The sequence below is a fragment of the Ctenopharyngodon idella genome, chromosome 8 (genome assembly GCF_019924925.1).
Source record: "Ctenopharyngodon idella isolate HZGC_01 chromosome 8, HZGC01, whole genome shotgun sequence".
Classification (NCBI taxonomy): Eukaryota; Metazoa; Chordata; class Actinopteri; order Cypriniformes; family Xenocyprididae; genus Ctenopharyngodon; species Ctenopharyngodon idella.
The window spans coordinates 19,905,900-20,130,253 of record NC_067227.1 but is presented as its reverse complement, the minus strand read 5'-3'; the positions used below and the strand labels follow the sequence as shown (position 1 = coordinate 20,130,253).

Here is a 224,354-nt window from a genome sequence, read left to right as displayed (position 1 = left end):
ATTGTTGCAGCGCAATTCACGGTAGACAGGGGTCGCAGCTGTCCTATTTTACATCTTTCTGACTACAGTAACTTGACTGACCAGTGTCAAGGGTCTGGCTGTAGGCTTGCACTTATTCGTCATATATCACAATACAATAACAATGAAATCATTTTAACAATAATATTTTATTAAACATATTTTTATGAATTGAACATATATTTACTATGTTGAACTGAAGATAAAACATATATCTAGTCATCATGGGTTATTCATAAATTCACGTAAACCGGCACTTGTGTTTATAATGTCCTGGTATCTGTCGTCACCCGTTTAAACCCACTTGTTTATCAAGCAAACCCAGTCTTAATCTTATCTTCATAACATCGTTTAGTAGTCTCTCTCTCTCTCTCTCTCTCTCTCTCGTAAATCCTCTCTGTTTGGGTTGAAGTTAAAATGCGGAAGTTTCCGCCCAGCAAAGCCACTGATACCGCGAAGATGAGGATTGCGATGCCATCAGCGATCATCCCCGCTCCGTCCTGCTATACGCGGCTCTGCGTGGACTGATATCAGACTCGCATGGCTTCACTGCCAGCGTCAGAGCGAAGAGCATTCGCTCTCAAAATCAACAGGTAATGTTCATTTCCTTTGGCTGGACCTCATAGCTCGTGCACTGACTGATCCCAGGGAAGCTGAGCTGACTTTTGGAGCTGTCTGTTTGTCTGCAGTCAGTGTTAAATCTACAGGGAGTTTGGGTGAATTCCGGAACAGGCAGCTACACGTTTGGGATAAGCTACAAGTCTGGCACCAATAGACTTGATAGTCTTGTGAGTCTTATCAATTATTGCTATGTGATGTTAAAGAGAAGTTCATGAGTTACAGCGTTGATACAGCATATTTAATGTTATGTTTAGTATGGAAATCTCATACACTCTTAGACATCTCTACAAAATCTCATACACTCATCTCCTTTTAAAAATAATCCTTTTCAACGCACAAAATGTTCTTTAGATTATAAAATGTTCTTCACACTAAGAAAAAAAAACCTATTCTTTTAAGAACTTTTCACTGAAAGGTTCTCTGGGGAACCCAAAATGGTTCTTCTGTGGCATCGCTGTGAAGATTGTATCAAGTAAGTTTTAAACTGCAGTATTAATAGCAACCTGTCACTTTCAGTATGCAGATGGTCTACATTCAGATACATCTGAGCTGTAAAAGTTATTGAAGTTCATATGCTTACAACATACCCCCTTCAGGCTAAAAGAAAGTACGAATGAAAGAAAGACTACGGCAATGCATTTCAGAGCAATTTTCATTCATTTCCGTGTAATTCTAAAATTGGAGCTCCTGTCTATTTGATCATTTCCCCCTTCTCTCATCTGCTTATTACAGCTCAGCACTGACCCGTTAGCTGTCAAGTTAAAGTGGAAGTTTGCATTGTTCCTGTTTTATCGCACAACAGGTGGGGAGGAAATGAATTTAAAGACATAGTGGAAGAAGGGAGTCCGGTATTAAAACAAAGGGAACAAAGGGCTCGTATACAGGGTAATGATCCGTATTCTGTCTTGTGAGTTTATGTCACACAGGCACACAAAGGTTCATTCATAGCACAACTGTCATATGCCACACTCAATTTGTTTCTGCAGATTATGGGAATCACGCAGTGGAGTCAGTCCTTATGCATTTGTGATATTAATAAGCTGATTCATTTTGCTTTTAGTCACATTGTGTGACTAAAAGCAAAGCCACTAGTTTTTCTGAGTAACTCACAGATTATGTGTTTTCTCAGTTGTAAGTAGGCTAGCGTTACATGGTGGTTGAAGCGTATTGGTTGAGGCTTTGGAGTGGTATCACAGATACTGCAGGTGTGATCTGTTCTACACCAAAATGTCATCGCGATTGTGCACTGAATCCAGTGCACTGTCTGTGCAATATGTGTATGTTTTGAATGAAAAACGTTTTTTAAATCACAAATAATAAATATTCGGTGTACATCGCCCCCCATGAGCACTTAATGGCTTTGTCAAAGCTGAAAAACAGTGTTTCATGTCCAGTAGCGTCCTGTATCAGCACAATTGTTATTGTGCTGGATTGGCATCAGAATTTAATATCCTCGCTTGTATTTGGAATCAGATGGAAAGCAAAGAAACTACATGAAAAGATTGTAGGGTATGCACAATATATCAGTCCCATATTGATAATATTGGATATTTAATTGTGCAGCTCATTATTTTTGCATTTATTACCTTTGCATTATCTAAAAGTAACTTAATATTAATCTTTACACTAATAATTTAATAAGTGTTAAATGAAATCTTTAGCAAATATCAAATGAATATCCATTTTTCAAACATATTTTTAATATACATTATAATACTGTATGCATGAATTCAACACACTTCATTACTGTTTTTTTTTATTTTTTTTATTTTGACAAAATATAATAGAATTTTAATATCAACCATTTTTTGATTATTTGCCATGATTTAAAGGGTTAGTTCACCCAAAAATGAAAATTACCCCAAGCTTTACTCACCCTCAATCATGGGGATCTTAGTAGATTTCTACTAAGTAGAAATTAGTAGATATAACCTAGAGCACACTATTCTGTTGTCAGGGCAGTATTGGGTAACTATGATTAAGTAATTAAAAGTCACCATTTTACTTCCTCTTTGTAAGAACACAAAAGGAAATTCCAAATGACTCATTGATGGTAAAGAGAGATTATAAGCAGTTATAGAGAATATAGATCTTAGTGTCTCTAAAACAAAACCAAGCAAGCACTAAAAATCCCTGAGCTGGTCAGCCAACAGAATGATTCCCAGATTTTCATTCAAGTGCAACCTAACCAGTGCAATCCACAGGGGGCTTGATACTTGCTGTGGAGGCAGCTGCTGTATTGCACAAGCTGAACTCGTGCTGTCTCGTGCGGACAGGGGGGAAAACGTCAGCGCATACGCTGCAGATTTCTCTTGGCCCATGCAACACCCTCCATGTCCCTTCTCATTTTCAGTGACCACACATTTATTTGCATGAATTATGCATGAAAAGTCCTCTGAGCACAGCTGTGTTTTGTTATGAAGAAGGGTGGCCTGGGGTTTTTGTTTGCTCTTTATTCCGTCGTCTTTTCATAATCCTTTGATTTTTCCAGGCGCATTTCACTGTGAGAAGTGACATTAAATGTTTAAGGACAGACAATGTGATGAAAACAGAATGTAATGAGACGTGGCAGACAATAAACGAAAGCCCTCAGTCAGCAGAAAGGCTGTAGTTGAAGGAAATGCTTGCCATATCACGAGAATAGTTCTTAAATTTCAGCCATCTTCAGCTGATGTTGACCTTCAAGGGAAGTTCCACACTAAAGCAGTGCTCTTGCACAATACTGTTATGAGGCTCCCTGACCCACAATCATACTTGGCTGAGACAACTAAGACAAACAATCATAGTCCGCTCTCTTTGGAATGTGGCTGACGCTGTCATGGCTGTAATTGTGTTTTACAGAGGGTTTGTCATTGTGCTCCATCTGTAATGGGGAAAAATAAGAACAAATGTTGATTTCTGTTTTGTTTTTGTTCGGGAAGATTTCACTGTTGGTTATTGACAACTGCATGTCCAATGGAATTCTTTCTGAATGTGTATTTTATCTACATTACATTGAATTGAAAGTTTAATTAGAATTAAGTCAATATAGTGCACTACAGTTTGGAGTCAGGAAGATTTTTTTTTTATGTTTTGACAAAAAATTAATACTCTTCAGTCTTCATAATTTTCAGCAAGTATGCATTAAATTGACCAAAAGACAGTAAAGACATGTATAATGTTAAAGGGTTAGTTCACCCAAAAATGAAAATTCTGTCATTAATTACTCACCCTCGTGTCGTTCCACACCCCTAAGACCTTCGTTCATCTTCGGAACATAAATTGAGATATTTTTGATAAAATCCGATGGCTCAGTGAGGCCTCCATTGACAGCAAGGCAATTAACACTTTCAATGCCCAGAAAGCTACTAAAGACGTATTTAAAACAGTTCATGTAACTACAGTGGTTCAACCTTAATGTTATGGAGTGACGAGGATACTTTTTGTGCGCCAAAAAAACAAAATAAGGACTTTATGACAATATCTAGTGATGGGCGATTTCAAAACACTGCTTCCTGAAGCTTTACGAATCTTTTGTTTCGAATCAGTGGTTCGGAGCGCCAAAGTCACGTGATTTCAGTAAACGAGGCTTCGTTACGTGATAAGTGTTTTGATATTTCAGTGGTTCACCACTTAGGGGAGTGACTTTGGCAGTTTGATACGCGCTCCGATTCACTGATTCAAAACAAAAGATTTGTAAAGCTTCGAAGCTTCATGAAGCAGTGTTTTGAAATTTAATTTTTAGTTTTTTTGGCGCACAAAAAGTATTCTCGTCGCTTCATAACATTAAGATTGAACCACTGTAGTCACATGAACTGTTTTAAATACATCTTTAGTAGCTTTCTGGGCATTGAAAGTGAGCACTGAGCCTGATCAGATTTTATGAAAAATGTTCCGAAGATAAACAACAGGTCTTACGGGTGTGGAATGACATGAGGGTGAGTAGCCTAAGTAATGACAGAATTTTCATTTTTGGGTAAACTAACCCTTTAAACAAGATTTCTATTTTAAATAAATTATATTCTCCTGAACTTTCTATTAATCAAAGAATCTTGAAAAACAGTTTCCACAAAAATTTGAAGCATCACAACTGTTACATACTACATTAATAATAAGAAGAAATGTTTCTTGTCAAATCAGCATTAGAATGATTTCTGAAGGATCATGCGACACTGATTGGAGTAATGATGATGCTGAAAATTCAGCTTTGATATCACAGGAACAAATTACATTTTAAAATATATTCAAATAGAAAACAAGTTATTTAAAAAATAATATTTCACAATATTACTGTTTTTATTGCATTTCTGATCAAATAAATGCAGCCTGCATAAAAATATTTAAAAAAATTGTACTGACCCCAAACTTTTGAACGATAGTATTTACACTAGAAAAGGACATGGGCTGATATTAGATATTTAATTGATTTCGTCTGTTTTAAGATTTAGATGATCATTTAGCACTAAGTTAAAGTGATATCGATACATTATGGCAAAGATTAAACCCTTGTATAGCTAACCACAGCTCTATTATGTTGGTAATCTAACAGTTTTGGTTACCATTGACATTTTTCCTGTTTGAAAGAAGTGTCCCTTTAAGGGCGCAATTTCAATATTGGTGCATCCTTGATTAAAAAAACATACAGATGTATTTTAAATTGATGTGGCGAGATGCTGGAAAAACAAGACATGACTAAATGACCAAAGGCGTCTGTTTGACGTGTGACCAGCAATTTAAAAAGTAGCACAGACAGAACTTGCTCCAACACTTCCCCTTCACCCTTCAGAAGTACTTCAGTACCTGTTTAAGTAATCAGTCGAGTAGTCAAAATGACCCAAATGTCTGTAGAATACAAACAATTACCATAAGATTGCATTACAAAAGATTTATGATCATTGTAATCATCATCAAAAAGTCATAACAATCCCAGGAGAGAGACGGATGTTCATAAAGTGTGAGCTCTTTGCATGTTGTGTGTGTTTGTTTGCATGAAATGTTCCCTATAATCACAGCTCCTGTCAAAGTTGATGGAGAAGGAGGGTCAAATTGAGACTCCTCTCTCTGCACCCTATGTCATTATCTCCAGTGCTGAGAGCAGTCCATGATAACACAGAATTTTATTGTGATGAATATTCCAGTCATACTAAGACTGTAACATTTTTGTGGATAAGAACGGTAGCTCCCACCCATCGTAGCCTTTCATGTTTAATTGTTTTTTCTTCAACACTTACAACTGCAACAGAATGCCTGGTTATTCCATAAAAGATCTGCTGTTATGCAATAAACAGCATTCCGTCTTTGATTTTATAGACAAATGTGATTTTTGCTTTTAATCTTGCATAAGGTTTTACACAATGATACAGCGTTTCGGTGAGATATTACACCAGTTTGACCTTTGTTCCGTAAGGACATGCACTATTATGTTGTGTGTGTTAAATACTCTGCAGTATTCTGTGATCTAGGCTGCATGCTATAATTCACACCTGTTTGTCTTTGCTCTGCGGTTTAGACCATTTGCATGCTGTCCTGCCCTAGACTTGACTTAGTAGTTTGACTAGAAGTCTGTGGCTGATGTTGTGGATCTAGAAAAGCAGTGACAAATGAAAACCTATTTAATAATTCAACAAAATCTCCTTTAGTTTTTAAAAACTAGTCTCTCAAGTTGATTTTTTGTATTGGCACAATTTACTGAACAGAGTCCTGAAAAACAAGAACAACAGCTACAGCATTTTTAACTTAACGGATGAATTTTGTAATGTTGTGTTTGAGGTAAAGCATTTTTACCTCAAACATGTTGAATATAAAGTGCAAATGATTACAGAAAGCCCTTTATCCTACAACAGACAATCCGTGGAAATGTGTTTGGGGGGAAACATAACAGCGTTATGAATGGTGACCCATTTTTGGGGGGCTTTTTAAAAGCGGGTGCACAATAGCACTCTGTTGTATTGCGGCCCGGAAGGCTGGCTGCCAAATTCAATACCTCTCCGCTTCTGAGGCGAATCCTTCTGCTAATATCAATGGAAGTTCGGAGGAAAAACAGGCTGCATTGTATGAATTGTTGGCTGAGACACTGTGGGAATGTGACTGAAGTGATTTGTGAAAATGAGTATTGTCTCAGCTTTAGTGGTAACTTGGTTGTAGTGTTAGTGTAAGGTAAAATAACAACACTGAGTCGGAGTTTAATTCATTTCTAGGCTAGCCTGGAGTATGTGTTCTAAATTCAAAGTAAATGTCAGTCATGCTGTGTCATTTTTACACTGTGAATTTTCATTTAATCAGTGATGCTGCAGCACGACGGGGAAATCTGGGACACTGTCTGCCTGATTTATTTATTTTTTTTCTACTTTGCCTGAAGTGGTTAGGAGGCACAGGTGCACAGCTGCGCTCACATGCACTAACTCATCATTAGCGCACCCTATCCAGTGATCATGGGGGAACATGTCATTAAGAGTGTCTAAATCAGTTTACGCTTCATTTGGGAATGTCACAGCGTGCTTCTCAAAAGCTGATTACTGTTTGTTACAGAAGGGTTTGTTGTTGTGCTCACCTCTCAGCCAAAAGTTTACTGTGGAGTTTCTGATATCACACTCTATTTCGTCAATATTTGAGGAGACAATAAAATGTCAACAGCATTGATAATAATGTAAGTATGACCTTAAGTATACTGTAACAAAAAGAATCATGGGAAGCTTTGGGATGATGGTTAAGAAGACAGGCTGATATGGCAAATGTTGTGGATTCAAATCTAGCGGTTGATTGATAGGGATATTTTAAGTTACTGATAACTTGAAAGCGAGGTAGAATATTGTTGTAATATTTCTTAAAAATAAAGGTTTTAACACAGTGATGCCATAAAAGCACTGTTTGGGAGTAAAGCATTACAAGTAACGTAATCGGATTACTTTGAAGTAACTAGTAAAGCAACTTCAAATAAGTAACGCAAGTAATGCTGTGCAAACATGATGTATTTCTATGTAGTATTGTAGTTCTAGATTAAATATTAGCAGGCACTCATCTCACTTGTACAAAAACAGATTCGGTATTCCTCAAAATGAATAACAGTGAATGAGTAAAAACAGTGCAAACTCAGAATATTATGATATTAAAAAGTTTGTGGAATACTTTAAAAACAATGTTCCTCAACGTCAAATTGCAAAGGCTTTGCAAATCTCATCATCTACAGTACATAACATCATCAAAAGATTCAGAGAAACTGGAGAAATCTCTGTGTGTAAGGGATTGGATGCCCGTGGTCTTCGGGCCCTCAGACGACACTGCATCACTCATCAGCATGATTGTGTCAATGACATTACTAAATGGCCCCAGGAGTATTTCCAGAAACCACTGTCGGTAAACACAATCCGCCGTGCCATCTGCAGATGCCAACTAAAGCTCTATCATGCAAAAGAAAGCCATATGTGGACATGGTCCAGAAGCGCCGTCGTGTCCTGTGGGCCAAGGCTCATATAAAATGGACTGTTTCAAAGTGGAAAAGTGTTCTATGGTCAGACGAGTCTAAATTTGACATTCTTTTTGGAAATCACGGACGCCGTGTCCTCCGGGCTAAAGGGATTTCGGGAGACCTTCCAGTGTGTTATCAGCGTTCAGTTCAAAAGCATCTCTGATGGTATGGGGGTGCATAAGTGCATACAGTATGGGCAGCTTTCATGTTTTGGAAGGCACTATGAATGCTGAAAGGTATATAAAGAGCAACATATGCTCCCCTCCAGACAACGTCTATTTCAGGGAAGGCCTTGTGTATTTCAGCAGGACAATACAAAACCACATACTGCAGCTATTACAACAGCATGGCTTCATCGTAGAAGAATCTGGGTGCTGAACTGGCCTGCCTGCAGTCCAGATCTTTCACCTATAGAGAGAAATACGTCATAGACGACCACAAACTCTTCAGCAGCTGGAAACCTATATCAGGCAAGAATGGGACCAAGTTTCAACACCAAAACTCCAGAAACTCATTACCTGGATGCCCAGACATCTTCACACTGTTTTGAAAAGAAGAGGAAATGCTACACCATGGTAAACATGCCCCCGTCCCAACGTTTAAAAAACGTCCCAACATTTCCGGAATTCGGGTTGTACTTTATGTAATTAATCTTACTTTATTAACCAATTAATTATTAACCAATGTTTTGCTGCTGACCTTTGATGATCCGATTCAACCATACGAATAAGCAAAAATGACTTTAGTTAAACACCACATTTGTGTTTCTTTTTTGTTGTTGTTTTTATTGCTGAAGTAAGAGTATCAAACTTTCTTCTCCTGCATCTTATTTTTCTGCAATCCAGAATGGCAGCACAGCTGAAAGGTTTGTTTGAGATGCGCCCTGTACTGTTACAGGTGTGAATTTGAATTTCCTTCAGCCTGAGGCTTATTTATTTCACTTTTAGTGTGAAAGGGCCTTTTGAACTTTTTGTTGTTGTTAAAAAATAAACAAGCAAGCCCAGCCCAGGTGAAAAAAGTAATGCAATAGTAACTAAGTAACACAACTGCTTTTTTAGGGAGTAAAGCAATATTGTAATGCATTACTTTTAAGTAACTTTCCCCAACACTGCATAGAAGAGCCATTTTGGGTTCCACAAAAAACCTTTCAGTGATCAGTTCTTAAAACAATTCTTAGTGTGAAGAGCATTTTAATTATCTAAAGAACCTTTTTCCCCTATAAAGAACTTTTTGTGCAATGAAAAGATTTCATTGATGTTAAAGGTTCATCAAGGAGCCACTGATGCCAATAAAGAACCTTTATTTTTAGAAGTGTGTAAAATAAGCTAATACTGTTTATTTTTTATTTAAAGCAGTTGATATGTACACCTATACAGTGAAATGTAACTTTTTTTATTTTACATAATATTTAATTAGTTCACTAAAAATATCTGAAAACTATGAAAGTCTGTTTCCACCAGTTTTTTTTACTCTACTGTATCTCACTTTACGCTATATATCTCACAATTGTGACTGTTTTCAGAAATGTGACTTTATATTTCTATTGTAACTTTATTTCTCACAAATTTTATTTTTTGTAATTGAATTGTGACTATATCTCACAATTATAACCTTTTTCTACTTGAAATTTTGATTTTATATTTCACAATTGCAACTTTATATTTAACAGTTACGACTGTTTATCCCACAATTCAGACATTTTAATAATTGCGACTTTCATAATTGTGACATGCATTTATTAATGTAATTAATGTAAAAATGCAAAGAAAAAAATATACCTTTTAAAACAATGCAAGTCTTTACAGTTTTCAGTAGGGAGTAGAAATTGTAGATTATCCATTGACAGGTCTGTTGGCAAACTTTGAAACGAGGGACACTTAAATCGTTCAAGTGGACAGAGTCATCGGTATTTCAAAATGGCCAAATATTGGGCAATTCTTCAACCTGGGTTACGTTTTCCAAAAGCATTGTGAGCCAAGTTGATTGTAGAAACCATTGGTGTCAATGGTTCTACGATCTACTTAAGCTTACGATTCTTTTAGGAAACACAGCCCAGGGTGATTGTATTGGTTTATTATTCATATCTAGGTGAGGGTGACCATGAACTACACAGTTACAGAGCTCTTGATATATTACTGTAACCTAAGCAAGTCACTTAACTTCAGGTTGATGAGGGAACTGTGTCTAATGAGGAGTAATGTATGAGGTAATGGATGGGGAGATTCATTCAGTGTTTGTAACTTTGCGTCACACACACATTCACACAGAAAGGAGTGTCTAAACAAGCACTTGGTGTCTGTACAATACCTCCCCCTGGAGAATAATCCAGTGTTGCACCTATCTTTTCTGTTTCCTCTCTACCCTTTTCATACTTGTCTCTCTCTCTCATCTCAGGCACTCTTCGGCAGAGATTCGGAGACACTTCAGTGGGATCAGCCATGGTTCCCTGCCGCACCACCGGCACAGTTACAGCGCCTCTGCTTCTTTCTGCGTCAACATAGTGAGTGATGCACTTTCACTGATCGATACTTTAATAGAATCGACAATAGAGTTACTTCACAGAAACAAACCTGTACATACCAAGAGGTCATTCGTAGATTATACATGGATGTATTATGAACAGTTTATTCTGTATGTGATAATGATTGTATGTAAATGTCTGTGACATCACGGTCTAATGCAGTTTGATTGTTGATGATTATTTGTTACACTTCTCTCTGGAATACTGCACTCTGATTGGTCAGTCATGGCATTGAGCAGTCAAAAGATTTTGTATAATGATTAAAAAATAATTTATTTGATTTATAATTAAAAAAAAACAATAAATGCATAAAATATTTTATAAAACACACACACACACACACACACACACACACACACACACAAATATATAAACCTTGAAAGAATTTTATATATGTGTGTGTTTGTGTATGTATATACATTTTATATAAATATATATAATATATATATATATATATATATATATATATATATATATATGACACACACACACACACACACACACACACAACATACACACACACAAACATACAATTTGGCATGTTTCATTGCGTTATCACAAATAAAACAATTGACTCCAAGCACAACTATGCAATATGCTTACAAAAATCACATTTTTAATAATATTCGAATAAAGGGTGAAGATGATTTTCCTAGGCCGGACATCACTTTTGGCCAGTACTGTGTATAAACGTAAAATTTTTCTTTCTTATATTTAAGATATAAGTCCCACAAATGTGTGTATGCGAATATGTTTGTGGTTGAGCTGGTTAACCTGTGTGTACTTCCTGTCTGCTGAAAATGGGTCAGAGCCTAGCCTACCAGACCACTGCAGCTGGTGCCTTCCAGCTTATACACACACGCACACACATATATACACACACGCACACACATATATATACACACACACACACACACACACACACACACACACACACACACACACACACACACACACACACACACACTCTCTCTCTCATCTTTAATATCCATGGATTTTAGAAGCTGTTGTCTTCATATTCACATAATCTTCCCTGTGATGTTTTCCCATTTTTCACATTATAGACAGACTGCAATGAAAGGCAAATTGAAACTGTTTTTAATCCCAAGAATTTTTCATTAATATAACAGATTATATTTCAGTAATAATGCTTTAAAATGATTGATAAGTAGTTATAATTTTGATATTTGAGAAATTCAGTGGGTTACGCATTATAGCGCCCTGATGTGTACACGTTTCTTACAGCATGATAAACCAATAAATTTAGCTTTCATTATTAGTTGTTTATTGTAAAACAGTTATAATTTTAACCAATAGCATGGCACAATTTAACAAATTAAGTATTTTATTATGGTTTACCATCTGCATTCTTACTAGTTATCTCACCGCCAGCAAATTTTAAAGCTCTTAACCACTGTAAACATACAAAAATGGTCCACAATACCTTTCACTTTTTGACAGTGATCACGTAATTCCTTCAAAGTTTCTTAAAGTGGAGAGCAAAACTTTGGCATTGACCCATAATTTGATTTTAAGTTAACCGGCGTTTGCTTTTGACTCGATTATGAGTGCTTATGTGCCCCTGCTATTTCACCATAGCTAGTAAGGGAAGTGGTTGTGATGTCACATCCTGCTTTTGGAAGCCCTAAAAAATAGAGTGCTTCATGTGGCTCAAACCTATTAAGGAAGAGTTGCAGAAACAAGTCATTTTTATTTCCGGGCAACGCCATCTTGTCAGTTGCCCCGTAGTTTGTTCGCAAGAAGCATTTGGTGAGTATTTTCTTTCATCCATTTCAGATGCACTTGTTCTATCTGATGTAGTTTGGTTGCATTCAATTGGTAGATGCAGAATTGAAACTCTAAGCTAAATTTACACAATGCACGCAGACTGGGTGGGTTATATTAAGCTTGATGGTGCTGAATAAAGAGCAGGAACTGTTTTGTGGTTGCCTCCATGTTTTAAAGAAACACAAGTAGGCCTCCAGATGAAAAACTTACTTTTAAACCTGTGTATTATATGATGCAGATATATGAAACAGTCAGTTTTTGTAAATATTTGTTTCCCATCACTGGTTTAGAGTGAATGGGGTTAGATGATCTACAGAAATAACACTTCCACCCATAGACCATAGAGTATATCATTGTTTATCGGCAGTTACACTGCTCCTCCCGTCAACTGCTGATGTACACAAACCACACAGCAAAAAAAGTTTGAACAGTTTTTATATTTAAATTCAGAGCTTTTTCACAGTCATTAATATGTCCAAGCTTTGTTCCCTGTACTACCTCAGGTGTGACACTAGAGATATAAGCAAGCTCTTATACAGCCTGTTTCCACCTTTGAATAAAAAAATAAAAGCTAATAGGCTTTACTCATTATTTACTATTGTGACTTTATTTCTCACAACTGCAGCTTTATTTTTACATACTGTATTTTTATATCTGTTATTTCAATTTATTTCAAACTATTGCTGCCTATAATTCTCAGTATTGTGGTTTTAATTTTCACTGTTGAGACTTTATTTCTCACTAATGTGACTTTATACTTCAAATTTGTGTTTGTTTTTGATAATTGTAAATTTATATCTTGCTGTTGCATCCTTGTACTGTACCTCAGGATCTTCAGTATTTTGCAATATATCATATTTTTCAATGTTTCTCTTGTGTCTTGCAAAAAGTATAAAGTTCTCTCTGTTACCTTTTTTATCTTTTACTCTGCTTAGGCTTCCATAGAGATCAGATCAATGTTTTTCCTAAGATAAATGCTAAATGCTTCAGACATAATGTTCATTGTGTCACAAACTTATCTAAACTAGTTGATTATCGATTTCTCCTGTGATGGTATTCAATGTCTACACCTTTAAATGCTTTTCAAGGTGTGTCAGTGTGATACTTGGTTTTGAAAGTGTTTTATCAGAATTGTTCTAGTAAGACCTTGTGTTATATAGGGGCATGTTTCAGATAACTGATAGTGTTGTTGTACAACACTTTTGCAAAAGATAAGAGAGAGGCCCTCACTAGACCTCAAGTGTGTTTGAGACATTACATAACCAGTTGCTAGGGTTATAATAAAGTTGTGCTTTATTAAATCCTTTATTTGACATGCTTTTGTCTCTTTCTGCAGGCTAGCATTGGTTTGATGATATTTATGTCCAATATGGTTCTGATTAATCCATCTCTATGAAACATCTCATAAAATCACAACCTTGCAGGGCTCCAGACTGCGCCTAAAACGGTCGCATTTGCGACTAAAAATATTAATTTGCCAGTGATATTTTTGCTGAGGTCACATTATGACTGTAAAATTTGCATGTTGTTTGCGTGTTCTGTGACCAGTAGCCTATCACATCATTTGTTGTGTTGAGGTAATTAAATGAGATGCTGCCTGTGAAAGTTTTAAAATATGAATGGGTAGAGAAAATATCACATACCAAACAGACGCCAAAGAACTAGCATTGATAAAAGCAGACTGTGTTGTCGCCTCGCGTCGGTGCAAAAAAGCTGCATTTGAACACACAGTTCTGCTCCTGCGTAAAGGAGACAACTGCCTATTTCTTCATATAAATTCGTCTATATTTGTCATTCAAAAGGGGAAACCGGCTCTGCAGACTGCAGATACACACAATGCAGATGCAGCGCGTGCTTACCGTTTGAATATCAGTCATGCTGATCACCACTCCGCTCATGCTCATCAGATAAATTTAAAGTCATAAAAAGTCTTCAGTACCTTAAATGGTATAACAAGAGTATTAATGATCATTTTAAGGCGTCTTATATTTTGTGGATGGAAAAACAAATCGCGATATTACCTAATGTGATTATTAACATTGATTTCATTAAATGTGAGTGCTGCATATTTTAAAGTCAAAAGATGGCGCTGTTGTGCGTTCTTCAGGCTCTCGCAGCAGCGCTTCAGAGCAGCTCGCAATCAATGATTAGCGCACATTAGTCAAACGATTGCTTAAGAACTAATGCTGATCAATTATGACAAAGTTTACTTTATATTATTCATATTGTAATGTGTTGTAACGCTTGTAACAACGTAGCTTTTTTTTTTATCTTCCTCATCTGAACTTGAATAAGCAGCAAAAGGAAAGCACATGCATTTCAAAATAAGAGTCCCGCTGTATTTTGGCCTGTTCATTAATCAAAGTCGCATGTATATCAGTTTCCCTTGTTTGTTATTTGGTTACACAAACCAAATTTAATATATTTATATATTTATTTCCATATATTTATATTTATTCTCATTTGATTCAAAGTAAACTGTTGTTTATTGCTTGAAATAAATGTTAATACTGAAATAAAAATTTAAACAGCCATGTTTAAAAACAATCAAAAATAAAACTAAAAACAAAACACACACACAAAAAAATAAATATTAAAACTTAACGAAAAATGAAAGCAGAAAATATAAAAATCTAATCAGATTCAAAATATTAATTGAAACTATAATGGTATTAAGTGAAAATATTCATTTCCCAGAAAAATCACAAGATGAAAATGCTGAAACTGTAAAAGGGATATATATATATATATATATATATATATATACACAACAGGATGACTAGTGATTTAAAAATTTAAGTTCATTATGTGGCTCTTAACTTTTTTTGCGGCCTGTTTTTTCCCCCCTATAGGAGCCAATGGCTCCTTTAATGAATTTTTTTTTTTCTGGAGCCCTGCCTTGTTTTGTTGATGATCTTCAGCAGGTCTAGATCTGTCTGCCTCAAGTCATGACAGAATGCTCTCTGTTCCAGTCTAGCTTTTTACTAACAGAGTAATACAACTGTAGGCAGTGCATTTTTTTTACTGCCATGGTCTGAACATGTCATCAGCTTTAAAATGATTTATTGCTTCTAACCTCCTTCTTTGTTTCATTTTTTTTTTTATAGAGGTCATAGAGCGTTCTAGTTCTCTCTCTCTGTGTGTGTGTTTTATATTTAGCTCTTTCATTAGTTGTTAAAGAAGGAGTTTAAATGCATGTCTTATTTGATGGACAACTAGTATTGTATTAGATTGAATGCTTTAGTGCCAAGAGAAGTACAGCAGTTATGCATTCATCTTTGATGATGGTCTCTGGCCTCTGTTTGCTGCCACTATTTTCGATTAGTATATTTTATTAACTTTTTTTTATTTCATTAATAAAGTAAAAAAAAAAACTTAAATAGTTTTTAATAAAGTATCCATTCCTACACTTTTCACTATCTACTTTTGCTTCATATTACTGACATTTTGGATTATGTCTCAAATGCAACAGGTGATGTCTTAAAAATATCAGAGGGGTTTTCATAGTCCCTGATGCGTCCAAACCATCAAAGAGCTCATTTTATCATTATTATTATTATTATTATATATTTTTGATTGTATGTCCTGGTTTTCTTTATAGCCTCAGTCATATGAAGCAGTTGAGCCGGTGGACCTGGATGAGTTCCTGATGTCACAGCTGCGCAGTGGAGATGCTGAGCTCATGCAGGAGCTGGGGGAGTTTCCTGATGACGACCTGGAGGTGGAGCTGGTGGAGAGGGAATGCAGGACCATCCGCCCCTCTGTCGCTGAGGAAGGGTAGGTGCTGCTTGATGCTCCCTGTTGGGGTTAAGATGGTCAACTAGATACATTTCAGTGTTTGTACTCTACAACTCCTTTGAAACTTGTGCAGTCGATGTGCCTATAATGCAGTCTAGGTAGGCAATTCACTAGGTTTCAGCTTTTACAATTTTCAGCTTTAAAGTGCCCCTATTATGTCTTTTTAAAGGTTCCTAATATTGTTTTGGGAGTCTCCTACAACAGGTTTACATGCATGCAAGGTCAAAAAAACACTTTTATCAATGAATTTCACCTCGTAAATGATTCGTTCGAAGCAGTTCAAAGAATCAGTCTCTCTAAACCCCTCCTTTCCATGAGCCTACACTGCTCTGATTGGTCAGATTGGTCAATACTTTGTGATTGGTCTACTGCGCGCTACTGAGCTATCAATTCGCAAAACATTGTATACAATGTATGAACAGAAAAGATAGCATCGATTTTACCGTATCAATTCGAGCCCGACGATGAAACGTCTGAAGTAGTCGATCAACCAGAAACTGATTCGCAATCACGACTGGAGTACGACGTTTCTATATGGTAAGTGTCACCTTAGTTTGCATTATTTATAAGACGTGATAGCAGCTTTATGTAGGTGCACCTGTGGGAACTGTATCAGAATGCCAAGCGAAGCTGAAAACCTCTAACATAAGATAAACAGGACTCAGAGTTGCCAATTCATGTGTGAAAATGATGATTCTTGCTCTCTGAACCATTCTTTCACCATTTTAACCCTGATAAATATTGGCATTGTCATCCTGGATGGTTGTTCCTACATGGTTGTTTAAGAATCGAAAAGCTACACTCCATCTTTAAGGGTTAAAAGAACTATTGCCAAACGTAAAACATGCTAGAAGCATAATAATCACTGTAATAATGATCCATTCATAGGTTATTAAGTATTTGCATATTAAAATCCAAACAGCAACCTTTTTTTTTTTTTTTTTTTTTGGCTGGGCAGTGTAGTTAACTAATGTTATCAAATTAAACCTTATAGTAAAGTGTTACATTTATTTTTAAAATTTGTATTTTATTATTGTTGTTGTTGTTATAATAATTGTTATACTACTCTAAAAATATTATAATCTTTGTAATCGCTTTAAGCATTGTTATCTGCTTGTTAAGTATAATGTTACCCGCTCATCCTTTCCGGGTCAAAATGCTGCCAAACGCAAACCACAAATGGTGCTAATATACACTCCCGGTGTCCTGTAATACTACAGAAAAAATCATGATCCTAACCTTTATCTCTGTACCGAAATCCCAAATGGTCAGGGAACACCGTGAGCCCTAAGACTGTAGTGTACACTGTAAGTTTTTAAAAGCTTAGCTTAAATGTGATATATGAATAAATAGTGCTCATAAACAGCTGTTGAAGAAAAGTATTCTCAATCGAAACAAGTAGAGGCTTGAACCCGGAAACAGTATTCCTTACTTCATGACTTCATGGATAATGTGTATGTTTGCGTGTCTCCAGAGTGGAACTGGATCCCCATGTGAGGGATTGCGTTCAGAGTTACACGCAGCCCTGGCTGGTGGTTAGCAGAAGGTAAATCCCCAGACTTTATTTCCTGAATTTTAAATATTCAATTTAAATACTCAAAAACCATAACTCAAAGAAATTACATCAGACACACAGGTACTATAATGATTTTGTTTTTTTTTGTTTTTGTGTTTCTTATTCACAGAACTCAGGGTTATGGATGGATTGCGTACTCCGAGAGGAGTAATTACAAAGTATTACAGAGACAGACATTTGAGTCTGACGTTCAGCCTGACAAACAAGAGCAACAAGTAAGCACAGTTTATAAAACCTTTCATCTTATATACACATGCTATTTTACAGCAACAAAGCAGCTAATTGGGATTTTTGTACACATCGTTATTAGAGTCACTCAAGTATGCCACCCAATCCTATGGGCACTTATCTTCCCAATTTTTATTTGTAATTATTATTATATCAAAGGGATAGTTCACCCAAAAATGAAAATTCTGTCATTATTTACTCACCCTCAGGTTGTTCCAAAACTGTACAAATTTCTTTGTTCTGTTGAACACAAAAGAAGATATTTTGAAGAATGTGGGAAACTGAACCGTTCTGGGGCACCATTGACTTCCATAGTATTTTTTTTTTCCTGCTATGGAAGTCAATGGTACCCTAAAGCGGCCTGGTTACAAACTTTGTGTTCAGCAGAACAAATACATTTATACAGGTTTGGAACAACTTACTTGAGGGGGAGTAAATGATGACAGAATTTTCATTTTTGGGTGAACTAACCCTTTAAAGCCTCTAAAGTTTGTCACCACCCATCCCATTATGTGTGTTCAATTCCATACAAAATGAATAAATTTCCTCTTAATTCAACGTAAAGAAATAAACAGATGAAAAGAAGGAGGATAAAATAAACAGAATCTTTCTCTCAGGTATTTTTTTTTTTTCTGTTTGTCCCCATGACCACCATCTTGGCTCCATCCCACCCCTGTTTGTCAGGGTCCAGGGACATAATGAGGCATGAATATTCATTCTGTCCCCACTTCTTCCGTCCCATGCAACTTTGCCAAGATTTAATTATCCAGACCACAAAGATTTGTTTCACTCCATGTATTTTTCATGAGTTTACATTGAGTCTGCGGGAACACCAAGATCCTCTCTTAGTTTTGGATCCTTTAAAAGGCCTCCGCATTCACTGCAGGGGTTATTAGCAATCCAGAGGAGTACCAAAGGCCCTGCTAGCCAGCTCTCTTCTGTGATGTGTCTTTAAGCAAGTAGATTAAGAATACAAATGGTAGGGGAAGGTCTATTCCACAGACTAGACGCAATGCATCATGGGAACCCTGCATGATGCCCACTATCAGAGCTAGTGCATATGGTTCTTATATTTGGCGATTAACTGAAATCTCTCCTAGGGTTTTGAGAATTCATCCATCTCAAAGGCTTATGATCTTCCTGGAAAAAAGGCATTAGTCTCAGAACTTTACAGAGCTCCTCTGCTCTAATTCGCATGCAGCTATGTGGCATTGCTAGTTCAGTCAGTAATCAAAAGACATAAGATCGGAAAATAGTTCATTCTATGTGCTGCTTTGTTTTTCATTGTACTTTTGACACTGAAGAGAGTCCAATAATGGAAGTGAATGAATGAACTGGATCTAAACCTTTTAGCTTGTATATGCTCTTAAAGGGGCCATGACATGAGAAACCAAATTTGCCTTGATGTTTTGACATATAAGAGGTCTTTGTACCATTAAAACATCCTGCAAGTTTCATAGCTTAAAACATTCTCCTCATTATAAACAAAGCATTTAATCAATTGTTTTGATGTTGTGGGATCTGTGGCGTCACATGGGCAAACACATTTGCATATGACTGCCTCCAGAGTAAGACATTGACAAATAGTTATACATCATCACACCATAGGCCCCGCCCACTTGCATTTAGTCACTTAAAGGGATAGTTCACCCAAAAATGAAAATTCTGTCATTATTTACTCACCCTCAAGTAGTTCCAAACCTGTATGAATTTCTTTCTTCTGCTGAACACAAAGGAAGATATTAGATCTCGCCCCCATTTACTACCATAGTAGGAAAAATAAATACTATAGTTGAGGGTGAGTAAATGATGACAGAATTTTCATTTTTGGGTGAACTATCCCTTTAAGGGCATTTGCCTACACTGGATGTGAGTGTCGCTTCAAAAGCAAATAAAACAGTAAACAAGTATTATAAAGACAATTTTTATATTGAATCATTAAAATTTGATAAACATTACTTATTTTACAATTTTAATTTATATATAAACTTTTTAAATTGTGATAAATGTGAACTTTCCTTATTTTTATTATTAATTTTAATTTTTTATATATATAAACTTTTTTTAAATTGACAAATGTGTAAACTACTTTGTTATTATTCATTATTTTATTTTAAACTGCTAAATTATTTATGTTATATATAAACTTTTCCTTAAACCTCCTAGCACCCTCTTTTGGCCCCCTGTGCCAGTTTGAAAACCATGATATCTAAATGTCGCTCCATATATCCTCTCCTGTCCCCTCAGGAAAAGTCGCCGTCCCTGTCAGCACTGTGTGGTGATTCAACTCGGACCACCCTCACATCCTCAGACTTCAACTTACGGGCACTACAGCCGGACCGTCGTGTGGACAGCCTCTTGCGCTTCAGCAGCCCGGAGGAACTGGATCGCTTCAACCAGGAGGCCAGACAGAGCAACCGCTATGGCGAGCTCTTTGGCCTCTACCCTCCTATGGATGAGGTGCAGCACTTGCTTTAAATACAGCCTTAAATGTTAAACTATGTTCTTTACAGGATATTCTAGAGTGTTTTATTTTTGTGAACATTTTGTGAATTAGAAACTAAATATCTTATAATAATCTTTAATCTACTCATGAATGTTTACAGGAGGATGCAGTAGCAATTCGGCCCATTCCTGACTGTCCCAAAGAGCACTTTGGGCAGAGGATACTAGTGCGATGCCAGAGCATCAAGTAATACTTCTTCACTGTCCACTATTATTGATTATTTTCTCTGAATGGTTGTTCTCACTGTATGACTGAAGTTTAAACTTGAGAACTTCATTTCTTCTATTTGCAACTTTGTATCTCTTTCTTATTTTAAAACATATCTCACAATTACCCATTTTATTTTTTACTTTGAGGTTGAAATGATCTCCATAGTTTGTATGTGGTTTTGAGAAAATGTTTTTCCTTCTACAGATTTGAGATTGAAATTGAGCCTCTCTTTGCAACCATGGCCCTCTATGACCTAAAGGAGAAGAAAAAGGTCAGTTTATGATGGTTATCTTAAAAGCTATGAATAAAAAACTAAAATATGTGGTGTATTTTTGTATTTTGACCCTTTTGCTTAAACTCCTTTGCTTAAGCTAGGGAGACATAATTAATAAATATTCTTCTTGTCCATGTTCTTCCTGTTAGTCCTCCCACATTCCTCGACTTCTGTCTGAACAAAGCTGGATTTTAATGAGACATTTTCATTATTCACTGCCATAAACATTGTTTTGTCAAAAGTTAAATTAAGATCCTTGGTATTTAATTTTCTTTCTTAGTGTGTGTAAACGTCTAAAACAACTTGATTATAAAGTAAAAAATGGGTCATAAAATATAGTCTATAAAACCAGTGAACATGAAACTTAACAACAAATTTAAGAATGTCTTGGACTGACAGTCATGGATCTTAGGGAATTAGTGAGTTATGATGTAAACTGTAAATGCAGTGGCATGTGTATTTCCATATTAAATGGACAGACAGCAGATATATTTGGGAAAAATATCCTGAAGTATTATATTAATCCTCTTTAGCTTTAGCTTTGACTGAAGAAGGTTAATACACGAGACCGACCAGATGATTCATGCTAAATAGGGACTTTATGCAGGATGGGTTTTTTCCATGGTTTGGTGTAGAGAGTGTTTTGGATGGGAGGAATTACCCATTTCATAATGTTAAGAGAGAAAAAACATCATTTAAAATTCCTGATATGCCCGAGTAAGGCTTTCTTTGATTTATCACAATGTTGAAGATGACTTGTCAGATTGAGTGAGATTCAGAGTTCATTTAAGGGGAAACTATGCTAATGTGACTCTTAGTGAAGTGTCTTTCAATTCTGATTGGTTCACTCTGCCTGAAATATAAAGAAGTGTTTTCGTTCATTATGCACCCCAATTTCACTTCTGCTTTTCTTTAGCGATTTTGTAAAAGCATTAGCAGGCTGGTTGTTTCATGCTATCCATTGCAAATCATGGTATATATATATTTTTTTTCCTTCAGATTTCAGAGAACTTCCACTTTGACCTGAACTCAGATCAGATGAAGAGTTTCCTGCGACCCCATACTCCCCACATTGACACCTCCACTTTGGCCAGATCTGCAATTTTCTCCATCTCCTACCCCTCTCCAGACATCTATCTGGTCATTAAGGTAGTCTTGAGTAAATGTCTAGGTCATTTTAAATATTATTATAATGCGTAACCTGATTATTTTGATATTTATCATCTTGGTTTTGAATATATATTTTAGCAACAAGTGAAAAATCAATATATTGGCCAGTCTGATTAATCCACAGATGTTTGGCCATTTTGAGACGTTGTCAATTAATAATAAACATTTTATTTGTTTTGTTTTTTTTCAGTAAAGTCTGAGTAAAATGTCATAAATTTTATGTACATTACCATTCAAAAGTTTGGGGTCGATTTATAAAAAAAAAAATAAAAAAAAATAAAAATAAAAATAAAAATATTGAAAGGCTAAAATTATTTTAGTTATTCATTCACTATAGTTTAAAAAATGGTAATAAAATATGACAAGATCTCAGAGTTAAACTGTGTCAGAAAAATATAATCCTAATTAAAGCGATGAGGAATTGAAATGAGCGATGAAAGGGCCCTCGCACCCTGGGCCACCGCCAGGAAAACAGTGGGTGGCATGCATATAAGCAAGTAAATACAGGAGAAATATGGCAAAGTCATTTTGATGCACCACACTTCCTGCTGCCAACAGGTGGCGCTTTGACTATAACTGAATATTGGCATATAGATGTCTTCAGGCCAGGACTCTTATCACACATGTGAAGTTTGGGGCAGATCCGACACCATATGCCTGAATTACAACAGCTTCCTCTTTCATGGCGAAACATCAGACTTTGTCAGGCCGCCACAGACACACCCTTCAGCGAAAAGTCTAGATCTTCGCAATTTAACGTCGCAAATGCCTTTAGATTAGACTGACTAAATATGATGTTGATCTGATTAAAGCTCTAGGAGGAGTTTGGTAAAGTACAACGTCTGGAAATGGCAAAAACTGCAAAAATTTTGCAGAGAAAATTTTAAATATCTCAGTTCCTGTTGGGTTTTCAGATTTTGCACCCAGGGATTTTTTTGTAGGTATTGGGCTGTTACACATGTCTACCCAATTTTATACCTGTACGTGAAACGTAGCACGAAGGGCGCTTAATTGAAATTTTGTAGGTTGTGCTATCGAGCCATTTTGCCACACCTAATTCTGACACCCATATCAGATGTAAATTTTCACCACTTCTGACGCGTGTGCAAAGTTTCATGAGTTTTTGAGCATGTTTAGGCCCTCAAAAATGCGATTCATTCCAGAGAAGAAGAAGAATTGACTGAGCAATTCCAATAGGGTCCTCACACCATCGGTGCTCGGGCCCTAATTATGTCAGATAACGCTTAAGCAAAACATGGTCAGGTCAAAGTGTCTGAATCATTTGATTCCTAATTTTTATCAATTTTACTGGTAGTCCACTGTATGAAGAATTTTTGGGTATAATATGTCACAGTTGACTTTATTTTGCTATTCTCACTTACATAAATGAACTATAGTGTCCTGCACTCACTAGTAAAAATATATCAAAAATGTCTGAATAATTTTTTGGTTTGACTGTGTGTGTATAATGCATAATATATCTAAAATGTTTTCTAAAAATTTTTTGTCTTCAGTGTCACATGATCCTTCAGAAATACTGACTTGGTGCTGAAGAAGCATTTCTTCTTATTACTATTTATGATGAAACACATAGTAGTGTATATGTGTCTTTGTATCTTTGTCAGTGACCTGCTCTGTAGATATCAGTCCATATCAGGACCACTAGTATCGATAGCAATGATTCCTCATAATATTAGAAATTATTATGGAGATGATGATGGATGGCAGAGTTGTGTAACAATAGCGTTATTAATAGTGTGTTTGGTGTTGTGTATGTGTAGGTTGAGAAGGTTCTTCAGCAGGGAGAGATCGCAGATTGTGCTGAACCATATATGTTACTGAAGGAGAGTGATGCTAAGGTAACCACTGAAAAGGTCTCTTTCTCTCATTGTTAATGTACACAACATGGCCAAAAGTATGTTGACACCCATACTAATTATCGGGTTTGGCTAGGGTCGTGACAATGCCCCTGTCTGGTGGGGAAGAACAACTTCAAAACCCTACATCCATGTGCCAACATCTAATGAAAAGCTTTCCCAGAAGAGTAGAAGCATGGATTTGAAATTAAATGTTCAACAAACACACAAGAGTTGGTTGTTAAGGTGTCCATTTACTTATGGCCATAAAGTGTGTATAATTTAATCAATTCTTTTTCAAATTATAATAATCTACATGCCAAATGTTATGATAAATAAAACCACTCTGTTTTTATGAAGCTCCATCCTTTTTCTGTGTCCTTTAGAACAGAGAGAAGCTGGAGAAGTTGAAGAATCAGGCGGAGGGGTTTTGTCACAGACTGGGCCGCTACAGGATGCCATTTGCCTTCGCCACGGTCAACATCATGAGTGCCATCAACTCCACACTGGAACGAGACACAAGTGACACAGACAGTATAAATGGTAAGATATTGAATAGATGAATACCAGTGGTCTATTAATATATTGTATCACCCTTCTAAAAGTTTAATCCGTAATTATGTACAATTCTGAATTTCGGCACAGGCAGGGGTGGTTTGGAAAAGAAAGGATTGCCCAGACGTAACTCTGACAGATTCAGCATGATGGAGGACAACTATATCCTGTCTGGCTTCAAACCAGCTGTCACCACGTGCAACTTCATCAAGCAGGTATTGCTTGCACAATTCAGAGTGAACAGAATAGTCAACAAAAAATTTTAGTGGGTTTTGGTTTTATCCATCTGAAATACTTTGTGAAAAGGGTGTTTCATAGTGCAGCTATGCTACCAATCAAAAGTTTGGAAGAAGTCTGATTTAGTGCTCAAGAAACTTTTCATGTTATTATCAATGCTGAAAACAATTAATATTTTTGTGGCAACAATTATTATTATTATTATTTTTTTTTTTCAGAATTCTTTGAATAGAAAGTTCAAATGAACAGCATTTATTTGAAATAGAAATCTCTTGTAACATTGTTGTAACATTTTTGATCAACTTGATGCATCATTGCTGAATAAAATTATTAATTTCTGAAAAAAAATCTTACTGTCCCCAAACCTTTGAATGTTAGTGTAGGTGGGTGTGGTCTCTAGGTGGCTGAAGAGGTCAGGGTTGCCAGGTTTTCACAACAAAACCCATCCAATTGCTATTTGCCCAATCGCATTTCAGGGGGGTCCCCCAGTAAAAATAATGTTCCGGGGGGTAAAATCCACGTTTTTGGCATAGCTTCTCTGGTAAAATTCGCATTCCAGGTGTTAAATATCATGTTATTTGGGGTTGCTTCAACCCGCCAACATGAAAAACAACACACGGCAGTGTTAAAGTAGCCCAATTCCACGGGGAAAACCACAGACTTGGCAACACTGGAAGAGGTGGGACTAAAAAACAAGAGGCCTTGATGATGTTAGCTGACAAGGAAAGTTGTTTCAAAGCCAGAGGAAGTTATTGCATTTTAATGAAGATAAATATTTGTTGTTGTTTATTTATTTATTTTTTAATAATATGCGCCAATGATTTGTTCACAATAATACCAAGAACAGGTATTAAAGGAGATATGATCAATTTAAAATTTTCAAGAGTTGCGTATTTCAGAACAGTGCTTTACTGTTGAACAAAATCCAACCTTGTTGAATTGAGTTGATTTGAATTTGAGTTGCTCACCTTGAGTGCATTTTTCCATTCTTCTCATTCTTCAGATTAATTGGTGCCTGCATTCTTCAGCTATCTCTAGCTAATGTTACACTGCATTTTTGCGACATTTATCATCTGAAGAATTATTCTGCTGTTCTCCATAAAATAATCCAGACCCATTTGAAAAGATGTTTAATATGTGAAATATGTGCCGGCAGGAAGGAGAGCGTCTGAGCGATGAGGACCTGTTCAAGTTCCTGACAGAAATCAAGAGGTCGTCCAATCAGCGACGTGTTAAATTCATACCTGGTGAGCAGACGTCTCAAGTGTGCCTTTTTGCTGCCCACTTTTTTCCACAGAAAATCGTTCTATATCATTCATCATACATGTATGTTGTTTGATAGGCTATCTGAAACTGGAAGTGTCTCCAGTGCCGGAGACAGTGCATGGGTGTCTGTCCCCTGAACTGATTCCAGTGAAGCCTGTGTCTGAGAAAAATCAACGGCTGGTTAAAGAGGTGCTGGAGTTCCCTTCCAGTGAAGTCTATGTGCCTCACAGTATATACCGGTAATCCCTCTCTCTCTTATACACACACACACACACACACACACACACACACACACACACACGAACTGTCAAGCTGAGATCCGTAATCAGTAACCTTGAATGAATCTTAGTTCTAAGTAACAATGTTTGTCAGAATTTTGGAGGGCAGAACTGCGGTTGATATGATTAGTCACTCATTGACTATGAAAACAAATAGGTTGAGTGCTTGAAAAACTGTGTGCATATCAGTGTTGCCAGGTCTCATACCAGAAAAAGCACTCTGGTCTTACAAAACAAGCCCAAAATAAGAAACTTGCCTCACCTACAAAAGCAGCCCTGTTTTTTGTTTTTGAGGGACAGGAGGATTGTTTAGATTATGAATTTTTGATTGATTATGGAAAAAGTACAATTTATTTGATTAATTGTAGGATAAACTTGCATTAAAAACAACTGCTATATGGAAATAAACCAGACAAAAGCACAACAGGAAATCTCATATTTATAATCAATTTTAGGAAGCATGCTGGTTTCAGCTAGTTTCGTACTTGATATCAGTGCTGAACTCTGGGTGGTCTGCGCCATCTAGTGGTCAGTTCTTGTTTTTACATTCAATTATGGAGTTCAAATGTTAATTTTATGTTTATGTTACAGGAACCTGCTGTACGTGTATCCTCTGAGGTTGAATCTTACTAATCGTTTGACTTCAGCCAGAAACATTACGGTTAAAATCCAGTTCATGAGTGGTGAAGACCCCAGCTGTGCCATGCCTGTGAGTGCAAAACCACATTTATGTGTCTATATGTGTGTCAGAAATATATTGCATTTTCATTGTAATATAAAAAATATTATATTAGAGTTATAATGTTTTTTTATTTATTATGATTACAATAAATTAATAATAATAATAATAATAATAATATATTGTTTTATTATAACATAATATCATAGAAATATAACAAAAATATATAACCATTGCATTTACATTGTAATATAAATAATATTATATTAGAATTATAATGTATTTTATTTATTATAATTACAATAAATTAATAATAATAATTGTATTATAACATAATAATATAATAGAAATAAAATAAAAATCAGGTTAGCTGGGTTCCAAAAAATATCAGTAAGATTTGAAAGTAGAAAGTGGTTTGAAAAGAACATAAAGAATTTAAACATTTGTAAATATATTTATTATTTTATATTTAATTACTGTTTATCTAACAGTGTAGATATTTGTTAACAAAGCCATAAAGAAAATAATATATAATATAAACTTTATTATAAATAAATACCAAGTTCATTGTGAATAAATGAGGTACAAAATATATAAACTCTTACGCTCTAAGTGGCAAACAATTAAGTCACAAATCATAATTGTTTGTATAAAAATTATGAGCCATGATTGTGAATGTGTAACCTAGTGTGTGTAGAGCATATTTAAAAATGTTCTCATATTGCATACATTTCTGCTTTAATGCAAATGGTGACCTCACTCACCTGTATTTTCCTCTGTACTTTCCTTCAAAAGGTAATCTATGGAAAATCAAGTGGGCCTGAGTTTCTTCAAGAGGTCTACACTCCAGTCACATACCACAACAGGTAATCATGGTCTCTTACATAAATTCCTGTGATCAATGTATCAAGCAAATGTAAGGGTGGTGTCACAGGCTGTTTCCATCTCCTCCGCAGGTCTCCTGATTTCTATGACGAGCTAAAGATTCGTCTTCCAGCCCGTTTAACAGAGAAACACCACTTGCTGTTCACTTTTTACCATATCAGCTGCCAGCAGAAACAGAACCAGACTGGAAGTATGGAGACTCTCATCGGATATTCAGTGAGTGACTGAACAGATTGTGTGTATAAACACTACAGTTCAAAAGGTTGGGGTCAGCAAGATTGAAAAAAGAAGAAAATGAATATACTTTTATTCAGCAAGGATGCAGTAGATTAATCAAAAGTGATAATAAAGACTTTTATAATGTTACAATAGATTTCTACTTCAAATAAATGCCGTTCTTTTGAACTTTCTCAATTCACCAAAGACAAAAAGTGTACATACATGTATACACACAAACACACACTAGAGAGAGTTTCAGTGACATCTACACAAACAAGCAGAGACATAAATGTAAGTGTCATGACTTGAGTTCCTTCCCTGCAGTGGTTACCCATGCTGAACAATGACAGGCTGCAGACTGGACAGCAGTGCCTGCCAATCGTTTTGGACAAGCTTCCTGTGAACTATTCTCTGCATTTCCCAGAGGTACAGTCAACCATTTCACATCTGCCTTTTTTGGATGCCAGTCATTTAATTTTGTAATCTTATATCAATGTCTTATTTAAGCACAGAATATATGACTCTTTTGTGGCTGTGTGTGTTCATTTGTTTGTAGATTGTGCAAATTTGGGTTTTTTATGTTTTCAGAAACTGCCAGCTCAGGTACCTCCAGTTAAGTGGCTGGAGAATCATAAGGGACTGTTCAACCTTGAGCTACAAGTTGTGTCCTCAGTCCAAGCACAGGTGTGTAACACTCTCAGAACTCACTTCCCAGCTGGAAAGACCAACTTATGTTGTGCTTTGAAATGCTAGTGTGCTGATGTTAACTATCAAGATCAATCAGTGTCACATGAAAGACCATGCTGGTCGGCCACCGACAAACCTTTTTCAGCAGAATTTCAAGTATTAAAAATATACTAGTGTTGTGCAAAGGAAATGGACTGACAGGAAGAAGAATGAATTGAATTACAATTTAAGAAAAAATTATTATTAGTTATATCAGTGTTGTTATTGTTAACTAAAATTATTAAGTCATTTTAATTCATTGTAATAAATCTGAAATATAATTAAATATATATAATAACTGAAAAACAAAAATTAGAAATGTTTAAAAAAAATACAAAAAATAACAAGCATGTTGCAAAATTACTAAAGCTAAAATGAAAACTGAAAATATAAAAGTAAAAGCTAATTCAAAATATTAACTTTAATAGTTTATAAATAATACTAAAATAACACTTAAATAACAATTATATTATATTATATTATGTTACATTATATTATATTATATTACATTATATTATTTTTATTATATTATATTATATGAAACCTATTATAAATTAAATACTTGCTTATATAGGTGACATTTCAAACATTTTTAATAATATTATGCAAAGAAAAACTGAAAATATAAAAGTAAAAACTTTAATAGTTTATAAGTAACACTTAACATATATTATATTATATTATATTATATTATAATATATTATATTATATTATATTATATTATATTATATGAAACCTACTATAAATTAACTACCAGCTGCTATAGGTTACATTTCAAACATTTTTAATAATATTATGCAATGGTTTAGAATGGAAAATTTATTTAAGAAGCTGTTGGTTGTTACCAAAAGTAAACGCTAATTCAAAATAATAAATAATACTAAAATAACACTTAAATAACACATTATATTATATAAAACCTACTACTTTAATAGTTTATAAATAACACTTAACATATATTATATTATATTATATTATATTATATTATATTATATAAAACCTACTATAAATTAAATACCAGCTTCTATAGGTGACATTTCAAACATTTTTAATATTATTATGCAATGTTTTGTAATGGAACATTTGTTCCTGTTACCAAATCTTTTTATTTAATCACAGGACAGTCATTTGGAACGTTTCTTTACTCTGTGCCACGCCCTGGAGGGCAAGACCACGTTCCCCATCCGAGTGGGAGATGAGAAGATTTCTGAAAACATGTTTGAGCACGAGCTGAAGCTCAGCATCATCTCGCTGTCCTCCTCCGGCCTGGAGCCGCTTGTGCTTTTTCTCCATCAGGTCCTCGACAAGCTCTTCCGGCTCATCATGCAGCCAATGGTCATCGCTGGACAGACTGGTGCGTTTCCGATAGAAACGTTTGGCTTTTGAATTACACTTACTGGAAAGACAAAAAGTCATGTTTTCAGATTACAAGTACATTCTCTTCGGACATCATACTCATTTGACGTATTGATTTTTGCATACTGTGTAAGCAAGTATGCTTGTTCGAGGGTGTCAGCTGACTTTACAGGGGTTTTAATCTTGTTTTGTGCAGCAAATCTGGCCCAGATTGCCTTTGAGTCAGTGGTGTCAGTTGTCAACAGCCTTCACAACAGTCAAGAGCTGGCGAAGGACCATCAGGGCAGGAACTGTCTCCTAGCAACATACCTGTACTTTGTGTTCCGCTTGCCCGACACACAACATGAAATCCACACCACAGGTACAGTAGGGCTGTGATATCATCTAGACCACCAATGATCTCATTCTTCGCCAATCCAAAGCAATCCGTTTTTATGTGTGGAACAGACTGAGTTTTTAGTGGCTTTAGGACTTACTCTGTTGTTGTCTATCACTGAGCCGAGGCTTATGTTCAACAGGCACAGGAGGTCTGATGGCTCACCCGGAGAGCCGATACAGCACTCTGACTCGCACCACGGCTAACACGGTCGGCTTCATGCTGCTTCAGTCACGGATTCGTTCCAGCAGCAACCCTGATATACCAGCACCACAGAGCCCAGAGGACACAGAGGTCAATAACATTCTAGGAAAGGTACATATATACAAATGCAACATCAACATATCAATTTAAAATTTGAATTGGCCACAGGAAATTTGAAAGAGAATGATAGGAAGAGGAATATGCTAAATCACAGTTCAATGAACTGTATTTAATTTATTAATAAAAAAAAATTAGCAAACCAATTTTGTTATTTTAGTATTATTTAAATATTATAGTATTTATTAGAGCTGCATGATTAATCGTTAAAAGATCACAATCTGGATTCTAACACCCACGTAAACTTATTCTTAAATGACAGCGATTCTCCTGTGTATATTTAACCTTTGACAAAATCACACTGGAACATTCAAATCTGCGTTGGCGCTGCCGCTGAGCCAGTTGTCATGTATAAGTATGAAACAGCTTCTTTTCAACCACAGTATCATTATTTCTGTGTTACAAATATTCAAATTATCACAGAAGTACTGGGATAAAAGTTTATAGCTTGGATATAAACACTGATGTCTACGGTATCGATCAAAATAGAGTGAATCACCTTTTGAAAGTAACCTGACGCTTCAAATTACGTTTGTATTGATTACATCGTTACACCACTAGGTGGCGACAAGTGACTGTTAAAAATGTATTTGTCATTGAATCATTCATTCAAGAGATTCGTTCAAAAACGCTGATTCGTCCAGTAATTAATGAGCTATGAGTTACTGAATCATTCATTCAAACAGATTTTTTTAAATAATTCATTCAAATTGATTAAACATTTTTAAATAGACTGAAGCAATTAACATTTTGTCAGATCATCTAGTAAATTGTTATTTTGTTTAGTTGTCTGTTCAGAATCGTGGGAGAATCGCGATCTCTATTTGAAAGAAAAAAATCGTGATTCTCAATTTATGCAGAATCATGCAGCTCTAGTATTTATAAATCTGAATTAGTGTTTGTTAATATTTTCATTTTTGTTTAATTTTAGTTTAAGCTTTTGCGTTTTTTATTTTTATGTGCATTTTATTAGTCTTCTTTAAATATATCTATTTATTTTCATTTCATTTCATTAGTTTTAGTAATTTTTGCACTTACACTTTATTTCAGTTTTGCTGCCAAGGCATCATTTTTATTTTTATTTTTTTTATTTTTTTGTTTTATTTTTAATAATTTTAGGTTTAGTTAACAACAACAACAACAACAACAAAACAATTCCTTAAATTAAAATTAAAATAAATTTTTTAAAAGGTATTTTTAGTTTTATATGGAATGGTACCCAACACTTCTACATTGCACATATACAGACACTTGGCGTATTTTCTTACTGCTCCCACATTTTGGTTCCTACCAGGGTTTACAAGGCTGTCGCGCGTCAGCAGCTGCAAATATCTCCAATACTTCACAGAGCTCCACAGCAAGCACACGGCCCACAAACAAAAAGGTGACTATTTGCCTTGCCACTTCATTACCTAAGCTGTCTGTCATTTCAGCAGAGGTTGTGTTAAGCAGATTCATCTTTCTTTGTAGTTGTTCCATGAGGAGCTGGCTCTTCAGATGGTGGTCAGCACTGGAGTCTGCAGAGAGAATGTCTACAAATACGCCTGGTTCTTTTTTGAACTTCTTGTAAGATGGTGTTGATTTAAATATGCATATAATGTTGCTGAGCAAACCAACTTTGACTGTCTTTGAAATTTCAAATGCAAGATGTTCTGTAGATATTGTTTGAGGTTTTTTTTCTAGTTCTCATTGTCCATATGTACTCACTCCAGGTGAAGAGCATGAGTCAGCACGTGTCTCAGTTGGATAAGAAGGCAGTCCTTCGTAGGAATCGATTTTCGGACCGCTTCAAAGATGACATCACAACTATTGTCAACGTTGTGACTGCTGAGATTGGGAACATTTTAGTAAAACAGCAAAAGGTGATTGAATCCATCTGAAAATATCAAGATCTGACTCAAGAACTGTTTAGTGACTCAGTAAACATGGAGCAGTTGAGAAAAACAAGAGGTCCGATCTTTTGGAGGAATGTTATTTGTCAGTGATAATGAGAAGAGATGTGTGTGTTTATTTGTCCTCAGGAGTTGGAGCAGGCAGAGAAGGTTAATGTCAGCCTGGCTTTCTTCCTGTATGACCTGATGTCTCTGATGGACCGAGGCTTTGTGTTTCAGCTTGTGAAGAATTACTGCAACCAGGTACTGCAGCTCATCTCATTTTCTAATCGTTATCTTAATAGCAAGAAATCATTCACAACTGCTCGGTTCAGTGAACATCACAAGCATGTCCGGCATGAACCTTTCAGGCATGACTTTTGAAGTAAAGCAGTGCAGAACAATATTTTAATGTGAATACAGAATTAGTTGAAAATTAGTTCAAAAACTTTTGATTACCGGTCAAAAGTTTTTGAACGATAAGATTTTTTTAATGTTTTTAAAAGAAGACTCTTCTGCTCACCAAGGCTTCATTTATTCGATCCGAAATACAGCAAAAACAGTAATATTGTGAAATATTTTTACAATTAAAATAAGAATAAATGTTTTCTATTTGAATATATTTTAAAATACAATTTATTTCTGTGTTGGCAAAGCTGAATTTTCAGCATCATTACTCCAGTCTTCAGTGTCACATGATCCTTCAGGAATCATTCTAATATGCTGATTTGCTGCTCAAGAAACATTTATTATTATTATTATTATTATTATTAATGTTGAAAACAGTTGTACAATATTTTTTTTTTCAGGATTATTTGATGAATAGAAAGTTCAAAAGAACAGCATTTATCTGAAATATAAAGCTTTTGCAACATTATAAATGTCTATACTGTCACTTTTGATCAATTTAATGCATCCTTGCAGAATAAAAGTATTAATTTCTTTAATTTCTTTCCAAGAATAAATAAATGAAATAACTCTTAATGACCCCAAACTTTTGAACGGTAGTGATAATGTTACAAAAGCTTTCTATTTCAGATAAATGCTGTTATTTTGAAATTTCTATTCATCAAATAATCCTGAAACTGTTTTCAACATTGATAATAATAATAATAAATGTTTCTTGAGCAGCAAATCGGCATTTTAGAATGATTCCTGAAGGATCATGTGACACTGAAGACTGGAGTAATGATGCTGAAAATTCAGCTTTGCCAACACAGAAATAAATTGCATTTTAAATTATATTCAAATAGAAAATTTGTTATTTTAAATTGTAAAAATATTTCACAGTATTACTGTTTTTGCTGTATTTTGGATCAAATAAATGAAGCCTTGGTGAGCAGAAGAGACTTCTTTTAAAAACATTTAAAAATCTTACCGTTCAAAAACTTTTGAGCGAGAGAGAGAGAGAGAGAGATGAAACAGCTTCACAAACAGTCTTTTCAACCACACAGTATCATTTCTGTGTTACAAATATTCATATTACACAGAAGAACTGGGATACAAGTTTATAGTTTGGATATAAACACTGATGTCAATGGAAGTGATCAAAATAGAGTGACCTTTTGAAAGTGACCTGACACTTCAAATTACATCATTACGCCACCAGATGGCGACAAGTGACTGTTAAAAATGTATTTGTCATTGAAACATTTAAGAGATTTGTTTAAAAAATGCTGATTCATCCAGTAATGAAACAAGTGAAGTGAGTGAGTCATTGAATCATTCATTTTTTAAATAGTTCATTCAGATTCATTAAAGATTTTAAATAGACTGCAGCAATTAACATTTGTCAGAACCTCTCATAAATTACGTTGTTTAGTTGTCTGTTCAGAATCGTGGAAGAATCGCGATCTCTGTTTGAAACCAAAAAATTGTGGTTCTCAATTTATCCAGAATCGTCCAGCTCTAGATAGATGGATAGATGGGTGGATGGATGGATAGATAGACAGATAAAATATTAACTAAATTTTTACAATTAAATTTAGTTTTGAATTTGAAATATACATATAAATTTATATTTGTTTTTGCTTTGCTAGACAAATTTTAGGAGAAAGAGGGGGAATGTGATCAGGACATGTTGCAGACTGGACTCAATCCTGCATCACCTGCTTGAGCCCCACTAATTAATATCTTTAGCATTAATATGTAAATAATTTTCTCTTTTTTTTCTCAGATGGCAGCAAAGAGTGTGAACATGGCGACTTTGATCAGTATGAGGTTAGAGTTTTTGAGGATCCTGTGCAGTCATGAGCACTACCTCAACCTCAGCCTGTTCTTCAGCAGCCCCGCCTCCGCCCCCGCCTCCCCGTCACCGTCCGTCTCCTCACAGGTCAGTAAAAAAACAACATTATTCTGCAGTGTTGTGTCTCTGTTATGACTGATCTAATACTCAGTGTTTGGAAACAATGAGTATGCAAATAAAATCATCTGTCTCTGTCACCAGACCTCCAGCTCATGCAGTTTTCAGGACAATAAGATCTCAGCCATGTTTGACCTGTCGCAGGACTTTAAGCAACGGCATTACTTGACCGGACTGCTGCTGACCGAACTCAGTACTGCAGTGGACATGGAGTCAGAGGGGTCGGTCATATTTAATATGTGGCACAAAAGTGACAACAACTGTTTAGTGATTTTTTTTTTTTTTTTCAAGAGTGCATTTAACAAGCTAATAATTATGTTTTATGTACGTGTGTAGAGGGAGAGTTCAACAAAAGGCCATTAATGCCACATACAGCTTACTGTGCGCTCACGATCTGGACCAGCGCTGCTCAAGGCCAGAGGTCAAGGCCAAGATTGCTGCTCTCTACCTCCCTCTAGTGGGCATCATCATTGACTCCATCAATTATCTTGATTTCACAGGTACTGCCTTACACAAGTCTAGTTGTTAATCTCAGTTAGACTTAATAGTTGCTTTTAGGCAGTGGGCCAGAGAGCTCCAGTATGGTGGTGCATGATGGAAGTTTAAAATGGATTATGCTTTTCAGACCTGTGGTTTATATGTGAGCGTATGTGTTTTCTTCACAGTATCTGACTCTCGTGGCAGTAAAGGAAAGTCCGGTGGACCTGAGGAGGACCCTGACAATGTCACTCCCATCAATCAGTCTGTTGCCATGGCAATCGCTGGAAATCCTTTCAACACCTTGGCAAGAAATGCACTGGCTTCTGTGACCTCTGTGGTATGAACAAGGTTTTTAAATAGCATGAATATTATATTAATATATATTTAATAACATAATTGACATGATAAATAAATGGAAATAATTGTATTATATGAGAAGTATGTGGAGTGATTAGTGTTTTATGTATTATTTATATACTATTATAGTATTTATTAAAATTTTGAAATAACTTTTATTTTTTCAGATTTCACTTTAATTTTAGTTTACATTTTAGTAAGTTTATGTGCCTTTGTCATTTTTATTATGTTTGTTTTATATTTGTATTTTCTATTTATTTTTAATAATTTTAGATCTTCAACTTTTCTAATTTTCTTTCAAGTTTGTTTATATTATTTATATTTTATCTCAGCTTTAGTTCAATTAAGGAAAATCATTTTTAATAGTTTTAGTTGTTAGTTTACAAGAATAGTTTACAACACTAGGAGTGATATGAGAGTTAACTTTTAGCATACAAAATATTTTACTGTGATTGACCAATCAGAATTAAGTATTCCAGAGAGCCATATAATATGTATGGATATTTGTCTATTTATCCAAGATATTCCAAAGAAACAGTAATTCCCATTTGAATATTCTTTGACAATCTCTCTTTGTCCAGACGGGAAAAACTAGCAACATGTTGACAGCAGAGACCAGCCGCAATCTGCTCATGTGCTTCCTGTGGATTATCAAGAATGCAGACCAGAATCTGATCCAGCGCTGGACCGTGGACATGCCTTCCTCTCAGCTGAGCCGTCTGCTGGAACTCCTCGCCATCTGCATCTCCTGCTTTGAGTACAGGGTAAAAACACATTAGTCACTGCAGAATCATTCGGTGACCTTCTAGAACCATTTACCCGGATGTATTTTGATTTGAACAGGAAGGTATCTTCTGGATGGCCTTTCTGATGTCATTTTCACGTGATGTATTGTTTGTGTGTAGGGGAAGCAAAGTTCTGATAAGGTGAGCACACAGGCCCTGCAGAAGTCTCAGCAGGCTAAGGCGCGTCTGGAGGAGGTTCTGCTGGGAGGGTATGGAGCCAGAGGAGAAATGATGAAAAGGGTGGGAGGTGAGCTGCATCTCATGTTTTACTTTCTATCTTAGCCTTTAAAGGGATAGTTCACCCAAAAATGGAAATTCTGTCATCATTTACTTTCTCTCATTTCGCCCCAAACCTGTGTGACTTTCTCCCATGGAGCACAAAATAATGGGGCTGTCATGCATCATACAAGATTTTAGTACAATAAACATTGTGCTTGTTTGTTTTATTTCTCATATCTTTTTAGATAACTGGTATCAGTCTTAGGCAGGTTTTGCTTGCCAGTAGTTTGCCGGGTCTTCTTGGGTAAATGGAAAACCTACTTAAAGAGTTTGTTCCACATTATTAAGCAAGTCACATTTCTCATGCAATATGGGGAGGAAGAAAGATCTTTCTGAAGATGGAAAGCATGAAGTGGTGCAATGTCTTGCAAAAGGCATGAAAACAACTAATATTTTGCGAAATCTGAACAGAGATTGTCAAACTGTCATAAGATTTGTGAGTAATTTAAAACACAGAAGAACCTGGTCAGATAAAGTCTGATTGTGAAATGCATTGTAACCTCTGTGGTATGAACAAAGTTTTTAAATAGCATGAATATTATATTATATTATATTATATTATATTATACAATTAATTAATAACAGTTGACATGATAAATAAATGGACATAAATAATTTTATTATATGAGAAGTATGTGGAGTGATCAGTGTTTTTAGTATTATTTATATACTATTATAGTATTTATTAATTTTTAAATAGCTTTTATTTTTTCAGGTTTCACTTTGATTTTAGTTTACATTTTAATATGTTTATGTGCCTTTGTCATTTTTATTAGGTTTGTTTATAATAATTGTAATTTTATAATAATTTTAGATCTTCAACTTTATTTAATTTCTTTGGTTCGGAGTGGCTGAAATGCAACTGAATGGAGAGGTTCTTGAGACTCCAGAGACATTTAAATAAATGTATTTATTTAATTTAAATGTATTTATTAATTTAAATAAATGTATTTATTTGTAAGTAAATTGTACATATAAATACATATGTACAAAGTAGTTCATATAACTTTACATGCACTGTTTTTGAAACCATACGGTAACTTTGTATTTGCATACTTTCTAAGTTTGTATTTATTTAGTTACTGTAGTACTGTAAATCTGGCCCCATTCTCCATTCGCTTTCATTATATGTTGCAGGATATTTATAAAAAAAAGTTCCCTTTTGTTCTCTACAGCATAAAGAAAGTCATCCGGGTTTTTGAAACCACAAGCAGATGAATAAATAATGACAGAAATATTCCTTTAACTGCAGTGGGGACAGTTACTGTTGGCCCATTGAATAATATATTATTTGTTTTCCACAATGCACTAAAATAATTTTTCATTTCACGTAAAATGCTGTCTAATTTTACATGTTTACAGTCCGCAGACTTCCTTGTTTAGATATTTTCTAAATATGTCCCGTCTTGGTGTGTTGGCTGTGTGTTGTGCAAGGTAACGACCGGACGCTGGGTCAGAGAGAGAACCTACGCTGGAGGAAAGACCTTACACAGTGGCGCCAGACAAACGACAGGCAGGACAAGTGAGCGTAAAATAGTACCATCATTTCATGGTTCACATCTGTTTAACCTGCAGCACTTCTCTTTCATTGTTGGTTCTAGTTCTCCATGGCCCTAATCTACTACAAAAATTGAGCTTTTTTTGTTTTGGTTACTGTCTTGTTATTGTTGTTTCCTCAGATCCAAAGCAGAGCTAGATCAGGAGGCCATAATCAGTGGTAACCTGGCAACTGAGACCACCCTCATAGTCCTTGACCTACTGGAGATGATTGTACAGGTAACGGAGAACTCTCACAATGGACCCAAAACATATTTGGAGATTTTAGGATGAATAAATATTTTATATTCTACTTTCAGGCAGTTCCTCTGGCGGACTGTAAGGATAATGTGGTTGGTGGAGTGCTGAGAGTTCTGCTGCACTCTCTCACCTGTAATCAGAGCACCACCTTCCTGTCGCACTGTTTCAGCACCCTACGGGCTCTCATTGTAAAGGTACTGTCATGTGCAGTTGTTCAGCTGACAGTACACACCAATTCTTTTTCAAATGTGCTAAAATTGAATTTGTTTTTATAACTAATATAAGAGCATTTCCTTGTGGTTTATTTTAGTGTAACTCATTCATTCTAAATCATATAGCTGTAGGCTAGATCAGGGTTGGTTGTCTACAGGGTTAATTTCATAATTGAGATGAATGAGAATTGAATGCCAAGTTGAAGAAAACCTTTTTTTTTTCTGTGTCAAAACAAAAATTAGACTCCACCCCCAACAAAAATGCTAAAATAAGATATTTAAAATATGAGGTCAAACCAGGGAACCAGTTATTTTTTGATATAGTTTTAAAAGTCTGTGATAAATTATGCCACTTGGCTGACATAATTTATGAAAAGAGTGTGGGTGTTTATGAACATTTACCTCTACATATACAGACGCACATTTAAGAAGTATATTAAAAGGCTGTAAGCACTATAGATGGTGAGGGGAGAAATGCACCTTCCTACCTTAATATTCAGTTTGGCAGTCAATCAATCCTTATTGGTCCAATCCAGTCCATATTTTTCAGTAGCTGGTTCTTAAAATATTACATTTGGGACCACCCAGTCTTGTGGATGATACAAAATAAAATATAATAATAATAATAATAATTTTGATGTACAATAATAACTATATGATTATATATATATATTTATTAAATAAAAAGACAAATTAAAACAAATTAAGATTAAGCAAAAACTAAAAAAGTCAGACTGTGTAAGTGATTAAAGTATAAAAAACTATTTTAAATTAATCACTACTGTTCAAAAGTTTAGGGTCAGTAAGAATTTTAGAAAAAACATTTTAAAATATATTAAAATAGAAAACAAAATGTATTATTTCACAATAGTACTGTTTTTGGTTACACTTTATTTTAATTTGTCCTTGTTACAGTGTAATTACACATTTAAATACTGAGTAATATTAATTAACTACATGTACTTACTGTAGGGCTAGAGTTTGGATTAGGTTTGGTTTAGGGTTAGTTGCATGTAATTATGCATAATTTATATTTATTACTATAGTTACTACATGTAACGTAATAAAGACACTGTAAAATAAAGTGTTTCCCTGTTTTTACTGTTTTTGATCAAATAAATGCAGCCTTAATTGGTGAGCATAAGAGACAAACTTTTGAACGGTAGTGTAAACAGTATCACAATCATATTAATTGTAAAAATAATTATAACAGACAATTTTTCAGTTTGTTAATTCTCTCCTGTATCAGAGTTGGCTGGCAAAATTGCATAAATTTAGTCATGAATTAACAAAATGTGATTATCGAATGTCTTTTATCCAAGAACCTAAGCTTTCAGTTGCACCTAAAATAATGTTTGTTCCACTAGAGATATTCACCACCGTACCAACCAACCCATCTCTCCTTCCTGTAATCATGTAATATATGTTATATTGAATATATCCCTGATACAGTAATGTTTTTTCAGTTTGGCGACCTGTTGTTTGAGGAGGAGGCCGAGCAGTGTGCAGACCTGTGTCAGAAGGTTCTTCATTACTGCAGCAGCTGTGTGGACGGCAACAGGAGTCAAGCTTGTGCTACGCTCTACCTGATCATGAGATACAGCTACAGCTCTGCTAGTGTAAGTCGCCATATAACAGACCACTCATTACCTCCCCTGATGAAAAATCTAGTATTGCTGGTATGTTTTGTATACTGGGACCAGTATGCGATGGTCTCTAGCATGGAAAGCGGGAGACAAGCTCAGTTTTGCTTGAGAACAGCATGACTATGCTGGTCCACCAGCTAGACCAGCACTATAACCAACACAAACCACTCTGGATCAACATTCATGCTGGATTTTTCAGCAGGGTCTATTGCCAAATAAATAAAACCACTTCCACCTTGTCTTTTCTTCGTTAAAATGATGCAGACGTAACATTGACAACACTCTCTGAAATGTTATTCTTCTCTATGTCTGTCTGTCGGCTGATAACACGAGCCTGTCGCTGCTGGTTGGCCATCTCTCTGTATGCACCAGGCTGATGGCTGGAGTATTTCCTCTGTTTACTCAATTTCTCACCCCCCCTCAGCCCTCCCCTACCAGATGGCCATGTTGTTTGCCATCTCATTCATCTTTAATGGGGAAAGGATGGATTTCTCTCCCTGTCTGTCTGTTTGTTTGCTTGTTTGGTTTGTAAAAGGCTCCAGCAGTCGTTCCTGTCGTTAGTGTAACCTTGAATAAGTCATGTTGATTCCTTTTAGTGACAGGCTGTCTTTTCCCCCTCTCTGCTTTGTGTTTTTATGTTTCCTAAGGCCTTTTCTCACATTAGATTAAATGGTGAAAACAGTGAAGTCAAGTTTCAGGACAAATTCAGAATTAATCTTCTTAGCAGTGCCGATGTTGAGTCGTTCTTCACGGCAAAACTGACCTAGATGCGATATTGGCGACATCCAGAGATGCCTCACGCATACGCTCAATTTAACATAATGGTGCCATTGAAATGATCCATTGGCAATTATACAGGGGTTAATGGGGGATCATTTTGCAGTTTCCTGATGCTAAGCAAGATGGATGGAGCATTTTCAGCCCCTGGCTCAAGCCTCCCTTGGAATCAATGATCTGAGACTATGACAGCAATGGCCGACCGCGCCTGGCAGTGTGGCGTTTCCTTTCACAGCCTAACACCTGTATCTGACAATGTAACCTTCAATAACCTCAGCAGGGCCAACCCAGATAAATGACATGGCTCTGGTTGACAGGAACTGCTGGGGGAAGGGCTGTTTTCTAAATGGGAAACCTCAGGCAGTAATCAGACCTCTGTTGTCATGATGCTTTGGACATTCATACATTGAAACAAGACTTGAAATGAAAGTGGTCCATACACTGTATTCCACATTTTCTGCAGTAATATGATAGTTTTGCATGAAGAAAAGACCTTAATTTAAGTTGAGAACCATATGAAAACCTGGCATTATTGAATATGCATAAATGCAAATGAGATTTGAAAGTTATGGCAGAGATTGCCAGTGAATAACAACTTAAATTTTAAAGAATTTAAATTTATTTGGTAAACTAATCTTTTAAAGGCCAATTCACACCGCGCCGACAGACGGCAACAGACACTTTGTCGGGTTTTGTTGGATCAGTGTGTTACCTCTGTCGGAGTTTGTTGGCATCTGTCGGAGCTTGTTTTTTTCCGAACGTACTGAATCGGATTTAGAATGTCTGAGAAGTGACGTGCTGTAATCTGGTGACTGTCGGTGTTGGTCTGTGTCTGTCGGTGCAGTGTGAATTGGCCTTAAGAAATCAATATTTTTGCCACAGAGAAAGCTGTTGGCATTCTCATCAATCTCAATAGAGTGCCACTGTGAGGTTCTGAAAGTAAAAATGGGTATATGCTTTTGTTGAAGACATCAGCACGCATTATTTATTTTAATTTTTTTGGAAGGGACTATGTATAATATTAAACATAAATATTTCCTTTGATGCTATGTACCAGAGTTGGCACAATAGCTAATTTTCATCTACAGTCCCAGTTTAACATGTGTTTTTAAATAATTTTTAACAACTGAATTTCTGGTGAAAACTACATTACTGATGATTCTACTAATGATTCTGCAAGGAAATCTCCACTGATCAGAGAAACGAAACGGATCGTGCAAAATGAACACTTTTTTTCCCCCCTCACTTTATTTATACATTTTTAAGTATTACAAAATGTTTCAATATTTCAAAAATACAGTTTAAATAACATTTTAACGTAAATATGTATAAATAAACGGATATCCAAATAAAAAATAGTAAACTAAGAAACTATCAAAATAAAAGATGCAATCAATTATCCCCAAGTAGTGAAGCGCAATTAGTTATCCCCAAAAAAAATACACACAAATTCACCCTCCCCCCCAAATGAACACTTTTGCAAATGTAATCGATTTGTATATCTCCATCGTTTTTAATTTAATTGTCATTTGCAATGCTTATTGTAATTGTAGGTCTTTCCCTCCTTAAAGGCCTTGTAGTCTTGTAATTTTTTTTTATTTTATTTTTTTCTTCAAATCAAAGTTTGTAATGTGACTCGCCTAGTATCTTGTTGTTTTGCTTCATGGCTTATAACACTTTAACAAAAAGTTAAATTTTTGGTAACACTTTACAATAATGTTTATTAGTTAACATGAACTAATAATGAACTGCACTTATACAGCATTTATTAATCTTTGTTAATGTTAATTTCAACATTTACTGATACATTATTAAAATCTTGTTAACATTAGTTAATGCACTGTGAACTAACATGAACAAACAATGAACAACTGTATTTTCATTAACTAACATTAACAAAGATTAGTAAATACAGTAACAAATGTATTGCTCGTGGTTAGTTCATGTTAATTAATACATTAACTAATGTTTAATTAATGGACCTTATTTTAAAGTGTTACCAATTTTTTTTTAAAATTCCTATGTGAAAAGGGATTGGGGAAAAATACTTTCAGAACCAAGGCAGCCGAAAAGTTGAGCAGGCGCTGTTGTACTCATGGCCTTTTGCTGGCACAGGTCCCAAGTATGTGACCTGCACGCTGCCATCATTGCTCATGGGGCCACAGAATTTTTTGAGCTTGGATTGAGTTCTCCAGAGTAGTTAGTCAGTTAGTCTTTCTACATTTTGAATGGCTGTATATTTTTTTTGTGCTAGACTTTGTAGTTACAACATTGACCAGCAGGGGCTAGCTGTATTAGGGTAAAATTAGCCAAACCTTGACCTCTTGTTTTTTGCCTTTGCAGAATTTCTCCAGAGTCAAAATGCAAGTGACAATGTCTTTGGCCTCGTTGGTCGGCAAGTCTTCAGACATCCATGAGGAGTACCTACGCCGCTCTTTCAGAACTATCCTTGCATATGCAGAAGAGGACATGGAAATGCAGTCTACACAGCTGCCCTCACAGGTAAAACTTTGGCCTAAAGTTTAAACCTTTAGACATCCAGCCCAATCAATACGTAATGTATACTAAACATTTTTAGATCATCTGTTGGTTCATTGTTCAGTGGTTTCTATCTCCACAGGTGGATGAACTCTTGAGGAACCTAAACAGTATTCTCTCAGATACAGTAAAAATGAAGGAGTTCCAGAAAGATCCTGAGATGCTCATGGACCTCATGTATAGGTACACATTTTCTTCTGCAGCTAAAACCAAGTCTGCGTCTGCCTTTGGAATCCCAGGCCTGTGGTTTTTTTTTCTCTGCTTCCTATTTTGCTGTGGTTTGTACTGTTTGTCCACTGTTTTTGGACTTACCATAGTAACCAAGTGGCACATTTGAGCCCTGCAGTGTGCCTCGCATGTGTAATAACTTGAGGGAAAATGCCAGTCCACACTTTTCTTTGATATTATGAACAAAATTGTATTTATTTCCTCAGAGCATTAATCTACAGTTTGCTTTGGTTGCAGGATCGCAAAGGGTTACCAGACCTCTCCAGACCTGCGTCTAACCTGGCTCCAAAACATGGCAGAGAAGCACAACGGCAGGAAGTGTTTTACAGAGTCAGCCATGTGTCTGATCCATGCCGCGGCCCTGGTGGCTGAATATCTCAGCATGCTGGAGGATCACAAATACTTGCCTGTGGGCAGCGTCACCTTTCAAGTGAGTTATTATCGTGAGTAGGAAACGCTTGAATCGGCTCCCTTTCCGAAAAACAACAGTAGGCGTGAATTATGTCTAGGCTGCTCTTCGAACCCTCACACAAGGCTCGGTCTGAATGAGATCCATGTCCGACTGTGGTAAATAATTGTCTCTCCCCACCAGAACATCTCTCCTAATGTGCTGGAGGAGTCTGCAGTCTCAGACGACATATTGTCTCCAGACGAGGATGGGGTTTGCTCGGGACGCTACTTCACAGAAAATGGCCTAGTTGGGCTTCTGGAACAGGCTGCTGAGCTATTCAGCAATGTGAGTTATCCTGGAGTGAGGCGCCAAAGACATAATCCAAATTAGCAGCCCATTTTCTTTTATGCTACTCCATATTTTTTTCTGTCCTATGGTACTACTACTACTATATATATATATATATATATATATATATATATATATATATATATATTTAGATATAACTATTAATAGAAGTTAATTTATATTAATATATAATACAATATTTTTATTAATATATACTTTCTTTTTTTCTGTCCTATGGTACTACTTATGGTATTATATATATATATATATATATACACACACTGTGTGTGTAATTTGATTTATAATATTTATTATTTAATTTTTACATATTTTATATTAAACATGATTACATATCTCCTTGTATCTTACCTTATTAAATCTTATATATACAATATATTATTGTTCATTACTGTTTATCATTGTTCACTTACAGGGCGGGTTGTACGAGGCAGTTAATGAGGTGTACAAGGTAATCGTGCCTATACTTGAGGCCCACAGAGATTTCCGGAAGCTCGCTTCCACACATGACAAGCTCCAAAGGGCTTTTGAGAACATCATTCAAAAGGTAAAGCATACACATGACATGTCCTCCTACATGAGTCTGCCAGGCAGGAAGAAGCTGTCTAATGTGATCAACTATATGTATGTGGGCAGTTGTGTAGAAATAGGGAAGTCGATGTGTTGTGACATGCTATACTTGATCTAAAACGGCACTTAGCTGTTATTTAATAGTTACTATACATTGTTTTCATGAGAACATATTATTGAAACATTATATAGAATATGTGTACTTTTAATTTTAAAGACTGAATTAGTATTTTCTGGTAAACTTTGTTCCAATCATCTTTGTTTTATTTAAATCTTCGAAAAATAATTTTTCAAGTCATTAAAAGTAGTGGGAAAACATACATAAAATGGTGACTTTCATATCAATTTGAACCTAAAATCATGCATCATTATGCATCAACTACTGGCGTTTCTCTAAATGTTTATTTTTACTTTTTCAGGGTCACAAGAGGATGTTTGGAACCTACTTCCGCGTAGGATTTTATGGCTCTAAATTTGGAGACCTGGATGAGCAAGAATTTATCTACAAAGAGCCAGGAATCACCCATTTACCGGAGATATCCCACCGGCTCGAGGTGAAATTTCTCTGGAACCCTCTGAAGTTCTGAAATGCATTTGTGATAAAGATGAATTTGAAGTTTGAAGTTTTTCTTAAGGTTTAAATTAGAGGTTTTGATACTTTTAGGCAGTACTGTAATGGTCTGAAATTTGCTCTGATATTATACATTAACTCTGATATTATGATAAACTTACAAATTTTGTTTGATCAGGAGCAACTTAGTAGTTAACTCTTTATCTTCTAATTTTCCAGAACTTCTACAGTGAGTGTTTTGGAGATGGAGTTTTGGAAATGATTAAAGATTCCACACCAGTAGACAGAAACAAGCTGAATCCCAACAAGGTACTTCTCATCAAATGTTGTGCCAGTGTAAATACAATTACAATCAAACGTTTTCTTCACCATGACTTGTGTTGCACCCTCATTAGCTTGAAAGGCCGTCGACTGCCTCTACAGTCAAATCTCAATTGCCTCATTCAACTAATGTTACCCTCAATGATTTATGTTTCCTTTAAGTGCCATTGAGATTTCCTTAAACATAGCGTGTTGATTTTCACATTTCACATTAGGTATACATACAGATTACCTTTGTGGAGCCTTTCTTTGATGACTATGAGATGAAAGACCGCCTCACCAACTTCGAGAAGAACTTCAACCTTCGCCGCTTCATGTACACTACGCCGTTCACAAAAAGTGGGCGACCGCGGGGGGAACTCAATGAGCAATACAAGAGGAAAACCATCCTAACCACCATGCATGCCTTCCCCTACATCAAGACACGGATCAATGTCATTCAGAAGGAGGAGGTAATGACAACACCCCCTCCCCCTTCTTCATCTGCAGTGGTAGTTTGATAAAAGCATAAAAGTAGCATCTAAAAGACTACTTGCTCAATCAATCCCCAACTCTTTTTTTATGTTTTCAGTTTGACCTCACGCCCATCGAGGTGGCCATTGAGGACATGCAAAAGAAGACCCGAGAGCTGGCAGAAGCTACGCACAGAGAAAAGCCAGATGCTGTGATGCTTCAGATGGTTCTGCAGGGATCCGTCACAGCCACTGTCAATCAGGTCAGAAACTATAATGCGCACTTGTACCCTTCACTACCAGTGTTGAGGGTAACGCATTACAAGTAACTTGAGTTACGTAATCAGATTACTTTTTCAAGTAACTAGTAAAGTAACTCATTACTTTTTCAATTTACAACAAAATATCTAAGTTACTTTTTCAAATAAGTAACGCAAGTTACTTTTTCACATTTATTGACTGACAGCTCTCCTGTCCCCATGCTGAGAGAAATAAAGAGCAGAGGTGTTGTGTGCGCTGTGTGAACATGATGGTTATTGTAGTTCTAGACTAAATGTGAACATGCATTTACTCATCTCACTTGCATGAAAACATTCAGCATTCCTCAAAATGAATAAAAACAGTGAAATGCAATCTCAGAATTTTATGCAAACCTGTAATAATTAACTATATTAAATTACACAAATATACTTTATGTATTTAATCTCACTTTATTAACCAATGTCTTTGCTGCTGACCTTCAATGATTCAGTTAAACCATACTAATAAGAAAAAATTACTTTAGATTAGATTTAGAAATAAGAGTGTTGAACTTCCTTCTCCTGTATCCTATTCTTTTGCGATCTGGAAAAGGTTTGTTTGAGCTGCGCCCTCTGCTGTACAGACGTAAATATGCATTTCCTTCAGCCTGAGGCTTATTCATTTCATTTCACTTTTTTTTTTAAATTTTTTTATTTATTTATTTTTTTATATATATTTATGGGCTTTTTGTGCCTTTATTCGGAAAGGACAGTAAGCGGAGCAGGAAAGCATTGGGCGGAGAGAGGGGGTCGGGATTGGCAAAGGACCTCGAGACGGGAATCGAACTCGGGTCGCCGTAAACGCATTTGTGCCATATGTCGGCACACTAACTACTAGGCTATCTGCACCGACATTCATTTCACTTTTAGTGTGAAAGCGCCTTAACATTTGCCAAAAATAGAACTTTTTTGTTGTTGTTGTTGTTAAAAAACAAACAAGCAAGCCGAGCCCAGGTGGACAAAAAGTAACGCAAAAGTAATGTAATGTTACTTTTTTAGGGAATAACACAATATTGTAATGCATTACTTTTAAAAGTAACTTTCCCCAACACTGTTCACTACTAACTATTCTGAGCTGTGTAATGAGCACTTTAAAACAAACGCTCGGGTAAAATATCTATTAATGAATATTATGCGGGAGTGAGTCCCATAAATTATCGTTCCATGTGTGCACGGAACACGACTCATTCCTGAAACTGCAATGATGAACAACCGTGGTAACCAAAGCAATGTTCTGGCATCTTGCGCATTTGGTATCCGCTGTTCTGACCAAAGAAATATTACAGCGACAAAAGACTTATGTTCAGTAATTTTAACTAAAACACAGTTGATGGAGGTGTTGTATTTTGCTTATGCTTGGAAAGGCTGCTTCACAGAGCGTGTGTTGCCATGTCCTCGTGTTGCCATGTCCTCTTATTATAAGCGTTTTTGGGGATCAAGTTTATGGAGTTATTAAAGTGAACAAGTGTGATATTTTGGTCTTATTTGGTCTTGTTTTCAGTATAAATTATTTGGATTTGTTTTGGTTTATTGTGGGCTTGTTCTTGTTTGCTGTTTTTCTTGCAAGGTCTAGCAACACAAATGAGTCGAGGCTTGTATTGCTTTCCCTGTGATTTCTTGCACCGCAGATAAAGAAGAGAGACACATCTCTGATGCACGTTAAAATACGTCATTAACAACTGGTTCGGTTCCATACACACTGCGTATAATTTTTGTAAATACGGGTGTCTCTAACTGCCTTTTTTGGGAGTTAATTCGGGTGTAGAATGTGGCTGTCACTCCCGTAAATTACTGAACTCTGTGTGTACAGAACGGGATTAAGCACTAAAAGATGAATTGACATTTATTTGCAGTGGCCTATATATAATTTTTTTTTTTTTTTTTTGGACAAAATAATAATAATTAATAAGAAATTTTAGAAATGCAAATTATTTTGAAAATTTTTTTAAATAACCATCAAAAAAGATGCTTTTTGGGGTTCAAATGATGTAGTTACTGTATCTACCAGCAGAGGCTAATGAACCCACGCTAACCAACCAAACCTTGATCCCTTGACATAAACACTGGCTCAGTCACTTTTCCAGTCACCCAGTCTCCTTCCATGCCTGTTCTACTGCAGATGTGGTTTTTGAATACTTTAGGTAATAGAAGTACAGTATAGAAGAGCAATGTAAATTTTAGGGATTCATACTGATGCTCCCGGCGTCTCTATATTTATAGTGATGTCTGAAGCTCCAGAGTGACAGTTTACAACACTAATCAAGTTTAAAACATATCTAAATCCTGTGCATATGGCTGCGGTTACGTGATAAATGCCCTTTGGAGAAACAACATACAAAGAGCGCAGCAATGCCTCTGCTCCTGGCTCCACGGTGACATCACTCACACAAAGACTTATTCATGATCTTTCCCTTATGTGTTGACTTTACCTTGTGGCCTCCAATGGATGAAGCATTCATTTTCTCCGTTAGCGCCGTGGGAGGGGGGGGGGGGGGGGCCTTTTCTTCCCTTTTCTCACTCTGTGTGTCTCTGCAGGGTCCATTGGAGGTGGCCCAGGTCTTCTTGAATGAAATCCCAGCAGACCCCAAGCTCTTCCGTCATCACAACAAACTGCGTTTGTGTTTCAAAGAGTTCATACTGCGGTGAGTGGCCGTTTCCAGTGGAAAAGAGATATGCACGTAATTTTTTCAGTGACGTATGATCGAATGAAGCAAGTTTTCCATCGTAGGATCAAAGCAAATATGGAAGCGTCTTTATTTTATAGTGATTGGTTTGTTTAAAGTTCTTTATTTGAAAGTTCGCTGAAATACGTGGACGTAAGACACCCGAGGGGCTTTTCCGCAAGCGGAGAAAACCCGTCTTAATGTCACCCAGCTGCATTTGTTTTGCATAATCATCATAATGTTTAAACCAAGACTCGAAACGAATTAAGATTTTGAATACAGTGATTTTTTCCAGGATGTATACAGTTTGTATGAAAATATTACATATTGCTTTTTACAGACAGAATACTTCATATTGGATTCTGGGCCTTGATTGCTGCCAGCATGCAGACAAATATTTACTGTAATTTAAAATATGTTTATTTTTCTTCATAATCCATCCAAGCTAGCACAGTCCTTCTCTAGCCAAGTTATTGTTACTTATGCCAAGACGTTATAGCATTTTAATTCTCTAACTAGACCGTTTAAGACATATTTTGAAAGGTATAGAGCCATTTAAAATCGATTTTAAAATAGATCTAGAGCACATTTTCTTGTTCCTCAGTGTTCCCTTTGTAGCTTTTTCCTTTGAGCAAGATTATTGGGGAATAAAACTAATTGTTGATTCTCCTTATCAAACTCATTAGTCTATTTCTATCTAAATGCAGATAATTGCAGCAATTATTCATCGCCTGGTGCTCTGCTGTGCTTGTTGTGTTGCTAATGCTGTTGTGATTGCATATTTGCAGGTGTGGAGAGGCTGTTGAGAAGAACAAGCAACTCATCACTCCCGATCAGAAGGAGTACCAGCAGGAGATGAAGAAAAACTACAACAAACTGCGAGAGAACCTGAGGCCAATGCTGGAGAGAAAGATCCCTGAGCTCTACAAGCCCATCATCAAACCTCGCATCGAGAATAGGTACACCCACTAGTAGTATACTTGATCTTTGACTCTGCAATCAGTGAATGGTGGAAGTATTCTCTTGTGTTCGGTAGTATTTCCATAATTGGTGCTAAAGGAATAGCTCACCCAAAAAAATGAAGATTTTGTCATTATGAACTACTTTTATGGTGCTTTTATAGTGATATTTTGGAGACTGTTGTATGGAAAAGGTATATGCAAAGATTCTTTAAAACAAATTTTGGACACACTTTAGTTTGGGGAACACATATTCACTGTTAACTACGACTTTTGCCTCAATAAACTCCTAATTTACTGCATATTAATAGTTTACTGTAGGTATTGGGTAGGATTAAGGGATGTAGAATTTGGTCATGCAGAATAAGGCATTAATATGTGCTTTATAAGTACTAATAAACAGACAATATGCAAGCTAATAAGCAACTAGTTAATAATGAGAATTGGTTCCCAAACTAAAGTGTTAACCAAATTTTTTGCTTTCCTCTGAAAAAATAACTGGATATGGGTTTGTAAAAACATGAGGGTGAGGTATCCTTTCAAGTATGGCTTTTTTGGAGTGAGTCTCAGTGGCTATGTTCACACAGCAGTAGAATACAGTTGTCAGTCCTGTTTGAAGTACTAAATATGGTTTTCAAGTTTTAAGGTTCCCCACGTACGCACTGTTTAAATGTAACTGATGTGCAGTAATATTGTGTTGTGAATTTTTTTTTTTACTTTTCATAGCAGTATCTGGGTCTATTCTTGCATTATAAACTATAATTCAGTGGCTTTGTTAGCCATTTTATGTATATGTAGGAAAATCCTTATGAGATACAGCTCTACACACTTTATATACTTTGAGAGTTGCACAATACCAAACATTGACTGTGTAAACGTGGCCAATGTGAGCACTCATATTGCACAGTGCAGCTCTTTTTTTTTTTTTTTTTTTGGAGCCATTTCTTTATAACATTGCAGTCAATGCTTAAGCTCCTGTTCCCTCTTGTGTTTGTAACAGAGATTCCTTCAAAAGGCACAGCCTCCGTCGGACACAAGATGAAAATTCATGATGTCAAGAGAGCGTCTCTAGAGGATATCAAGGGAAGGATGTTGCAGTGTGCCAGGAAACAAGAGCTTCGTCAGCTGATAATTAGATGACTCGAGCAGAGTTTCATACACAGTGTTAAAACCCCCTGAAAATATCCTAGATTGTTGTATTCTGTATACTGTATATATTGAACTGATTTTAAGGGATCTAGAACTTGCGTATTATTTGTTTATAATTGTTTTTAGAACAAAAACCTTAGCCAGTCACTTTTTTTTTTTTTTTTTAACTTGTTTTCTGGTTATGGTTTTAGTCTTCCTTAGTATGTTACAGCATATTGTATTTTTAGCTAATACAATACTTACAGACATGTTACATGTTAAGAAAAAACCTACAACCTTAAATTAACTGCTTCAAGAAAGAAAGCCTGATCGATATTTAAAAGCCACAGTGTCAAATGTGTAAAAAGACAGTTAAGATGCAATAATGGTATAAAACAGATCACCTCTTCATTTGTGCGTTTACATATTGCTTTAATCATGATCACTCGGTTCTTTTGTTTTATTCTATGTATATTGTAATTGTAAGATTTATGATACAGTTGTGTATATATAGTTATATTTTATTTATAGAGAATATTTAGCTCATATTCCATTATTAAAATGTGACCATATCAAATCAGAATAAAAGTAAGTCCGGTTTACAGTGAGGGAAGAACAGCATCAGTTAAAAGTGCAGAGAATGAGCACATCAAATGTTTACTTTTTCCTTTTCTTTTTCCAAATGTTAAATAACTGTAAAAATTAATTTCTTCGGTTCAATGATAAAATATACCAGTGAACAATTAATGAGTCATTTGTTCTTCTCAATTTACAAGTGCACTGCACATAAGCTCTGCTGTTTTTGTTGTTTTGCTTCATTCTTTCTGTTACACATTAAAACTTTATGTTGGTTTTAATAGGTCATTACAAATTCAACTTGGTTTATTTCTGTCTAAAAGCACAAATAAATATACATATTTTTGTCAGTGAAACTTCCTAATAAAAGCTACATGCTTATAACCTGTTGTGCGGTAAGAATATGTTGTGAAATATTATTTTGACTTTTGATAGCAGTATCTGGGTCTGTTCTTGCATTATAAACTAATTCATTGTCGTGGTTCGTCAATTTCTATATGGGCAGACAGATCACAGGTAAATCCTTATGAGATCCAGCTCAACTTCCTGACGCTGCTTGATGACGTACATCACATGAGACCGCGGTTCAGCGGCTTTTCAAGCGTTGTAGAACTGTCACAGGGAGGAACAGGTTCGTGAAACACTCTCAGTATTTATAAAATGACTTTCAGGTTTTGTTGCTGCCGTACAAACCAGCTATTGAGGTTTATTGTCAGTTGCATATTTTTTGTGAGAAAATCTTAAGAATCAGAAAAGAAAACAAGGAATCTCACTTCAGTAGCTGAGATCACTTTATTAAAGTATATTAAAGCTGATTTGTTGAGAAGTTTTGAACCCTTTGACTGCATTTGATTCAGGCGTCCCCGTAGAATCTCACGCGCTTTGAATCTGTATGGAAGTCATACTGTAAAACAGTGCTCAGTTCTGGTCCTGAAGTCCTCTAGCTCTGCACAGTTTGGATATTTCCCTTTTAATTTTTAATGAACCACACATTCTGCTTTCGAAACGTCTGTTAATAACTACTACGTGTTATAAAGGTGTGTTGAATAGAGTCGTTCAATCGAGTTCTCGCCACACTTTCCAGTACTTTAGACTTTCACTTTTTTTTTCTACAGTTACACACAGTAATACCTTAAAGTCACAATGAAATAAAAATGGACAATTCCTGTTTTTTTTTGTTTTGTTTTTCAAAGTAAAAAAGTTGCTTGTCCAGAAAAAAATAGGATTTTTGCGTTGTAAATATAATTTATTCTGAAGCAATATTCTCATCAGTGTTCTATCAGCTTTGACATTTAAATCTGCTGCATATTTGTGATATTTACCCCGAGGGCATTTTTTTTTTAACCTTTCCTATTCTTATTAAATGTATGCTTCATATTTCATTTTAAATTCTTAAATTTGATCAATAAATTCAGTTAGAATAATAAGACACTATCCACAAGTTTCCTACGCCCCATGAGGCCTTGCGTCAAAAGTGGGACCGTCTTCCGGTTCGAAGTAAACAAGCGGGACGTGACGCTCATTCGTTCAACATTTGACAGTCATTCAAGATTTAGCGATCCAAACTTGCGAACGTTTGGCCTTTACTTAAAGACTTAAGATTCCAACATCAATATTTGAATGTTTTACAATAAAAAATGTTACAGTAACAGTAATTTATTAATTTGTGTCAGGAGTGCACATCAATCATGCCGAATCTAACTGATATTTATATTCACATAAAAAGAGAACAGGTACCTATTCATTTGCACCTGCTTCCATTTATTTACGATCACAAGAATGCACAAAACAACTCCACTAAGGCTTTTAAATCCAAAGGCTTACACATTTATAAATATATTGATAAAATATCATATGTTTACGTCACATTTCTGAGCATTTCTATTAATTTTCCTCGAAATTATGCGATGATTGCAATCCGAGGTCATTTGAGCGATCTCTCCCGTCTATCTATACTGTTATCCTTTCAGCCAGAGCAACAGAGGGAGAGTTATACCAATCAAATTAAATCATTTACACTGAAAAATTACAACTGCATTAAATAATGTTATGAGATTGTTTTAAAAAAAATGTAATATACAAATAAGAAATGTTGGAAAGAATACTTTTAAACATGAAACTAAACCGCCAGTAGGTGACCGTCTTAATGAGTGAGTGAGTGATTGAGTCATTCATTAAAACGATTCGTTCAAACAGCTGATTCATTCAAGTATGAGGCAGTTATTTATGAATGGATCATTGAATCTTTGACTCAACCAATTCGTTCAAAATGCTGAATCATTCAGAAAACACTGCTGAGTGTTTCTGTGGGATGTGCTATGTTCTGCTGTGATCTTTGTTTGGAACTATTTCTGAAACAGAACAAAAACAGTCAATATTGCGTCTAAAATGTAAGTGATTTAATTTTAACTACTTGTTTATTGAACTGTTGTATGAAATCACTGTCACCTTTTCAATCGTGATGGTATTCAGGAAAACAGTACTCTTGGTCGTTTAATGTTGTATCATATGCTATAATGTAAACTCCACATTTTGAATTTTTACTGCAGTATGTTAACTGATAAGTTTCTATGTGTGTTGCGCTCACATGTTTGATTTTTAAAAAAGTACTTTGTAAATTTTACACTGATTTACACAGCGCCATGTTTTGCCGTGCGGGAAAAGCCTAGGGCAATGGGTAAAGCCATGTTTACATTGAAAACAATGGAAAAGTAGTGCGGTGGAAATGCAAAATCATAAAAACAACTATATACTACATTTGATGAGGAACGACCTTTACAATCATTAAAAATTATGTTCTACAGTATATGAGTGTGTGTATTATGAATGAAATCTGGACCTACATCTAGCTTACAGTAGGACCTACAGTAGCCTACATCTGTCATGTCGACATTGTTATGTGACTTGGGGCGTCAGTCACGTTGCTTCACTGTCATTTACAACTCCTTTCCCGTGGGAAAATTCAGAATCTCGGTCGGACGTTGTAGTCATACGGGTACGTTCGCCTACATTTTTATGAATATTAATTTCGGACATATTTCGTACTTATTTCACAATATGGAATAAAAGATTTGTCACTACTGTCATTTCAACCAGACTTTAAACAGGAATTTTGAAGTCAATGTGTTTTAATGTAAAATGCTTAAATTGCTATATTTGGACTACAGCTGTATGTTGTGTGATTTATAAAGCACAACACATCCTTTTAATATAAAGTGTAGAAGAAAACATAAAAGTAATCTTAACTAATAACTACAGAATATTACTTGACATAAATCAAATTCGTCCATTATAAAAACCCAGAGGAAATTCCAGATGGAATTGACTCAAAAACCTTCCAGGTTTTAGGACTACAATCTGAAAAGCTCTAAGGAAGACATCCAGACTGTACAGTGCTGGTACTCCAGAATTGAGAACAACTTCTATGAAAGAATGAATATGAATGGATTGCCTAGTCATCACCAAGAGAGTAGTATTTATCTTAAGGGTTATTTACAGTGTTTGCTTTAAGCACCACTTACAGTATTAAATTTCCCCTTTGCACCGAAAGAGAACACAAGTGTACACTTCAAAAGTCTGAGGGTAGCCTACTCTTTAAATTTCAGCTCAGTTACAAGACATTGAAATATTGAAACAGTCCTCTTGTTCTTAGTAAAAACATTTATTTTGATAGTTCACAAATAGCATAGACTTTATAGATTTTTTCACATATCATCAAGGTTTTAGTTTAAGTTATGTATAGGTCTAGTGGAAAGTGTTTATTTTGTTGCTGTAACTGTTCACCATTTGTTTTAAGTTACAGTATTTTTAATCACAGTAAATTCTGTCATTATAATTTTTTACAATGGAAGTAAATGGCACCAAAATGATTTGATTACCAGCATTTTTCAAAAATATCTTCTTTTATGTTCCTCAAAAGAAAGAAAATCAAATTTGGAATGACATGAGAGTTACTTCTGACAGAATGTTTTTATGTGATCTATCCCTTTAAATAATCCTGTGAACGTTCTTTTAAAAATGTTTGTTACAATTTCATATTCCAGTTAATATGAGGTTATAAAAACTGCATGCATTATAATAATTATATAAGAAAATATTGTTCAAAATAGTTTTAAAAGTATAGCATGTCACTGCTTGAGATTTCATGTCAACTACCCATGTAATTATTTAGGATAGTACTGAATAATAGTAATGTACGATGGCCTGGGGATGTTTATGCTATTCAAGAGGTCTATCTTAAGTATTATGATTGCCGTTTAACGGTGAGATTGTATATTTACCTTAAATAGATTCATTTAAGTAATATTTTCTTCAACATTTATAATTACAGGCTATTAAATGCCTCAGGACCAGATGCAGACTCAATAACGAGTGGAATTTTTGTGAGAGCCGAATTATTTTTACAAATGGCATTCCATTTACATTATTCCCAATGATATTTCAGTCTGGTTTCAAGATCTGTTCCTGCCTAAAGAACATTCCCAACAGACATGGAAAGTAACCCTGATATTGATCTGGATCCTAATAAAGATGACCTGCCCCTGCGGGCTAACACCAACCATATGCTCGTCCGACACTATGTGCTTGACCTCACTGTTCACTTTCAAAGGAAGGTCATTGGTGGCAGTATTGTTCTGTTTCTGGAGCCTGGTATTGGTTCCTGCAAACAAGGTGAACCGGGATCTGGATCAAACACAGAGGCACAAAACATATCTCAGGTGTCATGTAAACATGACGCAAGTTCTCCCATCATACCTGAGCCCAATGAGGTGATACCCCCTGAGGAACCATCACGTTTGAGTGGAGGAAATTATGTCAGTAATACCTATTCGGGTGATGAAAGTGAAGAATTCACCTTGGTGCTGGATTGTTGTGACTTGATAGTGTCAAAAGTGGAAGAGGTGGATGTAACGACAGTACCTAATTTAAATAAACTTGACGTAGACCATCGGAATGCAAATGCGGATCATCTGTCATCCAGTCTGGTACAGAGGCTGGTCTCTATGCCTTCAGTCTGCTGGAGATCGCAGCATGAGCTGTACCTTCAGTGCAGTCGTTCCCCTACCATTCTAAATGCACAACCTCTCCGGTTCCACACGGACCGGTGGAGTCTTCAGATCAGGAAGGAAGGGGTTTGCTCCCCTCATGATTTCCCATCTGCTGTCCGAATCTGGTATGAAACTAAGCCCGCAGGTGGTTCTGTGAGGTGGACAAAAGACCAGGATGGCAGGTACCAACCATGTTTAGATATTTAAATGCACTTACAACTAGGCGTGGGAATCACAGGGTACCTCACGCTACGGATAATATCATGATACAGCAATTCTGTGATAATTAATATATTGCTAGACAATCCTATAATGATACATCACGAAATCTGTCTAACTATGAAAACAAAATGCCTGTGAAAAGGTTAAGTGCAGGTTTTCCAGACTTTGGACTTAAACGTGGCTGGGGCATCTATTATTTTACTCACACTGCTGTCCGCCATCCCGTTAAAAACCTCTTGTATGTTCAGGTTTCCCTCATTCGTGTATTGAGTGCCACCTTTAGGAGCCATGAAGTAGCGATGCTGGGAGCAGGGAAATCTATTTAGAGGCTAGAGCGCCTTATTTTATTAATTAAAATATTGATATTTGATGCCAGCGTATTGATTATTGTATCACACAGAGAAGGACAACTATATATTGCCCTAAAGATATTTTGTCCCACCCCTACCCACAACTAGGGCTGGGGATTCATTCAGATTTGAAGATTAGAGCAAATTCATTTGGACATATATATGTCCATTTTGCAGCTTGAGCTAATGTTGTAAATTATACACTCCTAAAAATAAAGGTTTTTATTGGTATTTATAAAATATTTTTTATAACAAAATTCCATCAATGAAAGTAATTATAACATTGTTTTCTGTAACCGCTGTGACGTTTCAGTCAGTCAGTGATTCGTCAGATTGATTCAAACGAAAAACTCCAAAGTTCGTGAATCTTTTGAATGATTGATTACAGGATTAATTTACTTTAAAATGAAAATTACCCCATGATTTACTCACCCTCAAGCCATCCTAGGTGTATATGACTTTCTTCTTTCAGACGAAAACAATCGGAGTTATATTAATAATCACCCTGATGCTCTTAAGCTTTATAATGGCAGTGCACGGAAACCAGCTGTTTGAAACTCAAAAAAGTGCATCCATCCATCATAAATGTACTCATAAACGGGTCCGGGGGGTTAATAAAGACCTTCTGAAGCAAAGCGATGCATTTGTGTAAGAAAAATATCCATATTTAACACGTTATAAAGTAAAATAACTAGCTTCCGCCAGACCGCCTTCCATATTCAACTTACAAAAAAAGTGCAGCGCCTCTCGCAGTTCAAAACGTCCTACGCCTTCCGTATTCAACTTACGAAACAATCGTAACTGACGCGACATCAGTTACGCTTTTTCCGTAAGTTGAATACAGAAAGCAGTCTGGCGGTAGCTAGTTCCTTTAAAAGGAGTGGCAAATTGTTCGTGAATCGGACTACACTGGTTGCGCTGTATGATTTTGATTCATTAAAAACAACCGTTTAAAAGAGTCACTTGTTCGTGAATCAGACTAGGCTGTATGGCGTGCAACTCGCGAAATTGTTTTCGTGGTATTATTTTGTCGTAACAACCTTTTTATCTTCTCACATTCAGTTCGGACTGCAAGTGTAGGCCATATATTACTAATTTTGCCGCGAGACTTTAGATTCAGCGCCATCTTTGAAAAGCATTGTAGGAAACACTGGCATAGAGTAAAAGATCGATCGTGTGATTTTTAAGAATTGACCTTGTTCAAATGAAGATTGCGATTAATCAGAAAGTCTGTATTTTTACCCATCCCTACCCACACACGACCATATCCAGAACATGCTGTGATGCCACATCTTTATCGTTTAGATGCTGTGTATATACCATGGGCTCGCCCATCAACAACAGAGCCCTCTTCCCGTGCCAGGAGCCACCTGTTGCCATGTCAACGTGGCAAGCATGCGTGAGAGCTCCGTGTGATTACACTGTTCTGATGAGTGGTGAAAATCAAGCCTTTCCTAAGCCTGCGGAGACAGGTACAGTTAAACCCTAACTCAGCAGTTCATAATCACAGAGGTGTAATTTAATGCAATAATTTTACTATGGAAAATGCTTAAGTCTTTTCTCTACTCCGTTCAGGTTTTTTACAGTGGGATTATTATGTTACGATGCCAATGCCAGCCTCTACCTTTACCATAGCAGTAGGGCAATGGCAAGAGGCTCGAGTAAACATTCCCAACTTTGAGGTTGAAAAGACAGACGAAACTTGTGTCAAAGTACCCAGGTATGTTGTTCATGTGACTAAGTGTAAGTCTAGATAAAAAAAAAAAAAAAAAAAAAAAACTGACTTTTTCAGACTTCACTGAAACTTTTTTGTAGATTTTAGGTGTATTGTTTATTATGTTTTGACAAACTTGACAGTTTTTAACATTTGAAAATCTCCCAAGAACAAGAGGTATTACAGAGTCACATTATTAACAACATTAAAGTACATTAAATTAACAAAAGAGTGCTTTTAAAACATGTTTTCAGTGCTTTTTTTTGCCTGTTCCAAAAGTTGTATGTAAATTTGGTTTGCAAAGAGTGCACTTCTATGGTATATTCCTTATAAAATAAGTATGGAGAAAAGTTTGTTGTTTTTTTTACATTCCAAAATGGCATTTTGAAAATAAAAAGCACATAAAATACACACATTTCTATCATACACTCTGGTTTTCTGTAAATATAGGTTTCTAAATACTACTTAGTAAAAAAATGATAAAACAAATGCAGAATTGTTTCTAAGTAGTGATGACATTGATTAAATATCACAATATTTGCATATTGCATTGCTAATGGTCTTTTTTCTCACATCTATCTGCATACTGAATTGTGATTGATCTTGGGTTCCTTGCGTATCTTTACAGGATGCAGTGACTGTGTTGATTCTTGTTTACTGCATGCTGAATCAAAGCCTACAACTAATGTTATTGTTTAGTGTATTTTGCATTAAGATTTACATATTTCTCTGTATTGCAGTCTTTCTTTGGACAGCGCTGATCAGCAATATGTTTGCTCCCACATGGATTATCCATGTCGCTTCATGCTCAGCGATGCTAGGGCACAGACTGTTATTCCTCACCGGGTATTTGCCCCACCCTGTCACCTGCAAAAGGCAAAAGACATGGTTCTACCTCTGCTGCCTCTCTGTCTGACTGCAGCCCACTCTGTTCTTGGTGTCCATCCATTCTCACGCCTAGATGTGCTCATTGTTCCCTCAGGGTTCTCCAGTCTGGGCATGGCCAGGTAAATGCTGCATTTCTCTCAAATATGATTCTGGAATAATATTATTTTGTTTGACCTGTAGTGTGCAGCAATCATAAAAATAATGTGTAATGGTAGAACTCAACTGATCCATTTTATCCCTAGTTTGGCTACTTAAAGGAATGTCAAGATTTACAAATCCCATATCACTTACTTTCATCCTTGGAATGCAAAAGGAGAATGTTTTTATTCTTTTTTTCTGTGCAATTACAATGAATAAGGACTGAAACTTTCAAAACCTCAAAAAGGACAAATTGCTCTATAAATCATATGTCATAAATGTGGTCCATAAAATTCATGCATTTTATTCCAAGTCTTTTTGGTGCATTGTATGCTTTTCATAATTATTGCATGCATGGAAAACAGTGACCAGGACATTTTTCAAAATTTCTCCTTATGTGTTTCATAGAAAAAAGAAAGTCATACAGATTTTAAACAAAATGAGAATAATTACATTATCATTTCTGACTGAAGTGTTTGTTTAAAACATAATTTCAGTTATTTTTCAGTGAAAACTGAACTTGCATTGGTTTTTGCCAGTTTTTGCACACTCCCTCTCAGTCTCGTGTTAGTTAACACTGCATATGATTATGTATCAGTATCTCATCAACAGGTAAACTAAAACACTAACCTGTCTTATTTAGTCTGCAAAGCAGAGGTTTTTTAGAAGTGAAGCACTCTGTGGATATCATGCCATTGCTTTGGCAGCTGTTCCCACTGATTCCTTTTGGGCATTGCCCTCCAGAATGCCCCAGTTTTTTATGAATTGAGTAATTTAAATGCTCTTTTTGGCTAACCATGCTGTTTGTTTAGTAGTCTGGCTGGTTTTGGGTGGTGAGAACCTGTTGGATCTGTTTAAATGGCGGCAGTGAAACTCATTTTCCTCACCCCTCAGGAAACGATCAATGAATCGTGTGTGCACACTGTGTTTTGTTTGGGTTATACCAAGCTTGATTCTTAAAATCAGTGCTTAACTAGAATTCGATATGTAATTTCACACATTGTGCAATTTCCAGTGAAGCAATCGCTTTGGATATAAGCAAACACTAGTAAGAAAGTAATTTGGCTATAACTTAAGTAAACTTACTCAGGATGACCACAGGTCTTCCCGTATATCCCACCATCTCCCTATCCAGGAATAAGTATTCCACAGGATATGAGGTCATTACCCAGTGCCCCAGGCTGGTTCCAGCCATTCACAGAGAGAAAATGTCACATTCTAATTAGCACTGGGCATGCATCTTAACAGCGGTCACTCCTCTGTTTTTCTTTTCCTGAATTAGGCACTCCCTTTCTGCTTGAGCTAATATGAAGCACAGGACTCAGGATTGCAGTTTTTTTTTTTTTTGGTCTGGAGAGTATTTAGTTGCCTTGCTGTTTATTACAGCTTGGTTTTATTAGCCTCCCTGCAAAAACTGCCAATGGATGACAGAAATATGTCTGTGTGCGAGAGAAACGGATACTTATACTCCCTGTCCTTTGCCCTGTACGGATCACAGCAGGAGACAGCCGGCCGCCCCTTCTCTAGGGAATGGTACAGTCCTCCAGGCCTTTCTTGAAGCCCAAATCAGAGCAAAAAAGAGTGATCACCAAAGTACATTTGGGGCCGAGAGAGGGGCACTTTGAGATGCCGATCCCCCAGGATGTGGGAGAGGATGTGTGGATTATTTCCAGCAACAAAAGCCATTCGCTCCTGGAACCACTTCAGAGACAGGAGCTGTTTAATCTGAAAATTGGGAAGTATGTGGGCCCAAATCCTTGGGGCCAAGCCAATATCTGCTTTTATATCATGCTTGTTCATTTGCAGCTGGGGCTTTGGACATAGAAGTGGTGCTGCTGGTGGTTCTCTGGAGGGAAGGAAGTAAAGATTAAGGAGTCAAGAAAGGCCAGGCCTGATAGTGTGCACTGTGCTTCCTCCCAAATACCCGAATGACTGCTGTCCCAGTGCAAAATAACCCAGCAATCCCACCGGGACGTTATTCTTGGCTCGATTTCTCTGAATCTGATTTGTGAAGTCCTAGAATCTGATGACAGGCTTTTTGAAGCTTGAGGAAATATTACTGTGAGGAACATCATCACACTTCCATCCTGTGTATTGCTGACTGATCACGTAGGGAAGTTTCTAGGCTGTGGCGGCTACGAGGTGATGACGTAAACACACGATGCTCGTATCTTCAGATCTTCAGAGGAAGGGCACAGCACTTTCCTCAACTTTGAAGGCGGTCACTTTCTGTCCCTTAACACCTCTTTTACGCCACAGCAGGACATAGTTGGAATACTTCATGTGCCAGATGTGCAAATATGGGCATCGGCTGCTTTTCTGTGAGACTGAGGGCTTCTACAGCTTGGAGAAAACTGATTTCATTGTGTTTTCCCACGCTATGTCGATAATGTAAGGTGTTTAGTGACAGTAGGTGGGTAATAGCTTTATTTACTGATGTCTTTTATGTAGAATCCAAAGCTGTATTGTTGGAGCTGCCAAAGTATGCATTAAGTCATCATTGGATTGTTGCTGTATGTTAAGACAAGCACACCACCAGTCCAGTAGTGTTTTTGGGAGAGATTCAAATATGTCCACATAAATAATTTGTATAGAGACAGGTTAAAGGAATTCTGGGATGTACCTGCTCAATATTATGCATCCAGACGTTCTCATTAGTAATTGCTAACCCACTTGAAGTGCATTTTGTGTACTTTTTGCACTGTATAAATAGCTCATCTCGGTCAATTACTTAGCAATTACTCTGCTGCTGAGACTAGCATTTGACCTTATATAGCCTGTTAGATCTGTCTGAACTCTGAGGCAGTCTGGACCGGCACCCGAGGAGAGTGATCTGAAGGGGGGGGGGAGAAATATGCAGAAACATGCCTTAAAAAATCTCCCTTGCTCTTCACAGTTTAAAGAAGTATTCCAGGTTCAATACAACTTAAGCTCAATTTACAGGGCAAATGGATGTTACAAAGTTGAATACCACAAAAATTCATTTCAGCCTGCATTTCAACCTTTTTGAGGCTCACAAAAGAGAAGTGAATGCGGCCATGAACATTAAAACACTCACTGTTTTAGTGGTATATCCACAAATGATATGTGTGTAAACATGAATTTAGTGTGGGGAAAATGGCTTACCTTTTTTGTGTAAAGTTATATCCAATTTTACAACTTTGTTGCCATGATGTAAACCTTACAAACCTAAAACAACTGTAGAAATTATGATTTCAACAGCTTTACAGCTCAAATAATAGTTTTAACAGAAGAATTAATGCACACTGTAAACCCTAAAGCTCAAAATAATTAATTGGTTTGAGTAGGACAAACTTAAATTAAACAAATTAGTTTAGTCAAATGAACTTTTATGAGTTCACAGAACTTATATATTTTAAGTAAACTGAACTGTTTCATTGTTTTGAGTTTTATGAACTTATTTCTTTTGATTTAGATTAACTTAAGTTTAACTGAAACTGGGCTGGGACTTCTATTTCCCAGCATGCTTTGCCCATGGCACTCGAAAAGGAGAGTAAATGCTAAAATTGTTATATAATGTTTTTTGTGCAAGATTAATAAGTGGAGATTTAGTAGTGATTCATGTTTTGTTATGCTAATTTAGAAGAGTTTCTGTTAATACTGGTTTTTGGTTACTATCATGGTTGACAAGTGGTGCATGTGGCTTAGTTTGAGAGCAAGTATGTTAAATGCTTTATATTGCTGCACTCATTCAGGAAGTGTTATACCATGCTATTGTTAGCAAGTTAGCATTTTCTGGATTAAATTGTTATAGCTAAGTTTACACTAATAAAAATGTTCCCATTGAGGTTACATGGTTAAATGTATGAATAAGTGTACTCAAACATTTCAACTATACATTATGCTATTAGGTCCTCCAAAAATTGGCTCCATTCACTTCCATTGTAAGTGCCTCAGATTAGCTGCTGTTTTTATCTTTTTTAAAGAGAATGACAGACACATTAAAATTATTTGTTATGTAATCAACTTTATGCCTCAAATGCTGTTCTTTGAGCTTTGCTTGTATTGAACCTGAAGTAATCCTAAAAAAGTAAAAAATCGTCATACATCTGTCATCCTACTGTATATGAATGAATTATGTGCTCCATCTGGATTTGAGCAGTTTTGAGGGCAAAAATGCTTTTCAGATTGACTCTTTGTTGGAGGAAAGAGCAGGTGGTATGTTCTGCCCAGAGAGTTGGAGACCTTCAGCCTAGGGGCGACCTACTCTTCATATTTCACCACCTGAACAGGTAGTCAGCAATTGCACAGAAGGAATAAAAAAGAAATTTGGGTCTGTTTCCCAGAGGTGCTATGTTTGCTGTTCAAGAGCTGCTGAAGGTAGGGATATTCAAGGTAAATCAGAAGTTGCTTTATGGTACATTTAGTATGCAGAGTAGGACAAAGTGATTTAGGTTACTTTAATGTGATTTTGGTATTCAGTGCAGTTATGATTATGTAAACTCTCCAAAGATTAACAATATACAATTTTTACCAGTTTTAGAAATATGTACCACCCACATACGGCAGATTTGGGATTCAAAATGTTTAAGGGTGAATTAATCATCCTTATGTTCTGACTCACTAGAGTATGTTAGATTACAACACCATGAAATAAATTATTGGATTTTGGACTTCTGAATAAAACAGGCATTATGTGGACTGAGGGTAATGAAAAGCAAAAACATTATTTAAATGTAGGCTCACATTTTAACATCGGCGAGTTTGTGGCTGCATGAAATGCTCTCATTATAATCAGGCTGCCTCTGCCTTTGGTTGTCAAAATTGGTTTGGGCCTATTCAAATATTATATGTTTTTCCTACCGAGAGGGAAGGTCTGATTAGATATTCTGATTGGGCCACACATGAATGTCCCAAACAATGATGTAGTGCCATTACTTCAGTTTGTAATTGGAGACTGGCTCAGGTTTGTATGGTATTTTTTGAGGTGTTATAGGTTTTTTTAGTAGTTGCAGGTAATATTCAACTCATTGTAATATCTATCTAATACCAAACTCATTTCTTTGCTGACGTGCTCTTCCTTTAGCCTTAAAATGACCATATGGGGAAAGGAAAGTGGAGTCCCATGGGTGCGGACTCGGAGCATAATGTGGACGACGGATGTGAAGCTTTTGGAATGTGCTGGACTAGCCAAGGAGCTCGGAAGGCTGAGATAACACCACTTAAATAGCTCTTTCTCTCGCTCTTTCTTTTCGCTCCCTCTCTCTCTCTCTCTCTCTCTCTCACTCTCTCACTTTACTTTCTTGTTTCACTCCTCTCTGATTGCTGAGTAACCTAAGAAGTGTGTGACAGAGAGCATCTTTCAGACCAGGGGGACTTTGGCACGAAAGATGGCTGTTAATCAAATTGTCAAGGATGAGATGTTTTTCTCCGCCGAGAGTCCACATGAGAGGGTTTTCTGTCCCTCCTTTGGCTGTGTGTGCAAAAAAGCCACCGTGAGCGAAAGAATTCAGAGCATGCCTGCACCTGGTGGACAGGGAAACATGTTTAAAAGGCAGTCATATTTTTAGATTTTTGTCTTTATTAGGCTGTTTTGAATTCATTGGGTGCTTTTTCACTTTCCTGATCTCCCTGCCTGGATCCACGAGTGCCGTAAATCCCCTCATCTTTTTTAAAAATATAAATAAGCAGCATCCGATTTAGAAAGTAGGTTGTTATTAGTACTAAATTCCTGCGTTTTTATCAGGGACCCTTGCTTCCTTGCTTTATTGGTCTCATACTTTCTGGAAGTCCAGAAAGTCATACCCCTGTTTACCTGCCACGTCTTCATTGACGGGATGATTCCAAAAAACTGTCTTCGTTGGTGTGGATGGGGCCTTTCGCTCCAGTTTCAGACTCATATTCACCACTGTAAATGGAGAGCTATATAAGAAAACAAATGGATATTGCTGTGTGGGACAGAACGTGTGTCTAAATGAATCAAATCTGTATGGCACGGAGAGAGTTTATTTGGCCCTGGGGCTGATTTAAGGCAGTAGGAGTGGCAGTAGAGGCTGGTAAACTAGAGCAAAGTGTGAGGTGGGGAGCCATTACCCAGCATCCCTGGAGGAGCATCTACAACACAAAAATCTAGAATGGATGAGCCCATTCAAAGACTGGGCAGATGTCCCTGCTATGTGTATACTGAATCACTTGATGACACTGTAATAGCGCCTGCCATTGCGTTTAATCTGATTCCCCGAGCCAAGAAAGCTGCCTTTCTTCCCCCAGACCTCCGACCAGACACAAATATAACAAATCTAAGCACAAAGAATCTTTAGAAGTCTGTTGCAGACTAGAAGAGGGTGTTATTGCTAGATTCGAGCTGATCATCCTACCAGTGGAGTCAGGATAAAAGCTGAAGGGAGATATGCAAAAGCACTAAAAAACAAGACATTTTGACACTGTGGGTAACCGGCTAAAGCTATAATATAGACTTTTATGTAGACTGTTGTCACTGTACACATTTGAGAACACACTAAAATATATTTGTGTTATTTAATTAATTGATATATTGCATTAAATAATACAAATACACTTTATGTATTTAATCTTACTTTATTTACTAGTGTTTTTGCTGTTGACCATTGTTGATTAAGTCAAAAACAACTTTGCTTTACTTGAATGTCTAATTTTTTTTATTTTGTGTTGAACATGCATTCTGTGCTTCTGATAGCCGAATGGCAGAGCAGTTGAAATGTGCGTTCATGTTGCACCATCTGTTGTACTGGTGGGAATTTGCATTATTTTCAACCCGAAAGACAATTGTTTTGCTCTTGGTATGAATAGACCATTCGTTGATGATTTGTTTAGCTTTTTCACATCATGTTTTTTGTGAAAGGGTCTAAATAAATTCCTGACAAAAAGAAAGATTTCTTTTAGCACTTCTACTGAAGGATTGTGCTGTTTTTTTTTTTTTACTGCAAAACTTTTAAAAGGTTTTTCCAGTGTTGTTTTGTCAGTATAGTTTTATATTTTGTTGTATTTTTCTTTTTATATTTTTTTTAGTTAACATTTATTTTATTTCAAGTAACAGAAATGTTTTTTTTATGGTTTTTGTTTTAGTTAACTATAATTACCCTGGTTTGTAGGGTTTTAGTTTGTAGGTTGAGACTTTTGCCATAATTTCATCCATCAGGAATTGATTATTTTTATGTGTGTGTGTATGTGTGTGTGTGTGTGTGTGTTCTTGTATACATGGTTTATGAGGACACAAATGTGTATAATGACATGGGTATTACAACGTAAATGTGGTTTATGAGGACACTTCCTGTTTCCTTGTAAACCAAATGGCTTAAAGGGGTGGTATAATGCCATTTTTACAAGATGTAAAATAATTCTCTGATGTCCCCAGAGTGTGTAAGTTTTAGCTCAAAATACCCCACTGATAATTTTTTATAGCATGTTAAATTTGTCACTTTTTGAGGGTGAGCAAAAACGCTCAATTTTTGTGTGTCCCTTTAAATGCAAACGAGCTGCTGCTGCTAAGCAGAGGGCGGGGTTTCAAGAGCTTGTGTTAGCACATAGTGTTAGCAGCTCCGATTACCTTACTAAGACTCACTGAAAATGTCAGAAACTGTTCAGCCTTTTATGTTTAAACCGGAGTCGGACAATGATGGAGAGACTCAAGAAGAAGTGAAAACATGCTAAATGCAACAGGATGTTTCTGAATGGTTAGTTGCTTAATTTATGTAGCTGATGTAGGATATCTTAAAGTCATTGATTTGCATATTCTGTCATGATAATCTATAAATCGCTCGTGTGGGAACTGTTGTAAGATCCTACAGAGCCAGAGAATATATGCTGCATGAAGATAGAACAGGTATAGTTTAGTTTAATTACGGTTATAACTTATGTTGGTATCTTGCTTTTATGACATGCTATTGCATTTGTGTTATGTACTGCATTGCAATAACATGGCCTCACCCCTTTGCTGCGTGTTCTCGGGGGCAGGGTTTATGTAAATTTTACGGTTAGTGATGTCACCAACCCGGGAAGAAGGTTGTTGTAGTTCCTACCAGCCGTTTGTTGTAGTCCTTAAACAGAGAATTCTTTAAAAGAAAATATCTTGCTTTGCTTTGAACTTTGAGCATCGTAACTTTGCAGATGTTGTTTATGCTCTAACAGAAACATTACACACTAACTACAATTAAAAAAGTGAAATCATAATGAACCACCCCTTTAAAAAAACATACTAAACAGTGTTTTTTTGAAATTCAAAAAATGGTTTTCTGTGATGGGTAGTGTTGGGGGATAGAATATACAGTTTGTACAGTATAAAAACCATTACGTCTATGGAGAGTCCCCGTAAACCACATACAAGTGTGTGTGTGTGTGTGTGACATTTCTGGGTGAAACAAGATTTTAAACGAGAACAAAATAAAGAGTGGGTAGATCAGAGGAGAAAAATAAGAGGGAAGTTGAAAATGAAAGTTGTTTCAGTGTTGTTAGTTATATTTTCAAGATTATTTTTTATTAAGAAAGTAAACCTGGTCAAGTTTGATTTCATGTCTTTTTTCAGTGTCCTGCATTCCACACGTGCCAGAAATCTGCATTCTCAACCAATGACTTCACTCATAAGATAGCTTTGAACATTGGAAGGAAGCTCGCATAATGGGGCCTTGCACACTGTAAGCTTTGCATAAACATCTGCTGCTGCTTCTCAGTCCGGATGGTCTTTCTGGCGCTGATGAGCGCCTCCGGCTCACTTTACACACACTCTTCAGCGATCCTCTGTAACGTTAATGTGGAGCAATCAAGTTAAAATGGTGCCATGAGGCACTCTGCGATAAACATCGGCAGCGATGCGAGCGAGGGTCTATTTTCCAGATTTCCCACTCGTATGGTAGGTAGAACGTCTACATGTGGATTGCATTGTTGTGGTGATCTGCAGCGGTCTGCATTTGCTTCACGGAGCGTATGCCACAAATCCTGATAGTCTCGCCACTGCAGCGGCCTCTGTGTGTGGGTATTTATTCCCAGGATTTTCATGTTTGACACATGTGATCTGTCCTAAAAAGGTTTGGCATGCAAAAGGAGCCCCACAGGGCCTACAGAGAGAATCACACCTCATTTTGCAGCTCCACAACTTAATCTACAGTCTAGACAGGAATACCACCCATTAAAGCCTGAAAGCCAGGAAGAAAAGGGACTGTGGTAGATCAGGTTTGTTCTGCGAGGTTCTACCAGGGTTTTCCATCTATAATAAGCTCATGCAATCAGACTGAGGAGAGTGGGAAATTAAATAAGAGACAAAGAGAAAGAATGAGCGCATGCAGCACATTATGGAGCCATTTTGAGGAGACGGGGGGTGATGATAAAGATGGCTCTGAATGTCTGAAATGTCACTAGCTTATACACTTCTCATTGGGAGTTGGTCATTACCTAGTGGTTAATGATATGAGTTCAGGGGCAGAACTACCCATTTGTTGGAGGCTGGTGCCCTTTAGTGCTTTTATATCACTGTATGATGTAGTTCAAAATTGTTCTTATCTTTTCGGCTTTTCAAAGTCTGAAGAACATTGAATACCAATGACAGTTTTATGTCAGAAAGTATGTTTACAAGTGCAGTTATAATTGAGCAAAAGTGGGTTTTGCTGTCTTAAGTATACATGACATAATTCGTTGAAGTATTAAATTCACATTCAATTCCGAGGCCAATTATAGTTCAGTTAACATGTATTGATACATACAATTTTCCCTCAGATATTGCTAGTAAATTTTATAAATAACTACAAAGAAATATCAAGTAACATTAAATTAGATGTGAAATTTTGAAGAAAACATGCCAATTATCTTTGTTTTATTAAAAAAATGTTTTTACAGTGTACTGTACTGGACAAAGATGAGTGTAATTTCATTATCTTGGCCATTTAGTCCAACTTCACAAAAACCAGACGCATAATTTTTTAGACTAAAGTGTTTGGTTACATGAAGTTCTTGCATTAGTCTGACTGAAATTGAACTTTTTGAAGTGCTTAAAGGATTAGTTCACTTCAGAATTAAAATTCCCTGATAATTTACTCACCCCCATGTCATCCAAGATGTTTATGTCTTTCTTTCTTCAGTCGAAAAGTAATTAAGGTTTTTGAGGAAAACATTCCAGGATTTTTTTCCATATAGTGGAATTCAACAGCTACCAAAATTGCAGTTTCAATGCAGCTTCAAACGGCCTTTACAAAAAAAAGGTAAAACAACGATGTCGGACTTTTTTGAAGTTGGAGGAGAAAATGAGATGGAGTTTTTCACCCTACTGCGGTACTTCCACCTACGTCAAGCGTGACCTTTCCAACGTGATTACATAATGCGTGACGCATCACAGAGCTAGTGCGTTTGTGATTTAAAAAGTATATCAATTTTTATTTTTTTTTAGAAAATGACAGATCGTTTTGCTAGATAAGACCCTTATTCCTCAGCTGGGATTGTGTAGAGCGCTTTGAAGCTGCATTGAAACTGCAGTTTGGACCTTCAACCTGTTGGTAGCCGTTGAAGTCCACTGTATGGACAAAAATCCTGGAATGTTTTCCTCAAAAACCTTAATTTCTTTTCGACTGAAGAAAGAAAGACATGAACATCTTGGAGGTAAGTAAATTATCAGGAAATTTTAATTCTGAAGTGAACTAATCCTTGAAATATCACATGCCTAGTTGTGTAACAAGGTAGGTTGAATAGGTTAATGGGTGTGCATTATTTGTTGTTAAAAACAATAGGGGTCAAAGTTAAAATGATGTTCCAGGCATCACCACTTCTGCTTAAAGTTCTTGGAGGCCTTCCTCCAGTTCACAAAAGGAAGGATATGGGGCAGTTATGAGATCTTGCTTTAGCAGCACTGCAAAATAGCTCTGAAGTACTGTATAGACAAACAATAGCTAGTACAGCTGTTGAAACACATGTGCAGTAGTCATTGGTTACGTTATCTCATTTCCGTGTATGACAGCTTTTGGCCCTCTGGTTTTGTCCTTCGTAAGGTCAGAGGAAAGATTAGGCTTATCTTAGGTCAGGTGGATTCCCCTTCAACTAAACAAGTAAAAATGTTTAAAATTTTGTAAGACTTGCTTTCAGAGAATATAGCTTGAATAAAGTGTATTTTAAATATTTTTGCGAGTCTTTATAATCTTAAAGTCAATATCTTATCTAAATAATATGAATATCTTAAGGAGATGTTTTTGTCTGTGGAATTTTCTTTTTCTTTTCTTCTTTTTTTTTTTTGGTCAATACAGTGAAAGTCAGTGGGGTCCAATATGGTTTTTTTGTTTTACAGAAGAAAAAAAGTCATACAGGTTTGGAATGGCATGAGGATGAGTAAATGATGACAAACTTCATTTATCTTTGAACTGTCCCTTTAAGCAATTTTGATTCTCAAGTAAATTTATCTTATCTTGTATGTTTAGATATTTTTACAGGAAAAAGAAAATGTAATTAGACAGGGTACAAATAAACATGATGAGGCGTATTGTAGATAGGGAATAATTTGTTCCCACCAAGTTTTCCACCTCCATAACTCTGACATTCCATTTTGAGAATATGACGATGATTTTGGCATGTTTGAAATCTGAACCATTACATTCCACTTTCAGTGTTTCCTCTGGTAATTACAGGGCAGGTGGTGATATCCTGTTCTTGGATGAAAGGACATGATTCATCAATCGTTTAGGACAGATATCTTCCCAGAATTTTTGGTTTATTGACTTACATGTGTTTGCTTGTTTGGCATCAGTAAAAGAGTATCTATCTATCTATCTATCTATCTATCTATCTATCTATCTATCTAATCTATGTATCTGTCTGTCTGTCTTTTTTATCCCTCTGTCTGTCTTTTTATCCCTCTGTCTTTCATTCTATTCTTCTGTCTGTCATTCTGTCTGTCCTTCTGTCCGTCTGTCTGTCTGCTTTTTATCCATCTGTCTGTCGTTCTGTCTGTCTGTTTTTATCCCTCTGTATGTCGTTCTGTCTATCCTTCTGTCTGTCTGTCTTTTTTATCCGTCTGTCTGTCGTTCTGTCTCTGTTTTTTCTATCTATCCTTCTGTCTGTCTGTCTGTCTTTATATCCATCTGTCTGTCTATCTGTCGTTCTGTCTATCCTTCTGTCTGTCTGTCATTTCATCCGTCTGTCTGTCGTTCTGTCTATCCTTCTGTCTGTCTGTCTTTTTATTCGTGTCGTTCTGTCTCTGTCGTTCTGTCTTTATATCCATCTGTCTGTTATTCTGTCTATCTGTGGTTCTGTCTCTGTCATTCTATCTATCCTTCTGTCTGTCTTTTTTCCGTCTGTCTGTCGTTCTGTCTATCCTTCTGTCTGTCTGTCTTTATATCGTCTGTCTGTCGTTCTGTCTGCCGTTCTGTCTCTGTCATTCTGTCTGTCTTTATATCTGTCTGTCATTCTGTCTGTCTTTATATCCGTCTGTCTGTCATTCTGTCTATCTGTCATTCTATCTATTCTTCTGTCCATCTGTCTTTTTATCCATCTGTCTGTCTATCTTTCGTTCTATATGTCGTTTTATCGGAATGTCTGTCTGTTCTGTTTGTCTGTCAATCTGTCTGTCTGTCATTCTTTCTATATGTCTGTCCGTCTCTGGCTATCTATCTGTCTGCTAGTCAATTTAAGGCAAATCCAGTGATTATTTAATAAGTTGTTGTGTCAACCTGATATTGTGTCAACACGATTTAGTTTCCTGACTGATTTAAAAAATTTTTTAAAAAAGTGTTCCCCTTACTCCTGGAAGTTGTGTAATGTTAGCCAATCAGGTTACAGCTTTCTGAATTGGTAAACTACTTTCCCGTTTTGTGAGAATTATGCATCACACAGTCAGTGAACAGACTGTAGTGTTCCACATGTGAAAGGGAGGTTCTGTAGCTACTAAAGAAATCCCTTTTTATGGCATTTGAACAGTGTTCACCTTTTAAAGAACAAGCTTCTGTTGTTTACCAATTCTCTTTAACAGTGTTGGGCATTTTCTGTGATCTATATCCAGAAACTGGGCTTTTTTCAAAGTCCCTTAGCTCTACTTTAGAGAAAACTCTTTGGGCACACAGAATCCCGCTAAAATAACATATCGATGACTCCAGGGAACCATAACAGTGTGAATGAAAGGCATGCCTGCCACCTTCAACTCAAGAGTCAAGGCCAACCTTTTTTATTGATTTCCTGCTTGTCGCTGTGGTCATTGTGTAAAGAAAGCAACAGTGGGGAAGAAAAAACTCTTTCCAAACCCAGGCAAGGTGAACGTCTGGCTGAAAAGGTAAAAAGGCATTCATAAAACTCTTAGATTATTTTATCAGCTTCATTTTGTGAGGGGCAAAAAAATGCTTGCGGCTATCTACGACAGTATGTGTCACATTTGAAAACCATTATGTGGCCAAGCCAAAGCCTTAGGACACAAAAGAAACGGGTTTGTTTTTCCTGACTCGTAGGAACTTTGTTTGGAACATAGCCTTGATAACAGCCCATTTGCTGTACGAAACACAAGGCAATCTGGTTGAAAAGGTCACTCAAGGTAATTTCGGGTGAGGAGGCAAACAATACTATATTTCATTTGGTTTTATGTGTCTGAGGTTGTGTTTTTTTCTTACACAATTGAAAGAGCCTTATCTTACAGTGGACGTTTTTTCCAGCTTACACTGTTGTCATTCAGCACATTTCACAGTGAAACTTTTCCCAGTAACATCTGATGACGGTTATACATCTTGTAATTTGCTGCTATTAGCAAATGCACCCGAATTGTTTGGTGAAGGGTGCGGCACGGGTGGCTACTCTAAAATCCACTGGCAGCGAACAGGCCTCATTTTGGCTGAGAGCTCCACCTCCTTAACAACAGTATGTCTACGGCAGAGAAAATCCCACACTTTGATGTTCTTTCAGGGTGGCTGAGTTTTATAACATGTTATAACTAGATCAGAGCTGAAGTCAGAGCTCTGAGCTCTCAGCACCCGCAGTAACATTATAACCAATGATTTGTTAGTAGACCAAATACAGTACAACCATGGCGTCCAAGGTTCTTATTGCGTCTTATGGCGTCTAGTCTGTTTTTTAAGTTTCTTCCCCTTTTAAATGCTAAAATTAATCAACTGGCTGTGATTTCTCTTGTTTTCTAGTCCACATATCATGTTCCTGTCTCAAAGTGTGCTAACGGGTGAGAGGAACCTCTGTGGGGCAAGGTTGTGCCACGAAATTGCCCATTCCTGGTTCGGCCTGGCCATCGGAGCACGGGATTGGACGGAAGAATGGATCAGCGAGGGTTTTGCCACATATTTAGAGGATGCGTTCTGGAGCCACGTTCAGAAGGTATCACGTTGAAATTGAATCTTTGACTGCTTATATGTGGCCAGTCTAAGATTGAGTCTTAAGTCTTTTTTCTCATCTATTTTTTTCCCTCTTTCACCCCTCAAACAGCAAAAAGCACAAAAAAAGAATCTCAAATGCAGCATGTTTACCAAAATTCATTACACACCTATTAGAGCACATGCTGACTGGTCAGAGTGTAAAGTGAGTTTAAAATTAAATTGAATTTTTTGTATTAACTGGAAGACTTCGCTTCCTGTAATGACTGAGATAGCTAATAATGAGTCACAAACTCAAGTTCGTGGAGTGTGATTGTGCGCCGCATCAACACAGCATTTCACTTCATTCAAAATGTATTTATAATATGTGTTTACCGGTTTTAAATTGAAAACTATTGTTATGCTAATGGAATGTTTCCAATACATCTTTCAACAAGCACCATTTAAAGATGAAGTGTGTAATTTTATTGATGTTTTCAATGACTTTCTCTTATCCCAGTTTAATATGCAGAGACTGCTATCAGTTGGTCATTCATAGATTGATTTCCCTGAAGAGAATAAACGCTGCGGCTCTCTGGTGCTATCAAAACATTGCTCATTTGTTAGAACATCCTGAACAGCCCGACAACAGATGCACTGGCTTAACCAATTCCGTGAGTTAGGGGCGGGGCTATCTTTTTTTTCTGACCAATGGCTGATGGGGGAGTATTTGGGAAAACCTGTTCCCTGAAAACAATTGTTAGTTCCATTTTATGACTCCAGTGGTGCAGAAATTACACACTTCACCTTTAAAATGAAACTGTTTGGTTCTTTAGTTTCATTCATTTGTGTTTAGACTCACTTAATTTGCAGTTGTTTGCTTTCTTTTGTTCTCTTTTTTCTGTCTTTCTCAGTTGGATTGTGGAGAGGCTGAGGAGCAGAGACAGTTAAAAGCTCTGCTGCGCTGGAGGAGACTGAGTGATGAGTTACAGAACTCTGAAGAAGAGCTTCAGGTCCTCAGGTATGATTGGCCATGTCTCTCTCTCACTCTGTCTCTCTCTTTGCTTTCTTCCTCCTCTAACTGCCAAAGTCCATATACCCTCATTACTTCTCATCATCTGCACATACTACAGACCACAATAGAACAAGTTCACATTTAAAAGCAGTTTTGGAACTAATACGTTTCTCAGTTACAAAGTAGTCTTAAAGTAGTCTTTTGTAATTAAGTCTGATTACAACAGACTGCATTTACTGACATAACCATAACGATTGACATTTTGTCTACTTGTATTATCTCTTCCTTGTTAAATGTACATTGTAAAGCGTGCTTGAAAACGATGCGTTTGATTACACACAGGCGAGCACCCATTTTAAGTCCGTTTTATAATAATAAAGTTATAATACTTATACTTACATAATTAAGTTTCTAATCCAGTTTGTTTTGTTTTAAATTGTTTGTTTTGTTATTTTTTTTGCTGACTATCAAGTTTAAGGTCAATGAATGGCTTTAATGTTAGGCCTACGTGACATTGTTTCCAACTCTGATTGAACTGAATAAGACGTGATACAGATTTCGGTAAGCTACTGTATCTTTCAACATATTTTCTGATGTTCATTCATGTTTATTTCGTTCTGTAAAGTAGTAAAGAGGAAGGGATGATTGCGTTCACTTACGATCCGCGACAACTGTTCAAACTGAAAAGTGTCTTTGTTCAACTTTCTTTTCATAATATAAATAAATACATAGCCTAGGCCTATTTGCTTATCCTGTAAGCTCGTGAATAAAAATGAAAAAATGAAAAAAGAAACTATAAAACGTCTTATTATCATCAAAATATAAAAATTAAAATGATGGGTAATAATTGATTATGACGGAATTTTTACTATCCTGTCCGTCAAAATGATGGTTGAGCATTGAAAATACAGCTTCATTTTCCTGTCATCATCTAACTTGCTCAACTAGCTGAGGAAATGGCATAAAGGCAACTGCATAGGGATTATGGGAGTGTTCCCTTGGAAAATTATAAAGAACACTAGGTTTGCTGTGCTTGTTTGTAGGACTGTACAATTTGGCCAGAATGTTGTTTTTATGTATCAAAATTACTAATTATTATTATTATTATTACTAAATAAAAAAGAAATATTGCCATTGTAATAACACTATTTATAAATCATTAGAAAGGTCTAAGCCTAAAAATCTGTATCAGTAATTTTTAATTTTTTTGTCAGGAAATCTTATGCATCCACTGACAGAATAAAACCCCTGTACACTTCTCTGCACTGGAGAAAAACTTATGGGTTCGCATATGTTTACTTCCAGTAAACATATTTTTCCTATTTTTACCCAAAATAGGGTGATGTGAGCATTATTGAGTACACACATGTAATGTCTGTTTCATTCATACTCACAGCCAGATGGCGCCCTTGCGCATAAAGTCCACAAATGAGACTCATAGAAATAATAAAACTTATGATGGTTCAGGAAATCCCTTATATGAACATAGGCATCCAGCTATCGCTGTAGCAGCAGAATAAAACCAAAGTCCCTTTAGTTTTTTGATTAAAACACAGATAGAAACATTTTGATTGATGAAACATGAAGACAATAAACATACGACTGGGACAATATATGGTCTGTGTATATCTGTGTTCTTCTAGATACTGTATCTTGGGTATTTTCATAAGAATAAAGTATATTTATAATGCAATGCTAATCGACATAGCCTTCATCACTGTAGAGAATGCTATAAAATAATATAATTTCTGCCTCGTTCTGTGATATAAAGCCACGTCAGATCACAAAAGGAAGTTATTTCAAACAATCAACTTACATTATGAAGTGAGTTTGGAGTAAAACTGTTTTTTTTGTTTGTTTGTTTTTGGGCAACAGGTTTGTAAATGCTTCTCATTACAAGTTTGGAAAGATGTTTGACACGTGTTGCTTTTTTAAAATTACAAAGTGACTTAAACTCACAGAGCTGCAGAGATGGAGCTGCATTTACTGCGATCCAGTCGATCTGCTCTGATCACAGTGCTGCACTTCACCATGAAACATGCTGTGAAAACACTTATTTAATTAAAAATCGCAGCCTTTGTGATTGACTAAGCCAAATCGCGATTTTGGTTTAATTTCGGATAATCATGCAGCCCTTGGCTTTTAACCTTAAACTCAAACAAGCACACAACAAATGCTCAACTCACACAAATAAGTGAGACTCATACTTTTTGTTGATGTCACAATTAATCTGTCACATGGTAATATGGCTAATACTTATTTGTGACCAAGCGTTCGTTTCGGATAAATCATTTTTTTTTTTCCTATTTTCAGTCTCATATTAATTTTTTGTATTGTTGGACCTTTAAAGTTCATGGTAATAAGCAGTGACATATGTGTAACTAATGTTCTGTTGGAAACATGGTGAAATACCATATTTGCGCAATCAAATTTCCTGGTACACTCAAGATTGATTTTAATGAGAGCTTGAAATAGTTGTGACATTTCATCTGCACAGAATAATTTCAAGCATGTCATTGCATGAGTGTTATTTGATATGAGATGTAATGTGATGTTCTCATATGAAGAGCGCAGTATCACAAGATTTGATGTAGGTTTGTGGTAGGAGTAGATTACTCTGGCTTAACTTTTAAGAATGAGAAAATGAGAGTGTGTGTGTGATAGAGCGATAGTGCTTGTCAGGAATTCAGCTGTCACAATACCAGCAGGTTTTGAGGATCCACCTGACAGCATGTGTCTGGCCCTTCCTCCGCTTTGAGGGGCCCACACCCACTATAATCTCAGGGATAAAATGTTCAGACAGTCTGGAAGAATGTCTGTCTTGTGAATAAAACAGAGAAATGTCATGTAAACTATTTGGTAAGTAATGCAACATGTCATTCAAAACTAGGGCATTTTCAAAGATTGAGTATGGCACTTGCAATGCCAAGGTCACGGGTTCAATTCTCAGGAAATACAAGAACTGATCAAATGTATACCTTGAATGCAGTGTAAATCACTTTGGATAAAAGTATCTGCCAAGTACATAAATGCAAATGTAAGGCCAGAAACATTACGCAAGTATGTGTATGCAGTCGTGAATGCTTGGACAGTGGGTGTACTTGCATCCAGTTATTAGCTTCCAGCCACTCAAGGTCAGCTTTGCACGTAGTTGCATTGCAAAATGTGGCAGAACACAATTCATAACCGTAAGCAAGTATGTGCACTGTCCAATCGCTCCTGGCTGCGTTTCAGTATTGTGTGAAGTATGTTTCTGGCCTAAAGGCCTGTTCACACCAACAAAAATGTTCGGCATGCAATTTTTCAGTTAAAAGCATTAATGTTCTCTTTCTCATTCTCACTTGTCTGTTCAAAATATCTGTCCTATCACTGCCATGTGTCAGCTGCGTTTCAGTATTTGTGTGAAATGTTTCTGGCATAAAGGCCTGTTCACAATAATAAAAATGTTCAGTATGCGATTTGTCTTTTCAGACCAATGTGGAAAAAACAGCAGATGGGCTGAATGAAAATGCAAATTCACTTTCTGACAGTAGGTGGTGTTTATGGAAAAGCTGAAGTATGGTTTTTCCAGTGACAGTATTTATGTTTTCAAACAGCCATTAAGATTTTTGTATTCGCTAATGGCTATAGTGTTTATCAAACAATGGCAAATATAAGTACAAGAGAGGCAGTTCTGGATTCTTGGTGTGAACAGGCCTTAATAACAACTTATTATGCTTTTTACATTTTCAGCCTTTTTAGTATTTAAATGATTCCCACTCAAGGCATATGCAAAAAAAAAAAAAAAAAGCTACAAGACATGGTTGAGTTGCATTAATAGTGTGTTGAAACTCGCGGTTATGGTAAGGGCGTGCCACGTGACAATTTGAAATACGCTCAAAGCGGTTGACCAATCACAACACACTGGTCCAGACAGACAGACTGGGAAGAGAGGTGCTGCAACAATGCAATATATGTGAAAAATAATGTGTTCAAGCATGAAAATCTATTTTAATAACCCAAAAAAACAAAATCTGGACTTTGTAAAAGGGAATAATTTGGCCTCTTTAATGGTTGCTCTCCTTACATAGATTACCAAGAAATGAATGTCAGAATTAAAAGTTATCGCCGATAGGGCTGCATGATATATTGCGATTTATAGCACGCGATTTGGCAAAGGCTGTGATTATTTTATGCACAGCTTGTCAGAGCTGTACGGCTCTGTGATCAGTAGTAAATGCTTCTCCATCTGAAAGCCAGAGGGCGCTCTTGCGCAGAAACTCCAAATATGCCCTGCCGCAGAAGTATATAACACGCGCCATTCCAGGAGATCCCTATGGGCATCATACTATCGCTTGTAGCTAAATAAACAGAAGATTGAAATGCTTTGATTGATTAATCATGATTAATAAACACACGACTGCCTTATTCTGTGTAAGAAGCCACATCATCTCATAGAATGGTGCTCAACTGTCGTTTTGAAGTGAGTTTGGAGTAAAAACTTGTTATTAAATGTTGTCTTTTGTTGGACAAGATGTTAAACGGTTAGTTCACCCAAAAATGAAAGTTCTGTCATTAATTACTCACTCTCATGTCGTTCCACACCCGTAAGACCTTCGTTCATCTTTGGAACACAAATTAAGATATTTTTGATAAAATCCTATGGCTCCGTGAGGCCTGCATTGCCAGCAAGATAATTAACACTTTCAATGCCCAGAAAGCTACTAAAGACGTATTTAAAGCAGTTCATGTGACTACAGTGGTTCAACCTTAATGTTATGAAGTGACGAGAATACTTTTTGTGCGCCAAAAAAACAAAATAACGACTTTATTCAACAATATCTAGTGATGGGCGAGTTCAAAACACTGCTTCATGTGTGGGTGTGGAACGACATGAGGGTGAGTAATTAATGACAGAATTTTCATTTTTGGGTGAACAAACCCTTTAAAAAATGCTTCTCATGTCTGGAAAGATGTTTGACGTTGCTTTTTCAAATGTACATTATAAGCGACTCAAACTCGCAGTGCTTTCAGCTGGATTAGCATTTGGAGCCATACTTCATTGACAAGCTGCGCATAAAAAAAATAATCGCATTTAAGCGCGATTTCAATGTTATTTTTCATATAAAGTCGCGCAATAAATCGTGCAGCCCTAGCTGACACATAGCTGTTTCTGCTTTAGACTACAAACTCTGCTGGCATTCAACCAATTTTTTTCACTGTTTTACAACTAAACCTTATTTCACCTTAGTTGTAATTGTACTGACACAAAAACATTTCTTCAACTGTGAAAAAGACATCAGCCAAAAAAAGTGGACATAGGGGAGACGTCAGTCATTCTCATTTATTTTGACACTCGAGAATATCTGTTTATTTGTTCGTCCATCTATGCATCCGTCTGGAAAGGAAGGCTTCCTATTGTGTTTGATAAATACCTGTCACCCTTTTCATTGGGCAGCTGTGGGCACAAACACACATGTAAAAGCCTGTGTGACCAGGAGGAATAATACATGCCTTTTAAAGGAGCTCACCCTTATCACTCCCTCCCATACAGTGAGAGAGAGAAAGGAAGGGAGGGAGGGAGACATTGCTCTTTATTTTTGGAGGGGAACCAAATGTAAGCATCAATAATGTACAAGCACAAGTGAGTGTCCCAAATACAGCAAGAAGGTAGCTGAAGCCATTTTATACCTTTAGACCTGTAACTAGATCCTGTAGTGGATTTGAAGCAGCAGGTTGGTATGAACTCACAGATTGTTGATGTTTTATGTAAATTAGCAGCTTGTTATAGTATGATAGTAATAATAATAATAATTTTCATTCTTATTAATTGTTAATGTATTTAATGAATTGTTTTGATTGACAGACAATAAAAAAGGGTAAATTACTTAATTATAATCTAATTATATTTATTTAATTTTAATTTGATTTTTTAATTTAATTATTTATTACATAAATCATTTGGAGTGGTGGTTAATAAAATCGCTCAGGTTAAATCTTGTACAGTTTGTTGGAGGAGGGACCTGAGAGATCAGAATATCATAGAGACATGGAAGGAAAACTCAGAACACATAGCAACACTCTGGCATCATAGTGGCTAATTTTGCACAGGCAATCACCACTTTTATTTTCTTCAGGAAATGTAAAGATCTAGTTCTGTTACAGGTTTTCTGAATAAGTTTTTCTGGTTAAAACTATTAGTGAAAAACTGTTTTTTTCCATCTCCATAGGCTAGATCTCCAAATATGGGAAAGCATCTGTCCCTCTTCCCAGATCTTGCTTTATTTCTTCATGGAATTTTACAGTGTAGACCTGCACTGGGGGCACACGCTCACAGAGATAAGGCATTAGAGTGTGATCAATCATACTGCAGTTTATCAGGATCAAATCTGACACAAAGAAACAAACAAAAGCAGGTTATGATGGCTAGAAAAACACTGCACACCTATAGCTACACGCCCATTTGTCTGCAAGAAAAAAAAAAAAATTGCTGTTGTCTGTGTTAGCGGCGCCTGAGTATCGACCAAATCTTTACAAGAGCCTTTTATTGGCAAGACCAGTTAATCTCCTGAAGAAGATCAATAATTTTTAACTGAGGTCGTCATTACATGCAGAGATGGCCAGCACTCAAAGCTCTGTTTGTTTCTTGCAATCTACAGTACCTTTGGCCATAGGAAGGAAACAATCTATCGGTCTGAGTTGTGAGAATGCAGTCTGTCTGATGCTTAAAATGTCAGTGAGTGTCCTGAAGACCTTTAAATATCTAATATCTAGATTTGCCAGTTGTTAATCATGTTATATTTGATTGGCTTGTTTGTGTTTGCGTGTTACAGACAGGCTCTCTGCATTAGTGGGGATTTAGTGACTAGTGGCAACAAGTAACAGTCTTTACGAACAGGTCATTAAATCATTCATTCAACCAAATTGTTCAAAACGCTGATTCATTCTGGAACTAAACCTGGGCTGTGTCCAAAATAGCATACTCTCCACTGTAAGGAAAAAAAAAATAAATAAAATCCCTGTAAAATTTACGGTAAAAAAACGGAAGCTGTGGTTGCCAGAACTTTACCGTAAAAAATACGATAGCAACGTTTTAGGTTTTACGGGACGGCATTAGTTTACCATCTATTTTACAGTTCAAAACCATGTAATTTAAAGGTTTATATTGTAATAATTACGGTTCATAACTGTTTATTTTACACACTGTAAAAAAAATTCTGTTAAATTTATGATTAAAAAAACATATTTCATTAACTGATATAATGTTAATTTACCAACCTATTGAAGTACTAATATCTGTTCTGTACCTTTGTAATACACTGACAACCACCAAACATGGTGATGAGAGTCACATGATGAATCAAAATTCATCACAAGCAGCTTTTCCACAAGCTGAGAAGGACAATACTAATATATAGAAGGTGCACACAGTGTCATTCACACAAACACTAAACACCATCATGGTAACACACATGAAATTTTAAAAATGCAATAAACATTAATTTAACAAAATTAGATGTAACATAAAACCCTAATGTACATGACTGATTAGAAAAAACTAAGAACAAACAGTTATTTCAACGAAAATACATCAAATGTGAAGTGTCATGCTGGGAATTGTGGGAATGTCAATTTATGGTTTTTCACTGTAAATTATACAATGACCTGTTATTTTTCACTTTCAAAAACTGTAAATTTAACTGTATTTTACTGTAAAATTACATTAAATGTACCGTTAGATCTATTAAAGTTATTCACCGTATATAGTACGGAAACTTTCTGTAAACCAATTAACTGTTTTTCACCATAGCATTTTTATAGTCTTTTACCGTTAAAATCAGTCATTTTTTACAGTGTAGGTACTTGTTTTTAATAAATACTTACTCTGAGACTACTAAAAAGTGTGTTCTATATAGTATGAATGTGTGTATGTAACCTAGACATAACAGTGTCATTCACAACTCTTCTTCTATGGCCTCATGGTATAGTAAAGTGTCCTGTGGATGCACACTTTGCAGAAATTCGCCTGAAGTGTTAGGTTATCCGGGTGCTTTTCACCTATACTGTTTTATGAATTCGGACATATAGTACTATTTTCACATACTGTTTTCGCCTACTATATAGTAGGGAAGTAAGCATATCGGATGCAGCCAAGTTTTTATAAGTGAGTCATTGAATCATTAATTCAACTGATTTGTTCGAAAACACTGATTCATTCAGGAACAAAACGTGCAACATTAATTCGCCTTTGGCTTGGTTTGGAACTATTTTCATTGACTGAGCAAAAATGCACAAAGAAACTGGCAATATTGTGTCTAAAATATAATTTACTCAATATTAGCTTATTTATTTAACTGTTATTTAAAAACTAATAAGGTAGTAAAAGTAGTAAAAGAAGTAAAAGCATGCTTCCTGCTCGAGTGATATTGCTTAATATATATTTAATGCATCTTTACTGTAAAAAAAAAAAAACGCACCTATGTCTTGTGACTTGAATCATACAGTAATCTTAATGTGCACTTATGTAACGAAGACCCGTAAAATGCAGCATTACTGTAATCTATGGTCCTATAGAAAGAGAAGCTATCAGGGATGTAATGGTTTTATAAATGCAATTGTTTATACACTTAGTAAACTGTTAGGAGGTTTTAATGTATGCTGATGTAAGTATATTCCTATCCAGAGTGCTATCGATGCAGCACTTTGCCTTATCAGGCCACAGTCTTATTCATGTGGTGTTTGTGTGTTTGCATATGTACTTGTTCACAGGCCCAATAAAGAGAACACAGGGGAAGTGAGTGAGTCTGGTGCATCAGTAGTGAAACATGCCCTCAACCCAGAAAAACCCTTCATGCAGGTGCACTATCTGAAGGTATGTCTGATAGCTCAAAGCACAGACTCCTCTGGGACATGAAGCTCTGGGTTGTGTAGAGTTGCTATCTCTCTTTCCTTCTCAGGGCTACTTCCTCTTGAAGTTTCTGGCTGATCAGGTTGGCGAAGAGAAGTTTCTGCTCTTCTTCAAAGTGTTTGTGGGAAAATTCCACGGGCAGCTCATTCTGTCTCAGGTGAGTGTGTCCTGCACGGGAGCTGTCTAGCAAATGTATAGCTTTTGGAAGGCATGTGCATATTTTGGCCGTTGTTTCAATCTCACCATTATTCCATCAGCTTGTGTCAGTGAAAGAATGCACCAATTCCCCTAAAGGTGTAATTGTTGTCTTGTTTTAACACATAGCTGCATTCAGGGTTCAAAATTAACACTCATGATGCACCAAATGAGAGATAAATTTGTTCTTGGGAAATATAGAAGAGTTAATAGCTCGTTGGCTAGTAACTTAATTAGGAACTGCAAAATAAACATGAAATAAATCAGATCATTTCCTCTCTAAGCAACTTAGTCAGTGGCATGACTTGTTGAGGTGAAGTTGTTTTGATCTAGCAAATAAAGTGTTTACATTGTTTTTTATGTGAATATCTTCTTACTGATTACAAAATTTACCCACCTCACGTGAGTGTATACATTTTCATGTCTTGTTATTTTCATTCAGCAATTTTTCTGTTTTTCATCATTGACAAGCTTCAATTTTTTCGAAGCTTGTCAGTGATATATAAGGTTTTTTTTCCCCTCCAGAACTCCATGTGGCAACACTTACATGGAGTATTCCTCAAATTAAGCCACCATAATGAAAATATAATGAAAAAATATCACAAATCGTCCACATATTTTTGTGGCAGGTCCCGTTTCATAGAGAGACACAAATAGCTAACTAACTCGTGGATCACAAAAATTATATACTTTTAATAAAAAATAGTTTTCTGTGGCCAGTAAATTTTCTCAATTTGCTTGCCACAGAGTGCAACAGTGGCAGTCAACTTTTTCAGCGGCCTTGGTTCCAGAAGTATTTTTCTCTTTAATTTTTTTCCTAAGTCTTCATTAAAGAGTTATAAGCCATGAGCCAACCAACCAACCAACTATGAGGTGAATCAAAACATTACAAACTATGATTTAAAGCAAAAAACAAGAGTTTGTGAAAGTACTACAATCCTGTAAAGCACTGCAAATGACAATCGAAATGAATGAATATAAAACTTGATTTAAATGTTGAATATGTATATAGAAACAATATATTTGATATTCATTGCAAAAATGCATATTATATACCAATATTTAAGTCGCTTGAGAGCATTGGGAGCATATCACAGTAAGTTTCTCACAGTAAAATAGGTCTGTCTTTAAGGGTTTGTAAGTTATTGTTAAAAATCAATTCCCCTGTGGAGAAAATTAATGGGATTTTTTTTTACTTCCGGAGATCGACTGTTGCACTCGATTGACAGGTGTGACAAAAAGTTCATTTTGGACCTTGGTAGGAGACTAGTGGAGAAATAAATTAAGAAATTTCAGTATTTTTAAACACTTTATGCTCTGCTTAAAGCTTTGATATTCACACACTGCTTTTCATTTATACTGTTGTCTTTCTCTTGTAGGATTTCCTGCAGATGCTCCTGGACACATTTCCAGAAATGAGCAGGTATGATTAAATGGTGTCAACATTGGCTGTCCAAAACACATACTCAATGAACTCTTAAGCTGCTCTGCCATTATTATTAGTGTGGGGAACTTTTACTGTAGAGTTGGAGGTATTTAGCTAAACCAGACCCTGCAGGAATCTTTCTTTTCCAGCTTTACCTCAAATGGTTTTTCCACTGGTTTTCTTGCCCAAACTCACCCATTGTATCATCAAATATTTATTTTCCTTTTTCACTGTTTCATCATTTACATGTTGACATAATGTTGTCATTAAAACTGCCCAAAAACGTATTATATAGAAGAAATATGAAGAGGCTACTTGCCCTTCATAATATTTTTGTGCTTTTTGGCCAGTGGGAAGTCTAGAGTAGTTCTGATAGAATCTTTTTCAATGTGAATGATAGAAGTGCAGAATCCAGACTGCTGTTGAGTCCTGTAGCTGCTTCATGATTGTGAACTGTGCATATTCACTGCTATGCTAGCAAAAAACAGAATGCATATCTTGGTGAGTTATTAATATAGTCAATTATGTCATGAATTTCAATAGGCGAGACAAACGATTGGATATGTGTCAGAATATCTGATCTGTGCATAAGGCCTTGCTGTGTAAATTGAGCTGTGTCTTGTTAATGTTAAAAACAAATTGTTCTTATTAAATAATCAATAAATAAAACCATTATATTTAGTAAGTAATTAAATTTAACTTTAAATTTATTTTAATATTTAACATTTTAAATAAAGCACTTTGTTCAGTAGCATCATGAAATGTCACTAGTATTGGTTTCGACTTGAGAAATGGCAAATTGTAAAACAATCATCTCTCTTCCTTCTCTCTTCTACCTACAATCTACATTTCTTCATCTCTCTTCATCTCTCCTCTCTTGTTTCATCCATCGCTCTTTCAGTTTCATGTAGTCTGCATTTGCTCATTAAGGCCTAGCCACTGGCTGATGATTGATTAAATTACATTAAACTGAAAGGTAAGGGCGTTCAATATTTGTGTCTGCTGCTCAGAAGTGTAAACATTCATGGCGGCACAACGCTGGAACAGCAGATTGATGTGGTGAAACAATCACAGATGGGCCTCCTTGTGTCAGATCAAAGACAAATCAATGCTTCCATGGCAAACCGTTCCTCCTACACCACCTCCCAGTTGAGGAAGTCCACGATAGCTTCTGTTAATGTTTGCTTGACTCAGTTTGGATATCTGTGCTTTACTTTTCTTAGCAAATTAACATACAGATTTCCCTTGTCGAACTAAAAAATGGACTATGAATTCCTTAGACATACAGTACATTAAGAGAGTCACCTGAGCCATATGTACTGTACCTACTAGTATATGGTATAGGCTTGGAGTGAGTGGGCTCATTTCACTCAGGCCAGTAAACAACCACCTAGCACCTACTTAAAACAACCTAGCAACCAAACACAAACATAGCAACATGCTGGCAACCACCCACAAAACCTTCATGGAAGCGACACATGGCAGTGTGTTTATAGTGCTAGTTCAGAATGCGCTTTCGGTTTCCTTCAGAAATTTTCCATGATTTTACTATAATTACACTACTACAATATACTATATAGTATAGTAACTATATTATTTTTAATCAATGTTTTATTTTTATTTCAACTGTGGCAGTGGTAGTTAGAGTTAAATGTATATTGATCTGACCATATGGATGAGTAACTATCTTTGTATATTACAAGTGATCTATGCTTACTATACTATGAACAGTTTTCATAAGGGTTTATTTGTGAGAAAACCCTTTGAAAAATGACCTCTAATTTCCTCCAAACTACCAGCAGTTACTACAGTTATTTTTACTTCATTACTGTGTTAACACTGCATTAGCTGTCATCAAAATAATACATGAAACAAAGAGACAAAATCATCTTGAAAGCTTGAAGATGATCACATATTTATGTGTTATGATTTTACCGTAGCAATATGCATTCATGGTATTTTGCCAGAAACTATGCCAGAAACTTGCCAACTGGGGCATTGGGTAATCAATGGTATGCAGAATGCTTTCCATTTTAACTAAGTTAGAAGTTATTAATTGGACATGTACTGGATAACAGCATGACTAATCATACCAGAACAGTGTTTACATGCACTACAAAGAGTACTTCACAAGTTCTTTTAATTTGCATTCATGCTTCATTAAATCAATCTCAGCATGCATTTGAGTATTTGCTTGTAGAATGAGCCTTGCTTTTATTCTGCAACATGCCGTGGCACGACAGCACTGTTATTTAGTAATCACAGTCCGGTGAGCTTAGTGATTTGCTCTGACACTGAGGGCTTTTCCCTCTTCGATGCTGAGATGGAAATTTCCATTCTCTTCTTTTGTCATCACCTAAATGTGCTCAACTCTTGTGTCAAAGGCCACAAGTGTTGAAGACACACTGTTCCAGTCTGAGACAGTCCATTTAGTTGATTATATGTGCTTTGTGTGTGTGTGTGCATGCATGTGTCTGCGCTCTTGCACATTAACAAGATTGATTTGGATTAAGTGGTGAATGGCTTCAATTACAGCCAGAGAAAAATACTTTGAAGGGAAAGAAAAAAAAATCAAATCTGTACCCTCTTGTCACCAGGCTTGTGCACCATTCTGTTGAACTGAAAATCGCAATTCAGTTCCAGTTGAATTTTAATTGAGGTAGCAAACAGGACTGGAATTGAAATTTGAATTTAAAGAAGTGAAATTAAAATGGAATAAAAATTCAAATAAATTCATTCAACGGCAAGTGTAGTTTTAATAATACATTATAGCAATAAAAATTAACTTCATTTTTACTCTGAATGTATGAATATGTCATTATCATGCACACAACAGTATTTCCAGACATATTAGATTACCTACAAAAGATATAAGAATGCTATACATTTACTCAATATTTTATACAGTTGCAAGAAAAAGTATGTGAACCCCTTGCAGAATCTGTGAAAATGTGCAAAATTTTAACAAAATAAGAGAGATCATACAAAATGCATGTTATTTTTTATTTAGTACTGTCCTGAGTAAGATATTTTACATAAAAGATGTTTACATATAATCCATAAGACAAAAAAAATAGCTGAATTTATTAAAATAACCCGTTCAAAAGCTTGTGAACCATTGATTCTTAATACTGTGTGTGGTTACCTGGATGATCCACGACTGTTTTTTTATTGTGTGATGGTTCTTCATGAGTCTCTTGTTTGTTCTGAACAGTTAAACTGAGCTCTGTTCTTCAGAAAAAATCTCCAGGTCCCAAAAATTCTTCAGTTTTCCACCATCTTTTGCATATTTGAACCCTTTACAACAGTGACTGAATGATTTTGAGATCCATCTTTTCACACTGAGGACAACTGAGGGACTCAAACACAACTATTAAAAAAGGTTCAAACATTCACTGATGCTTCAGAAGGAAACACGATGCATTAAGAGTCGGGGGGTGAAAACTTTTGAACAGGATGAAGAGGTCCAAATTTTTCTTATTTCGCTTGAATATCATTTTTTTTTTTCTTCATTTAGTACTGCCCTTCGGAAGCAACAGAAGATACTTGCATGTTTCCCGGAAGACAAATTAAATACAATTTACCTTGATCTTCAAATTCCAAAAGTTTTCACCCCCCCATCTATTAACGCATCATGTTTACTTCTGAAGCATCAGTGAATGTTTGAACCTTTTTTAATAGTTGTGTTTGAGTCCCTCAATTGTCCTCAGTGTGAAAAGATGGATCTCAAAATCATTCAGGGTTCAAATATGCAAAAAATGCTGGAAAACTGAAGAATCTGCAGGACCTGGAGATTTTTTCTGAAGAACAGAGCTCAGTTTAACTGTTCAGGACAAACAAAGGACTCATGAACAACCATCACAAAACAAAAAAACAGTCGTAGTTCATCCAGGTAACCACACACAGTATTAAGAATCAATGGTTCACATACTTACAAATGGGGTTTTTTATAAATTCCGCTTTTTTTCTTTGTCTTATGGATTAATTGTAAACATCTTTTATGTAAAATATCTTACTCAGGACAGTACTAAATAAAAAATAACATGCATTTTGTATTATCTCCCTTATTTTGTTAAAATTATTAACATTTTCACAGATTCTGCAAGTGGTTCACATACTTTTTCTTGCAACTGTATACTAATTGATTGAAATTTTGATGTTTTGGAGAAAAAAGTCATTTTGTGGCATTGTATGGAAGAAAAATTAGGTGTGTATGACTTTCTTCTTTCTGACGAACACAATCGAAGATATTTTAATAAATATCCTGATGCATCCGAGCTTTATAATGGCAGAATGCGTTACCAAATGAGTTTGAGCTGAAGAAAGCAAAGTGAAGCGTTTGTGTAAAAAAAAAAAAAAAAAATCCATATTTAACAAGTTGAAGTAAAATATCAAGCTTCCGCCAGACCACCTTCCGTATTCAAATTATGGGAAAAATGGAACTGTGTCGCGTCAGTTTCGTAAGTTGAATAGAGAAGGCGTAGGACGTACAGCGTAAGCTTTTTGAAGAATACGGAAGAATGGCAGAAGCTTGATATTTTACTTCATAACTTGTTAAATATGGATATTTTTTTACACAAACGCATTGCTTCGCTTCAGAAGGCCTTTATTAACCCTCCGGAGCCCTGTGAAATATGTTTATGATGGATGGATGTGGATGGAGACACTTTCTTCAGCTCATACTCGTTTGGTATCGCATACTGCCATTATAAAGCTTAGATGCATCAGGATATTTATCAATATTTCTACGATTGTGTTCATCAGAAGAAAGTCTAAATAAACAGCCAATAAACAGCCAATATCCTAGTAACATGCATGCTAATAAGCAAATAGTTAATAGTGAGAATTGGACCCTAAACTAAAGTGTTACCCCTTTTTATTCAGCTAAAAAATAAGGGAATAATCAATAGTGATTTATTAATTTAAAAAGTTTAATTGTTTGTTTTGTTACAAAATGTGTTGAATTGCAATTTACTCATTCCTTTTCCTGTCATTCCAATTTAACATCCTGTAGCATGTGGTCAATTAAATTCAAATGACAAACTCATGAATTGAAAAGGGAGCCGAATCTTAAATTCTGAACTTTGCCCAACCCAGGTTGTCACGCACATTGTATGTAGACTTCTTGTTAAGATTGCTTTTAATTTGAAGGATTTTCATGATTTTAAAGCACATGAAAGCAAAGCCAATGTCCTTGATCTCCTCCAACAATTACTGAGTGTATCACTTTTCTCTTTCAGTCGAGGCATCACACTTGAAAGCATCTTTTCAGACTGGTTGGATACACCTGAAATGCCAGAGGTAAGAAGAAAAAAGCCAAGATCTATTTTGAGATGTTTGGTTATTCAAGCCAGATTAAATACTCTATGATTATGCAAAAGAAATAAAAGCAGGCTTGTTACACAACATGTAAAAGATGTATTGGTGCTACCTCTCACGCCTGTCACCCAGAATGTAAAACCGTTTTTAATCCATTTCCTCTTGAGCAATAGAACATAGAGCGCATGCATATATCTTTCCAGGACTGACACATGGCATGAATGAAGCAGCTTCCCTCTTGCTTTAAGATTCATTTAACCTCTCAAGCGTTTCTAAACTGGGCTGCCACAAGCTCTTAAACAATTGATGACTAATATGAAGCCATAAATCTGTCTTTTTCCTTCAGCATTGGATACTGTTTATTATAGAATTTAGTCATTCTAATACAGTTTGGAAGGTGATTCACTTCCACTTTGAAGATATCATGTTTCCAGCTAGTACTGTGGAGCCTGTGTGTGTGGAATCTACTGTTGAATGAAGACTGGAAGTTCTTTTTTATGTTTTTTGTGTTTTTTATAACAACCAGAGAAGACCACAAAAGCTTTTCCGTTCATCCATCCTGAGTCTACGTCTCAAAGAAATGCATTCAAACGTTAATCTCTCCCCCTTCCTGCGCAGTTTGCCTCAGTTTTGTGCTCGATTTACCCTCATTCGCCAACCATACTAACATGCAGTGCCATTTTCATTGACGTCGCCATTGGATCTAATGACACATGGCTGCCAAAATCAGCACGGGAACAGTTTTACTTTTGGATAAAATCCTTGTTCCCCCCCCCGTTTGAAGCTGTTACATTGACTTTAAAAACATGTTCTTCTTGAACGTTCCTCTAAATAAATAATGGCAGGAAATAGTCGAAACCCACAATAAACAATCACAGCCACATACACACACACATACAAAAGGGAGGGATGAGATGGGAACGGAGCTCTCTTTTTCATTGTGCTATTTTTAAGATGGCAAACATTTGAGCGAGCATAATAAGTTGCTATATCTGCATTTTGAGGTGGGTTTAAGGCTGGGACAATCTGAATCTCATGACCTCCCTTGACTCCACTCGCTGTGGGTTGATGCTGAAAGGATACGCTCAGAGCAGCCTACTAAATCCCAATCCTGACGTTTACCTTTTGTAGAGAAAAGCAAAGCAGCTTTCAGGTCATCAGCTGGGGTGCGACTGTATGGAAATAGCTGTGGTTCAAGACATTAGAATTCACAGTAGCAAATTTAAGCTACTACTAATTTAAACTAGAGCTCTGTTCAAAAACCTATGCCTGCATCCTTTTGCCTACATAGGACACCATCTTCTGAAGCAGCATCCTAAATGCCATGGAACCTCATAAGCAAACCAATATGGAAAGCATATAGAAACTCACAAGTAGCTCTCTGCACAGAACTCTTACTGTAACTTCCAATTGATTTCAATAGAATATAATGCTAGCATGTTGCTAAGCTAACAGCACAATGCTCTAAAAATACATTTCTCCATCATATTCGATTTATGTTAACTTCATCTATGTTAACTTTATGTTAGCTCATCACAATAGATTTTGGTTTCGCCTTCTCCATGAAGGATACATGCAATTCTGCTTTGTTTTAAAAACAAGGTATCTTAGAGTGATAGTGCACTCATGTTGTTCTATTGACTTTCATTAAAGGGGACCTATAATGCCCCTTTTACAAGATGTAACATAAATCTCTGGTGTCCCCAGAATGTGTCTGTTAAATTTCAGCTCAAAATTCCCCACAGATCATTTATTATAGCTTGTCAAATTTGCCCCTCTTTGGGTGTGAGCAAAAACACACCGTTTTGTGTATGTTCCTTTAAATGCAAATGAGCTGCTGCTCCCGGCCCCCTTTCCAGAGGAGGGCAGAGCTTTAACAGCTCACTCTTCAGTTGCTCAACAACAACAAAGCTGAAGAATCTCATGTAGCTAAAATGACGATTGTCAGTAACGGTGTTCAGCCTTACCTTGTTAAACCGGAGTCGACTCAGGAAGCTACAACTTTTAGAATGGAACTGAACATTTCTGAACGATTAGTGGATAAATTTACGTAGTTGGTGTGGAGTTGATTCAACTCATTGACTAGCATGTGCCCTCATGTTAATCTTTTGTGCAAATCCAGCATTGAATTGACCCTCGTTTGTAATAGTAGTCCGGCGTAAAATAATGGCATGGCAACAACACTCTACTACAACAACTCTTCCTCTTCCAGCCCAGTCTCATTAGAAAAACGTACCTGTGGAAACATTTTTGCAAAACGAAAATACGTAGCGCCATGTACGTTTCGTGACAGTTTCAATGTGAAATGTCCACTGAGTGGCGCTAAAAGCGTGTTCAGTTTTTTTTCGGAAACAGATGAACGTGAATATGGTACATTTTTATTACGTTGGTTTTATACGTATCACTGCAGTTCTGATTTGAAATGTCCGGTGAGTGGCGCTAATGCTCCATTACATTTAAAAATAACATACCACCATCACTACACCTAAACCTACCCCATAGTGTTAACAAAAGCAAATGTGACATATAAAGCATTTGTAATCATGCATTTTAGCTTGTTTTTGATCTCTCATCTTTGAGCTCTTTTACCATAAGTCATCTTTCACGGGATTCGTACCCAAGCCTTCCGCATCCTAAGTACAACTCAGAATAATATGCTGAGCTACCGAGCAAACTTGTTATGTCAGAAAAGCGGAATCCTCACTAGGATTCGGAACACAGCATAGGTGGCATTCGCTCCAATATCAAGCCCACTGCCACTTCAGTGGACAGGTGCAAGTTCATTTCCAGTTATTTAGCACTTGAAAGAGGAATTATGTGTGTGTTTGAGGGATGAGTTTGAGTGTGAGTGTGTATTTTTGTCCACTTATTGTTTGAGTGTGTAAGCATGTATACAAATAGAGCACAAAATCTAGTGCTGGGCAGCTTCCTTTTTTACTAAAAAAGACAAAAAGATCTGCTTGAGGTAAAATCATGTTTATGAGTGACAAACTCACTAGCGACAGCTAATGAAATCCCACGTCTCCTCAACTGCTGTCCATATTTTTCTGTGCAAACCAGTGTCAAGAATCAACACTTGTGTTGCTTTGTGTATACATTTTTACTGAAAATTAAAAATTTGGGATCATAATTAGAGTTGGTGAGGAAGAAGATCTTGTACTGACATGAGCAGTCAGCTGTTAGTTGTGTAAAGTGTGCATAAACACGGCAGAAAACAATAAGCTCTGTCTTTAATTGTGTGCTGGGAAGCGACGACCTTCAGCTTTATAGCATGTGGTTGGCCTAAAAGAAATTTTTTGATGAACGATTACAAAGACAATACATTTTTGTTTTGTTTTTTTACCAATGATTCATAAAGCATGATAAGACCAGGAGTATGTGTGAAGAAACTAAGAAGGATCAGATAATTTGACAGATAATACAGTATAAAAAAATCCATCTCAAGTTCAGACAGAGAGCTGTGAGAGCAGTTAGCACGTCTGTCATCGTAAAAAGCAGCTGTCGCTGTTGTGCCGCCAACACAAGGGCAGCATCCCACTGTTAACTGTTCAACACCAATTTAGTTCGGAGCACGCCGTGTTTAGGAGTTCATACAGACATACTAATACAGAAATACTACATTTACCGTATATACAGTCAGCATGTGTGAGATGGGAGTTTGCGAGTGTGTGTTTGTGCGTACTTTACGAGTTTGGCTGCAAGAGGGGGCTGATTGCAGTGTCTTGCAGGCGCACAAAGGCCTGGCTGTGCCGGGAATGAACCAGGCAATCTGGGCCGTAAAACTGCTATGTGTGGTATCCAAGTTAACAATGGCAGTTTGCAGCCCGAGAGTCAAATTCTGCTCTGCCCACTCTTCTTTCCCGAAAGTGAACACAAGTCACAAAAACACACATACATAGACACGCACACACATCGCAGACTTTCTCTCTTCCCTGGGGTAACAAAAAAAAGTCTCTTTAACTCTTAAAGTGCCTAATAAAGTTATGCACGCACATAAAGACACCTTTTTGAGGAGAGATGTGCTGCTTTTTTTTTAATTTTTGGAAAAATAAAATGGACGGAAAATTATTAGACTTGCATTTAAAGAGGAACCAAAGCCATATTTAAGGGATAGTTCACCCAAAAATTAAAATTCTGTCATCATTTACTCACCCTCAAACCTGTATGAATTTCTTTGTTCTGCTGAACACAGAGGAAGATATATGGAAGAATGTTTATAACCAAGCAGATCTCGCCCCCCCCATTGACTACCATAGTATTTAGTTTTCCTTCTATGGTAGTAAATGGGGGGCGAGATCTGTTTGGTTACTGACATTCCTCCAAATATCTTCCTTTGTGTTCAGCAGAACAAAGAAATTCATACAGGTTTGGATCTACTTGAGGGTGAGTAAATTATTTTATTTTTGGGTCAACTATCCATTTAGGGACCAGGCTTTTTTTTTTTTGAAGGTTGACTGTTCATAGTCCTAACCAGATGCGACACGACATTTTCCATGTTAATCAGAGTTTTTGTCCTAACCAGCTGTGATGGCGGGATGCAATGTTCGACTGATTGTGTTTTGTGTAATATTAAAATGATTTAATTTGAGTTCTTACATCATTGTGCATGACTTTAATAGCCGTAATGAAAGAACCAATGGATAATTTACTTCAGATCTTGAAAATAAATGAACGGAAACAGGGACATTCGAACTGTGTGATTGGATAAGCTTGTTTATTTACACAGAGTTCAAAGATCGAATCAATCACTGATTATGTATTTAGAATAGTGTGGCAAAAAAAATTTTTGTTAACTGAAATAATGTAATATAACTGGATAAACTGAAACTAAAATGATATTGTTTAACATACCAACTATGCAGTAAAATACAAAAAAAATAAAATAAATAAAAACACTTAACCATCACAGAGTGAAAACAAATGCAAAAAATAAACTGATTGGACAAATTGAAAAACAAATAAATGAAACTAAAACTAAAATAACCCTGGTTTTAACCCTTGCTATAAGTTGGATAGACAACAAAATCTGATTTTTGCTGTCTGTCTGAACAAGACTTTTAAGATATGGGCTCTTGTTTATCTGAGCGAGTAAATAACCTCCTAGCAACCACTGAGTCACATAGCAACACCTTGGCAACCACCCACAACACTGCACATTTTCTTCAGAAGTTGTAAAAATGTACGTGTTAACAAAAAAGTACTGTAATATTATTTGAACTATGGTATATGAATATAGTAATACCTTATATCATCACTTGACTTTTTTGTAATGGATAGGGGTCTGTTTTTTCTTCTCTTATCTCCCACATGTTTCTTATTACCTGTGAGAGGCCGTGTCAGCCTGTCTGTAAGATCCTTCTATACCTGCCTTTGTGTTTACACACCTCTATGCACACACGGCTCATCAGTTTTAAAGAGACAGTCCTCCTGAGAGCAGCGGCCCCGAGAGAAGTGTGTGTGCTTGCTTGTGTGTGTGTGTGTGACGGAGAGAGAGAGAGAGAGAGAGAGACAAACGGCCCCTCCTCTGGCTGCACAGGGAGTGAACACTGTTGATTACAATGAAGCTCCGCTCACAGACCTTTTACTGCCGCTACTGCCGTCTGCTCCCCCACACGCACACCTCATCTCTCTGCCTCCTCCTTTTCTCATTCGCTCCCCTCCTTTCTCTTTCCTCCCTCTCTCAGTGAGGGAAGGTATTCAGTGCGCCGACGGTGCGAGCTTTAATAAGGTTAAGTGCAGAGCGAGCGTGCGGAAGATCTCGCAGGAGACACAAGCGCGGATCTTTAGAGGAGAACTCCTCCGTTTCAACTTAATAAGGGGATTTTGTCCTCGGTTTTATGCTCCTGGTCGCAGAGCTTGCCGTGTCGAGTGGTTAGTTCCCATCAAGGAACAAGTGATTCTCTCTCTCTCTCTCTCTCTCTCTCTCTCTCTCTCTCTCTCTCTCTCTCTCTCTCATTCTGCTGCTCTCTTCCTCTTGTTCAGTGGCTGAGGGACGCCTGCTCAGAATGGTTGCGGACTCCAGTGGTGCGAGAAGTCAAAGAAGAGGTAAAGCACTTTTTTAACTCTTAAAGCTCCCATTGAACACCTGTTTATATCTTACTTCTCTTGCAAATTAATAGTTCATTACTATATGACCTGTAGCACTTCATTTACTCCATTCGAGAGCTTTTGGTAACTTTTATAACTGTGGATCTTCAGTTTTGAGAAAGTATTTGAGCATGTTTGTGGTTTGAATCATCTTTATTATGTAATTATGGATCGAATGTGCCGTTTTTTTGTACCTGCAGCATCACTCAGTGGCTAAGAGAGGAAATCACATTGTTAGAAGGTGTATTTTGTGTGTTGAAAAGTAAAGGATTTTACCCCGATGCTCTTTATTTAGTGTCTTTCAGTCATTGTATCTGTTTTTCTGATGTTTGAATGACGTCCTTCAGTACAGAAACTGTTGAATTGAGCTAGTATGTGCTGAGTGCATCATATTTAACTATGTAATTACCGAGAAGTAGGTGAAAATGTGGTGCGGCAGGTATTTTACGATGTCTTTGTCTCTCTCACCTTCTCACTCTATCTCTATCTCTCTCTCTCCCGCCCTCCTCTGCCTCTTCCGCAGGTTGCAAAATGGATTCACTTCAGTGGCTCTGGTGGAAAGGGCAGCAAGCGGAAAAGAGCAGGGCCCAAGGTTAACTTCAAAGAGGTAAGACCCTGCCAAGCAGGCTTTAAATAGATCTCATCCCACCCGTTTGTCTTCACTGCATCTCTCCCTAATTATTTCCCACTCACTTCGGTCATTCCGGATTAGGAAACGTCTATAGTTTTGGTTAACCATTCCTAATGATGTCCTCCAACTTCTGCTCTTCTCAGATTGCCCGTTTAAGATTCTCTCAAGTTTGCACGTAGTTTTGTTGCGGAGCAGGGCTATCAGATTTTAGTACGCAGATGACGTACTAGAGGGCATTGAATGCTGGAGAAAGGTTCACACATACACCCGTCTCATGTGTCCGCCCCTTGGCCACCCGACAACAGAAGATAGGTGGGGAAAAATCAAGGCAGGACCTGAAATAGCTTGTGGCCGGTCTTTTTTTTTTTTTTTTTTTTTTTGCCGTATCATGTGATGGAAATGAGTCACTCTTTTCGGTTTTAGCTTCAAAATGGCTAATCTCCCGCCAAAGAAGATACCTGTTGCTCATTCGGCGTGTGAGTTTATGTGTGTGCATGAGCGTGATGTTTTTGTGTACTCTTTTTCTCTCTGTGTTTATCGAAACTTCGAAGTTATGCATACGTGTATACAGATTCCTCCTCAAGTCTTTACCCAAATTGTCAAACAGTTTGTCTCGCTGAAACTCGCACACATGTGGAATCTGCACGCCGACTGGCTACACACCAAACAGTGCGGTCGGGCCTCTATTAAAGTATGTTCACAAATCAGACGGCAGAATTAGCATCGTAAACTCCTGCGTGTGTGCTGGGTGTGTGTATTGTGTGTGTGCTATCTAGTGTGATTTAGGTTATGTCATCTTCAAGTTTCAGCACTGATGTAATGTCTGCCCCAAGATCCTGTTTTTGTCACTTCAGTGGTAGGTGTGTATATGTGTGTGTGTCTGTGGCTGGAGCTGGAGCTAAGAGAATATTCTGGAGTACTATAGTCTTCACTGTGTCTTAGTTGAAAGGACATTCTTAAGTGTCTCATTTTACAGCTGCTACCATTTATCTCGATGAAGCTGTTAACCCTTACTAAAAGGTGATGATGTCAGATGGTATTTCAGTGGTATTTTAATATATAGTGGGGTCCAAATGTCTGAGACCACTAATAAGATTATTTTGCTTTTATTATTATTATTTTTAATTTAACCAAATTAATAAATAATGGGGTCCAAATGTCTGAGACCACTAATAAAATTATTTTTCTTTAATTATTATTATTATTTGTTTAATTGAACAAAATTATTAAATACATTTAAATATTGAAAACATGATATAATATAGTTTAATTTCATTTTAGAATTATTGAATAATTTAAATATTATAGTAATATAATAATTTTAATATTATAATTTTAAATAATTTAAAACAGAAAAGTTAGGACATAAAATAAATGATAGTGTTATACAATATTCTTCATTTTATATCATAATTTGTCTTTGTTTTAAATTATTCAAAATCCTAAACCTTGTTAGATTTAAATTAAATTATTATACATTTTAAGAAGTTACTTATAATAGAATTTTTGTTAGGATTTTTAAGACAAGTTGTTACATAAAATTAAGAATATTATATTATATATTTTTTCATACCTTTTCTTTTTAAAATTGTTTAAATCTTAATCTTAAAACTTTTTTTTCTAGGTTTAAATTTAAATATAAAAAAGCCATCCAGATTTTCAGTGTTTTTTTGGACACTACTACATACAATGTATTTAATTATTACCATATTCATGTGCCATTTATAATTTACGTGGTCAAACTATGGTACATCAAGTGAAATTAACACATAAAACAAATTTTGTCATCATCATCCAGCTCAGAGTTTCCTATTTTTTTTATGTAATATTTTTGGAGATGTTTTACAGATGTTAGCTGTGAAACCTCCCCACACCACACTTCTCTGAACGAGTAGAGAAGCCCAGTCTTTCTGGCACCTGGTGAATTGACACATTTGTTACATGTTACTTCAGAGAACAATGATAGGGGTGTACAGAAAGAGAGACAGGCCCATGAAAGAGAAGAAAGACCCATTACAGTCCAGTTGGCTCTGTACAATGACCAGGGTGGGGACAGAGAGAGAAAGAGAGAGAGCGAGCGATTGTTTGAAGTGGTGCCATAAAAGCCAACCTGAAAGGAAACACTGGTGACCCCTCCTCTCCTCATGCCCCCTTCCTCTCACCCCACCCCCTGCTCGTGTAAGGCGCTGGGAGCCCCTGGCTCTTTCCAGGTGTATTTTATATTGCACATTCATGCACTTCAAAAGCAGGCGCCCCATCCTCGGCTTGCCCATAAATCAAGCTCAGGCCGGGCCCTTAAAGCGACGGAGGGGCGAGAGGAGAGCATGTGGGCCCTACAGGCAGTGCAGCGAACGCTCTCATAGGTAATTACATCATAGGTAATTGGCACTGTTCAGGTCCAGACACCCCCCGCTAACCCTAGACTGAGATCAGGGTCACTTTAATGTGAAATGAAAGTTTTGGGGCGGAAAAGAATGGGGTTTTTTATTGCCTCCCATTTGAGAGTGTATGGGTGTGTATGTGTGTGTGTGTGTGTGTGTGTGTGTTTGGGGAGTTGCTGTACTATATTAGTTACGCTTTGTGATAATGAGCTTCATTTTGCTCAATTTTCATCTAAAGCCAAGCTAATGAGAGAGCCTGTCTGCACCGGCTAATCACAGAGACAGAGGGACCGGCCTCTATACGCTCTCATACATTATCTAGCCTCCCACATAGCTGCTAACCATTTAAATAAGGTGAAGTATTGGCATTGAGCCACAGGTGTCCTGTTTGAAAGTCACTACTTTAGTAGAGACTTGAATCCAAAAAGGTTTGCAGTACACTTATATTATTTATTTCAGTGGCAAATATAGTAGTCAACATTTGAAGTGGATCAAAACCTTTCATCAAAGTTGTCCTAAAATCTTCTTCTTAGGACAACTTAGTTCTTAGGACAACTTTGATGAACTTTTTTGATCCACTTCAAATGTTGACTACTGTACTTTTATCCCAAGTTACTTGCGCTCTTGACTTCTGTTAACACAAATGCGAATGGCGATGACTGAAAATGCAAGCTTACCTGAAGAAATATTGCTTTTGCCTCGTATGAAAGTTCTGAATTTGTGAATTCATGTGATGAGAAAATGTGTGACCATTAGAGGATCTAAATGTCACATTGACCTCTTGGCTGAATTCAAAGAACACGCAATTTTCAAAATCCTACAAATTTTGGGAGGTTTAAATGAAAACATTATTATATTATATTATATTATATTATATTATATTATATTATATTATATTATATTATATTATTGTTCATTCTTTTCTTTTTTTAAGCTATTAAAAAGTGGTGTATGTGGTATATTTTAATATTTTGAATGTATTATATTTTCTTAATTATTATATATGAAAAGCTGAAGACCTAGAGTGTGAAATCTTATGCTTTTTGTTGTGATGTCCAAAGAAATTGTATAGAGAAATTATAGAGCATTCAAGCTATACATTTTATCATTACACTACCATTTAAAAGTTTGGGGTCTTATGCTCACAAAGCTGCATTAATTTGCCCAAAAATACGGTAAAAAATAGTTTAGCAATAGCAATTTTAAATATGTTTGTTTTATCTATTTAAGTATATGTTAAAATGTAATGTATTCCTGTGATGGCAAAACAAGAAACATTTCTTATTATTGTTAATGTTGATAACAGTTGTGCTGCTTAACATTTTTTTCAAGATTCTGTGATAACTAGAAACTAGAAACCGCATTTAATTGAAACAGAAATAATTAACACTTTACTGTCACTTTTGATCAATATAATGCATTCTTGCTGAATAAAAGTATTAATTTCTTTCTCTCTCAAAAAAAAAAAAAAAAAAAAAAAAAAAATCTTACTGACCCCAAACTTTTGAATGGTTGTGTATGTGTTTTTGCTGATAGTGATTTTCCTTGATAGTGCCATGAGCTACAAGAACAGATCCTCTCGGGTACCATGTGATTAAGTCTCTCAAAAGTGGCACAATTGCTCCATTCATTCATTGTTCAAACCATGATCTTTCAGCTACCAGTCCAGTTTTACTGTATTTTTTGGCCACTTCTATTTATAGGGATAGTAAAGAAAGGATAGAAAGATATGAGGAAGTGATAGGTAAATGAAATTCAATCCAGACTCCAACTTCCATCCCCCTAATTTAACCACTGCACCACAACACCCCATCGTATGAGCTAAGCCATGGCAGTTTGGGCCTTATTGTTGGTTTAAGGAACAGGTAATCTTACGGCTAGGTACTATACGATGTTTCTCAATGCTCTAACATTTAGCTGTTGTGAAATCTCTCTTTGTATATACAGTGTCAAGGAAAGGAATGCTGGGTTGTCTGAAATTAAGGTCACATTCATGAGTAACATAATCCTTTCCTTAGACCGCAGCGCCTGAAACCATAGTGACACGCAGATACACCAAACTCCTAATCTTTATTCTTCACGGCCATTTCTTCAATTCCTTTTTCGGCATTTGTTTTATACAGTCGTGTGCTCCTTTGAACGTTCGCTGGAATGTAGATGAAAGCAGTTACTTGCGGGATGGTGTGTTTTTGAGCCTTATCCAAATTCCTGTTGTGTGCTGACATTACCGTTACTCTGCATATCCAAATGGATGTTCCTGTGGCCTGTTCGATATTTTTGCGGTAATGTACGCCACTCAAGTTTATCTTCGCAGGCCTCTGACAGCATAAACCCATTTTCCTTTTTACTACCGTGCACTGAGATGTCCAGCAGAGCGCTTGATTGCCGTGACCTGTTTCCTTCTGTTCCTCAGAGTCTCAAACTCACTCTTTTCCTGAAGTTTTTTTCCATGGGCCGCATCCTGAACCCAAAGCTGATTTTTGGATTTAGAGGAAGAAGTAAAGGAAGTAGGCCCCTCAATCCAGATTCTCTCCAAAGACCTGAGCACAAAATGACAGACTGTAGGTCTAATGTCTGGAGTTGTGTGTGTGTGTGTGTGTGATAGAGAGGGGGATGTCTGCATTTAGTGAATATTTTGGCACCAGACAGTGCACAATTCAATCCAAAAATGTGCGGTTATGTGCGACTGCCAGGGCTGGAATCTCATTCGCACTGTTATTAGAGACAAGCTCAGTTCGGCGAGATCCATGAAAAACAACAAACAGAAAAGATCCATAAACAAAAGCAAAACAAGCCTGACCTTTTCACTCTCTGCCCCTCCTTTGCTAGAAGTGAAGGGAAGAGGTGGGGAGGTCTCCTCCATTACTTCTGACTCATTCCTCACATGAACTAACTGCACGTCAGGAAAAATTTAGGAATATAAAGGAGCTACTATTGATATTGACAGGATAGTGCCTAACATAAACACACAGACAAACGCATATACACCATAAAGCTTCAAGATTAAGAAAACAATCATGTTGTTGAGGAGATATTTAATTGACATTTAAATGGGGTTTGTAAAGAACAAATAAATATATTACTTAATCAGTATATTTTTTTCAGTTAAAAAAATATTTAAATATTATTAAAACAAGATACATTTATTTGAGAAATGTGTTGGATAAATAGAGTTTTTTTTTTCTTATCTCATTGATAAAAAGTTAAAAAAACAAAACAAAACAAAACAATTATCCATTGTGTAAAAAAATGTATTCAAGAAATATTCTCTGATAACATAAGATTTGTAAAGGGGGGGAAACATTAATCAGTAAATATGTAATTTTTTATTTAATAATAAACTGACATTTTTTTAAAACAGGATACATTTTTTTGAGATATGTCTTGAATAAAAAAAAAAATCTGATCGCATTGGTAAATAGGTTTTTGTTTTTGTTTTGTTAGATTTATGCTAAATACAAGGAGGAAAACAATTATCCAATGTGTAAAAATACATTTATTCTATAAATATTCTCTGAAACCATTTTCTTAATCAGTATTTCTTTTCTTTTTCTTTTTGAGAAATGAAATTAGAGGTAATATATCTTGAATTAAATTAATATTTATTGATTGATCGATTTAAGTGTAAAATCAGTAAATTCTGTTAGATTTATATAAGGTAAAAATAGTTTTCCAGTGAAGTAAGAAAAAAAAAAAAATTAAAACGTTTGCTTTGCTAGAGAATTTAAATTCTTATATATGGATGTTTTTGAATTTTTACTGGAAAACCGGACAAAAAATACTGAGATTTTTCTGTCATGTAGGAGTGTGTGTGGACGTAAGTGAGAAGAGAGAGATGTCACATGTGTCTCTTGTCTGCATGTGTGGGAATGATCCAGGGTCCATGTCCAATTGCGGAGGAGCAAGTGAAGGGCAGAGGCTGTGGAGAGGAACAAATGCTAGAGAGAATAAACCATGAAGTCATGTGCTTTTTATTACACACACACACTATACTTCACATTCCTCACATCAGAGGGGTTTATACAACATGCAATCATTTGACCAGAAAAGTTATTTTAAGTTTGAATCTATTTAAACTTCAAAGTCAGATGCAGATCAGCTCAAAGCTGTAACCAGTATTGCCAACTGAATGACTGACTTGCGTTATGAGAACCCAAACATCGCACATGTGCTGGTGTCTTTGAAGTGTGTATGGCCTGGTTTGATACAAGGTTTTTGTGTTAAATTGAATTTGTTTAAAGAAAAATTAACATTGATTAAACGTCTTCTATAAAATAATGAAATATTATCTCTGTGTTGCTTGCAAAAATAAATACAGTGGCCGTCAATGTAGAAAGATGCTCTTTTCAGGCAGATGGTACAGTTTCGACATCTACCTAGTGAAAACCATTGGCGTAAAGGCCCGTACTGGCAGTGTTCGTTCTTTTTTTCCTGTTTTTGAGGCTGTGTGCCTGGTATGCGTGTGTATTAGCATTAGCCTGTGCACACATTTTTATTGTGAACTGCATGGCTGAGAATTTCCACAGTCTGCTTTGTACTATATGAGGATGCAATAAGCCATGTTCTCAAAAGAGCTCTTGCGTCCAACTTCCTATGCAAGCCCATCATAATCAGTAAACCTCATATAGTTGATGGCTTTTATTTGATATGGTAATTGGGCGCGCTCGCTCGCTAGAGAACAGCGTAGAGGGTTGTAATATAGACCCAGGGTCTTTAAAAGCCAGAGCATTATATGAACAGTATGTATATAAAAGGCTCTGCCACTCCTGGTGCATGAAAGCAGAACTTTGCGGTCTCTCCGTTTTTCCCTCCATCCAGCATAGAAGCACTTTAACATGTGTCTGGAGACCTCTGGGTCTTAATGTGGTGTTCAGCATAAGCTTAAAGGGATCGTTCACTCAAAAATGAAAGTTCTGTCATCATTAACTCACTCTCATGTTGTTCCAAGTCTGTATGGCTTTCTTTCTTTCCAGTGTGTTTTGGACCCCATTGACAAAAACATTCTTCAAAATTCAAGAAAACATTCTTTCGTGGAACAACATTTTCAGCATATTTAGTGAACCAATGATGGCCCTCGGTGATGATGATGATAGTTATGGGTTTTTTGAGTCAGGTGGAGAGTTTGGCTACAGCTACAACCATAAAATAAGTTTGTTTTGACAGTTTCTTCAACGCAAGTGAGCAAATATCATTGTATCATATGATTCAGATCATTACGTTTTTAATCTGCAAACACTGCCTTTCCTCTCGAAAGCCTAAGCTGAAGTTTTCTCTGAGGAATCGGGCTCGAAGCTTTTAACGTGAGTGGTTTCCTCACCGAAAAATAGCTAGCAACATCTCTTGTGTCATTAAATACCATCTGTGTTTGTCTTTCCAGTGCACATGGAAAAGGCATCAGTTAGGAAATACACAGACACACATCGCTTTAACTGATTACATATGGTCGCCCCTCACTATTTCCACAACCGTGACATTCAAGCTCCAATTGGATTTATGTCAAATACCAATTTGCGGATAAATTCGGCTTCTTAAATGAGAGGTAGCGTATAGTGCTCAAACGAGCCCCATGTTAAACGACTCCATGCATGTTTTGCATCATGTTCCATGGGCCTCATTTGGTGGGAAATGAAATCAACGGTCACAAATAAAAAACGTAGTGAAGTGACTCGGGCATCACTTCATCTCATTTCTCACTGGTCGTAAGCGCCGCACTCCAACATCTGTCTGGTAGGGGAAAAGCAGCGTTTCGGTAATGAGCGAGGGAGACGGCGGGTCTCACGGACCACTATGGTACTATTAGCCTCATTGAGTTTCCCCTCCCCTCCCACTCTTCCACTCTCTGAAGGTCTACAGAGCAGACTTGTAAAGCCCAAAGCATACATGGCAGACTCTTTAATGCAGGGGCTTAATGCTGTTGGGCTCACAGGCACGGAGATTATCGAGGGAGACGCATATGAATCCAATAACTGAGACTTTTAAAGGGGTTTATTTGTCGTTAGGTACACAGATCAATTTGAGCTGTTTTAGCCGAAGTGCTTCCGTCAAAGGAGAAAATCGTAATAAGACTTTAGGCTATGAATGCTGTAACTCTTCTGGTTGCATTTTTTCCAGAAAGCTTATGACAAGTGGTTAGTTTAGAGACACTCAAATGGACTATGAACTATTAAACTCAATTTGGTAAAGAAATCTGCTTCATTAATGACTCTAATGAACTTAATGACATACTGCAGAGTATCTAATTCAAGTGAAAACTAGATCTGATAACTAATTGACACATTGCTATGATGCAATATTGTCATATTTAATTACAAAATGTTGCTTTTATTAAAAAAATGCTGCTGGAAATATGTCTTCCTGCTATGGAGTTATTTTTTTGTGCCATAATTCTGCATGTATTCTGCGGAGATATATATATATATATATATATATATGTATATATAATTTCAGCAGTTTATTTTTCTTATTTACTTTTAGCACACTAAAATAATTATCTAATTTTATGTTAAAGGGGTCATGAACTGCGTTGTTTTATTGTTTTATAATGTTTCCTGGGGTTCACATATAATGTTAGTATGCTTTTTACCTCAAAAATCATCATAATCAAAGCTAACATATTTCCATTTGAAATAGCTAAGTATTACTCTCTTGAAAACTTTTAGCACGTTTTAACTATTACAGCTCTCAATGTTAACTAATCGTGAAAAGTGTTGCTTTACATTTCTTTGGCATTAGAACATTGTAGCCGATCACAGACATGTTGTTGAGCGCATGAAAGCAGTGATCTGATCATTGCAACTCAATTTTTGCTTTCATCATAACTAACAGTGCAAACTCGATGTAACTAAGAGATTCATTGAATAAAACGGGAGTTTTGGCACGTGTCCAGAACTCAGTCACTGATAAACTTGCGCTGTTTGATTGACAGCTCCAGTGATTGTAAAGGGAGCGTTCTTTGATCGCTTCTTTATATAATTTAATCACCATTTAACTAACAGATTATTTTCATCCTACTAAGAGAAACATCATGAAGTTGACCGTTTAGTCACTGGTTTGATTTACTCTGACACATAGACAAAGAACATCTGACTGTACATGAATCATTACATATCAGATCAGGCATTAGAATGAACACAGTTACTACATGTTGTTGCATTACTGTCGGGTCCATATTGTAAAAGTCTGTTTGCAAAGCCTGCGCCGAAATGATGAAGTAGGCATTGATTTCTTCTGCGGAGGCAGTGTTTCACCTATCTATGTCATCTATGGGCACATTCCAGGATCAGTCGTTCGATGGGCCTGGTGTCAATAAAAGCTTTTATTGGACTAACAAGGAAGTTTTTAGTTCTGAACCTTACAGGATATTCTTATAGTACGATGACCTCTATAAAGGATCTTTATATATCAAAATTTATATATCATTTATATATCAAAAGCTCAAGGAAAAGTTGATTTCTCAATTCATGACCCATTTAATGTTTTTGAAAGAAGTCTTGTATGCTCACCAAGGCAGCATTTATTCATTTAAAATTCAGTGAAAACAGTAATAATGTGAAATGAATACAATTTACAATAACTGTTTTCTATTGTAATGTATTTTATTCCTGTGTGGCAAAGCTGAATTTTCAGCAGTCATTACTCCAGTCTTCAGTGTCACATGATCCTTCAGAAATAATTTCTAATATTCTGATTTGTTGCTCAAGAAACATTTACTTATTATTATCAATCTTGAAAACAGTTGTGGAAACTATGATACATTTTTCCAGCATTCTTTGATGAATTGTAAGTTAAAAAGAAGCACAAGAAATTATTTGAAATTTGAAAATTTTATTTCGATTTAAAAGTCTTTACTGTCACTTTTGATCAGTTTAATGCATCCTTGCTGAATGAAAATATTACTTTTTTTTTTTTTTTTTTTTAAATCCAAATGAATGAAATTGAATAGTAGTGTATATAGAAATAGCTATATATTGCATTAAATATGGCTCATATCTGTTTCATCCTTTAGAGAAAGCACAAAACACTGTTATTAATCCACTCATATCTATTACGTTAACTTCCCCTCATAGTCTTAAATCTGAAGTACATATCTCTGCTCGGCAAGAAAAACATCTGTTTTTCTCAGAATTCCCACACCACCAAAAGTTTGTACCGAACATTAAAAATAAACAGAATGAAACCCCCCAACAAATCAAAATGCCGTTGGACTGATGCCAGTGTGAAATGGTTTCAGTGATTTTCTGGTTTGCTGGCAGTGGGCCAGGAAAATGAGCCCTTATCAGATCCATTTGATGGCACTATATTTGGGTCTTGAATTGAAAGAGGCCAGAGAGCGAGTAGTAATGGTACAGACAGGAATAGCGGGCAGAAATAGCCGCCCGCCTGACTGGCACAATCAGTGGACTGCGTGTTGGATGGCTTGCTGTAATCAGCGCTGCTAGGGCACAAAGGGAGGATGACTATAGCACATTAAAACGCACTTACCATCACACTACATCCTTCTGTTGTGTTTGCTTCATTCTCTGTGGGGGTCTGCTCGACAATATGACACTCAAATTAAAAGATGGCCATATGTTAGCCCAGATTTTCATGGATATGTTTGCAGCCAAATTAATTTGTTGTATGTGGGTTGGTGGCATTTGTTGCTTCTTGTGCTAGTAAGCATTCATTCCACCAGCTACTGTACATTCACCTGCCTTTGCATTGTTGTTCTAATCCCTGCAGCCTATTATTACCTGAAACCCTAGATTGAGACCAGAAAATAGAAAGGTAAAGAATCTACAGCATGTAGGGGTAGTGTTCTTGACCTCTCGTTTTGTAAATTGAAAATTTTGTTGCTTTTGAGAACAGTTTCCAAGCGTGAGATGTCTAAAAAGCTCCAAGAGTGACCTTTTAGTAAGTGTCAAATCTCTGATCGTTCTGAAGCAAAAGCAAATATGTGTCACTGTTAATGAGTCATGTGACCTTGACCTTTCAATTTTGTTTATTTGGTAAATTTCCAATTGGTAAAGAATGTCTGAAGATCAATTGTGGCCTGTCTGTGCGGTTGTTTTTCCCGGATTGATGTGTGCATGCAAAACTGAGCGGAATCTGAGTGTTAAAGCAGGTGGAGATGTTTAGAGCAGGTCTGTTTGCAGCCGCCTGGTGTGACACTTTGCCACGTATTAGTCTCCATGTGTAAGGATGACTCATCCCGTGCTGCTTGTCAGGAGTCTTTAATCTTCTTAAAGGGCCATTGCCACAGTCTTCTGATGCTGCATGAAACGGTCCATCTGTAGTCAGTTTTCATGTGTGTGAAACATTTTGTAGACGATTTTAAAGAATCTCTTTGCTTTTCATAGGGAGTTTTGGGTATGTGCACATCTGTGTACATGAGGGCTCTAGACAGAGGAATCTCAGTGCCATGGTGTTTGCATGCACCATCAGTATTGGGAAAGCTTCTTTGAAGGCTGCCACACACTTGTAAAAAGTATTTATACTCATAACTTACTCACAAAAGTGGTCTTTTTACATTGAAGCTACTTAAGGGTGTTTCATGTCAAGTAATAATTTGTAGAAGATGGCAAAATCACATGATATTGTACAACTTGGATTGTATAAAAATGTAGGTGTTAGGTTTAAGGGGTTGGGTCAAAAAAATGTTTAGCATTTAGCTAAACATTTTGGAATAAAAATAAGATATTTAAAGATGATATTTTATGTTTGGATTGTATGAAAACGTAGGGTTAGGTTTAGGGATTGGGTCTTCATGGTTATTGTATTTGGGTTGTATGTTGTATGTTTATGTATCCCCCCCACACACACACATGTAATTAAAACTGTGACTAAGTGCTTGAAGTGTCAAACATTCCACACCTTGTTTTTTCAGTTAAATTAGTGCATCATCCGGGTATTTGAAGTGCATTTCTTGATGGAATTTTCAGTATAAACACACTAATTGCTGTATTTATACTATGCCATCAAGTAGTGCACAAGTATGCGAATTGGGATAAAATCCTACACATAGTATTGTAGCATTTCATCAGGGCTACACTGCTACTTGTTGGAAAAAGTTGCTGTTTTTAAAACATCTGAACTGCTATCTTGCTACTAAAAAATGTAGTTAAGTTAGTAGCATTGCTGCTTTAAATAAGTTACTCCCTGACACTGCACACCACCTCCCTTTTTTCATGTTTTGTTTGGGTCCAAAGCTCCAGTGGTGCGTGAAAGGAACGTCGGATATTGAGAAAGATATCTGGGCTTAGTCTATCTGCGGACCCCCGTGAGCTCCGAGGTCTAATCTGAAGGTTAGCAGGGGGCTGTAAGCTGGCTTCAGCAGGCAACCCATCTGCAGCTAGTCACCAGACCCCTGTCCAGCCCTGCAGACACGCTAACATTTCATTTTCATAACACATCCTGCCAGGGTCTCGCCTGGTGGCAGCTACTCTCCCAGCATGCAGCGAGATGAACCCGAGCAAGCTTTTAGCAGGAACCGATGCTATCTCACTAACGTTTTCATTTATTTGTGAGGTTTGTTTTCCTCTCCCCTGTCTCACAAATCCGCTCTGACTCGTATGGAGGAAATTCATTTGACATTGGGAAACGTCTGCCTGTGTATGTGCAGTATGTATACTGACTGTATCATCTGATAAAAAGGATAAATGACCAATTATGGCATGCCAGCTGGAGGTTTATATTTAGTTGTATTGATGTCATCTATCTGTAAAACTCGTATTCTCCATCTTCCTCTTCTTTTTTTTTTAATTTTTTTTTTTTTTTTTTTTTAGCCTTTACATTTTCCTGCTAAAAGACAGATGACAAAACATCATATGTTCCATTATATGTGGAATAATGAACATACAAAAACATATGTCACAAAACATGCAGATATAAGCACGCCAAATGGCTTTTAAGCCCTTGGCGAGCTCATATAATGGCATATTCCAGGAGTCTGAGGAGTCTAATCAGATTTCCCATTTTGATTAAATTGTAACTCAATATGAACAAGGAGCTTATGTGGAGTGAGTCTGTGGAACAGGTGACCTATGAGATGGTAGCTGGTTAAAAAAAAAAAAAAAAAATAAAAAAAAAATAGGATCCTCAAATGGCATGTGCAGTCGTCTTTAGGGGTCACTCAGAGGTAACTCTGCAATGACATCTGGACGACAAATCCAGAAATTCCTTCGGTCTAGACCACAACATGCATGCCAGTTGAGGCGTTGTTTTTCAAAGCCATCTTCTGGTTTGGATTGTGGTGTCAGGAGCTGTTTGTAGACAAACACAAAGGTCTCTTCATGCTTTGATGCCCTCTCAAACAGGTATCATCAAAGTGTCTTTCAACAGGTGCTTTTATTAACAATAGATATTTTGCTTTGATCTTCCCTGTGGCATCTCCTGTTGTTTACCAATCAGTCACCATATAGTAGACGCTGTTGTGTCTGTGTGTGCTCACCGAGCACCTGCGACGATACAGGCCTGTTTCTCTAGGCTTTGAACACGTGCCCCCTTCCTCGCAGTGACCCCCTTTTCTGCTCAGCGTTTCACCCACAGCTGTTTGTTTTTGTCACCCAATTTGCAGATATTATGCACACAAGTAGACCTTTTGTTCTCGTCGTCAAAGCTGTCCTTTATGTGGCTGTGCTACGGAGTGGGTTGAGGACATTTCCCTGTTTTCCTCATTTTTCTCTTTTTCTTTCACCCTCCCACATTGTAAAACATGTTTTGTCAGATAGCCTAATGTGGTAACTTCTAAATGAAATGGTTTTGTTCAAGTCTCAATTATTTGTGATGACTAAATCAACTTTATTATAATAGGTTACACCAACAAAATAATTCTTAGGTAGAAACAACAGCAGGTTTCAACATGTTTCCAGGTTTGAACACTCCCATTGTCTCCCATTGGTCAGGCAAACAGATAGCCCCGCCCCACAGTCACATCATTAGTTGAGCTAATGTTGCTGGATGATATTACGCAACTTTAAGGTAACAACTGCACAATTTCACATTTGATTGTTTTATTGCAATAAGGTTTGATTTATAAATATTCTATTGTTTGTTGTGAATTCATGATCGTTTATAGTCAGTGTTATTTTAGTATTATTTATATAGTGTTGTAGCATTTATTAATATTTTGAATTAGCTTTTATTTTTATATTTTTAGTTTTCGTTTTAATTGTAGTTTAAGTTTTAGTCATTTTCTTATGCGCTTTTGTCATTTTATTAGTTTTATTAGTTTATCAGTTTTAGTTTTAGTAATTTTTGTACTTCAACTCATTTCAATTAGCTGCCAAGGCAAAATTTCTTTTCTATCTAATATTTATATTTTATTTTAGCTTTATTTTAATGATGTTTTTAACAGTTTTAGTTTATTAAAATATCATATTACAGTAATATTAATATTATAATTTATTATAATATTAACAATGTATTAGTATATGTAAAAATTAACATTAGCCAAGTTTAATAAATGCAGTTAAAGTATTGTTCATTATTAGTTCATAATATGCAAAGGGTTAACTAATGTTAACCAGTGGAACTTTACTGTAGGCTAATTGATTTCATTGATTTAGTGTACACTAATATGTGGTTGATAACTAAGTTAGGGTTAGGTTAAAGTTTAAGGCAACGTCCTCAAACTAAACGAGACGGATGCGGATGCACAACTAGTGACGCTTCGTTTTGGATGTCAGAATCACTAACAGATCCCAGAGATGACTGTATCACAATACCTATCAAGAGAGCTTCTGGATATTCTCTGCATTCGAAGGGCAAGGTCAACGTAACCTTTCTTGTTAGGACAGCTGTAGTCAAACATAATAGACCTTTCAAGTGCATGGTATCTAGAGGCAGTACATCTATGGCATGTTTGTTTTCTCAGCTGCTGGACACGAGAGGGAGGGAGGACTCGTGATTACACTGCGCCAACATACATTGAGCTCTATAGGTCCATAGGGATGGAGGTGTTACTGTAAAGGGCCACTAGGAGGGATTTTATGAGCTGGTGAATGATGTAAAGGGTCAATACATTTGATATATAAAGGTTTTCCTTTAGCAAACAGTAGTTCCGCTTGGTGCTATTATTGATGTAGAAATTACACGCTTCATCTTAGGTTATGTTGCATTGTAGGAAACTTAGTTTGACATATTACAAAGAGGCTTTTTTTTTTTTTTTTTACTACATCCATCCAATAAAAGGCTTGAAACAACACTGTTGCACTTGGACTGTTAAAGCTTGGCTTGCTACAAATCAATTTTGTTGCATTGTAGGAAACTTAGTTTGACATATTACAAAGAAGGTTTGGAAATTCATGGCCTTTCACATCATCTTTATGCATGCTTTTTCCATCTCCGCGACAGATTCTCCTCTATTAACCCCACTGTGTTTCATGTTGAGATCTTTTTAGAACACATTGTGAAAACAGACGTATCTATTTCACTAAGTGTCGTCTCGTCGACTTGCTGTCTGGTGTAGTCTGCTTGATTATGCACAGGTATGGATCTGTCCGTACTCTCCTGTCTTATGAGGAACCAGCTCACAGACTCAAAATCTAAGACTAGAGATGAGGCCCGTGTCACAGAGTCAGTGTATCACCTTCAGCTGGCAGTTGAACAAGGGCAGGCGGATTTATAAAAAGGATGTTTATTGATTTTTAACCCAATGTCCTTTATCAACATTGAAGTTGCTGTTAGAACTGTGAGGCAGTGGTTACCACACATACTCTACACACATTGGAGCTACGGTGCTTAAACAGGTGACGCAGGTTCGAGTCCGGTCTGCAGTATCTCAGTCCTATTCCTGTACTTACTCCTTGTCTTGTTTTTCACTATATCTTTCCAAAAAAAAAAAAAATGGCAGATCACTGTTGCAAAATCAATTTCTTAATCAGATTTTTTGCCTTTTTTTCCAGTACCGAAACATAGATACTATTTTCAGAAAAAAATATAGTGAGCCTTAAATATATTTGGATGCCTAAAGAAAAAATTGAATGAATAAACAAAGTAGTTGCATTAACAAAATAATATAATATACAATACAATATACAAAAAGTATACTATAGAAAAAGTATTGATTTATATACTATTTTGTTATATAATGCAACTATTTTGTTAAATATACAGTATATTAATCATTTCTATTTATTTATATATGCGACCCATGCTGGCAAAATGAGTCGGGATGTGCATGGGCTAATTTCGAGCTACAGGCAAAACAAGTGAAAAATGTCAGTTTTGGTTGAAATTGAGGTTTTCACAAAAATCAGTTCATTAAGCCCTCATCTAGCGATCCCAATGCACCAAATAGCAATTAAACATCTAAAAGTATCTTTATTTGTACGTTTGACCATGAAAAATACAGTTTTCTCTGCTCTGTACTGGCGCTTCCCCTCAGCACAAGTTTGGTATCGTTATAAAGTGCAGTGTTCCAACTTTATGATTATTCATAGTGAATAGTCTATGGCATGAGTCTGAACCAATGAAATGTGATTTTCAAACTTATGCTGATGTAAACAAAACAATCTTACTCGCGCTGACTGACAGATCCAAAGCTCTCGCACAAAGACGCCTCAGCGCGCGATCCCGATATAAACATATACACAGAATTACAGTATTTCAAAAAATCTGTCTTGGCGAGTATTCTTGCAAACATTATCTGTTATGTCTTAAGTGAACGTTTGGTTAACTTGGGAGAAAAACATCTGATGTGTAACATAACATAACATATTATATCTGTGTGGTACAGGTCTTAATATATACCGTAGGCTGTGTTTCATTAATGTTAATCAAACAATTTTGGAATCATGGAAAAAAGTTGAATATATATATATACGATTTTTTTTTTTTTTTTCCTATAGATATGGGTTTTGACTTGGTTTGTGCCAAATTTGGTGGTATTACCAGGGATTTTCAGGTTTGGTTGCTGGTGAATTTGTTTTGGAACCTTCAGAAAACTTTAACTCGATTTTTCTCAAAACTGACTTTGCTGGCTCTATCGACTTCAAACAGGTGTAGCTCAGTCATTTTTTGTCTGATTCCACCAAATCATACATCATTTTGAAGGTTTTTTTTAATAGAGAATGTGAGAATATTTGCTCATTGCGACTCATTTTGCCAGCACGGGTCAAGTATATAATATATTTATTATATATCTTGTATCACTCTGTGAAAAAAAAAAAAAAACATCTGGCATATATTTAGTATCTGATGTAAAGGTATTAAATGTTTTTGTTTGTTTTAATTTTTTAGAGCAAACCTCAGAAATTTAGGTTAGATTAATGAAACAAACTTCATTCAAGATGTATTATGTAAAAAAACGGTCTTGATATTTAATGTGGTTTTGCTTTCCAAGTAAATCAATCCCGGTTTTAAGAATGTTTAGATATTTCTACTGAAAAATGAGACAAAATCCTGATTAAGACAGTGTTTGTTTTTTTTAGTTTGTTTTTTTTGCAGTGTATTGGGTTTGGGAGCTGTTGACACAATCACAGTCAGTGCTGCTTTTATAAAGGGCAGACCCGCCCTCATATGATCTATAATTCACAAACGTCTTGCCTTCCCCGTGGTGACGAGTGCACCCTAATGCCGCTGAAACTCAGAGGCTTATGTTACCTGAACTACAGAGCCAATGTGTGTTCACCGTCATGTGTCATCATTTATTGTCCTGCAATAGCAAAGATACCCTGAAATCTGCTGCATTCAAAGACAAAGACCTTTAACTCTTTTGGAAGTGAACCCTGAGGCAAAGTTTCCCGGTGGGACAAAAAAAGGCCCGATAAAGACAATAAGGGAGAGAAAGACACAGGGGAAAAAAAGTAAGTGTAACCCAAGTACCCCAGGCCGGGTGTTATGCCGTCTGTCAATGCCGGAGTGTGTTTTTATGAGGCTGTGGTCAGACAGCATAAAAAGCCCAGAAGCAGTAAAACTGCCACAGAAATCACACTTGGCATTTTAATAATGCCACTTAGGCACAGACTCATGTGCAAGAATAACAGGGAGTGAATGTTGTGCATTCTTACACACAAGACCCTCCAGAGGGCAAAGGTTCGAGGGGACCCAACGCATGAGGTTTCAAAGAGGCAGAACATCTCCGTTTCCAAGGTTTTGCTTTATTGTGTCGGCAGATGAAAGTGAGTCACGCTTTGAGAAATTCACATCAGTTCACTAGGCTGTCTCCAGGTTTTTTACATCCATTTGACTTTTATAAGTTTTGCTTTGTCCTTCATCAATTCACTCACGTCCTTCAGCATTCTTAACCTTGTTTTACACTTTTTAAGCTTGCTGAAGAAGCCTCTCTGTACTTCTGCTTAGTAATGCTGCATATTTACAGTATTCTTTGAGATAATAATAATTATAAATAAAATTAAAGCTCGTCTCCAGATGTTCTGTCAAAGCCTTTGACGTTTTGTTGGTGTGAAGTCGGTCCAGTAGAAGACATAGAGATGCACCGATGTATCGGCCAACAATCGGTATCGGCCGATAAAAGCTATTATTATCACTAAAACGGCCGATGATCAGGGTCGATTATATCCTGTCAATCAAAAGGGTGCAGAAACATGTGTTCAGACTGCAACTCATACATACTGTGTGTGAAGAAAATCACTCTTGTGTTGAATTTCTTCTTCTTCTTCTTCTTCTTCTTCTTCTTCTTCTTCTTCTTCTTGGCGGTTGGCAAACCAGCTTTTGTGTTGAATTTTAATGCATTAACAGTTTAAAAATAGTGATGCTAAAGCAGGATGACAACAAGTGCTTATGAAAACTACCTTATGTGATACTAAGTTTTATACATTTCAGTTTTTATTTGAGTGTAATTATTATATCTGAAAATAAACAACAGCTGAATATAAAACTTCTGTTGTTAATTGTAACCTCTAATATTGTAGTGTACCAAATGAGAGGGTTCCTTGTATAGTTTGCAACATTATTTTGGAGCGATTTTCTTTTCCTTAAGAAAAACCAAACTATCGGCATCAGCCGATATCATTCTGAATAATCGGCTATCGGTATCGGCAGAGAAATTTAGACACCTCTAGACATAACCCTTGAATACAAATTGAACATTTACAGTTTCAGGTTCCTAATTTAATATTCCTACTGTTACCTTGGAAATGCATTAACAATGGCAGGATACAGGGGCTCCAGAGGGGTGAGAAGTGAGCACTTTTCACAAATAACATACAATCTTATACCAATACTTTTAAAACAAAAAAATAATTAGAACCACAAATCCCATGTTTTTTGTAGTGAAAACTATTAGATACAGTTATGCTAAAAAATCAGTACTTTTTTGGGTAAATTATTACTATAATTGACCAAGGGTATGTTAAATTGATCAAAAGTGAAAGTAAAGACTTTTACATTATTACACAAGTGTTCTATTTTAAATAATCGCTGTTCTTTTGAAGTTTCTGTTCATCAAAGCATCCTGAATCAAACACATTAAATATGTTAAATGTCACTTAAAATGGTAACATAAGAAATCATTTGGGCTCTTTACTGTACGTGATGGAAAGACAAGTAAATCATCTCATTCTATGCTGTTAAAAAAGTTGCTATGCAACAAGTGAAATGTCAAGTAGAAGAGAGTCAATAAATCATTATGTCTACATTTCTATGAACATAATTCTTTCACTAGCAATTTGTCGAATTGCTAATGTTTTTGGGTAGTAAAACAAAATGTCAAGCAGTGACAGTATGAACTGCTATTCGTCACTCTAACTATGTTAGAGCATTTTTTCTGTATTTTTCTGTATTATGCAAGATGTTTTTATGAATTGAGAAACTACATGGAATATTTGTACTTTTAAAAATCTATTCACATAAAAGTAAACTGGAAAGAGGGTAAATGGTAATTAAAATGTTTTAAAAATGAAACAAAAAGGTGACATTTACAGCCTCTAAAAATTTGTATTTTTCGTAGGGTTTTACCTAAAACTTTGAGATGATAAAGTCCATGTTGTTTTACAACTCCCCATTTATGTTAGATTAATTAATGGGTAAATTTTTTTGTCAGATAAAAAAAAAAAAAAAAATCTTCACAGAACCTGACTTATTTTAATTCATTTAATTTTAGATTTATATTCCAGACACGTTTGAAACACAGACGCACATTCAGTGAATAAAAGGTAAAGAACATTTGGCCTTTTTCCTGTGTTTGTGGAACATGTCACTGGTTTCCTATGCGATTTTACTCCAAACTGTCACTCAGTCTGAATGAACATAAAACTTTTTGTAAGAACATTGTTAGTGTAATTGAAGGGAATTTCCCTCTGTACAGGATAACACACACTACCATATTGCAGTCCATGTTTGAACTGAATACCTTCATACATAAAAAGTACTTTTCCTTTTATTTGTTTCTTCTTTTTATGGTGTTTGCAAAGGCACTTACAGCAAGAGTTCACCCATAAATGAAAATTCTGTCATTAATTACTCACCCTTGTGTCGTTATAAACTGTGAAACAAAAAAGGAGACATTTTGAATATTGCGCTTGGACTTGCTGCTTGTACTTTTCCATACAATTCTAATGAATGGGACTGAAGCCTTCAAGCCTCAAAAAGTACCCAAAGACACAGACAATAGACACAATAGAAGTAATCGTATGGTTTCAGAAGACTTGAAATATGGCGCATGAGTTGTATGAACTTCTTTTATGATGTTTTATGGTGCTTTTTGTCATTTTAGAGCTTGACAGCCCCAGTCTCCATTTACTTTCAATTAATTGAAAGAGATTGTCTGCAAAAATCCACAAAAGAAAGTTATACAGGTTTGGAGCAACATGGGGGTGAGTAAATAATGACAGAACCTTCATTTTTGGCTGAACTTTCTCTTAAAACTATCCCTGTAGATGCAAGCATTGGGTTGTCTGTAGCTTGTGTAGAAATAATGGTGGCAGGGTGTGTCTGTGTGTGTGTTCTTTCACTTTCCACAAACAGAAACATAATCTCAGCACCTATGAGTCACGGTTCTTCTTTACCCACCACATCGTCCTCTTGCCTCTTGCTCACAGTTTTTCCCCCCCTTATAGGAGACGTCGGGGAAGTGATAAATTCTGTCTGTCCTCTCTACAAACTCTGAGAGAGTCTAAATTGCGTCTTTTTGACTTCCATTGAAAGGGTTTTTGGAGACGTTCAAGTATTTTATTAAGATTACTCTGTTAGAAGTGGCGGGATACTGTACAAATGACTAAAACAGAGGCGACTGAGATGAAATAAGGCAAAGGAAAGCTCTCCTGATTTAAAAGTACATAATTTTTCATTAAGCTCCTCGCTCTGTTTATTTGCGCACTGCTAACTTTTCCATGGCTTTAATGGACACTGCATGAAAAGAGTCTTTCATGTGGAGAGAAATGAAAAAGGCAGCGGAAAACCAAATACACATTCGGCCCAGAGTGACTGCATGTGTGGAGCTGTGCTCGTGGAGAGAGTCTTATGGTTGACGGGATGTTCGTATGGCTCACAGAGGCAAGTGTGTTAATGGCGAATGATGAATTTCAGGGTTTTCTGTTTGATTTGGCCCAAATGACAAAATGATGAATTCAGGGTTGGAAAACAATTAGGCCTTGAGCAAGTGCTGAAAGCCTATCACGCAAGAGTTTCTAGCCTGTGATCTCACCAAATATCCACTTTGTCCTGTTCCATCGGCGTGTGTTTGTTCTAGGAGTGGAGATGTTCACCTCTGCTTCCTGCTGTCTGGAGCTCACTCATGTACAGTATTACAAGGGTTGATGACGAATATGAATGTTTTATTTTAGATTTAGGTTAACACACATCAAGTTCTTAAAAATGTATTATTTATTATACTATGGTTTTGAAAACTGTTATACCAAGTTTTAATTCAACGACTCTAAATAAAGATTTTTGTTTTAAATCATGAATTAGTAATATTATAAATATCATTACGTTTTGGGGTGTTGTACCACAGCCTGATCTAACCTATATGAATATATTATCTGAAAATATTATCTGTTATATTAAGATATTCACTGACCTGGACACATAGTCATAAGGGTAAATGATATCATGGTATCATTTCCTGTTGTATGCTTTTTTCTGCATGTTAGTCACACCACATGCATTTGGTGGACAGAAGGTTTTCGAATCTCATTAAGCAGTGAAGCAGGTTTGTTAAAATATTGTTTCTAAGAAATAATAATAAAAGATTTTCATTATTTTTTTTTTTAATTTTCAAAATGTACATAAAAACAACAAAAATATGCATTGTAGAAAAGCTGTATTTAAGTAGTTGTATGAATGAATTGCATTTTAATGTTTTCTTTTTTTTTTTAGTTAATCAGTAGGACAAAAAAAATTAACGTCATTGACCCCCTTCCCCCTCAAAAAAAAAAAACCCTCAGCAGTCCGGTCAAAACAGTCAAAAACCAAACAGTCAAAAACCTTTTTGAAACCAAAATCCAGTCCTCAACTTCCTCCTTGGGTCAAACCAAGTGATGGAAAACCCCGTTTTGCTTTTTGCAGAGTGATGTATTGTGGGAGGGTGTTTCCCCCGGATAGCTGATCACCTTGTTTTCTTTTCTGCCCTGTTTTTGACAAGATGAGTGGACTTGGGCACAGCAGGGCTGTTTGTTCCCCTGTGTGGAAAAGTTTTTACTGCCATCTCGAAACAATTGCCATTCCCTGAGGCAAATTGAGTGTGGAGGAGGGCTTTCGTCTCCCTTCTATCTTTTATGACTTTAAATTCCTCTCGTCTTTCAAAGAGCGGCGGATCCGAGGATCTTGGGTGGGCCTGTGAATGCCTCTTAATGACAGAGCGGAGGTTGAGGCGGTGATGCACCCGCTTATCGGCCGAAAGTGAGAAGTCTTTGCTTTCCACCACATTAATTCTTCACAGCAGATTTGAGTGTGAAAAACAGTTGACCCTTGCCACTTATTCTTCAAAGCGCGATGACTTTATTGGGTTTCTCACGGTCAAATTACTAAGATTTTGCTTTTGACGCAGTTATTTTGTCCTGGGTTCTGGTTCTTTTAAGGCCTTGAATGGCCGAGAGCAGTCAAGAGTGAAATAGTTCCCTCTTTCAGTAATGTAGACAAATATAGTTCTTATTTTGGTTAGGCGGGTGAAGCATTACATTTCCTAACCATTTTAGGGAAGGATATTTCAACGGATCGAGACGTTGATGGAGTTGCGTCCACGAGTAGTGATTTGAAAATGCTAATGATAATGATTGTTGCTTACTTCATTCACCATATTAAGGTGTAACTAATTTACTACAACAGGAACTGCGGATAAGAGATGTCCCATGCTGAGCAGCGGTGTGTGTGGTGGCTTGAGAGAGTGTGTGTGTGTGTGTGTGTGGGTTTGGCCGGACAGAGAAAGGGAAGTGGCACAGGAGGGAGGAGACTGTGCATCACTGCTCTACAGATCCTGATGTGATAATGGAGTAATAATAGCAGGCCTGCCACCACCCATCTCCTACCACATCAGTCTTTCTGCCAGCTCTCTCTCTCTCGCACTTTCTGTCTACGTGTCCCTCGCTCACTCCACCATTTCCCTTTTCCTGCTTCTCTCTCCATCTCCAGCCTCAGTCTGCTCTCTCTCCCTCTCTCTCCAGAAATGCTACAGTAAAAACCTGTTCATTGGTTAACTAAGTTACTTTACCATTTAGCATGTAGTGAAAATTGTATTAGATCTATAATGGGACAGTCGATTTTAATTTTCAGCAAAATCCTGTAGAAATAATGGTTTATATTTTTAGAGATTGCATTTTATGCGTTATATATTCAACAGTTATATTTAATAATATATAAACCTTGTTTATATATTATATTCAACAAGACCACACATGTACGTTTACTATGTTTACTAAATATATATGTGTAAAATATTTTATTTTAACTTGTTTGGTGAAATAATGTTTAAATTGTTAAAATATAAGGCAATGCTTTAGTATGGGGAACACATACTCACTATTAACTATGACCTTTCCCTCAATAAACTCCTAATTTACTGCTTATTAATACTTAGTAAGGTAGTTGTTGTAGTGGTTATGTTCAGTTAGAATATGGTCATGCAGAATAAGGCATTAATATGTGCTTTATAAGTACTAATAAGCAGCCAATATGCAGACTAATAAGCAACTAGTTAAAAGTGATAATTGTTCCCCATACTGAAGTGTTACCAAAAATAAAAAACAAAGATGTTCACAGAAGTTGCATTTTATTTAAATATTCAGGTTTCTTCTTACTTTTTTGTTATCATTTAAGTACATTTAGGTGTTTTGTTTAACATTTTGTTGATTAGTTCATGTTTACTGCATTATTTTTGTGTCATTTTTATGATAAGGCAAATTTTGATTAACTTTAATTCATTATGTGCTCTTCTGACTGTGTTTGTAGTTGCAGAATCAGTATATTTTAAGAGACAAGACATTTTTAATTTTAATAGTTCAGGTAGATATTAACATTATATCAGTTAATGAATTATCTCATAAAGTGTAAAATATGCAGGCACTAAAGTGGCATCCTGTAACACCTGAGACAATTTCTGGCAATTACAGCTGCATTTGTTACCATCAATTTTGATAGTGTTTTTAACATAAGATAAAAGCAACAGGAGAGAATTTTCTTGCTCTGTCTTCCTTCTTATACGCACACACACACCCCAAATAATATAAGCATGCTGTCAGGTCAGCGATATTCTTGATTATTTCGCTCTGACTCATGTTGTGCCTTTATAAATGCTTGTCGGCATGTGTTATGAGGATGACTCATAATTTCTGTCATGGCTTTCAAAGGGCAGCACAATTTTTTTTATAATATCATGGCAATGTACAGCAAATGGGGCTTTTCATTTTTACCTGTCTGAGACTGTTGTGACTTGCTTCTTTGTACGATTTCTTACGTCTGGAATGTTGAGTTTTAGCGACTGAAAGATGGGCTAAAACAAGAGTAAGCAGGCTAAGAATTAAAAAAAGAAACATAATCCCATGTAAATATAGCTATTTCATGCGATAATTGGTTTAGGTCTGATTTCCATACTGCAAGATGAGACTTTAAAGCATCTTTCCAGCGCTCAAATCCCAAAGCATTCCTTCCCTCCATTAGCTGTCTATACTCTAGAAACCATTATGCAGAATTTGCTTTTTCGAAAAGTGAGAGAAATGTGATTTTCTTCTTATTCTGAAGATTATCAGAGGAGCTCTTTTAAGGGAGGAAGATTTAATTATTTCCTCTCGCTCTCGTTCTACCTCGCTGGAATCCTCTTCCCACTCCGAGCTTGTGCTCGAAACGTGCTTCTCTTTTCCTGCTCGGCTCTCTGATGCTTTTCCAAGACACCATTGATGTCTTATTCAACCTTCTGAAGATGCCATCATGGTTCATGAATGTTATTTTTGAGGGCATTTGAAACCTGTAAATTATTTTGTGGTGTGTTTTATCTGAGCCTTTGTCTATGTGTCAGATTGTGTCCAATCAAGTCTTACTTAAATTATGAATTAAAAAAAATACCACATTGAAAATCTAGGTTTCTAAATAAAATTGAATTCTAAACAATATAAACAGAAAGTATTATGATTTCGAACATTCGGGGAAAAAAAAAAAAAACATTACTATGTATGAAGAAGAAATATTTACTGTATGATTATTCACTCTTTCACTAATAACTAATCAAATAAATTTAGATTTTCTAAATGTATTATTTTTTTGGTCAACTTGACATTTAATTTCTTTTTCAGCAATATTAAAATATTATTAAAATAAATTACAAATATAAAATAATAGTGTCAGTGTCACATGATCCTTCAGAAATCATTCTAATATGCTGATTTGGTGCTCACAAAATATTTATTATTATCAATGTTGAAAGCAGTGTTGTATGCTTAATATTTTTGTGGAAACATACTTTTTTTTTTTTTTTTTTTTTTTTTTTACAAAAGAACAGCACATTATAAATGTCTTTACTCTCAATTTTGTTCAATTTAACGCATCTTTGTTCTATAGTTAGTTGTAACTTTTTTTTTTTTTTTTTTTTTTTTAAACTACACACCCCAAACTTTTGAATAGTCTATATACACACACACACACACACACACACACACACACACACACACACACACACACACACACACACACACACACACACACACACACACACACAGAGAGAAAAAGAGGCGTCATGCCCATTTAAACTGAGAATTTTTAAGCCAAATGGATTTCAATGCAGCTTCCAAAAGACAAAAAAATTTATTTTTTAAAATGGTGCCCCCTTGTATATACATATGGACCCCACTGTATATGTTAGCTATATAAAATTATTCACAACCCTTTTGTTTTTCTGTTTCAGTTGAGTCCAGAGCAACTGGTGCTTCTGTTGGAGTTTCTTCTAGAGGAACCAAAGCTGAGTCTGTCCACGCTAAGACTCATTCAGACTACTTATAACCTACAGGCCCAGGATGCTGAGGTAATCAACACTCCTACATATATTTCCACCACACGCTGTTACACCAATACTGCTTATTCAAATGTATATTTATATTGATGAGACCACAAAATAGTCAACAGTCTCAATAACTACATTGAATTCTTGGTTGAGACAATCGGGAAACTAAAAAGATTAAACACATCTGTTATATGGCTTCAGTGCATATAACAGATCATATTAGTGTCTTAGTAGTTCATAGTTGTTTTCTTTATAATCTTTTCAGTGTTAAAATAGTTTCTTCTATCCCAGTTTAATATGCAAAGACAACTATAAGTAACCATTTTTATGAGTTTGGAGGTGTTCAGGAGAACTATTTGAAAAAACAATCATTATTTTTCATTATATTGAACAGGAAAAGTGTTTTTAATACCTTCTTTCTTTTGCTGTTTCCTCTCCACACCTTTTTAAATATTGACTGGAGGCAGGCTGAATTCATTTGTCACGTCTCCACCAACACCTCTTATGTTCACAGCTGAAAAACCACACCAATCCATCAGTCTTATCATTTTATGTTGTTCTCGTTCTTGAGTTTGTATACTGTAACACTAATACCGCTGACATTTACTCTTCTACCCCAGTGAATAAGTTGCTTGCATTTATTTGTAAGTAATCTCATCATTCTGTTTAAGATAGAGAGGTTTCGAAAATATCATGTCTACTTGAATTCCCTGAAACGTCCTCTCGCATGGCCGTATCAGACGAACGCAAGTGAAGCTATCTGATTTCTCCCAGATTATGTGGAGAGTTTTCTTCTTAAGACGTACAGGGGTTTCGGGCCGCGCACTGCTCTCTTTGAGAAGCGCACGCTAGCCAAACGCTAACCTCTGTGGTATTTGCCTCCTGATTCAATTACTATCCCGGCAGCCAATTAGGCCACTTTGTGATTCTTAGTCAATTCAGAGGAGGCCAGCTTCTGTTTGGGAGCAAATTTTGGCAGGCCAGCAGTGACCTACCACAACGTTCTTTTGAAACGAAGCACTATTTGGCAGCACGAAAGATGTAAGATAATATGAAATGGTGACCACAGTAAGTCCCAGACTGCCACAGTTAGTTTCAAACCGAGGCCCAATGGGAGGTTTTCATCAAGACCTTCCAGGAAAAACAAAAGGCCCTCTAAAAATAAATCAGGTTATTACTACCACGTGCCCCTCCCTCCGTCCCACCCGCTCTCTGGCTTCTTTTCTCTGCTGCTGCTCCCAGGCTCCGATGGTCATCTTTTCTTTCAGACAGATTTAATTCTCCTCCCCGCTATAGCCATTTTTTACCATCCTGAAGCACCGTCGCCATTTATCCTTCTTTTTCCTTTCGTGAATTGCTGCTGACACATAATTTTCATGTTTTAAAATAGACGTGAATCCTTATTAGCTGTGCATAATTATTAGCTCAGCATGAAGATCGCTTTAAGGTCACAATAAAGTTGAGAGGTGTGGTCGGCGCCACTCAGTCTATGTGGGTCATGACTGGGCGTTGTTCTAACATAAGAAATGAATCACTGGATATTTCATAATTAGTGGTACTTGCAAAGGCAAGCATGGCCATTAATATTGCTCACACTAAGGGTTAGGGATTTAAACAAACCCCTAACCCTGAGTATTAAACTCGTCATGACTCGTTTACAGACGTAAATTATGCCTCAGATTGTGTGGCTTGTTGAAGAGAGGTGTGCTATTTACTTTTGTAAAGTGATCAAACTTGTAATTTTCACCTGGTGTACAATAAAATGGGTGGAAACATCCTGTAGATTTACGATGATGGAGGGTTCTGAGGCATACCTACTGTAGAGACCAGAATATCATTGAGAACTGGGGGTGGGATCTTTTGACTGGACCTGTTAGCAACCATCTAACAAACAGCCAGTGTAGCTTGGCAACCACCTACAACATTGTATCATTCTGGCAGTTTTGCATGCATTTAGGCCCCGTTTACACTAGTGCGTTTTCGTTTTAAAACGGCGTTTTAAAATGAAAACGAACCTCGTCTACTCTGGCGTTTCCACAGCGTTTCAGAAACGATTTTCGTCTACACTACACGACCGAAAATGCATGTCACCGTTCACGCACACTGGGCATGCGCGTACAAGTGTAAAGGGTTAGTTCACCCAAAAATGAAAATTCTCACCCTCATGTCTTTCCACACCCGTAAGACCTTCATTCATCTTCGGAACACAAATTAAGATATTTTTCATAAAATCCGATGGCTCAGTGAGGCCTGCATTGCCAGCAAGACAATTAACACTTTCAATGCGATTTCAAAACACTGCTTCATGAAGCTTTGAAGCTTTACGAATCTTTTGTTTCAAACCAGTGGTTCGGAGCGCGTATCAAACTGCCAAAGTCACACCCCCCAGTGGTGAACCATTGAAATTTCGAAACACTTATGACGTAATGAAGCCTCATTTACTGAAATCACGTGACTTTGGCAGTTTGATATGCGCTCCGAACTACTGATTCGAAACGAGATTTGTAAAGCTTCGAAGCTTCATGAAGCAGAAGTCGTTATTGTTTTTTTGGCACGCATAACATTAAGGTTGAACCACTGTAGTCACATGAACTGTTTTAAATACGTCTTTAGTAGCTTTCTGGGCATCTGAAAGTGTTAATTGTCTTGCTGGCAATGCAGGCCTCACTGAGCCATCGGATTTTATCAAAAATATCTTAATTTGTGTTCCAAAGATGAACGAAGGTCTTACGGGTGTGGAATGACATGAGGGTGAGTAATTAATGACAGAATTTTCATTTTTGGGTGAACTAACCCTTTAACTGCACAGTGGCTGCTAAAAATGAAAACAAAGCTAGCAAAGATTGCAGTTCGGTCTCCATGTTATTGTTTACATGGTCGTCAAGGATACGCAGTGCAAACGTGGGCAGCCACGCCATCGTTTTCAAAAGTCTCTGTTTTGGTCCTTTTATACTGAAACGCAACCCCGGTGTTTTCTAATTAAACGGGGTCTGCAGCGTTTTCGAAATTTTCCGTTTTCGAAGTTCAAAAACACCGGCGTAGTGTAAACAACAGGCGTAACCGTAGCAAAACCTATGCGTTTTAAAATGAAAACGCACTAGTATAAACGGGGCCTTAGTAAGGAACCATCTGGAAATGCCCTCACAATCAGCCAGTATCTAGCAACTACATAGTAACAACTGAGAACACCTTACCAACTACACAGGCAAGCACCACTAGTTTTTTGTTTTCATCATATTTTCTTGAGAAAATGTAATAATTTAGGTTTTTTTTTTTTTTTTTTTTTTATTTGACTTGAGTGTTTTAAAAGTTTATCTTCAACAACCCAGCTGAAACTAACATTTGTGTGTTTGTGTTTGGGGATAGTTTGTTTATACGTGAGTTATAAGGGAATAAGGAAACTATGATGCATTTAGAAGAATACTAGAGGGTCAAATTTAGGACACGATTCAAGTTAATCCGCCTTCAGTACAGCCTCCATTCCATTACACAATATCGTACTTCAGAACCCTGCGTAGGAGTTTTTTAGGTGTTTGAACAGTATTTGGGATGGATTCCGCTTAGATTAAGCATGCCAATCAGGAGAGAATAGCACCTCTCAGTCCTTGGCGCGTCATGTGTGCCGTGTATTTCGTGCGAGCTCAGGCAAAAGCGTGAGGGCTAAGCGTTGTGGTATGCTGTTTCATGTGAGGACTCGTGCGCGTGAGTGCGAATACCATCTGTTGGTCAGGCACACAGAACGCATTGTATCACAGCTACTCTCAAAACCCGGTCACAAAGTTCACACGGACAGCCAGCCAGGAAGAGAGCGATTGATAAAAGGCATATCAGAAGTCTTCTAGATGTGCTCTGTAATAGTGTGTGTGTTCCTAAAGCCAGGAAACATAACATGGGCTGCTTGATGAGAGATCAGATGACACCCGTTGCATTTGAAAAGCATTTATTGGAATCCAAACAATACGAAACAGTGACAAAATAAAATAAGAATCTTGTTCATTTACCACACTTGCTTCTACAAGTCTTTGAGCTCTTTTGTCATGACTTGTGTTTCACAGGATTCGTAAGTGCAATGCTGTAGATGAGCTACCGAGAAAGTTTAGTATGTCAGAGAATCCAAACATGGAGCTGATAATGTGATGCAAACGTGGAAATGTATTCATTTACAAATCATGCACTATGGTAAAAAATGTTTTGATGTTTTAATATAATATTGTACAAGGAGCCAAGTCTTTATTAATCGATAATCTAGCCCTGTAATCATCATTTTATATGAAAAGGATTAAAAATGCTTGCAGTTTTACTGCCTCTAGTTTTCATTTCTGTTGGAAACTACAGTGATTGGTATGTATTGGTACATTTTGCAAAAATGTAGGTAGAGGTTTTTTCTTGGAAACCGGGTTTCGGAACAAGTAGTTACAAGTGATTCTGAAAATGGCACACTTGGTTTTCCTCAAATATCTTGCTCTTCGTATATGAGAGCTCCTCTTTAGAGAGTGTGAGGATGCGTTTGCACATGTACAGGCCTTTAAATGATGATTTGGGCATGTATTGTGTTAATTACTGTGGGGGCGTGCGCTCGTTTAGAATAATCCTTTTTCCTCAACATTAGAGGGAGAATAATGTGTGTACGCACCTGGAAATTTTGCGTGGGAACTTTTTCTGTACTCAATAATTAATGAATGAGACCCAATGACTGTAACTCATTTCACTACATTAAAACTACAAGAAAGCATTAACAAAATAACTTAAATGCACAGTAATTAAACTCCCAGATCAAACTGGGACTTCTGGGATGTTCTTTTCCCAGGGTGACGTGACCCACAACATTTAAAGGTTGCGCCTTTGACGTATTATGAAATATTGCATCACTGGTGATAAATGACCTGAGGCTTTTGTGTGGTTATGATTGAGCCTCTGTAGTCCTGCCATCTGCTGTTTCAGGAAGTTCTTGTAAGGCTGGCATATCTCAGTGTGGGCATAATGTCACCATGTGTCCAACATGGCTTAACCTACTCGTTTTAAAAGGCACGTATTGGTATATTAGCATGTGACCGTTTGAAAATAAGCTTGTGCATGCATGGCTATGGGTTTTCGTAATTGAAATTATGTGCATGTGTGTCGCTGTGCCCTCCTCTGTGCCCCGTATAGACCCGGCAGCTGCAGAGAGGATCAGAGTTGAGCTGCATTCCTGGGGAGACCCCTGAGGCAGGACAGCTGCAGTGTGCCTGCCTGCGTCTCTCTCTCCCTCTCTCCAGAGATGCAGTAATTACACGGGACATTCCACAATTTATTACTGCAAGCATACGTGTACATGCACACAGAAACGCTCCCACAGATGCAGAGTGTAATCAATGATGCTCATGGCATGTTACTTTAGCTGTGGACACACAGAGGTCAGCCAATAGTGATCAGACATACAGACCTCACTTTAAAGGAACAGTGCACCCAAAAATGAATGAATGTCATCATCTACTCACCCTGATGTCTTTTGAAATTCCTATGATTATGTTCTGCACAAAACGTGATATCTTACAGAATGCCCAGGCTGCTCTTTTCCATACAATCTCTGCATTCATTTATACATAATTCCCTGCTACACAGTATGCAAAAAGCAACAAATGAACAATATGTACTGCATCTGTTCTGAAGTGTGCAGCTAGTCTTTGCTGTCCCATGAGGCCACTGGCTCTAAGAGGCCATTTGATTTGAAAAGTTGACGACTAATATCTATAATTAAATATATGCACAACTGTTCAAATGTTTGGGGCTGGTAAGACAATGTAATGTTTTTGAAAGAAGTCTCTTATGCTTACCAAGGCTGCATTTATTTGATCAAAAATACAGTAAAAACTGTAATATAGTATATTATTCCAATTTAAAATATCTGTTTTCTATTTAAATATTTCAAAATATGTCATTTATTTCTGTGATGGCAAAGCTGAATTTTCAGCAGCCATTACTTCAGCCTTGAGTCTCACATGATCCTTTAGAAATCATTCTAATGTGCTGATTTGATAATTGATTTGTTGAAAATAGTTGTGCTGCTTAATATTTTTGTGGAAACAGGATGATTTTTTTTCAGGATTCTTTGATGAATAGAAAGTTCAAAAGAACAACATTAATTGGAAATAGAAATCTTTTGTAAAGTGTCTTTACTGTCACTTTTGACAAATTAATGCGTCCTTGCAGAATACAGTTATTAAACGGTTAGTTCGCCCAAAAATGAAATTCCTGTCATTAATTACTCACCCTCATGTCGTCCCAAACCCGTAAGACCTTCGTTCATCTTCGGAACACAAATTAAGATACTTTTGATGAAATCCAAGGGTTTCTGATCCACACATAGGCAGCAATGTAATTGTACCTTTTGAGGTCCAGAAAGGTAAAAAAGACATTGATAAAAGAGTCAACATGACTACAGTGGTTCAACTTTAATGTTATGAAGTGACGAGAATACTTTTTTTTGTGCAAAAACAAAGCAAAAATAACAACTTTACTCAAACGAAGGTTGTACGGGTTTGGGACGACATGAGGGTGAGTGCTTAATGACAGAAATTACATTTTTTGGGGGGGTGAACTAACCTTTTTTTTTTTTTTTTTTTTTTTAAATCTTACTGACCCCAAACATTTGAATGGTAGTGTATATACATTTCTATAATTAAATTTTTTATTATTTAATATAAATTAAATATTGTATTATTTTAGTTAAATCATATATTATATATTATATAATGTGTTCAAATGCATTTAAATTTATTACCTAAAAACATCCATCCAGTAGTCCATACTATTCATATGCTAGACTTAAAGCTTTATGCAAGAAACAGACTGAAATGGCAGTAATTGGATGAATTATCCCTTTAAGCCACCAGATCATCATTCAAGCAATTTTTCTCTCACATTCACTCTTAAATCCTTCTTCTTCCCGTCAGTTTTAATGAGTTAGCTACCTGATGCTATGTGCGTATTAAGTTTATTGGATTCTTCAAGTGTCCTCAGGTTAGGTTAATGTAGGTCAGGCTGTCTGACTGAACAAAATGTCTTCCTGTTGTGGGAGTTTAGATCAGTGTTATCATTAACTCTACTGTTACCACACCCCAGGCGAGATGAACCTTTATCCCATACACACAGGTTGCTTGTTGTTTGTGTCTAGACAGACGCACACTAGGCCCGCTATTCTGTGTGTGTATCTGAGGATTTGCCTTACTGCTAATTATTGATGTGTTTTTCCTCTAGTATGTGACTGTCGTCACTGTGGCTTCTGTGGGCTCCGAGAGGTTCTGTGACCCTGACGGGAAAGGATTTTGGTCTTATTCTGTTTGTGTGTGTTCTTGTACATGTGGTTTATGACGACACAAATGTCTATAATGACATAGGTATTACAACATAAACATGGTTTGTGAGGATACTTCCTGTGTCCTTGTAAACCAAATGGCTTAAAAAAACATACTAAAATGTTTGTTTGTTTGTTAAATTCAAAAAATGCCAAAAGTTTTCTGTGATAGGTAGGATTAGGGGGATAGAATATGACTCGTCTATGGAGTCGCTGTAAACCACATATACAAGTGTGTGTGTGTGTGTGTGTGTGTGTGTTTTGCAAGTCTTTCACAAGTTAACAATTCCCAGCAAGCCAGTAGTTCAAATTTTGTACTTGCCTGCCAACATTTTCACTAAAAAAATGCTAAATTGCAACATTTTTGTGCCAGGGAAAACAAATGTTATATATATTGATTTGATTTCTCTTCTGAAATTTGTTGTGCGTCCCAAAACCTACAGTATATTTTCACATCAAAACCGAAAGCAAACAAAAAATCAAAACATATTTTACATCAGACATTACAAATATCTATTTTATTTAGCTTATTTCATTGAAAGTTACATTTTCTTTTTTAAAAGTTCATGATAGCTATAAATTCAAAAATAGACAGCATACTGTGCAAAAGATATGGTCATAATTTAACACATTCTAACTTTCTGAATATTTGATTTATTTTTATTTAATTTTCTTTCTATAAAAGCTTAGTTGCTTTTCCGTATTTGATTCAAAGAGCACAAGCCACTCGCATCATCATAAATCAAGCCAGTCAAATATTACCAGTCACAAACATTTTGTTCCTCTTTAATTCACTTTGCTGGCTTACCAACGGAAAGAAGTTGCCATATAGATTTCTGATCTATGAATATGCTGCCACAGATTTCATATAGATGTCTGATGGTAAATTTTCCACTGAGGTAAAAGTTAGTAGATGTGTGACAGTCTCTGGGCTTTTCTTTCCAGTAGAGCAATTGTACTATATCTTTTGATTGTATTCGCTTGTTATATAAAAAGCAATTTTTTAAAAAGCGAAGTTTTATCTACTCGCTAAACCACCTTTATTATTTGCATTTAGCACTTGGCGAGTGTTAATTTTGTGAAACTGACTTAACAGTGGAGACTGAAATCATGTCTGAGCATACTTTTGCATGAACAGCAGTTGATTAAACAAAAGCATGACAGAACATCTGACACGTGAAAGAGAAAAAACAAAACAAGAAACAACAGCGATCAACTGAAATGATAAGGTTTGCAGGCAGGTAAGGACAGAGGAGAATGTGAAAACCTCATTCCTCGTAAATGCATGATGACATTCGAGCGTGTTGCTTAAATAGATGGTGATTTGTGACCGGAAGGCTCTTTGCAGTGCCGCTGCTTCCTGTTGTTTTTCTGAGTCACTTCACACCTCGTCTTAAAGCAAACATTCTCACACACTTGTACACACACTCACACAATCTAACTTCATTAATCATTAAACTGCCTGCCACCTTCAAGCCCCGCGAGCTCCTACCCATTCAGCTTCAATTAAACCCCTGCTGCGTGTGGGGGAGCGAAAGAGAGGCGTAAAGACATGAAATGGGAGCGAGAGACTTTGCTTAAGATCACTAACATGCTTGTTATGATGCAGAACTATCATGTCCAACCTCTGAATCAGGGCATTCACTTAGGCAAAATTGAAAGCATTTGAGGCATGATGTTAGTTACCACAAAAAACAAATCATCTGTTCTTTAAAAAAAGCAAAAATCTGGCTTACAGTGAGGAGTTATAATGGAAGTGAATGGGGTCAATGCATAAACGTTAAAGTACTCAATAGTTTAGACACAAAACGCAACTGAACATGTTAACTTCGAATAAAAGCTTCTGCCAAATGCATAAACATGATGTTAGTGAAAGAAATCACTTTACCTTTTTTCTTTTTTTGTCTGAATTTACAACTGTGTCGGTATGACAAATTAACCCTAAAATGACAAAAAATTCATGGTTTAAAAAAAACTTGATACATTTTAATAGAAAAATTAATTCAAGTGCTTTTATAAAATTATAAGTTTCACGTTTCTGCTTTTAAAAATTGGCCACATTCACATTGTAACTGCCTTACTGTAACCTTGATTTTTGCTTTTTTTTTTTTTTTTTTAACCCTCTGGTGCTTTTCGGTCATTTTTGAGCGAAAAATGTTACCTTTTTTTTTTTTTTTTCTAGAATTTTTTACTCCCATCAGAATGGTACAAAACTTGGTAAAGGTTTTAGCACTTGCTATGTAACTACAAAAAAAAAAAAAAAATCATGAACATGATTCGAAAAGGTTAAATGTTCCTGAAAAAAATAGTAACCCTTGTGCTCCTCACGGTCAAAAATGACTGCATTGGAAATGAATGGGAGACGAATTTCATATAGTGAAAACTTTTGGTACTGCACCCAAACAAAATCTTACTGAAAGCCCATTTTTTTGAGATATCAAGCTCAAATTCGGAACACAACTTTAAAACTGCAAGAAAATCAAAGCCATAAATCTAGAGTAAATGTGTTTTTGAAAATATATATTTCACATATAAAAATTGAAAATAGTATTTTTGTGCATTTTTTATAACAATAAACGTAAAATTCTGTAACTTTTTTCAAGTTAACTTTTTTAAACTTTTTTCAGTTAAGCAATAATTTGCCAAGTGTCCTTTTTAAAAAGAGACCAAATTAATTCTGTGTTCTAAAGCATTCAAAATACATGACAGTTTAAGTTGGAAATTTCATTTTCAGGTCCAAGCTCAAAAAGTGAATAACTGGATTATAACTACAGTCTAAATATAATTTACTACCATAAAATTCCCTAAAAATACTAAATATTAAATAAAAAAACATTATCGAACTAAAATATAGTATATTCATTTCATTTAAATTAAAAGAAATAAATAAAAAAAAAAGCACCAGAGGGTTAAACAAGAAAAAGAGGAACTTTTTGTGGTACTCTCTTAAAATGAAGGTTCTATATTGGATTTGATGTTTCCATGAAGAACCCTTAACATCCATGGAACCTTTTCATTGCACAAAAGGTTCTTTTTCTTTGTAGTGGAAAAGGGTTTTTGATTCTTCCATGGCATCACAGTGAAAAAACGTTCAGAACCTTTATTTTTAAGAGTGCACATTAGGCCACAAACGCTGCTGATTGAGCTTGTACTGAACCTGGAAAATTCCTTTAAAATACAGTTGTCACTCCTAAAACTTTTGAGTGTGCCAGTGATACAAAAATGTAATAAGATCTCCCAGGCGTGTATGAGGTCAGGCTTTGGGCCGTGCTCAGCGCTGCTGTTGTTAGGTCACTGTGAGGAAAGAGCTGAATGACAGCAAAGAACCAGAAGGGGAATGAGAACGAGGGAGAGACAGAGCCAGTCTGTGATCTCTCCGCTCTGCTGCGCTAACACAGCCTCCATTTATACACAAGAGAGAGAGAGAACATCAAGCATAAACAGAGCACTCACCTCCACTGACACACGACTGATAACAAAACTACAGAGTCATGTGCTTTCCCAGATTTCCCCATATGCGTGTGATTCTTGCAGGTGGTGACGTCCAGTGAGCTCAGTGTTATTATTGAGCTGTTGGGCTACTTTCATCTTGTTTAATCGCTTTCTATCTGTCTCTTTCTTATTAGGTGAAACATCGCTGGTGTGAACTTGCGGTCAAGCATAAACACACAGCGGCATACCGAGACGTTGAGCTCTTTCTGATTCATGACCAGGTACATGAGTGGTTCTCTAGCGCTCTGTTCCCAAACCTAATGAGCTGTCTTTATAGGCAGCCTTTTAAGGCATGTTCATATCACATAGTCTGTTTCAGAAGCTATTTAACTTAGTTTTTTTTCTGTTTTTTGAGAAGGAGGCATTACATGTAGCCTTCACATAGAAGACAATCCTAGAAAACAGTGCACTGAGCTATAAAATGGATTATAGAGTGCAACAGTGCCCACTTTTTCAGCAGTTTTGGTTCCAGAAGTATAAACAACCTTCATTAAAGTGTTATAAGCCATGAACCAAGCCAACCAGCTACGTGGTGAATCAAAACATTACAAACATCTGGAGAAAAAAAAAAAAATACAAAGGTTCAAGACTGTGTACTTAGAGTGTTTTTACACCTGCCCAAACGAACCGCACCAAAGGGGATAACGAACTCTAGTGCGATTCAACTGAACTAAATGAGGCAGGTGTGAAAGCACCCATAAAGGATTAGTTCACTTTCAAATGAAAATTAGCCCAAGCTTTACTCACCCTCAAGACATCCTAGGTGTAAATGATTTTCTTCTTTCTGATAAACACTCTGAGATATTTTAATAAATATCCTGACGCATCCGTGCTTTATAATGGCAATGAACGGGACCCACGAGTATGAGCTTAAGAAAGTTCTTCCATCCACTTCCATTCATCATGAACGTACTCCACACGGCTCTGGGGGGTTAATAAAGGCCTTCTGAAGTGAAGCGATGCATTTGTGTAAAAAAAATGATCCATATTTAACAAGTTAAGTAAAATATCTAGCTTCCGCCAGACCGCCTTCCGTATTCAACGTACGAAGAAAGTGTAAAACTCTTGCAGTTCAAAAAGCTTACGCTGTACGTCCATGCCTTCCCTATTCAGTAGTAGTTTACACTTCCTTTGTAACTTCAATACGGAAGGCGGTCTGGTGGAAGCTAGATATTTTACTTTACTTCATACTTCATAACTCATTTGAAAGTGAAATCTTTAAGGCATAATGTGGGCTCACGACTTCAACGGATGTATATACCATTGATTAACAACTTCGTAGCTCACAGTACGGCTGTCTAAAAAGATTTCTAAGTCATCATTAAAAATCTATTTCCCTATGGATAAAACTGAGTTTTTACTTCCAGAACCCGACTAATATTTCACTCAAGATGCTGCCTTGGAAGGGAGCTGCCTGTGTAGGTAGTAGGCAGTAAGCGAGCTCACTAGGTTTAGGAACAGAGCTTAGATCTCTTTCCCTTATAAAGAATACTTCTTGATTCTAGTGTGTGTGTCTGTGTGTACGGCAGGCCATGGGTGTGTATTTGTACGGTGAGTTGATGGTCCAGGAAGATGCCCGGCAGCAAACATTAGCACGCCATTGTCTATCCATCATTAAAGATGACATGGACCAATCAGCACGCGGCGTTGTGGAGGAAATGATCCTCTGAATTCAGACAAATCAGGTAAGAGTGTCTCGTCCCCTCTGACCTTTACTGTAGTTTGAAGTCAAAAACGATCAGCTTATTCTGGAAATTGTTCCACAATCAGCTCATGCCGTCTCAACCTGCACCGTCAACAGATTTTAATGGCTGAGTAACAGCGTGTCCCATTACTTGGTTATTTTTGGACACGTTTAACAAAAAAAGTTGTATATTATGTAAGAGTTCCTTTGAAAAAAATTCACTCAGTAGCCTGAGAGATTCAGAAGTCATAAAAAAGCCCTTTTGTTTTTACTCCCCACATTAATAAAGATCCACTCCCCGTGTCCTGGCCACCACCACATTCACATTCTTCCAGAAGCTCCCGCCTGCTTCTTCTGCACTTTTCCAGGAAGCCTGTCGAAATCTGTTTGTATTATGATGAATTCGGAATGTGCTCCTCAAACAATTCCCAAGCACCAGAAAAGAAACGGGTCAGCAGCTTTTTTTCACGGCTTTAGGAGAGAGGTGGATCCCTGTGTCCTCACTATATGAAATTCCTGCCTCCGCAAGGGAGGGATTCCCTGGGTCCACATAATTTGTTGCTTCCTTAAAAGCTGTGGAGGACTGATATATGGTGGTAACCATGAACGGAAGAAAGGGTAATTGTCTGGCTTTGAAGCCACCTATCTCACCATCACGCCAAGATATTATTCTGTTTAACCGAGAAGCACGGGCCACTCATCAGCCTATGGAAAAGAGACAACTTATGGATAAATCCATTAGTCGTCTTGCTCCAGTGTTTTTGGTGAAGCTGTGGTGCTTTTAATCTGCCGACAAGACAGTTTTATTTGTTTGAGGACTCATAGGAGAGCAGCTTTTCCAAGACGTTGTGGTTTATGTCACTTGACTTGGATGAATCACGCCGGTCAAAGCGATTATTCTGCAATTTGTGCAGCGCTAATGCAGCATTTTCATTCTCAGAGAGCCCGTTTGTCTTCAGAGGTCAGCGTCTAGCCGGTGTCAATAAATCTTCGGTACACATTGGGCGCCTGCCTTGCTCGGACGTGCCTTGAAATGTGGTAAATTCTGATAGCAGATTACACCTGTTGTTTTGAAGTACGCCAAACAGTGTCAGGAAAAGCTATTAGACCTGAATAATGGGTGTTGTGCTTAGGTTTTTTAGTTTTTGGGTCGATGATGTGTCACTCGCCTAATAATTTATACTTTAAAAATGCAGTTCATGCATACAATTAGTTAATTACACCTTTTCTATTATTAGAATTTTTTTTTTTTTAAAGATATATTTTATTTTTGGGAAATAAATAATGTGATAAAACTGTCAAAATGTTTTGATATGATGAGGAAAAAATGTTTTAAAATTTAAGTAGTTTGACAATCTTTTATTTCTTTGAAAAAAATATTGTATTAATATTTTAATAAAACTTAATTGCTTAATATTTGAAAGTCAACCAACATGCATACAACTGTCAAAGAGAGGATAAAGCTAAAATATAAAAAAGCTCATTAAAAAAAATTTCACAAATGTCTTTGAAAATAGTGCTATATATTAAGATGTACACTCACATGTATTTATAATACATGATATATTTAGGATATAAGGTAATATATATTTTTACTTGGTTATACCACATGACATTTTGTTTTATTGAATTTCATTCAATTGAAACTTTTCTTGAAAATTGTATAAATGTTTTTCAAAAAACTTGAATTTATCATTAAAACATACATTTGCTACGGTGCATATTTTAAACTGGATTTTAATCGATTTTTTTTCTTTTCATATACAGTCGTACACATCATTGGTTCTTTTTCTTTCTTCAGCTGCGTTTGAAATCTGATAAAATAAACCTCCAGACAGACCGTTTTCAAAATAAAGAATTCCCTTCATTCCTAGATGTTAAAAGCAGCCATAGTTCTTGACTCAGTCTGCCAATTACAGTCAGTGTACTTCAGAAACAGTAAAAATATCCCACAAGTGTAAGAGAACTCTTGAGAAATGAGTCAGGCTGAAATCTGAACGTTGGAGTCGGTGGAGTTTGGAGGCCTGTGAAATGCGTCTTGATGGGGATAATGAGAGACATATCCGCGGCCCAGCCAAGCGTGCTCAATCGCAGGAGAGCAAGAGGATCTGCAGGTTTTGCCTTTCATGTTGCTGGCTGTGTGGGTTCCTGGCGTGCTGATTTGTGACTTAAGATAAAAATCACATTGCCAGGGATTACCACACAACCGCCGCTCGGACGGCTGCTATGGCAACCAGAGGCACCGTCTTAACGCAGCTCGAGAAAATAAAAATAAAAGAAGACATGGCTTTTCTCTGTGGGCCTCCGACAGGATGACAAGAAAATGCAGAGGAGGAACGCTTCCCTGCCGACAAGCGGCGTGGGTGAACGAGCGCGTACGCATGAGTGTCGAGGAGAGACTCTCAGAGCAGGTGCAGAGCTTAGCTGATTGGTGAACAGTGATTGAACTCTTTGTTCACAGTGGCTAAGTTCTGCACCTGATGAGAGGATGACAGACGAAGAGAGACCTCTGGGAATGGCTTTTCCCCTCTTTTCTTCAACCCGTTGCAGATGTGAAGTGCTAAAAGTCTAATAATAATTATACATTCACATGTGAAACAAGTTAGAGAAATGGAAGACAACTTGAAAGTCTCTGGAGGGTGTCTGTAGTTTAGTTTGTATTGTAAGACATTCTTCATGCCAGTCTTTACCAATGAGGGTCTATAATACCTAGAGAAAGCCTTCTGTTAGCATTTCTTGGTTGGCGCCAATCAGTTGTCAAGTGGCTGATCGCTCAAGAAAATGACATCATGGTTAGGGATGTGCAAAGAGCATGCATCCTTTAGATAGAAAGTCAGCAAATAATATACTACTGTTTAAAAGTTTGGGGTCAGTAATGCTACTATCAAACTTGGAGTGTAGCATGCTATCACACAGTGTGTTAAAGGGTTAGTTTACCCAAAAATGAAAATTCTTTCATTAATTACTCACCATCATGTCGTTCCAAGACTTTCGTTCATCTTCGGAACACAAATGAAGATCTTTTTGATGAAATCTGAGAGCTTTCTGACTTCTCCATAGACAGCTACACAACTGTAACTTTGACACTTCAAAAAGTTCATAAAGAGATTGTAAAACTAATCCATATGTATTCAGCGGTTGTCCAAATTTTCTAAAGATATTCAATCACTTTTTATGATGAACAGATTAAATTTAGGCTTTTACTCACATATAAACATTGATCAGCGAACATAAACAGAAGTTTCAACCACTTAATTCATATGGATTGGTTTTCCGATCTCTATGAACTTTTTGAAGTGTCAGAGTTGCAGTTGCGTAGCTGTCTATGGAGGGACAGAAAGCTCTCAGATATCATCAAAAAGATCTTCATTTGAGTCCCGAAGATGATTGAAAGTCTTGGAACGACATGAGGCCAAAGTCCCTTTCAAGGAAAGTTTGTTCACTCGGCGGCCATATTTGCGCCTCCGGGCAGCTATTTCAGGCATCCAAGACCAAGTCCTATCTATTTGAATGGGGGAATCCTGAAATCTCAAAATCTGCTTGGCGAACTCACAATTAAACAACATATTTCAAATCAGCAACAAATTCTGACATGAACCGTCCCATAAATGTTGTTTCTTATGCTCAAATAGCGTTAAAAAAATTTATTTTTCAGGCTAGATGAGCCAATGCGCATGTGCAGTCCTAAGTGCAAATCTCAGGTTTCTATGGGAACCGGAGCTTCTAACTGCAGCTGCAGTGACGCAATGACTTTATCAATCAGCGATTGGCAGGACATATTCCGTCATATTGCACGTTGCAGTTTCTCCCATTCATAACTAATATGAGTGAACTGTCTTTCTATATCTATAGTCTTTGATGAGGCTGAGTAATTAATGACAGAATTTTCATTTTTGGGTGAACTAACCCTTTAAGGCTCTCTCCTCAAAGTTGCATCTCTTAATTTATCCTCTTTAAAGCACTGCAGCTAAAATATTAAAATTATAAACCTCCAGAATGCTAATAGTCCAAAGCCTTACACTAGCTACTTTTAAGAGCACTCTAAAGCAAATCAGGCACTGCTAAATCGCTTACTATGATGAATTCATTGCAATTTATGGTTTTTCTCTACTTGTTTTGTCAGAATTACCTTTGTATGACTGGTAATGGAGAAAGATGCTGTTTGCAGCCTAGCAGGCCATGCTAACTTGCCAAAACTCGACCCCTGGTTTTCATACCCTAACATTTTCCAGCATACAGTTCTTTCAGATCCCTCCCATCAGACTGAGAATTCATATATCATTGTGCAAATGTTCTTTGAGGGTTTCTGGAGTAAAATGGAACTTTACTGTAGCAGTGCAGTACGATGCGGTTGCCTTCGTAATGAGCTGATTGTGAGATCCTTCCACGACGAGCATAACAAACACTTGCCGAGAGCGCTCGGGTTGGTATGACAGATGAAGAGCGAGTCTGAGATGGTTGAGATGGTGGAGATGGCTGTAATGAGGGCTGAAAAGAAACAGACTGAGCTAATGGAGCCCACAGTGAGATGAGGAGCCCAGGAGTTATTGTCTTCTCCTCCTCCTCCTCCTCCTCCTCCTCCATAGGCTCAAGCATCTTATAGCGTCACTATGTTACTTGTATGCGAAAAACAAAATGGTTTTGCTCTCTCCTACTGCTGGGCCACAAAATCCACATGAAATCCAGAGGAATTCTGGGAAATGTGGACAGGAGGAGGAATGGAGCAAGACCCGGCCACACAGACCAAAACATCTGCATCTCTGGACTGTAAAAACAGCTCCACTTTTAGCTTTGATGGGTGAAATATGAAAGACAGCAATTGAGACAGGAAGTTGTGCTTAAAAGGACCTCTGCAGATTGAGTTAGCGGACGGCCAGCGGCCAGCATGCCGTCTTCTAAGTCATGACAGATGTACGAGTTAAATATGAAGCTGAGGAGAAGCTGGCCATAAATGACTATATTTAGAAGCTGTTTAAAGATGCATTACCATCCAAGGCTAGTAAAAATGGAATTAGTTGCACGGGCCGTATTTAAAATGTCATTAGGAGATATTTTGTGGGAAATGAAGTGCTAAGCACCTTCAGCTGAAGCGTATTATCCCATATCTGATCCTTCCATCAAGTGGCCCATGCTGAATGTGAGTCATATGTGAGCGTGTGCGAGAGATAGATGGACCTGGCCTCCCGTGCCTACTGAGCTGATTACAGTCCTGTAGAAACACTGGCTCAGTTCAGCAGGAACAGGAGTCTGGTCCACAGACCCCCCACCTCCAGACAACTCGTCTCTCCTGCTTCAGCCTGTACTTGTAGGCTCATCCACACACATGTATCTCACTACATTTTAAATGTGCCTACCTTGGGAGACACATTAGTGATGTTGTTGTTAACAAAATACTACATAACAAAATTACTTGAATGAAAAGCTATTCCCCATCGATTCCCCCAAAACTATTTTAAATAGCATTTTAGCCATTCTTTTATTATACATGCAGCTCTAATAACTTCATATTAATTGAGACTAATTGAGATTAATTTGTTACACAGGGCCATTTAAAATGAAGTTAATTAAAAATAGTAAAAAAAAAAAAAAAAAAAAAGAATTATTTATATGAAAGTTTACGCAAAAGTGTATATTTTAATTTAAAAACTGCATTTTGACTATATGACACAAAAATAGACATGCGTCAGTCACCCAAATAATATAACAGGCTCAGAGTCTAGACCTAATAAAATACATGTTGTTCATATTCTGAACAAGAATCTAGTAACTTTGCTGCATACGTTACAATTTGGTTTGCATTTTTTTGGTCACACTTTAGTTTAGGGTCCAATTCTCATTATTAACTGTCATTAATTACTCACCCTCATGTCGTTCAACACCTGGAAGACCTTTGTTCATCTGCAGAACACAAATTAAGATATTTTAATGATATCCAAGAGGTTTTTCTTTTTTTTTTTCCTCGATAGAAAACAATGAAATGACCACATTCAAGGTCCAAAATAAAATAGTCAACATGACTACAGTGGTTCAACCTTAATGTTATGAAACGACGAGCAGCATGACATGCGTGTGATGCTGACGCAGGAGCTGGCCAATACTAAGCCGGCGTTTGGACAAACACTGAAGCGCTGAACTGTTCACTGCGTCAACTGCGTAGTGTGTACGAGACTGACAGGGCAGAGAGAGAGACGAATTTGTTGAATAAAGTCGTTATTATTTTTGCGCATTTTTTGTTTTTGCGCACAAAAATTGTCGCTTAATAACATTAAGGTTGAACCACTGTAGTCACGTGGACAGTTTTAACAATGTTTTTACTACTTTTCTGGACCTTGAATGTGTTCATTTCATTGCTTTCTATTTAAAAAAATAAACTTGGATTTCATCAAAAACATCTTAATTTGTGTGAAGAAGATGAACGAAGGTCTTACGGGTTTGAAACGACATGAGGGTGAGTAATTGACAAATTTCATTTTTGGGTGAACAAAACCTTTAACTATGACTTTTGCCTCAAACTCCAAATTACTGCTTATTAATAGTTAGTAAGGTAGTTGTTAAGTTTAGGTATTGGGATGTAGAATATGGTCATGCAGAATAAGGCATTGATATGTGCTTTATAAGTACTAATAAACAGCCAATATGCATGCGATTAAGCAACTAGGTAATAGTGAGAATTGGACCCTAAACTAAAGTGTTACCTTCTTTCTTTTATGTAAAGCACTTTGAATTACCATTTTCTATGAAATGTGTTACATAAATAAACTTGTCTTGCCTTGATACATTATTTCCGATGTCTTGACCGTGAATCATTAGGTTTCACGTTGTAGTGATTCTGGCTCTTCTCTTTTGCAGGTTTCAGATCTGTCTGGTGTGCAGTCACATGTTCAACTCAGGGAAATCAAGCAGGATCCCACCGTCACCTGCTCACTGTTGCTCAGAGAGAACAACCAATGGAATATGCACAAAAACAATCTATCATTAGAATTGTTTTCCATCATTGCACAATTCAGTGTTTAAGCTAGAAGACATGAAATAAAGCCAACATGTCCTACTTTTGTATTGTCAGAAAGAAATAAAAACAAATACAGTACTCAAATGTATGTGTCATTCTGAAGTATTAGAGGGTTGGGCTACCTGAACTGACCTGAACCACACCAAGGTACAACTTGTTTTCGTGCACATTGAAGACGACGTCAGCATTTTCTGAACCTGCTCACCTTGTGCCCACCACGTCAAATCCCAGAGTCCCAATCAGATAGGAAGAAAATGTTTGTGGTAGAAATATGCGCAGATGACGCATGTTTGCACGCTAAACATGTCACCTTATCCACACTGTTGGTGTTTTTACAACACCTCACACATTCATTCAGGTACGTTTCTGTGGCTGACTTCACACAAAATATTTTGTTAGAATTGTGGTCTCAAATACTAACCTTTTATTTGTTTAAAGAATATTCAATATTAAGTAACTAGGGATATAATTGGTTGCAGTTATACTAGTATTAAATGTGACAATTCATCTACTTGAGTTTAACAGCATTTCAAATGAAGACATTAGTGACATTCTTATAGTTTAAACAAGGCCATAAATTCAGTATGACCCAGTTTTGAGTGATAAACACATGCTTGAGAGGGTTGAATAGGGAAAACACTCAGAGGAAATGGTCCTACAGGGAGACAGAGACCCACGGAGAAGCACTAGTGATGATGGAGTCTAGAAAGTAAAGTACAGAGACTAAACTATTCAGGAGGCCCTTCGCTGGGAGTACACACACACACACACACACACACACACACACACACGCGAAGATGTGAGTGTTCATGTGGCGAGAAGGACTCCGGCATGCTCTCCTGTCAAAAGAGTGTGTGGGAGGACAGTGAGGGAAGACAAACGGAGTGTTAGCTAGACGGAGCTCCGCAGTCAAACAACAAAGACACCAAGCCCAAACACTCACGAAATACAACCGCAGATCTGACAGCAGTCACATCGGTGGAAATTTACTTTCTCAGATCCACGTTTGATGTCATCCAAATACACAGATAGAAATACATGTGTTCTTTTTATTTGGCTCAATACATCAAGTGTGGAGGCCCCTCTTGGGTTTAGAGGGAGAACACCCACTGCTTTTAAAGTTAAAAACGGCAGCTGGGCTTCTCTTCTATAAATGCCACATCGTCCCACCCAGCATTTCGGTGCGTAACTGAGCCACGCCAGGATTCCTTGTCCTAATAAATAGTTTCACCAAGCGCTCAAAGCTAGGAGTTTTTATGCGAGGATCTTAGGTTTGGAGGAGGGTGTCCTGAAGCATCCTCAGCCTGGAATGAACCCTGTCGTCCCGCGAGGGAGCAATGTTTAGTCTGCAGCGTATCGAAGCGAGGATCCACAGTGCCCTGCGCTTCACAGCGGCATCAGTCAGCACCTGTCAGCATCACAAAACACAACGTTTGGGTAATCAGCCCTCACAATTTCCACTGGAACACAGAAATATTGAGTGTGTATTAAAGTGTGTAATACTCATTATCATTATCTGCAAAGCCCATATGCTGCTATTTCTTCAATGTAACACAAAGAAAAAAAAAATAGGTGCATTCAGTAGTTTGGTGCTGGTTTGATGGGATTAAGAAAAAAAAAAAAATTAAGTATAAAACTTGCTATAAAAAGAGGATGTGAGCCGCACCATACACAATTAAAACACTGTGTATTTTGCAATGTTAAAATGACATGACTGGCTGAATTTTACTAAACGGCAGAGAATCCTCACACTCATTGGCTGCTCTCTCTAGATACGCTAGTAGCGCAGTGTTGTTTGGTGATGCGAGGAGTGAAAATTAGACAAAGGAACACACTTATTATCGTGTTTTACCAGCGAAGACAACAGAGAAACCAGTACCTATATGGCCGAAGAAACAGAAAAGGTCTAAAGCCAGAAGACAGACCAAAAACAAGTGCAAACATTGGTACGGTATATACAAGTCAAGGTGGAAAAAAAAAAAAAATGACGGCAAAAATCCTACAGAAGCCATTTCCACAACATAATTTATGTCATAAAGAGTTGAAATTATGAGATACTAAGCCATAATTATGGATAAAAAGTCAAAATTATGAGATTAAAAGTGATTATGGCCTAAAACTTCAAAATTACAAGATAAAAAAAAAACAATGATAAAAGACATAATTATGAGTCAAAATTATGACAGTAAAACCTAAAATTATGACAAAATTTAAATTATAAATCATAATTTACATAAAAGGTTGAAAGTATGGTCTGGAAAAACTTAAGAAAGACTTATTTTAATAAAGAGATAAGATACATGGTGAAGCATGACACCAATTTAATTAATTTATTCATTGATATGTATAAAAATAAAGACAATAGGAAACTTGTCTCAAAACTGTATCTAGCTATTCAGTCCATTAAGAAACAATCAACAAATAAGGTTAGATTAAAATGGGAGAAAGAATCCGGTCTAGGCATCTCAGAGGAAGAAATATTTTGTTCTGTACAGGCTACCTCTATCAGCTCGGGTATGTGGAGAGAATTCTGCTGGTGAAATATTATTAGATACTTTGTAACCCCCAAGTTAAAATCTATTCAGACTGACGAGATTGGAAGTAGTCTGTGTTGGAGGAAATGTGGGGAACAGTTGGCGGATCATTTTCATGTATTCTGGAGTTGCCCAGCCATTCAGTCATATTGGCAGGAGGTAATACAATTAATACATATCATTTTCAGTGAGGGAACTGATTGTTCTTTTTCCACAATTTATCTGGGCAATTTAGCAGCTCATTTGATGAAGAAAGATAAATATCTTTTAAAGATATTAACAGCCAGCAAGAAAGCTGTAACAAGAAAGTGGCTACAATTAGAACCTCCGACAAAGACTGACTGGCTGGACATTGTGACCAATATCCAAAATATGGAGAGGATGACGTTCGCATTAAACTTCCGGATGAATAAATACTTACAGTATTGGGAAAAATGGATTGCGTTTATGACTCTATAACATGATTATTGTCTGCTGTATCATCTGGGATGTACTTCCATCAATATGTTTATGAAAGAATGTATGGGTGACCAAATGATCGTTCTGTTGTTTAGATGTGATTGTATGTTGTTGTTTTTGTTGTTTGTTTTTCTTTTCTTTTTTCCTTTTTTTCCTCTCTCTAAAAGATAAAAAATATAAATAAATTTGAAAGTATGACAAGGTTATTAGCAGTGTTGTGGTAACACATTACAAGTAACTTGAGTTACGTAATCAGATTACTTTTTTAAGTAACTAGTAAAGTAACGCATTACTTTTTCATTTTACAACAAAATATCAAAGTTACTTTTCAAATAAGTAACGCAAATTGCTTTTTCACATTTACTGACTGACAGCTCTCCTATCCCCATGTTGAGAGAAATAAAGAGCAGAGGCATTGTGTGCGCTGTGTAAAGATGATGGTTATTTTAATTATAGACTAAATGTGAACATGCATTTAGTCATCTCACTTGCAGGAAAACATTCCTCAAAATGAATAAAAACAGTGAAATGCAATCTCAGAATTTTATGCAAACCTGTAATAATTAACTATATTAAATTACACAAATATGTCTTATGTAGGCCTATTTAATCTCACTTTTTATGTCTTTGCTGCTGACCTTCAATGACCTAATTCAACCATATTAATAAGCAAAAATCACTTTAGATTAGATTTAGAAATAAGAGTGTTGAACTTCCTTCTCCTATATCCTATTCTTCTTTCAATCCAGAATTGCAGCACAGCTGAAAGGTTTGTTTGAGCTGCGCCCTTTACTGTACAGACATAAATATGTATTTCCTTCAGCCTGAGGTTTATTCATTTCACTTTTGGTGTGAAAGAGCCTGAACATTTGCCAAAAATAGAACTTTTTTTGTTATCAAAAAAAAACAAAAAAACAAGCAAGCCCAGGTGAGAAAAAGTAATGCAAAAGTAATGTAACATTACTTTTCATAAAAAGTAACTATCGCAATTAGTTACTTTTTTAGGGAGTAACGCAATATTACTTTTAAAAGTAACTTTCCCCAACACTGGTTATTAGATTGAAGTTATTAGATAAAAAGTCATAATTATGACATAAAAGTAGCTCACATGATTTGTGCTTTATATTATAAGTCTTCTGAAATCATTGATCTGTGTTCTTTTTATGATTCTTTTTGGTTTCTATTTGTCAGATTTGACAGTTTGACAGCTCATGGTCACTATGAACTGTCATTGTATGGAAAACACCTGCATGAATATTGTTCAAAATATCAAATTTTTGTAATATGATTTGGTTGAAATATCCCTGTATGTAAACAAAGTTGAGGCCTTACCTTGCCATAAAAGAGCCACTCTAAGCATTCAAGCAGTTGGGGGTAAACTTGTTTTTGTACTCTCTCTATGTGTGTGTGTGTGTGCGTGTGTGTGCATGTGCGTGTGTGAGAATGAAACGCTTCTGATTTTAAATGTGTCGTAAACAGCAGACAGCCTTTTTTATTCTGTTGTTCTCTGCATACCACAAGAACTAGCGTAGGGTCAATAAAGGCACTGATGACAACTTAATTGGGCTGCGCACAGCCCTCGTCTAGTCTTGAATAGGCCACCGGGTTCGCATGAGTAAACCCTTGGCATTTGTGGACATAAATGTAATTTCACAATGTGCTGAAACAGAATCAGTGAAGACCTCACCTTGTCAGTTATTTCAGTGATAATGCTAACAGGTCCGTGGGAAAAGATGGCAAAGTTTGAAAACAGATGCAAGACGAGGTTTGTTGAAAGGGAGGAGGAGGACAGGAGCTCTTTCACAGCACTGAGGTGACTAGGAGGGGGAGGACGAGTGAGAAACAGCATCCTTAGATAAGACCAGGCTTCTCTGGCCACTGCCTGAGATTAAAACAAAGAGGAGGAAGCCATCAGTAATTTTCCAGTCTGCTTCACTTTGCTGTTTTTAACTTGTGACGTAAGGTTGACTGACTTCAGTGCCATAATTAGATATCTTACGGTTTGTTGGGACCTCTGGTGCCCTCTGTTGGTGGGGTGGTGGAAGAACGTCAGGAGCCACAGCAGTGGTTCAGGATTCTCAGGCACTGCCAGAACAAGCAGCTCAACAGCTGTGTCCACCCAGTACCCACACTGCACCAGCAGGAACCAAGCCTCAAAGACAGCCTCATACGCCCTGGAAAATCACCATCCACCCAAACACACAATGGAAGAACATAACAGTTATTTACGTTTATATTATATATATATATATCACTTTAAGCTGTCCATTTCATGAATTTCAAACTTTAATTCAACAATTTGCTTTTTCATTAGAAATATTTTGTAACATTTTACAGTAAATGTCTTTACTGCCACTTTTGACTGCTTTAATGCATCCTTGCTAAATAAAATTATTCATTTCTTTTTAATTTCTTTTTAACGGTAGTGTATGTGTGTATACGGTATATGGTTATTCACACCAAATGTGAATGAATTGGCGTCAATAGGTCTAGTCACATCAAGGATGGAACGAATATACTGCATGTCTGGCTAAATGAAAAACATATTTTTTACTTATGCGAATATATTATATATGTACATATATTATAAAAGGACTTTGAAGGGGTGGTTATGTCTGTAGTGCAAAGGGTAATGTATTACAACCCATTTTTTAAGTCATTCAGGACATTCCACTTGGTGTGGATAGACCTTTTGGGTATTTTTCTGGAACAAGCATTTGTGAAGAGCAGCTATTTACTTCAGGTGAAAACCTATCACTGAATATCTGGTAATCTGTGTCCAAATACCCTCCTGTGTCAAGCTTGAGCTGGCCAGAAACATACAGGATTACTGTGTGGGAAATCTCTCTAGTAACAGCACAGCAGATGATAAGAATGCAATGAAGTGTAGAGTGTCTTGAAGATCATCTCACCTGACATCTTCCCCCTCCTCCTCGTTCTCTGTCACGCTCTGAAGTAAACTTCTGATCCAGCTCAGATGATCCAGCCAGGCTTCCCTGGGAACTTCTGAAAGAGGGTGAAATGAGAAACGCAGAAATGAGACACTTTTGAAATTGATTTTGAGCTGGATACCTAACTTACCCACTGATAACAAACCTCCAGTTGAAATGGTTTCAACTGACCATTCGCTAGGCCTTAAAAAGTCCTTCTTGATCAATTTTTCCATAGGAACTATAGCTATCTGCTATATTATTATTCAAGGTTTTGCTCTTTATGAAGATACTGAAACATTTATTTTAAAGCAAGACACCGCAGTCAAAAAACAATGTTTTTTCATACACTGGTCAGTTTTGAGATTTTGTGCTATTTGGCTTTTCATAAAGTGTTGGTTCAGACTAGTGGAAAACAAACACTTTTCAGTGTATATTTTATTGCTCTTTATCTCTTTGTATCTGTAGATTAATTACAATATCTCTAAAGTCCGTTTTCTCAAAATGCATTTTTGAGCCAGAAATCTCCACTTCAGTAGCACTTACATTAAACATTACAGCTTTATTCCAATCTATATTTTGAAGGTTTTCACAGCGGGGTTTGTTTATTTATCATTTGCTTTATTTTTATACATTTTATTCCTAAAAACATGGTGAATTTTTTCTCTCTCTGTTTAGAGTATTTTGATAAAAAGAGAGATCCTAAATAATGTCTGTAAAAACCTTCGACTCTAATATGTCAACAAAATGAAACAAGAATTATGAACCTGGCTTTATCCGATGTTCAGATTTCTGCTCTGAAAATGTATGAAAATTAGTGCTTATTTAATTAGATAATGGCTCATATTTGACATAACATATGTATATCCATGCATAACATTTCAGAAAACTTGTAATACAAAAATGTTTGCAATTCTTAAATGTAATCAATCAACTGGCGAAGTATGGTGATACTTCAGTGAAACCGTTTACCCTATTCACCTGGGGAGTTTTGCCCTAAAATATATTCAGCACTGTACATTTAGTCTTAAAATATATTATTTTGTGTTCTGCAGAAGAAAAAGTCAGGGCTGGAGACCAGAAGAAGGTGAAGAAGGTGAGTAAATAATGGCAAATGTTGATTTTTGGATGAACTGTCCCTTTAAGTAACGCCACATTCAAGGATCATGGCCTATCTTTAGCTTGATGAGGTAAATATCTAAGCTCCGGCATTCACAAGTCTCCTTTCAGAGACGAAGGCCCGCTTCATGTCAATCATTCCATGTACAATGACAATTGAACCAGTGCAAACAAATAATCCTAAAAAAGAGCCCCTGGCGCAGCAGACACCTGAGGTCTGCAGCTATTCTTCTGTTGTGCTGGTTATAGAATAGGTGGCATTGTGAGGATATCCTCTGGTGTTCAGGAGGCACTGAAGAGCCCAGGGTCCTTTGGGAGCCGAGCCAGAGATAGATATCAGAGGACCGGACTAAAGCGGGCAGGGTGGGTACAGGAGGAAGGAGCCTGTTTGTTTGGGACTGCTCTGATGGAGGGAGGGAGATAAGGCCAGGCTTGAGAGACTTCAGATGGTGGAGGTTTAGGATGAATGATTCAAATGAAGCTCTAGCCACTCACTCAGACAATAATGATATTTTAGTCATGTTTAATCGGTTGATGAGGTTATCATTTTAGATGTAGGGGTATGGGTGGTGTATGAGTAAAAGAAAGAGATTTGATGTGTGTTGTAATTTGCTAGCGATGTGATATAATTAGACCATAATTTGTAGCCGTGTCTCCCCTTACTCTAGATAGAAAACATGCACAATTTTTGTCATAGGACCATATATTTAAAAATGGCCCTTCATATTCAGCTGCCCATGACTGACATTCACGTGAGAAAAGTGATTTGTTTTCATGTTAAAAAAAAAAAAAAAAAAAAAAAACATTTAAGTAATTAATATGGGAATTAAATGAATTTTATGTCAAAGCAAACTGATCAAGGTCTACAATTATGCACTACGTTTAAAAGTTTAGGTCAGTAAGATTTTTTAAAAAGTAGTTGAAAGTAGTCTCTTGTGCGCACCAAGGCCGATTTGATCAAAAAATACAGTAAAAAGAGTAATATTGTAAAACATTATTACAATTTAAATAACTGTTTTCCATTTTAATATCTATTAAAATGTAATTTATTCTTGTGATGGCAAAGCTAAATTTTCAGCATCATTACTCTAGTATTCAGTGTCACATGATCCTTCAGAAATCATTCTAATGTGCTGATTTGGTGCTGAAGAAACATGTTTTATTATTATTATCATTAATAATCATCAGTGTTGTAAACAGATGTGCTGCATAATATTTTTGGAGACTTTGAATAAATTCATTGCATCCTTGCTGAATAAGAGCATTAAGTTCCTAAAAAAAAAAAAAAATATCTTACTGACTCCAGACTATTGACTGGTAGTGTATAACCATTTCATAAAATCGGGAAATTTTCAGGTTAAGGGTCAGCCATTTATTTGTAAATAAAAACTTTTTACAATGAATAGTGTAACTATATAATCCTCTAGTCTCTATGTTTTTATATATATATATTTTATATATATATATACACACACACACACACACACACATTATATATATATATATATATATATTATATATATATATATATATACACACACACAGTGCTCAGCGTAAATGAGTACACCACCTTTGAAAATTAACATTTTAAACAATATCTCAATGAACACAAAAACAATTTCCAAAATGTTGACAAGACTAAGTTTTATATAACATCTGTTTAACTTATAACATGAAAGTAAGGTTAATAATACTGTATAACTTACTGTATAACAAAATTTTCAGTTTTACTCTAATTAGGGTGATGCAAAAATAAATACACCCCACTGAAAGTCTCTGGAGCAAAGCTAAATTTTAGACTACAAATGTCTGGCTGTTTCTCAATTCCAAGAATGCAGAGAACAGACTTGCGTTCTCGTGGAGTCCGGTCTTGCCAGGCAACCTTGAAAGAACGAACTCAGAAGGACGTGAGGACACAGAACGCATCATTTGAGAATTGAGATGTGCTGCGATCTTGTTGCTCAACTGCCCATCCCAGCATATTATAAGTAGCGGCTAATGCACAATAAATGCAATATAACATCACAAACAAATGTAATAACCTATTAAAAGACTTCTATCATAATATTATAGACATTGTTTTCATATAATTTTATATCTGTTTATTTTACCGCGTGTATTTATGAAAATGAGTAGCCTTTGTGTTATATGCTTTGTCAATGTTAAGATTGTTTTTTATATGCCAATAAAAATTCTGCAGGCTTTCTTCAGGTTATCACTTTATTAAAATTAAGCAAAACAAACGGACAAATGTTTACTTTCTTGAGTATTGGAATTGAACTTCGACGGTTGATGATGACGTAGAGCAAGAACACAAGGACGCAAGATCGCTTAAGAACGCATATTAAGAAACAGCCTCTAATTTAACAGGGTTTCTACAGGTTTCATCAAATCTAATTTAATGCTTTTTAATGCCAATTTTTAAAATTTTTAATGCCATATTTTTTTTTATATATATGCATATATATATATATATATATACATACACACGTCGCTAAATGTCAATAGATGACGTCATATGGCAATTAGAATATTCATTATGTCATTAAGCTGCATTCGCATTCTGCCAAGTGTCAGCCCTTTACATTTGTTTGCTTCTCTGCTGCTACCTCTTTGTGCTCACATAATGTATTTTAATACAGCTAAATTCCAGCCAAATAAAATTGTTTCATCTATATATTTTTCTGTTTTGTTGTCAGACAATATGAAATGCAGCCCATTAAGACTACATACAAGGCTCGACATTTTTAAATTCTTAAATTTGTTCAATAAATTCAATTAGAATAAGACACTAAGGGCTGTTACCAATCAAATTAAATCATTTACAATAAAAAAAAAATATATATACAACTGCATTAAATAATGTTATGGGATTGTTTTAAATATTTTTTGAAAATTCAAATAAGAAATGTTGGGGGGAAAGTGATACTTTTAAAAATGAAACTAAACCACCAGTAGGTGGCGGCAAGTAACCGTCTTAAGTGAGTCATTGAGTCATTCATTCAAACGATTCATTCCAATGGCTGATTCATTCAAGAATGAGGCAGTTGTATATGAATGAGTCATTGCCTGCGTCTCAATGTGCATTCTATCCATCCTAAATAGTATGTGACATTAGTAACATTCAATACTATTTAGGGCGGACAGTATGCACATTGGGATGCAGGGATTGAATCTTTGACTCAATCGATTCGTTCAAAACGCTGAATCATTCAGTAGGCTAATGAAAACAAGGCTGCGCGAGCAACCTTGTAACCGTCAGTCCATTATTGTCACTTACACTAATCAAATCTGTCATTCTTGCGTTTTGGTGATTCCCAAGTTTTTTTTGTTTTTTGTTTTTTGGACGATTTAATCAGTCCAACCGGGCAAGTAAAATTCTCTTTCACTTGCCCCTTCAAAAAATCCACTTATCCCCGACTAATTGACAAGCGTTAGTGTCGAGCCCTGACATGTTATAATCCTGATTTGTAATCGAGACTTTGTCTGACAAAATCACCATACACATAAGATAAAGACAGTTGCTGTGATTGTGGCTATATGTACATGTAAAATGATCACTCAGGTTAGAAGCAGCAGTATCTATTTTATTTGTTCTCTGACATCCTCAACTGAATTAATGCGCTGATCCTCTCAGCCACTCACTGAACAGAACAGATGCAGAGAGAGGTGCGCCTGCGGCAGGAAAGCAAGATCTCGCGCTCGTGCGGCAGTACCGGGGAGTCTCGGAAGCTAGAAGGTTTCAACAAGTCGCTATATTTGTCACAATGCGCTTTCTTGGAAAAAAGGCGCTAAGTTGGCAACACTGATGCAGCCCTCCGTCTCCAGGTCCAAGCCGGTAAACCACTATCAAAAACGGCGTTACGGCAATTTTGCACCGGCCGGAGGCAATTACCAAACTGGTTCCGCGTGTGTATCACACCAATGTACATATTTTGCGACAGCAAATCAATTATTAATTATGAAGGCTATATTCAAAATAAACTGTTAGTACTATTTTTCTTCAAAACTATCTAAAAAATTTAATGCCTGTAGGAATCAAATTTAATGCTTTTTAATGCCATTTAAGGCCTTAATTTTCGCAAAATCCATTTAATGACTTTTAATGTTTTTTAATGCTCCGCGGATACCCTGTTTAAAAAGAATTCAACCACAGGTGAGTCTAATTATTCATTACACTGGTGTCCAGCAGACAGTTGACTATAAAAGGTTGTTAAAACCCCTTCCCATTTCATGGCACCACATGGAAGAGAAATGTCACAAGACCTGAGAAAGAAAATAATTTCTTTACACCAGAAAAGTGAAGGCTACAAGAAGATCAGCAAAGCTTTACTTATCAGTCAGAATACTGTAGCAAAAGTGGTACAAAAATTTAAAAAAGATGGAACTACAACCATCTAACAGAGACGTCCAGGTCGTCCACGGAAGTTAACACCTCGACAGGAGCGTCTTCTGATGAGAAGGGTTGAAGAAAATCGGCATGCAAGTTCACTGCAGTTATCTAAAGAAGTAAAAAGCCAAACTGGGGTGACTATTTCCCGTGACACAATACGGTGTACACTGCAGAGGAATGTCATGCATGGGTGCCGTCCACGAAAGAAGCCTCTCCTAAAGCCCAGGCACAAAAAAGCCTGCCTAGAGTTTGCCAGGGCCCATGCTGACAAAGATGAAGACTACTGGGACTCTGGAGTGATGAGACCAAGATAAATGTTGTTGGAACTGATGGCTTCAAAACTGTATGGCATCGCAAAGGTGAGGATTACAAAGAAAAATGCATGGTGCCTACAGTGAAACGTGGTGGTGTCAGTGTCCTTGTGTGGGGCTGCATGAGTGCTGCTGGTGTCGGGGAGCTGCATTTCATTGATGGCATCATGAATTCACAGATGTACTGCTCTATACTGAAAGAGAAGATGCTACCATCACTCCGTGCCCTTGGTCATCGTGCACTTTTCCAACATGACAATGATCCTAAACACACATCTAAGGCCACTGTTGGATTTCTGAAGAAGAACAGGGTGAAAGTGATTCAGTGGCTCCTGATCTGAACCCAATCGAACACCTATGGGGAATTCTGAAGAGACAAGTTGAGCATCACTCTCCATCCAGCATCCAGTCTCTAAAAGAGGTCATTCTTGAAGAATGGAAAAAGATAGATTTTGCAAAATGTCGCCAACTTGTTCATTCCATGCCTAGAGGACTTGGTGCTGTCATTAAAAATAATGGAGGCCATACAAAGTACTAGATGTAGTAGTTTTTGTTGTGAGGTGTACTCATTTTTGCATCACCCTAATTTGAGTAAAACTGAAAAATGTGTAATCTAAGTTATATTATTAACCTTACTTTCATGTTATAAGTTAAACATGTTATATTAAACTTAGTCTTGTCAACATTTTGGAAATTGTTTTTGTGTTCATTGAGATATTGTTTAAAATGTTACTTTTCAAAGGGGGTGTACTCATTTACGCTGAGCACTGTATATATTCTTTTGTTTTCCTTGTAATACATGTGACATATTAAAAAGGTCAATAAATCTAATAAAAAATGAAATATTTTTCCCAAAATGATAGCTGTGGGGTAAAGTGTGCCAGATGTGCTGGTAAATTTTCCTGGCTGATTTATGGATATTTATTCAGAAAATGTAAATAATACACAGTAATCCCATTCAAAGCATTTTGTTGGTTCTGTATAAACCAATTTTTATTTTATTCTTATTTGAAATGTAAATAATTTGTATATACATTGATATACCCTGAAATAACTTGGGTAGAAAGTGGCACAGCTTACCCCACTGCCCCCCATATGTGCTATAGACTGTGGATACACTATTTCATCAGAAGAGCTTTCTCAGAGATAGTAGGTGCTGCTGTACCTGATGGTGCTGTCAGTAAAGGAGAGAGTAAACTGGGCGTCACGTTTGGGAAGAAGGCTCTGAGTGGTAGACGATCCTACAAATCATATATGCACATAGATATCACAACAAGTCGAAACTTGAAATATCTCTTTTGTGTCGTTTGAGAGCCACTAGTGGCACCAAACAGACCTGCCAATCACATGAAACTCCACAGAGGCCATGCATTATTATTTCTCTGCCTTGTTTTCTTTTGTTTATGGCTTCTGTGGGATTTAGTATTTTTGGAAACAATCATTATTTTTGTGATTCGGTTTGGTGCTGCTAGTGCCAGAGAAATTACACATTCACATTCATATAGTCAGCTTGTACCTGTGCTTTCTGTCCAGTCAGTCTCTGGAGGAAGAAAGCAGTGAAAACCTGTATGAGGGCTCTCACGGCCAGGTTCTCATCAATCTCTGTAAGCACATTCCTGCACACGCACACACACACACACACACACACACACACACACACACACACACACACACATAATTTCACTGTTTCCAAAATGTTATTTACTGCTATTCATGTTCATCTTAGACACTAAGAATTTGTTGTGGTGTAGGTAAAACAGCCCGATTTACTTTGTTTAACATTTTAAATAAATAATAATAACAAACAACGTTCACACTAAAGATTTAATCTATGCTTCGAATAAGAAAACATTGAAGCATTATAAGAGATGAATAAAAATTTAGTATTCTTTGAAAGCTTCCAATACCAGCCTAAATCAAAAAATGTCAATAATAAAAATAATATTGGCCAGTACTCATATAATCACTGATAGAACCAACAAAATATTACTAAACCAAGTATAAATACCATAACCAAGTTTAGAGTTTTGTTCTTCCCTCATATTTAAAATATTTAAAAAATATTTACTCATATTTTGATGCTTTAATCGAACTTGTAGGGTGATTAAAAACAAATATCTCCTCCGAACATCACTTTTGGCCACTAACGTGTATATTATATAATCACTAAATATATAATATATTATATTATATACAGTATAAATGAGACAGATGGAATCTGAAGGTTTTTTTTTGTTGTTGTTGATTTTTAGCTGATTTTAGCAGAATGGATTTAAAGATGGTCTGTGACGCATTTGATGGTGTTTTGTGGACACAGATTTTGTATTTATTCTCAATAAAATAAATACAAAAGCCAATATTCACCTGTAAATCTCGGTGACTGTGAGAAAGATGTGGCAGTAATGGGCTGAAGCTTGAGGCTGGTGGGGAAAGAAGAACATTGCAGTGAATAAGGAACAATATCTGGTTGTCAGTTCCTCTCTCAACCACTAGGAGGCAATGCTGCAATAATAATGAGGACCCATTGGCATCGCCCACAGATCCTCTCCCATAATTCACTGCTGCGAGTTTAACAGCCAAGTTTCTTACCAACAAAATGAACATTGCTTTATTATACAGCAAATATCATCTGTTTTAAATTCATGTGAAAGAGAGTAAAAAAAATTACATCTAAGCAGCTGTACATGCATGTCTGGTGCAGCACGTAAACTTACATGCTCATATTTTAATAGAACAGGTTTCATTAATACACCCATAGTTCATTTGGGCAAAGAATGTCATAAAAACATTTCACCCAGACCCAAAACATCAGTGCTCCAGAAAGCCCACATGTGCCCCTGTGGTCTTTGATCCTCAGAGCATTTGTCTCTGTTTGTGCATGTGTTTGTGTGTGTGTGTGTGTGTGTGTGTGTGTGTGTGTGTGTGTAGGCCACAGGGAGAAGCCTCATTATTCTCTCCTTCATTTGGGACCATTAAAACGTCTGCCCCACCCAGCCCACAGGCACCCTCATCTCCCCTCTGCACGCACACACGCTCGATCCTCACACACCACCCCCTTCAAAGCCCCCCCCCCACCAAACCCCAAAGCATCTCAGATATTCCCGTAACCCCAGCTATTCAACGCTTGCCAAAAGCCGCCAATTTGCTGCTCCAATAAAAAGAGACGCATTTCAGCAACAAACATTAGATGGTATGATCCCGTCTCAGAAACAGAAGACAGAGCAATAGAAACAAGAAAGAGAGAGAGAGAGAGAGATCACAGAAATACAGAGTTCACCAACTCACAGCCAAAGTCATAAAACCAATGAACGAAATTGTATGACTGCAATCACAAGCAATTTCTCACACAATAATTCAGATGCACCTGGAGCCAAAATGTTGGTATACAACACCATTTCAGTCTTCACCTGATCTTCCTAAATAAGACATTCAGACACTCGTCATCAGACAATCGTCATATACTACTGTTCAAAAGTTTAGGGTAAGTATTATTATTATTTTTTTTTTAAAGAAATTAATAATTTCACAAAAAAAAATTTCTATTTCAAATAAGTGCTGTTGTTTTGAATTTTTTATTCATCAAAGAATCCTGAAAAAAACCTTTTTTATCACTTTCCACTGTTTTTCCTGTATTTTGATCAAATAAATGTAGCCCTGGGGACAGTTGTTCAATAAATTCAATCTGGATTAGAATGATCTGGATTTGGAAATCCCATGTTTTGCTATCCAGGATCAGGTAATCCATTTTACCTTTGTGCTGGTTTTTCAAAGCAAAACTGGATTGGATCCCCCTGATCCAGATACACACTTTTTCAGATTACCAAATCTGGATTGCTAGTGCTCTACGGAGTCCCTAAAAGGACATGGTGATGAGAAAAATATGAGATGGGGGGTAAAAAGAACATTTCAATGCTTTTGTGTTCTCTTAGAAAAGTTTTGTGTAGTATTCACCTGAAAAGAACTTTTGACTGGTTCATCTCTTATAATTGTGTCAATGTAGTTTCCAAACAGTGATAAAACACTGTTATTATTAAATATAATATTTCTGTTTGATATTTACAGCTGCTTGAGGATTATTTTATGGCGCCAAAATCTCTTTTTTACTTTACTGTGGGCTGCCAAAAGACTGCCTCATGTCTACTAATAAATTATTACTTTAACAGTTCAATTAATTAAGAGCGCAAAAAAATTAATTTTTGTTCCTGAAATCCACCTTTCTGCTGGGATCAGTATAATACTGATTTTTTTTGGATCAAAGGTATCCCAATCTTACTAAAAGGTTTTGAACAACACAAAATGATGATTTGATCCAGATCAAAACCAAGATTGGATTATGTGATCTAATCTCATTTCAGAATCTTTTTTTTTTTCTTCTTTTGAACAACCCATTTTCAGGATTTGATCCAATCCGATAGCCAAAATCCGATCAGATTACTTTTGAACAACTGGCCCCTGGTGATCATAAAAGACTTCTTTTAAAAAGATTTAAAAATCTTAATAACCCCAAACTTTTTAACAGTAGAGTAGCTGATTCCAGTTTCTTTTAATTCACAGATGCCCTCCTGTCTAGGATCAAACCTGCAGGCTTTGCATTATCACCGAACCCTTTGGCAGCCTCAAAAAGCATCTCTCCTTAAAGGGATAGCTTACCCCAAATTTAAAATTATGTAATAATTTACTCACCCTCATGTTGTTCCAAACCTGGGCTGTGTTTCCTAAAAGCATTGTGAGCCCAAGTTGATTGTGGAGACCATTTCCACCAGTGTTCTTGACGATCAACTTAGCTCACGATGCTTTTGGGAAACACAGCCCTGTATGACTTTCTATATTTAATTGGGACTGGATCTATCAAGAGCTACAGTGTAGGAAAAGATAATCTTTAAAAAAATTGGTTTGTACATGACACAAATTTTAGGAGACTTTGAATATAGTGCACGAATAGTTTTTATAACACTTTCATGATCATTTTTATGACAATTTGTTTTTTTGTCATTTTAGAGCTTGACAGCCCCAGTCCCCATTTACTTTCATTATATGGAAAAGAGCGACCATGACATTCTTCATAAATTCACCTTTTGTGGTTTACAGAAGAAATAATGCGGGTTTTGAACAACATGAAGATGATTAAGAAATATTGTTTTAAGTCTCTAAAATCTCAAATTAGAGATCACGTGAGCAGAGGCATAGGAAAGAGCTGTCTGCTTTTATTTTTTATGAAGGTCGAAGCTTTCTCTCCCTAGTGAAAACAGATGGGCTTTCCGAACACTCATCCATACCTTCTCCTAACACTTCAGGGAGGGTCAATTACAGCATGGCAAAAACATCCTCTTTCTGGCAGTGGGATGCTGGAAGATGCTGTTTATTGTTATTGGAGCTAAGCTTTGAGGAAGGTGGATGAAAACAGAAATGTGAAACTAATTTCTGGTTTCCCCTTTTTGATTGCGGTTTAAACAACTTGTTCCTGCAACGTAAACACACCGCACAGTTCAATATGCTCTGAAGCACAAACAAATACGAGTTGAATGCAGCTGCATTTGGGCCTCATTTTACCTGTCTGTACCGCTCAGAATGAGACGCTAAACAGATCATAACGAACCTCAAACATCAGCTACATGATGACTGTTTGACGTCCTTAGACAGACACGTAAATAAGGTCTTGATTTCAGTCATTTTAAGTTTCTTCATGAAAAAGCCTCTTAAAGATATGTATGGACCACAGGCCTGGTTCACGTCACACTGTTTGCGCCTGTTCTTAAAAAGAGGCCAGCGTACAGCTGTTAATCTTCATACACTGTGTACCATACGAACAACAGACCATCAAATTCCTTCTTTACTGCCATAGTTTTACTGTCAACACAGCAGCACCAAATTAATTAGCAACCGAAGCAAATATTATGACATGCGGTACTAGTTGCCATCAAACATTACAGTGTGAACTTGTTGCTAATAAACATGGTGATGGTCTGTTGTCCTAAGGTGCTGATATATCTGGCTGATTTTAAGAGTAAAGGCTATTAATATAGACAATATGCAACTATATGTGACAATATGTTGTAATCAAAAAGTGAAACAGTTTAAAACAGTTTAAAAAGTGAAAATTTGAATTTAAAAAAAAACAAAAAAACAAAACATATATATATTTAATTAGTGACCCATAATCTTATTTAACATTATTTCCTTATTTGAAAAAAATTAAATAAAATAAAACTAATATATATATATATATATATATATATATATAGTAAATAAATACATTAAACTAAAATTAGTTAATTTTCAGATTTAAATGACAGATTTTTAATGTGGTCTCAAACTTCAGATCCATCTAAAAAAAAAAAAAAAAAAAATACCAGCATTTAATGCTAATATAGAAGAACTCAAGTTTACCAGTAATGAGTCATTAACATGTTTGTCCAGACTCTGTGTGATTGTTTCATGGTCAGACAGCACAGACTCCAATAAGCTCACTACTGCCCCCTCCAGACAGGTTGGGCTAAGACACCACAGGTTCACCACAGCTTCATCCTCCAACACAAGCCTCTTACTGTGTAAGAGAGAAATACAGGAAAACAGTTACACTTTATTTAAGGTGTCTGTGTTACAGTGTAATTATATATTTAGGGACTGAGTAATGACTACATATACTTACTATAGGGTTAGGTTTAGGATTAGGGTTTGGTTTAGGGTTAGTCGCATGCAATTATGCATAATGTATAGTTATTACTACAGTAACAAAATGTAATGTGTGTAACAAGGACACTGTAAAATAAAGTGTTACCGGGTAAAACATACACAGGTTAAGAGTGGACATCATGCTGTCATTAAATACTGCATTACAATGTTTCAGTGTAATGTAACTTACCTAATCAAGGCATCACTGACTTCCTTAATAAATTCTTGATTCAGACAGGAAGAGCCACACAACATGGAATGCTTCAATAGAGCTCCAATGAGAGGAGCCATCTGAGGACATGTGACCAAGGCAATGCATGCTGTTGACATGGTGTGAACGTTCTCGTTTGAACATCTGCAAAAAGCGATTACTGAGTGAGGCCTATTTTATACTTATATATATATATATATATATATATATATATATATATATATTACATACACACACACACACATACAATATATACACTCACACAAACACATACACACATGAACACATGCATACACACAGAAGGCATTTTATAAATAACTGTTGTTACAGGCACTGTAAAGGCGAGTCCAGAGTGAGATTAAGCATGTATTACCTTGCTGATGTGTTTGGCAAGCCATCACAGCTTTTAATGACCTCCTCTGTCATCAATGACACCACCTGAAAGCGACAGCAGGACACAACAGTTTGCCTATAATTTCACAAATGGAATGAAAACGCAATTTAAAAACTAGAGTGGAAAATACATCCACGGCTGGGCAACATATTGAATATTCACAATGTATTCACTATGATTTTGCCAGTGATATAAAATTACATTGTGAATGATCTGAATAGGATTTTTATTTCTCGATTTCTAAACAGCACATTGCTACACTAGTTTTACAAGCCCTTCTAGTGATGCAATATGTAAGAAAGTGTTAAGAAACAGAATCTCAATAGAATTAAACTTCATCAGCAAAAAAAGGCAGTTCAACATGTTTCTATGATTTGTTTGCATCATATCTCCGATTTTCATTATTAAAAAACATTATTTAGTATGTATAGGTAAATATTGCTGTTTATTATTGCGTACTATTTTATTGGTGCAAATAAATGATTCAACATAAATTATTCAATATTCACCTTCCTGGTGTTCATATAGTGAATAAACTGCATTATTTAAACTTAACTTTTCACTTTATTTTACTTCTAGATTAAACATTTTCAATCTACGTAGCTAATAGTTTCTGTTTACTATGATTGGGGGGGGAAAATAGATGAAATCGAAAATCAATCATCAATAGACTGAAAAAAAAAAAAAAATGTGAGAAATTGTTTAGCCTTAGGCCTTATTACCCATCACACTACCCATGCCATTATTAACTAACATGCCAAGGCTCTGAACAGTGATTCCCAAACCTTCTGAAGAGCCTCTGAGTGGTATCGCTTCGGGCTTGATCCAGCATGTTTTACTGTAGCATGAGCTACACTGCCCTCCTCCTCCGAGATCAGATGACACAACATATTCTGTCCAGAACAGATACATAACATAAAACAATGCAGACGACAGCTTTTAAACAAACACCCTTCATTTATGGTGAAAATTTTATCACACATCATGAAACATCAATAACTGTGAATTATTTTGCTTTGTATATAATTGGACAGCTATTTGCTCATCATAAATACATCCCATGTTACACACAAATAAGAAAAAAAAGAGGGAAAAAAGACAATGGATCGGGTGGCAAGGCCTGTCTGTTTATGAAAGCACAGGGTTTAAGCCTTGACAGAAAACATGTCTGCTTGTGGTGGGGCCATGTGGTTTCTTTAGGTTTACAGTATGCTAAGATGTCCTCCACAGACCCAAAGAGGCTCAATTACTACCATCTGAACAGCAAAAACACACTGCAGATCACACTTAATTCTAAGCTGGGCTGCGGCTACAGCACAGGCCAATGAACGCAGCCTTTTTATATTCTCTAGTTTTTTTTTTCTCTCTACCTTTAGGTGGAGAAACATGGCATCTGCCATGATGGGCGGTGTTTTTTTTTTTTTAGTTGTTGTTGTTGTTTTTTTTTGGTCTTCAAAGTGGTAATTTAGACAGTACTAAACCACATGGATGCCCAAACTAAATCAAAACAACTTGTACAATATTCCTAAAATGAAAAGAAAGAAAACAGAATGTTTGAGATGAGCACATATTCACTTCTCAGATGTTTTCTGATCAAGGCATCACATGACTCTTGCCTAAAGGTCTTGACTCTAGCCAAAAGATCTTCAAAGAAACAAGCAAACAAAATACATTATTAAACTATTAATGCTAAAAATGAAACATTGTCTTGTTCTGGGTGGTTGCTATTTGTGTTGCTATGTAGTTATGTAGCACTGTTCAGGAGGTTTGCTTTACTGGTCAAAAGAGCCTACCCATTTTAATGTCTAAACTTAGAAAAGATCAACAAGCCATATGATTTAAATGCATTCAGGTCTGTTTTGATGCAAGTTGTTTTAAGTTAAATATATATATTTTGTTTGAAAACATTTCACTGTAATGTTGATGTCATTTTGTTAGAAAATGAATAGGTGAGTTTCTTAAATTTGGACTGTTTTTGAGCAGTCATGAGTTATAAGTTCAAAGGAATTTCATTAAATCAATTGATTTCAAAGGAGAACGTTCTTATATTATTATATATAATATAAAGATATATGCAAATTGCATTTCTCATGAATACTGACAAAATAGATATTTTTCTTGCATAACTTTTTTCTGTACTTAATGTAAAATTTCAATTTTCAAAGAATTTCTTAATTTTTCATTCATTAAAAGGTACATGTAGTAATAACTTGGTAATAACACAGTAACTTCCAAAAAAATTATGTATTCAGTTTATATTCCATGCAAATGCAGAATATCGTATGCAGATTTTGAATGCATTATGAGGGTTAACAGATTTTTCATGTTGGGTCAGGGGCAAGTTTCATGCTAAAGTTTAATCCTTATGGTTAGGGGTTTCAAACATAGGAGAAATGAAGGCACATCAAAAGACAAAGTGACAGAGATATTAAAGACGGGGTCATTCTGCTCAACCTAAAATAGTTTTTGAAAGCGTCTGCAGAGGTGAATGTACTTAAAGAGACCACACAAGTCTCCCTAAAGACTGTTCCAGACCCTCAGGAGCCCTGAAGGAGTGGAGGGGCCATCAGGCATGGTCTGGTCTCTGTGATGTGGAGAGAGCGAGTCAGGCTGGCGCTCCAGAGCAAAGACTTAAAGGAGAATGGGCAACAAGCCCTTAAATAACAGACAAAAAACTTCAGTCCGTGGCTCTGTGGAAGCATCGTCATTCTTCTTCATCTCTTCTTCTGGGCTAAACCACCCACATGAAGAACACGACCAAGCTGGCTTTGTGAATGACAGGACCGTTTGTTTATTCATGTTTAGTGACTAAAGGAACACAGGCCATCACCGCCGTTGAGGCTCTTGGGGGGTCAGCTGGAATCATCCCAGATGAACCTCACATTGCAACCCATGCTGATCGACATGAAGGCTTTCTCGAATGGCTGAGCCTTCAAATGTTGACAGTGACAGTAAACAGCGCTTGTAACAAACAAGGAATGGGGATAAACGGAAAAACACACAATCCATTAGGACCGCAACAAACACGAGAATGGAAAAATAAGAGATCAACGGCTTGGAAGAGGCAAGACGTCAGACTGGGAGGAGAAGAAAGACCCCCGGGAAATTAACTCAAACCAAATCAATTTGCTAAAACAACAAGAAAGAGACCAAAAACAATGGACCGTAATTAGGTTCCAGAAAAACAGAACAAATGAGAATGTGATCTGCCATTAGACAGAGGACACAAAGTGGCACACTTCCTGACTCAAACCTGAAGAAAAGTTACAGATATGTCCCTTAAAGTCACCATGAAATCAAAATCAATTAATCAATTTTTTATGGAATATTGCAATATTTGTTATAAATGATTTACCCATGCAAATCATTATTATTTTAAAATTCACGTGCCCTTGTAATCTTTAATCAAATTATCTTCACCACCTTTTACTTGATAATTCAAATGGTACTTCAAATGTCTGAAAAAGCATGGTGTAATTTTGACAAAAGGAGACTGATCTGTCTAACAAAATAAAGTGACAAAAACAGCAACCTTCTGGACCTTTTATAGGACATTATCTTTTGAAAACATTACAGATTGTATTCCTCTTCCATGTTTCATCTATCAAGTAAATGCTCATGCACCTATAATCTGTAACTTCCTTACACAAATAGAGTCCTAATCTCTGTTGTTGTTTTTTTTTGGTTTTTTTTGTCCCGTATCTTTTTCCAACAGACCATACGTACACACACTGCTGCTGCACTAGGGATTGTTTGCTAAGCAAATAAATAATGTAAGATTAATACCGTGTCTCAACCCCTGACAGAGAACCCACACCTCCCTCTGACTCTACTTCCCTTCGTATAGGTCAAAAAACATCTGGCAAATTAAAAGTTTACTTTAAAAGCCCTGCTTTAATTAGCGCTATGTTTTATTAGATGAAAAAAATTATCAAACGAATACACACACGAAACGCAAGGGGTTCTGTATTGCTTATGGTAAACCATCTGTGTGAACTCTGTAAAAAGTTGAAAGTGTACAATTATTTTAGTTCTTTTTCATCACCCCGCTCTCCCAACCCTGATTACATCTATTTCAATATAAAAGTGTGCATTGGAAATTTCTAAAACACTTTTGGCAGATTGAAAACTGTTGCAAGTAGGGGTCTGGAAGAGTATGACATTTATTAGGTATATTACAAACAAAAAAGGGCTCGAACATTTAAAGCATGTGCTTTTAAACTCTTATCAGTCAGATTTTTGCCATTTTTAATGACAATTTTAATAAAAATAATTAAGGATGTCAAGCAATTGAAATTTTTAATCTAATTAATTACATGATGTGCCGATTAATTAGTCTAATCGCACACCAAATTTGGCTGAGAAATTACCCCTAAAAGATCATGTTATTATTGATAAAGTCATTATTGTGTTAAATGAGAAAAGCATCAAATAGTCATTACAAAAAGCAGCTTTAGAAAGAAATATTTTATTTGATTACACACAAACTATTAGGCTACAATAGCCAATTTTTTTCTGAATCTGCACCTGAATTGGTATTTAGATATATTTAGCGACTGTTTATTGAACCTTAGATGTGGCATGAATGCATTTACACTGCAATTTCAATTAAATGCCATGAGATTAATGGGTTTTAAATGGCTATTAAAGGGATAGTTCACCCAAAAATGAAAATTCTGTCATCATTTACTCACCCTAATATTGTTTTAAACCTGTATGACTTTCTTTCTTCTGTGGAACATAAAAGAAGATAATTTGAGAAATATTTTTTTTTATACAAAGGAAGTCAACATTCTTAAAAATATCTTCTTTTATGTTCCAAAAGAAAGAAAGTCATACAGGTTTGAAATGACATGAGGGTGAGTAAATGATGACAGAATTTTCATTTTGGGTGAACTATCACTTTAATGTGGAAATATGAAAAAAAAAAATTTAAATGAAATGATACTCTTAACTAAGAAACTAAATCTGATAGTAGGTGGCGGTAAATGTCTTTACGAGTGAGTCATTGAGTCATTCATTCATTCATTCGATTTGTTTAAACGGCTCAAATTCAGGAATTAAGTAAATGGCTCTCTTTATGAATGGGACATTGAATCATTGGCCCAATATAGTTGACAATATAACTTACGGTGTTTTGCGTAGACAAATTATGAATGAATGTAACATTGTTTGTTGCACTGTCTTTCTTATATTTATCGTTCATAATTTTCAGTAAAGTGAAAGTAAAGTGAGTACATATCAAATGATCTGTAACAAACAGAGCAATAGTGACACATAAAAACATTGTTACTCATGTGTTGCAACATTACTGTCAGATCCAATATAGTTGGCACTGCATCATCTTTTATTTTAAGTCTTTCTGAAAAGCCTGCTTTGAACTGTATCTTGTTTAAAAATTAATCCACAGTAAAATGAAGCACACAAACGAACAGTATCTTACTGGTACTTTAAAAAAAAAAAAAAAAAATTCATCCATGCTTTTTTAATGTTAGGATCATAAGGAAGGCAATGCGAAGACTGTTTTTCCCAGTGGTGGAAAGAGTACTGAAAAAATATACTTAAGTAAAAGTACCATTACATTCCAAAAAATGAAGTATGAGTAGAGTAAAAAGTACTTGTCCAAAAAACTACTTGAGTAAGAGTAAAAAAGTAGCTTATTTAAAAGTACTCATGAGTAGTGAGTACTGAGGTGTGGATTCTACCCCCTTATAATAAACTCTGTACACTGCAATTTAAACATTAAAACATTGTACATACTGTAATTCACATTTTCTTTTGTGGTTTGTCAGAAAGAATGAAGAATATCTATCCATCTTTTTAAAATGCATGAAAACAACATGGAAAGTCTAGTACAGAGTTTGAAGTACACTCATCCCCATTGAAATCACAATGTTTGAAATAAAAATATGTAAAATCAGGTGTAAGGCCACTGAGCGTGAGCATGCTATTGTTGAAAAAAAACATGCAAAGAATGAGTGGCGAATGCAAATGAATACAAAAATTCATGGGAGTGCAGCATCACACACCATGAGATGGGGTAAATAGAGAGATTAAAAAAGAGACTAAAAAGGCAATTTATTTCTAAAACAGTGCCAGTTTTAGTGTTTTGTGATAAAGAAATGAGAATATTATCAAACAGTTTACCTCACCTAATGCACTGAAAAAGGCTAAGATAGTGAGCTAACACTAATTACACTAATTCCATCTCATTCCATGTTACAATTTAAACATAATGTGCATTGTTCTAGAAAAGGGGGGCATCATCCCCTACCTTTTACGCAGCTACATTTACTCAAATTGTTATGCTGATAATATAATTTGTAAGGAAAATTTTGCAACAAATAGGGAAATATTTCAGGGGTAACTTTTTCAAAAGAAACACACACACACACATGTATCTTTGCTGTCTCGGCGAAGGTGCTGTTTCAGCAGCATCCACAACTGAACTGAACAAAAAATGCTGAACTGAAAAATATTTTTACGCTACTACACTTGCTAAATGAAGGCGGATTATATAAAATTTATCAAACAAAAAACGTTTTTATTAACGAGCTGTAGTCACACGCTGACATAAATGTTAACGCCATGGGTCATCATCATAAGCTGCATACTGAATGTGGTCCTCCATTTTCAGTACAGCGAGGTGTTTTTCCACATTAAGCATTTTAGAGTGTCCCTAACACCACAGCACGCATCGCGCGCTCATACTGAACTCTTCAAGAGTCAAAGAGTCTCCGACTTCTCAAGGTGACTGCTGCAGGACGCGCGCGAGGGAGAGACGCGGCAGTGCACATATCGCGTGTCGCGTCTCTATAGGAGTGGGATTTCCCCACATTATGATCGCGGCACTTGCTGTAGTTATATTGTACGCGATAGCCTACCTGCAATTTCAGGCCCTGTAGAGATAGGCTAGCCTATATTTACATTTAGTAAGCAGAAATACGAAATTTACCTTAACATATTAGAGGAAGACGCTAATATCTCGATTGAACTGATGCTTGAAGAACGCGCTTCCACAGCAGCCATGATTGACCGCATATGGCAGTTAAAGTATGCACGATCACGAGACCGATATCCAATCACGTTGATGGATAAAAATATAATTAAAACAAGTATGTAACGACCACAAACGGAGGAAAATAGCGGAGTAAAAGTGCCGATACATCACTTAAAATGTAGGCTACTCAAGTAAAAGTACACATTTAAACTACTCAAAAAAGTACAATTTCTGATAAAAACTACTCAATTACAGTAACGTGAGTATTTGTAATTCGTTACTGCACACACCTGGTTTTTCCACAACTTGGCAATGCAAAACGTCTTGTAATCCTCGAGAGGCATTTTCTGTATTTACTACTACATGGGTCATGACATGCATGAATTGGTGGGCAGGGCAATGATGTAGAAGTAGGCGTTGATCTTCTTCTGCAGAGGCGGTCTTTCATCGCACTATTACGTCATACTGAGAGAAAATCCGTAATGAAAATCCGCTTGGTTTTAAGAAAAGTTGTTTTTGGACTAATGAGGAAGTTTCGAGTTCTGAAACTTACAGGATAATTATTTATAGTACAAAAACCTCTAATATGTCAAAAGTTTGATTTCTCAATTCATGACCACTTTAAAAAAATATCTTTACACTTTAAATTAAACAACCAATATATTCCACATTTTAAATTGTGTCTGTAAGGATATCAATTTGTAAAACTGCTTTGGTGATCTATCTATTCATTAACCTTGAGGGGTGAAATGTTGTTGGCTTTACCTTGATCCACATGTTGGCTTTTCGTTCAACAGCGTTCAGTGGCTCAGCGCTGTACAGACAGCTCAAACACCGCAGCAGGAGTCTCTGGCTCCTCTCTGAGCATACATAAACAAGACCACAGGACAAAATGGCATTTATAAGATGTGAAAATGGCCACATTATTCATCTGTAATAGGGAACCCATAAACATGCATACGTGCATGCATTTATAATCAGGCACAATGTAGGCTAAACTCTGATAAAACACTAAAAAACTAAAATGAAATATCTGATTTAAACTTTGAACAATTTTAAACAAAAACAGCATATGATGTAAATCAAAAATAAAATATTACAGATTCCGCATTATTTTAAGGTCACATCACACTGATCACAAGGACACGTGATTTACTTTGTACAAACTTTATAATAACTTCATAATAAATATTTATAACTTTAAATCACATTCATAATATATTTTTATATGATGGGGTAAAAAGTACAGTGATAGATCTTTAAACTTTTTAAAGTCATTTTTAAGGCGGCATGTAAAGAACAGGTCTGATAAAAAATTTAAGGAAAGGGAAGTAGAGATAAGACAAGAGAGAGAGGTGAAAGAGAGCCAAATAACAGAACAAATGCCTAGCGGGCCACTACAGGGTTCATTGGGAAATTAGTGTAAATACCCAAGCCATGCAGACACATTTCTTGGTCTCAAATGGGAAACACACCCCCAAGTGTAAAAGAGTCGTAAATTTACCATCCGCAATAACACATGGGTTCCAACAAAGTCTTCCCAGGAACTGGCCCACAAAAGGAAACGTCTTCATGGCCTCACTAGTGGAGCTCTGTTAAACAGTAAACACACACACCTGAGACATCAATAGCAAAAATCTGCATCTGAATCATGAAAAATAAACTGCAACTGAATTATGCAATACATACTTTCACATTGCATAGGCCTACACAGTAGTAATACGTGAATCATCCAACACGTTTTATGTTTTTTTTTCCATTGTGTAGTATAGAGAAACTGGGAAATGATGGGGATGAACAATATTAAAAAACGTTACAAGCAAGATTCAAGCTTACAGAGCATACAACAACAAAGTCAGGTGGCCGGATATAAAACACACCTGACTGCGAGATAAGCAAGCAAGACAAAGATTTTCTATGATGATATTTTTATTATTTTATTCTATTTTATTTATTTTTTGTCATTAAACTCAGTCATACCATCTGGCATTCCACAAGGATATGTCCCTTTTCATTTCCTCTGCAATACCTGCTTCCCTGATGACCACATCAGCACTGGCTGCGTGAAGATGCAGCACACTTTATTCTTGCACATACATACACATTTCATATATACTCTAATAGATGCCTCTCTTGCCACAATAGCCAATCATTATGTATTTTACAAAGGTCTCTGTAATGCAACAATAAAGGCCTATTTTAAAGAACTGTCTGTTTGAATTGTTTTTTGGTACATCAAGGAAGATCTGATGGTTACCAAGAAGAACTCAGCAGGAACAAATGTTCTCATGTCAGAACTATATTGCTTAGAATTTTCCTCATAAAAATGAACTGTCAACACCAGATCCTGTCTCAACTCATGAGCTGTGGTCAAATTTTTTTTCTTAAGTAATACTGACAGTTTAAGTGCACAATGAAGGTCTGCCACTTGCCGAGTTAGCTGACATCACAAATATGAACAATTAGCTAATATGAAAAAAATTAATCATCATTTTCCAAAAAACTATTTGAGCCAAAAAAAAAAAAAAAACCTTTTGATGGCCTTTTATAAAACTATTCCCACGCAGACAGACGGAGAGAGTCACTGATCACTTCTTTAAAGTCAGTTACGTAATTAATGAAAACCAGTGTGCTAATGCAAAGGCATGTTGAGGATCACAGCTTTTTGCATCAGTTCAAGATGTGCCTTGCCAATTTACTGTACACTGGAAGCCATACAAAGGATCTGAGCCTTTTTACATTCCATAGGCACATACATTGTTGGATGCTAAACGATTTCAGTGCACGCATGAAGAGAATGACACCATTCCTGTGGAACTTTAACACATCGAGGGAAAAAGGACCTTGTGGCAGCCAAAAATATAATTAATACAAATACAGAGCACATGCTAAAGTAATTATTGTAGCTCTAGAACTGCCATTTGCATTCATAACATCAAATGGAGGGTTTTTTTGTTTTGTTTTTTTACTTTTTGATGCCAAGGTCCACCTAATGGGATGATCCCCTAGTGAAGGACCCCATTCCTAAAATGTGAGGGCAGCTCTACATTTTCATGTGTAAAAAACACTATATCATATTATTAAGACAACATGTTGTTCGCTAAGCTAAATAATTGTTTTTATATTGTTATTGTGAAGCCAAAACAAATTATTAAAATATTATCTAGAAAATATTGATAATTGTATCATTTTATCACCACAATAAATGTTATATGTATAATCCAGAATTTTCAATTAAAAAAAAATTTATGCTTTTCAAACCTAATATTGTTCCAAAGCACTTTTATAGCTTTAACAACCATAAAAATTAATTTTTATAATTTCTGCAGACTCACTGGAAATCTTTTGGAACTACCTTGGGTCCCCAAACACCAGTTTAAACATTTTGATTAAATTTAAATTAATGAAATTAAATTAATGAAATTTTATCATTTTAAAGTATATCTAAAATATATAAAATAAAATATTTATAAATTAAATTAAATTAAATTAAATTAAATTAAAATTAAATGGCAGCTTTTTAATAATCTCACTATGCCATATCACAATATAAATTTTAATGCGACTAATTATGCTGCCCTAATGTAAACTCTTGAAAAGACCATTTATTTGACCTCTAATAACCATCATGACAAAGTCATAATCCAGCTCCAGCAAAGGGGTACAAGCAAATTTGACATTGCATGTACCATCCCAGAGATGCTCTCTCATGGGATTTAAAGGGCAAAAAATCTTATGTACACATTAACAAGTCAGCAATTATCGAATGTGTTCACACACACATGGATCTCTCAGTCTCCCCTTGAGCACGGGCGCATCGCCAACGGGCACCCAACTGCGCCAGGCTTAGGAAGAAAACCGTTTACGGGACCGTGAAACCTCCCCTTTCCAGCAGTCCCAAGCGGGGAGTGGGAAAACTGGTTCTGATGGAATGCAAATGAGGAAATTGATATAAACGAGACATTTTTCATCCCCAGGCGCGAGCCACGTCCTTAACTCATCCAAGCGCTGCTGTTCAGATCCGCTTCATTCGGGCCGTTTTACGAGGCTCTGCCGGGAATAAAGATTTAGGGCCAATTAAGAAATCCCGATCCCATCACATTGCTGAATGCTGTCAGAGAGGCTGACGCATGTCGAGCATGATGGAAACGGAAGGTGTGATTGCATTTTGGCAGGGCAGCCATTGTAAGTTGAAATAAGAAAGGCTGCAAGATTTTGTTTTCTTTTCTGACACGCCAGGCACCAAACGGCACGATGTGCAGAGCCAACAGCAGATCTGCTGGTGCGAAAGGCTGCTGCAGAATGAATAAAGAGCTTCTTTCAAAGTGAGGAGAGTCAGTGGGAGGCAGAATTTTTCTTAACACTGGTCCTTCACAGAGTCACCCTAACCCATGATACCTCGTCCAAATTTGCAACACTTGATGCAGGGATACATTAGGTTAACGCTGGCAGTCCCTGGGTGGCTATTAGCCCACTAAATCATCATAGCCACCGTGCCAATGTCCTGCCTTCATTCGCACAGAGCGGCTTCTGTTATGGGGTGCTAAAAGAGTTAGTTAAAGCACTATGACCTTAATATTAAAGGAGATTCTATGAACTCAGCAGGAGAAATATGCAAAACTACACATTTTCAAAATCGGCTACATTTATTAGTTCTTAGTTACTGGGAGACTTTTAGCACATTAAAGCGCGACATGTTGTCAGCATTAATACTCTTTCAAAGAAGTTGGATCTCTTAATTTATCTTTTTTAAAGAACCACAGTTAAAAAAACATTACAGTACTCAGCAATAAGGATGGCTCACTCGTCCAGGGCCAGTTTGAGAGAGTTTTATGCCAGTTGATTATGTAATTGTATTTTTATGCCTTCATTTTTAATTCAAACTTAAGTATTTGGTTTTCAGTGGCAATTGGTTGTGACTTCTGATTATTTAAACTTGTTTGCCAGTTTAAATAAGTTAAAAAATTACAAACCAATCAGTAATGCTTTGCTATTCATGCCATCATTTTCAAGTGTTTATTCCATTCCTTGTAGTTTCCAGCTATTCTAGCAAATTTAAGAAAACTTCAGAGAAAAAAAATGTGTGAACAATGAATAAATACTAAAATATGCATTCAGAATCATTTAAATACATTGCAATATAAATACATGCAAATATAAAATTATAAATTTAAATGAATAAAATTGTAAAATTTATGTTTTGGGGAGAGTAAAAATGTTGAAAATAATCTTACTGTTGAGCCCTGTAATAAAATAAATCATTTAAAAATCATAAAGTAGTTGACCTCACAAATCAATTAGTCGGTTATTGGACAACTAGTTGACCATCTTGTAGATAGTGTGAACTTTAATGCAACAAATCTCCTGGTAAAGAATGATGAATATTGTTAGATCAACATTTGTTTACTGGATCCTAACGTTTAACAGGATAGCTGAGGACAATGTAAAATGTTTCACAAAATTCCAGACAAAAGTCCTGCTTGTGAAGCTAAAGTTGTGTGTTCAGACATTTTTCATACCATTTGCTGCAACCCCAGCAGAACTTGCTGGAGAAAACTCCTCAGATATCCAAGGTGTCTGCTTGTGTCCAGAAGAGCAGAACATGATGTTGCCGTGCCCCAGGTCACTGCTTTGGCCATCCAGAACTGTATATCGGTCTCAGAAACAGCAGCCATCCTCTGAAGTCTGCAGAGACACATACACACAAATAAATGTAACAAGACTTTTGGGGGGGGGGGACTATTCCTTGAAAGGCCAGCAGATCTACATATTTGGACCATGCAACTTCAAAAGTGTGTTTCTCATTCCAGAAAAAGTAGGAGAGTTAAGTCCATAATAATGATGCCTTTTGTACAGAGTCTGAGACAGGGGTTGTAATCAGGAAATGGGGAGTTGAAAATGTGTTACCCAATTGAGGGCTCTTAATTTGTCATCAGCCTGTATTTCATGAGCCGGCCAGTTTGAAAGAAGGGGGGAAAAAAAGATAAAAGAGGCACTGGGTAGTGCAATAAAGTCTTCATGGACTTTATTTTAAACTTCCAGAACGCTCTTAACTCAGCACTGAAGTATTTTTGACAAATAAACAAAACGGAACAAGGCTGAAGCCATCAATGGAGACATATCCTCATCTGTGTCCTGCTGGGAGGCGAGGTTCTCACACCGCGACCACGGCGTAACGGGGTAGAAAAGGCGCTCAAACAGCTTGTGTGTGCAGGAGCAGGAGTTTGTGGGTAATTGTTGTTCTTAGTCTTAATGACAGGTCTGTGAAAGACACAACAAGGGAGTGTTTTTATGATCTGCTCGTAACGGCGGAGTCGTTTAATGTCTTGCCATCACCCCTGCTGGAAAAATCCCTTGGGTGAGACAATGTAAATATATAATTAGTCTTTCTTTCCTTTTTTTCATCAAACCAAACTATGAACAAACGCTCCTTGTTGACTTGTCATCCCCGCACAGCTTTCACCAGTCCTTCGGGGGACATAGCCGCCTGGCCAATAAACTGCCATGGCCAAGATGGGTGTAATTTCCAACACAGAAAACTGGTAGAGCGTTAGCTGAATTTGTGCAAGTGTAAATGATTTGGCTTATGCACTGGAGAGTGTCAACATTGACACGTACCAACACATACTAATATCCTGACTGTATGCCAAATCGGAAAAAAAAACTTGTAGTAAAGAAGTGACTACAAATGTATAATTAGGCTCTTGACAAGCAACAGTCAAGACAGAGCAAATTAAAACAGGTTGGCCTTTCAATTGGTTGACTGGTTCAAACTAAAACTAGATAGAGGGTTTAAAAGACACTTGATATTCAGTAATATTATTGATTTGACTGCACTAACACTATTGGATGAGAACAAAACTCGCTCAAGCTGAATAATGACAATATTGTCTTCTGTAGAGCTGCTTATTGCTCTCATTTGAACTCAAATTGAACTCATTTCATAATTGATTAACTTTACATTTATTGAACTGAACTGAATCAACACTCAACTGACTTGAGCTGAATAATGACACTATTGTCTTCTGTAAGGCTTCTTTTTAGGAGAATTTGAAGTTTGCATCATTGATCATTATTTTCCAGTTTCTTACTGTGAAGCTGCTTTGATACAATCTGTATTGTATATAGCACTATAGACATGACTTTTATATCATGTCTTGACATGATAAAGGGGAGCTGTTACTGAAGCTGATTTATCATGGTACTAATGGCTTTGACATTCTCAGCTGGAGGGTAAATGCATTAATACACTCTACTCAACAATCTGAGAGTTCCCAATAATAAGCTATCTCCAGATCTTTTAATCTTGTATGATCACGATGACCTTTAGGACTGATACTGTATGATGTCCATGTCATGATACTTTCCATTCTAACGTCCAATTAAAATCTCTATTTGTATTTTTCAGAATTTTTAAGCAAGGGCACTGCACACTAAAAAGTAAAGGTTCTTTATAAGCATATGTTTCCATGAAGAACCTTTAACTTCCAATTGCACAAAAGGTTCTTTATAGTTGAAAAACAGCTCAGTTCAGTTCGCATACTATGGTGTCAATGCAGGCAGATCAATAATATTGTTGAATATTAAGTGTCCCCAACTAAGCCAGCCGGGAAACAGTGGCAAGGAACCCAAACTACAGGTAACAGAATGATGAAAAGCAGGTACTTTATCCATCAGAAGAATGGAGGCAGATCTGAATGTGGGCAGTCTTAACTTTTATGTGAATAAACAAACATACAAATGAGGCATTATCTTATTAAATACGCAATAATTTTTTATACATTTCTAGAACAGAAATCTGCACATTGGATGAAGCCAGGTTCACAATTCTTGTTTAATTTTGTTGACATAGAGTCAAAGGTTTTTAAAGAGGGGATTTGGGATATGAATTTGGAAAAAATACATTTTCACCATGTTTTTAGGAATGTTGTTTAAACCATGTTGTTTAAATCAGGCAAATGATATATAAACACAAATCCCTCTGTGAAATCCTTCAGAATATACAGTAGATAGATATGAATAAAACTGTAAAGTTTTTGTATACAAGTTCAATTGGCTCAGTACATAAAAAAAAAAAAAAAAAAATTTTCAGAAAACAGCCTTTAAATATGTATTGTAATTTAAATCTAAAGACGCAAATAGATAAAGTGCAAATAAATAAACACTTAAAGGGGTACTTCACCGCTTGGCTGCTATACAGTAGAAAGGCAAAAACAAAAAAAAAATGAAATCTGTGCTACCTGACTAGAGAAAATAAAGAAAAACACAGTTGTCTTCCCTTTTGCCAAATAGGTAGGAAAACTTCAACACCCATAATGCACTGGGCGTGTTGTCGTCCAAGGCCACTCCCAGCAGACTGCTATGGATACATTTACCAGAGTCAAATACCACCTTGTTTTAGGTGGAAATACTTCTTAACAAACTTTTAGTCATAATGGTGTTGACTTGTATTGCCCCTGTGTGCAAGAATTCAAAGAGTAAACATTTAGCGGGATTGAGTTACTTTCCAGTGAAGTATCCAGTGTGTTAGGCAGTGGCTAAAGGCTGCAAAGAATTGTAAACACAGAGAACTGACCAAAAACAGTGTTTTAGGCCAAACGGATGGGAAAAACTGAAAAAAACTGTCAGTTCCGCTCGACCCCCTGAAGCCAAACCGCCGACGTGTACAGGTAAGAAAGTTGTTGCCATAGTGTTCCATTACACCATAATGCTGTTTAAAGAGTAGACAAAGTATGGTACAATTTTCAGTGATAAACCTACCCTTACAATAACTGTTCTGTTAATAACCCTCTGTCCATATGACTGTTCGTGGGCAGGGATATAAAAATGCGAAAGTATAATCTGTAGTTTTCACGATTTGTCAAAAGTTTCACATTTTGCGTCATCTGGCAGACTTTTGCTGACAAATAAACATGAATTTCTTGGTCCAGGTAATACAGAGAACAAGTAAACACTGTCCTTTACATATACTATAAGACACTGTAACAATACAAAGCGGGTTGAAAAAGTGCATTTTGGATGTTTTCTTTTCACTAGTCTGAAACACATTATGAAAAGCCAAACAGGACACAATATCTCAAAATTGACCTGTGCATTAAAAAAAAAAAAAAATGTTTTTGCCTGTAGTGACTTGTCTTAATTAGCAGAAAATACTGAGAGCAGCTTTTAATGTCAATAATTCAAGGAGACAACCTAGAGTACCACAATACACCATAACTGCACAAAAATGTCATTATAAAGCATAATACTCTATAACTGGGGTTTATACAATTATATCTGACAAGTCAAAAGCTTCCTCAAACTTTCCAGACTCTAAACTGATGGTACTCGTGATTTTTAAGAGCTAACACATTTAGGAAGCACGTTTAACTGAGCTGATGATATTATACAGAGGATCACCATTTTCATTTACCTTGGTTTTATATTGAACATAGTTTATATAATATTTGTCTGTACTCTCACTGGCTCCAACATAAGCCGACCAGCGCAAGAAGCATTTCACTTCAGTCTGAGCACATACACGCCTCCAAACAAAAATTACAGTAAAGAGTAAAGTCATGAATATTTATTAGGTCTCATAGACGGTGCTTTGTAACATTCCTGGTGTATCACGTAGCTTAATTAATATTCATAAGCAAGAAGCAAGGTCATAGTATGATTCGCAAATTCGCATCCTGCTTCTGACAATCAGAGATAAAATCACCCACAGTCAGACCAAAGACTTATTTTAATGCGAATAAACTAAAATGTTACCTTTAAATTCAGCAGGCTGAAGCGTGTCGATCAAATGGGGTGACGACGGTCGGTGAAAACTTCTGCTGTCGTGTTTGACAGCACGGTTGTGCAAGTTCTGCACTCTCACTGCGTCCTTATTTTGCTCAGGCTTTACGTTGACATACATGTATTGTCATACTTTTCCAATAATCTAAGCTAACTGTATAGAAGATTATAAACTGCAATGTGACATTTTCGCGGCATAAAATGCTGTAAAAAAAAATCTTTCTGAACTTCCCTCTCTGAGACCTAAACCGGATGTTGTCGTCTGCTATTGGCTGAGCGGAGTGCGCGCCTCTTAAAGGGGAGGGGCAAAATCGCAGCATGGATGAAACGCGCTATAAGCAGATACTGAAGCAGCATACATTATTCAGTTTTGTTAAATCACGCAAAAAGCACACTTTCACACTCTTCATTATCTAAATCAACAAATGTGTCAATTGTTTCCACCACATGACTGTCTGATAATTTGTGTGTTGGAAATTACATTTTGAATAAATAAAAATGAGACTGCTTTCCTGCTCTTCAGCTCCTCACTAACATAATAAATCTGACACAACTATTTAAATGGTTTACTTTTATTTCATTATTTGTATATCATAACTTTAAACAACATTTATTTTACAAATTATTTATTACATTTTGTTTTATGATAATTTATTTGTTTAAGACTAAGGGTCTGAAATGATTCTTTGTAAAATAGCAATAAGTAGTAAAAAAATAAATGTTATATGCACGGTTAAAAATGTTCCAGAACATTTTAGCATAAATAAAGACCTCCATTTAACATAAAGACAAAAAAAATGTTTAAAATCGATCGGCCAGGACATAAAAGCGCGTGAATCCACTCATTAATGTGCTTTATGTTGCTTTAAATATTTATTTTTAAATATTTTGTGTATCTGCTTGATCCTTCTTCACATTCTCCTGCACGACTAGTGCAGCTGTTTTGCATTTGACCATTAGGTGGCACTGTATAAATTGTTTCAACATCTTAGTACACTAAAGTACAGGAGTTCGAGGCTCTGTCCAAATTTTGTTAAATCTCCTGTAAAGTGGTTTAGATATCAGAGGCCTGTAAACTATTGTGTATTATTCACCAAATTCTCATATTACTCAGTTTGAAAAGTTTTACAAACGTAATTCATAAAAAAAAAATCGTCAGGACTTAACAGTTCAGTCAAAAGGACTAAGTGCATGTGTGCGGTTAGAGGCTATTCAGCATCAAGGTGCAATGCAGGAAAAAATACCACAAGCGTAGTGGAAGCAGGTTTATGTATCTATTTTAAGCCTTTAATGGAAACATCTGCTATCCAGCATGTCTTTGAAGGCATAATAGCTTATCAGGGTGCTGTTCTTAGTAAGTTTACTAGAATAACACTCTGATTTAGCATCTCTGATGTGTATGTTAAGAAGAGGAACTGACAAAGAAGAAATGGGATTTAGTGCTCTAGATGATGATGTTAGATGATGTTATGCACACATTTCATTTAGGCAATCACAATGAGGTACATACTCTGAGCCTCACACAATGGGAAGACTGTTGAAGGTCAGCAGAGAGGAGGATCTGGAGTCTACCGCATACCAGCAGCAAGAAGTCAGGGGTCTGTGCATGTGGCTGTCCCCCTGGAAGCAAAAACAAATGCACGGAGGTCCCAGGCTGTGATGGTTTTAGGGAACAGCGCTTTCTCAAGGCCACCCCAGCAGATGCAGAGCAGACGAATTACAACAGTTGTTTAAACAGGGGTAATGGTACCACATTGTGTGTGTGTAGGTATGTTACATATATGTTGTAATGTAATGTGGAGAAAGAGGGATAAAGAGAAAGACTGTGTGTTCTTGGGAAAGGTTGGTGTGAGGCAGAGGCTATAACTTGGGGAATGTGTTTAAAGTGGGCTAGTGGCTCCAGATTAGAGCTCACCACCCCTGTGGTTTTCTACACACAAACTTGCATGTGTGTGCGCGTGCATGTGTGTGTTTTTCTTAGAGTTGGGTGGTGCCTCTGGCTCACTCACCAAATGGAAAGGCTGCACAGAAAAACCTCTATGCACACTACCAAGTCAAACAAATATTTATTGCAATAATTCATTTTAATCATTCATGTGTGAATGCATATAAAACGTTCAACAATAACACAATTACACTGGGCATTTTTCTTGGATTAATTATGATTTTTTTAATCTTAATTCATCAGTAAAATTGGCCATCGATTCTCTGATAGTGATGCTCTAATTGCATAGTAGTTGATTTAAAAATTAAATCACATACATGCATTTCTGACTGGACACACACATAGTCACAGTATGTTTATTCTCCAGAAAGTAAATTTAGGTCAGTTCGGGCCAGATTCCTTTGGTCATTACATAAAAATACATCTGGTCTGAGCAGAACTTCTTTGGTCATCCAAATAGGAATAAAGAACACACAGAAAAATGTGGTTTAATGCCTGGGCTAGAAACCATGTGTGTTTTTCCCTGAGCTCAAAATGGTCGATCATGAGGTGGGGGATAAGAGGAACGTGAATGTGGGGAAAAAAGGAGCCAATGTGAGAAAATAGCAAGGGCGGAGGGGGCCGAAATGATGGAGGGGGTATTGGCAGAAGGCTGCCATGTCCAGCGCTGAGATCACTAAGTGGGTGGTAGGAGCAGAGCTTCCCCTTGGCCAAATCATGAGAAACACTCATATCTTCCAAGCAGTTTGACTGGAGTAGGATGTCAACCGCTGAAGCCTGTCTGCGAGCCAGAGACCGAGAGCTGCACAGATGGTAGTGCTGACAAATTAGTTCAGTTCAGATCCAGACCAGTTTCATTTCTGTACCTGGCAGCGAGTCTCTTAACCACTTCTTGCCCGACGGGGCTGGAATGACCGTTCTTTCCACTTTTTTCCGCTGAATGTTCTGTTTCCAAGCGAGGTCCCAAATCTGGGTTTGTAGTTTTACATGCGATGTGGTTAAATGTTGAATATATGATCGCCTGTACAAAACGGCAGAGTTCCCTCCAATCTCTTTATTTATATTGAATGAAAATGTGCTGGCTGCCTGCATTACTGCCGCCCACATGAACCAGAATCCAAGCCAGCTGGCTTCAGGCTGGATCCTAACTCACAGAGAACAGAAGCACACAGACAAGGTGTGGCCAGACCAACCTGGCTCTCCTTAGGTTACCATGCTTTGGATAGGAATGGACTTTCTCTGGCCACTAACCTTCCCATTGCCCTAATTTTAATGAAGTGCAGCATATAGCGATATTTGATTGCATCTAGATTGAGCTGCATGGTGTGAAAATGAGCACTGAGATCAAACGAGAATGTTTCTTCATTGGAAACAGCACTATAAGTGGCTCTTTATGGGTTTAAAGTGTGTAATTTGTGCAAAAATACTGACTGTTTTCAAACAGGTTTCATTAACACTCTCCAAGTTTTCCATTGGTCAGCACACCAAACTGATTCCATTGGTCGAGACAAATTTTAATCAAATCAGCACTTGGATGGATTACTTTTCTCTACATATTAATGGAACACGAGATGGTCACTGGAATATGAGAAAGCATTATAACATTGAAGAAGTTAAGGCTCATTCACACCATCGACAATTATAATGATAACCAAGACTATAAAGTCTGTTGTGATTGGTCTTCTGCTTACAGCGGGTCGGAAACGAAATGCCCATCACCATAATTGAATTTCAGCTCCAGAGGCTTCATAAATCCTCAACAATTGTACACACTGTAAAGATAGTAACAATTTACCATATCTATCTGAGCACAAATCCGATGATGAAACATTGGAAGAACTAGTTATTCAACTCGAACCTGCATCGCAAGGACGACTTGAGCAGGACGATTCTCAGAGATAAGTTTTAAGTTTTTTTGTTGTACATTATGAAATGTTGCAACTGTAATTCCTCTACAATCAGCATTAACTAGTGTATGTCCATCAACAAACTGATGTGTATATTTCTAATTTATTGAGGTGCACATGTGGGAACTGTATCATTAACGGTATCAATAATGGTGCATACGTTAGCCGAGCGCTAACGTGAATGACTGCTGTAACATTAAAGTCTGTAAAACAAATCTTGCTCCATCCTTTATCATTTTCAGTAAGAACGACAGACAATATGTGTTAATTGACAATTCTAGGCATAGTGGGCCCACAGCTGATTATCAGAACTGTTTAGTAAGACAGTAATAACGTGAGTTAGCTGTTTAGCCAGAGACCTACAACTGCACTGGGTGTACATAATATAAAACACAAAACTATGTATTTTGAACACCCAGTAGAAAATAATATACATCAATAGTTAATCATCCTTACAGGCTGTGATTCTGAGGATCAAGTTGGTCCAAATAAAGTGGGTACTGTCCCATCTTTAAGGGATAAGCATTTTGCAAATCCTGCGTTGAGTTTGTAGAGATTTGAGAAACAATCATCAAATGGTTACACTGCTCAGTGCTGTTGTATTGCTATGGTAATTTTAACCACTGACTCTTCACTTCCGCATCCTTTGAAGTGTATACAAAGAGAATATGCTCTTGCAGCACAGAAAATGGCGTCTTCTCGACACAACATGAACCAGTGTTTGAGGGCGAGTGAAAGTAGACATTGTTTGCGGGCAGCCAGTGAAGACCATAGGTGGGCATTATGCAAATTTGTTACATTGCTACGTATGAATGTTACGGAGGTGAGACTGGAATTACTGATGACTCGTTTCGGCAATTCAGAATCGGTTCTTTCTTTTGGGAGACTAACTTTATTTATCATGCACTTTGATCTTTGCAGACCCTTTACATTCACAATTTAACAGCTATATTACACACTACATAATAGGTAATATCTGAAAAAGCATAACAGGGGCACTTTAAGTTTTAATAATTATACACCACAGCTATAAAGTTAATGTCACAAAATAACTATATCATTTCAGATATATCACTATATCACTTTCAGAGCTGTTTTCTTCCAGATGATCAATGAAAAATACACTGACAACCAATCAAAAAAACACCTGACTTTAAAGAACATTAGGATTTAATGCTGCAGACAACAAAACTACAGTATGCGCTTTTAATAAACAGAACATTATTGTCCATTGGCGTAAACACTAATATAGTTATAGTTATCTTTATAGTTATTGTTCTTGGTGTGAATGGGCCATTACACATGTAAATGGATGGTTTTCAACTTGTGTGTAGCAGAGTGGAATAATTAGTCTCATAAAGTGAGAGAATGGTGGTTTAACATAAAAATATGCTTGCATAATTAATCATCAAGTTTGTGGGTTGGCATAACTTGTATTAACTGTACGTATTTATGACACAATGCCTGAAAAGTGTGCCATAGATCACAACAATTTTTCCTGCACTGCTTCTCAGCTACAGCACACCTCCCAGGCTGCATTTCTTTTTTCTTTTCTTTTTTTTTGCAGCGATGCCATAGAAGAACCATTTTTGGTTTCCCAAAGAATCTTTCAATGATCAGAACCATTTTCCACTATAAAGAACCTTTTGTGCAACTGAATGTTTCCATGGATGTTAAAGGTTCTTCATGGAACCATTAATGGCAATAAAGAACCTTTATTTTTAAGAGTGTCCAGCATGACCCGTGTAGTCCAGTTCACAAACAAATGACTCTTATGATTTGGTTCTTTGAATGAACTGTCACAAATGTAGGAGTTGCTGGTTTGAATTAGTCTGACGAATCCTACACTTATCCTTCAGAGCAGCTACTGAATCAACATATGACTCACTAATCCAATAGTCTGTCATAAGAGCACACAATGCGTAGGCTAGTATGTTCATCTGATGACAAATTAGCATTGGAAGTGAAACAAATGTTTAATGGCTTTAAACATGAAAGTAATATCCAAGTTCAGCTTGAAAAGAGCAAAAGCAATTAGACAGTAAAAAATGGTATCAAGAGACTTGAACATCTTTAAGCAGGGAGATGAAAAAACAGATGTCCTGTCTTGCTCAGAATTCATAAATCTTGTGTGGAGGAATCTGCTGTCTGTTTCTGGGGGAGCAATCGACTGCACACTCCTCATTACTCAATAGTGTATCACGTGGGAAAGGGCTTTGTGTTAAAATCCATGCTCAGTATCCCATGATGAATAAATGGTGTTGGGAGATTGAAAAATGAGAGTCTGCTGAGTTTTTTTTTTAGCATTGTATTCAGTGTCTGATGCCAGACAATCGCAATCCTGAACATGTTAATTAATGTCTTTTAAATTACATATTATATTGTCCAAGCTAAAAAGCCTCAAAGTAAACATTTTCCTTGTTTTGGGCTTTCAGTTAGAAAGCTAACAGCTTAGACCACTTGTTTAAGTGGTTAAGAAAAGCTAGATTGATTAGCTAGAACAAGTTATCACAATAATGTGCTACATTTATGATCCTGCACAAAGTGAAGTGCATATAAGATGGTCACTTTTAAAATTGTATGATCATGTGATCCTGTGTGATGTGTCCTCATTTATAAAACGCCCATACGATCAGATTTGATCCTAAATTCAGTCGATTTCGTCCTACGTTAAAAGTGAGGAACAAACTGGTATAAATATGTGTTCCATGTGTTTTATTATGTGATATGTGATTGTATAGTATTGTCTGATAAGATATATTTTCTATGCCAGTGCCAAAGATGAATTTCTGAACAGACACTAAACTAAGGCAGAAACTGATCTGAAATTCAGTGTACACCAACTGAAAAGTAAAAACTTTTTGTGCTCATATACCAGTAATTTAAAAAATCCAGCATTGATTATGAAAATGTAAAGAAAATTAGGCAATCAAAATATGCATTTATATTATTATATTCCCAAATGAGTACAAAAGAGTGCTGTGCTTCTTCTGAACCATAAAGGGATATTTGTGGACATTCTGTAGATGGACCAAGTTGATGCACTTGTTCACATTAATTGGGATTTTCTATTATGCACCCAAGGTCTATCTGTGGAAATAATATTTTTGTTTGTTTATCTGAGCTTGTATTTTATGCAAAGCTTTTTTAACAACATGAATTTTCCAGCCATTTTCAAGGTAACATTTCACCCTAGATCTCATTTGATCTGTTTGTTGGGTTCGTGAGAGCTGTGATCTCTAAGAGTGTAAATGAGATGGTTTTTATTCGCATGCTCATGTAATGCCATCATCCGAGCTGAAAATTAAAAAGATGTGGTTGGTGTCTTTGTTGTTGGCTATGGAGTTAATTGCGCTCTTTGTCCTTCCTGACAAGACTGTCATTCTCAATGATCAGAGGGGGATTGTAGTAGAGGACTAATGGTTAGCACACCAAGATGAATAATGATCATCTGATTTTAATTTATATCTGCACCGAGGTCTTTATTAGTCCTTAGATTTGGGTTAATATGCATCATATGAGTTTTTTTCCTCTGCCTTTCTCATACTCTCTTACATGAGTTACATGCATATATTATTATAAAATTCCCTCACTCTTTATTTCATTCCACATTCACTGCTTTGCACAATTGAGGTTAAGTCTTCCAGAAATTTGCTGATCTGTTTTGACAGGCCAAAGAGTTATCATCTTCACAATGACATATTCTCTTTTTGGTCTTTTAGCTAACTCAGAACTTTAAAAGAAAAAGTGTGAAAAATCCACCTTTAGAAGAGCCATTTATGTCCTCATAAATGAATTTATGCAGACCTTCAAACTTACTTCAAACTAAGTCTCCATGCTCTCTGTGGTTGGCATCCTATTGTAAGTTAGTGAGAAAGGTTTCATGACTAGAGATGGTCACCTTCTGAACCGCTTTACTGCAATTCCAAACATTTTTCAGCATAGTCCTTTATTGCTTGGTGAGGAAGTAAGGGATTCATTGGGGAAGAAGGGAATGCTCTGTGACCAATCTGAAACAGAGAATGCTAATATTCTTGTTTACAAACCGAATACTACGTTTCTTTTTAACAGAGATTCCTAGTGTGACTTTTTCATAAAAGTTGATCATATTTTAACGCAATAAACACAATTATAATTTTACATTTGCAATGTTTGCAAAACTTATCATCACAATGCTATGAATGGTTGCCAAGGCACTGCTACAGTGTGCGGTTGTTAGGGTGTTCTGGGTGGTTAGTTTTCTAATGTCATATGGTTCCTAGATATGCCTCAGGTCTCTCCTGTAAGTTTATGGAAAAAAAACTTGTTCTAAGAACGTTTTGCAAACGTTCCCATTAAGTTATGAAAACGTTATTTTTGAATGTGCTCTGAGCATTCAAAACATCCAGTCTTTTAATCTTTTAAAAACATTTTTTCTTGGTTATGCAAATGTTAAGGGGACGTTCCCTTTTAATATTTTGCAAATATGGGAATGGGGGAAAAAAAAAAAAAGTTCCAGCTACAACAATGTATAATGTTTTTATGCTAACATTTTGAGAACATTATTAAACACAGATAACTTTGAACAAACGTTCCATTAACATTAGCCTACTGGAAAAATGATTGTTCATAACTTTGATAGAACCTTGCCAGAATGTTAGCCAAAGTTCTGAGAACAATCCCTGTTAGCTGGGGATTTTTTAGGCAGGCACCAATACTACAATTCAATGGTCTGTGACCCAGAAAATTAAGCCATAAATTATTTTAATGTTATACTACGGGGCTGTTGAATGCCTAAATCTGATTCGTTGAAGAACGTTCTAAGGTGTGCAATTATTTTCAGGGAAACGCACGGCTAAAGTATAGTTCTAGGCAGGTCTTGACCGCATTGTAGCTCCATATCACTTTGCCAAATGATTTCAGTTATTTCAATAGGTCCTCCTACAGCCTACAACCGCAAAAGAAACAAAACCCACAATGACACCAACCAAGAAAATAAATATAGTAAACAATAGGATGAAAACGACAAATTATTGTCATGGTTTTTGCCACAAAATACGTGTTATTGTCTCCTGAAAGCGCATACTCTCTCGCGCTCTCTCTCTCTTTTTAAAACGTACACATGTACTGTATAGTACGGACACACACTCGCACAGAAACGCTTTGTCAGCGCTGCTCTGATAAATTAATCAGTAAAATAGTTTAGCAAAGAGCTGCTGTGGGAGACGCACAGACTCAGGTAGGCTAATTCACATATGCTTATTCTTTTTCTCTCTCTCTCAACTGCGTTAATAACTGTATCAACTGTATTATTCTGCTATCAAGGCTCAAGCCTCTGTTACTAGTTCTGAAATGACGTTTTGGAATTAGCAACGAAGGCTTGGGATGAAGAAATCAGTCCCACACACAAGACTGTTTTTAATGACAAAAACCTGACAAATGTCTTGAAATAAAACATCGGAACAGTGTCTTGAGGTGTGGTAACCTTAGTATACGAGGAATAATTGACTCCGTCGTCAATTATTCCTTACTTATGGCTGATATTAAAAATTCATTACAATTTTGTCTAAATAAATTACAAAATAAAAAAAATATTTTTAAATACTCTGAGTGAATTATAATGTACAGTATGATAAAGATTAATACATTAATATTCACTTTGCTAAAGATTACATTAAATAAATTACATGTAAATTCAATTTATTGAAATAAAAATGTATAAATACAAATAAAAAAATAATAATTTTAAGTGAGCGTTAGAAGACAGTAAACATAATTTAAATGTAAAAATGTGGAAATGAGCATGCACAATTAAATGTGATAAATGATAAATAATAAAAAACCCTCTAATATTGGCCTATACTGTAGATAGTGTCACCTGTCTTCCATGTTAAAAACCAACAGAAAAGTAAAAGCACACCTTTCTTCAAGCCGCATGATTTGAGGTATCATTAATAAGTCATGCTAAAGTTTAATAGTTGGGTTAGAAGTTTGTTAACTGTCACGGTTCATAATAAAGTCTGAGTTGAACTAAATTGAAAGGAGCTGTTTTACAGCATCTTGCACTGATCTTCTGGTCTTCTTATGTCCTATTAAACATGCCTGTGTGTCTGATTGTGTGTGTTGGATGAGGGTGGATTATGGGGGGTGAGGGGGGATTTAATCAGCAAAGCTGGAGTGTACGCTCTTTGATTAAAGTAAACGTATTGGCCTAACACAAACAAGCATGGAGCGAGAGTCTATGCCAAAACACAGATGGACTGACAGAGCAATCAGAGAGAAACGGCTTGCAGTGCAGATCCTGATTCATGGCTGCACTCTCTCTCTAGAGCTGTCTCGCATGGCGCAGTCGCACTAAATTAGCAAAATCTGATACAAGTTTCCAAACACTTCAAACAAATAGCTTAACAGTTCAGTGACAAACAGTGCTGGAGAATATAGCCCTTCTTGGCACAGAGAGATGTTCTCTTCTTTGAATGAGGCTGCTTATAAAAATTCTGAAATGAATAACTTGTGCTTGTACGTCACTGATGTCAGTTATAACTAGGGCAGAAAGATCAAATATTCTTTATATATTCATAGTGAATTTCATGGTGATTTAAATCATATGACAGTGTGAATACTGCAATGGTTTAATTTCATTGGTTCTCAACTGGTTTGTCCCACATTTTCCCATGGTCATTAAGCCGTGACCCATTTTTTGGGAATATGACCTAGTTTCTAAAAACAAGCAAATTTATTTCACAAAAATGGTTGACACACACAGGTATATTTTTTTTTACCTTTGTTACCGATCATCTCATCTGATGGTGCGTTCAAGTCCTCCTGCAAGTTTATATTTACCAGGTCGGAAGCTGTGTTTACAGCGTTCTGGTGCGTTCAAGTCACTTTCATCGGCGCAAGATGGCGTTGTACCTTCTCTTCATTAACTACGCAAAAATACAGCAAGGTTTTTAAAATCTACTTCTAGAAAATGAAGAACAAAGAATGTGCATCAGGTGTGTTTTGCGGCAGTAACGCAACAAACACATTTTTTAGTCTTCACGCGCGGCTTTCAAAATAAAAGTCTCGCATCAGAAACAAAAAAAAAAAACATTTAGAATTACGTTTTTTTGTTGTTTCTTTGACTACTACATTGAATTTGACCATTACATTTCCGTTGACAGTTTTGTGATCCCTATCGAGCAAGGAGCCAAAAATGAAAATTCTTTCATTATTTTATCAATCTGTCATTCCAAACCTGAATTAATTTCTTTCTTCTGTAGAACATATAAGATATTCTGAGAAATGTCTGTTTTTTCTCTATACCACAGTGAGCAGTTGAAAGCAGTATCTTGTGCTTAGCAAGGCTGCATTTATTTGATCAAAATACAGTAAAAAAAAACAGTAATATTGTGAAATTACTTTTCTATTTTAATTTAGGCTATTTTAGTAGGCCTATGTTATTCCTGTGATGGCAAAACTGAATTTTTTAGCAGCCATAACCTCAGTCTTCAGTGTCACATGATCCTGTAGATTTATTATTATCATCAATGTTGAAAACAGTTATGCTGCTTAATATTTTTTTGAGGAAACCATGATACTTTTGTTTAGTTGGCCTACACTTTGATGAATAGAAAATTTAAAAGAACAGCAACAGTAAATATTTTATTTACTGTCACTGTTAATCAATTCAATCACTCTTGCGGAATAAAAGTATTAGTTTCATTAAAAATCTTACTGACCCCACACTTTTGAACGGTAATGTATTGTTGTGAATGATAATAATCAGTGTTGGGTAAAGTTACTTTTAAAAGTAATGTATTACAATATTGCGTTACTAAATAAAAAAGTAACTAATTGACCCTTCGCAAAGACCTGCCCCCCTTAGTTACTGTTGCTTTGTCCGACAAGCCATGGCACTGTCACGAGTGAAAAATACATCGCGGAGCAAAAATGACACCGACAACACGTCGACAGACAAGACAGAGCAGGTTACTTATGATATGAAACAAAGTCCCAGCTTTGAAATTGTGTTATTTTTTAAGAAATTCGAACAACAAAAATCGTTTTGTGGCTCTTTAATGTGTCGTGACAGATTGCTGTAGTGCCTCAGCTCACGCGGCTCATGAACCGATTATCTCTTCCTACTAGTTAATTTATAGCATCAAATAAACATGAATGAACATGAGAAGGAATGTTGTTTCAAACACGGAAAGACGTCAGTACATACCATTTTTCAAGTTCAAGTCCAACGACGTTAATCTTCTAACTCCTGACTGCTTTGCCGAACAAAATGGCGGATTCGGCGTTATGATTGGTTAGATTGCTTGTCAATCAAGCTCCCGGCGAAGGGTCAATTGCATTGCTTAGTTATTTTTTATGAAAAGTAATGCATTACTTTTGCGTTACTTTTTCTCACCTGGGCTAGGCTTTCTTGTTTGTTTCTTAATTAACAAACAATTCTATTTTTGGCAAATGTAAAGGTCCTTTCACACCAAAAGTGAAATGAATAAGCGTCCTCAGGCTGAAGGTAATGCACATTCACATCTGTACAGTAGAGGGCGCAGCTCAAACAAACCTTTCTGTGCTGCCATTCTGGATTGCAGAAGATAGGACGCAGGAGACAACAGTTTAACACTTTTACTTCAGCAATAAAAAAAAACAACAAAATAAATAAACACAAATGTGATGCTAATCTAAAGTAATTTTTCCTTATTATTATGGTTGAACTGAATAATCAGAAGCAAAGCGAAAAGTAACTGATATTTTGTTGTAAATTTAAAAGTAATGTTTTACTAAAAAGTAATCTGATTGCGTAACTCGCATTACTTGTAACACTGAAAATTATTCAATATCGTGTTCTTTTAGTGAAAAACAATCTAGAAAACACTCCCTGATTCTTAAGATAGATTAGATTGAAAAAATAGATTTTTTTAAACATTCGTTAGCAGCTTGGTAAAAATGGTGGCTACATATTTTTAGTTGTTACTCTTTATGAGTCCAAGTTTAAGTTTAAGTTAGCTGTTCCTTTTGAGTTGCATAAATGTAATAATTCACCATCACTTTTACTGCACATTTAAGGTGTTGGATTGTGGAGGCACACGCTGATCTTTGTAGAATTGCCTGTACACAACCCTTTAATAAATGACCAAGACTTTGACTTGCATGTGTTTTCAATTAATTCCTAGGATTCAAAAAGAATTATGTGAAAGTGTTTAACACCCACACTGAGCTCTACATCACTGATGGAAGAACACTGATGGCAGACCGCTCAGTTGAATCATTCAGAGCTAATGCTGGATATTTGGCACCAATGCACTGTGGGTAAATGTCAGCATGTATATGAGGAACACTGTGGCCTCAGTGTGGTGTGGTCTCTCAGGTCCAAAGTTTCAAGCTGATTTCTCAGTAATTACTCTGTTCGCTTTTGGCATGTAATCATGATGGCCGTTGCTGCTGTTTCCTCACAGTCATGTCGAGCCAAAGCGTTCCACATAACGACAGAGGGACAGAACCCAAGCTTTATAAGACAGGAGCATACTTGCACTTCAGGGGCTGTATGATTGTATGATCGCATTTTGATGGTCTTTACATTTTACTCACATTATGCAATCAAACCAAGATCTGGTATTTGCTCTTCAGTATAGTGAACGGATTTAAACTATTGAAAAAATCAAGCGCTTCTAATACACAGTGGCCCCAAAGTGTATTTGGACACTGAAGCCACACTTAAAAATGTATTAAATGTGCAATTACTTTTAACCAACTGGTCCCAAGGTTCTTTTTAGTGGATGAAGTCAGTTCCCCTCAGGTTCACACAGATGTCCTAGCAGAGTTACCACAGGTGTAGTTCATCACATTAACTATGAACATGTTCCACTAACATCTGACATCCAGAAAGTGTCTGAATACTTCTTGTCTTAAAGGGACAGTTCACCCAAAAAAATCCTATCATCATTTACTTACTGTCATCATTTAAGACTACTGTGACAATTTTCTCAGTAATTTTTATTCATTTATTTGGAGCCCACTGAGAAAAAAAAAAGAGTTTTCTGCAAAATATCTTCTTTCATGTTCCGCTGGAAAAAAGTCACGTTTGAAATGACATGAGGGTGAATAAATGATGCCAGAATTTTCATTTTTGAGTGAACTATGCCTTTTTATTTTATTTTATATTTACACTTGGTTTGACATGTTAGTGTTGTTTTAGTATTACTTACAGTATAGACTATTATAGTTATTAATATTTTGAATTATTTATTTGTATATTTTTAGTTCTTAATTTTTTTTTTATTTTGTCATGCATTTGTCATGCATTTTTATTAGTTTCTTTTAGTGTTTCTATATAGCTTTAATTAATTATTTCAGTTCATTTCTCATTTTTAAGTTATCTAATATCTGTATTTTATTTTATTTCAGCTTTATTTCAATTACAGAAATTACAGAAAACAATTTTAATAGTTTTAGTTTTAATTAATAACAACACTGCTAATGCAATGTATGGAAGCCCGTTTCCGCCACTAAATAAAAAAATAAAAACATAAAAACAGAATTCTGACTTTTTTCTCACAATTCTGATTTTATAACTCGCAATTATGAGGAAAAAAAATCAGAATTATAAGATATAAACTCGCAATTGCGAGATATAGACACAATTCTGAAATGTTTTTCTCGCAATTCTGATTTTTTTTCTCACAATAAAGTCAGAATACTGAGATATAATCTCACAATTGCGTTATATAAAGTCACAATTCTGACTTTTTTTCTCGCAATTCTGACTTTTTTGCATGAAAAACGCAATTGCGAGTTTATATCTCACAATTCTGACTTTATATCACGCAATTGCGAGTTTATATCTCAGAATTCTGACTATAACTCGCAATTGTGAGAAAAAAAGTCAGAATTCTGAGATAAAAAGTCGCAATTACTGTTTTTATTTTTTTATTTAGGGGCTTCCGTAGCAATGACATTCATGAAGTTTTTAAGTGTCCAAATACTTTTGGAGGCCACTGTAGGCACATATAGGGGACAAAGTGAGAGTAAATCGAGGTGGAGAGTCACTCCCCCTTGACTCAGTGTGAGCTATTCAACACCTGTTCCTCATTAGGTCTCTGTCCCTGTGCCAGAATCAATACGGCAGGATGCTAGAAAAAAATCGGACTGCCATTTGTGAATGGACAGAACATTAGCGAATTCCAAATTATTTACAAACACAGGCCTCTCCTCATTACTCTTCCTCCTGCCCGTTAAGTCTTGGGGCCCTCTGCATCTCAAGCTGAAAAAGCAAGTTTTTCCCTCCAACTATCCCAGCCTTGTGAAATCAGATGCCCTAATTTTATTTGGATTAGCAGAATATTGTGTTCACACAACACTTTCAAATACACATGAAAGCATTTAACTTTTTTTCCCTAAACCTTCACACTAACGTCTCTCTCTCTCGCCCTTTAGATGACGTATATGTTTCCATAGATTACTGCATATTTGCTGGCAAAGACAGACTAGTTAAACAAAAGAGGGAAGCTTTCTTAGGGAGGGGACATCAGGGCTCTGCAGGGGTTATAGAAACCTGGGAGAGAAAGGGAAAAAAAAATGTTGCGTGGCAATGTAGCGTAAGTTTGTCATCTTTATAATAAACACATCTACATCACAGCAATATAAACATGTGGTTGGGATTGGAAAGAAGGGAAAGAGAAAGAGAATCGTTCGAGCGGAGTGAGTTCTGTATAAGCATTACGAGAGAACTTGGCCTTGGCTTGTGCTTCACAATCACTGGGGTAGAAATGTAAATACCGAAATAAATGATGCGAAATGAAATCAAAGTAAACAAAGTAATCATTCACATGCCATCCCCCCAACTGCCGAGCCCCTTTGTATACCTATATGTGCCAAAATAGTTAGCCTTACTTATAACAAAAGTGATGAGGGGTGTTTATGAAGCATATTTAAATGAAAACATAAAAGAGTTTCGCTGCATACTCCATACATAGACAGCTCCCTTCAAAAACAGCATTCAAAAAGCATCCAAAATCAGATTACAATGGAGATTACAACTGCTGAAACTGATTCATAATTGTTTGTGATTCACTAAAAATTAGCAACTCACAATAGTCATTTGCTCTGGAATTGGATTTCTAGTCAGGCATGTTTTGATTCACTATGAACTGGCCCATATGAGTCTTTTGCTCTGAAATCGGACTGTTCACACCAGACCCTTTTTGGAGGATGGTGGATACCGCTGTGTCCCAGTAAAATATTACTGATAAATCGTCATATCATGTCTGTTTTCTATCAGCTGTTAAGAATCAGAAATACTGACTCGTGAATGAATCACTATTGACCTAATGTCAAATGGGTTTGCAAAAAAGTTTGAGATTGAGTTTGTGGTTTGATTCATTTGGATAGTTAACTCATGCACTGAATCATTTGCAGTGGTTTCTCACCGTAACAGGATACTTTATAAGACAGAAAACTAAAATAGCATTTATGTTTAGCTACAGTCGATTGTATCTATGAAACTAAGCTCACAAATGCCTTCTCATTTGTGTGTCAGCGATGAAGCAGCTCTTTATTGTGCGTGAAGCTTGCGAACGAACAACACACTCTAGAAACGGAAGCTGTGATAGTCTTTTCTTCCCTATTGTGACGTATATCAGAGTGAAATGGCTTCTCAAAGAAGAAAAAATGTAGGATTTGATTTAATTACTGTGGTTTGCTGTGATTTCATGTGAGTGACAGGTTGTCCCGCCCTCGTGCCAGCAAACACATCATCAGAGAAGAGATGTCATAAGCTCATAAGAATAATTTGCTCAGGAATTTGCTTCACTTCTCACACTGTATGCTCCGATTCACTAAAAAGGACTTCCCCTTAAAGGGTTAGTTAACCCAAAAATGAATATTATATCATTAATTACTCACCCTCATGTCCGTCCACACCTGTAAGACTTTCGTTGATCTTCGGAACACAAATTAAGATATTTTTAATAAAACCCGATGGCTCAGTGAGGCCTCCATAGACAGCAATAACACTCCCTTTTTCAATGCCCAGAAAGCTACTAAAAACGTATTTAAAACAGTTCATGTTACTACAGTGTTTCAACCTTAATATTATAAAGCGACAAGAATACTTTTTGTGCGCCAAAAATAACAAAATAGCGACTTTATTCCACAATATCCAGTGAAGATTTCAAAACACTGCTTCATGAAGCTTCGATTCTTTATGAATCATAGGTTTTGAATCAGTGATTCGGAGCGTGTATCAAACTGCCAAAGTCACGTGAACTATTGAAGTTTCAAAACACTTATGACGTAACGAGACCTCGTTTACTGAAATCATGTGATTTTGGCGCTCTGAACCACTGATTCGAAACAAATGATTCGTAAAGATTCGAAGCTTCCTGAAGCTGTGTTTTGAAATTGCCCATCACTGGATATTGTGGAATAAAGTTGCTATTTTGTTATTTTTGGTGCACAAAAAGTATTCTCGTCGCTTTATAATATTAAGATTGAAACACTGTAGTAACATGAACTGTTTTAAATATGTTTTTAGTAGCTTTCTGGGCATTGAAAAAGGGAGTGTTATTGCTGTCTATGGAGGCCTCACTGAACCATCAGATTTGATCAAAAATATCTTAATTTGTGTTCCAAAGATCAACGAAGGTCTTACAGATGTGGGACGACATGAGGGTGAGTAATAAATGACAAAATTTTCATTTTTGGGTGAACTAACCCTTTAAGTCTTTTGAAATCAGAGTTCACTATTAGCGCTGTATGCTAGGAGAAAGGGATCATCATCAAGAGTCATTTGCTTCACTGTTTGTAGTGTATATTTCACGCCAAATAGTAATTCAGGCAACACTTTTTTTAGAATGGCCTTCTGTCCACATTAGATTTGTTAACTGAGCATTCAAAATCATTCAGTATTTTTTTTATTTTTAAATGGGACCGTTTAAAGTCACCATGAAATCAAAATTGATTTTTTTTTTGTTAAATCACAGCAGATCACAGCAAAAGCCAATAATCTAATTCCCGATGGACAAAATCAAGTCCTGCCCTACATGTTTTCTTGTTCGAGAAGCTATTTATGTCACAATAAGATGAAAAGACTATCTCAACTTCAGGCCATGTTTACACTAGTGCCTTTTTGAGGCAACAGTTGCCTCTTGGACATGCAGTATTATAAAACGCAGATTTTACCTGCACAATGGCTGCTGAAAAGGACCACAAAGTAAGCAAAGCATGCAGTTCTGTCTCTGTGTTGTTATTTACACAGTTGTTGTGGCTAAGTTGATCGTAGAACAATTGCCACCAACGGTCTCTACAATCAACTTAGGCTTACAATGCTTTTGGGAAATGCAGCCCTGGTCTGTTATTGTCATGTTCCGGTAGTATAATGTGGGCAGCCATGCCTTCGTTTTCAAAAGTATCCGTATTGGTCCGTTTACACTGAAACGCAACCCTGGAGTTTTCAAACTAAAATAGGGTCTGCAGCATTTTCGAAAGTCTCCGTTACGCTGAAGTAGTGTAGACGACAGGCATAACCATAGCAAAAGTTATACGTTTTAAAACGAAAACGCACTAGTGTAAACAGGGCCTCAGTTTCACGCTGACTTTAACCTGTTTCCAAACACTAGTCTTGAGATGCTGAAATGCTTCAGTAAATGTCTATATCACTGATTTTACTACCACATGGTCCATATGTGTAGTTACCACATATGTTTGCTGAAACAAAATGAATTCATTTACTTGCTTTAATCGCCACCAGCATACATCATTATTACAATGGCTGTTCTGTCCTTCACCCCTGCTAGTTTTTCTTTGAGTCTAGCTGATTTTTGATGATATATGTTATTCCATCACTCTCTGGCACTGGATAACTGCACTTAAGCCTCCAAGCTGTGTTAGACTTGACTTTGCTCCGGGCTGATGGCAGCAGTCACTGAAACGTAACGCTCCTCTGGGTGTTAACACTGAAATGTCAGCCTGCCATTGCTGATCACTTGTTCAACAGCTTCCAACACTGGAAAATAAACACCTTTTCGTTTTCTTCTTCTACTGTCTGATTTTTTTTTTTAAGCCTTTTTTTGGGGGGGTGGGAGGGGTGATGAGATGTGTGATTTCAGGGCCTCTGAATTCCTCCATTAATGATTCCCAGCTTTCCAGCTCTGAGAGGCTGGAGAGAGGGACAGCTCTGATGCTGATAGACCCGCTAAATGCTTCTCACACACAAACACGGACACTCTGCCGGGGTGGAGAACTACTATGGAAGTCAGCTTGACAAAGCTTGCTGATTGTAACATTTTTACTCATTCAAAAAGTTTTACATATTAAGAAATGAAGAGTACTTTTGAAAGATACAGTTATTTAAAATGATGTACATGAAATGATTCCAGTCGCATCAGTAGCCTAATAAAGGCTGTTTTATTTCACTTTTATTTAGTTATACCAGCTGAACACTTTCGCTTGTAGAATAAATCATGGCTGACTGCAAATAGTGCATTTATACTATCAATTTTTAATAATTTCGAAAAACTTATTTTTAAATTTTTTTTTATTACAGTTAGCATTTTAACACTTCCGGTTCCATCGTCCCAAAGTCAATGGGTTTTTTGAATGGGATTTTGGTTAAATGGCTGAAATAAGGTCTGTGGTGAATACAAGCTCAAGACACTTTCATGTTGTATTCTACAACATAAAAAACATCAGTATTACCTCACTCAAACTTTGTGGGAAAATGTTTTTATATAAAAACTGAAAGAGTTGTCAGAAGCTTAGTGATGGTGAAGTCGTGGGACCATGGTGTAGTTCATTTATAGCCAGAGTGCGTACAAACCTCAGGCACCGGATGCCGTGCGCGTGCTCCAGGCAGTTGGACATAGTGGTGTTTTAGAGGTAAAAAATTATGTAAATACTGTTCGGTTTCTCGCACAAACTGATTGTTTCGTGTCTTAGGACATCAATGTGTTGTCACGAGCCGCAGGGTTTAATTTGGATTTGTCTGTGCATGTTTTTTTGACTCTTATAGATGGAGTTCCCATTGACAAGCATTATACGACTGACAGACCACAACGGTTGGAGTTAGAAATCATCATTTGTGTTCTACTGAAGAAACAAAGTCACCTACATCTCGGATGCCCTGGGGGTAAGCAAATAAACATCAAATTTTCATTTTTGAGTGAACTATCCCTTTAAAAGATCAAATTCATTTTAACCCTTTTTGATGATGCATACTATATACAGGCAAGCAGATTAGCCCAGAATATGAACGCAACACGTTTTCTTTATAATGGTTTTCAATGGAAAAAACGTTTAACGAGAAACCTCGTGTTGCATTAATATTCTGTGTTCATTTGTTTGCCTGTACAAAGTATGTATAATCAATAAGGTGTATATTGAATTTGGTCTTTTAATAACACTGTTTTACTACATTAGATCGTACTACAAACCTGGGCTGCGTTCAGCCCCGGCAAAACGGTTTTTAAACGGAAACGGTGGTGCGTTGAACACCCTGTTCTGATGACGCAAGAGTTGCAACTATGGCAGCTGAGAAGGCCATTTTTTGTGTTCTTTTTGAAGAATTCGGACCCTGATGAAGTCGGTATAAATATATAAGTATAGTATTTTTATGTTACATTAATCAGTGTCTAGCACACCTTCCTAAGGAAAGGATATGGACCAGAAGACGTTGCAATTGCTAAATGATATTTAGACAGACTTAAAGAAGTTTCAGATCTATACTTGTGCTCTTATTATTTAAGTTATTTTGCCATTAATGTAAATAAACATGTGCAAACAATACACTTGCTCTTGTGAATTTATTTTGATGTTAATTACATTTACAAGCTGTTTCTTTAATACCGCGTGGTTTATATACATGTTGATGCTGATTGGGCTGACATTTTTGAAATACCCACCAAACAAGAGAAAACGTATTTCAAACCCGTTTCCAGGAAACATGTTGTTCAACCCGGAAACCGTAGCAAAACGTTGCGCACCGGTTTGAGCTTGAACGTGCCCCTGGTAAAAATGACTGGCGGTCAAAGGAGGAAAGCATTGTTTTGCCCGCCAAGGGGGGCGTTCCCCTCAGGGCGTGACGTCACGTGAAAACTATCAATAGTAATGATTTATGGAAAAATGAATATATGACGAAATACGGGCTGCATCCAAAAACTTAGGCAGCTGACTTGTTGCCTCGCTGCCCTAATCAGGCAATGACTTTGCAGGCAGTGTTTGCGCACGAAGACACCTCACAACACTGATTTCGGACGGCAGCATAACGGTTCAATGATCTACAGCAAAATAGCGCGAGCTTTGGTGATAACTAAGCAAATATTTAATTACTACAATAGTCATTTCGCGCTAAAAATTACATCAAAAGTGGAAAACAATAGTCAAAAACGTACAATTGCACACAAACAGACCATCAACTGCAAATTTCAGACGCCATCTTTATTTATTTTTTTTAGTTCTACTGTCACAGAATGGAAAGCACAGGATTGTGGGATATCAAGGGCAGCGAAGGATATATCTATGCTGCCTTTAAAAATCGATCAGATGAAGACATCTCATGAGACAGGAAATTAAGCTAACTTTGGATTCGGACATACCTTGATGCCTTCCTACCTTGAAATGCGTCCTCCAAAGGCAGCATTTTTCAGTTTTCAGCCATGGAAATACAGTTTCTGCCCGATATTTTAAATTTAAATTTAGATAGTAAATGTCTTAGGGTGTTTTACCATAAGAGTGACATAACAAATAAGAATAAAAAATAAATAAATTACTTCTCCTCATTGTAATAGCCCCATATTACAATATCCCATCCTTCAATAACAACCTCTTTGCAAAAATCAGATCATGTCACAAGGTCATAGATTTCATAATGAGCCATTTTTGCAGTTTATGGCAATAAAAGGTTTTTTGTTCATTTTTCTTTTTGGAATAATTCAAGGATTTATTTGAAATGAAAACTCATTTCACAATAATGTTAATTAACAACTAAGTCCAGCGCCAAAGTTCGATTTCTGAGCCTAGATTACATCACATGACTAGAATGTCAGTCCTGATTAGATCTTATGTTGTGCTCTTGTTAGCTCTAAAAGCAATTACACCGACCACAGTGTATTCAAGAGAGCAAGTCGCTGCAGTGTATCAAAGGTTACAGTAGATTGAAACAAGCTTGGCAACTATAGAGTATGAATAATAAATGGCTGCCACCCATGCAGCAGAGTTAGATGGGGGCAGCCTGAATCAGTTTCCATCACTCTGTTTTTAAGGCCATATGCCCCTTTTCATTACTTAGAGCACACCAGCTGTATTGTAACTACAACCAATTTCCTTGCAGTCTATAAAACTGTCAATCAGAATCATACAAGTGAGCCGAGCGCAGAGTAGAGTATGACTGCCTGAACAGGGGGAGACTGAATTTGTAGCCAGATGTCAGCAAGTCGAAATCCTGTGTGCGAGATAATGTTGTTGGACTTTCTTGACTTTAATGTAAAGTTCAGGCAAATTGATTAGGCCTTTTGATTGTATGTTTGATATTTACACAGGCTAGGTCAGGGAATTGTATTTTCTTTTCTTAGACTCACAGCATAACCAGCAATGGCTCGGATGGCTTGGTTAAATCAATCAGGTTTGTTAGTTTAAGGCCCATATGTGAGGAAATTCATAATGACTGGGTGTTAGGTGATGAAAATGCTAATGCTCCATGCGTCAGTTGACTCGTGAAGGTCACAAGGTTATGCTAAAGAAATAGTCACGGGTGTAGCTACATTTTGAAGAATCATTTATTAAATGTATAGCAAAGAGACAAATAAGTTATAATATTTTTATTTGTTAGAATTCTATCAGTGTTTGAACATTATTTAGAGAGCTAGTACATTTGTTCTACTTTCATGGCTAGCTTTTCACAAAACCCAAAAACAGTCTTCAGATTGGACTCACTCTCGTCTATATAACACTGTAACAGGGGAACTTTAGTTGTCAGAGAACAAGTTAGCAATGAAAGTGTGCATCTTAATGTCTTCTCAGTTATGTTCTCACAAAAATGGTAGCATTACATATAAACTCTTTAAAAATATACTTCTGTCAAATAACTTGACAACTACTATGTACACTACAAAAATAAATTTTCATATAAATAAATTATATGGCATACATTTATCTTTGTAACTGAAAACGACATACATCCACGCAAAAACAAGAAAAAAAAATGGCAGTCTGTAAAAAAAAACAAAAACATTTTTTCCTTTTAAATTCCTCTAAGAGCTATGATGAATCTGTAAGGTAAATGTTATATACTCTTTTTTTCCTATTTAACATTAGTAAGCACTTTATACAGATCAAAATCCATTAATGTAACAAAGAAACTGTAATAATAGTGTTTTCCGACAGACGTAGAAATCCCTGCATTGTTAAGAACTGGCATTATGACCATTATTGAACAAAACATCTTATTATACAAAAATATAAATATTGCAAAACAAATGTAAAAAAAAAAAAAAAAAAATAGAATATATATATTTATATATATATATAAACATTACAATAGTTGCCAGCCATGATTTTCTCCCATTTCTGCCAATGTGACATGTAGGAGAACACAAACACAACAAACAAACAACACAGAACAGCTCTCAAAGTCTTTGTCAAGAACAAACATATGTTTGACAGGAAGTCAATCTGGATGAGGGGGTTGCAGCAAACACACAAACATACTCTTTAAGACACGCATGCCAGCTTCAGAGCCATGGAGGAGTGGTGGCTCCACGACCCTTGACCCTTAAAGCACTCGCATGCACCATTTGGCAGTCGAGGGGGAACGTCCAATTAGTGTCACAGCGTTATGTTGTGGATTTTTATGAGGTGAGGTCAGCGCAGAGAACTGCTCATGCTAAATTAGGGCCAGTAGTTGTGGTTTGTCATTGAGGAGGTCAACGAATTGACAAAAACCATCGTCATGATCGGCCGTTATGCGACGCACACCTTGAGATTGCTCGTTAGCTTAGCTTATTAAAACAAAAAATAAGACAAAAAAAAGTTACGTCACCAGAATCAGAGCGGATATTGTTTTAACAGTAATGTTTTAGCTTAAACCACGATCAAACAGAAATAATGCCGTACCATAAAAACAAACAAACAAACAAACAAACAAAACGCTACAATGGAAACCCGAAAGAACCGTCACATTACATTACTTTAGTAATGCAAAGTTGGAGTCATGAGCAAATTTAGGGTGGCCACAAATGACCGTTTTACAGTAAATAACTGGAATATGAAGATACAAGAGACCAGAGAGAGTTCCAGTACGGAGGACAGAAAAACAGAGGCACAGTCACCCAACAATCACTCATTTCCTTCTTCATTTCTGCTCAGCTAAATTCTCACGCATAGCGTGTTTCATTGTTAAACAGTATTTGTTTGTTTTTTTCCAACTACCACAGGTTTGTGATAAGCAAATTAACATTAAAAAGAATAAACTCTAACGCTTCAATATACACAAAACGCAAACATCCGCACGCACGCTTAAACATCTGATGCTTGTCGGCAAACAGCTGGATATTAATGTGAAGTTCTACATGTTCTAGCATATGTCTGAACAAATATTTCCCTGAATGTGTCCTCTGAAAGTGAAAGTATCTGTGCAGTTTTGTACTGGTGTTCTGAACAGAAGTGTACCGTAAGTGCAATGGAACTGCCACAAAATCATTCAACATATTATGTTAGGTCACTTAGTGTTTGTTCTTGTTAGTTAATATGCATCTGAGTCCCTGTTTCCACCTGGCATTAAGGTGTGTTTTGGTCGATCGGATCACAAGTGGACGAGGAAGACACATTCCCGTTTACACCTGGTATTTCAATCCGTCTCTTTTGGCCACTTTCAAACACTTCTGTCCTGATTTCTTTGAGGGGTGGGTAAATGTAAGGGTTTTTTTCAGATCTTTTGATGTAATGGACAAAATAAACTTGCGCAATTTACATATGAACGCGCCCAGAAACAACAGAAAAACATAATGAGAGCAGCAGCTTTCGTTTCTGCTCTGACAGCTGCAAGACAACACCGAAACCGGTGAGTTTGTGTTAGAAATCAGGAATGGTGAGAGAACATTGTGCTTGGTACATTTTCTTCAAACCAAACTTATGGCTTCAGTCGACAAAGTTTAAATCCTGCCTGGCTAATGCGCTTTCCATAATGTTTACACATTCAGTAGGCAGAGAGTAGGTGGTCTTTAGTGGCTGTTCGAACACATTCAGCCACATAAGCGTTTCCACTACGAAAGCAATCCAGTTGAATGTGTTTTCGACTACCTCTGAAAGTGGTCGAAAGTGGACAAGCTCAAAACGTTTTATACCCCGTTTACACCTGTATTTAACTTCATCCACTTGTGATCCGATCAACCAAAATAATACCAGGTGGAAACAGGGGTCTAGGGGGCCTGACGTGGACCAAAATATTCATACATGCACACATACAACAACAAAAACTATACATTTTCAAACTCTCACACACACAGTTCTATAAAATTAGAGAAAATAATTGCATAGCATTATACAAACATTACAACAATATCATAAGCAGCAACGACTGTATGCTGAAATGTTTGTCAAGAATGAAGTTTCCTTATGGCACAGATACCCAAATGATGGGTGGGCACTTGGAACACACAAGTCTGACGACCCCGGTCAAATTATAGCTACTCTCATTCATTATTTACATTTGTGTACACATAAATACTTAGAAATATCTAACAATAATACACCAGGGTTATACAGTAACAGAGTCAAGCACCGAAATGGCGCCGCTGGTCAAAGTGTCCCTGCCATGCAGCACCATGTTTCTGCCACGCTGGCAGACAGATGTCCCATCTTTGGCTGTTTGAGCTTCAACATTCAACCACTGTGAAGAGAAAGTGAGGAAAAAACAGGGTTAATAGCAGATAAAAATAGATTATAATTAATTCATAATAACAGATAAGATACCTGGTTAAAGGTCCTTGCACACTGAATACATATAAACCTAAATACGAATGTCAATCATGTTTACACACTGCCTCCAAAACTTTCGTCTGTCATAAAAAATTGGATCGGGTTAAATTTTTTGCATTTTTCGCATCCATAGCAAGCATTTTGAGAGGTGTTTTGAAAATTTTGAGCCACTGTACAATATGACAAATAAAGTGCGGAATATAAAGAGACGGAATATAAAAGCTAACACTAGTATTTCCTACACCTACTGTGATTATTTCGGGATAATCCCGCAGCTCCTTGATAAGGAGGTGGAATTCTCCTTCCTCTCTAGGCAATCTCAGGATTGGATAGACCCAATATTTTTTTTCTTTTTCTCTTTTTAAGAAGAGAGAGGGAAAAAAAAAAAAACAAAAAAAAACTTCCTCACTGCTTGAAGACTCCATTTTGTATTGTTTTGCGAATTTTTTCGCAATGGATTAATTAATAAGCATCAGACTCAGTGTGCAAGGTTTCTGTGCATGACAAATTTTTAGGATGATGAATATGAAAAAATGCATATGAAAATTTCGGACTCGGTGTGCAAGGACCTTAAGTCTACATAACTGAATCAGATAGAAAAGTGTTATTATTAGTAATCGTTTTTATTAGGACTGTCAATTTAATTAGCTAATTCTATTATAAACAATTACGTGCTAAATAAGTAATGCAATTAAAAGCACATTTTGATTATATAAGTAATTTCATTAACAAAAACAGTAAATATTTTTAATGCTTTCTGAAAGAAGTCTCTAATGCTCAGTCTCTAATGATCATTTATTTGAACAAAAATACAGTAAAACAGTAATATTGTGAAATATTATTACAATTAAAAATAACTGTTTGAATATATTTAAAATGTAATTTATTCCTGTGATGCCAAAGCTGAATTTTCAGCATCATTACTCCAGCCTTTAGTGGCACATGATCCTTCAGAAATCATTCTAATATGATGATTTGGTGCTCAAAAAGCATTTCTTATCATTATCATCAATGTTGAACACAGCTGTGCTGCTTAATATCTCTCTAATGCTTAACATCAGCTCTAATCTGCTAAATGCAGATTAAATTTTAATTACATTTATTTTTAATTAATATGACAGCCCTATTTATTCACAGAGTGCATACAACTGCTGATTTGATTTGGACCATTTTACTGGAATTTATAAGAATTCTCTCAGACTAACCTCAGCTGGAGGGTCTTGTGTGGCAGACATTGGGAGCGTCATATTCTAGATCCTGCAGCTCCATGCCCTCCGCTTTTGAGCTGTCGTTGCTCTCGTCAAAGGGCACGTGAGGGTCGGAGAAGTGAGGGTCAGTGTAGACATCTTCTGAAGTGTGATAGCTGTCATTGGAGGGGTAGGACGGGTAGGCAGGGCTCTGGCCGGGTATCCCCGAATGAACGGCGACCGTCACCGAGGCTGAGGCCGTCACCGTTGTGATGGGCTGACAGTAGGGAGGGCCTGTGGACGGATGGGAAGGGTGAGAGTAGGGGTTGTGGGAACGGGGGCGATGGGCCCCTGAACGTTCCCGGTGGTTGGGGCCCGAACGGCCACCTGGCTCAGTAGCGGTTTCAAAAGCATCCATGCGCGGCCTGTGAGGGGGGGGCGGGTGTCCACTCCCAAGGTCCCTCTTAGGGTCCCTGCTACAGTATCGCTTTGACGACTGAGGTCCAGCATCCTGAGAACTGGGCAGATGGGTAGACCTGTAATGCCGCTGTGGTTGCTGCTGTCTAGAGTCATCCTGTGGAAAACATTGTAACACTGTTAGTTCATTGTTTTTATGTAAAACATATAGAAATATAAACGCTCTACTCACTGAGTGAGAAGGAAACACTGGCAGTTCAACTTGACGACTGCCTTGTCGTCCCCCTGTGGCAATCTGCACCTCCTCTAGTCTGGCTGATCGCCCCCTGTTGGGCTGGAGGTCATATTGCTGAAGTTCTTGGCTAATGCCAGACACAGTAGTGTTGGAACCGTATTCTGAGTCTGAGGAGTCTGCTGAACATGCTCCAGGGGGCGTGTGACTGGGCCGTGTGGTGAAGCGGACCACCTGTGGGGGAGGCTCTGGAGATGGGGTGGGCAGCCGGCTTCGTCCATCCACTGGAGATACCTGAAAGTGTATTGGACATGAAAATAAAAATCTGAGCAGTTGCTCTGTCTAAAATTTGTAGATGTCCAGTGATATTTGAAAGATTTAACATCATCACATAGTCTTGAATATTTACAGTGGCTCTAAAAAATATTTGGACAGTTTAGCCATGCTTAAAAATGCTGACATTATGACTGATAAAACCAGATAAATGGCAGTTATTAAAATTCTATGCTATTTTGTTTAAATAAATTAAAAATTAAACTAAAATCAAGCATTTTTAATAGTTAATTTATGCATCATAACATTACAATGTGTTTTTAAAATTAAACACTGTAAAGGCTGACATATGAAATAGTCAGAAAAATCAATTTTTTTTTTTTTTAAATGTAACAGTTTTTTGAATCTTTACATAAAATATTAAAAAATGCAAAAAAAAATTTGAATACTTGTTTTTTGTATCATATTTGATAAATCAGGCTTTTATAGTATAATATAAAAGAAAATGGAGCTCATACTCAAGGAGTAAAAAACACCCCATTTTATTTACACCCCAAACATTTTATTCAGAGGCTCAAACTGAGCTAAAATATGTGATTTTGTGCAGTTGCTGATATTTATATGGCCAAAAAGTATGAAATCCTGATAGCTTGTAATGTAAATCAATGAGATATTTATAGCAGTATAGCTCCAGTTTTCAATAAAATGCATGTAAATGTCAGTTTTCATTCTATATCTGCCAATTATATGTCTTAAAATTATATTTAAATGCTTAGTTTTATGATTAAAGCTCTGTAGTTTTTATTGTGGGGGACAAAATTCCAAATTGCACTGCAATACATATTTGATACATTTTAACATGATTTTTCTAAAAAAAAAGATGATTTTCTAAAAAAAGCATGGATAATTAAGCAAACCTAAGTTGCTTCAGTCCCGTATATGCTCATCTTGAAATATTACTAACAATATAAAAGTTATTCTTAGGTTTAAAAATCAGTAATTTCACAGCAAAAAGACATGTATCACGACCTGAAGTGGGATGCTTTTAGAATTATACAAAAAGGCCTTTTACTTGCTAAAAAATTATAAACTATCAATCAGACAACAGTTTTTTCAGCAAACTGTTGATAATTTAGATGGCTTGGAAATCTGCGTATCAAATATGGTAGAATAGGTTTTATATGGTTAACTTTATGTGAGCATTAGATGACAGCAAAAGTAATCTAAGTGTCTAATATTGGCAACTAAATATTTTGATCAATCTTTAAGAAAAAGCTAAACGGAGTATAGCTCTGCATAGCACTATGTATGGTATGTGAAGGCGTTATGCAGGAAAACTTAACGGGAGAAATCCTCTTACCTCAGGATAAGGGCCAAAGTAGGACAACAAGACTGGGAGCAGTACCAGTCCATTCAGGACCCCTAATACTGTTAGGATGGCCAAAACAGCAAAGAAATACCTGTAAATACACAGCAAAAAGCAGTCATTAGAATAAAAAAGGAACTTTACTGCTATGATTCAAGCACAGAGCAAAAGTCACTAAGGCACATTCTAACAAACATTCGCACACAAAAAGACTTTAGTCGGGTTTGGTTTTAAACAAAATTACCTTGTGCCAGAGAAAGTCTCCAAAGAGGTCTTTTAGAAAGCAGCACAGAGAAGCAGAGGACATAATTAGTTGGTTAATTCAAAAGCATGGAAAATAGGGAAGGAAAAAGTTTTTTTCTCTTTTTTCTAGGGGTGAGTGGAGTACAAGCAAACATAGGGAAAAGCAAAACGGGAAGGAATGTGGAGTACAGGCTTGCGAGAGAAGAGAGGCAAAGCACAAAGGGACAGGGGCCTCTCTCGCTCTTTAAAAAAAGAACGCAGAAGCAAACAAATGAAGTGAACGGTATAGAATTTAAACAATTTAGCCTAGGAGGAAGAGACGAGAGGAAAGACTACAGGCCCCTCTTGCCTGGCCTCAAGCACATTCACTTTTCCCTCTCTTTCTTTCTCTATCACTCTTTCTATGCTAAGCCCCTGTGAAATTTCCCTGCCTTTTACAATCCCCTGCTCTAATTAAATCTCTAGAGTATCAGGTAAGACCCCCCAATCTCCTTGACAAATCCCTCCCTCCTGTCCTTCTTCGCTCCTTCGCTCTTTCTCTCTTCTTCATTATGGCCAGCTTTCCTTCCTTCGCTACTCCAGCAATGCATCTGTGTAAATTGCTGCGGCTCAAATTGCAGCTGCCATCTTGTCCCTTAAAGAAACACTGGGACAAGAGGACACATACTTTTTTCTTGAAATTTTTTATTTTTTTTTTAAACGTTGAATTTTCTCCTTTATATATAAAGTTACTAAATTTATTCACTGAGGAAAAAAAAAAAAAAAAAAAAAATCAGTATTATTCCCCCCCAAATATTCTTAAAGGCACAATATGTAGTTTCTTTGGCACCTATTCAAAACAAAGGCGCAGCTTGATGACGCTGAGATTGAGCACAAAATCATGGGAGTTGTCATCTTCACCTCACAGCCGGTGGAAAAGAATCGGGACAGGACTCGGGCAGAAATCATATTCATGGACAAGATTATTAACGTTACTGTAGTATGAAGCAGAGCAGGGCTGAGTGATGTTTGAGCTAAACGAGGCCGCTAGAGCAATTGCTAATGAGAGACGAGCGTGACACACATCTCGAGAGGAGCGGAACTTTTATTATGCCACAGTCGCTGCTTCCGGTCAAGCGTATGTGGGGTAAAGCAGCACTGTTTTATCATATTAGATACATTTGAGCGTATTGAAAATGATAACGTTACTGTGTGTTCGCTTGGTGGCTAACAGTTGTTCCCTTGTCTAATAAAACACATCATATATTAAAGCGTCTTTGGTGTTTCCTTGGTTTCTACAAAATAAAACCGGAAACCGAGGGTAACACCGGTATGATGTCATTGACAGGCGACGCACAGACATGGTCCGTGTCCTGGTTAAAATTGCTTATTTCTCTGGATTTAAACATTCTTGGAAACATTTGGGATAATGTAAGTACACAAGTCAACAAAATATATAACACTTTTCTAGTAGTTTTTGAATATTTTAATCCAAAAATCTTACATATTGTGCCTTTAAAACAAGACAAATTTACTTGAGCCCTGAATATATATATATATATATATATATATATACACACATACACAGGGCTTTTTTGCTCAACAGCCACTGTGGCTAGTGGTTTAGATATTTTTAATTTTATCTCATAATTTGGCAGCAGGCTGCTGTCACTTTTAAGACCTGACGCACGGATCCATATACTTTCACACATGCATTTCCTTTCTCAACTGTTTACGTTCACTTGAAATATAACTGACTGTGTTTACATGAATACTCACCAAGACCAGCATTTTGACATTATTTTGTGTGTATTTGACTGTTTAAGTGCATAAGAACTCAATTTAGTACTGAGAGGCGGATTTCTTTGTGAGCACTTTGGGTGTGATAAAAAAAAAAACTGCGGGAATGAGTAAAATTATGCGGAATAAGCACAATCCCATGCCGAAATTCAAGCCCTGTAACAACAACAATATTCATCCGGAGCAAATGAAACGAGCGAGTGAGGAGAGGCAGGTTTGTGTGTCAACTCACTGTCGGAGAGATGAGAGCGAGAAAGCGCAGCTGGTATTGTGTATCTGTTCTGCGGAAAATGAGTATTGGAAGAGTTTCAGATATTTCAGTATCGATATGTATCAAAAAAACACTACATTGCACTTAGTTTAATATTTCAGACGCCTTATATATATATATATATTATAAAATACATATTTTAGTAAAATTTAATGTAATATAACTTTTTAAAATATGTATATAAACAGACAAAATGTCACGTTTATAATTATAAAGATAAAATATAAAGAGATAAACAGATAAACAAAATAAATCAAATAAATATAATTATATAACTTAATTTCTCATCATAAATGTGTTCTCTGAAGACCACTTACTATCTTATATAACTTCAAGTAAATTCATCTTGTTAGAATATTTTTACTGGAAAACAAATTTTTGCAGTGATGTCAAAGGCACTGGATGTGTGAAATATGCATTTAAAACATACTTTACACGGGAATGAATATGTGAATGCATGTGTGGGAGAGAGAGTGGGTACATTAGCAAACGCCCACCAGCTGGTATGCAGCACAGCTGCGCCTCAGACTAAACTCACAGACACATTTATAACTGATGCTGCTCTTGCTCGGCCTCCCCAGGTTTACAAGCAGCTCCTCAGACTCAAACAATGTCCTGTAAATATCCGCACAAGGTGGGCTTCTCACTAGAGAAACACAGATCTGGGTGTCTCTCTAGGCACACTCACTTTATCCATGTCGTTCAGGAGATTTCGTCGGTCTGGTTCAAGGAAACAGCTACCACAGTGTTTAACCAAGCAGACGCCACTTGTTTGGGGAGAGAGTGGAGAGAGAAGCCAGCCTGGTATTATTTAGGCTTATGTTTGAAAAAAATGTTTGGATCTTTAGTCTATGTCTGTATTTCATCAAGTAAGGCTCCTTGAATTGCACTTTTGGGTTTGATTCCGGCTCTTGCTCTACCACACGAAAGACAGAACTCACAAGCAGAGAGATCAAACAGATCAATAGCTACAACTCAACAGACTATAAAAAATGAACATCGTCTTGGTTGAACTGCTCGGTAAGTCACAGACTCCAAACTAAACGTTCGTATTGATGAGTGATTTACACCGGTGTGCTTTTCCACGGATGAGAGCGATTCCTTCAGACTGGCTGAAGCAACAAAAGAGTTTTATGTTCTTCAACTTTGAACTTTGAGACATCGCGTGAAGTGTCCATGAACCAAGAGCTGTTCTTGAAAGCCACTTCTCCCTAGCGAAACCTCGCCGAGCAACACGTCCGATCTGTTTGGATTCAAAACATTAGCGGACCTGACAGAGCAAAGTCAGGGAAACATTTATTCCTGCAAGGCTATAAAAATACAGCCTGCGTTTTTGTTTTTTTCCATATCTTCGGAGGCCAGGGGGTTTTGTTTGATGAAAAAACAGTAGTTGCGTTTCAATGGGAGCCCATGAGAGGGACTGGGGCCCAATGTGGTCTGCGGAGAGAGTGTGTGATTACTCTGAACTTGTGTGTGTATTATTTTTCTGGCATGCTACTTTAGATCCAGAGTGATTTGAGGGTGGAGGGCTGTGGTGGTTTTCCAGTCCTCTAATAAGAATGAGCTACTGCAGACATTTGTTCTTTCCCTCCCGAAGAAACAGCCGAGAAACTTACCACTAAAACACCCATGACTCAGTTTGATATAAGTGTGATTTGAATTTCAGCACAATGAAAGTCTCGATACCACTCCAAGACACAGTAAATTACTGTATGCGTTTGGACTCATCTGAGGATGGAAAGGACATAAAACATAAAGCAACTGCAAAGTTACTGATTTAGATCCTCTAAGTAGCAGTGTGTGTCACTCCTCATTTCCACCCCTCGACTTGCTGCAAAATAACCCCCGGGCCCTCTCTGCGCTTAGCTTGTAAATGTCTTTGCTGGGCCGTAGAAAAAAAAGATTACAGAAAACACAGGAGAGCCTCAAGCTCTGTGAAGACAGACAGGAAAGATACATGCTCATGTAGAACTTGTAGGGAGGTTGGTTAAGACTGAGAAGAGAGTTAGGAAAACATTTACACTGTGTACTAACCAGGCGTGATGTGACAAAAGAGACAAGTGATAAAAGCGATCTTTTCTATGTTAATCAGTTTCTGTCAAACCAGCTATGATGAGCAAAGAGCAGCACATTTTGTCATTCGCTTGGTTTCCATGTTTATACTTAAATATTTTGAGCCTGATAGCTACGCCCTCACAGTAAATTCACTGGCCCAAAATCATTCTCCTCATGAATGTTAAACATATACTCCTCATGAATATTAGTGTTTGTTCACCTGAAAATGACAATTACCCACACTTGTGTCATGCGTTCATCTTCAAAATACAAGTGAAGATGTTTTTATTAAAACCTGAGAGACTTCTATCACTCCACTGAAAATGTTTTCCACCAAAGCTTTGATGCTTCATAATGTTTATAAGGAAATCGTAAAAGAAATCCATATGAATCGAGGGGCTTAATTCAAGTCTTCTGAAGAGACACTATCATATATATGATGAACAGATTAAATTTAGGCTTTGATTCACATTTAAACATTTATCAAAACATATACTAACCAAATAACGTACTATATTGAAGCTGTATATTACTGCCATATGGACATTACTTTAATACACTCATCTCTGGCTGATAACAGAATACTTCCTAAATTGTAACATTGAAACAAGAATTTCTGTAAAGCTACTTTGAAACAATATGTATTGTGAAAAGCGCTATGTAAGTAAACATGAAGTGAACTGAATTAAACTGAACTATCCCTTTAAACAAGGATGCCATCTTAGGAAGCATCCCAGATGCCATGGCAATACAAGGTAATATGGTCACATCTTGCCTGGTTAGGACACATTATTTAAGACAAATATTGCACAAGAACAGCTATTGTGTACTAAAAATATAAGAAAAATTAAAATGACAGTATATTTGACCAGCATTACCTCAAGAGAGAGAAAAAAATACTAAAGGGATTATTAAAGGGTTAGTTCACCCAAAAATGAAAATTATGACATTATTTACTCACCCTCATTTTGTTCCAAATCTTTGAGACTTTCATTTATCTTTGGAACACAAATGAAGATATTTTAATGAAATCTGAATGATTTGTTTCGCTCCATTGACAGTCTATGCAACTACCACTTTGACGCTTCAAAAAGTTCATAAAGAGATCGTAAAACTAATCCATATGAATTGAGGGGATAAGTCCAAATTTTCTGAAGAGACTATCATTTTTTTTTTAATGAAAACATTTAATATAGGCTTTTATTCATAAACATTCATTAACGCATATCAGATATGGTAAATGAACGCTCAGTCATGCTGGCTTGATGTGTGAGAACCAATGAGGCTGATTCTTGGGTGTTAAGCAGCACATTTGAGCTTCTACAAGAACCAATGAGGTTGGTTCTCATGCGTCAAGCAAGTGAGATTCTGTTTATGTTTGCTGATTAATGTTTATATGTGAATAAAAGCCTAAATTCAATCTGTTTATGATATAAAGCAATCGTATCTCTTCAGAAAATTTGGACTAAACCACTCAATTCATATGGATTAGCTTTAAGATCTTTCTATGAACTTTGTGGACGGTCAATTGAGCGACAGAAATCTCAGATTTAATTTAAAATATCTTCATTTGTGTTTTGAAAATGAGTGAAAGGATTTTTCAGGGTTTGGAAAGACATGAGGATGAGTAACTGATGACAATTTTTTCATTTTTGGGTGAACTAACCCTTTACTTTGATTAACACAGCTATCCCATCTTAAAGTACATCAAATGTACTACAATCTATGCAGCAGAAAAGGATTCAAAATACAAGTCTGCAGTCTTTACCTGACTATGAAGTCAAACTCTGACCCTGCCAACATCAAGACTCCTAACAGGGTGGAAAACGCTCCATCCAACACTGGGGCAAACATGTGCTCAAGCGCTAGAACGGCTCGTTTGTTCCTATCCCCGATGGCTGTGAGGAACGCCTGAGAAACATGACAAATATGATGAATATGAATCACCCAGACTAATAAATTATGAGTGCACTAGCTATATAGAGTTGCAATTGTGAGATAAAAAGATGCAATTGTGAGAAATAGTCGCAATTATGACTAGCACATAAACTCACCAGTGCCACGTGGACGGTGAACTCCACACCGATACCAACAGAAGCGATGAGGATGACGACGGGCACAGCGCTGAGCTTGATGCCGATCAATCCCATCATGCCGAACAGCTCTACCGTCATCAAAGACAGCACCAACACCTGTTGGAGAGGACCGGCAAACATAAATCCATCATCCTAGTTCTTTCCTAAAACACAAGGAGCCATACTTTACATAGATTAAAGTAAAGTACGGCTCGGGTTAGATGGGTCAGCTTAGATAAAGCACTGTGGAATGTGGGAAAATATCTGCTCTTCAGACGGGCTCTTTTGCGACGCTTTCATATGGAGCTGAACTCGGGCTATGAACTGGTGAAGTAAATGCCATAATCAGCTGATGAGTCTTGGGTTACTGGGGGGCCCAGCTGCCTTTGAAGAGGGATGAAGAGGACAGAAAGAGGGCCAACGGAGGGGAGTTTGGGGGCTGGGAAGGTTGGCAAATGAAAGGGGGGGGGGGTCGAGCATTGCGGAAGTGGGGACGTATGGAGTTTAAGGGGGCCGCTGGTGGTCTGGGACAAAAGCGCAATGGTAAAAGCTGAAGCAGGGCTATAACTTTCCCTTTCAAGTGTCCAGTAAAGCAAAAGGATGAAGCCGCTATCCTGTTAGACAGAGTTGGATCAGTCAGATGGCTTAAACACTGCCCCTAATAAAAAAGAAACCATCAAAAAGTGGCTGACAGAGTGTGGGAAAGAAAGTTAGGCCTCACGAATGATATAAATGTTACATACGTGCACATTTCAGCAGGAACAGCAAGTCTATTTTATATGTGGAGTGCTATAGTTGCTGTGGTAACCTCTCATTTCCCCATTTATTTTAGAGAAATGTCTCAAAAAGCCTCATGTAGACTAAACAAACTGGCTCTGACAGTATAAGATAAACACAAAGAGCAGGGCTGTGAAAACACAGCTTCTCTTCAGCTATTCCTGCCTGCCCTCCCCTGTCTTGCTCTAAATTGTGGACATTTAATTAATTCCAAACCTCTTGTACATCACAGTCCTTCACAGAATAATGAAGAGGACATTGTGAAAGCTTGTATATACACTTTATATTTATTTGAATTAATATTTAATAAATTAGAAATAAATCATTTGAAAATTAAAGGTGCAGTATGTAAGATTTCTGTCCGCTAGAGGTCGCTAGAGGCCTATTCAAAACAAAGGCGTAGCTTGATGACGCCAGGTTTGAGGGCGGAATCTTGAGACGTGGTCTTCACCTCGACGGAAGGTGCAAAAGAATAGGGAAGAAATCCCTAAGAAATCATGTTCATGGATGTGATTATTAACGTTACTGTAGTATGAAGCAGAGCAGAAACGAGTGTTGTGGGAGCTGAACGAGGCCGCTGGAGCGACTGCACAACACACGCCTCACGAGCGGCAGAACTTTTATTATGCCACAGACGCCGGCGCTGCTTCCGCTTTTCCGGTCATGAGTATGAGGTAACACAGCTCTGTTTATCATATTAGGTATATTTGAGAGTGTTGAAAATGATGTTATAACGTTACTCTGAGCGTTCGCTCGGTGGCTGCTGTGAGACACTTGTTGCACACTGCAGTAAGCTAGATCGATTTTAGAATATCACATTAAATGCTGGATGGCTTGTGTTGATAAATGGCATGCAATTAATTTTAAAACGTATTGTATGATGGAGAAAATTCTGTATTACTGTTACTAAAAATAAAGCTGCATCTGATTATGCTATGTTAGCTACTTAACAAAATAGTGTTGTTCTCTGAGGCATAGTAAAGCATGGTACTAGCAAAAAATCAAGAAAATTAGATTTAAACAAGACTAAACCTGTTGAGCTATATAACAACAATTAGTTTTCTGTCTATAAATATATCAAAACAGTTGTTCCCTTTTCTATTAAAATGTGTAATATTTTAAAGCGTCTTTGGTGTTTCCATGGTTTCTACAAAATAAAACCGGAAACCGAAGGTAACGCGGGTATGACGGAATTGACAGGCGACTCCTCACATGTCAGGAAGCCTTGGTTAAAATTGCAATTTTCTTACGATTTACAAATAGTTGGAAACATTTGGGATATTGTAAATACTCAAGTGAACAAAATATATAACACTGGCCTAGTGGTTTTTGGATATTTTACTGCAAAAATCGTACATATTGCACTTTTAATTAAAAAAGGTATCTCTCCTGTCCGCATTTAATTTGAGTAAAACTGCAAGGTTTGTGAAGCTAAGTGTTTATTAGATATTCAAAGATTTGTTTCAATGGTATAAATGAGTATTTGCTGAATGCTGACGGTAAATGAGAAAGTATTATAGTGTTTGCCTTTCTGTTACTAATAATATAAAAGCAACCGCTATAAGGGCCGTTCACACAGAACGCGTTTTTCTATTCCAATGCGCTACTTTTCCATTGTTTTTCTATGTATTGCATCACGTCTCAAAAGCGTGTCTCGAGACCTTCGCGTTCTGCGCTGCGCTTTTTAAAAAAACCATTCTTGAGCACTGCATCTCGCTTTTTAGAGTCAAAGACACGTTCTGCGTGAATGAGCCCTAATACTTTTTCATATACAGTTTACTTTCTTTGTTTAACAGTTCTATCTAGTAACATATTAGACAGACTGTTAAAGAGACTAATGAAGACGATGAATGGGTGCAGGTGTGCCGTTCTCTGGGCCGTCAAAATAAAAGTCCCGCTTCCAACACATCGGTCAAACAGAAAAAATTATCGGCAGAAGCCGATATTTTAAAAAATGCCAAATATCGGCCAATATATTGGCCTTAGCGATATATCGGTCGAAGGTAATTGTGAGAAAGTACTTTTTATGAGATATAAACTAAATTGCAAAAATATACTCAATTTTGAGACAACTAGGAGAAATATGTGCAATAGTGTTTTAAAGGTGGTATTGAGAAAATAGTTGCAATTTTGAAATCTAAAGGTCACAATTTCAATAAATATTAACTATAAAGCTGCCATTGTGTAATATAAAATGCACAATTGCAAAAAATAGTCCCAATTACCTTTCATTTTTGAAAAGAAAAAAAAAACTCTGAGTAAATAGATATTAATGGATGATAATTTATGAATATGAAGAATTTGAAAAATTAGCATTAAATTTAACCCTATGATGCATGTACTGTTGAATAACCGAAAAAATATTATTTTTAAAATATTTTTACTCCAAAACAAGATTATAATATTTTAAAAGGTTGTATTTCGAGAGAGTTACACGATGAAATAAAACTGAGTTCAAAAGATAAAAAATATATAATATATATATTAATATATATATATATATAAAAAAAAAAACACATATGCAGCATGAAATGTTTTATTTAGTTATCTATATATTTATATCTATATAAGACCTGTTCACACCAAGTCCAGTGTGACTAAATGCCACGAAAGTAAACAATATTTGCAAATATTTTTAATAGATATGTGCAAAAACTACTTATACAGAGTCTGACGTCTCTAAAAAATGTTTAGATACATGAATTAATTTTTTTGGCATGCGAACAATTTAAAAAAACCGACCTAGACTTCCAACTAAAAAAAAACAACAGATAATTGCAGTGGATATTTCAGAGTATGAAGGAGTTCATAGAAATGTTCTGTTTCATGCCAAAAATTCAGACTTGGTTTTTACGGGCCTTGAATGTACATACACAGATAGAGCCAAGTCTGTGATGGATGTACGTGTACACAAAACCCTGACACATCTTAAGAAGAAACTTACTATGATTCCCGCAGTCCAGGGGTTGAGCAGGAAGACAGCACACACTAGAAAGGTGCAGGCCAGCACGACGCTGATGGACAGCAGGAGCCAGTGACGCAGGCCTACGTACTGCTCCCAGAAGAGGAAGGGGTAGCCGTTGGGGTAGCTGGGCAGGCCCTGACGGCTGTAGTTGCTGCAGATGGCACGGACACTCTCGATGGCCTCCACGAACTGTGGCGTCTCACGAAGCCCGTTGAGGTAGAAGGGAAACTGTGCATATTCGATGGGCTCAGCAGCAGGAACTGCAGGCGTAAAGACAAAGAGGTCCAAACAAATGAGATAATTAGTAGTAAATTTTACTTTTACAACAAGCCGCATGATCTGGTGGAGTCGTAGTTAGCATAAAGGATGTCTAGCGTTCTCAAAGTGACAGACGGCACCTATTAAACATGTTGATTTCTTCACCGCCCCAGGAGGAAAAGAGGGCTAAATTACCAGCTATCAAATCTCAACATGCAGCCGAGTGTCAATCCTGACGATGATCAGCTGTAATTATGTTGTCAAAAATCTGCACTGAAATATCCCACCGCTCCTCGCCGGAAAGAACACACACACACGAACGACCATCAGACGTTTGAGTATTGCCAAATTCATGCTGACAGTTATCACCTGTCATCAAAGCTTGTGTGCACTGCAGGGCTTTCAGCAGCAGGCCTGGAATGAGTCATCACTCCGGCTACTGGACTTGGATAAGCGGCAGTCTTAAAACCACAAATAAAATCAGAAGAATGTGACCCAGAATGACTAGCGCTCCGGAGGTGTGTGTGAGAGCGTCTGTGAAGGGCGTGTGGGTGGAAGGGAGGGAATATCTGAGTGTGTGTTCCTGTGCCTGAAGGGTCAGGCAGGACCACTTGCTAAACATGCTTTTGCCCCGTTATAATCTCCACTATAAATTTCCATCAGGACGGGAGTTGGACGTCTGCCAGCCTGCTGTGGGGGCTCTGACTCGGAGAGGCCGTTTCAGCTTGTTATCCAGTCACATTTCCCCCGAGCGCCCACTGTGTACTGCACACACACAATGTACACAAGCTCACGCAGCCGCTGTTAACTTTAAAAATATGACTACAAATTGAATAAACCCACTTTCGCTGTCTGAACTTCATAAACGATACACAAGTCATTTGTTTTGGAAAACCTCAATTGACCATTACCAACCAAATAACAAACTTCCTTTGTAACAGAATACATTAAATCGTATACTCCTAGTCTTACTATGAACAATACAATGCAGGTTTCAAATCTATTTATTTCTTTAAAACATGCACTGATGAGTTTTTTTTTCATTACTTTTTTTATTTAAAAAGTATTTATTTATAAATGAATCAAATTAAAATAAAATAATTAATCAGAAACAACTCATCATTGCTTGTTTAAAGAATAAAATTAAAATAAAAATGATTTTAATTGTAATTTGGTAATTAATTACTAGCTACTAATTACATCTTCAACAGTGTAAATAGATTACTGTACTAATTAATACTCTCTCTAAAAAGTATTGCATTACTTATTACCAATTACTTTCTAAATCGTATATAAACCTCGACCAGTTGAACAATACTAGACATGAAACTGATCTTTTCAAATAAATAATATAAAATTGCATAAATTATTCTTGAACTGACCAAAGTAATTAAATAGAGGTTACATTAAAAACACATTTTTACATACATTAGACCAGTGTTTCCCAACCCTGTTCCTGGAGGCACACCAAAAATGAGTTATTATTATTTTATATATTATACTCTCTATTAAAAACCTTCAAAATGATGTATGATTTGTTGGAATCAGACAAAAAATGACTAAGCTACACCTGTTTGAAATCAATAGAGTCAGCAAAGTCAATTCTGAGAAAAACAAAATCACCTAGCAACCAAACCTTGGTAATACCACAAAATTTGCCAAGTCAAAACCCTTATCTATAGGAAGAAGTATATATTCAACTTTTTTTCCATAATTTCACAATTGTTTGATTAACATTAATGAAATAGACAGCCTATAATGGTGCGTTCACACCAGACGCGAATGAAGCGTTAAGCGCGAGTGATTTACATGTTAAGTCAATGCAAAGACGCGATAGGCATCCAGCGGCGTGATTCGCGCAAATGAGGCGGTGCGAATTGAGCGTTTCGGGCGTTTGACACGCGTAACGCGTGATTCGCGCGAGTTGAAAAATCTGAACTTTGGCGAATATTCGCGCCGCGTTAACCAATCAGGAGCTTCCTCTAGTAGTGACGTGATTACGACGTAGCGAGCGGAGGCAGAAATCCGAAACAACTATGGAGGACAAAATCATCGTCGCTGTATACTTCATACTTCATAGAAACAGGAATAAAAAGGATCTTGCTTAGAAGAAAGTGAGTGAGGAGGTCGGACAATATATATATATATTGATGGACCCAGACACGGCGCTGAACGAGTCTACGCCGTTTTTCAGCCTTCCATAGCACATAAAGCGCAGCTACCGTCTCAACAAAATCCATATCAGCCATTTCGCAACGAGACTGGAGCCACCTGGCAGAAGCCCCTCCATGACGTGAATTCGCGTCTGTTGTGAAGTGAATTTCACGCGCGAATGAAGCGAGTAAACTCAAAATGTTCAAGCGTCCAACTACGCGCGAATAGCACGATTTATTCACACAAGTCACGTCTGGTGTGAATGCCCCATAAGACCTACTGTTTCACACGGATCTAATATAATGTTACACATCAGATGTTTTTCCCCAAGAGTTAACCAAACGTTCACTTAAGACATAACAGATAATTTCTGAGTAAATACTTGCCAAGACAGATATTTTTGAAATACTCTAATTCTGTGTATATCGGGATCGCTGCGTCTTTGTGCGTGCTTCAGATCTGTCAGTCAGTGCGAGTAAGATCAATTTGTTGACATCAGCGTGAGTTTGAAAATCACATTTTGTTGGTTCAGACTCATGCCATCCAGTATTTGCTATGAATATTCATAAAGTTGCAATGCTGCGCTTTAAAACGATACCAAACTTGTGCTGAGGGAAACGCCAGTCATCCAGAAGCGAGCAGAGAAAAATGGCATTTTTCATGGACAGGAAAGATACTCCTCTCAGAAAACATACAAATAAAGATACTTTTAGATGTTTAATTGCTATATGAAGCACTGGGTTCACTAGACAAGGGCTTAATGAACTCATTTTTGTGAAAACCTCAAATTCTACCAAAATTGACATTTTTCACTTGTTTTGCCTATAGCTCGAAATTAGCCAGTGTGCATTCCGACTCATTTTGACAGCACGGGTCACATTTTTTCAAAGAAAAAGTAATTAAATTACAGTAATTAAATACTTAGTAATGAGCTACACCCAACATTGTACATAAGATAAATATGTTCAATGCTATATTTTATTTGGAATATCCTGTTTTACTATAAAATATGTAACGTTACGGATGTAAAATGTTTTGTAAATGCCATTTCATGTTGACTTCATCATTTAACACAAAAATGTATATCCTAACAAATAAGACCTGATTAAAGGAAAATCCACAAAGTGACAGCAGATTTATTCACAGGTTTAAGATATCTAAGTAACCTTGGTAAGTAATGCATTAATGCCATCTGCTGCTTGGGATGAAATTAGTGTGCTAAGAAGGCATATGCGCTAAGGATAACAGGATAAGTTCAACAAAATTCAGCATATTAAAATGCTGAAAAAAAAAAAAAAAAAAAAAAAAAGATGACGTCAACTAAGTTGGTCACATCAACTAATTGTAATGTTTTTGGCCCCTTGGACTGGTGATAAATGAATTAGAAAATACTCACTGTTGAGTCTGCTGACAGGAATTGAGTCTGTCCTGTCATGGAGCCACTCGGGAGGGTGAGGACGGATGTTAGCCTGGGATGCGGCGTAGGCCACCGGGTCATTGCTCACCCAGGCAGATAAATAAATATAGAAGGCGTTTGGGTTGATGATTCCATCGGCACCCACCAACCGCTGTTTGGTTAGCTAGTGATAAAAAAAATAAGAAAATGTAAAATTAGAAAATGTTCAATCAACATGGTTTGTCTGCTAACATTAACTTTTTCTATAAAAAGCAGATACACCAATGTATGTACTATATAATCAAGCATTGTGAATGCCCACCAGCACTGCAGTA

The 224,354-nt window shown here is 36.7% G+C and overlaps 4 protein-coding genes across 11 annotated transcripts in view; 2 read left to right on the top strand and 2 right to left on the bottom strand.

Moving 5' to 3' along the window:
• The first annotated feature begins 398 nt into the window (after positions 1-398).
• On the top strand, positions 399-52,920 carry dock8 (dedicator of cytokinesis 8). Of its 5 annotated transcripts, XM_051901839.1 has the most exons (50): positions 475-611; positions 708-806; positions 10,478-10,583; positions 15,994-16,169; positions 17,665-17,736; positions 17,876-17,981; positions 20,242-20,454; positions 20,601-20,686; positions 20,915-20,981; positions 21,984-22,133; positions 23,936-24,013; positions 24,108-24,281; positions 24,397-24,553; positions 24,656-24,780; positions 25,959-26,049; positions 26,145-26,307; positions 26,938-27,055; positions 27,821-27,891; positions 27,982-28,126; positions 28,454-28,555; positions 28,718-28,813; positions 29,975-30,209; positions 30,408-30,572; positions 30,730-30,902; positions 32,203-32,292; positions 32,379-32,474; positions 32,621-32,770; positions 32,930-33,043; positions 34,956-35,111; positions 35,226-35,362; positions 35,478-35,641; positions 35,807-35,958; positions 36,560-36,742; positions 36,884-37,010; positions 38,477-38,564; positions 38,722-38,818; positions 38,899-39,033; positions 40,518-40,670; positions 43,818-43,976; positions 44,095-44,195; positions 44,478-44,670; positions 44,833-44,976; positions 45,413-45,544; positions 45,987-46,121; positions 46,358-46,447; positions 46,675-46,911; positions 47,031-47,174; positions 49,746-49,852; positions 50,662-50,832; positions 51,833-52,920. In XM_051901839.1, exons 4-50 carry the CDS (start codon positions 16,042-16,044, stop codon positions 51,882-51,884), a joined length of 6,222 nt encoding a protein of 2,073 aa, XP_051757799.1. In that variant the 5' UTR covers positions 475-611; positions 708-806; positions 10,478-10,583; positions 15,994-16,041; the 3' UTR covers positions 51,885-52,920. The 5 variants fall into 5 exon arrangements, with proteins under 5 accessions (XP_051757796.1, XP_051757797.1, XP_051757798.1 ...); XM_051901836.1 differs by lacking the exon at positions 708-806 and having other exon boundaries at positions 399-611; XM_051901837.1 differs by lacking the exons at positions 708-806; positions 24,108-24,281 and having other exon boundaries at positions 402-611; positions 23,936-24,028.
• A 138-nt stretch (positions 52,921-53,058) lies between these two features.
• On the top strand, positions 53,059-145,058 carry aopep (aminopeptidase O (putative)). 2 transcript variants are annotated; one of them, XM_051901841.1, is made up of 17 exons: positions 53,062-53,167; positions 56,867-57,766; positions 59,462-59,628; positions 59,732-59,876; positions 60,611-60,877; positions 74,984-75,173; positions 76,063-76,169; positions 84,912-85,014; positions 85,100-85,207; positions 86,625-86,668; positions 91,912-91,972; positions 97,973-98,035; positions 98,601-98,684; positions 125,361-125,477; positions 136,416-136,502; positions 137,811-137,966; positions 144,815-145,058. In XM_051901841.1, the coding sequence occupies exons 2-16, from the start codon at positions 57,027-57,029 to the stop codon at positions 137,949-137,951; spliced, it is 2,424 nt and encodes an 807-aa protein (XP_051757801.1). In that variant the 5' UTR covers positions 53,062-53,167; positions 56,867-57,026; the 3' UTR covers positions 137,952-137,966; positions 144,815-145,058. The 2 variants fall into 2 exon arrangements, with proteins under 2 accessions (XP_051757802.1, XP_051757801.1); XM_051901842.1 differs by lacking the exons at positions 136,416-136,502; positions 137,811-137,966 and having other exon boundaries at positions 53,059-53,167.
• Positions 145,059-146,003: 945 nt separating this feature from the next.
• Positions 146,004-181,044, bottom strand: fancc (FA complementation group C). The gene is made up of 15 exons (XM_051901843.1): positions 180,751-181,044; positions 176,517-176,682; positions 172,502-172,589; positions 171,763-171,857; positions 164,783-164,890; positions 163,977-164,041; positions 163,583-163,747; positions 163,108-163,264; positions 159,085-159,140; positions 158,237-158,336; positions 157,886-157,961; positions 150,880-150,973; positions 149,967-150,141; positions 149,655-149,849; positions 146,004-146,382 (listed from the first exon to the last, which is right to left on the bottom strand). Exons 2-15 carry the CDS (start codon positions 176,670-176,672, stop codon positions 146,242-146,244), a joined length of 1,671 nt encoding a protein of 556 aa, XP_051757803.1. The 5' UTR covers positions 176,673-176,682; positions 180,751-181,044; the 3' UTR covers positions 146,004-146,241.
• Positions 181,045-203,399: 22,355 nt separating this feature from the next.
• Positions 203,400-224,354, bottom strand: part of ptch1 (patched 1) — a 65,624-nt gene continuing 44,669 nt past the window's right edge. Inside the window, exons 17-24 of one of the 3 annotated variants that reach the window (XM_051903844.1) lie at positions 224,020-224,203; positions 220,191-220,471; positions 216,449-216,586; positions 216,163-216,305; positions 210,041-210,140; positions 208,408-208,701; positions 207,777-208,332; positions 203,400-206,482 (exon numbers count right to left, since the gene is read on the bottom strand). In XM_051903844.1, the coding sequence (XP_051759804.1) occupies positions 207,778-208,332; positions 208,408-208,701; positions 210,041-210,140; positions 216,163-216,305; positions 216,449-216,586; positions 220,191-220,471; positions 224,020-224,203 (1,695 nt within the window). In that variant the 3' untranslated portion in view covers positions 203,400-206,482; position 207,777. Of the gene's footprint in view, positions 206,483-207,776; positions 208,702-210,040; positions 210,141-210,290; positions 210,320-216,162; positions 216,306-216,448; positions 216,587-220,190; positions 220,472-224,019; positions 224,204-224,354 lie in introns of those variants that run through there. The other 2 variants (XM_051903843.1, XR_007931371.1) reach the window with 2 other exon arrangements.

Bases quoted from the DNA above. Each gene is read 5' to 3' on its own strand.
- fancc (XM_051901843.1), bottom strand. From the start codon at position 176,672: ATGGCTGCTGTTTCTGAGACCGATATACAGTTCTGGATGGCCAAAGCA. The intron at 164,891-171,762 runs GTAAAGCCAACA...TGTTCTGGACAG, and splicing joins AAGCCAACATGTGGATCAAG to AATATGTTGTGTCATCTGAT. The intron at 146,383-149,654 runs GTGAGGTCTTCA...TGATGCTGACAG, and splicing joins TCACTGAAATAACTGACAAG to GTGCTGACTGATGCCGCTGT.
- dock8 (XM_051901836.1), top strand. From the start codon at position 559: ATGGCTTCACTGCCAGCGTCAGAGCGAAGAGCATTCGCTCTCAAAATC. The intron at 32,475-32,620 runs GTAAGATGGTGT...TACTCACTCCAG, and splicing joins GGTTCTTTTTTGAACTTCTT to GTGAAGAGCATGAGTCAGCA. The intron at 43,977-44,094 runs GTAAAACTTTGG...CTATCTCCACAG, and splicing joins CTACACAGCTGCCCTCACAG to GTGGATGAACTCTTGAGGAA.
- aopep (XM_051901841.1), top strand. From the start codon at position 57,027: ATGGAAAGTAACCCTGATATTGATCTGGATCCTAATAAAGATGACCTG. The intron at 85,015-85,099 runs GTATGTCTGATA...TTTCCTTCTCAG, and splicing joins TGCAGGTGCACTATCTGAAG to GGCTACTTCCTCTTGAAGTT. The intron at 98,685-125,360 runs GTAAGACCCTGC...TTTCTGTTTCAG, and splicing joins CCAAGGTTAACTTCAAAGAG to TTGAGTCCAGAGCAACTGGT.